General features: G+C 32.9%; 6 protein-coding genes, 2 long non-coding RNA genes and 2 pseudogenes across 11 annotated transcripts; 4 read left to right on the top strand and 6 right to left on the bottom strand.

The window, feature by feature from the left end:
• The first annotated feature begins 9,853 nt into the window (after nt 1-9,853).
• LOC128159953 (uncharacterized) lies at nt 9,854-11,593 on the top strand. The gene has a single exon (XM_052823193.1). The coding sequence runs from the start codon at nt 9,854-9,856 to the stop codon at nt 10,988-10,990; it is 1,137 nt and encodes a 378-aa protein (XP_052679153.1). The 3' UTR covers nt 10,991-11,593.
• Nucleotides 11,594-22,222: 10,629 nt separating this feature from the next.
• Nucleotides 22,223-36,357, bottom strand: LOC128159961 (uncharacterized). Its single transcript, XR_008240213.1, has 2 exons — nt 35,682-36,357; nt 22,223-23,674 (listed from the first exon to the last, which is right to left on the bottom strand). It is a non-coding gene; the product is annotated as an uncharacterized LOC128159961 (long non-coding RNA).
• Nucleotides 36,358-46,554: 10,197 nt separating this feature from the next.
• Nucleotides 46,555-53,018, top strand: LOC128159962 (uncharacterized). Its single transcript, XR_008240214.1, has 3 exons — nt 46,555-46,784; nt 47,253-47,441; nt 51,452-53,018. It is a non-coding gene; the product is annotated as an uncharacterized LOC128159962 (long non-coding RNA).
• Nucleotides 53,019-62,480: 9,462 nt separating this feature from the next.
• On the bottom strand, nt 62,481-155,322 carry LOC128159955 (beta-1,4-galactosyltransferase 4-like). 3 transcript variants are annotated; one of them, XM_052823196.1, is made up of 8 exons: nt 155,198-155,322; nt 137,061-137,138; nt 134,225-134,281; nt 133,859-134,088; nt 98,391-98,581; nt 98,156-98,278; nt 65,796-65,891; nt 62,481-64,658 (listed from the first exon to the last, which is right to left on the bottom strand). In XM_052823196.1, the coding sequence occupies exons 1-8, from the start codon at nt 155,304-155,306 to the stop codon at nt 64,505-64,507; spliced, it is 1,038 nt and encodes a 345-aa protein (XP_052679156.1). In that variant the 5' UTR covers nt 155,307-155,322; the 3' UTR covers nt 62,481-64,504. The 3 variants fall into 3 exon arrangements, with proteins under 3 accessions (XP_052679156.1, XP_052679155.1, XP_052679157.1); XM_052823195.1 differs by having other exon boundaries at nt 134,225-134,296; XM_052823197.1 differs by lacking the exons at nt 62,481-64,658; nt 65,796-65,891 and adding an exon at nt 75,255-75,385 and having other exon boundaries at nt 134,225-134,296.
• On the top strand, nt 75,640-77,463 carry LOC128159958 (uncharacterized; annotated as a pseudogene).
• On the bottom strand, nt 77,857-79,209 carry LOC128159960 (P2X purinoceptor 7-like). The gene is made up of 3 exons (XM_052823199.1): nt 79,046-79,209; nt 78,176-78,397; nt 77,857-78,016 (listed from the first exon to the last, which is right to left on the bottom strand). Exons 1-3 carry the CDS (start codon nt 79,207-79,209, stop codon nt 77,857-77,859), a joined length of 546 nt encoding a protein of 181 aa, XP_052679159.1.
• A 336-nt stretch (nt 155,323-155,658) lies between the features above and the next one.
• Nucleotides 155,659-177,997, top strand: LOC128159951 (carbohydrate sulfotransferase 15-like). The gene is made up of 7 exons (XM_052823190.1): nt 155,659-155,978; nt 169,438-169,669; nt 169,759-169,875; nt 170,063-170,219; nt 171,688-171,844; nt 176,639-176,786; nt 176,870-177,997. Exons 1-7 carry the CDS (start codon nt 155,715-155,717, stop codon nt 177,046-177,048), a joined length of 1,254 nt encoding a protein of 417 aa, XP_052679150.1. The 5' UTR covers nt 155,659-155,714; the 3' UTR covers nt 177,049-177,997.
• Nucleotides 177,998-188,477: 10,480 nt separating this feature from the next.
• Nucleotides 188,478-189,886, bottom strand: LOC128159954 (glycoprotein 3-alpha-L-fucosyltransferase A-like). Its single transcript, XM_052823194.1, has one exon. It carries the CDS (start codon nt 189,863-189,865, stop codon nt 188,762-188,764), a length of 1,104 nt encoding a protein of 367 aa, XP_052679154.1. The 5' UTR covers nt 189,866-189,886; the 3' UTR covers nt 188,478-188,761.
• An 11,279-nt stretch (nt 189,887-201,165) lies between these two features.
• LOC128159952 (glycoprotein 3-alpha-L-fucosyltransferase A-like) lies at nt 201,166-225,511 on the bottom strand. 2 transcript variants are annotated; one of them, XM_052823192.1, is made up of 2 exons: nt 225,412-225,511; nt 201,166-202,558 (listed from the first exon to the last, which is right to left on the bottom strand). In XM_052823192.1, the coding sequence occupies exon 2, from the start codon at nt 202,530-202,532 to the stop codon at nt 201,450-201,452; it is 1,083 nt and encodes a 360-aa protein (XP_052679152.1). In that variant the 5' UTR covers nt 202,533-202,558; nt 225,412-225,511; the 3' UTR covers nt 201,166-201,449. The 2 variants fall into 2 exon arrangements, with proteins under 2 accessions (XP_052679152.1, XP_052679151.1); XM_052823191.1 differs by lacking the exon at nt 201,166-202,558 and adding an exon at nt 219,599-221,006.
• A 39,784-nt stretch (nt 225,512-265,295) lies between these two features.
• On the bottom strand, nt 265,296-266,363 carry LOC128159957 (P2X purinoceptor 7-like; annotated as a pseudogene).
• Between the last annotated feature and the right edge of the window lie 21,995 nt (nt 266,364-288,358).

Here is a 288,358-nt window from a genome sequence, read left to right on the forward strand (position 1 = left end):
GTATGTCGCCTATCAGTTCTTTCCTGGAGGAAAAGTAATGTGGGCTACACGAGAACTGATCATTGTGTTAATATTTGTGATTATTTTTGTGATATTAATTAGTGTATTGTATAAATGCTGGATATCAACTGGAAGAACAGCTGGAAGATATCGACAACGTTCCGTGCGGCGTGCGATTCCAAGAGGTAGAAGTGATTTTCTGGCAACTCCAGAAGTTACTGACCAGACTGAAAGTAGTGTCAACATTCCAGTCAAAAGGACATTTTCCGGAGATGGATCGACTACCTGCACTGAATTCTTCAGATATTTTGAGAACGTTGCTTATTTAAATCAGTGAACTGTACAAAGAAAGAGGGGTGTGCTGTTAACTACTTTACGTGGCCAAGCAGAGACATATGCTTATGGACTTCCAGACAACACCATGGGCAATTATCAGCATTTGACAGAAGCTTTAAATCAGAGATTTGGATATACAGCTCTGAAGGATAGTTACATTGCTGAAGCAAAATTACGCCGAAAACACGTTAATGAGACATTTAGAGATTATGGACAAGCGATTGAAGATTTATTCAGAAGAGCTTATCCTGGAAACAGAGCATGCATTGATGAAAACAGTTTAAAAACGTTTCTGGATAACTGTTCTGAAAATGAGGAGTTCCGAATGTCAGTTAAGAGGACGAGGCCGAAAACAATTCAGGAGGCAGTTACATCAGCCATGCAAGAAGAGTGTATTCGGTTAGGCGAGGAACAGTCATTGAAAAATTCTAAGACAGTTAGAAGGGATATCTACACAGTCAACCCAAAACAACTATTCCGTGGAATTGATAAAAGTTATCAAAATGGAAAGAATTATAACACCAGAAAGAGATGTTATACCTGTGGATCATTAAGTCATTTGAGAAATCAATGTCCTAGTACAAATTCAGTTGCAAGGAGGGAGAATGGCGGAGCAGTTCCCCAGGGAAAAGACGCGCCGCCGAGGCAGTAGGCCATGCGTCGGAAGGCTACATAGACTGGCCTGGTGCTAATTCTGATAACGATTCTTCATCTTCTAATTATCAAAGAACCACAACTAATGACAAACTCGTTGATGATGAAAATGGAAGAGATGTGACAGAAGAATCTGAAGATTTCCCATCTTGTTATAAAATAAATGCAAGTAAAAACAAGAGAGGATTCTACGTTGATGGACTGATACAAGGTACATTTGTTACGTGGAAGGTAGACACTGGAGCGAAAAATACCTTCATAACAGAAGATATATTTAATAAAATTCCTCCAGAAAATCGACCAGTGCTGGAGCCAGCTAGAAAGAAGTTTGTGACTGCAAGTGGCCAAGATTTATATGTACTAGGAACAGCGCATATGACGTTAAACTTTGATGATTTTGAAACGGATTTAAGGGTATTCGTTGGTAAGGTTTCTCAGAATTTATTAGGAGCAGCTTTTTATTCATATTTTAGATGTAATTGGGATCATGAGAATGGGGGATTGTTTGTTAAAGTGCCTGGTAATAATGCTTGTCTTAGACGTACCAACTGGATAATAGCAAGTCAGGACATTTCTGTGCCACCAGGACACGAAGTTGTTATCCAAACGGAATTCACTTACCCGGAGAACAGTGAAGGAATACCAGTTGTGTTATCAGATTTTCTGCATAAACATAAGTTGCTGGTTGCAAGAACTCTGTTAAACGCAAGAACATTTAACGGATATTTAAGATTGTTTAATCTGGGAAGAGCAGTAGTGACAGTAAAACGCAATGCTAGAATAGCAATTTTTTCTCCTGTTATTAAAGTTTCTAATAGTGAACGCCTGAATTCAGAGGAAGTTTATTTAGTGGAGGAAAAGAATCCAAAGGAATTACCTGCTCATTTAATTCCTGTGTATGAAAAAGGTCAGATTTACCTCTCTGATAAAGAGGCAAGTTTATTTAAGAAGTTTCTGCAGAAACGCGTTGCTACATTTGCTGATCCTAATGGACGCTTAGGACAGACAACTTTAGGAGAACATCATATTGTTCTGAATGACGAACGACCTTTTAAGGAGGCATCGCGGAACATGCCTTTATTTAAGCGTGATATTCTGAATAATGAGATTCAGAAATTGGAGGACTTGGGAATAATAAAAAATCCCATAGTCCGTGGTCATCTCAGCTTGTTTTGGTGCAAAAGAAAGACAAAACATGGCGCGTATGTGTGGATTATCAGAGACTCAATTCGAGAACGATAAAGGACGCATATCCAATACCAAGAATAGATGACAACTTGGACGCTTTATTTGGATCGATGTGGTTTACCTCCCTAGACTTAAACATGGCGTATCATCAAGTACCGATGTCGGAGAGAGATAAGGAGAAAACAGCATTTGCGACTCCCAGAGGAGGACTATATCAATATAGCGTCATGCCGTTTGGGTTGTGCATCGCCCCGGCGACATTCCAAAGGATAATAGAAAAAGCTCTTTGTGGATTACAGTGGAACATTGCTGTTTTATATCTTGATGACATTATTGTGTTTGGAAAAAGTTTTCAAGAACATTTAGAAAATCTTAATCAAGTTTGTGACAGACTGGACTCAGCAAACCTAAAATTAAAGCCATCGAAATGTTTTTTCTTCAGACAGGAAGTAGAATTTCTGGGACATGTAGTTTCAAGATATGGTGTGCACACAGACCCAAAGAAAATAGAAGCAATTAGGAACATACGACTTCCTAAAAACGTATCAGATTTACGAAGATTTTTGGGAATTATGTCATATTACCGGAAGTTTGTCAAAGGATTTGCAGAAACAGCTAAGTGCCTTCATGCTTTAACTAAGAAAAATGGAGTATGGAACTGGACGCCGGAATGTGATCATGCTTTTCACGAACTTCGAGATAAGCTTATACATTCTCCTATACTTGGATATCCAGATGTAGATGGTGGACCATTTGTGCTAGATACAGATGCTAGTAATGATGCGATTGGTTGTGTTTTGTCACAAATTCAACATGGTGAAGAAAAAGTGATGCAGTATGCCAGCCGAACTTTAAATTCCCATAAGAAAAACTACTGTGTAACGAGAAAGGAAATGTTGGCTGTTGTTTTTTTTATAAAACATTTTAAACATTATCTTCTTGGACGGGAATTTATCTTACGTACTGATCACAGTTCCTTAACCTGGTTACATAGGTTTAGAGATCCAGATGGCCAAGTCTGTCGGTGGTTACAGCAGTTATCGGCGTTTGATTTCAAAATTTTTCACCGACCGGGAAAACGTCACAGTAATGCAGATGCTTTATTGCGTTTACCGTCAAATTATGCAAATGACAGTGAAGAAGTTTGTAGACAGTGCAATCGAAAATTAAGTGACATTTATGATGGAAAGCAGCAATCGCATGTACACGAACTAAGGAAAGATATCAGTGAAAGTGGAATATGTGACCAAGAAAATATAATTTGTAATATTGTGAATTTATATAGTGAGGACCATTGTTCTGAAGTAAAAAGCAAGAAGAAAGGACGCACGGAAAATAGACCAAAGCGAGCCATAAGTGTTGAGATGCCAGTAAACGAGTTATCGTACGAGAACATACGTAAGGCACAAGAGAATGATGACGGAATATTTCCTATTTTAAAGTTGCTTAAAATGGGAAAAGACAAACCCTCGTACCAGGACATTTCCCATTTACACCCAGAGTGTAAATTTTGGCATGCACGTTGGGAATTGTTACGAATTCATAATGATGTTTTGTGTATTCTTTCGACAGAAAAAGATTAAAATAGACTGCGTATTTGTACTCCGAATAGACTTCGCGAAGATGTAATGTGGTATTTACACGATGCGCCTACCTCAGGACATATGGGAATTTACAGAACACAGCAAAGAGCTTCCTTTTCATCATATTATTGGCCGGGGATGAGACAAAATGTTCGTGATTATGTGAAGTCCTGTGAAATATGTGAAGACCGGAAAAATCCTGGAAGAAAAAGACGACATTATATGGAAACCTATACCGTTGGTGGAAGATTTGAAAGAGTTGCAGCAGATATAGCAGGACCATTTCCTAAAACTGCAAATGATAATGTGTACATTTTAGTTATATCGGATTATTTCAGTAAATTTGCGGAAATATTTCCGATACCAAATATGGAAGCAAAAACGATAGCTAATGTATTTTTCCGGGGCTGGATAAAAAGATACGGGTGCCCATACGAATTTCACAGTGATCAAGGTGTATAGTTTGAAAGTTTAGTGTTTAAACATCTGTGCTCTATGTTTGACATAGCGAAAACAAGAACAACTGCATTCCATCCAAGATCTGACGGAATGGTAGAACGACTCAATCGAACAATTAAAGATATGTTGTCTAAGTATATAAATGTGAAACAAACTGACTGGGACGATTATATTGATTGTGTTGTGATGGCATATAACTCATCAGTTCACGAAACGACTGGAATTACGCCTTTACGCATGATGTTTGGTTCGGAGATGACTATACCCGTAGATTTACAAACGGAATCTCTGGAAATCGGAAAAGGAGAGAAAATATCGGAAACAAAATATGTGACAAATTTGTGCAAAATTTGGAGCTTGTACATAAATTCGCTAGAGAGAGAACTTCGGGAGCAGTGTGCAGACAAAAGAGACATTATGATAAAACAGCTGTGTGTAAAACTTATAACGAAGGTGATATTGTACGGAGATTTCAGCCCAAACAAATTGTTGGCACAAAACTTAAATTAGCTCGAAACTGGACTGGACCATGGATTATTACGAAAAAATTAAGTGATGTGTTGTTTGAAATTAAACATTCGAGAAAATCTAATCCCGTCATTGTCCATGCTGACAATATAAAATCATTCCAGATACGAAAAACAGCAGAGTTAAAACTGAAACACCTCCTCAAATTCAAAGAGATACCGAGCAAAACTGTCAACACGCCTGAGCTGGATCCCTCCTCAAATTCAAAAGATGCCGCCGAAACACCGCGCGTGGGAAAAGCTAACGCGCCAAAGACAAACCCTAAGTTGTGTATTCCAATTCAAGATCCTCCTCGAACTGACCAACCACGTGATCAACAGACCGTGGGTATGCCTAAGAAAACTATGCGGGGAAGAGTCATTCGCAAGCCACAAAGATATTATGAAGACTGTATTATGTGATAAATGTGGAATTGTTTTTACCAGATTGGATAATTTTAAAAGACATTTCAACCATCAACACAAAGAAAATGTAAACTTATTTCAGTGCATGTTTTGTGATAGAGTTTTTAAGCGAAGAGAAAATCTGCGCAGACATTTTCACAATAGACATTATGATTACGATGAACAGCTGATAAATGATTTTTATTTGTGTTTTTAAACTGTTTATTCCAAAAATCATGGATTTTAACGACAGAATTATTAAAAACCCGGATTACAGTGACATTTTGTCAGATGAGAATGAAGATGAATTTAATCAAGACAGTGACACTATTGCTTATTCTAACGATGAAAAATCTATGGATTTCATCATGATATCAGATGAAGAAGAAGACAATCAACAGGAAGTGTACGAAGATACTCGTGAAGTTGTCGTGACACGATCAATCGGACGAAATATGACCAGTGTTTCGGTTATAAAAGATGGTGAGGTGATCAATGAACAGAGAACGATGGAAATTAATGTTTGCGAAAACATGGATAGACAAAGTGCGAACATTTTTGCGCAAAGAACTTTGGAGGAAATATCAATTTTCCTAGCGGAACTAAAGAGACGGAGTTCAAATCCCGAGTGACATTTTGTATATATGTATATATATCAGACTATTTTTAGTAATTGTATAATATTTTGTTTTGTTTTGTTTATCAATGTTTATTATTGTTTTGTCGGAGTCAAAACTTGTACAGGGGGGAGTGAAGCAAAGTTATATTATTCATTTTAATTTTATCTAGTTTATTTCTTTCTTTAACGTATGAACTTTGTTTACTAATTGATATTAACTCCTCATCGCTGACCTAAATTGTATTTGTTATGAAACATAGTGAGGAGTTATTTTAAAGAGAGGAGTTGATTTTATTATTAGGAGTGAATTATGCACGTGATTGAGGAGTTATTCTAGAGACGTTATATATAAAGGGAGATTGGGTTAAGTTCAGTGCGGGTGGTTTTATCTAGCAGAGTAGTAGGTTAGAATTGCACAAGTTTTGAATGAATTTATACATATGTTTCTTGGATTATTACCTTTTATTAAAATTGTGAGAACCACGCAGACTTATTCTTTAAAAAGGAGAAACGTTGAGAAAATAGGAACGCTACAATAAGTTTAAACGAACATAATTATTAATAGGAAAATTAAAGAGAAAAGATTCGCACGTTCTAAATTGTGTGTACATTTAATCATTATATTGTAATAATTTCGGGAATTAGAAATGCGAAACGGAAGAATTAAGATCTCGGGGACTTGCTTATACCATACACAGTAAGGATCATGAAAGGCGCGTTGATTGAATTGTTACTAAAAATGACTTATAATAATGAACTAAGTACCATTCACATACTCTGTTTATGATACAAGCGATTTTGATGAATTATGGATTTTCGTATTTACGACATTGCTGTAATATTTTAAACTTGTTGTATAAACAATTGAATGTAGCACCGAATGAATAGTTAAGTAGGCATCCCCGACTGACGTTTAAAATCTGCCTTTAAAGGGTATAGTATTTTTAAACAAGTAAGATTTGTAATCCAGTATTCGTGAAATCGAAGGTGACTGTTGTCTGTCGCTTTCAGACATTTCCTAACTGGGTTCGGCCTTGTAAAAAAGTCTTTCACCGATTATTATCTTAACATGTCTAGTGCAACGACATTGCGGTGCCGCCGGAAGGGGGGGGGGTGATGTTTGCTATAACCTCGTAGATTTTATTTAACGTATGCGTTTTCATTGTGTTTCTATCCGTTTACACCTTGAAGGTTTTTCAACAGATCTGTTTGCGAACCATACAAGTTCGTATCCCGCTAAACTTTTTAAATATTGTTGTAAATTCATTATATTGTTATGTGAGAAATTGAAATTGCTATATTGTATTAACATAGTTATATTTACCCTAACATTTATGACTTTTTTTAGGATCTAATGTATATTGAGGGATACTGCACTATTTTGAATCATGTTAAGTTAATAAAGTATGAATTGTTAGATTTATGTAACAATGAAAGCGAAATGAACCATTTTCACATGACTGATAACATATAAAAAACAGTCGTTTTGCACCTCAAACTTGTTTTTATCCTTATAACTGATAATATTCTTAATTAATGTTTATAAAATACCTTCATAAATATTACATGTAACCCCTCCATCTGTATAAAGTAAATCTAGAAAGAAAAGATTAATCTTTAGTATAATTACAAATATTTAGAATATTTATTTCTTCCAAAATTTATATAGCAACCAAAATAATTATATTTACATAACTCATAACATTTATGTTGTAATTGATTAAATAATTTGTTGAAATCAATTCTTGTTGTTGGGAAATCGAATACAGCAAAAACATAGAAAGTACAATTCGAAAAGAGTAGAAGGGTGGAGGTAGTTAAAAAGCTTTAAAAATGTCCGTAGAATGTAAACTGACGGGCGTCCAGTGAAAAAGTGATTACACACGCTATCAAAACGACGCACCCACAATTTTCCCACGAAACCATGCAATTGGTTACACGCTGTGAGATCACTTTTGTAGCTATACTTGAAAATACAAAATAATTTGATAACGTGCTGCAAGAGAGACAACTATGACAAACTAGGCAGCAACATTTTAAAATGCGTTAAGGAAATTAGAAATTTCAGTATTTTATTCTACAACTGATACTGTGCCAAATTAGCAATTACAAAACATGTATAAAGTTAATCTAGAAAGAAAATGTATTTGTTGCACTCTGTCACTTTTGTGACTTTATTTGTTATCCCAAATAAAATTACAAATAAAACCAGATGACAATAGATGATTATATGTAATAAAAGGAGGTTATAAATTGGAGGGTTCCTAAATGGCCCCCAACCAGTCCTAATTTTACTTTATTCATTATTTTTTTTTAAGCTTCCTGTGATGTTCATACACCAACATCAATTTTTGTAGTCTTAGCTGAGTATTTGTGTAACATGGAAAAATACATCTCTAGTGCTGGGAGTTTTAATAAGCGTTTTGCCGAGACCCCATACCTTGTGGGTTTGTAAATCTGAAACGGAGGCGCTGGTTATTCGAGATCTGTGGGCCTTTGAAATGGAATATCCAATGAACGACGGACCGAAATCCAGACACATATACATTAAAGATCTTTAATAATTGTAGACTGTGTTCCTATGTACATGTTGTACATGTAACATGCGCATACCACATACCGTTGGAGATCTAGCAATGACAATAATCGCATTGATTTTAGAAACCGCTTTTTGTAGAAACCGATGGAAAGGATATTACGTTGTTACTTTCTTGGATTTACTATCATTTATCTACTGTGTTGGGTGTAGTGCCGCTGGGGTTTTCAAAACGATGCAGACGTTATGCACTATGTATGTTTGATACACGTGTTCGATGTGCATGCGAAGTAAGGTAGCACTATCTGTGCATTCATTCATTCATTCATTCATTCATTCATTCATTCATTCATTCATTCTTTATTTATTTCCCTCATATGAGGATTATTTCAGAACATACAATTCTACATACATGCAACACATATAATTATACGACAAAGCATAAGTATTTACATATATACAAATATTTTTAAAAAAAAAGGGGGGGGGGGTCATACACGGGGAAGGGGGCACACACATACACAGGTTATGCTGCTAACATTCGGTTATGTTGAGATTTGAGGGTCTGATTGTAGCGTGGAGCAGTGTCTCGGATGTAACGAAAGTTAAATATACGAACTGCACGTAAATCTTTTTTTTTGACAACCATGTAAAATATTTCCCACCTAGAAGGAAGAAGAATATATCATCCTCAGTCATGGCACACAGGTCCGCGGAGAAGTAAATATCAAAGGAGTTGGTGATTTGATCCCACCAGTATGTATGTAAGTCGTTAGTAGAGGTGCAGGAACAAACGATATGTTGAAAACTGTCTACAAACATGGTGTTGCATAGTCTGCAGATGAAGGGAGTCTGTTCCGGGGGGCAAGCTATAAGCTTGCAGATAAATTTACAAAGAGAGATTTCGTATGAGCTGGACGGAATAGACCAGATGAAACTTGGGTTTTGGTTTTGGATAATGGATTTGAAACGGTAAAAATCCTTGTCATTTATCATTCTAATGTTACGGTTTGTTTGGTGTAGCTTAGATAAAGCAGATCTCACTATCTTTTCCAAGTCTGTTTTGGTGGAAATGAGCAATCAAGGAGCCACGTTTGTAGATATTCAGTAAGACTGTAAGTGGACAAAATATTGATGACATCCGGAATTAATCCTCGCAGTTTATTGGAAATGTTCTCCAGGAATAAAAATAGGCGTGTTGAAAATATCTTCTTTGAAAGAGACTGGTGATCCATGAGACAGAGTCGGCCTAGAAATAAGAGTTTGCGGACATCTATTTCCGATTTGATAGGAAGAACGTTGAAAACACTTTCACAGATATCGGATCTTGTTTTGGTCGGAAGATTTTGTGCATTTTTGCAAACAAAATGTTGAAAAACATTTAGGCGTTGAAGATCGTTGGTAGATATATTGCTCCATAATTCACAACCGTTGAGGACTGTGGGAAGAACGATCGTCTTATAGAGGTGTGACAAAGTAAGTGGGTTAAGATAGTTGGAGCCGAAAAAAGTCACGTGACACCCGAGGCCATGAGCACGTAAATCATAAACTTGTGTTTGTTTGAAACATGGAAACACGAAACAAAGGAATATCCAAAAAAAATTCTGACAACAGTTCACCCAAAGCCAAGCAAACCGAACATTCAGCAGAGCGTGACCAGGGTCCGTTATGTGACAAACTTAAAACCTTATCGGACCAGGCCGAGTGTAATTATAACGAAATTACAACCTTGCGCTCCGAAAATGCTCAACTTAAGCGTGAACTTGATCTCCTGCGGTCGGTTGTGATTAGAATGGACAGAAAACTGTCACACATCGATGATGACATAACTGATCTTCGCTCGAGATCGATGAAAGACAATATATTGATTCACAACTATCCTTATACCCAACAAGAGGACTTGGCCACAGCGATACCCAATGATATAAAGCAATCACTGGGTGTCGATGTTGAGTTTGTCCGCATCCACAGGAACGGGGTCCGCCCACAGTTCAATGACAAACCGGTCACAATAACCGCTAAGTTGAAGGATCGCAATAAAAAGGATGAGATTCTCAACGCGCAGAGGCTAAAAAAAATTGCAAAACAGCGTTTACCTTTCTTCATCATTCCCCAACAGCCCGCACCCCTTACCTCTGCTAGAAATAAAATTTTTGATAAAGCGGATTCATTTCGCAAGCAGAACATTAACGTTAAAGTTCAAAGAAACGAGATAATAATGCCAAACGGTACGAAATACGAGGAAGAGGTACCCCTTATTTCCAGTGCGAATGCCTTGCAAATTTCCTCTGAGGAATATCAGTCCTTGGACGACGTTGTGGTTGTCTCCACGGAACCGGTGCAGATAGACGGGTCTGAATTTATGGCGGTTGGTGCTAATATTCAGTCCTCGGACGAGGCCCTGAATATCTACAAAAAAACATCAATAGACCCTTATGCTGCAAGTTGCGACAGCAGAATCCTCATATACAGGTTTCGCGACCAAAGTGGAAAAACTATCGAAAATTACCACGACGATCGGGAGCATGGGGCAGGACGGAGAATGCTAAGGTACCTCCAAGACAATCGGATCAACGACGTTGCAATTGTTTTGACCCGATGGATGGGGCGCTCGCACATTGGCCCAGCCCGTTTTTCCATCATGGAAAACTTGGTTTGTGACCTTGTTAACAAACTAGATGATCCAAGTGACTCCGGAAAATAACTGAATTTCCCTCATTCACACTAAAAACTATTAAGGACAATGTCCGAATTACTTGTGTTTATAATTACGTATTTTGAAAAAAAAACTGTAAATGTATTTTCAAACACATGAAAAGATCCCATTAATTAATTCAAATGCCGACTTTTCATTCTAACTATGCCTATAATTTAATTCCGGAAATATTTATGTCTACCATTGTTTACTCTAATTTTAGTAACGTGTCGGCATATCCAATGTAAACATTCTACCCCTCAACCAAATTCACCGTACATCAGCACGTGCCTTTAACTTTAAACCCAGCAATCGAGCACTCCTTTTCTTTCCCCCTTCTGTATGTTTCCTTTCTCAATCATGTATCAACCTCAGACTAGTATAATTATTGGACAAGAGCATTTTTTGACCGTGTTGTTGTATTTCAAGTGAATCGTACAAGGTAAGCAAAGTTTTTCTGTAACATGTCTTCGGTAAAAATTATATCTGCTAACTGTCAGGGTCTGCACGAATTTAAGAAAAGAAAAGATGTCTTTCAATATTATCGACAAACCCAATGCAATATTTTATGTTTACAAGACACTCATTTCACTTGTGATATGGAAGATAGTATTCAAAACGAATGGGGCAATGAAGTTTATTTTAATTATTTTACCTCAAAGTCCAGAGGAGTAGCAATTTTTTTCAATAACAATTTTGAATATAAAGTACATAAGAATTTTACAAATGATTCTGGAAATTTTGTGGTACTAGACCTCAGTATTCAAAGCCACCGTTTAAGTTTGATCACAGTGCATGGTCCAAATGAGGACACGCCCCTTTTTTATGAAGAACTCTTTGAAATTGTAAGTGAAATAGGATATAAAACATAATAGTTGTTGGCGATTTAAATCGTATTATGGATCCCGATATGGATTATTACAATTATCTTCATCTTAACAATCCTTAAGCAAGAGATAAAGTAATAGAAAAAATAAACCAATTCAATCTTATTGATATTTTTAGAGAAACTCACCCTGATAAGAAAAGGTATACATGGCGTAAACCAACCCCTCTTAAACAAGCAAGACTGGATTTCTTTTTAATATCAAACACCCTACTGTGTATGTCACAAGAAAGTGAAATCATAGCAAGTTATAAGTCAGATCATTCACCAGTACTCCTTAGTCTAAAATTCAATGAATTTACACATGGAAAAGGTTTATGGAAGTTCAATAATGCACTTTTATATGATAAGGAATTCCTAGATGTTGTTAATAAAAAAATACAAGAAATAAAACAAAATTATGCAGTACCCGTATATAACAATGCATCTATTGACAAAATTCCAAATGATGAAATTCAATTCACTGTCAATGACCAGCTCTTTCTTGAGACACTATTAATGGAAATCAGGGGCCAATGTATATCATATTCTAGCTATGCCAAAAAGAAAAATAACGAAAAGGAGAAATTTTTAATAAACCAAATAAAACAGTTGGAGGAAAAGTATGAAGAAAACATTCAAACAGTTAATTTTAAAAAGAAAGAATTAGAAAATATCAGAAATCACAAACTTATGGGAAGTCTAGTAAGATCAAGAGCTAAATGGACCTGTGAAGGAGAGAAACCAACAAGTTACTTTCTTAATCTTGAGAATAGAAATTTTGTAAATAAAATTGTCCCAAAATTAATAAAAGAAGATTGTTCCGAAGAAATTAATGAACAAAAGGAAATCCTGTTAGAGATAGAAAATTATTATAGAAATCTATATCAAAACAAGGGTGAACTTCAAGACTATGTTTTAAATGAGATTCTAGAATCAGACTCTGAAATTTTTAAATTAAGCGATACTCAAAGAAATACCCTTGAAGGTGAAATAACTTATAATGAAGCCTCTCATGTATTGAAAAAAATGTCGAATAATAAGAGTCCTGGAAGTGACGGTTTCACTACAGAGTTCTTTAAAGTCTTTTGGAAATACTTAGGAGACTTTCTTATTAGATCAATAAATAACGGATACAATCTAGGGGAGTTATCTGTTACACAAAAGCAGGGTATAATCACCTGCATACCAAAAGATGGAAAAAGTAAATTTTACATGAAAAATTGGAGGCCAATCTCTTTATTAAATGTAGTTTATAAAATAGGGTCAGGCTGCATTGCTCAAAGAATGAAAACAATAATCAGTTCAATTATCAGTACCGATCAAAATGGCTTTGTTCCAGGAAGATATATAGGTGAAAATACTCGTCTTGTTTATGATTTAATGCAATATACTGAGAATAATGACATTCCTGGATTACTGTTAATGATTGAATTTGAAAAGGCATTTGACTCTGTCTCATGGAAATTTATTGATAAAACGCTTCAATTCTTTAACTTTGGTCCATCGCTCAGAAAATGGATATCAGTTTTTCAACAAAACACCTCCTCCTCTGTATCACAAGCAGGTCACTTATCCAACTTTTTAAAATTAGAGCGTGGTTGTCGTCAGGGTGATCCAAATTCATCATATATCTTTTTACTATGTGCTGAAGTACTAGCTATTAAATTAAAAAATAATAAAGGTTTAAATGGTATTAACATAGATAATTCAGAATTTTTGTTATTACAATATGCAGACGATACCCTTATTATATTAGATGGCAGTGAGAGGTCTCTCAGAGAAGCAATTAGAGAGTTAAATAACTTTTATCAAATTTCTGGTCTCAAAATAAATATATCAAAAACTCAACTTGTCTGGATTGGTAGTAAAAAATACTCTTCTAATATAATATGTGAGGAAATGAACTTTCAATGGACAAGCACCTTTAAACTTTTAGGTATATATTTTGATGTGGACTTAACAAATATACCAAAACCTAATTATGACAAGAAATTAGTAAAAATCAAGCATATCATCAATCAATGGAGTAAACGACGACTTACTCCACTTGGCAGAATAACTCTTATAAAATCATTGCTTATTGCACAATTAAATCACCTCTTCATTTCTCTACCCTCCCCATCAAATACTTTCATGAAAAATCTGAATGAAACTCTTTTTAATTTTTTATGGCATTCCAAAGTAGATAAACTTAAAAGAAAGCAAGTAGTGCAAGACTATATTAATGGAGGTTTAAAAATGCTTGATATTAACAATTACAATCTGGGATTAAAATCATCATGGATAAAAAGAATTCTTTATTCCCAAGAAACAAAATGGAAAGTGCTGCTTGGCAAAACTGTATCTATAGAAAAATATTAAAAACTGGATCAGACTATATTAATTTTGTTAAAAAGGAAATAAAAAATCCTTTCTGGAAAGATACATTTACTGTCTTTCAAATAATTCAAGAAAAATTAGAAGTTCAATCATGGGATGAATTTATTACTCAGCCTATTTGGAACAACCCGAAAATCAAAATTGAAAATAAAACAGTTTTCTATACAAACTGGTTTGATAAGAACATAGTATACATAGCATATTTGCTTGATGAAAACTTAAATTTTTATTCTTTACAAGATTTACAAAAAAAATTTAAGATAAAAACAAATTTTCTGAATTATGCATCACTTAGAAATTCAATTAAAGCAAGACCCTCAAGCTCAAAAATTCAAATTGGAACAAATAGCCCTAGACCGTTTCTTCCTCATAATATTAAAACATTTTGTAACAACAAAAAAGGAACAAAACATATCTACAATATTCTTACTACAGAAAAAATTACTCCTCTTGGAAAAGTAAAATGGGGAAAGTTTTTTGAAATTTTAGACCTTCAGTGGGAAAATATCCTCACATTTCCTTTTTTATACACTAAGGATTCTAAATTGCAATGGTTGCAATTTAGAATAAATCAGTATATTTTGACAACAAACTCATTTTTATTTAAAATAGGTAAAACCGACACAAAATTGTGTTCTTTATGTCAAAGAAATGAAGAAACTATCGTGCATCTGTTTTGGGACTGTTTACATGTCCAAAATCTTTTAAGCCACTTTATATCAATATGTGACGGAAAAGGTTTACATATTACATTAGAAGAAAAATCATTTATATTAGGAACCCCTAATTCAATTTATTTGGGTATAATTTTTCTTATAATCAAATCTTACATATACAGGAAAAGATGTCTACAGGAAAACTTATCAATCCATGAACTTCTGATTGATCTCAAAACCCATATAACTACACTTAAATACACTGCAACAAAACAAGGCAAATACAATAATTCTTAAACCAATGGACTGACTGGCTTTTTCTCATGTACATGTAGATCCTGACCATTGACATATTTACATAAGGCACGATTTATATATACCTTGTCTGAATACAACAACTCGGTAGTAAATATTTTGATTACGCCTAATTATTAATAAAATATTTTTGACATGATACATGTTTCCTCATAATTCCCCCACTCTCTCCCCCCACTCTCCATTTCCTACTGTCCCTCATTTTCTCTCCCTTAAATTTGTTGAAATTGATCTTGTCAACAGACTTTTCAATTGTGCTAAATATACTTACATGTATATATATATATTGTATGATATATTGTATGTGCAAATGAAATTAATATCAATAAAAAAAAAAAAAAAAAAAAAAAAAAAAAAAAAAAAAGATAGTTGGAGCCTATATCGTTGAGAGCAAAATATGATTTTTGTCCCTTTCAACAAGCTGTTAGAATCCTATCTGAGAGTGTTAGTTTGTTGTAGATAATAATGCCTAGGTGATTATAGGTGTCAGCACATGGAATTATTGTATCACTAAGTTTCCATATATAATCAAAATCTAGTTTAGAGCCTTTGGAGCGGACTTGTAAAATGCACGATTTTTGAGCATTGAAGGAAAAAACGCCACTTCCTGGAATATTCGTAAGAGACATCAAGCACGCGCTGTAACGCCGTAGGTGTTATTACAATATACGCGATATCATCAGCAAGCGATGGACAGTTACTGTTTATACTAAAAATACCAGTATTTGTACAGGACTTTTCCAGGTTAACAACAAGTTCATTAATATACACAAGATGTAAATAGGTTGATAGAACTCCACCTTGTCGTACACCTTGTGACACGGGAAACCAGTCTGATTGGGTTTGATTGACAACAATTTCACTGGTTGTGTTTGTATGACAATCATTAATGATTGACCAAAGTTTTCCAGATACACCCATTTTGCGTAATTTGATAAGGAGGCCATGCCTCCAGACCGTATCGAAAGCTTTTGAGATATCTAAAAAGCATACGTAAATATTGCTGCCCTGTTCAACGTTATGGTATATAGTTTCTTGCATATTGAAGGAAGCGGTTAAACACCCAAGGTGCTTTTGAAAACCATGCTTTTGTCCACAGGGGAAATGTCTGTCATTCTACTACAGTTATTGCCGATATCAAAGAGATGCCGCTGACATTATTATGCAATATACCACGAACGTCATCAGTAAATTATCAGATCAGAAATACCTATTTGTCTCGCACTGATCGTGGAAGTTCAACTTCAAACCGTAAAAAGTTTTAAAACCATGTCAATTTCACGTGTTAGTTCCAGTCAAAACAATGGGTATTGCCTCAAATCTTTATTTTTAAGAGATCAATGCGGCTGTTCCTAGGACCCCCTAGCACATTTTTACGGCGTGTTTTTACATAAAATATATAACCTGTAGTAGTAATAATCGTATTAAATTGCCCTTAAAATATTAGAAATGTGATTCCAAGATATTTCATAAATAAGTGAAGAGTATTAAAATCCTAAGAAAAAGTCTGTCGTCTGCATGTGATTCCCTTTGATCGATACACATGTAAACAGTACTAACAAAACCGTTGGGGTTACATGGAACAGCCATCAAAATGACCTAGATCGTCTCTCTATAGGAGAAACGATCTGTAGAAATACTGGGCTGTTAGTAGAATAGAAATAAAGTTCTTGTTTTCGTGAATGTTGCAGGATAACCTCCTCGGTCTCGAAATGTTGTTTGAAATATAAAATCCTCGGGTAACGCCTCGGCTTTTATATTTCAAAACAACATTTCTCGACCTCGGAGGTTATTCTGCAACATTCACGAAAACTCGTACTTTATTTCTTAAATAAGTCAAACTCTGATATTCTTGAATTGATAACATTTTAAAAAAACTTTAAGGAAACATGACAACAGGGCAACTGGTCTGTAGCTACTGCAAGACGTCTTAGGTTTGTCTCCTCCCTTGTATAATGGTACGATGAATCCACGTATCCAGAAAGAACATTTTAATACAATGTGTAGGTCATGCATTTAGAAGTCCGTGCAACCTGTATGCCACGAACAACTGACCGCTTCGGTAACTTTACCGGTATATATCCCCAAGTGGCAGTAGAGGAGCGATCGAAACTACGAAGGCGACCAAATTTTTTAATGAATTCATGTCAGCTTTAATGAAGTCAAGCTCACATTTCAACGGATCGTAAAATGTGTTATTTAATTATTTCCCTTTATAAAAAGAATGTCATAGACGCTTATGTAATACGTTTGATGTGTTTATCCTAGCTCTGTTGGAAAGGCCTGTAAAGTTGCGATTGCCCCTAAAAATGATATAATGTAGTTTGTTACCAGAAAAAAATGGTGGCTCTACATCCTGTTGTGGAGTGAACGTACTTCACTTTCGGAGGTCGGTAACTGTCTAGACAGTCATGACTACTTGTATCGTAATAATTAAAGATTTATACTGAAAAACATTAATCTTAAAGCGTATAATTGGTTTGGGGAGGTGTAACCATGCGGCGGTTTATAAATGGCGTCAGTCAGCCAAAGAAAACAAACTAAGATAGAAAAGAATTTTTCAACACACATGATAAAACTAAAAGGAAAACAGTATGACTTGCACTTATTGCAAACAAATACAGACGAGTTCTTTTGGTTAGGAAAACGGAATACGTTTTTTATTATGTTTAAAATTAAGAGCCATTCTACGTAAGCACTTAAACTTTTTCGGCACGCATAGAAACCGATTTTGCCGAAAATTTCCTAAAATGTAGACCTTATGTAAACATCAAACATCATGCGCCAGATTTTCTAATACTGACCACTTTCCATGTAAACTCGTCCCAAACTTCAATTTTTATCAAAATTGACCATTGATACTGCAGTGTTATAAATATATGCGGCAAGCTTAACATTTCACAGGCATATAAAAATCATTATACCTTCAGGTATCTTAAAATTTAAAAACTTGATGGGGAAGTTATCTTTATAATTGTGAAATAATAAGTTCCAAAATGGTTACATTTTTGGAAAACAGCATGTCAACAAAGTGTGTTTTTGCTAACATCTTGCAGATGTTATCTCTTTTTTGTTATAGCCCAAAGATATTGTCACTATACCTCTAATATGAATCATTATTAGTGTTCCTGAAATCCGTTCAATGCCTTATCATGTTCTTTTAGTGCAGTTGGACTAAAACAATAAATGAATCTTTGTTACTCAAGGTTTGTAGTTTAATATCAGTTATGCATATAAATTACTGAGTAAATCATAAATTACAAAGAATTCACCAGTTCTATTAAATACTGTGTTCCACTAAAACTTGTATTACATGTGGTATTAATGTTTCTTTAAAAAAAATGAGTTTTTTCTCTTTTATAGTACCTCCAATCCCTGTATGAAAACAAACTAAAAAATTAATGTACACAAAGGAAACCGTATTAATTAGATCTGTAAGAAAATAGAGAAATCATTCCCCCACCATAAAGCTTGGAAAATATACACAGTAACATAAACACCTATGTATCATTTGTAAATTAGAAAATTAATTAGTTCAAAACGTTTTCACAGTTATGCTTTATAATAAACAAGACTGTAATCTTTAAAAATATTAATTACAACTCTTTTTTACATGTACATGTATGTAGAATGCATTCGTGCATGTAGGGGATATGAAATCAACAGTCAGCGGCCAGTTTCTCAATTTTTGGGGTCTAGAATTCTGTTACTACTTTTAACTTTCCTGTTATATTAAGAAAGTTGAAACATGTTTACCAAATACTGTTTTATTGGTTTTATTTTCCTAGCATAATGATCATGTCAATGAATAAAAATGAATGTAGGTACTATGACGATAGGTATTTATAAGTAGACTTGGTATTTACTTTTCTTTATGCCAATAATTGTCATTGGGATATAAGATGGATTGTAAATGTGATACACAGATCTTTTAACTTTTTTATATTTCTTCAAAAATTTGAGTTTAAATGACATGATACAGTAAATTTGCCATTTCACGTACTGATATATAAGGGTGTCAGGATTCAGGGTCAATTCCCCTGTTTTATTTAGAATTACAAATTTCATAAACAGCGAGACATAAATTAAAAATGACTATTGATTATCAATTCTCCCCAGGGAAACACTTAATCATGTTTCAAATGTATTGTGGGGTTCATAGTATCATGATAGGAGTTACCTTAATTAACTTTATCTATTGAAGGTCACATATCCGAAGATCTATCATTATAATAAACCTTTGAAATTAGCATTAATTTTATGACAATTAGGATAATTTTTTGATTGAATGCTTTCATTGATTGCTGTGGTAGCCCCGTAAAACTTATTAGCAGGTCTGTCACCATGACCGAGCTTCTGATCAGTAACAACAATACAATATACAATAAGATATTTATATACACAAAAAAGTCGGCAATATACGACGCGAGACGGTCCTTAGGCTCTAATCCTCCTGTCTCTGCCCATCACCATGCTACCCTGAATCATTGTTCATTGTGTCAACCGTGTCCACCAGTTCACCACTTCACCTGCTCCAGGTAACCAACTTCCGAAAACTCTTCCGGTCGTCCACCATAGGCCGTTAGTCACCATCACCTCTCAGGCCTATACACAGAGCCCCGTCCATGCATAGAATGTGACTAACCCCAGGAACCTTTAATCATAATGCTTATATAAGTACAACGTATTATTGACCCTAACCGGTCTCCGTAAAATACATTTAAACACAGTGAACTCTCGAACTTAGATATATGTTTTCACATCGTAGCAAACGGCACAGGTAGTTAAACTACCCTATATACTAAATATCTAAACAAAACATGACACTATTAGACTATAATACACAAATATTGTAATACATACGTGGCATACACGTGGCACTGTTAAACATACAACGCTAAGATAACATTCACGTGGCAACTCTTGTCCGCTATTTATAGTAATATAAAGTGGCACTTATAAGTTTTAAGAGTTACAAAAATGAAAATGAAATGAATGAAAGCAAACTGACCCCATCTGCAGATTAAGTTACCAAGCAATTACAAAACTAAATATATATATGTGGCCAGATCCCCGTAGGGAAATCGTGCGTTCTGTCAAGAACTGCAAAATTCAAACCTTATAAAGCCCTAACAATGCGGGTAGAATGACCCAGGTTGAGTCTATTATGCTGACCTATGCCAAACTGAAAAACATGAGACTCCATACGGGATTAAAATAAAATGTCTATCAAAACACTGGGGTTCAGTACGGGATAAATCCACTTCATATAAAAACAACTTACACTACAGCAATTACAAGGATTTGATTGTGAGAAGTCCCAATATTCAATAATATAAGACTCTAAAGCACAATACTCTATTTTTTTAAATTTTTGTTTAAATATCAGTCTTGATCCAGATAATCCCTTATTTGTTAATTTTTTAAACAATTCTGTTTCAAAAATCTCATGAAAGCGAAAGGTTTAAAAATGTTTAAAAAAAACTAAATGATCATGAATGAAGATTGTATGATTTTTTATGGAATCCACATAAATATAAAACTGAAACATGAAAAAAAAAAATTCGTTCAAGGCAAACTGTTGGAGAAATCCAGGGATATTTCCAGACACTGCACCTATATCAAAATTATATATCTGTGAACATACACGTACAGGTTTTAAACTTGGTACAACTATACTGTATATACAAATATTATATTCAATGTAACTTAAATATAGTAAAACACATGAACTCAGAACCCTTTACTTTAAACAAGAATTGTTTTGAAAAGGTAAACAATATTGTTGTTTTCACTCTTACACCCCTGCAAATGTGTTCGGAATGTTTTCTTTATCGCTGCTAAGTATGTAATAAATCCAGAGGTACTAGAATGAAAGTTCATGAGACTTCTCCGAGATTTGTTCAGTTCCTATGGAATTTCGAGCGGAAGTATAAGTGTTTGGATAATATTCTCATAACTGGTAAGTACTGGTCGTTTATCATATCATATCCTAGTTGGATTTATGTTGAAACATTAAAATCTTTTAAGATGTATGTCTTAGTTCACCATCTAGCGGTTATTTACATTAAACGATACTATTCAGAACAGAGTTATCGTTCGTGTTCAACCACGTGTAGAGTGGTTGAAAATATAAGCACTGGGTTCCTTTTAAAATCATAGCCATGTTTGATGCTTGTGGTGTGCAAAACCATGTTTTTAGAAAAACGCGGCTTTGTTAAGGCCGTCCGAAGCTAAATATGTATCGAAAAATAATACTATTTTAATTATCGAAAACTACTTTAACCGAGCGAGTTTCTTTAAACTTTTATTACATAAATTAACAGTGACATCCAACACTATATTTGATGCATTTTGCATTTTTGTGACGTCATATATTTTTCTTAAGCACATGACGGGTGTATTCTTACACGGTAAATAATCTATAAAATTCGCATTGGCGCAAGTGAATAGTGACATTAAATCAAAAATATTTTAATGAAAAATCCTTCGATAAGTAATGTATTTTGCAGTTTTTGCTGGGGGTTTATATAAAAATTTCGTTTATTTGAAATATTGTCAAAAAATTTCGCACCGCCATCGAGATTAGGCACATTTTTACCTTTTAGGCTCGATTTACAAAAACTCGGGTCAATCGGTAGGTTTCCCCCAGCAAGATTCACTTTGGTACTTATTTTCTCTCCCAATTTCACGTAAGATATACTAAGATTGTTTTTATCTTTCACTTGTGCCAAGCCGTTTTTTTATATGCATATACATATCACCATTCATTAGATTACACGTAGCAGGGGGAGTCTCAAAACCAATAGTTTATGAATATTAATTTATCTATTACGAAGCTTTAAAACTGTTGATTTTTTATACTCCATATCGGTGATATTAAATTAAGTATCATTAAAATTTACAACAGTGTCTATGTTAAGGAATGAAGTGGTTTTAACTGTTTCTATTAAGAAAGAGGATTTTCTATTCGTGTCCTCTTTTTTTCAGTGCAAAATGAAAAATGAACACAATGCAAAAACAGAAATGAACATGAATTTTATTCATTTTGGTCGTTGAACACAACATAAATTGGTGAACCCACCATCTTTTTTACACAAAAGCACATTTTACAGTATCTTTAAACCTTCATATTCCACAATGACAGTCATAATATTGGTGATTCCACCAATTTCATTCATCGATTGTTTCACTTACGAAAAAACTTGGTGGGTCCACCAATAATAAGATAAAGGCGATTCTGTTATTTAAAACAGCATCAAATATATCAAGTACACAGGACCCTGGTGATTCCACCAATTGTATTCATCGACTATCTCACTTTCAAATAAACTTGGTGGGTCCACCAATAATAAGATATTGGCAATTCTATTATTTTGAAGAGCATAAAATATCTCATTCACACTGGAAACTAGAACCCTGGTGGTTCCACCAAAAATCAATTGTGAATTTGTATACAGTTTTGTATTTCATTCAAAGAATTGGTGAACCCACCAACAAAGCAATGATAGAACATTTGACAAAAACAAAAACTTTCGAATGCCTAAAAATACGCAATTTTGCAAACATTGTTTGGTGATTCCACCAATAGTCAAAGAGGTAAAATTTTCTAATATGTCAATAATATGTCAATATATAAATACTACAGTGAACAAATTTTAGGAACTTGTCCAAATTGAAAAATGCTGTCGCTATTTCAATACTTGGTGGATCCACCAATATAAAATTGTGCGAAATATGAAATGAAACTAGAGTTCCAAATTGGTGGACTCACCAAGAATTTTTAAAAGATTAAAAGCTGTTAATAAATCGCTGTGTTAAATAGAGCAGGTTTGGCAATCACAAAAGATGAAAAATTTAGCTTCTATACAAGACAAGAAAGTTGGTGAATCCACCAGAAAGATCACATTAACATATTTTTAGTTTTCGCTGATGCAGACTAGTGGAATGAATTTACCTTGTTGGACTCAACATAAACAAGCACATTTCACTTTAGATTTACATACTTGGTGGATCTACGATGACTTATTAACCAACATAGATTACATAGCTGGTGCATGCACACAAAAAAATAAAATCCATCAAAAACACTTTGTTTATCACTGTCAAATAAAAATATAGATTTGTCGGAGTCTGCTCTTTCTGTGGGTCAAAATACGTTTTCCTTTTTAACGGGATTATCAATGACAGAAAAGAATTATATCATAAAAGATAAAAGCAAAAATTATCATCACTAGGTGCATTTTATAAGGATTTCCACCGATGGTAGGTGTTGTAAATAAACTAGTCACCGTCACTACTCATCATTTCAATAATTCGTTGATTAATATCCCTTAGAAAATCACCGATACTACTCTTTGGTCATGTTTTAAAGAGTTCTCGAATCATCGACATACGCATAGTGTGTCTTTCCTCCTCAGGCTTCCAGGTCGAGGTGGTGTCACAGGGATTTTATGTGTAAACCAACACAGCGATCTGTAAAAAAGTACAAAACTAATTACTTTCCTGGATAATTATGAAAATGGAAAGAAATTTTCAACTTTCTTTTTGATATGATAAACTTTCACAAAGATGATTTGACTTGATTTTGTCAGCTCAAGTACAGAAAAAATGAAAGAAAATATAATCACATAGAGTCAATGTAGAGGTCATGCGTTGAAGTTTAAAATAATCAACAAAATGTTGATATCACGAACAAAATTGCATAAAGAAAACTAGGTACTCAGTTTCAGTTTCGTATATAAATAATGACAATAAATAATAATCAATATGTAATCAATAAATGTTTTAAAAAGTTCTAGTATCTCATGATTGTAAATAATATTTCCTAATTTGTTTGCTGGAAAGATAGTTTTACATATGTATTGTTTCATGAAGATGGCTTTAGAATACATATTTTAACTAAACAGCCCCTTCAATTATCCAGGGGCCGGAGAGCAATTGTACCGGATTAAATGAAAATAAAAATGGTATAATGCTTCATATTTCATTTAATTTGCATTACTTCTCGTATCAACATATCTAAGAACAGAATTCCTTAGCACATTGCATTGTATTAAACCATGACCAGGCGTCTCAGTCCGTACCCGTTTCACCCGAGTTTTATACGAAATGCGAGAAAGAATTACGTAATAATGGCAGCTACCGAGTGCCTCTTGGACACACGAAAAAGCTTTCATTCGATACATACAAATATTCCGTTTGCCTCGTGGTTATTTTAACGTCAACAGACCTTGCAACCGACAAGGCAACTCGTCATCTAATTAACGCCTGGCTATTCTACTTGGCGATGTCACTTATTCAAACAAAAAGATATTGCAACTTATCACTGCACAGTTCTCTACCTAATGTTACATTGTAATCAAATTATACATATTATACCACAGTGATACTCTTTTTCTGCGTACATGTACTTCTTCTGTATCTTATATTCAGTTTATTGAATATTATACAACAAAGCTTAAGCTTTCAGTATTCATTCTTACACTTTAATAGAAAAACAAACAACCATATATGTATATTGGTGAAAATATCTGGCATTTAAGTCCAAAAATCTTTTTATAACAAATTGTGCAGTGTTTTGGGGTAGGAAATTGTTAATTTTCTATATTTACAACCACCAAGTATGATTACCTCAAATTTTAACAGAAAGGATGACTGCACTTAAGGACATGCGATATTTGCGAGAAAATAAACTTTTAAACAAGAAGTTTCTTTCAATTGCAGAAATGGTCAACATCTAAACTGCAACTTTACGTAATTGCGTTAAATAAAAGTATGTGTTAACTAGAGACGAGCTCGTTGCAAGCAACGATTAGGTTTTCCGTCGTAGCTGCGTCATACTTGTGACGTATTACAAAAAATTGATAGCTGACCATAGTACAATATTAGATGTGTAAACACTGAGAAACAAAGTATTATATATCTGTGACTGCGTAGATTTTACAGTGATAGAGAATTCGTCTGGATCTGCATCGGTCGTGTGCAGTACGAACCGGGTGAGGGAATGTTGGCGTAAAGTGTATAAGGTTGTGGCGCGCTGTGGGCCGTAAGCTAAAACGAAGGGTAGGTTTGCCGTATTCCCGAAGGTCCACCAGTACACAGTTCCAGAGAAATAAACAGGCAATTGATGCAAGATTCCACATTATTGGACGAGACTCAACGATGGCAACATTATAACAATTTAACAGACAGACATGTTACAAACAATTCGGATATGGCCAGTAGTGGCCTCCGGACTCAAGACTCTGGGAGAGTCGGACGTGGCCGGGGCTGGCCGACGTATTCCAGACTGCGCATTGACAATTGTACATAACTATTTATAAGAATCTTAACAATGAGTATAAATTGACAGGTAATGATATAAGTAAGCTGAGTGAAAGGTTCACAGATATAAAATAATTAAATAAACTCAGTGAGTCTTTAATGTCCAAGAAATGAAAATCTGATAATTGCACAATGATGTTTTAAGGGATTAACAGTCCTTGAGACATGACACTCTGTCTCTTTGAAATCACATATAAAGTCTGAAAAGTGTCAATCACTAAATAAAAAAGTAACTTTGTAAGATATGAACTGTGAGAAAAAATTACGATTTTTACAAGTAAAGTCAAAAAAAAAAATATAATTAAACAGTGCAATTTGCACGATGATGCTACATGTTTATAAGCAAATACAGATCTTAACACATTGTCTCTAGTTTGATTCGGCGCATTTTATTCACAGAGTGGGACTGTGGTTATGCCCGGTACGAAGGTAAAAAGACCATTGGCAAACGTTTTACACGCATTTTTATCAAACGCAAGCGCCAATGAATCTCTTAGTATATATGCAGAGATCCTGGAAATTTTACAAGGGGTTTTGAAGAATAATTTTGTATTTCGAGGAGGGGGAACATGCGCGGATCAGAAAATTTTTCCGGGGTGGGGGTTGAAAAGTCAGACGGTTATTTGACTTTGCCAAGGGATGTCTGAGGCATATTTGGTAAGTTTATAATGTACACGTAATTGAAAGAAATTTCGCTGGGGGGGGGGGGGGTCTGGAACCCTTCCCCTTCTAGATCCGCGCACGGAGAAGACCAATGCCGGTAATTTTACTATAATTTTAACCATTTTTATTTAAATATTCATGTTCATAATTATCAAAAAACCAATATAACCTTTCAAAGCAGTTAAAACTTAAGATACGAACCATTTAGTCTCGGTGAGTATTGCGTCCGCGTACGAATATAATGGCAATTTTCAAGAAATTCGGACGGACGATCTGTGTCCTAGGTCGTCCATCCGATTTTTTTTCTGACTAAAAGCTACAGACCTGCAGTTAGAGATTGTCAAACTCCTATTGATTATGTCAATTTGTTTGTCTCACAGAATCATTTTTTAAATCAATAAAGTTTTACCTTAAAAAAAAAGAGAGAAATCGGGCACAATTTTCAATGCTAGCATTTTACAATTTTATGGTCTAATAAAATTTCAAGAAACAACTCTTCATTGCTTTATCCGAAATATTGCATGAAAAAAATTTACATCGCATTTTTTAAATTACCAAAGGATATTCAAAATGAACTTGGATTAACCGCTAACAAACAGGCATAAAGAGAGACTGAGAACCAATTTCTTCTCTTTTTTTTTTTACATCAAAAGAAATTCAAAAATAAATCAAAATATATTTTTTCTTTGTATGCGTTATTGAAAATGTAGATCAGCAAGGGGTTCTTTGTTGTGCAAGCACCTACTTACATATATAATGTAACAGATTGTTACACGGGTCTACAACGATGACAAATATCGAAAAGGCAATATTGTGGGTGAAGGATGAATGTGTAGTTTGTTTTTTAAGGTTATTTTTGATAGATGTAATTATATTTATCTGGATCGGTTATGTTTGTTAGTTTGTTTTGTTTATTAAAGAGGAGTAATTTCCTAGCACGTAGCATCGTTTTTGAAAGTGGGGGGGGGGGGGGGCCAAACTCATCCAACAAATCTTGACAAGCAAAAAAAGAATTTTTTTTAAAGAATTTTCTAAAATTTTCAAAATTTCACTCATAATATCATGATTTTCATACCATTTTTTTACATGCTACAAAAAAGGGGGGGGGGGGCAACTCCATGACAATTCAATTTTTTTATGTAAATTTTAAAAAAAATAGTTGCTGCGAGAAAAAGTGGGGAGAGGACATCTTTATGTCATATAACATGTGAAACTGATTTCATTCCACCCACAAGCTTGAAATAATGAAATAATTTTAATGAAAACAATATAAATAGACGTCATAAATCCCATATCAAACGACATATTACCACTTGATTCTGCGCGTCTTTTTAATGAATTTATAAACAGCGGCAAATTCTAAAATGTATTTTTAAAGGTAATGTTAGCTGCAAGTATGTAGACCTTGTATGAAAAATTTCGGATGGTAGTCAATTTTTCCGGGATACAGACCGAGCGGTACATATGCAGTTAAGGTAACTAAGAATGATTCCAATAAAATACTTTGTTGAGTAATGCAAGCTTTAAAGAAAGCAATACTTATATTTGTTTAAAATATAACACCTAAATACTTCGTCTTAATTCGCTATTTGTAGAACAAGCAGAACCAGTATCAGTCTGACCGGCCTCACCATATACATTGTTGGAATTTAATTGTCCTAGCATCGCATTGCTCTGCATGTACACAATTTCTAATAAAAATTAAACACTTAAAGTGTTCATCTATATGGCTACACATAACGTACACACGTGATTCAAAATAACCAACACGGAAAACGGTAAAGAATTCAGTCATTGATTCTAGATCTACATTTTATAGAACTTGTAAAAAACACATTGCGGGTCTGAATGTTTGTTGATATGTCAATCTATCAATATACAGTTTGTTAATTATTTTCGATTGCTAAGACTACAGCGTATTTGAACATTGAACATTTTTTCCATGCCACTTTTTTCCATGGAAGATAGCGAATGTATACAAGTATAAAGCATTTATAAAATTTATTTAATTACCTCTTTAGAATTGTGTATGGAATAAATAATTTATAAGTTGCTGCTGAAGGTTGTTTGGTATTTTCGTTTGTAGATGTTTTGCAAGTAAAAAACCTGAAACGCGGGGCAAGTCATAATTAATATCCCTGATAACCGTAACTTAAAACTAGCGGCTTTGGATTCAAATATTATCGTATACGAATATTTAGTTCACTTTTTAAAATCATCTCCACGATGATAATCATATTATATCCATCGCAAATCAGTATTGTTTTTTTTTTTGCTTTAAAAGAATTGTTCTATCGGGAGCAATCCCGCGTTCGTTTAAATTGCCAGTGTACATTTGTCATGTCAGTAATACACATTGTGCTTTATAAGACTGTCGTGTAAACGTATTGTAGAAAAGTTGAGTTTAATTACCATGCGTTGGAACCATTTTATTAACACATCTCCCAATACTGAAACAATTCAAAATGTCTCTGTTACAGTAACACAGTGGGGCGACGCGTTAAACGTGTACGTCCAGCTCTACAAGCACATGCACTATCGTCTAGGCGACGGCCTGAATACAGCTAGCGACTCTCCTATCGATCGGTTACCCGAGTCTCGTAATGCATCTAAATATAGACAGGGGCACAGTTATGAAACAAACAATAAAAATAAGGTCAAAGAGGTTCATCTATATGAAATGAAAATGTACATATGAATAAAAACATTTGGGAATTTTATGTGGAATTATTTTTGCGCACTACTTGTATCAGTTAGTGCATTACAAGAAGCCCTTTCATAACCTCATAAACGTGCGCACCCCCACAAAAATGGACCGAACTGACAACAATTGTTTCTGCAAATACTGACTATAAATTACGAAAACATTAAATTGAATACTATAGAAGGATTCAAAATTAATTTCTTTACAACTTTGCTTCAATAATGCATTAGAAATTTTTATTCCTTTTTAAGTTATTGACAAGAAACTTTGGACGCCTCTAACTCCCTAATTATAAGGGCCAGCCCTTTATTCGGCATACCGAATGAAAGGTCTGAGTAAGACCAAGAACTTTTAAAATACATGTTATAACAAATTTTTATCAGGTAGAAAACTAACACAGAAAATACGCGAATTTTTTTGATTTTTTTTCTTACCTTTGTTTCAACATCTATACCACCCCTTATATTTGCATTTAAATAATAAATAAAATATATCTCGCACAAATTCAATGTATTAGCTTTCAAACGAGCCCATCTTTGAGACTCTGTCAGTCATCGTTAAAGCTAAACCCCCTGGACAAAAGAAGTCGTTAAATTTTACTAAAAGGGGAATAACTCAAAACCGGATAGGGATTTTCCTCAACTAAAATATGCAACGACAACATCACGCGGATTGTTATCAGTCCTGAAAATTTTAAAACAATCGGTGAACAAACGAGCGAGATATTAAGGATCAAAGTTGGCGTCTAGAAGAAAAAAAAAAATAATAAGAAATTTGAAAATTTTTCAGAATAATAGTAAGGTTTTCCGCTCCCAGCGGAAAACCTTAACAAGTACGAATCTGTTTTTATAGGCGGGGGTCATCACGATTTCTTGAATATCCATACGATAATGAGGACCCCCACTTTTACACTGACTTCATACAAAATCAGCGCATGTTTGTCTATTGTTTTACGTTTAACAGTAGTTGTATATTTGCAACATCAAAGTTATGTCAAAGGGAGATTAATAAACAAACATGCGCTCATGGTTTAAATGAGAAAAAACTGCTTCTTCTTACTTCCGCTTTCCCCGTTGTAACCAAGGGTTGATGCATGTTGTATATTATATAATCATCACGTGATTTCTCACCTCAGGTAACTTTATGAATACAAAATTATATCACATGGCATGTAAGATAGCATGTTGTGTGCTTACGAGGACAATATTTTCAAGAACGTTAAGTTGTCAAGCATTGACTTAAAGGGACTTGGACACGATTTAAGCTCAAATTTCACAAAATTTATTTTGTCATATTTAATGTCTAAAATAATCAGTATGGGTGTTTTTAATACTTTGTCAAAACTTGAAAGTCCAATATCGAGTTACAAGCGAGTTACAGAGGTGAAAATGTTTTGTAAACAAAGCTTGAGCCTTGTTATTGTTTACATATGTGTTATAATGATATGTTTCAATCTAATGTTACTTGTTGTTGTTGGTAAAATTATTTATGAGCTAATTGAGCCAGTTTATCTTGTTTCCACAAGTTATTTTGTCAAAGAAATTGTAATTTCTTTACTTTACATTATTTGTAAGCAAATATAAGAGTCGAGCTTTGTTTACATAACAACGATTTCTTTCCTCTGTCTCTCGCTTGTAACATGACTTCTAACATTAAAATTTGTGTAAATCGTTCAAAATACACAACAAAACTTATTATGTATACAAATCAAAAATAAAATTTTCATCTGAAATTGTGTTTAAGTCCTTTTAAAATCTTCTGTACTTACATAGGCGTGGTCTAATTGTTGAAACCATATTAAGGAGTATACTTGTACCATAAAGAATAGATCACATAAATTTTATACATGGCATTGTTATTCATGCTAGTCTAATTTTAGTACCATTCTGATAATGTCAGCTCCACCTCTTAAGGATATTAATATCAATCGTATGTTTGATCAAGTGCAGATAAGCAAAAAATCTTCTTTTTTCGAAAGTTGTAAGGATAAAAACATAAAAAGAGCTTAATGTATCACAGTCATGTTGGAAATTGACTAGACTCTTCAAAACTTTTAACAAAAGTGGAACTAGGTTAAGAAAAAAACGCAACAGAAGCGACCAAAAAGGGCCCAAAACCCGGCGCCAAGTGCAGTCGTCCTTTATGAAATATATAGCTATGTAGACACTCACATAATTGAAATCTACCCAACCCTCTTCATTACTTACTGTATGTTAATTTTAAATCTGTTAAAGAAAGTGGGCGCTTAAGATGTCAGTTCGGCGGGAATCTGGGCGCACACGGTGAATGAAAATTCCATCGATCAATTGTAATTTAAATAGTTTTTAATTACTTTTGACAATCATTTGATCAATTTGTTAAAAGAATGATGTTTATACAAACAGAAACGAGGGTATGCTTACTTTGATGATTCATACAGGTGATATGAAGGTAGCGAAAACTGCAGAAAAATTTACTAAAGGTTTTCTCATAATATGGGTCTACATGTTAATATAGCAACACGATTCAATTCATGCAAAATCCTACTTATTTATTGTTGTCTTTGAATGATTTTGTCGTCTCTGGGTCTTCTCTTTTAGTAATGATAGTTATAGTTGTTTACGTGCTGAAAAGTTGCAATTCACGTGCATGGCTTAATAGCTAAAGCTAATTTTTGAACTCATTAATCTTACTTTCACAAAGTCTGTGGATATGATTAGTACCATCGATAACTCTAGACAAGTTTTTGATTTAAAAGCCTCGTAATATCTCTAAAAACCGTTAACCGACCTCAGAAAAAAGTAAACTGAATTCGCGTGCAGATCAAGAGTCGTCATTTATACGTGTGAACAAACTACAATACTTCACTTACATATAAGTTATTTTGGCTAAGGGAACATAGTGGTTAAAATATAATGATTTAGTTTGATTGATCATTCCTGTATCCTTTTGTATTTTCCCATCATTTTCCTGATTATTTTTGTTTCAAAGTATAGTGAATGAGAAAATATTTTTTAGGCATATTATATTAAAATTTCACTGCACTGAAACTATAGAAAAAAATTGCTATGTATAAGTACACTAGTGATTAACTATTCTTTTTCTACGAAAGCCGAGAGATTCGAGATTCAAAATACGAGATTCGAAATACGAGATTCGAGATTCGAAATTCGAGATTCAACATCTAAATTAACCAATCAAATCATGGATCTGAAACCTGTATCCTAACAACATCAAACTGTTCTAAATAAAGAACATTCGTACATGCTCTTTCCTACAAATAAATGTCTTAATAGCTCTTCATAAATGCTATGTTCACTTCTCCTTACCTAACTAAATAATTATGTGTATTTACTTTTACACAGAATATCTAAGTAAACTAGTAATAATGCAGTGTCCTTTGTGGATCTAAGTGATTTTGTTTGCCCTGGTGCATTTCCACCTGATGCGTTTGAACCCTGGGGTATTTCACCACCAGTAATAGTTCAAAACCCAGGTTTATTCACCCCTTTTGTGTAAAAATGCGGTTATGGTAGAGAACTTCATAAGCGTAGCTAATTTTTTCTGTAGGGGGTCTTACGCCAATTTTAAAAAAATTTACTATGTAAATTTAATAAGCTCCAATTTTCCCGAGGAGGGGGTCCACATCCCCTGACCCCCTCCTTTCTAGATCCCCGCATGAAGATTAGTACATGTATCTAAATAATCTTAATATAAATAATCTGTTCTGTTTCACTAATATTAAATATAAGCATTACTTATCGTTTTTATGTATGCATACAGTGATACACTAGTATTATGATTATAAACAAATCATTGAGATATTATCACATCATACGGAATTATTTATAAATACAATTTTTTTCCTTTTCCTCAGTAAACAACTTATTATGAGTCTTACTTTTGGAATTGTTTTCAAGATAGAAGGATACCTACTCTCTACAATTAAAGGTAGGGATGATAGGGTGCCAATTTGTTCACATTGCCGATTTCTTGTGCAGAGAACAGAAAATTGTTTTAAACTATCGCACGGGTCAAAATGCATGATAGAAGCTATGTACAGTTTAATTGGAAACTTTCATTTTATATCAATATGTAGTATTACCTTAATGTATTATAACAAATGAGAGTATAGCACAACTGCCACAAGCAATACATGTCCTTTACCGGCACCACCTCCCTCTCCATAAAAAAATGAAACAACTGTCGTTTTATTTGCTAAAATGTGTGTGGTTCAAGATTTTTCTAAAGGACATACCCGATTAGAATTGAAAAAGAGTCGTACGTTTAAAACTAATTTTGTCAAATTTTTTAGATTCATTTGGTTATATTTTGGTCCATTTGGGTAAATAGATGCACCAGCGCAGCTCTTATTTATATTTGATCAGGCCATAAATTCAAAATATTTTCAAAAATTAATAGCTTTAAATCCAGTGGATGAAAAAAAGGAAAGCAAGTCGAACTCGATGAGTGCTAATACCTGTGTTGTACGAATGGTACAATAGGATATGCGCAAAAAAGTCCCGTCTTCTCTTTCCTACCCTATATTTATTGGAATATTAAATCCGATTATAAGAGTCAAATTAAAAATCAAGTACGGATATGTACCTGTTTATCAAAAGTAAAACTACACATAATTTATCTACAGTGCATCGTTATGGAGCTACACAGAAAGTTTTATATTAATTTGCCGAGCCAAATAAAAATACCTGGAAAACGAAGAGAAAACAAAGTCGGGACAGAATAACTGGCAAACTAATTAGGACTATATAGCCCCCCCCCCCCTGAAATGTATATACTGAAAACAGATTATTGGAGTACAACATCCGCACACAATTTAAAGAAAATTTCATGGTTTTTTTTTATCATTTTCGCTAGCTAATGTAAGACATCACAAATACCCCAAACCCCCTCACGGAAAAGGAAATGCTAGGTGATGAGAGAGAGAGAGAGAGAGAGAGAGAGAGAGAGAGAGAGAGAGAGAGAGAGAGAGAGAGAGAGAGAGAGAGAGTCGATGTAAATCACAGGTGCGCTAACACCGTTAAAATTAAAGCTTGCTAGTTGGTCTGCCCTACCCTAGCTACCTCCTCTCTTTTCTCCTTTTAGAGGCTTAATTATTGTTTGTATATGCTTGTAACAAATCAAATCAATTTCAAATTCTAAATCAAAACTGATACATGAATTTGACACTACAAAACTCTCTCTGTGTCTGTCTGTCTGTCTCTCTGTCTGTCTCTCTGTCTGTCTCTCTCTCTCATATCGACAATGGCATTGCCATACCCTACAATACACTATTCTTATCTGGATTTCTGTCTTTGAGGTTGTAAATCATTATATCTTCTATGGTTTAAAACTTTATCATAACCTATATTTTGACATGTCGATTATTTCATTGAGTTTCGTTTCATAGCTAAAACATTTAGATTAAACAGATCTTTCTTCGCGAGCCGATTTTTACACAGTTGGGGCGAATACACTTCGGGTTAAAATTGTTCGGGGGGAAATACATACAGGGCAAACAAAACCACTTAGATTCGTAAAGCCAACAGTGTTATTTCTAATTTAATTGTTTATACTGTGTGGGGTTAACTTAATGTTAATTTAACCATTTTATAACCACTATATAAGAGCTATTAAGACATTTATTTGTAGGAAAGAGCATGTACGAATAATCTTTATTTAGAACAGTTTGATGTTGCTAGGATACAGGTTTCAGATCCATGATTTGATTGGTTAATTTAGATATTGAATCTCGAATTTCGAATCTCGAATCTCGTATTTCGAATCCCGTATTTTGAATCTCGAATCTCGAATGATCCTTCTCAGCTTTCGTATTTTTCAATGGAAATCCCTACATATTTTTTCCATTGGTCACCACTATGCATTTAAATGCAATGAATTTAAATTGTACATAAATCTTATTTTTTGAATTAAACTTCATATTCATTGAAACTTTTATCTCCTCTTTGATAACGTGTTGGATCCCGAAGTGACACCCAGATGCTGAAATCATTCAATTATGTTTAAGGAAATTATCAAGGAGAGCATATCGCTGAATATATTTTTTGATATCATATATATCAAACCCAACCCATTTATTACGTCAGGCGAAGGGATAGATTAGTGCACCTTCCATTGCACCTTCTCGTTCTTTTCTCTTTGAAGAAAGGTGGTTTTGAGACATTATTATGTCATCTATAGGTCTTGTATTTATTTCGCGCGTGTTAAAGACTTACATTTAGAACAAATAAAATCAAAAACACTTAATATTTTTTAAAAACCTTTATGACAGCAGTTACAGGCACGTATCATCGTTATTGAAAGTGTGTGGGGGCAAACTCATCCAAAAAATCTTGACAAGCAAAAAAACCGGAACTTTCAAAATCATAAAAATCCTAATCCGTGGGAAAGGGGGGGGGGGGGGGGGTCAGAACATAGCATATCTATATCTTCATATAACATCAACTTCCTTCAATTATTTTTTTACGTTCTCTTAAAAAGGGGAAGACAGCTCCATTTTAATTTCCCTCTTTATATGCAGATTAAAAAAAATGTTTACTGCGCAAAAAAGCAGGGGGGGGGGATGCTGCCACCCTCATCTCTACTCCACCCTCACCCCCGATGCTACGTGCCTTAGTTACAAGGTACTTGTATAAAGGCCAGGTCAATGATACAGATATAGCTGTTTACTTCCATAACTTTAGCAATCGTCATAACTTCGCATTTTTTTCTGCAGTTAATTGTGGACACGGTTAAGTAACATATTCACAAAAATTCCAAGTACTCATGTTGATGTAGTGTATTACTTACCATAACTAGGCCGACTTCATTTGTTGCTTTATTTCTTTTTTTCTTTCTTCATTTATCCAACCGTCGGCATCCATATATATAATTCTTTTCTTCTCTTTCACACACAATATCAAATATTTCGGTCATTATTCAAACAGATGAATCATTATATTTTGTGGTAATTCAAAATTCCGTTGTTGTTAATCCGTATGTCCTATCATTCGTACTGTAAACTGTTTTGTGCATGCCCCATTCACCCAGCCTTCCATTGGTTGATGGTATTATGTTTCAGAGGAAGGCACAGCAGGAAGTCTTTATGCAACCGTTATTTGTTGACTGTGCCGTCCATTCAAATTCAAAGTAAATAAAATACTATATCCAGCTACTTTTAACTGTATTTATTTGTTGAATAGTGCTAAAAATAACCGCAATATTTTTCAATTATGCGATCAATTGGTTCCTGTTTTACAAGTTTTTCCGACCCACTTTTATGAACCACGCTAGTCCATAATACATCATTCTATTCATAATGATAAACTACATGTAACCTTAAAGGGAAACTTGTTAATCTTAATCTAGGATTAAGTTGTTACAAACAATTAATTTTCCTAAATTTTCTAAACACTCTTCTCCTAAAATAAACAGAAATTTGATTAGTTCAATACTCTCTCTCTCTCTCTCTCTCTCTCTCTCTCTCTCTCTCTCTCTGTGCAAATTATCTATGCACTTTATTTTTCTTTTCTTTATCTCTCTCGCCGATCTTGCTGACTTTGACATGTGTCTATGTGGGAATTATTTTATTCTCTCTCTCTCTCTCTCTCTCTCTCTCTCTCTCTCTCTCTCTCTCTCTCTCTCTCTCTCTCTCTCTCTCTCTCTCTCTCTCTCTGGGGAGGGTTAACTATTACCATGACCTTACATACAGACTCAGGGAAGCCGCCCCTCTCTACTGTTGGCCGCCCCGATTACGACACCGAGTGCTGATTTTGAAGAGGAGAATTTCATCGGATAAAGTTCGGTTTCTCCGCTTCACAGGCGGGCCCGATTTTTTAAAATAGTTTTCGTTTCGTTAAAATACATTTTGTTACCGTTCAAATGAAAACTTGTCAGAGTTGAAAGAGTTGAATGCATCAAAGAGAAAAAAAAACTGAGGATGGGGGTGTATAAATTTTACTTATTGTTTGATGATGAAGAGTTTGGGGGACAAAGTCATCATATCGTACATAAATTGCTTTAAAAGCTTATCATGAATTAAGTGTCTGGTAACTGGAGTGGGTTCTTTCATATCAATCGGATTGTTCATCTATTTTGAGTACAAAGTATCATAACAAAGAGACATGTTTTGAAGGGCACTGTTTAAATCAATATTTTTTGTATTTATTTTAATTAATCAGGTAGCAATGTTTAAGCGTTCTTTCGCTTTTTGTTGAGACACTCATATCACATTGCTGAAAAATGCCACTAAGAAAACATATGCATGTATATAACAAAAATATATACTAAGTATTCTTAGCACTTTCTTCAAATATCATTAGAAAAAAACTCCAAGGTGGATTTAGGTCATATAATATTTTTCAAATTGTAAACACACAAGATAAGGTCGCTAGGATATAGAGGATATTTTGAATTGAGATAAGGAGACACAAAACGCGGTTCCTTTTGTCCTGCACAAGGTCAGCAATGTTTATCCTCCCGCTGGTGTGAAGACCCAGCGAATTCAACAGAATGAGGCCTCCCGCTGTGCCGACCAAGAAAGTGATCTTACAGGTGTTTGTAATTATTTAATCAAAGACCTCACTCTTTGCTGAGCTTCTAGCACGGAATTATTCTGAAATTGTCAGATATTGCTGAATTTTACGTAATTTACATTACGTTGCGATGTTCTAATGAAACATGCTCCTGGAAAGTGACTTATAACTCAATGAATATAAATATTTATCTCTTCAGTTGAATAATTGTCAAAACTTAGAAGCAATTATTAAAAAGTCTTTACGTAAAAAAGTATGTACCTTACAAAAATACGATTGAGTTGAACTGACTGAGCACCCACAGGAATGTTTATGAAGCTATATCTTATAAATAATAAACTTTCGAGAGGCGGGTATGACGCATCTTACATGGAGGTCCATGTGCCGCTGAATATCTGTCTATTCTTAGGACAACTTCTGATACTTTATGTACATGAATGATGTACTTATTTCTTTTTTATGTATTCGCCGTCGCATCAAATCCAACAGTTTGAGTAAAATATCAAATTTGAAAATAAATTATTGGATTAATTTTTATTCATTTAATGAAAATGATGTTTATTTAAGATATGCATTAAACGGATGCATAATCTTTTCCCCACGCAAAAAACAGAATTGTTTCTGATGCTTTTAATACAAATTCGCACATACGAACGCGTTCTGTCCGCCGCCACTGTATTTTTCAGAGTTACATGTATACGTATGTCCGCCGGTGGACATAACGTGACGATTTTTTTAGGAAAAAAGGCAACGGCGAACATAATGTGACGGCGGACAAAACGTGACTGACCCACCTCATATGTAATAAGAAATATGCAAGTACGTGATAAGTTTATAATACAGAATACACTGCATTAAAAAGTGCAGTCTGCCTCCAAAAGACAATGCAGTTTCATAGAATGATTTAGAGGGTTGTTATAGTGGTATGTCCACTCCCTCTCCCAATTCATCCGAGCTTGCAGAGATATAAGGAGTACATACATGAACTGTATGTAGTATTGAATGAGAACCCCCCCCCCCCCCCCCCCCACCATCCTCGGGAATATAGGAACATACCAGTATAGTATACAACGCTTTCTCCTACCGTTGCCACCACAAATGTTTAGTTCTATATACATGCACATTTTTCACATACATGTACATGTGTATTTCCCTTTTTAAAACCAAAAATCATGCATTCGCGCCTGAATATTGAGAGAGAGAGAGAGAGAGAGAGAGAGAGAGAGAGAGAGAGAGAGAGAGAGAGAGAGAGAGAGAGAGAGAGAGTTCACATTATTCTGTTACTTTCGCTGCTAGTTAACTACTGTATGACGTGCTGATCATTTATCTATACTTATTAATTTAGACATTTTGCCAATAGCAAAAAAAAACACCAGTGGCAATGTTCATGAAAGTATATCTTAAAATTTATATTACGACATGTCCTAGATGTAGGATGTCTTAAGACATATCTTATGACCACTCTAAGACGAATCATAAGAAGTAAACCGAAGCAGTCTTATGTATACTAAATCAATTATTCTTAGATTGACCAAATCTCGTATTAAGCAATGAAATATCAATAAGATATAATGTGAAAAAGTATTTGAGCATTGTGAATGTTTATCATAAGCATACTTGAATATTAACCAATTTCACTTTCAAAGATTTCTAATGTGTTATTTTATTCACCAATGACGATTAGAACCATTTTAACAACAGCTTGGACTTTGGGTAGCTGTGTCAAACGATGATGTGACGAAGGCCTGTTTATTTCAATGTAGGGCTCTTTGAAATTGACAAGATTTGCCTGGCTTTTCATCTAAGACTACGCGATCGGTGTGTATTTCGCGTGAAACCAGTGTCATTTTTTAACTTGTTTTGACGCAAGAAATAAATAGTTTCGTCCTATACTGAAAGTCCAAGGCCTTAATAAAATGGTTCTGTTTACTTTTTTGGCTTGGTTTTTGATCACGTTTGATTACGTTTATACGTTTAGTAAAATACGTGCATCATCGCTAATTTTAAAATATCAGCGAGCCATGGTCACCTTACTTAGAATCAAATTCTCCGACAGATAGTTTCAAACATCATAGAAGGTAATGGTACAAAATCGAACTCATGTAACTCCATCGTGGGGATGGGAGGGGATATATAGGGGTTTTCAAGGCAGAAAAATAGGAATGGTCTCTGCATAGTGTATAAACTTTCAATTCTTCACGTGAATCTGAAACCCAGGTAAATGTAGACAATGGTGTGTACATGCATATACATGTATATATGAATACATGTCATAATACTTATCGTGTTTATATCAAATTTTAATTGCGTGTATTGTGTTCTCGCATCATAAGATTATTTGGACCTATAAATGTTATTTTCGATCAGATATAATTTGCCGCATATTAGTTTTTTTTAATGAAATGGAAATTGCAAAAGGCTTACTTAGATCTACATGTAAATATTAGCTGTAATATTCTTCTTAAAATATAGAAAACAGATTTTGTACTAAATGTATGTAACACAAGTCATGCGTGGATCGGGAAGAATGAATTTAATTTGAATACAATCACATAGTAAAGTTACTGAAACTAGCGCTCGGAACCTCCACCCACCTTTTGCAGACATGCAAATCTAGATATGATCAAAAAATTGTCCTTGTTACAAACCCTGAAACGTTCTCCTTTCCCATTATTTCGGGTGTTCACCGTGCGCTCATAGTGCGCTCATAGTGCGTTCACTTGCGCTCTCCGCTCCGCTCCGTTCGCGCTCACCGTTCACAAAGCTCTCATAGTGCGTTCACTGTGCGTTCACAAAGCGTTCACCGTTCATTCAGCGTTCACTTATCGTTCAGTCAGTTTTCATTCGGAACTCCAAAATGAAAGAAACGGCCTTTGCATGCGATACACAGCAAAATGCAGAGGTTGTTGAAAATAAATTCTAAAAAGTTTGTTTTCTGCCTCAAATGACATTTTATACAGCTAAAATTGTCTTTATACGATAGAGAGCTCCACAATTTTAAAAAGGCTAGGGCGAAAGTGCCAAGGCGAGAGTGCGAAGTTGCGAAGGCGAAGAGCGATAGTAGTATCGCTCCTTCGCCTTCGCAACTTCGCATTTCGCCTTTGCATCTTCGCGCTTCGCCATCGCATCTTCGCACTTTCGCTCCTTCGCCATCGCACCTTCGCACTTTCGCCTACGCAACTTTGCACTCTCGCATCTTCGCCATATAGGCGAAAGTGCGAAGGTCGATGTGGCCCCATCGGAACAACATAATTTTGTCCTTATTACCGACGAAATACAATGTTAAGAAAATCTCCGAGGCGCTCCAAATATATCGTTTCTCTTGCGTTCACAAAGCGTTCACATATCGTTCATCGCGCGTACACAGCTCACTTTCCGCTCCGTTTGCGCTCTGCGTTAGCTCATCGTTCATTGACGTTCAACAAATTCCGTTCAGTGTGCGCTTACCGTTCGCTCAGAGTGCGCTCACCGTTCAAGTGGGAAAGTAGAAAGTTTCAGGGACTGTACCCCCCCCCCCCCCTCGCTATGAAAATATGTACCACGCGACGGATTTGTTGTCCACCTTATGCATAATTTGTAAACAATTAACAAATGGTGTAGATACGTCTTTATGCATATGGATAAATTATTTATGCACAAAACGGGGAAGATGAAGGGGAGGGGGTTACCCCATATCCTAATTTTTTTTTTTCAAAACAGTATTTTATCTGAAAATCTTATTTGAGTGAATGATAAAAATAAAAGGGACCTAAATCACAACATTTTGAGATACAATGCACAAAATATATACCTACTTACTGGTCTGATCTAAAAAAAATATTTTCAGTCAGCTGCATAAAAAGAATTATGGCCACGTACAATATACATAAATCATGAGTTTAGAATTTTCAACCCTATCCTCTCCTATAACTTTTCATTTTGCAATTGCGTTAATTTTATTTTAATTTTAAGGAATATGTTAAGAAAGTTATTTAAAAAAATTGGACACGATATGTACAAAATTAACTAAATATTCAAGAAATTAAGATATTAAGCATTTCATCATATCAAAGTGTAAGTGATACATGTAATATTCGAGCTTGTGCGGGATATCATCTAGTTTTAATGCAGGGACTTAATATCGGGGGGGGGGGGAGGGAAGGGGGGGGGGCGTTTTTGTCGCATCAATGATTTTTCTTAAATTTACATATAAAAAATGGAATTTTGGGACCAAGTAAAAAATAATATTGATAATAAGGAAATGAACAGAAAAATCCACGGATTTGTATTTTAATGATTATGGAAAGTTGTCTTTTTTATTTTTTCCTTCCGTTTTTTTTTCGGGGGGGGGGGTGCTTGTCAGGATTTTTTGGATGAGTCTGCCCCCCCCCCCCACCCACACTTTTAAAAACGATGCTACGTTCCTGTTAATGATGGAGACGGGGCCTCTTAATCATAAATTGTTCTTCTCTTTTGTAAATTGCCGTGAATCATATCCTCGGTACTCTTTGCTGCTGTGGAAACATTCACTTTTTTAATAGGTTCTGTTTTTTGATACTGTTTACAAAAAAAAGGTCATTGGGAATCAATTCCAGTGCAAGATTTTCATTATCAGGATCAGGATTATTTCTCGAAACTTCTTTACAATTGCTTTAAAATCTGTCATACATGTCAAAAGGATTTCAGGAAGTCGCTGGAAATCTCAGTGTCATTTGATTTCATTTTTACATAAAGCACAGGATCCATTATTTCTGCCAAACTATCCCTGTTTTCCATAAAAAAGAAAAGTTGCGTGCGCTGTAATGCCGTCAATTACATTTGCATCTACACTTAGCGACCTAGAGCACACCGGCGCTGAAAACTACCATGCACTGTAATTGTGGTTGGAACTGCATGCTAGTCTAGGTCCTGATACATGTACATGTAAGTTGAAGTTAAGGGAAATCGCTAGACCGGAATGGGCGTGAATTGTATACCCGGTACACATATCTGCACTAATAATCCGTTCGGAATTTCTTTAACATTTGCTAGTAATGCCCAGTGTAGATAGGATTTATTTGGAACGATTATCGACATAAAAATTACATGCAGCACCACCAATTAGGACCACTGTACAACTCGATCGATCCGGCTGTACTAAAACCCGATTGACACTCGATCGAATGGTGGTCCTCCAAATGTAAATTCACCAAGTAAAATCCAATTAGCGCTTCGTCATTTATCATAGATCTGAGATAAATTTTGATTCAGATCGGTGATATCCGGACGACTGACCGATTCCGGCTGATGTTAAGAGTTTCAACAATTTTTCAAACAAACAACTACATGTATATGTACATGTAACATGTGAAAAATGACAAATGGATAATAAATGTAGTACAGACTATGGAAGCTAAGTAAATCCCACTGTAAAATGTAAATATACATGTACAGGCACATGTAGCAAATTAACCCCCTTGGAACAACAAGCAATATAAAGATGACAAGTGATAAAACCCAATTTTTGTTCACCAGCTTAGTATATTTCCCGTTCGTTAAAATAGTTTCCTGTGCATCGTTGAACTTCCTCATATAGAAACGAAGTTGAGCTATTCTCTCTCTCTCTCTCTCTCTCTCTCTCTCTCTCTCTCTCTCTCTCTCTCTCTCTCTCTCTCTGAAATATAATTAAACATGATAATGTTCGGTAAGTAATAAAATAAAATATCCACACAAAAAAATCCTTGGATATATATTTCATCTGACTTCATGGATGGCCTCATGTAAATGGGTAAATTGAAAACCCTGGTTGCATTTATTCACACCAAAGCCTGATACCCCATCCCTTACACGCGGCAGGTGTTACGTGTGGATACATGTATATGTGTTTTACTATGATAAAAATATTGGTTGTTGTCATCCCGTGTACAATAAATTGTAATTGATTGAATAGAATTTAGCGAACGCGAATAACTTAATGTAATTTTTTTTAACCTGACCTTGAAAAAAAGTTATTCAGATTTAGCAATTCAATTTAACCCTCACCCTAATCCTGACTCTGTGGAAGTTTGCTTCAGTCTGGACGGACCGGGAACACAAAGACAGTGCTGTTTTGGGCCCGGCTCCGGGTGCGGTAGCCCGCCTCCGAAGCGAACACAGAACGTTCCCGTTGACGCCCGACTCCGCATAGGCTCTGTGGTGATGCTCGTCTTGTCCGACCCGGCGCTACGGATACGGCGGCAGACGGGGAAGAATGGCCTGTCCGCAGAGGCTTTGCGGCTATGGTTCGGCAAGTCTGCTCCGGTTCTCGAAGCGAAGACTTACTCGCAGCACGGATCCACAGACCTTTCGGACGAAATGACAATACCCGGCGCTCGGTGGGTAGATACATGAACATGTATCAAGCAGGGGCCTTCCCCGTGAAATGGAGAAATCGCACTTTCCCTGATGAAATTCTCCACTACAAAATTGGCACTCATCAAAATCGGAGGGGGGGGGGGGGGGGACTAAGCAGAAGACAGAAGCGATTTCCCTGTGTCTGCATGGTCGGGCTGGGTTAGGGTTAACCATTATCCAGACTCAGAGAGAGAGAGAGATAGAGAGAGAGAAAGAGAAAGAGAGAGAGAGAGAATTCAAATGAGACATCTACATGTCGTAAGATAATTATATAGACATATCAGAATCTGTAAGTTTTGAGTGAGATAAAAAAAAGAAAAAACAAAGAGGTAGATATTTGTCTAGTAAGTAAAGCGTTATAATCCAGATAGAGTGGCCAAAAAGGGACGTCTTCAAATTCAAGTATATTGACATCCTTTTGATACGGAAATTGTTTTTGTTTTGAATCATTCATCAAATTTAGGAGATTGCAATAATTATTGCTGTTCAATTAAGAAATACAATTATTACAATGTAGAAAATGGTTTGCGCTCACGCGATAACCATTGAGACTTAAAAAAAAAGATTTCTAAGCCTACGTTTTGCTCTTTTGTAGCTTGATTTAAGGGAAATCAAATACATTTACAAATATTTATACTTACATATAATTAATGATTTTACATTGTTCATATGTTCACAATTGTGTGTATGTAAAATAAATGAGATGGAGATAAGTAAATATTTCCGGAATCAATAAAAATGTTTTCTTCTATAAAATCACGGACTGTGTTGACTCTATGAACAAATGAAAGACTTCCAACCGTAAACCATGTTTAATTCGTAAAACCTCTGCCTATTCCCTGGTCATCGTCGGCACCATCTGACATAGGTATGCCGACAGACCTTCCATATATAGAAGAATCGTTGTTCCTCTAAATCACCGCCAGGATCAACAATACTGCACGTACTTTTGCTTATTTATTGTTTTTAGAGAGAGAGAGAGAGAGAGAGAGAGAGAGAGAGAGAGAGAGAGATTACATCCTTACAATTATTAGGCTTATAATTCAGATCAATTATATACGTATAAGTCATCAATTATTATTGTATAACGTCTGTCCATCGCTGGAGGTTTTTTTTCCACATTATGTCATCTTACTCGTAGGACAACTTTCTTTGTTGTTGACTATTTGATCACAAATTTCATTTCTAAGCAATTATGTAAATTTTATATACTTTTATATTGCCTTAAGGAAGGAGTCTTTTCTGGTTTTCGACTTGTCAAACGTAAATCTGATTAATTGTTCATTAAATCAAGGTGAAAGGAAATTAAAATAGTATATTTTTCTTTCTTTTTTACTATCATACAACTTGGCATAGAAAAATGTAATCAATGTTTAGAATGGAACAAGGACTATATTTTTGGCGTAATATTGGCGTAGGAAAATATCACATGTTGCGCAATTCAGAATTGTTGCAGATTATATAATATATATATAATGAGTCTGTTTTAGCATTTTAAAAACAATAAAAATAATGTTGGAATTTTTTTTACTAATGTGAACTAATAATATGATACTTGGGTTTCAAAATATGTTTTTAAAATATGATCTGCCTATCAAATAACATTTTTATAAGCTTTTTAAAGCGCCCATTGTATACATTGATTTTTGTGAAAAAATCACTAAAATCTGTTTTTCTCTCTTATGAAACGGTCAATATATTAGCTTTTCTGTCAATTTATATCTTTATATAAAGTCTTCATAATACATAAAAATTAGAAATATTTTATTATTGGAAGCATAAAAAAATAATCAAAATTTCTTCAAAATTTAAGAAAATTAGAGGAAATGCGGGCTAAGCAATATCAATTTTAATATAAATATTTATTCCAATTTAGTAGTATAAGCTGATAGACACTCTCATGGTCTATGATTTCATTGAAGAATTGAATCTTCAAATCTTAAACAAATGTCTACAGAACTATAAAGAGCTACACTTATTTTTATCACTCTTTACGTTGAGGAAAAAGGTAGTGACCTTGACCTGACCTATATCCGAAAACAAAAAGGTCAAATTTAATTAAACTGATAGAATCATTAAGTAATATGATCCGTTTGACTGTGTCAAAATTTCATGCATTTCTTATTATAAGAAGTATGTTTGATAATGAAAAGACTCCTTCCTTAAGATCTGATAAAAGATCATTACAAAAGTTGATATTTTTTCGTCGCCTCAAACGCTGACTTCGCCATTTTACTACGAAATGAAACAATTTTTTATGGGTGAAAAAAATGAACATGAACAAGTTTTATCCTCTGTTTAATTTCTTTATTATTTAATTTGAAAAGTACTTTTCGTCACGATATTCATTTCTTTATGCTGATTTTAACTTTTCATTTTTTATTTTCATTATTGAGTGAATAACGCTACTTATCTACGCAATTTTGGGACAATCCTCGTATAACATTGTGAGTTAGTTTTTGATATTAATAAGAAATATTATGTGAACAACCCTGTTAGCGTTGCAAAGTTTTACAAACCCGAGAGTCAAATGTCATGACTTATCTTATGGCTGTATGTTTACAAATTACAAACAGTGTCTATTTGTCCGTTTGTTTGCCTACATGTAAATGTACCTGTCCGTCTCTCTCTCTCTCTCTCTCTCTCTCTCTCTCTCTCTCTCTCTCTCTCTCTCTCTCTCTCTCATATAAAAGTGTGTGACATAAAGTAACATCTCTTCCGTTTACCAAAACACATGAATAAAATGAGAGAGAGCGAGAGAGAGAGGCCTGTTACATATCAAAAGAAGACACGTCTGATGTTCATTGGGAAATAAATATAGACTGAGTGGTCTAAGGTGCGGCCTAATTAGTGTAGAACGGTTGCCGTGGAGCCATGCTGTGTCGTTTTTGTATTAGAATAAACAGGTCGGTCCGCGCTATAGAATTGTGTCAGATGTTTACAAGCTTTGCATTTCGAGGATGCAAACAACGTATTTGATTACTGCATGTAAACCATGGATGAAGAGGAGAAAAATCATAAGTCAAAGGTACGTTTTTTAATTTTTGAAGTTAAAATATAAAGAGAAAAATAAATGAAATAAAGACTACTTTGAGTACAATTTTTACGTCACGCATAATTTCCTTTTTTTCGAACCAATAAGAACATAATCTAAAGAATTCCATTTATACTAACGATGTGGACGCTGAAAATATGGGTCAAGGAACAGACGATTGTGAAGATTACTTTTGGATAGCGGGTCATGCCGAGAACAATGCGATTGAGTCAGAACATCGGAAGGCTTCGAAAACCTATCATGCCTGTTGGCAAATAACTCTATAGTTAAATTTGGAATTTCTATTTCATGCAGTGCATTTTTAGGAAAAATATCTCAATAACATTGGTGGTAATCTCGGCATTTCTCTCGGCGATTTGTCAAATACGTCTCCATTGACCATGTTATGAGATGGATCAACATCACTGCCAAATTATTATAATGTTCCTTTTTTCCGTTTAGAAGACTCTTACAAAGCCTCCTCTGTTATGTGCCGTGATTTTCTCGAACACCACGTAAAAGGCTACACGCTCAGACTCGGAAGTTGCTGAGATCATAATCCTACGTTTGAATCAGATGTCACAATCTTATTCAAGCGTCTGTTAATGAATCTACTGGCTGAAAGGATCCATTCAAAAGCATTACCGGAGGGTAGGTTGTCATACACTAAACGTTTATAAAATATATCCTTTTATATAGTAATGATTATGTTTATAGTCTTCCTTTAAAAAAATCACAATATTGCATCAATATTGGGACATGAAGCTACCGAACTTCGAGCTAGATAAATTCGTCTTAGTCTTCAAAGGTCTGTCAAAGAAACACAAGTACATGTAGAACGGTTTGATTTTCATAAACTAAAAAACCGTTTAGTACAGGCTACATGAAATTCAGAACATTTTCGCAAATTGGAAAAAAGCACACATTTAGTTTAATGTGATGCATACCGGTATTTATAATGATATATTTGCCTCTAAGATTATAACACATGTTTTGATGTTGGTGTCTTTTACGGTAGATTGCTTTGTCTATATTTATGAAAGAAATGAATTGCAAATATTATTTGCAAAATTTGTTTTTCATATTTTGATTCATAAAACATGGATCTCGAATCAAACTTTAAAATGCCCTCCCCCCGTCCCCCACAAATTAAGTGTCTTGTTTATATAAACATGTACAACATGAAGTTGGGATAAAGGCAAAACCGTTGTATGGATTAAGTGAACATAGCTTTTTCTATTTACGTATGACCACTGTTCTCTATCATTTAAATAGTATTGCCATACAGAAAAATGTTATTTATGTAAAGTTTATATACAAAAAACTGCATTTATGTATAAAACTCAACGTCACTGAGGATCCCGTATTCTACAATAATGTATGACAGATAATGATCACATGTTAAGTAATTCAAGGTCACTTGAAGTATTAATGAAATTTAGAATTGAACAACATGAATTTACAATCTCCCAGAGCTCTGATGCAAAACAGAGTACTGATTTTGTATGCATCATACAGATCAAGTTTTGTGAGCAGCGATATTCATTTTTTTGTCTGTAAAAATACCAAATATACAAGGCAAATCCCTGTTGAAAATCAAATAAATGAAAAAACATATGTCCAATTATATGAAAGTTGCAATAAAAGAAATAGTTTAGAACTTGTAGTATACAATGTCCTTATAGTAAGTAAGTAAAAAAATCCCTAAAATAACTACTGGTCTATTAACTAAATTAATAATCTGTCGAAATGAGAAGTTAATTTTTGTCATCCAAACAAATATCGGACTTTTATCTTATTCTTATTCATGTTATTTTAAGTGCCTTGCCCAGATCAGCCGAGATACACACTGCGCATTATCTCATTATTTCATCTAAATTCAAGTTGAACATTGATTTAGATACTTCTTAATATCAACTTAAGTCACAAACTTAAATTGAAATAATTAAGATTAGCTGGACTAGAAAAGAAATAATATTATTTATGCAGACGCCAACTTGAACTTCATAACGATTGTTAATTGTTGAAATTTGTGCTGGGGGATAATCATGACAATAATGTATATCTGGTCATTTTTGCGATAATCAAATAGTCGCTTTTTCGCAACAATTATATTCAAATTTGAATGCTACTGCCTAGTTTTTTTAAATCGTAGAAAATGGCTGACGATAATACAAGAAGTTACAAAATTTTCACGTTTTTTGCAAATTTTGTGACATACGAAGACGGTTGGGATATAAGGTATAAATATAGCTTCGAAAAAATCTCCAATTTAACAGCACGGCTAAAGTTATTCATATGATCGTTTAGGTCGTGTGGCCTCATGTAAATAAAAACGTTGTTTCCCCAGCTTAGTTTTTTTATAACAGAAAATCAATATGACGTGTACACAAAACAATGAAATTTCATTTCAAATTGCTTTTTATGAATCAAACTTTGCGACATTTTGATGTATAAAGTTAAACGCTAAATTTTAATTAATGCATCAGCTGTTTGTAAAAGTTTTTACATTATAAAATTGTGTCCTATTCAAGATTTGATTTTCATCGAAAAATTGATAACAACTGATAAAGAATCTGTTTGAACTATATTAATTAGGTTTCTGCTGATTTGCGTTAGTTAAGGAAAAAAATATTCTTGACAGTCTCTATGTATTCTGATTATTAAAGTCATCTGTATCCAAATTGACCGCAGCTGAATTGAAATTCAGATTTTATTGATTTACCCAAAATAGCTTACTTATTCAATTAACAACAACTTCTTTTATAAATAGTAAAATGAATTCACAGGCAGTTAACATGTAAATTATGGGATGGAAGTAGTAAAATAAAATCCTGTTTAACAAATGATACGTATTTGATGTACTAGATGATAAACATTAAGGGGCTTTGTGTGTTCATCAAGATTTTTTTGTACGTTATACTGTGTCCGAATCTTTCCTTATTTCTTTTCCTTGACTTATGGTTTAAAAATGAAATGAAGTAGCAACTAGTGTGATATTCTGAGGAGTTGACAATGCTTAAAAACTTAAACTGAAATTGATCATATATAATTGTATTCAGTTGATGTACATGTATGTTGCTTTGATTTTTTTTGTTGCATCTGACGGGAAAAAATACAAACTTTTCCGGCTTTCCACTGTTCAATATGCAGTTTAATGATGCAGCTGGAAATATTACCGTTTTTGCGATATCTATTGTATTGAATATGAACCCATAATCGCATAAATACAGCTGTACATTGATAGGACATTGATTACAGAAGGGAAAGGGGATGATTAGTGGGACGTATCTCTTCTAGATTTTGTTCTTTAGATTAAATGTCACTTTTGAGTTTTATCACCATCCCAAATTGAATGTATCAGATAAAAGACTGTTTTCGAGAAGAAGAAAAAATCCCCCACACTCCTGGTGCCCGTTTCACAAAGATTTCCAAAGATGATTCATTAGATAGAACTTAGGTATGCCTAATTTATAACTTAGGAATTTACTGAGGTTTATAATAGCTGTTTCACAAAACTTTCTTAGCGTAGCACAAGTGAATTATCTTAATTAAGATACATTGTAAATCACTTTCATATCATATTGTTAATTCTAAATAAGTACCGATCATTTATAAATTCTTTTCAATATGACACGATTGTAAACTTTATAAGTGAATATAAAAATGCATTCCCTTATTCACCTAGAAAAAAAATGCGTACATTGAGTGTAAATAGTGTAATGTCTAAAAACATATACATGTACTGATATTTTGTATCAAATTTTCAATTTACATGGAAAAAAATCTATATGAAAACTATATGAAATCTAAACCAGAGAAATTAATAGACGATATATATAATGTATATTTTTACTTCTAAAGTTTTAGTTTAGAAGTACTAGTAAAGTGAAAAAGGTTTTGATGATGCGTGTAACTTGTTATTTTTGTTCCACTTTAATGTGCTTTGATTTGCGTATAATTCATTTCAGAAGAACATAAACAGTCGTCATGTTAAGTTTGATAAGACATCGATTTACCTGTCTTAAAGTGAAGATATAGCTTAGGAATTTCCTAAGACAGGACTTGAATAGTGAAACGGATAAGTAAAAGACTTAAGAATTTTTTTTTTCACAAAATATACATGTAACTTAGTTAAAATCATGCTTTGTGAAACGGGCCCCTAGGGATAGATTTTGAACCTAAGTTGTCCGATCCAATGTATATGCCCGAAACTTGATGAACCCGCCCTACACTATCTTCTATGATTTTTTGTTAGTTAATCCACGTAAAAAGTTCTCGCTAAATAATTCAATATTATTTTATTTCAAGTATATATTTTTTATGGTACATGTAACTACTACTGACATGGATACGCCAAAGCATAACCACTACCTCACTTCCATTTATACTATTACAAAAATGATAGTAGGTTTTCTTTAATTAATTTTACAATAATTACATGTATTGATCAAGCAAAAATGAAATTATAGCTGAAGGACATTTTCTAACACGACTTAAAATACCGAAGGTGTAAGCAGTTACTTCATTATTTTATTGGCCAAATGTATTCATTAGTAAGGATAGAAATGCATTATCACTTCTGATATATGAAACATAGATTTGTTGCCTTTATCGAAGATCTAATTAAAAAGATTGAAAAAAAAAATATGTATTTTCAGGTCCATATTTTCTTATGCACATGAGGATGTCAATGCATGATCCAGCAACGAGGCTAAAAAACTGAGGAGTAAATGATGCCGAAACGTTCGATGATCCCATTGAGCTACTTCTTAACGTCAACATGATTATTAATTTAATTATGACATTAACACCCTGATGCAAAAAAGTATGTGTGAATTAAGAAAATTTCCTCGTCCACTTCACTACAGGATTACAAACAACGATTAGATAGTGAAAACGTTCTATATAAGGATGAATGACTCTCCTACATGTAACAAGAAACCCAAAGGAGGTAAACAAACATGGTTTAAGTGCCGCAAAATTCGTAGGAAAAGAGGAATACCAAAACTTTTCCCATTACCTTTAACGGCATTTTTGAAGAAAGAAGTTTAATCCACTTGACTGATTTGAAATGGTCAATAAGTTGTCATATTGATTACTACAAATCATCTGTGAAAAAAACTAAGCTATATAAGAACAGTAAGAAACAATGCTGTGAATAGATAGAGACATTTTTTTCGCACAGGAAGGAAATATGTCAAATGTTTTCTAAATAGTCAACTCTTCATGAAAAAGAGAAAATACGTGCAGACACAATACAAAACGTGATCATGGATGATGAAAAAGTTACAAGTAAACCCTTTGTTTAAAGCAAGTAATAAAATGTTTCACTACTGTAATTCAAAAATACTTCATGATATTTGCATATTCTTTGACATTTCTTTCTACACGTCTTTCTCTTTTTTTGATGGCAAAAAGCAATTATGAGTTATGATGATATGTTGATCTTTCTGGTGGATTCACCAACTTTCTGATCTTTTATGTAAACTGAACATAGCATTCATATTGGTGGGCCCACCAATTATGTATTCATTAGCAGCAATAAACTAATTGTTACCGGCAGGGGTTTTTTTGGTGAATCCACCAACTTTGTAATCTGTTTTTAAATAATTCGTATAACTTGATATGTGGTGGATCCACCAAGTAGGGGTATTTTGAATTTTGTCAATCTTTTTGGTGGCTTCACCAACTTTCTTGTTTTGTATATAAACTGACATGTGTTGCGGTGTTTTTGTTTATTGAGTGCCATCAATGAATGTTTAGAAACTTTTGGTGAATGCACCAATTTTGTACTCTATATTTGTTTGTTTAATTCATTTTGGTGGATCCACCAAATATTTGGATAATGAAAGTTTGTATTTAGGTGGAATCACCAATTAAGGTTTCTTTAAAACTGAAATGTTTGATAACATGTGTTGCTCTCATTGCTTTGTTGGTGGGTTCACCAAATCTTTGAGTGATATACAAAACTGTATGCGGACAAATTCACAATTGAATTTTGGTGGAACCACCAGGGCACTGTGTGAATGAGATATTTGATGCTGTTTAAAAAAATAGAACCGCCAATATTTTATCATTGGTGGACCCACCAAGTTTATTTGTAAGTGAGATATTCGATGAAATAAGTTGGTGGAGTCACCAATATTTTGACTGTTATTGTGGAATATGAAGGTTTAAAGGTACTGTAAAATGTGCTTTTGTGTGAAAAAGATGGTGGGTTCACAAATTTATATTGTGTTCAACAACAAAAATGAATAAAATTTATGTTCATTTCTGTTATTGCATTGCGTTCATTTTTCATTTTGCACTGAAAAAAAGAGGACACGAATAGAAAATCCTCTTTCTTAATAGAAACAGTTTTTTATAATGCACAATGAATATCACTTATTACGTTACGATACATTCCCTAAGAACGATCGAAAGGAATGCAGATCGTGACGTCAAAGTTAACTATGACGTCATATCTTATGAAGTACAGACAAGTGACTTTCTACATATCGCTGTGAAATTAATCGGGCAGCCTTAACATAGCCGCGAATAATAGGTGTCTGTTTTGCATACAAACTTAGTATATCGAGCCATTTTCAAGGAATATCTGCATAAAATAGTATAGTCTGTTTCACTATTGATGCTATTTCTAGGTCAGGCGCAGATCGAAAATTGATCCTCAGGGGGGATCTCTACAAGCAGGTTAATTGTTGCAACAGCAGACAAAAACTATTTTTTTTTATTGTCGCATTTATTTCTAGAACACATTTTATCCACCAATTAATGAAGATAAAGTTTTAAATCAATAAACTTCTATATTTTATATTCGACTACAAGTACCTAGGTTCTATAAAAAAGACTATAAACACGAGGCATGACTTTTACTGCGAAACTGAAAAGGTTAAATAAAACCACGTGGTCTAAAATTTAAATGACAACACCATTCGCAGAGGTGTCTCAGGTAAGTTATTCGCACCATACAACAATAATTCAATGTTAAGGGAATATGTAAGCTATTTATATAGTTGATTTCATAAAAACCAATATTATCCGGTGGTGAGCCACCTTTTTGAAAATTTATCTATACAAATCACATGTTATGAACCTGAAATCACTGGACTATTAAAAAATATAGTCAGTTCGCAAACCTTGGTTCTGGGAGTCCAGGACGAGGGCGCATCCTAAACTTCTCCCGTTTTTAACACTACTGTGATGAAAAACCCTGAGACTATTAAAAAACCCTAAGAAAACCCTGAGAGATCCTGAGGTCGGCACTGAGGGTACTGAGGAAACCCTGAGATACCCTGAGATTTGCACAAAGGGTACTGAGGAAACCCTGAGAGACCCTGAAATTTGCACTGAGGGTACTGGTTAAGCCCTTGGAGACCCTGAGGTCGGCTCTGGGGGTACTGAGGAAGCTCTGAGAGACCCTGAGGTCGACACTGAAGGTACTGAGGAAGCTCTGAGAGACCCTGAGGTCACTATTAATAAAAATACGACCTAACTTATGTGATTAAATTGAATTATAAAAGCACATTTGCTCTAAAAAAGTCTATTAATGATCACAAATACAACATTACAACAGATGTATAGAATATCGATATATATGTATTACATGTTCCTAGAAGAAAACAAAAGCAAAATGATTATTTTAAGGTGTAATATACTTCCGCTATTAATTTTTTCCATATATATATATATATATATATATATATATATATATATATATATATATATATATATATATATATATATATATATATATATATAAAGCTGCTTAATTTCTCCAAAATTGACAATGTGTGTAATCATGATATGAAGAAAAAAAAAACAAAGTGATTAAAAAAACAAAACTTTTTATTGCAGCATAAAAATAAAAATATTAATTGCATATGAAAATAAGATTTAGTTATATACAATGTCAAATCATCTTACAAAACATAGTGAAGCTTTTTATAGTTTTTAGTTCAGAAAAGCACTTTAATGTTTAGGTTTGTAACAAAAAGCCCCGGTCATTTTTTTTACGGGGGTCATTATTCTTCTCTACACCGGCAAAGTTTCCGGCCAACTGAGACTAGCAAGCAGCTGTCATAAACATTGGCTGTCACCAAGTGGGAAAACCGACGCTATTTTGAAAGGAGTTGTAAACGATTTTGAATAGCAAAGTTATTCAATTCAAACACTTCGATTTGTGTCCCTTACAATTATATTTCTATGATGAGAGAGGAGTTCAGTTTTTGATGTGCTCAACCGTATTGGATAAATAATTTATTCGTTTGATAAATTTAAATGTCGAGATTTATTAGAAGGACCACGATTCCAGAAGAGTATGAGTCATACCAAACATTTTAACTATAACACACTTGCATCAGTATTTTAAGGGACATGGTCACGATTTTGGTTAAAATTGACCTTTATGATTTCAATGTTTACTGTTTATGTATTCTTAAACTGAATAAGAAGATAGATAAATCAGCGTAAAAAAGACTTTTTACTGGTTCAATTATATATTGATTCTATGCAAATAAAAACAGGGCACGAGCCTTGTTTACATCACAAAGATTTGTGAGCCCTATATTTTGCTTATAACTCAACGACTTACTCTCAAATTTCATTTGATCATTGTAAAAATGCATTCCTAAAGCATTATTAATAATAAATTTAGAAAAATAGAATTTGATTAAATCGTGACCATGGCTTTTTAAAGTAAGCTCACGAACATTAAGAGTTTTGGTGCTTTTGTATCTTCATCAAATCACGTATTATTCAAATCCATACTAGTCTAGTCAAACAAGTAGGTTAATGCTGTCTGACGAAACAATAATAATTGTAGACGGTAGCAAAACACAAACTAGCAATTTATCCAGGCCTTATTCTTTAAAGTTAAGCAAATGTTAAACTTAATGAGCAGGTTAAGGATACTGGGTGGTCAGCAAATTAACCATCAGATCTGTCTTAAACTTTGACATATTTCATTTTGTTTTGGTCATAAACTAAAATTAATTAAGAAAAAAATCCAAATTGTTTATCTTTATAATTCGAGCATTTTTCCTCCATATCTATTAAAAAGCCCTTCTCCATAGGGAGGTTAATATAACCCTAAATGACCAAGACCATCCAGCCCTCATAGATGGCTAAACAACAACACCACAATTAATCAGTTGATTGACCAATTTCAAATTATCAGCAGACAATGCCTTTTACGAGTAGTGTTCAGCTTTTCAGGGCCATGGTCGCGATTTTGGTACTCTCTCTCTCTCTCTCTCTCTCTCTCTCTCTCTCTCTCTCTCTCTCTCTCTTGTTAAATATGCTTTAGTAATGCATTTCTAATGATCAACAAAAATTTAAGGATCAGTCGTAGAGTTTAAAACAAGATACAGAGCTCATTATTCTTTGTTATGTAAACAAGGCTCGTGCAATGTTTTTGTTATCAATGGTTTGATATACCGGTAAAAGTTACCTTTCAAGCTGATTTTTCTATCTGCTAATTTGTTTTGAACATAATAAAAAATCATTTAAGGTCTTAACCTGGACATTCTTTTCATCACTTAAAATGTAAGCAAAAACATCACCCGGGCCTTGTTTGCATAACAAAAAATGTGAGCTCTGTTGCAACCACTATTGAAATAAAACCACTATTGAAATAAATTATTTAAATAGTGGTTGGGAATGCATTTCATTAGAAAAATCACTTTGCAACCACTATTGAAATAAAACCACTATTGAAATAGATTATTTCAATACTGGTTGGGAATGTATTTCATCTGACGAATCACTTTACAACCACTAATGAAATACAACCACTACTAAGATAAAATATTTAAATAGTATTCCGGGATGTATTCCATTATGAAAATCAATTTACAGACACTGTTGAAGTACAATTAAAATATTTTTTTCAATCGAAGCTTAGAATGAATTTCTTCATTAATTTTTCTTTGAAAATTTACATTTTTTTCTTTACATTTATCTTTCTACAAACATATCATATCTTATGATATTGTATATTATTTGCACAACTGTGAACACCTTGTGAATTGCTAGAACTTCTATTCAAACCACCTGTATATTGAATAATTATTTATTGATAAATATTATTTTAAATATCACTATTAATATAAATTATTTCAGTACTTCACTACGACCACTATTGAAATATATTATTTCAATAGTAGTTAAGGATGAGATAAATTTCAACCACTATTGAAATAATTTATTTCAATAGTGGTTGGGAAAACCTTTCATTTCAACCACTATTGAAATAAAGTATTTCAATAGTGGTTGACGATGCATTTCAGTTTTATGTCTATTATTATGTCTGTAACACTTTCCTTTCTGCTAGGGGAGTTTCTTAAGAAAAGAAGTATGTCTTATGAGATGATGAATTCCCTTTTGATTATGATGTTCTTTGATTTACCTCTATATGGTCATGTTTCCCATACCATCTGTCATCTGGAACCAAAAGTGTTATGCACAGTCGATAATAGGCATTAGGATAACATACTACCACTATTAAAATAATTTATTTCAATAATGGTTGTAATGAACCGCATCCTCAACCACAATTGAAATCAATTATTTCAATAGTGGTTGTAATGAAATGCATACCTAACCACTATTGAAATATTTTATTTCAATAGTGGTTATAATGAAACGCATACTCAACCACTATTGAAATAATTAATCAATATTGGTCTTAATGAAGTATATCCCCAACCATCATTGACATTATTTATCTTAATAGTGATATTCATTATTACATAAATCTATAATGATTTATAAGCCAGAAATTATTTTCTAATATCCAGGGGTTTTGAATAGAAGTTCTGGCAATTTACAACGTTGTCTTTTAGTACAAATAATTTACAATTTCCATAAAACATGATATATCTATAGAAAGAGAAAGGAAAAGAAAAATATAACAACAATTTTATATGTTAATCTGCGAGGATTGGTTATTTCTGCACAACAGTGAAAATCCTAAAATAAGTACATTAACATCATAATCTTGATAACTATTACCATAAAATATGCAAGTCTTTAATACCTTAACTGTGTACTTGAATTGTTTGTTAAATAAAAACAAATGTATATGCATGTTTATCTGCGATAATAGGTTATTTACTTCTACACAGCAGTGAAAATTGTACCGTAATTGTGTATTTGATATTATTCGTTAGATTTCTTGCATTTCAAAATTGTTTGCAAATATGATATACAACTTCTTTCTTTCTTTTAAAATGTGTTACATAATAGCGATTACATAGTTATGATTATAAGTAATTCATTCCCATCTACAATAAAAATAAATTTAATAGTAGTTGAACTTTAATGGTGTCTGTAAAGTAGTTCTTATCATGAAATACATGTACATCCCCAACCTCTATTAAAAATCCTTACTTCAATAGTAGTTGTATTTCAATAGTGGTTGCAAAGTGATTTTTCTATTGAAATACGTCCCCAACCACTATTGAAATACTTTATTTCAATAGTGGTTTTATTTCAATAGTGGTTGCAAGGAGATTTTTCTAATGAAATACGTCCCCAACCACTATTGAAATAATTTATTTCAATAGTGGTTTTATTTCAATAGTGGTTGCAAGGAGATTTTTCTAATGGAATACATTCCCAACCACCATTGAAATAATTTGTTTCAATAGTGGTTTTATTTCAATAGTGGTTGCAACAGAGCTCTGTAATTCGCTTATAATTCGACGACACACCTTTAAAATGTATTGACTATTAGAGATAACTTATTGAAACATTGTCAACATTTATTTTGACCAAAATTGAAACTATGCCTCTGACTGACTTCCAGCCAATAGAAAATTAACAACACAAAGTATAAGTTTACATATTTATTTATACAATACATAGAATTGTAATTGTTAAAATTACACGTGGTATTTGTGCGAATTGCGTACCGTATATTTTACCTGTGTTTATTCTATTTATAGGGTTTCTGTTCAGCGCAAATTCCTTTTCTACAGATTAGGTTTCTTTAAAGTTATTAAAATATCTTCTGAAAATTTATCTAGTTGTTTTCTATTCTATTACGATAATCAGCAAAGTGAAACTAATTTGTAAAAATATCTATTAACTTATTATGATATTTAAGACTTAAACTAGTTTAACAAGTTTATACGGAGTCTCAGTTCGCTGACGCCTTTGAGAGTGTTCAGGTGTGAAACGTGTGAGTGATACCTTGCATTATTTACGGTAAGGGAGTTATTTGGAATAGCTATTCATGTGTATTTTATTCAATACACAGTAATTTAAATATCCTTTATGTGAGAATAATAAATTTGTTTTATATACAGACTGTTTTAAAAAAATGTTTTAGCAATTTTGAGATAACTTTGTCTGTAGTATTTCTAGAGTTAAACATAAATATATATGGTGGTGGTTTTTTATTATATACAGTCATACCTATTGCAAGTGCGCTAGTCTACTTATTGAGTGTGTGTGTCGCCGCCGCCATATATTGGAGGTTCGTTGATATGTCATATTTTGAATTAAATGCAAATTATGTATTATGAATTTTTTAGTGTTTCTGTGTGTGCCTTTTTGTAATATGAGTTATTTTGTTTACTTAGTTGCCCATTGCCAATAAATTAAATATTTAATTGAAATTAAGAACTTGAACAGAAATAAAACCCGATTTTATTCTATTACACAATGATGGATTACAAATAAATATTTTGCAGGAGTCAAGGAGGACAACTACGATACCATAGCAGAATGGGCAAGCTAATGGCCTCGCTTATGCGCGTGCCATGAAGCCCCATGCCCGACGCGCATAGTGATTAGGCATACAGGTAGCACAGCTTCTGCACCCTGTCTCTGGTTTGCTACCTGGTAAATAAGCTGATATGAATTCATAAAAGTGTTGGTCGATGCCAGATTAGTTTTGATTTGTCCTCAACTGCTACATAATTTCATGTATATATTCCGTTCGCTTATATAAAACGGTCTGCTGCTTTGCGATCGTGGCTTTCAATAAAGTTGCACGGACTTTAAAATGCATGCATAAAGTAAATATGTAATTAGAAATGAGAATTTGAGAAAAAGGGTAAATGAGGATACATTTATATTATTTGTAAGAAAAACCAAGTTATCAACAGTATCAGGGTTATCTTGCACTGTTAGTGTTGTCTTTCTTTGCGTTCACAATGAACAAGTATGGCGTTCATACAATGTACATAGTGTCTACATCATATTGTGGACACCAGTTGCACAACATCCAGCGTAATAAATAAATGGTTCATAGTAAATGATCCAGAAAATTACATCGTATTGCCATTTATATCAGTTTATATCAGTTTCCATCACAAAACACAAAACAAAGTAAAAACACTCCTTTATTTGTAGTCTTTAATATTTCAGTATGTGGTAGCATCAGAGGGAGGGAGCAGCAAAGCTTTTTCTTAAATTTACATATAAAATTGTATTAACATGGAGTTGCCCCCCCCCCCAACACTTATATGGTATCATGTAGAAATTGAAATGAAAATAAGGAAATAAACAGTGAAATTGAAGTTAAAGTGTACCCCCTCCCCCTTCCCATGGATTGGGATTTTCAGAATTTTGTGAAACATAACATTTTATTGTTCCCGAAACACGTTAAAAAATGGCAAAATGGGGGGGGGGGGGGGGGGCAAATTCAGCTTATATCATATACAGGTCTTTGCAAATGTGAAATAACCTTTTGCGAGTTTTGGATGAGTCTGCCCCCCCCCCCCCCAACTTTCAAAAACGATGCTACATAATGTGCGATGATATGACAGTGCGGCGCAGGAAAAATTCTACAATGATTGGGGATTATTTGGAATATGTATGCCTGGATTTCAATCTTTTCCAGCTCAGCAGTTGTCTCTACAAATCTTTATGGCCAATGTAACTTGTTCGGATGAATGAAATACCTGAATGCCATGAAAGTTTCATATGGAGGACAGTGTGTGTAGTGATTAGCTTAAACAATTTATTAATAAAAATAGAAATAGTGTTAAATCTAAAGCAAACTAGCTTGGCGCGGCGCCATGCCCCATTTTATCAGCGCAATGCCTATTTTCTAAACGCCATGTCCTTTTAATAATAAACAAAAGTCATGCCCTTTTTTTATTGATAGTAAATTTAATTCAAAACCACCATTGCCCTACCCTCTGGTTAAACCAACACTCGCTGGACTTCACGCACAGGCGGCCTGAGACAATAGACGATACAGGTAAACTAGAGAGGCTCAAGCTGAGGGAGTATACACAACTGTCCTGTATAAATGGGTGATTTGACCCCTAATTAATTGTACAATATTTTGATAGATAATAGCTGATTATCTCCTTGAGATCAGTAGGCTACTTGTACCAGCTAGCTTATCCTTGATACATCGTTAGGTTATCTATAAATAGAATTAACACAAAAGAATATATTTTATGGAGATAATTTGAAATTTTAACACTGAGGCACCTAAAACCATGTTTTGACTAATGAAACATTTTAATAAAAATGTAGATGTGAAGTTTTCTTATCCTTTTTTAAGCTTTTAAACAATCGTCAGATTAACCAGAATTTTCTCTGTTTCCCAAAAAACGTAACTCTTCTTCTTAAAGGATACAGAAACTTAAATCACAATAAAAGATTGTTATGCAGATTTTAATGCAAATTGATTTTTAAAAAGCTAAAACAACAATTTAAATATTTAAATTTCTGTGGTAAAAAGGGTTTGATAATTTTGTCATTTGTCTACATATTCTCTTGACTGAGAAGTGGACATGCATATCCTACACCCATGCTAAGCCTTCCACTTCTCAAAAGATAATATTGTCTACATTATACACGTCCTATGATTCATTACTAGATACAGATTTAAGTTCTGTCATTAAGATATGTGTTTAATTTCACATATTACATAAAGCCTAAATTAAATAAAGAATTTTTAATGCATTATACTTTTAAACTAGTCAGACCAATGCCATGAGCCCATGACTGTTCTAAGGGATAAAAATAAATGTAAATCAATTTAAGAAAGACAAAAAAAAAACTAAAAATGAAATATTGAATAAGACTTATGTGAATGCAAAGGCAAATCATTTATTGTTCATTATCTTGTTTCATTACAGATCTCGAGGTCAAACTTGATTACGATGCAACAGTTTCCTTTCAAGGATTAATGATTTATATTGTTACCATACAAAAAGGTGCCTCTTTCAAAGTTTTATAATATTTACCGCGGAGAAAAGTGGGTTTTTTTTTTACCATTATTTAACATGCCCTTTTCAAATCCTAGATTTAACACTAAGAAAACTAATTTGGCGGTAGTCGGAAACATTAGGAAAATAGTGTCTATTTATGGATTCAATTTAGCTTTAACACAACCATCATGTAGCCTCTCCTCTATTTTATAGAGGCAAAGGCATTTATAATTGCTGCAGACTCCAAACAGAATAGAAATGTTTGACACATTTTCTCAATGACATTTAAATTCAGTCTTAAAGAAGTAGTCTTAACTCGTTTTCGACTTGTCAAAAGTGATTTGATAAATTAAAATATCATATTTTTCTTTCTTTTTTATATAATACTAAGTGGCATATACCAGTCAAAATTTCTAACGCCCCAGGCAAGTGTTTGTATTATCCTGTTCATAATTCCAATTATTTTGACCATGACAAGGATCAGATATAAATGTTAAAGAATAACTAAGCATGATAGTCTATCATTTTATTCAATGAGAGAAACTTCATATCTTAAACAGATGTCCACATAACAGAAGATGATTACAAAAAAAATACCATTAGTTTTATCATCTTTTAAGCTAAATTTAAAAAAGGTATTGACCTGACCTTGATGCAAATACAAGATGGTGGAATTCAATTAAACAAATACAATCATTTCCTTATATGCTCTGCTTGTCGAAAAATTTCATGAATTATAATAAAATCTTTGACTTTTTTATAGCAAACTTATTGTAATGAACACTTTTTTTGAAAGAGTGCCCTTTGAAAAAAATAAAAGTTATTGTTTTTTCAGTACTGGCGTGTAACTTCCATTAACAACAATATAGATAAAATTTATTCTGTTCATTTTGGAGGTCTACGGCAGTCTAACTATAATTACAGTATCATCAGCATAAAAAAGGATAAAAAAGCTTCATATACAGAAAAAATTCATTTTTTATAGCATCACATATATTCTTTCAGGCCTACAATGCTTTTATTAAAAACTCCCCAAATCACTGATATACACTGTATAACGAAAACAAAAATGGTAATAGATTTTTGCCTTTGCGAACTCTAACATTACAACTTTTTCAGCTTATCAAATCAGATGTGATACCATCCATAGTAATAAGAAATTTAATACCCTGATACATATCTTGATATAAACAAAATATTTTCCAGTAATAACATTTTTTCTGACATTTTGTATTATAACCCAATTCTCCAAATAGTGTCAAATGCTTGCTTAAAATCAATGAAAGCACAAAATATTTTTTTTTCTGTTTCATAAGGGTTCTGATAAAAACTGTAAAATTAATACATGATCTAGGATAGGATAGCTTTTTCGGAAACCTGTTTGGCTTTCACATATTATATTGATCTCATTTGCATATGCATCCAGTGTGTGCCTAAAATAGATGTAAAAAGTTTACCAAGGCAGCTTTAAATAGTTATAGGACGCTAATTTTCTGGTTTCGTAGGACCACTTTTGTTTCGTTTTTTAAATAGGCTAAACAATTCCAATTATCCACTCGTCTTGAACAATACCACTATAAAAATAACAGATATCTAACACTATCCATTAACTACTAGTATCTAACAGAAAATCCACTAAATAATTGATACATACATGCATATAAAATAAGCATAATGAAAACAAGATTGGAGATAAATTTTCTCTCTGTCGTACACTAACATTGCAATTAAAAAATTATACTATAAATCCTCAATATATATTTTTTTTATATTATGTCTCAGTTTGTTAATTATTTTTTTTAATTTACAAATGCATAGAATAATTTACTCACCTAATAATACCATGTTGTCTTTCATAACCGCAGATTTGTTCTTCTTATTTAGAAAATTCAGGTTAATATTTGTTCCTATTAACCCAAAGTTTTTCATATACATGTACATGTGTGTACATGTTTAATAATTATTCTACAACTTCATGTACATACATGTATAAAATATCAGTGATTTGCTGTTTTCTCTTGCTTGTCTTCTTGTGCAACGTCAGTGATATTTTGTTCCCCTTACCAATACACCCGTTTTTTTAAGTGCACATGCATTAATCAAAGTACTGATGTACTGACAGGAGAAGATTTTATTGATTATTATTTAATTTAAAACCAACGATTTGTAATTTTGCACGGCAAGTTGTTTCTTAGCTCTATTTGAATAAGTATTTCCATGTTTTCTAACATGAATTATTGGGCTTTTATCTGACAAGAATTCCGAATTATAAACGTACAAACCCCTATGAATCATGTTGTACAATATTTAAAGATAGAAATAATGTCATATAACCCTACGATGCATTATGCAGCAATGATCGAAATATTTCTGAAGAATTGTATCCCAGCAATATTGAACTCTGGCGTAAGAGTACATACCACTCTAAAAAAAAATCTTAATTTCTTGTACCACTTAAAATCTGACAATTTACAGGTATGATAAATTAGTTTGCTTAAAAAAATCAACTCCCAACAAATATAAGTATATTTATGTTTAACTGCCTTGTTGGCACACAGAGTTGTTTTCACATGGCTTTACAGTAATATGGACGTACAGTTTTTTGTACATCTTTTGAATTACTTTATACTTTAGGGAATTGAGTCCGTCCTTCCACATGCGGCTTTTTCCGCTTTTTAAAATTCTACTCCTAAAAAAAAAAAGGTCTGATTTTAGAAGCTGAAATACATGTTCATGTGGAAAAAATCCATGAAAGTTAAAATAACTTTAATCAAGCATAGAAAAATGTTCTTTCAATTCAATTTGCAACCCACATACATTGTATACTTGCTTTCTTTGTTTATTTCCCCTACTAATTTATCTTATTATACATATTATAAGATTTTAAAAATTACGATTTTAGACCGGCAAGAGATATATTCCTTGAAAGGCTGACCCGCTATTAAATATGCAAGCTCAAACAAAATGTTTTTAAAAAAACTATATTTAATCAAAGTCCAATAGTGACCCAGGTGAGCGGGTTATGTATTTTTTTTCTCTAATGACCATTACCATTATAACCCGAATGAATCATCAAAGTAAACATTTTATTGTTTGCATTTACATCTTTTTTTTTTTTTTAAAAATTGATAAATTGATGGTAAAAAGTAAGTAAAATTCAATTATTTAAGACTGTTACAGTACATCAGTTCGTTATGTTTAAGAAACAGCCAAATCCTCGATGTAGTTTTTGACCAAGCGATAAAAGGGGCGTGTAGATTTTAGTCTGGCTAGCTATTTCCATAGAAGTATGAATTGACGACATGTTTCCGTAAGAAATATGAGGGATCACACTAGCCATATGTAAATGTAGTTCTTTAAATAAACAAAAGAAAAATAACTTTGACATGTGTCAATCAGCATATAGATGGTCTGAGAGAACACATTTGGTATCCTGTGTTTCTGATCGTTTTAATGCATTCTAAGATGTGTGTCTCGTCCTTCATAGTTAAAGTAATTACTAACAATAATTAAGGATAAAAAATTAAAGTTTCCCGGTCATCTTTATGCGTGACTTTTTTTTTGCGTGTAAATTTCAGCGCCTAGAGCGTTCTCGGACGTTTTTGCGTTGGCATGTGCGAAAAGACATTGAAATTCAAATTTGCAGCTTATTGAAAGGAGTATGTGATATTATGCAGAAAATATTTTGAACATCTATTTAAAGATATATAGTTGTTGAGCTAGCTACATGTAGATAGATAGATAGATAGATAGATAGATAGATAGATAGATAGATAGATAGATAGATAGATAGATAGATAGATAGATATACATCTCACAATAATACCTGTTTGGATTTTTAACTGCGTCTTTGTGACGGAGAGAAGAATATCTGCCAGTTCTGTTTATTGCTTGGTTCGCCGACATTTTCGCCCATTTTACTCTGGAAAAGGTATATATTTTTTTAAATGTTATTCTATGCAAAAACAATACTGTATTATAACAAATTTCCTACAATGTCGCTAAAAAATGTAATCTCTAGGGAAAACGTATTGATAAGATGATAATTAGGTGTTTTCACCTTTTAGGTGAAAGACCTTTGTTTTTTTTATGTTTTTATTAGGTGTAAGACCTTTTGATTTCTTTCTGTGCTTTATTCTTCTTTGTTTCTATTTATCTCCAGGTGACTATTTTGTTATTAGGGTTATCTAAACAATCAAAAATTTATGTTATTGGTCATTATACGGTACTAAATGGCACTGTTTCTTAAAGCTCCCAGAACTTACAGAGTTATTGCCCTTGGAGTAGGAAATACTTATTATCGGTACTCCTATTAAACCATACGATATAGAGACTTGGACCTTTCTCCAGTGTCTCCAATACACTTAGAGGATTTTTCAATCTATTAACACCGAAAGGATCTGGGGCCCCCTTCTTGCAGTTCTACACATGTAGCCCCTGAAAGTATTGAAATTTCAATAAAATCACTTCCAACTTTTTTTACTATTCGTCATAGAGACTCGGGACCACCTTGAATGGTAGCGTCTACCTTGTCCGATCAAAATGACATAACGGTCAAAGGTCAAAGTCATTAGGAAATCTGTAAATGAAGATGATAGAAAAAATCTTTTTCATTAATGTAGTAGTGTATTTTAAGAAATTTTAAAATATAGCCCCTTTGGCTCATATCTTTGAATAATTTCAGAGGTATTGCCTCTATTGTACGAAATGAAAGAGACTTGAAACTTTCACTAATATCTTCAGTACACTTAAAGGCCGGGGCCAAGGAATAAATAGCAGCCAATTACAAAATGAATGGAAAATTCAATTTTCTTTGCAGCTTTCAGTTCAGAGAGAATATTTTAAAATAAATAGTATTATTCATGAATAAAAAATTCTAATTTTTGGTGTGGAAGTAGATACCTAGGTAGCTATCAATTGATGTCAAAATTTTTACAAACAAAGAATTATTTAAAGAGTGTTCATCTTGTATAGTTCTGAAGCAGCTCAAAATTTTGAATTCTTAACTAGTGATTGACATTGACAATGTTTTGTTTACACAGGAAGTGGCTTAAGCCATGTGCTCTGCAGATTACTTATCACAGCCTAAGAAATGTTTCGGCCAAAATCTTTTACTTTAGCATTGATTAAAAATTAATCATTCACATGAATAACACTGTTAGTGTGATATTTATTGAAATTTATTAAAAACTTAAAATTAAAATTATCCAATGCTTTTAGATTGACATAAGAATATTCATGAGTCCGCAATAAAGATGTATGCATAATGTCCCATTCATGGTAGATAAATTGTCAATAATGCGAGTTAGTTCATATGCAAAACCTCCTATTTTATTACTATATCTGGATTATGTTTGATCTCTCCCAACAATTCCTGTGTCGAAATTTAGATCAAGCTTCTGTCCTTCTAATGGTGTGAGCTACTTTACTCTGCACATTCCATTAGTCACCATAGTTTTGTATGTGATGACTACGAAACAACACAAGCTATGCTGACATTCTTCAATCTTCAGTCTCCCGAACCTGACTTATGACAAAGTCATCAAAATGTGGGTCACTGTCCTAAGAACTTTGTAATGAACCCACAATTGTGATTTTCAACAGAAACTTCATTAAAATCGCAACTCAGTGTGTCAAAAGCTTAAAAGAAAAGTTTCTCCACGACATTTAGTTACTTCCAAAGCTAGAATATTTATTTCTCCTTGGTTATTGTGATGTCCTTCTATTTCCCTCCAATTTCACTCTGGTTCCTAGTTCCCACCACATGATGATTAATATGGGGATAAATAAGGCGTATATGAATACATGTTTGCTTGTAAAAGCAAATGAAAGTTTTATAAACATTGTATTTGAGTTCTTAACAAACAGCTGTTAATTAGTGTTCATTTTTTCTTCTTACATCCTAATGACGATCTATTCGGATTTTAATCAGTTGAATGAAAAATATCCCTAGAGAACCCCTGATTATTTTTTGTAAGCTTTATCATTTTGGTGGAGGAACTGCTAAATGTTACTAGGATTAGGTTTCAAGCTTGAAACCATTATTGTTTCAGGGATGCCATATATCGGTATTGAAATTTTATCAGCTTTACACATATATGTTAAAACATAAATCAAATTAAAAACTGATCAAAATTCCTCTATATGAAAATTGATACAGCCCCTTTTAATAAATTGGGTTTATCCAAGTATATAAACAAAGCGAACTGAGCCACATGCAATGTTTACACTTATCAGCATCACCGACAATGATAGAGGTAGCCCCGCCTTTTTGCCCTCATAAGCTCAATTGTCTACCAGGTGGCAGAAAATCTAAGTCGACCCCGGCCTTTAAAGGGTCCTTCAATCTACATGTATTTATACCGAAAGAATATAAAGCCCTCTTCTAGCAGTTATTGCCCCTTGAAGGATTGAAGTTTCCATAAAACCACTTCCAACTTTTTTGATATTTATTATATAGACTTTGGACCACTTAGGAGGGAAGCGTCTACCTTGGCCAAACAAAATGTCATTAAGGTCAACGGTCAAGGTCATTTGGAAATCTGTTAATTAATGAATTTTCGTGTCTTTTGAAATACACAGTTGTAGTAAGTGTTTCAATATCTTGCTGGATTGCGCAATAAGGAATTCAATTTGGTCAGCCAAGTATAACATAACATCATAACATCCTGTGGTTACTCAAGTGGAAATCGTTTTTACAGTCAACCCATTTATATTGTACAAAGACTGCTAGCCTCTAGAACACGCTTTTCGATTGTTAGGTTTACTGTTCTCTCGCTAAGAATGTAGTCTTCGTGGTGAAGACATTTTCGTTTCCTCGAGTACGAAAGACTTTTTGATTGGTGGAAAATTTGAAAAGGGGCGTTTCAAAAACTCTTCGTGATCGTAAGATCATATGAAGAAAAATCTTCTTTATGAAGAATGGGCGGAGCGGAGCGAAGCGAAGCGTAGCTAATTCCTCTTGACGGAAATTTCTCTTCATATGATCTTACTGTCTTAGAACAGAACCCAAGCCAATGAATTCAAAGATTTGAGGAAAATACACCGCCCCTATTGTGTCCAAATATTACCGTGCCTTAAATGATGTATGGAGCCCGGTGTATTCATTAACATGAAAGTCGTATTTTTAACGTGGACTTCCAACTAAGTCATGTTAGAATGAATATGATTTGGAAGATATTGGTTTTGATTATATAAGATATTGATGTTAAGTGTGTTTAGGTGTAAAATCTATACAGATGATAAAAAAATATCTTAAATCTGTATACAAAGTAACCAAGTACATGCAAACGCCGTGTTTTCTCTTCAAAAAATATAATTGGTCGACAAATATGCCCAAACAGTCTTAAAAACATCACTGGTATCTGATATAAAGGTGACGAAATTTGTGCAATTTGAATAGGAAAAGAATTCAATGACTCTGTGAATCTGCACGAATTCATTTTTTTAAAGATATTTAGCTTATCTTTCATAGACAGCTTTTCTGTCATGTGTGTGTGTGGGGGGGGGGGGGTATACATAAAGTCACGCAAAGAAGAGTTTCCGAAACGCCCCTTTTCAAAGTTCCCACCAATCAAAGAGTCTTAAGTCGAGAAAAGAAAAAAAATTCACAACGTAGATTGCATTCTTAGCGAGAAATTGGGACATTTGAATAGCTGAATAACTGGGTTAGGTTTGCCTTACTTTATGTATTCCCCCCCCCCCCCCCCCCACCCACCCACCAACACAAATCAAAGAAGATCTGCCCGTGAGAGATATTATTTAAATCACAAGGAATTCGTGATAAATTCACACTTTATATCAGATACCAGCGATGTTTTAAAGACTGTTTAAGCATAGTTTCGACCAATTATATTTATTGAAAAGAGAACACGGCTTTTGTATGTATTTGGTTACCATGTACAGATTTAAGGTATATTCTTAATCATCTATATAGATTTAACACCTTAACACAACATAGATCAATAAACTATTTAATCAAAGGGAATATTCTTTAAATCATGTTTATCATAACATGACTTGGTTGGAAGTCCAGGTTAAAAATATGCGTGTTGGATTTCACGTAAATAAATACATGTACACCGAGCTCCTTACATGTCATTTAAGCTGGCTTAGTTTCGATTCGCTCCGCTCCGCCCATTCTTCATGACGAAGATTTCTCCTCACATAATCTTACTATTACAAAGAATATTCACTTGGCTAGCGCATCAGTTTTGTTCAGATTAAGAGGAAAAAAATCAGAAAAGCAATTCAAAAAATATGTAAAGTAAAAACAGGGAATTCTTAAGGCAATGGCTTGAAATACAAAAAAATAATCTTTAGAAAATAATTTAGGGCTTTGTGGTTTTCCTATTTTCTAATCGAGATATATAAAAGATATACCTTATTGAGCAATTAATTGAAAAATTATTAAGGTTGAAAGACGTTTAATTGTTCTAGAACAATTAGTCTACTAGCTAGGTCTTTCCACATTTCAGGGGAAAGACCTTTTGTTAGGTCTTTCCACCTTTCATGTGAAAGACCTTTTGTATTTGTTTTGTTTTTGTTTTTTTGTTTTTTTTTTTTTTTCAGAGACAGCTTTTTTGCTTCAAGAGATATTAAAACAATATTTTCTTTACGTTTTTGACCATTAAAAGTTGTAGTACCTAATAACCCTTTCTTTGATGCCTCTTAAAACTTACAAATTTATTGCCTTTGTGTAAAAAAGTGTCTTATCGCTACTCCTCTAAAACCATAAGAGATAGAGAGTTGGAACTTTCACCAATGTCTTTATTACACTTAGAAGGTTCTTCAAGTTATTCACACCGAAAGGATCTGAGGTCCTTTTATATTAGTTATTGCCCCTGAAAGTATTTAAATTTCAATAGAAACCTTTTCACTATCTACCATAGAGACTTTGAGCCACCAGGGATGGAAGTGTCTATCTTGGCTGAAAACAATGAAGAAAAGGTCAAAGGCCAAGGTCAAAAAAATTTTCGATCCTGATCTTTTGACAGTTTTTTTTATGAATGACGCAGACAAAAATATTTCATTAATTGTAATGAAACAATGTGTGTGTGGGGGGGGGGGGGGGGGGGGGGGGCTACAACTCTATAGGATCTCCGTAATGGTGCAAATGCGAGATTAATTCACCCCTGCAACGATTTTGTCGCAAATCGTATATAAATGACAATAACATATACAGTTCTTACCTGAACTCAAACGTTGTAGTTGTCTATGGCATAGATTAATCCAAAATTATCAAGTGTAGTCCATATATTGCCTAATATTGGTTATTTTTCATGTATGTCAACAAGCAAAGTTGAATTTGTCCGCCATGTTAACTGACCTTGACCGGTTGTATTTTGGGACAGCCAATGAGAATTCAGAAGCAGATCTTGAACTGAATATAGGAATTCCCCTATTTTAAACATAATTAACGCTGTAAATATGAATTTTCCATTATATACCATTTCCTTAAATGATGTTTTAGTGAGAGATCGAGGTAAGATCGATGATTTACACTGACATTCACGTTATCAAGCTCATCAAAACTCCAAGCGTAAATCCCATAAAATCACGCGAGAACTGTCATGGCTGCTGAAAAAGACGACTGGTAAACATGCTGATGTATTTTATCTGGTTTTGATTTATATACGGTAATTTTGTTCAACCTGAAATAAAAAATCATTTTATCTAAAGGAAGTCAAATATAAAATCGATCTTTTCAGACCGAAATTAGCCTCATTGAAAAATTAATTTTGCACCATTACGGAGATCCTGTGGAATTGTAGCTCTCTCGAGGAAACATCAGATATAAAAAAAAACCGGAAAGGGACATATAATTGTAGCTTTTGCTCCTATTGAACGCTTGAATTGCCTCTAATCGCTACTCCTCTAAAACAATGAAAGATAGAGACTTCGAACTTTTACCAATGTCTTCAGTAAACTTAGAGGGTTCTTCAAACTATTCTTACAAAAGGATCTGAGGCCCTCTTTTAGTAGTTATTGCCTCTGAAAGTATTTAAATTTCGATAAAATCATTTCCAACTTTTTTATTATTTGTAATAGAGATTTCGGACCACTTGGGATGGAAGTGTCTACCTTGGCCAAACACTATGACATAAAGGTCAAAGTTCAAGGTCATTTGTAAATCCGTTAAATAATGAGTTTTAAGATCTATTTTGTTTAGAGTGGTAGAGAAAAAACTTTTTCATGGACGTAGTAGGACTTCAAAATATAACCCTCCATCCCCTACCTTGAAACCATTATAAAGTTATTGCCCCTATTGTACAGAATGCTTGTTATCGCTACTTCTCATAAACTGGTAGAAGTAGAGACTCCAAACCTTTACCAATGTCTTCAGTACACTTAGAGGGTTCTTCAATCTATTCATATCGAAAGGGCCCGAGGCCCCCTTCTGGCTCATTAATCGCCCCTGAAAGTTTCTTAAGTTTGTTAAAAACACCTACGACTTTTGAACCCTACATTGTAGGGCCATCAGACCAATTCAAATTGAAATTTTTATCTTTATCGGTCAATATGACATAAACGTCAAATGTCAAGGTCAAACAAAAAATTAATTAAAAAATATTTAAGTTTTTGACTTTTTTTTTATAAAGTAACACAGATAAATTATTTTATAAATTATATTAAAATAAACCATAGAAAAATAATCAGGAGAAAAGACCTCAAATTGTTTGAAAATAATTAGTCTACTAGTTAGGTCTTTCCACCTTTCAGGTGAAAAACCTTTTGTATTTAAGGTCTTCCGTTTCCAACGGAAGACCTTATTGGTTTCGTACGGTTTCTTTTTCCCTATTATTATTATTTTTCTTTTTTTTTCTTACAAATTTTGTGCCCGCGATTTCTCAAAAACAGCTCGGCCGATTTTCATGAAACTTTCAGATCTAATAGATATTGATCTAAACTTAATATACATTCTGTTGTTATTTTGATGACGTCATTTCCGTTCTTAAAGGTCACCGGAAACATGTATAACAACTTTACATAAAATGGCAATAAATTGAAATCTAAGACCAACAGTAAAAAACACGGTGTTCAAACTCATTCGTTTAGCGTAGTAAAGAGCCAATAAACATACAGTTAAATTTCCAGCAGTTATCGGAATCGCTCGTAACTTTCCGTCGTATATCTATATATCTACCTTAGAAAGTCACGCGGAAAGAGAAATTGACGAAGACATTGAGAAGGATCCCGTTAAAATAAGCAAATGATGGTGATTTGTGCGGTTGTGAGTTCGAGAACAATCCAGACAATACCGTTGGTGTGATTTTTCATCGTTTTCCGAATGCACAGAAGGAGAAACACCTTTATTCGAAGTGGATACACGCAGTAAACAAAGTGAACCCCGTTTAGACTTCTTTCACAATTGACAAATTATGGACACCAAATTGCCATTCTGTCGTTTGCTCCGAACATTTTACGCCGGACTCCTTTACAAAGAAACCCGTGTATAGTGGACTCTATGAATCTTACGGGATTTAGAGTGATATTAAAGCCCGATGCCTACCCCAGTCTTCTTCTTGGTCAACGAGCCACCATCCCATGCATCAAGCCAGCATTCAAGAAGAAAGAAACGCAAAGAGAATGTATTACATATATGAATTTTAAAATTTTGATTAATTAGAAGTCGGAAACATATTTTATACCCAGTTCTCCTGGCTACAATATCATCTTATGCAGGCATATGCCAGAGTAGCAAATGTTGACACCTCAGCATGTCCATTGTGAATAACAGAATTTTTGTATCATTGTTAGGCCCTAATAAAATAATTCTGATTGATTCGTAATTTGTATACGCCAAATGTTTCACATTTATTAACAAGACAATAGTAGATCGAGAAGTCTTGGGGGTGAAAAAGTGGTAGGAGGTGTCATTGGGTCTTTCCTTGGGTGGTCCAAGGGTGTCAGAAATTTTTCAAAAGAGTGTTTCAATATTGTACAAATATCATCGTTATAAAAACCACTGTGTTTTTATGAAAACCAGTTTTAATGTTCTATGAATAATTTTCTATAGTTCTACTCTGTTTATAAACAGAAGTATCTTTTTATAATGTAAAATACTACCAAAATACACAAATTGACAGTTTTTGTTATTTGTTTATTATTTTTTACCATTTATTGAATGAAACATAAATATTTTTAGATAATACTAAATAGAGCATATATAAGAAGTCATTTTTAAATATAAAATTTATATTTTCTTGTTTGAACTACCAACATTTACAAAATAATTAAATAATTTATTGGGGGAATGTTTCATGTGTTCTAAACTGTTGACATGCCAAAGTGTGCAACACTGAATGTCAATCAGAAGAGTCATGTCTCTAGCTCGTGTAGCTGCTTGTACAAAAACAACACCACCAACCCCCTCTCCCACCTGTCAGGACCCAGGTATATACCCTGTGTATTGTGTGTGTTCAAGCGGAAACTGATTTCCTGCAAGTGTTTGGTTGTATATTATACACCTTTGTTTGTTATAAACAATGGGTTTGTGTTGCCTGATGTCAAATTTTGGTAGATCGCGTACATTATATTGACACTTGAGAGAAAAAAAAAATAAAGTTCATAAGGAGGGAGATTTTTATAATCACCAAACCCACCCCATTGATTTTAAAATTGTAAAATAATATTTTAAAAAGCTGACTAACTTCAGACTTTATTTTTTCAAATGTTATATATTCAAGCTGTTATTTGATCTCTATTTCCCAAAGTTTTATGGGTACAATTCTATGAAAAAACGTTCAAAGCCCCTCTACAGATTACAGTTACTTTATGCCTTTTTATGTTGCATTATTATGCATTCTACACTTTCATTATTTTATTAACGTGTGAATTGTAGGTCTTAGCAGAGGCATGTAGCGAGTACATCATCCGTCACCAGCGAGAGAATTTGAACACGCCTTCTCCTGAACCTGATTCTGATGATGACACTCACGAGGAAAACACCGAAGCCTTAACAGTAGGGGAGAAGAAAGATGCCTCTATGCAGACTGACATAATGGTAAATACCAATTTCATTTAAAATGAAAAAATGACAATGACAATAAAAGTTATTTGTGGGAGCATAATTGTGAAATATAAAATGCCTGTGTACATATCAGCACATGTCATAGAGTAAGTTTCCATTTTAGAAAGTTCTTGTGAAGAGGACCCAGACAGATGAGATTGTTATGAAACCTATTCAGAGGTCTATTGGTACCATTACAGACTTTTGTGAAAAGCCAACCCTGAAGTCATCAGCAACTTTGACAGATGATGTGGCCCAGAAGTCCGTGGAGACCATGACTGATGCTGCAGGAGTAAACATCAGATGCCACGATGAAGACCAAGAAGACTCAGACTCGGACGACAGTACAGAAGATGAGGATGAAGATTGGCTTCCACCAGTTGATGAGTCCGATGATGTGATGACTGTGAAGATACAATTGGTAAACTGTAAGTATAACAGACATACTGGTTTCATGTGTCAAGCTATGATCTAAATTCTGTTTATAAGAAAACTGTTTCTTTAACTTGAAATTTTTCTAAATGGTTCAATTCTATTTCTGGTTGATGAATAGTGGTTGACGAATACTTCCAGTCAGACCCCAGATAATTTTAAAGGTAGTTTGTCAAATTATTAATTATATTTTTCAAGGATATCACAGACCACCAAGAGGACGTAGTCCACCGGAAGAGAAAGTACATTGTGTATGAAAGCTGCCTAAAGGACCTGCTGTCCTCATGTAGGAGTTGCCATGAACAGTGTAGAGTGATTATTAAGAGCAGACTGGGAACATTTGTGCGCATGTTGTCATCTTGTGAAGCTTGTGGAATGGAGTACAGTTGGGGTAGCCAGCCATTGACTTCAAGACTTCCTGCAGGGAACTTAGAAGTAGCAGGCAGCATTTTGTTTACAGGAGCTAGTGCATCAAAAGCTCTTCAACTTTTCAGCAACATGAACATAATGTGTATAAGTGAAAGGACATTCAGGAACATTCAGTGTTCGTATCTCATCCCAGCTGTACGGAATGTGTGGATGGAATATCAGACGGCAGCTCTTCAACTGTGTGAGAGTAGGGATGTTAAAGTAGGCGGTGATGCCAGATGTTGCAGTCCTGGACATTCAGCAAAATACGGCAGCATGTAGTTGCTTTATTGAATTCATCATTGATATATCTTATCTCTGTTACAGGTATTTTCAAGAAACTTCAGCTGCTATCAAAGAAGAAAGGGTGCGAGCAGATTAAGGACTGATGTCACTCCATTTCGAACCATTTGTACTGGGCTGCAGCCACAAGTGATGATGATGGCGATCTGGTGGAGGAGAAATGGCTTTCCATTTTGAATCATGTGTGTGATGTCAATGAGGGTCATGGTGATAGATTCCAGGCTTGTGAACATCCCCCATTAGCTGAAAGATCCTGGATCACCAAAGGTAAAATTTTGTGGTGACACCTTTAGTTTACTAATTAGATTGTTCCATTGTGACAACAAAAAAAAAATATTGAAACATATTTGCAAGTGTTTTAAACTATTAACCTATATAAATAGACAAATTTACTTATCAAGATCAGATTTTCATCACATTAGTTATTGATATTTAAAATATCAACACATTTAATACAAAAATGGAAATTTTTATGTGTAGGTTCTAAAGCTGACAAAGAATTACAGCTTATCGTAGGAAACAAGAGACTTGTGAAGGATGTCAGGAAACTATCACAGCACAGCAGACATCACAGCTAGAGGCTTACCACAAGACTGTGTGCCACTTTGCACCTAAGTTTCACCACTTCTTCTACGATGCCATGAATGCAAGGTAAATTTCTTCCATCTATATTCTTATAAAAAATTACAAAGCTGCTCTTAGTCATTGTAAGTTGAACCATTACACATTATCTCATTAGTCTCATATTTTATTCTTTACTCTATTATCCAGAAGAAAAGTGTTTCTGTATCCTCAATCTAACTAATATTATTCTTAGAGTACTTCTTGCTGCTATTCATCAAAATGAAAACACCGAAAGAAGGCAGGCAATTACAAAGGGTGGTGATCTACGTTGGAAGGTGGCTTATCCAAAGGCAAAGAAGGGGGGCCACACCCTAAAAGCTGTGATGGATACCTGCTCATATGGTAATTAATGTTGTATTGAATTATAGTAATAGTTGTTTTATTATTAAAAAAAAGTCATTCATAAAAAAAAATCCATGTAATTCTCACAAATACACTGAAAAGGTAATCTTTGACAAAAAGATGAAATAAGTTTTGCATAATAAATATTTTCTGTAATTTATTCATGTTTTTTTTAGAGTATGTCGACAGATTGATGGAGGAAATCTTTGAATTAAGGAGAAGATACCCTTCATATGAAGTTGCACAAGAGACCTTCCGTCAGGAATGCCCACCACCTATGGCTGCTATTGGGAATCGAGTGGACAAAAGTGAAGCAGTGAGGAAATACCGGACACGTTTCAACCGCTAACATCAGAGACAGTGAAAACATTGATGAGTGATACTTGAGTGATGTAAATATTTGTAGTTCTGTAAATATTGATCCTGTTTGCAAACTTATATATATGTCATATATGTCTTTAAATGCCATCTGGTTTAATAAGATGCAGTACCAGGTATTTTTTTAAAATGTCTATATATGTATACATGTATATATATATATCAATATTATGTGTTTACATGTATAAAACAATACAACAAGGTTGGTGTTTTTCATGTTTATCAAAATTAGCAACTGTTGCATATAAGACATTTTGAATGTCCTGATATACTTAGACTTTTATGCACAAGCATGTTGTAGTCAATAGTTAATATTGTTCAGAACAAAATAATTCCTTTAAGACATGTCACATTTCTTCTTTCTTGGTCTTTTACGATGAATTCTTCCTCAGTAGTCTCTAGGATACTTAAATTCTGTAAACCCGTCAGATGGAAATCTGGTGCGAATGGCACTCATAAAACATGAGGGAATGACTTTCCTGGTCTTTTTCCCCTGGCGATGCCACAACCATCTGGTGTATCTGCGATAAGCGATGTACCGGTAGAGTCTGAAAAAATACAATGACATTGAATAAGTTTTAAGTACAGATTCTTGTTGTAAAATCATTATAGAACATTTTTCTTCGAAATATTACTTATCATTTACCAATTACCGTAATTATACCGAGATATCTTGTATACTGACAATCAGTAAATATCAAACTTACTCATGGACTGGTTCTTCATCTCCGATAGGCCCATTGTAATCTAGATACTCGTAGAAGGACAGCTCAAGGACGTGGTGGTTTAAGCAGTTGACTTGAAAGGCTTCATGCATTGTGATGCAGGTTATCCTGGCTTCATCCAGTTTTGGCTGGAAAACTGCAAAGCTCTGACAGCATCTTCTCTCTGTTGCAGTGGGCATAGCAACGCAGTTATTACAGGTGCACCTGAAAATAAAAATTAAGAAAACAGTAAAATGGTTGAGACACAATATTACACAAAATGTTATAATTTTTTAAACAAATGTGCAATGTTCTTCTTTAAACAATTTGTATGACTTGGTTTGACTTTGCGTTACAACAGTTCAGTAATTATTTTTTCTGACCAATTTTGCAAGTAATTCCAAACTAAAACAATTGACAATATTCAAAACACATACAAACATTAAAGGCGGCATGTAATAATTTTATTTCTTTGTAGCCACTTCCAACTGCTCATTTCTCCGCCCGTTTTTTTTTTTACCAAATATAATTAGTCCATAATTACACAATCAGCGTATTTATCTTACGCACATGGTTGGTATTATTAAAGTAATTAACTAGCTTGAGCATGTAAACTATCAGTTTTATTACTGTCAAAACAAGTACAACCATGGACTTATTAAATAGATCTTTGATTGTACTTTGAAATTAAATTCAACTTTCAATTGGGGACTTTTGGGAAATATGGGACAAAAATGGGATTAAGAATAGCTCCTTTACATTGATTCGTTTAACCAATTTATTTTTTGGTTGTTTTAGAGAATGAAAGGTTTTTTTTTTAAATGATTAAAATTCTAAAGTTTCATTGCCGAATAAATAAGAAACAATGCATACCATTCATCAGTCGCAACAGCGTTGATGTCAGAATCTCGCTCAGAGTCGCTCTTACTTGAAGATTCTAACGATGAAAGGGGTTGTTCTGGTCGTCGATGTGGCTCAAACTGGTAAGGTTGAACTATAAATTGGATTTCGTCGGGGTTCAAGGCGATTCCAGCCATGATTAAGATAAAATTAACGCTGTTTCGCCTTCGTTCACGATTCTCTAGTTTAGTTTATGATAAATATGACGTCACAGGTTAAACGACCATTCAGATCGCTCCAAATCAGACACACCTCCTCGTTCTATTTTTGGATACCTTTCGAGTTTTTACAGGTAATTCATAAAGCGTGTAGTCGAGATACCGCGCTGGAAACTTGTAAACCCTTTATTTAAGGTACAAACTACTATTTTTCAGCAAAAAATCTAAGTTCAATTTTTATTGCCGGTGACCTTTAAGATAGTGACGTTTTAGCGATTTTCAGAGGGTCGACTTGTCCAGGGACCTCCTTCTAAACGGTAAAAGATATTGAGTTCAAACTTTCAGGGATTGTAGGCAGTAGATTGTAGATGTACCATTTGGCATTCATATTTGTCATGCTCAAAAGGCGTTAAAGCTCGCCTGTTCGAGAAAATTGAGATTAAAAAAAGTCATAATTTTTCATGGTTTTTCTTGTTTACCTCTCTTCTGAAAAATATTTTGTTAACAAATGTAATGTAAAAAAAGTTAATATTTACAATACCTTCCATTTGATATCAAGAAAAAGGGGCTGGTTTCTCAAATTAGGGGACAAAAGGGCCCTAAAGTCTTTCATCTGTAGCCCTTTACTAGGGATACTTTGTTAAATGTTATAGAAGCAAATATGTTTATCTTACAGTTATGATTCCAAGCAATGTAACGATTTTATCATGTGTTATATGATTAGGGGTTTTTAGGGGCCAAAAGTCCAAAATTTTGATCACCCATATCTCAGAAAGGAAAACTATTTTGAAATGCAGTACAGAAAATAAGGTTGTTCAAAATGGTGTTCTTAACAATATGCAACCTTCAAAATTTCGTTAAACAGCCCCTATAAGGAGATAAGGGATCGGCCCCTAAAACGTTCTTTCCCATATACCTCAAGAAAATTACAGAATTTCTAAACATTTGGCAGTAAAATGTGTTCAAAATTTGTGTAGAATTAAATGTCCTTTCATTTAATATTAAGAAAAAGGGGCTGGTCCCTTAAATAAGAGGATCAAAGTGCTCTAAAGTCTTTCATATGTAGCTCTTTACAGAGAGATATTTTGTGAAATGTCATCAAAGCAAATATATTTATCTTAGAGTTATGTATCCATGCAATGTAATTATTTCATCATGTTTTACGTAATTATGGGTTTTTAGGGGCCAAAAGTCCAAAGTTTTGATCACCCACATCTCAGAAAGGAAAAATATTTTGAAATGCAGTACTGAAGACACGATGTTCAAAATGGTGTTTTTAACAATAAGCAACCTTCAAAATTTAGTTAAATGGCTCCAGAAAGGAGATAAGGGATCGGCCCCTAAAACCTTCTTTTTTATATACCCCCAGAACGGTAACAAATTTCTAAACACTTGTTGAACAAAATGTGTTCAAAATTTTATGACCTTTCATTTGATATCAAGAAAAAGGGGCTGACCCCTTAAGTTCGGGGACCAAAGGGCTCTAAAGTTTTTTATCTATAGCCCTTTTACTGAGAGCCATTTTGTGAAAGGTTATTAAAACTAAATTAGGTATAATACGTTTATGTATCTTAACAATATAACGATTTTCTCTTGTGTTAACTAATTAGGGTTTTTAGGGACCAGAGGTAAAGAAGTTTAATCTTTTCTTTCTTAATTGAAAGAAATGCAAGTATTTAAAAAGCAATGTAAAAGAACTAATAAAAAGCGATACAAAAAAGCATTAGTACATCACCCCTTTTCCATATCATGTTTTGTTCTCTAAAGTCAAAGTCGATGATGTCATATTTCCTTCCAAAAATCGGACGGAAGACCTCCTCGTTGCTTGCAACGAGATCGTGTCTAGTTATTATTATTAAAGTCTTCCGTTTTCCAACGGAAGACCTTATTGTTTTCGTTCGGTTTCTTTTTCCCTATTATTATTTTTTTTTTCTTACAAAATTTGTGCAGGCGATTTCTCGGAAATGGCTGAACCGATTTTCGTGAAACTTTCAGATCTAATAGATATTATTCCGAACTTAAGGTATCTCACTCCTCATGTTTTGATTTCAATGCGCAGATGATCATTATATTTGAAATGAATATGATTTTATTTATTTGATAATCACAGATAGATTATTATTTCATAATTACACAACATTCATAAAGAAAATCCATTTGAATTCAAGAAACAAACAAGTTTTTGGGGAACTTTTTTTTCGTGCGGAAGGTTTTTTAGACGAAAATGACAGAAACAAGCAATTTTATGAATTTTCATTATACTTTTCTTTTTATTATACTTTATTCATTATTCACATTTTTAACATTTGATAGGTTGGTAAGATATTTTATAGGTTCTGTGTGACATGTACAAAATCAAATCTTGAGAATGTGATAGCCGTTTAGCATAAAATCATGCAAAAATATAGAACATATCTGAAAATTTTTAAGCCAAATTTTGCAATAATTTTACCTTTGAAGCCCTATATCTAAAATTTGATATCACTGACCCCCATGTTATATTATGTCAAAATGATACTGAATACATATCTAGGCAAACTGGATTAATCTTATAAAATTCTTGATATTCAAAAAGTTTTTATTTCAAATCGAATTGTAACAATTATAGAAATTGTCTATTTTAAGTGCAAAAAGGTCACAAAAATTTTTATGCAGCTTCGTACAATTTTTTTGCATAATCCCTCTATTCAGTGTGACCATTGTGCATAATTAAAAACAATATTTGAAGAAATAAGTTTGCTTAATCAAAAATACTGACAAAAAATCCTAATCAGGATGAAATTGCATTTTAGGTGCGAAAAGGTCAAATTAAATAGGCCATAACTCAGAGGGATGGATACTGACCCCCCATTATCTTTGTATTTTTTAAGTATGTTTTGTCTACAGATTTCAATGATATACTTCTCAAGAAAATCTTGATACAACAACATTGAGGACTGGGTTACCTTAATATACATTTTTTTGTTTTGATGACGTCATTTCCGTTCTTGAGAAAATGACGTTTAGCGATTTTCAGAGGGTCGGCTTGTCCAGGGATCTCCTCCTAAACGGTAAAAGATATTGAGTTCAAACTTTCAGGGATTGTAGACAAGAGATTGTAGATGTGCAATTTGGCATTCATATTTGTCATGCTCAAAAGGCGTTAAAGCTCGCCCGGTCCTAAAAATTGAGACTAAAAAAACGTTGTAATTTTTCATGGTTTTCTTACTTTATCTCTTTTCTAAAAAATATTTTGTTAACACATGTAATGCAAAAAAAGTTGATATTTACAAGACCTTTTATTTGATATCAGGAAAGGGGCTGGCCCCTAAAATTAAGGAACCAAAGGGCTCTAAATTTTGTTAAACGGCCCCTATAAGGAGATAAGGGATCGGCCCCTAAAACCTTCTATCTCATATATCTCGAATGTCTCCAGAATGGTAACAAATTTCTAAACACTTGTTGAACAAAATTTGTTTGGAATTAAATGACCTTTCATATGATATCAAGAAAAAGGGGCTGGCCCCTAAAATTAGGGAACCAAAGGGCTCTAAATTCTTTAATCTGTAGCCCTTTACTGAGAGATATTTTGTGAAATGTTATAGAAGCAAATATGTTTATCTCACAGTTATGTATCCAAGCAATGTAACTATTTTGTCGTGTATAACGTAATTAAGGGTTTTTAGGGGCCAAAAGTCCAAAATTTTGATCACCCATATCTCAGAAAGGAAAAATATTTTGTAATGCAATACAGAAGAAAAGTTGTTCAAATTAATGTTCTTAACAATATACAACCTTCAAAATTTTGTTAAACAGCCCCTATAAGGAGATAAGGGATCGGCCCCTAAAACCTTCTATCTCATATATCTCCAGAATGGTAACGAATTTTTAAACACTTGTTGACAAAATGTTTTCAGAATTAAATGTTCTTTCATCTGATTCCAAGAAAAAGGGGCTGGCCCCTTAAATTAGGGGATCAAAGGGCTCTAAAAATTTTATCTATAGCCCTTTAATGAGAGCCATTTTGTGAAAAGTTATTAATGCTAGATTAGGTATAATACTTTTCTATATCCTAAAAATATAATGATTTTCTCTTGCGTTACCCAATTAGGGTTTTTAGGGACGAGATGTTAACAAAATTAATTTTTTCAATCTTGATTGGAAGAAATGCAAGCATTTAAAAAAGCAATGTAATAGAACTTATGACATGCGATGCAATGAAGCGTAAGTACTTCACTCCTTTTTTCATATCATGTTTTGTTGTCGAAAATCAAAGTCGATGATGTCATATATTCTTCTAAAAATCGGACGGAAGACCTCCTCGTTGCTCGCAACGAGATCGTGTCTAGTTATTAGTATTATTATTATTATTATTAAGGTCTTCCGTTTTCCAACGGAAGACCTTATTGTTTTCGATCGGTTTCTTTTCCCTATTATTATCATTTTTTTCCTTACAAAAAATTGTGCAGGCGATTTCTCGGATATGGCTGAACCGATTTTTGTGAAACTTTCAGATCTAGTAGATATTTTCCCGAACTGAATATAATTTTTATTTGTGACGTCATTTTGTGACGTCATTTCCATTCTTGAGAGATTGACGTTTTAGCAATTATCAGAGGGTCGCCTTGTCCATGGATCTCCTCCTAAACGGTAAAAGATATTGAGTTCAAACTTTCATAGATTGTAGACAAGAGATTGTAGATGTGCAATTCGGCATTCATATTTGTCATGCCCAAAAGGCGTTAAAGCTCACCCGGTCCCGAAAATTGAGACTTCTTTTCCGAAAAATATTTTGTTTACACATGTAATGCAAAAAAAAGTTTATATTTACAAGATTTTTCATTTGATATCAGGAAAGGGGCTGGCACCTCAAATCAGGGGACCAAAGGGCTTTAAAGTATTTCATCTGTAGCCCTTTACTGAGGGATATTTTGTGAATGGTTATAGAAGCAAATATGTTTATCTCACAGTTATGTATCCAAGCAATGTAACTATTTTGTCGTGTATAACGTAATTAAGGGTTTTTAGGGGCCAAAAGTCCAAAATTTTGATCACCCATATCTCAGAAAGGAAAAATATTTTGTAATGCAATACAGAAGAAAAGTTGTTCAAATTAATGTTCTTAACAATATACAACCTTCAAAATTTTGTTAAACAGCCCCTATAAGGAGATAAGGGATCGGCCCCTAAAACCTTCTATCTCATATATCTCCAGAATGGTAACGAATTTTTAAACACTTGTTGACAAAATGTTTTCAGAATTAAATGTTCTTTCATCTGATTCCAAGAAAAAGGGGCTGGCCCCTTAAATTAGGGGATCAAAGGGCTCTAAAAATTTTATCTATAGCCCTTTAATGAGAGCCATTTTGTGAAAAGTTATTAATGCTAGATTAGGTATAATACTTTTCTATATCCTAAAAATATAATGATTTTCTCTTGCGTTACCCAATTAGGGTTTTTAGGGACGAGATGTTAACAAAATTAATTTTTTCAATCTTGATTGGAAGAAATGCAAGCATTTAAAAAAGCAATGTAATAGAACTTATGACATGCGATGCAATGAAGCGTAAGTACTTCACTCCTTTTTTCATATCATGTTTTGTTGTCGAAAATCAAAGTCGATGATGTCATATATTCTTCTAAAAATCGGACGGAAGACCTCCTCGTTGCTCGCAACGAGATCGTGTCTAGTTATTAGTATTATTATTATTATTATTAAGGTCTTCCGTTTTCCAACGGAAGACCTTATTGTTTTCGTTCGGTTTCTTTTCCCTATTATTATCATTTTTTTCCTTACAAAAAATTGTGCAGGCGATTTCTCGGATATGGCTGAACCGATTTTTGTGAAACTTTCAGATCTAGTAGATATTTTCCCGAACTGTAATGTATTGATTTTATCATGTGTTACGTAATTAGGGGTTTTTAGGGGCCAAAAATCCAGAATTTTGATCACCAATATCTCAGAAAGGAATTTTCTTTTGAAATGCAGTATAGAAGAAAATATGCTCAGAATGATGTATTAAATCATATGTAATTTTCAAAATTATGTTAAACGGCCCTTATAAGGAGTTAAGGGATCGGCACCTAAAATGTTCTTTCCCATATATCTCAAGAACAGTAACAAATTTCTAAACAATTGTTGAACAAAGTGTGTTGAGATTTAAATGACCTTTTATTTGATATCAAGAAAAAGGGACTGGCCCCGCAAATGAGGGAACTAAAGGGCTCTAAAATCTTTCATCTGTAGCTCTTTGCTGAGGTAAATTAAATGAAAGACTATAGAAGCAAATATGTTTATCTTACAGTTATGCATCCAAGTAATGTATTGATTTAATCATGTGTTACATAATAAGATGTTTTTAGGGGGCCAAAAGTCCAGAATTTTGATCACCAATATCTCAGAAAGGAAAAATATTTTGAAATGCAGTACAGAAGAAAAGATGCTCAGAATGATGTACTAAATATTATGCAATTTTCAAAATTTCGTTAAACGGCCCCCATAAGGAGTTAAGGGATCAGCCCCTAAAACTTTCCTTCCCATATATCTCAAGAACGGTAACGAATTTCTAAATAGTTGTTGAACAAAATGTGTTGAGATTTAAATGACCTTTTTTTGGATATCAAGAAAAAGGGACTGGCCCCGCAAATGAGGGAATTAAAGGGCTTTAAAATCTTTCATCTGTAGCTCTTTGCTGAGGTAAATTAAATGAAAGACTATAGAAGCAAATATTTTTATCTTACAGTTATGTATCCAAGTAATGTATTGATTTAATCATGTGTTACATTGTACATAATAAGATGTTTTTAGGGGGCCAAAAGTCCAGAATTTTGATCACCAATATCTCAGAAAGGAAAAATATTTTGAAATGCAGTACAGAAGAAAAGATGCTCAGAATGATGTACTAAATATTATGCAATTTTCAAAATTTCGTTAAACGGCCCCCATAAGGAGTTAAGGGATCAGCTCCTATAAATTTCTTTCCCATATATCTCAAGAACGGTAACGAATTTCTAAACAGTTGTTGAACAAAATGTGTTGAGATTTAAATGACCTTTTATTTGATATCAAGAAAAAGGGACTGGCCCCGCAAATGAGGGAACTAAAGGGCTCTAAAATCTTTCATCTGTAGCTCTTTGCTGAGGTAAATTAAATGAAAGACTATAGAAGCAAATATTTTTATCTTACAGTTATGCATCCAAGTAATGTATTGATTTAATCATGTGTTAAGTAATAAGGATTTTTAGGGTTAAGAGTCCATAAACTATGACCACCTATATCTCAAAAAGGAAAATATTTTAAAATGAAGTATAGAAGAAAAAATGCTTAAAATGACGTACTTTACAAAATGCAACCTTCAAACTTTGGTTCAGCGGCTCCAAAAAGAAGATATGGGACTGGCCCCTTAAATTTTTTTTTCTCAGATATTATAAGAACGGTGATGGATTACTAAACACTGTTAAATAAAGCTCTTATCCCTGAAACAAAATAGCATCTGGCCCTTAGAAGGTAGACTTTGTTTTTCTACTCAAAATCATTTTTAGCTGTTAAAAAGCATAATCAAGATTTAACATATATCTCAAATTCTAAAATCAGATTGAAGACCTCCTCGTTGCTCACAACGAGATTGTGTCTAGTTATTATTATTATTATTATATTTTTTTTATTATAATTAGAACTTTTCACCTTTCAGGTGAAAAACCTTTTGATTTCTCTATGTTTTTATTCTTTTTTTTCTATTTAGCTCGGCGTGACTTTTTTGTTTTTTGTTATCAGAGGTATCTAAACAGTTTAAACTTTATGTAATTTGTCATTAAAAGTTATGGTACAAAATCACCCTGTGTCAAAGGTGGTAGGGAAAAACTGTTTGATGGATGTAGACATCAGACATTTTCAACTATAACCCCATGGTTCCTGCCTTTAAATAATTACAGAGTTATTGCCCTTATTGTACTAAAAGCTTGTTAGCGCTGCTCCCCTGAAACTATAGGCGATAGAGACTTGGAATTTTTACCAATGTCTTCACTTAGAGAATTCTTCAATTTATACATACCGAAAGGATCTGCCCTTCACTTTTAGTAGTTATTGCACCTGAAAGTGTTTACATTTCAATAAAATCTCTTCTTACTTTTTTTATTATTTGTCATAGAAACTTCGGACTACTTGGGATTGAAGCGTCTACTTTGGCCGATCAAAATGACAAAAAAGTCAAAGGTCAATGTAATTTGAAAGTTTGTGCATTCATGAGTCTTCATATCTATTTTGTTTACGGTGATATAGAGAACTTTTATGCAGGGTGAAGTAGGACTTCTTAAGACCAAATGTAGCCCTTCAGCTTCCACCTTGAAAAAGTAAGTGAGTTATTGCCCCTTTTGTACGTAATGCTTGTTATCCCTACTCCTCTGAAACCATAAGAGATAAAGACTTCAAACTTTTACCAATGTCCTCGGTACATTTAGAAGTTTCTTCAATTTATTTGATTCCAAAAGAGTCCAACGTCCCCTTCAAGCAGTTATTTCCCTTTGAATTTCACTGATTTCACAAACACATATGAAATACACCCCTCTTTTTAAATGTGTGACCTTTGATCTTTAACCTTGACCTTAGACCTTTAAGAACTAATGTGTTATAAGTATATGGGACAAATATATCAGATTCATTTACATTCAATTACCCCTCCCCCCCCCATTTTTATGTTAACCTTGACACTTGACCTTTGATCTTTAAAAACAGATGTGTTATAAGTATATGCAACATATATATCTGATCTAGTTCAATGTTCAATTAGCTCTCCTCCCCCTTATCCCTTCTTTTGTACTAGATTTGCGTAATTAAGCATTTTAGTGGCTAGAATCCAAAAAAATGCTTGATCATATCCTTCTTACAAATGACAAACATTTTGAAAAAAACACTTCTGGATGTAGAAGGGCAATTAATTAAAATTGGGGTTTTTAAGGGCCAAGGGTAAAATAAGTTTTATCTTTTCTTTCTTAATTGGACGAAATGCATATATATATATATATATATATATATATATATATATATATATATATATATATATATATATATATATATATATATATATATATATATAAAGTTACTTAAGAGAACTTATTAAAAGCGATATAGAAAAGCATTAGTACTCAAATCCTTTTTCAAGGTCATGTTTTGTTGTAGAAAATCAAAGTCGATTATGTCATATCCCTTTCTAAACATTGGACGGAAGTTCTTTTAATTTTTCTTTTCGAAAAATTGTTCGAAAACAATCGGTCTACTAGTTAATATTATTTTTAAGAGTTCTGTCGCCTTTATATTTTATTTGAGGCGAATTCCAAGTTCAAGTTTGACATATTTAATTTTAGCAATAAAGATATACGTTATAACTAAATATGTCTTAAGGGCAGGCCATAATTATTAGAAAAATTGTATGTCTAAGAATGAGTTGTTGTGTCAAAAATAGTAAAATTTTGTAAAATGTTGCCCAATTTTGGGCCATTCTAGTCAGGAACGCCAGCAAATAAGAATTATAAGTAAACTTATGTATTTTAAGTATTTATGTATTTTTGTGTGTAGGTAAGAAACTATTAATATTACTGTTTTTCTTCTAAATTTGAGCGGACGTTAATTGATATTCAGATTTTAGCTTCCATAATTAATTTAGATATCTATTCATGGTTTGTTTTAAAATAAGAGTGTAAATTTAGTTTTTAGTTTAAATCTAAAGATTGGTCACATTAAAACTTAGATAAATTTAGATAGATAAATTTTGTTGAACTGTCTGAAGAGCTGACATGGCTGAAAGTGCCAACAGTAAACACTTTATTTAGTTTGGTCTGCCGCATTCTGTTTTATTTTTTAAGTATATATATAAAGGATGTGGATTTGTTGTAATGAATAAAGCATATTATGAAATTAAAATATTAGATATGCTAAATAACCCAGAAAATTGTAAACATGCTGAAGAACTCTAACAAAAATAAAGCAATTTGTGAATGAAAATTTATCAAATATCACTACCAAGGAAAGAGACTATCTTATTAATTTTGATGCCCGAGAAAGTCAATTCTACGAATTACCAAAAGTGCATAAATCATTACAAATAAAAAATGCTGTAGAAACCCAAGCTGGAGAACATATTTGCTGCCTAAATCCAGAAGACATCTCTTTTAGACCTATTGTAGAAGGACCTTATTCACCACCCAAAGATTAAGTTATTAAGGTTTTCCGCTCTCAGCGGAAAACCTTACTATTATTCTGAAAAATTTTCAAATTTCTTATTATTTTTTTTTCTTCTAGACGCCAACTTTGATCCTAAATATCTCGCTCGTTTGTCCACCGATTGTTTTGAAATTTTCAGGACTGATAACATGCCGCGTGATGTTGTCGTTGCATATTTTAGTTGAGGAAAATCCCTATCCAGTTTTGAGTTATTCCCCTTTTAGTAAAATTTAACGACTTCTTTTGTCCAGGGGGTTTAGCTTTAACGATGACTGGCAGAGTCTCAAAGATGAGCTGGTTTGGAAGCTAATACATTGAATTTGTGCGAGATATATTTTATTTATTATTTAAATGCAAATAAAAGGGGTGGTATAGATGTTGAAACAAAGGTAAGAAAAAAAAAATAAAAAAAATTCGCGTATTTTCCGTGTTAGTTTTCTACCTGATAAAAATTTGTTATAACATGTATTTTAAAAGTTCTTGGTCTTATCCAGACCTTTCATTTGGTATACCGAAAAAGGGGCTGACCCTTATAATTAGGGAGTTAGAGGCGTCCAAAGTTTCTTGTCAATAACTTAATAAGGAATAAATATTTCTAATGCATTATTGAAGCAAAGTTGTAAGGAAATTAGTTTTGAATCCTTCTATAGTATTCAATTTAATGTTTTCGTAATTTATAGTCAGTATTTGCAGAAACAATTGTTGTCAGTTCGGTCCATTTTTTGTGGGGGTGCGCACGTTTATGAGGTTATGAAAATGCTTCTTGTAATGCACTAACTGATACATGTAGCGCGCAAAAATAATTCCACATAAAATTCCCAAATGTTTTTATACATATGTACATTTTCATTTCATATAGATAAACCTCTTTGACCTTATTTTTGTTGTTTGTTTCATAACTGTGCCCCTGTCGATATTTAGATGCATTACGAGACTCAGGTAACCGATCGATAGGAGAGTCGCTAGCTGTATTCAGGTCGTCGCCTAGACGACAGTGCATGTGCTTGTAGAGCTGGACGTACACGATTAACGCCCCACTGTGTTATTGTAACAGAGACATTTTGAATTGTTTCAGTACTGGGAGATGTGTTAATAAAATGGTTCCAATGCATGGTAATTAAACTCAACTTTTCTACAATACGTATACACGGCCGTCATATAAAGCACAATGTGTATTATTGACATGACAAATGTACGCTGGCAATTTAAACGAACGCGGGATTGCTCCCGATAGAACAATTCTTTTAAGGCCAAAAAAAAAAAAAAAAAAAAAAAATACTGATATGCGATGAATATAATATAATTATCATCGTGGAGATGATTTTAAAAAGTGAACTTAATATTCGTATACGATAATATTTGAATCCAAAGCCGCTAGTTTTAAGTTAAGGTTATTAGGGATATTAATTATGACTTGCCCCTCGTTTCAGGTTTTTTACTTGCAAAACATCTACAAACGAAAATACCAAACTACATTCAGCAGCAACTTATAAATTATTTATTCCATACACAATTCTAAAGAGGTAATTAAATAAATTTTATAAATGCTTTATACATGTATTCGCTATGTTCCATGGAAAAAAGTGGCATGGAAAAAATGTTGTCCAATGTTCATCAAATACGCTGTAGCCTTAGCAATCGAAATTAATTAACAAACTGTATATTGATAGATTGACATATCAACAAACATTCAGACCCGCAATGTGTTTCCTTACAAGTTCTATAAAACGTAGACTCAATGACTGAATTCTTTACCGTTTTCCGTCTGGGTTATTTTGAATCACGTGTGTACGTTATGTGTAGCCATATACATGTAGATGAACACTTTAAGTGTTTAATTTTTAAAAGAAATTGTGTACATGCAGAGCAATGCAATGCTAGGACAATAAAATTCCAACAATGTATATGGTGAGGCCGGTCAGACTGATACTGGTTCTGCTTGTTCTACAAATAGCGAATGTAAGACGAAGTATCTGGGTGTTATATTTTAAACAAATATAAGTATTGCTTTTTTAAAAGCTTGCATTACTCAACAAAGTATTTTATTGGAATCATTCTTAGTTACCTAAGCTGCATATATGTACCGCTCGGTCTGTTTCCCGGAAAAATTGACTACCATCCGAAATTTTTCATACAAGGTCTACAGACTTGCAGCTAACATTACCTTTAAAAATACATTTTAGAATTTGCCGCTGTTTATAAATTCATTAAAAAGACGCGCAGAATCAAGTGGTAATATGTCGTTTAATATGGGATTTATGACGTCTATTTATATTGTTTTCATTAAAATTATTTCATTATTTCAAGCTTGTGGGTGGAATGAAATCAGTTTCACATGTTATATGACATACAGATGTCCTCTCCCCACTTTTTCTCGAAGCAACTATTTTTATAAAATTTACATAAAAAAATTGAATTATCATCGAGGCACCCCCCCCCCCCCCCCCATTTTGGAGGCATGTAAAAAAAAATGGTATGAAAATCATGAAATTATGAGTGAAATTTTGAAAATTTTGGAAAATTCAAAAAAAAAATCTTGTTTGGCTTGTCAAGATTTGTTGGATGAGTTTGTCCCCCCCCCCCCCCCCCCCACTTTCAAAAACGATGCTACGTGCTTGGAAATTAATCATTTCTTTAATAAACAAAACAAACTAACAAACATACCCGATCCAGATAAATATAATTACATGTATCAAAAATAAACTACACATTCATCCTTCACCCACATTATTCCCTTTTCGATATTTGTCATCGTTGTAGACCCTTGTAACAATCTGTTAAGTATGTGCTTGCACGAAAAAGAACCCCTTGCTTATCTACATTTTCATTAACGCATACATTGAAAAAATATATTTTGATTTATTTTTGAATTTCTTTTGATGTAAAAAAAAAAAAAGAGAAGAAATTGGTTCTTAGTCTCTCTTTATGCCTGTTTGTTAGCGGTTAATCCAAGTTCATTTTGAATATCCTTTTGTAATTTAAAAATGCGATGTAAATTTTTTTCATGCAATATTTCGGATAAAGCAATGAAGAGTTCATTCTTGAAATTTTATTAGACCATAGAATTGTAAAATGCTAACATTAAAAATTGTGCCCGATTTCTTTTTTTTTTTTTTAAGGTAAAACTTTATTGATTTAAAAAATGATTCTTTGAGACAAACAAATTGACATAATCAATAAGAGTTTGACAATCTTTAACTGCAGGTCTGTAGCTCTTAGTCAGAAAAAGAATCGGATGGACGACCTAGGACACAGATCGTCCATCCGAATTTCTTGAAAATTGCCATTATATTTTCGTACGCGGACGCAATACTCACCGAGACTAAATGGTTCGTATCTTAAGTTTTAAGTTTTAAGTGCGTTGAAAGGTAGTTTTGGTTTTCTGATAATTATGAACATGAATAATGAAATAAAAATGGTTAAAATTACAGTAAAATTACCGGCATCGGTCTTCTCCGTGTGCGGATCTAGAAGGGGAAGGGTTCCAGACCTCCCCCCCCACTCCCCCCCCCCCCCCCAGCGAAATTTCTTTCAATTACGTGTAGATTATAAACTTACCAAATATGCCTCGGATATCCCTTGGCAAACTCAAATAACCGTCTGACTTTTCAACCCCCACCCCGGAAAATTTTTCTGATCCGCGCATGTTCCCCCTCCTCGAAATACAAAATTATTCTTCAAAACCCCTTGTAAAATTTCCTGGATCTCCGCATATATACTAAGAGATTCATTGGCACTTGCGTTCGGTAAAAATGCGTGTAAAACGTTTGCCAATGGTCTTTTTACCTTCGTACCGGGCATAACCACAGTCCCACTCTGTGAATAAAATGTGGCGAATCAAACTAGAGACAACGTGTTAAGATCTGTATTTGCTTATAAACATGTAGCATCATCGTGCAAAATGCACTGTTCAATTATAATTTTTTTTTACTTTACTTGTAAAATTCAACATCTGTTTCGTAATTTTTTCTCACAGTTTATTTCTTACATAGTTACTTTTTTATTTTTAGTGATTTACACTTTTCAGACTTAATATGTGATTTCAAAGAGACAGAGTGTCATGTTTTAAGGACTGTTAATCTCTTAAAACAACATTGTGCAATTATCAGATTTTCATTTCTTGGACATCAAAGACTCATTGAGTTTATTTAATTATTTTATATCTGTGAACCTTTCACTCAGCTTACTTATATCATTACCTGTCAATTGCAATTTACACTCATTGTTAAGATTCTTATAAATAGTTATGTACAATTGTCAATGCGCAGTCTGGAATACGGCGGCCAGCCCCGGCAACGTCCGACTCTCCCAGAGTCTTGAGTCCGGAGGCCACTTCTGGCCATATCCGACTTGTTTGTAACATGTCTGTCTGTTAAATTGTTATAATGTTGCCATCGTTGAGTCTCGTCCAATAATGTGGAATCCTGCATCAATTGCCTGTTTATTTCTCTGAAACTGTATACTGGTGGACCTTCGGGAATACGGCAAACCTACCCTTCGTTTAGCTTACGGCCCACAGCGCGCCCAAACCTTTTACCTTATACACTTTACGCCAACATTCCCTCACCCGGTTCGTACTGCACACGACCGATGCAGATCCAGACGAATTACCTATCACCGTAAAATCTACGCGGTCACAGAAATATAATACTTTGTTTCTCAGTGTTTACACATCTAATATTGTACGATGGTCAGCTATCAATTTTTTGTAATATGTCACAAGTATGACGCAGCTACGACGGAAAACCTAATCGTTGCTTGCAACGAGCTCGTCTCTAGTTTGATTGATATATTACTAAAACCCTACCTTGATAAAGTTCCCAGTTTTATAAAAGATAATGTGAAATTTATAAACCAATTACCAGAAAGTGTTCATCATACCGCAAAACTTGTGTCATTTGACATGGTCAGTTTATATTCTAATATACCAACAGAGCATGGAATAACAGCGGTGAGCTATTAGATCAACAAGCATCCTGAAATTCTATAAGATCGCTTTAAAAAAGAATTTATACTCGAAGGATTACATATAATACTTCAGAACAACACATTTGCGTTCGACAAAAAGCATTATTTACAAGTGAAAGGTACAGCAATGGGGACAAAGGTGGCACCAACATACGCCACTCTAACTCTTTGATACCTTGAAGAAGGGCTACAGGAACAAATACTTTCACTTTCACTTTCACAAGAAGAAGCCAGATCTATTAAATCTAGTTGGAAACGATTTTTTAGACGATTGCTCTATTTTATGGAATTATAGTGACGAAAATTTAGAAATATTTCATCAACTTGTGAACAACCTTGATCCTAACATCAAATTTACTTGAGAAGGTAGTGACACCAAAAATACTGTTTTCAGGCGTTCTGGTTATAAAAAAGAATTCAAAACTTTTTACTGATATATACTACAAAACAACTGACACACATCAATATCTTCATTTTAATTTGTGTCACCCTCATCATACAAAAACTGCTATTACATATAATTTAGTTCGACGTATTTGTACCATTGTGAGCGATGAAAACACCCAAGACATACGCCTCAGGAAACTCATACATCAATACTACTATATTAAAATAATAGACTCGAATTTTTTGTCTTTAATACCGAGAAATCGGAAGAATACTGGCTTTTGTTTGATATATTTTAAACATCATTGGTACTTGAAGATTACCAATTTGTTTTTATTTTTTCTCAGTTAAGCTTCGCTAATTAAAAATCAACGAAAGTTCCTCAAAAAATCCCGGAAATCACCTGGATTCTTTGGATTTTACAATCTTGCGCTTGCGCAAAACATTCACGCTAACGGGATCTTTAGTTTATGTCCACAATATCACATCTGCATGAATAAACTCAGAAATACGGGTAAATTTTCATTGGACTTTTGCTATATATTCTGTTCATATATAATAATGATTTCTAATGAGAGAAAGTATAAAATAACAAATATAGATGTACATTTCAACTAAGTACTTACTTTTGTCTTCGTGATGACAAAAATATTTGATTACATGCAAAAAAGTTACATTATATTTGTTAGGAGAGTGAAGAAGATAGAATATGTTTTATCATTAAAAATAATGTCCTATGGACCCAGTTTTACAAAGAAAATACGTGTACATTGGTGAAAAAGTGTTGAATTCTTCCATTCTGTGGATTGAAATTTGTAGTTGAAAGGTATTTGCAGTCTCAAAAAGGTTTGTTGTGATGAATTTGACTGTTATTTTCAAGTCAACTTCATTAACTTTCTCCAAAAGCGTTCCGGAGCGATTCTGCAATTTTCTGCTACACTACGGGCATTCTATCTGTGATGAGGGCCTTTCCCGAGACACAGATTATTAAAAAAAAAGGTAAGTGTAGTGAAATTAATAGCATTAGTGTAGGCTTATAGCTTCGTTATGTAAATGTAAATAATAACGTGTGTCGATGTACCTATTTCGGAAATGTCTGATATGCAATGTCAACCCGTGCACGCACGGGTCAAAGTCTAGTTACCTTAATAACTCAGGTTATTCCGAAGGTCTCATTGACGACGGAGTTTGTAAAGCCAGACAATATGACAGATCGGAATTATTAACCAATAAACATCCAGAAAAAAACACTAACATTATTCCATTTGTACATACCTTCAATCCAAGAAATATGAACATTACGCCAATAATTCATCAGTTTATTAATATCCTCATCAACGACCAATCGACGAAAATGTTTAACAAAGATGTGAACTTCATTTACAGCAGTTGTCAGCCTAAAAATCTAAAACGAATATTGTGCACTTCCTATTTTGATAACAAACACACAGTTACTAAGTGTAAAACCCACGATGCGGGACCTGTGACCATATTACAGGGGGATCTAAGTACGACTTCAGCGGACAAGAATTCATCGTAAAGACTGATATCTCGTGTGACACTAAGAATGTTTTATATGCAATAACATGTCCAGGCTGCAACGAGTACTATATTGCCGAAACGACCAATCCACCCCGTGTGCGTGTGCATGAACAATACATAAATACCCCGGGATATTGACAGATACCGTTAAGTGAGCATTTGGGTATTTGCAGCAATAAACAGTTTAAAACATTTCCGTTTTACAAACTGTTCAGTGACGGTAATGTTCAAAGAAGAGAAAAAGGTAAAACAATTCATCCGTATTTTTAAACCCGAATTGAACTGTCTATTATAATCCTGTATTGATTTGAATATTATCTACTGTATAAATATTATAAATATAAATATATATAAATATTTTTTCCCGCTAAATCTAGCTATGACGTCATAATAGACTTTGCCGTTCAGCGTTCATTCTAGCTATGACGTCATAATAGACATTGCCGTTTAACGTTCAATTTTTTGACGTCATGTTACTATCTTACCATTATATAGTTTCTGAAGAACTATCTATCTTTCTATGCGGTTGATTATAATTTAATCGACCTTTTCCATATTATTAAGGTATGAGTTTGTTTCAATTTGTTCTTTCTGTTTGCGTGATAACTGGTTTATATGCATGAATCGAGAATTTGTCATTCTATGCACGGATACCAACTAATTAAAAAACAAAGATATCGTATTTTTAGTTCTTTTATATTTTGGTATGTAGACAGTTACACTTTTAATTGACAAATATACACCTTAGAGGACGTGTCCAGGACATGTCATTTAGATTGTTTGGTTCATATCTCTGCAGCAAAGAGAAAACTAGTTTAAGAGTTAAAATGACACAAACGCAAACGTGCAATAAGTACACGAAAGTGTTGTTGAAGCCCTACAAAAAAAAGGTAAAAAGAAAACTATTCTTTTCTAAACATTAACGTTCACATTTCGTTTTTCTTTGCGACAAACGAATAAAAGTGTAAGACCCTGTGCATATTAACTAAAGTTTTGATACATGTAACTTAAGGCTAATGTTAACTTTGTTCTCGATATACACAAATAAGTGCACGGGATATATTGTTGCATTTAGTGTTAATAGGTGTTCTGTTCATTTACTTCAGTGGTCTGTTTTAAAATTGTGAGTTTGTTAAAAATCATTGAAATTTCTACACGTAACCTCAGTGCAACTTTGAAAAAAAAACATGGCCATACAGAACTCTTTAATGCAACCCCTGGCACACTCCGCTGGACTTCCTATATACACACTATAGACATTCGACCCTTGTTTACCACAATGCCACTTTCCTTATCCATATATTGGGCTTTCTTGGTCTTTACCTTTTACATCGGGGACAATGAACTGGTGGGATTCTTTGTTTTTGTCGATTGAGGTTGTTCAATGCATCGTTGGTAACTCTCATAACTCATTCAAATGACAAGTTTTTTTGCTGTTCAGAAGGAAAACTCGGAACTTTGCAGGAAAGTACCTTAAAATGAACAGTCGTCGCAAATACATTCACGTTGCTGGAGTGACCGAAAATCGGACCGACACGGACGACGTCATGCTGGACATCGCCAGCACATTTGAGATCCATATCAAAAGAAGGGAAACTGTTGTCTCACACTGAGTAGGCCCTAAACACAAAAACATGCCGAGACAATTAAATGCCTGTATCACTAATTATGATCTATAGCTATGTCATGTCATGCTTAAATCCAGGAAAACCCTGACGAAAATCGCTGGAATGGTGATAAAAACCCGAACCAACCGTTCCTACAATAAAGCATTTTTAAAATGAATCGTTCAAAACTGTAGATACAAGAATATCACACAAAACTCTTACAAACCTGTTGTACAAGTCGTCATCCTCACCGCCCCAGCCATAAAAGATATTAGAAAATCCGTTGATTGCTTCAAATTGTTCTTTAGTAACGGCTGTCACACCACCAAAATTGGTGGGGTATGGTAATCTGAATATACACATCCAAACCATTTCACATTCAAGATTAATAATTCAACAAAAATAATTTAAGAGATAAAAGTACTTCTACCATCATTATTATTTCTTAGTCAGTCTCTTACTTATAATTGAGTTTGTCAATTGCAACCGATAAATGTTTCGGATGGTCAGCAGGACAGGAGTAAATGTTAAAATCATTTTCTGGAAGTAAATCCACGTCATGAAGTATAAAACAGTCGTAGTTAGAGTCATTGGAGGCTTCCTTAAATCCAATGTTGAACAAAATACCTCGGTTGAATTTAAGTTCTTTTGTCTAAAAATGAAAACAAATGGTGGATTAATAACTGACATTAAGCCTTGTGAGAGAAATTGTATAATAGGAGACACATGCATATGTACATGTATGACATGCATGTAAGACCCTCTTGTTTGTTTATTTTTAGTTTCTTTTTATTATTACGGTTTTCCGTCTTCAGCGGAAGAGGCTTCTATTATTCTATTGTTTCTTTTTCACTCTTTAGGGTCTTCCGTCTTCAGTGGAAGACCTTTCTATTATTCTATTGTTTCTTTCTCATTGTTCTTATTAGGATCTTCCGTCTTTAGCGGAATATCCTACTATTATTCTATTGTGTCTGTTTTTTAAGGTTTCTTTTTAGGGTCTTCCGTCCTCGGTAGAAGACCCTTCTATTATATTATTGTTTCTTTTTTTTATTTTTAGGGTCTTCTGTCTTCAGCGGAAGACCCTTTTATTATTCTATTGTTTCTTTTTCACTTTTCTGATTGTTATTATTCTTTTTTAAGGTCTTCCGTTTCCAACGGAAGACCTTATTGTTTTCGTTCTGTTTCTTTTTCTTCGCTATTTTTCTTTTCTATTTCCAACAAATTTTGTGCACGCGATTTCTTAAAAACGACTCACCCGATTTTCATTAAACTTTCAGATATGATAGATACTGATCTAAACTTTATACGTAATTTGTTTTGATGACGTCATTTCCGTTTTTGATATATTGACGTTTTAGCGATATTCAGAGGGTCGGCTTGTCCTGGGATCTTCTCCTTAACGATTGAAGATACTGAGTTCAAACTTTCAGGGATTGCAGTCGAAAGATTGTAGATGTGTCTTTAGGCATTCATTTTTGTCTGACTCAAAAGGCGCTAAAGCTCGCCTGGAACCGGAAATTGAGATTTTAAAAAACGTCGTTATTTTTTCTAGGTTTTTTTTTTTTTTGTTTTTCTCTTTTCTGAAAAGTATTTTTTATAAACATGTTACGTAAAATGTGTTAGGAATTAAATGTACTTTCATTTGATATCAAGAAAAAGGGGCTGGCCCCTCAAATTAGGGTACAAAAGGACTCTTAAGTCTTTCATCTGTAGCCCTTTACTGAGGGATATTTTATGAAGGGTTATAGAAGCAAATATGTTTATTTTACAATTATGTATCCAAGCAATGTAATGATTTCATCATGTGTTACATAATTAGGGGTTTTAAGGGGCCAAAATTCCAAAATTTTGATCACACATATCTCAGAGAGAAAAATATTTTAAAATGCAGTATAGTAGAAAAGATGCCCAAAATGATATGCTAAATAATATGCAATCTTCAAAATTTCGTTAAACGGCCCCAATAAGGCGATAAGGGACCGGCCTCTAAAACATTCTTTCTCAGATATCTCAAGAATGGTAACGAATTTCTAAACACATGTTGAACAAAATGTTTTTAAAGTTAAATGACTTTTCATTTGATTATAAGAAAAACGGGCTGGTCCCTAAATGTAGGGACCTAGAGGGCTCTAAAGTCTGTTTCCTATAGCTCTTAACCTAGGGATATTTCGTAATAGATTATAGCAGCAAATATGTTTATCTAACAGTTATATAGCTTAACAGAATAATGATTTTCTCATGTGTTACGTAATAAGGGAATTTTAGGGGTCAAAATCCAAAATTTTAATCACTTATATCTTAAAAAGGAATATATTTTGAAATGCAGTTTAAAAGAAAAGATACCCTAAATGATGTACTTAACAACGTTAATATGCAACCTTCAAAATTTGGTTCAGCGTCCCAAATAAGGAGATACGGGACCGGCCCTTAAAAGATTCTTAATCAGATATCTCAAGATTTGTAACGAATTTCTAAACAATTGTTGAGCACATTGTCTATAAAATCAAATGACCTTACATCTGATTCGAAGAAAAAGGGCTGGCCCCTAAATATAGGGATCTAGAGGGCTCTAAAGTCTTTTTCCTATAGCTCTTTACCGAGGGATATTTTGTAATAGATTATAGAAGCAAATATGTTTATCTTTCATTTATATAGCCTAACAACATAATGATTTTCTAATGTGTTAATTAATTAGGGGGTTTTAGCGCTCGAAAATCTCCTGATAAGGAGATAAGGGACCGGTCTCTTAAACGTTTTTCACAGATAACTCGAGAACGGTGACGAATTTCTAAACACTTGTTGAAAAAAGCTTTTACACCTAAAACAAATTAGTATCTACTAGTCCTTAAATTGTAGACCCTCCTTTCCTGTTTTAAATAAGGAATAAGGAATCATTCTTTGAGTATTATGGTCGAGTCGTGATCAAATCCAATAAAGCCCGAAGGGCTTTATGATAGATTTGATCACGCCCCGACCGAAATTATCACCTCATAATATTCAAAGAATGATTCCTTATTAGTTATATTTATATAATTTTAGGCCATCGTACGATTAAATATTTAAATATATAAATAAACAAACCCCGCTGGCGCCTCGATTTGGCGTCATTTGAATTATGAGTTATATAGTACAAAATCGATACGTAATGTTATCACAGACACAGACACTGGATAATGTAAATATATCATTTTAACTGTTAAATAATAGAAAATAAAAATCAAATATAGAAGTTCAAAAATCAGACGGAAGATCTCCTCGTTGCTCGCAAAGAGATTGTATCTAGTTTTCTTAGTGATTTTGTGCAGACGATTTCTCGAAGATGGCTCGATCAATTCTATTCAAATTTTGAACACTAACGCGTTCGTATCTGAAGTTTAATGATTTTCTACAATTTTTAAAAGATCACTTCCGGTCGGAAGTTATCGTCGATAAACGATTATTAAAAGCGAATTTTGTCTGCGACGTTTCTCAAAAACGAGTAAAGATATAGGGCTGAAATTTTCAGAGATGATAGATCTACCGTTTTTCTGGTGCAAAACACTCAAGAAAATTTCTGCCGTCACTTCCGGTCGCCACCGGAAGGAAATTTGAAAAATTGATTTTTTTGACTTTTTTTTAAAAATATTTTTCTTTGAAATTTATACATCTTATAGTGACTCTTTCACTGATTCAGAATTTGTAATTTGTTTTAAAATCGATCAAGGCATTTTCGAGAAATGAAGCATCAAAGTCCTGAAGCGAGAGTCCGAGTAGCCCAGTCGCTAGAGTGGTGGACATGTGCCCAGGCGACCCGGGTTCAATCCCCGAGTGCCGAAAATCTTTTTCCTTCCTTTTGTGCCTAGATCTGATTTTTTATCTTTAAAATGATGGATTCTATTATTTTCCGTTTTACTTTTATAAAAGAAGTTACAATAATAGCGCTTTTCCTCGTATTTGTGTATTGAGATCCATATCAACAGAGTTATGAATTATTTGGCATTTGAATTTCAATTGGCGTGCTTGACATGTACTGAAGTAAAAAAATTCTTACCCCCGAGTCCTTCACTCAATCCTAATGAAAATTCGTTTAAATGTACATCGGACCCCATTGTAATTGTCTGTCAAATTTGCAGCGGATTGAACAATTAAGTAGAATCCTGAGATCCAACGGCGCTTATTGTCTATAAGCGGAAATACAATTTACGCAGTACACGCATCGACCCCCCCCCATTCTTCCTATTCACAAAGTGATTTAGTTTTTCTTGTCTGATTTTACTGGATCTTTCATCTTGAACCTTTATTTTCAGCCTAGTACCAATCTAGATTACTGTACTTATGACCAGACCAACTCGTTAATCTTTAAGAGAGTTATGAATTTTTGGGCATTTGAGTTTCGATTGGCATGCTTGACATGTACTATAGAAAAAAAAATTCTAACTCCGGAGCCCTTCACTCAATCCTAATGAAATTTTGTGTAAATGTACCTCGGACCCCATTCTTATTGTCTACCAAATAAACAGCGGATTGAACAATTAAGAAGAAATTCCTGAGATCAAGCGGCGAGTATAGCCTGTACGAGGACTTAAAATATACACAGTACAAGGGATGTAAGCAGCCGCGTAATATTTTTGTTGCATGTATATTTCTTGTTTTCCGCTTAGTCTGTATCTACGGATGCGTGTGAGCTACTTATGAATGTTAGAACTGTGGAAATTACTGTCATCAAATTTTTACCGAATAAATTTACATGTCACTGATTTCGTTATTCTACATTTATAAAGATTTTATCAATCATGTTGAAATAAAACAGTCAAACACAACAGTAAACGACACGAAAAAAAATCTCAACACTGAACACATGTAAAATGCATCACTCATTGTTTTAGGACTTTTCCTCCCCTAATTGTCGTTAACCGAATCCGAGATCCACACCTCAAAATTCTACTGTCGATTTATTTACGACGAAAATCAAGCTCGGGTCTTTTCAAACCCCCCCCCCCCTCCAGACAAAAACACGCATCAATATTTCAAATGACCTCGCACTGTTACCAAACCTGTGTAGTGTGACATCTCACACATCGTTTTTCATCTCATACAAAAATTCAGCTCCTGTCCCGGTCGGAAACGCCCCAAACTCAAAGAGAAATTCGGGAATTATTTTGCGTCAGCCATGTTTTGACGTGAATTTTTGCTGAAATACTGTTATGACACCTGCAAAGGCCTCGCCAGAGCCAAGTTGTCTTCGTTCTCTCTATTTTTTCTCATCTTTTTTTTTCTGATTTTCTAACTAAAATATTCAACATAAAAGGGTTGTTGGACCGAGTACAAGTTGAAAAACACTCTTCCATTAAGATTTAGATAAGAACATTCTTTATTATTAGGGTCTTCCGTCTTCAGCGGAAGACCCTTCTATTATTCTATTGTTTCTTTTTCACTTTTCTTATTAGGGTCTTCCATCTTCAGCGGAAGACCCTTCTCTATTCTTTTGTTTCTTTTTCAATTTTATCATAAGGATTCTTTTTTTCCTTACAAATTTTTTTGCAGGCAATTTCTCAGAGATGGCTCGTGTAATTTTCTTCAAATTTTCAGTGATAATGCCTAGTAATCTGAATTTAATACCGCCGAGACAGTTTTTATAAATTCACTTCCGGTCTGAAGTTATTTCTGTTCTACAATTTTTAAAAGTCAATTTTGTCTGCGACGTTTCTTAAAAAAGAGTAGAGATGGATCGCTGAAATTTTCAGAGATGAAATATCTAGCTTTTTGCTGGTGCATCTCGGTCAAGAGAATGTCCACCGTCACTTCCAGTCGTCCCCGGAAGCAGATTTAAAAATTGAAAATTTTCAACTTTTTTGTTTTATATTTTTATCTTTAAAAGATGATAATGACCCTTTTACTGATTCAGAATATGTAATTTGTTTTAAAATCGATCAAGGCATTCTCGTGAAATTACGCATCAAAGTCCTAAAGCGAGAGTTCGAGTAGCTCAGTCGATAGAGTCGTGGACATGGCCCAGCCGACCCAGGTTCAAGCTCCGAGTGCCGCAAAAGTTTTTCACTCATTTTTCGCTTAGAATTACGATTTTATCTATGATTGATGAGTTTTATCTATTCTATTCAAAAATCGGACGGTAGACCAATTCGTTGCTTGAAACGAAATCGCAACAAGTTTTTATTCTTTTTTTCTTACAAATTTTGTGCAGGCAATTTCGTAGAGATGGCTTGTGCGATTTTCTTCAAATTTTTAGTGCTGATGCATCGTCATCTGAATTTTATACCGCATTGACAGTTTTTGAAAAGTAATTCAGGTCGGAAGTTATCGTCGTTTTACGATTTTTAAAAGTCAATTTCGTCTGTCAGGTTTATCAAAAACAAGAAAAGATAGAGGGCTGAAATTTTAAGAGATAATAGATCTATCGTTTTTCTGGTGCACCTTGGTCAAGTGAATGTCAGCCGTCACTTCCGGTCGTCATAGGAAGCAAATTAAAAAAATGAAAATTTTCAACTTTTTTGTTTTATATTTATTTTTTTCCAAAAAGACGATAGAGACCCTCTTACTGATTCAGAATATTGAATTTGTTTTTAAATCGATCAAGGCGTTCTCGACAAATTAAGCATCAAAGTCCTGAAGCGAGAGTCCGAGTAGCTCAGTCGATAGAGTCGTGGACATAACCCAGGTGACCCGGATTCAAGCCCCGAGTGCCGCAATTTTTTTCTTTTTTTTTTTGCTTAGAATTTACGATTTCTATCTTGAATTGATGAGTTTTATCTTATTTGTTTAAAATTCGGACGGAAAACCCACTCGTTGCTCGCATTGAAACGTTATTATTCTTTTTATGTCTTACAAATGTTGTGCCGGCGTTTTTTCAGAGATGTCACGATCGATTTCTCTCAAATTTTCAGGACTAAAGCCTCGTTATCTGAAATTTATACCGCTGCAACAGATTTTGAAATTTCACTTCTGGTCGGAAGTTATCGTAGCTTTACGATTTTTAAAAGTCAATTTTGTCTGTCAGGTTTCTCAAATACGAGTAAATATATAGAGCTGAAAATTTCAGAGATGATAGAACTACCGTTTATCTGGTGCACCTCGGTCAAGATCTCGTCCGCCGTCACTTCCAGTCGTCACCGGAAGGAAATTTGAAAAATTGAATTTTTCGACTTTTCTATTTTTTAATTTTTTTTTTTTTTTTTTTTTGAAGTTTTTACACATTATGGTGACCCTTTTCCTGATTCAGAATATGTAATTAGGCGTCAAAGTTCGGAAGCGAGAGTCTGAGGAGCTCAGTCGATAAAGTCATGGACATGGCCAAGGCGACCCGGGTTCAAGCCCCGAGTGCTGCAATTTTGTTTTGCTATTTTTCGCTTTGATCTACGGTTTTATCTTTGAATTGATAAGTTTGAGCTAATCTTATCAAAAATCGGACGGACAGTTCGGAATTGAATTGAAAATAACACACCTGCAAAAGATGTTTGTTCTTATCTCGCCGGAGCCAAGATTTGTTCTGTCTCTCTTTTTTCCCCCCCCCCCCTTTTTTTTTGATTAACTGACAAACATATTCTTCACAAAGGGCGGTTGGAATGAAGTAAAAGTTGAAAAACAATCTTTCATTTAGATAAAGACATAAAACCCTACTGTTGTTCTATTTTTTTCTTTTACAGGTCTTTTTTGTTATAAGGGGCTTCCGTCTTCAGCGGAAGACCCTGCTATCATTCTATTGTTTCTTTTTCAGAATTCCTTTTGTTATTATTAGGGTCTTCCGTCTTCAGCGGAATACCCTTCTATTATTCTATTGTTTCTTTTTTACTTTTCTTATCATTAAGGTCTTCCGTTTCCAATGGCAGACCTTATTGTTGTACAATTTTTTATTAAGATCTTCTGTTTCCAACGAAAGACCTTATTCTTTTCTTACTGTTTCTTATTAAGGTTTCCCGTTTTATTTTTTTCGTACTGTTTCTTATTTTCTTTTTCCCACAAATTTTGTGCACGCGATTTCTCAGAAACTATTCGGCTGATTTCGACCATTTTATCAGAGATGATTCCCAGAGGTCATAGTTCTAGACATTTTTTGAAATTTTGAAATCGTCACCATCAGAACCGAGTAACAGTCCATTTTCTAATTTTTTACGACCTATTTTGTGCAGAGCTGATTTCAGAAGATATCAGTGATATAAATAGAAATTTCAATTTCATTAATAACATTTGTTCGTCCGTTTCCAGTCTCATGAAAAAAAAATAGTTTCACTAGGATCTCAGATTTGGCAGAGAGTATTAATATTTCATCGCATCATATAAAACAAAATCGGACAGAAGACCTACTCGTTACTCGTAACGAGATCAACTTATTGAGGTCTTCCGTTTTTAACAGAAGACCTTATTGTTATTGCTTTGATTCCACTTCCCTATTATTATTATTTTTTTGGATGAAATTGAACTTCAATGAACATTTAATTTCGTGGATCAACTTAACAACGAAATCCACGAAAATTGGTATTCAACGAATATTGATGAAACCACAGTAACGCTGCACGTGTGTAGAAATCTGCTAAACTATACTTGATTCTTTACCATGAATAATTCTTAACAACATATTATATAGCTTTATTATTTAAAGACGATATTCATTTACAAAATGTATGCACATCTTGCTTTATATATCGTGATTCTGCAATTGCATCGGCAACAAATTGCAAGGTATGCACCTCTGTGTTTAGAAATCTGTGCAGGTGGTGCTACTGTTGGAAAGCCATACCAAAATATTAAAAGAAAACAAATGAAAACGAATTTATATACATTTAGGAATTAAATTGCGTGATAATTCTTAACGAACAACAATAATTAAAGAATAATTGTTGTAACTAGAGCACAGCTCGTGGCAAAGCCATGAATAGGTCTTCCGTTGTTGCTGCAGTTTAAAATATACGATTTGGTGTCAAACGATTATAATGACTTAACTTTCAGTTCTGCTTTTGTTTTAAATACGTGTTGTGATTGAAAGCCTGTATAAAAACGTGTTTTGAAAAAAAAACAGGAAGACAATGTTTTAGGAAGTTAAATTTTTTAAGGGTAGCAAGGATTTGTTATATACATATTCATGATTCATGTCAGGAATTGTATTTTGAAAGAGATCAAACCCGTATAAAAAAAAAACATATAACCGTTTCTTTAAGATATTTTTTTGTATTTAAATCTTTGTAAATTTTTTGAAGACTATGTGCAAGCTTGAAATTGTTACGTGGTGTCGATATAAAATTTTGGTAAACAGTAAAAATTGATGGCATATCGTACATTTCTATAGGGCTGATATAATTATCTAATGATACTAGTAGACTTGGACATTCAAGATATTAAGTAGCTATCAAAGATTAGCGGAATATTTTATGCAAAAGTGAGCGTCTAAATTTTACACCAGATGGTGCTATTTCATAGAGACACCGCTGTGTAACTTGGTACTAAATAACCTTATTTACAGAAATGAATATTACTTCTCTGGATGATGCAATAATACACAAATACTTTATTTTTATTTCAGTTTTTTCTTCTTTATTAGATCAAAAGCAATTCTCTCGGAAAAAAATGGGAGAAACTTTCATAAAATATGCGTAAGATCATGGTGGTAGGATTTTTTTTTTCATTTTAATTGAAATAAAGGTGACAAACGGGCATATTAAGTCGGATTTTTAGGATAACATGTACATAAAAGAAATTCGACGCATGTTTTATGTTTTTGTTTTGTGTTTTCTTCTGTGTTCTCATAAATATATATCAAGTAGTTACAGTCCGTTAAAATCTAAAATGTGCAGGGGATGATGTATTTGTTACATGAATACATGTTTGTATCATTGGGTTTTGCATTGTTTATGATTATGTAATTTAGCTGACCGCAGATGGCCAGGTCCCACGCGATGGGTCTCCTTGGCCAATGTTCGAAGGATGAGTTACGTAATTGTGAAAACAAGTCAGGGGTCTGTAGGTCGACTGTAACAAAATTATTGCTTGATAGTCTTAATTAAGGTTTTCCGTTTTCAACGGAAGACCTTAGTATCATTGTGCTTGTAAGATTATTCTTATTAGAGTCTTCCGTCTTCAGCGGAAGACCCTTTTATTATTCTATTGATTCTTTTTCACTTTTCTTATTAGGGTCTTCTGTTTTCAGCGGAAGACCCTTCTATTATTGTACTGTTTCTTTTTCACTTTTTTTTTCTTTTTTAATTTTATTGTTATTGCTTTGGTTTTATTCCCCTATTCTTCTATATTATTTTTTTTCTTACAAATTTTGTGCACGCGTGATCTCGAAAACTACTCAATTGATTTTCATAAAACTTTCCGATCTAATAGATGATGATATGAACCGTATTGCAAATTTTTTTTTTTGATGACGTCACTTCCGGTTTTGAGATAAAGTTGTTTTATCGATTTTCATAGGGGTATTTTGTCGGCAGTACTCCTCTTAAACTATAGCAGATAAAAACTTGAAATTTTAAGCGATGGTAGACTGAAGACTGAAAATGTGCATTAAGGTTTAAAATCATTTCGATCACAAAAAGCGTCGAAGCTCGCCTGGATCCGAAAATTGAGATTAAACAAACGTCATAATTTTTTCTGGTTTTTCTTTAATTATCTCTTTTCTGAAAAATATTTTGTTAAAACATGTAATGTAAAAAAAGGTTCTATTTACAGGACCTTTTCTTTGAAATCAGCAAAAAGGGGCTGGCCCCTCAAATAACAGGACAAAAGGGCTCTAAAGTCTTTAATCTGTAGCCCCTTTCTGAGAGATATTTTGTGAAATGTTATAGTAGCAAATATGATTATCTCACAGTTATGTATCGAAGCAATGTAATGATTTTGTCATGTATTACGTAATTAAGGGTTTTTAGGGGCCAAAAGTCAAAAATTTCGATCTCCCATATCTCAGAAAGGAAAAATATTTTGTAATGCAATACAGAGGAAAAGTTGTTCAAATTAATGTTTTTAACAATATGCAACCTTCAAAATTTTGTTAAACGGCCCCTATAAGGGGATAAAGGATCGGCCCCTAAAACCTTTTTTCCCCATATATCTCCAAAATGGTAACGAATTTCTAAACACTTGTTGAACAAAATTTGTTTAGAATTAAATGACCTTTCATTTAATATGTAGAGAAAGGGGCTGGCCCCTCAAATTAGGGGACCAAAGGGCTCTAAAGTCTTTAATCTGTAGCCCCTTAACTGAAAGACATTTTGTGAAAGGTTATAGAAGCAAATATGTTTATATCACAGTTATGCATCCAAGCAATGTACATGTACAGACCCTGAAACGTACTACTACACCATACGCTCGCTGCACGCTCGCTTCACGCTCGCTAAACGGTTCACACGAAACGCTGAACGGTTTACACGAAACGCTGCACGCTTTGCCCGAAACGCTAAACGATTTACACGAAACGCTGAACGGTTTACACGAAACGATTCTCGCACGAAACGATTTGCTCGCTTTTCACACGCTTTGGACACGCTTTTATCCTGATCGATTCGGTTCCTGTCGGATTTTTACCCTGACTCTGTTAGTAAGAATTAATTTTAAGAAAACACGAAATAATAGAAACACCGATATTAGAAACATATATGTACATAAGTGTTGAACTGATTAATTAAATTAATTTGGTACTTATATTTAAAGCAAAAAACAATTTATTCACAGAATTAGCCAAAAATATTACTTCTATAAATATATTTATTGCTCAAAAGAAATATCCATGATTCTTTTTAGTGCCATAAATAATAAAAATTCCAGAGAAAAAAGTTACTGTAACATAATATTTAATACCAAAAATAAAATCCGTATGATTACAAACTGAAATCGGTTTTTCAGTATTCGGCGGGATTTTTTTGTTCTTCTCACATTAATATTTTTATTGGTTTCAGAGAATACGATGTAAAAATACTACATGTAATAGTAAATAAACCTGTAATTATTTACATTGATAATTTTGAAAGTTATGTAAAATAAAATTAGTCACATAAGTTAGAAAAATGCTACATTTGTATAAAACAACCGAATATTTTTTTTTATGCCGAATCATTCGCGTAAATAAATGTTCCGTACATAATATCACAGAAAAAAATAAATCGATTAAACAAAGAAAGTTGTCATTATTATTTCGGATAGAACAAAAAATAAAAAATGATTTAAATTTTTGTTTCAATATTCGTATACATAACCGGCGCCCCGCATAACGGCGTACAATATATCTATCATAATCTATTTGAATTTAGTACAGTGCATATAGATTCCCATAATAATTAATTGCATGTGTACATTTTAGGAAAATTTCAGTGTGTTAATTACTTGTTGTTTTCCGTTATCAGTGTTTAAATAATTAAAATAATAACTTGTAGAAATATTTTTAATCGGGATTCAGAAGAATTTACTTCCGGCATTTCACAGAAATGAACAGAATATTTCTTTTCTATGTTTACATTGAATTTTGTACAAATTAATGTTAAATAATCTATCATTGAAATTGTGTGCATCATCAAATACTGATTCCGACTATCTGGAAGTCATTAAACTTCTATTGGCTATTGACAAAAAAAGAGACGAATGACCATCCAATGAAAACGAATACACAGAGTTTGATTGACAGGTTCAGCCAGGTGCAGGTCTTACCCGATGTCCGAGATTATGTGTGCTGGTTGTACACAGCCGAATAGTCTCAGTAACTAGTCTTCTTTCAATACGCGTACTTTTCTTTTGTTTGTTACAAAGTAATTCAATTTTGTAAAAAGATAAGTATATCATTTCTTATAGATTTTTTTCACGAGAATATCTCATAGGAGTTTTGCCAATCACAAACAGTTTAAAGTAATGTTAAACACGAGCGCTATTTTGAAACAATTAAATTGTCAGAGAGTTCCGAATGAAATCTGATGAACGTTTCACACGGTTCTCGCACGCTTTGCCCGAAACGATTTACACGCTTTGCCCGAAACGCTAAACGGTTTGCCCGAAACGCTAAACGATTCACACGAAACGCTAATCGGTTTACACGAAACGCTAAACGGTTTACACGAAACGCTAAACGGTTTACACGAAACGTTTCTCGCACGAAAGTCGCACGCTTTTTTGGTGTAGTAGTACGTTTCAGGGTCTGTAATGATTTCGTAATTAAGGGTTTCTAGGGACCAAAAGTCCCAAATTTTGATCACCCATATCTCAGAAAGGAAAAATATTTTGAAATGCAATACAGAGGAAAAGTTATTCTTAATCATATGCATCCTTCAAAATTTCGCCAAACGGCCCCTATTAGGAGATAAGGGATCGGCCCCTTAAACCTTCTTTCTCATATATCTCCATATCGCTAACGAATTTTTAAACACTTTTTGTTGACAAAATGTTTTCAGAATTATATGTCCTTTCATTTGATTCCAAGAAAAAGGGGCTGGCCCCTAAAATTAGGGGATCAAAGGGCTCTAACTTTTTTTTTTAGAGCCCTTTAATGAGAGAAATTTTGTGAAAGGTTATGAATGCTAGATTAGGTTTAATACGTTTCTATATCCTTAAAATATAATGATTTTCTCTTGCATTACCCACTTAGGGTTTTTAGGGACCAGATGTAAACAAAATTAATCTTGGAAGAAATTCAAGCATGTAAAAAAGCAATGTAATAGAACTTTTATAAAAAGCGATGCAAAAAAGCATTAGTACTTCACTCTTTTTTCCATATCATGTTTTGTTGTCGAGAATCAAAGTAGATGATGTCATATTTTGTTCTAAAAATCGGACGGAAGACCTCCTCGTTGCTCGCAACGAGATCGTGTCTAGTTTTTCTTAACAATTTTTGTGCAGAAGATTTCTCGGAGATGGGTGGTCCGATTTTTGTCAAATTTTTAGCATCGATCTATTATTATCTAAAGTTGATACGCTTTTTTCTTATTTTGTAAAAATCACTTCTGGTTCGGACTTATCTGCCATTTTGTCATTTTTTAAAAAGTTCTTGTCCACAAATTTTCTAAAAAACGAGCAAAGATAGGAGGCTGAAATTTTCAGAAATGATAGATGACATAAACATCTAGCCTCACGAGGAAAATCACTGTCTGGAAATTCCGAGTACGGAAGCTAGCTTGGGTCAAATATAGCACACATTTTTGACGAATACTTCTTGTCCCAAAATTTCCTCCAAAACGAACAAAGATAGAAGCTGAAATTTTCAGAAATGATAGATGACATAAACATCTAGCCTCACGAGGAAAATCACTGTCTGGAAATTCCGAGTACGGAAGCTAGCTTGGGTCAAATATAGCACACATTTTTGACGAATACTTCTTGTCCACAAATTTCCTCAAAAACGAACAAAGATAGGAAGCTGAAATTTTAAGAAATGATAGATGACATGAACATCTAGCCTCACGAGGAAAATCATTGTCCGGAAATTCCGAGTAAGGAAGCTAAATTTTAAAACTCATATTAAATGTGTTATAATGACCTCAGACTAATTTTAAAACATAGTATCTAAGTTACACTTTAATTTTGCGTCTAATAAAATCTTTTTTCAAATTGATGGGATTAAATTGAAATTTTTTGAAAATTTTAAATTTAATCAAATCGTTATAAAATGACCTCAGACTAATTTTAAAACATAATATCTAAGTTGCGCTTACAATTTTGTGTCCAATGAAATCTTTCTCGAATAAATTGGATGAAATCTAATTTTTTTAAAAATTTTAAATTTAATTTAATCGTGTTAAAATGATCTCAGACTAATTCTAAAACATGATATCCAAGTTGCACTTACAATTCTACGTCTGCTGACATCTCTCTCGAATTGACTGGATGATTTTTGAAATTTTTAAAAGTTTAAATTGAATTAAATCGTGTTAAAATGACCTCGGACTAATTTCAAAACATAATATTTAGGTTACGCTTAATATACTGCGTCTGATGACATCTTTCTCGAAATGATTGGATGAATTTTAAATTTTTTGAAAATTTTAAACTCATTTAAATCGTGTTAAAATGACCTCAGACAAATTTTCAAACATCATATCTCAGTTGCGCTGACAATTCTGCGTCTGATGGTTTTTTTTCGCATTGATTGAAGGAATTTTATATTTTTTGAAAATTTTAAATTTGACCAAATCGTGTTAAAACGACCTCAGAATAATTTGAAAACATAATACCTAAGTTGCGCTTAAAGTTCTGCGTCTGATGACATCTTTTTCAAAATGATTGGATGAATTTTAAATTTTTCAAAAATTTTAAATTTAATTTAGTCGTGTTTAAATTGTCTTAGACTAATTTTAAAACATGATATTTAGGTCACGCTTTCAATATTGCGTTTTATGATATTCTTCTCGAAATGATTGGTAAATAATCTCATCTCATTAGCATTTTTTGAAAAAATTTGACGGAAGACCCACTCGTTGCTCGCAACGAGATCGCATCTAGTTATTATTCTTTTTTTTTGTCTTACAAATTTTGTGCAGGCGATTTCTCATAGATGACTTTTTTGATTTCCTTCAAATTTTTAGGGCTGATGCCTAGTCATATGACTTTTATACCGCCGGAAATTTTTTTAAAATTTCACTTCCGGTCGGAAGATATCGTCGTTTTACGATTTATAAAAGTCAATTTTGTCTGTCAGGTTTCTCAAAAACGAGTAAAGATAGAGAACTGAAGTTTTCAGAGATGACAGATCTAGCAATTTTCTGATGCACCTTGGTCAAGACAGTGTTGGCCGTCACTTCCGGTCGTCACCGGAAGCAAATTTACAAAATGAAAATTTTTAACTTTTTGCTATCATATATATTTTTTCCAATTAGATGATAGTGAACTGACTCAGAATATGTTATTTGTTTCAAAATCGATCAAGGCATTCTCGAGAAACTAACCGTCAAAGTTCTGAAGCGCGAGTCCGAGTCGATAGAGTCGTGGACATGGCCTGGGCGACCCGGGTTCAAGCCCGGAGTGTCGCAAAATTTTTTTAATAATTTTTTGCATAGATATACAATTTTATCTTTGAATAGATAAGTTTAATCTATTTTATTCAAAAATCCGACGGAAAACCCACTCGTTGCTCGCAACAAGATCGTATCTAGTTATTATTAAGGTCTTCCGTTTTACAACGGAAGACCTTATTGTTTTCGTTCGGTTTCTTTTTCCCTATTATTAAGGTCTTCCGTTTCCAACGCAAGACCTTATTGTTATTCTTCGGATTCTTTTTCTTCTATTTCTTCTTTTTTTTTCTTACGGTTTTTTGTGCACGCGATATCTCAGAAACGGCTCAACCGTTTTGCACGAAATTTTAGATCTTACTAACTATGTTATGAACCTTATCGGAAAAATGTTTGGTTGATGACGTCATTTCCGATTTTGAGATATTGGCCTTTTAATGATTTGTAGGGGGTTGGTTTGTCTAAGAGTGTTCTCATTAACTACAAAAGATATCGATTTCAAAATTTCAGGGATGATAGACAAAATATTGCTTCTCTGAACAAACGCATTCATATTTTCCTAGCACAAGAAACGCCGGCGCTCGGTAGGGCTCGAAAATTTAGATAACAAAAGCGTTATAATTTTGCTTGGTTTTCTTAGTTTATCTCTTTTCTCGTAAATATTTTGTAAAGACATGTAGAAGAAAAAAGATTTATATTTACGAGATCTTTTGTTTGACATCAAGAAAAAGGGAATGGCCCCTAAAATTAGGGACCTAGAACCCTTTAAAGTTTTCACTATATAACTCAAAAGCGGTTAAGATTTCGACATAGCTGTTGCTGCAAAAGTTGTTCATTATGATCTAATTAATGTCATAACAATAATATTTTGTTCGGGTATTGCGTAATATGAGTGTAAAAAGCTTGACTTGTTACCATGTATTTGTGTTTTATTTGGCAAATAAACGGGGTATTAATGCGTATAACTGACATAAAGGGTAACAGTTTATATTACGGGAATGGTTAGAACATTTTATTTATTTTCTAGTGAAACACATTATGGATTAAAGAACTTCTTCTATGCAATGCATTTGAGTCGCATTTAAAATCTAGCTGGATTCCGAGCTGTGTATGTGAACGATAATATTATTACGTATCCGATCCCTTGCCCGCGGCCGAGGAAATAGGTCAGGGCTGGACTAGCGAGCGGTCTACCGTTATCCGATACACAGAATTTGCGCCTTGCTGTAATGCACCCATGGGTTTATTAATTTAGCTTCAAACAGAAAAATTCCAATTTTAAAGATTTGACCTACTTCCATATACAGTAAACCAGCTTACATGCGGAAAGTGTTTAAACAGTTTAATACTTTTCTAGTAAAACACATTATGATTTAAAGAACTGTTTCTATGCAATGATTTGAGTCGCATTTAAAAATCTAGCTGGATTCCGAGCTGTGTATGTAACCAATTTTAAGCATCCGATCCCTTGCCTGCGGCCGAGGAAATAGGTCGCAGTTGGACTAGCGAGCGGCATAGCTATACCGTTATCCAATACACAAGATTTGCGCCTTGCTGTAATGCACACATGAGTTTATTTCTTTGCAAAAGATTATACCTTAACCTACGAATGAATGCTGTTTTGGTCTCGTAATTTAAAAAAAGATAGTATGACTGTCATTGAAAAAAGGTGCTACATAATTGTTCTTTATGATCTTGTCTATGTCATAAAATAGTTCTTTCGTTTAACAGCGCATCGATTGTGAACATTTCAGCGTGGTTTAAAACAAGAGGGTTAAGCGACCTCGAATTTTGACAGATTTGGCTACAGAGAGTGTAAAAAAGATGGATACAAAACACAAGTGCGATTATATCTTGTAGGAGATAAAAAATATATATATAATTAATCTACGTTTGCCATAAATACAAAATTTTATCATAAGAATATTTGAACATTTAGATTCGCCGAATATTTCTATTTCCCTTCATTGTTAGATGCTGATTTGAAAAAACGTTTCGAGGTATAATAAGTGGAGAATTTTTTATTAGGCTGCATGTTCCGATTGGCCATTACATCTTTGTAAGATCATTCATTTGGTTTGCGTGGAAAATTATTTGATACTCGTATTTACACGGAATTGATAGCCTGTTAACGTTAGAAATATTCAAAGTAAATAAATATAATTGGGCATACAAAACCCCCATAAATACATCATGGGATAGTTTAGGACGGTTAACTGTTTGGTCTCATCCGGGTTTATTCATTCTGTATGTTTTGCATCAATTATAAACAACGTAAACTTCAAAACTATTAATGAACAAATGTACATTTTTTTTATCAAATAGTCATGCTGTATATTTTATTTGTTATTGTCAAAATCGTAATACAATCATACTAGCTTCGGAGTAAGGGGCCAGTTTAAACAAGAGGCAAAATAACGCGAAACCCTTTTATGTCGTTTATTTTGTAAATAAATCTGTACATTGTACGGTTAAACGTGTCAAATTCGGTGGATAAAAAACGGGGCCGGATATTTGTTGCAAAATAATTATAGTATTTAATGCAGTAGTTCATGATCGTGTATTCTTGCAAAAATTTCAATTCTTTTGAAATATATTAGAATAAATCGATCTTATTTACGGTACCTATTTTTATTTTCATTTTTTTTTTTGGGGGGGGGGGGCAATAAATCCATAACGGAATACATACGATGGAAATGCTTTTTCAATCAAATCATCGTAATTGATAATTTCTCAAACATCCGATTAACCTGAAAATTCTTAACCGGAAATTGTGAATAAACATTAACAAGTAAACAGTGGGCTGAACTAACTAATGGCGAGAACTGTTATTATGCAGGAAACAATAGATTAATATTCATATATAAATGAGAATTTTATGTATAAAAAATTGAGACAGAATAATATGCAACTTTGTACGTGTACCCATACAACGGGGATAACAAACGATATCGGCAGTCTTACTCCCGCGGTATCCTAAATCACGGCCTGAAAAAAATGGGGTGAACTATAATCTACCTATCTAATTTTGGCAAAAAATGCGTATTTATTTATAACAAGACTTAACGGTATAAACTGAAATGAGCTGCTAGTTATGATCTATATTCACAGTTGTTTAAATCAATAGCTACGACAGAAACAATTGTCGATAATTGAGCATTTATTATCTCGCAGAAGGCCGATCGATCGATAAGTGACCGGACTACGGGAGATAACTCTCACTAATTATAAGCATCGCGGCCGGAATAGACAAGATCCGGATTGCACAACATGTTCTTATAATACACAACATCCGGATTCAACAAGTTTCAACATGTATATTATTTTTTGCATTGAAATAAGGCTTAATTGACCAGGAAAACTACTGCAACGTATATCATTACACACATACTTAGCATAACCATCGTTTAAAAGCGTACACATATTTTATTAAAAATCGGACCAAGCAGCTTTAACATTAAGATTTACATGTGTAAGGCACTTTATTTGTCATGTGCATGATCCTGGGCATGAATTATTTTCAATACGTGTTTATTTTTCCAAAGTGATCACTAATTCTATTCACAAATGTTGTCATTTAAAATTACGTGAGGTAAAAAATTTAAAAATTTTCGTCGATCTCAACTGTTAACTGTTATGTATCGAAGAAATCTATTGATTTATTCATGTGTTACGTAATGAGGTAATTAGATCTTTAGGGGTCAAACGTTGAAAATTTTGATCACCAATATATCATTTGATATTTGACATTTCATTTTATATCAAGAAAAGGGGGCTTGCCTCTCAAATTAAGGGACTAGAGGGCTCTAAAGTCTGCTATCTATAGCTGTTTACTGAGAGATATTTTGTGAAAGGTCATAAAAGCAGAAATGTTATCTTACAGTTATGTATCCAAGCAATGTAATGATTTTATCATGCGTTACGTTATCAGAGGTTTTCAGAGGTCAAATGTTCAACATTTAAACACAAATATATCAGAAATGAAATATCTTTTGAAATGCAATATAGATGAAAAGATGCTCAAAATGATGTTCTAAACAATATTCAACCTTCAAAATGTCGTTAAACGGTCCCTATAAGGTGATAATGAATTGGTCCCTAAAACTTTCTTTCCCTCAGGAACGGTGTTGTATAGCAGTTTTTCCCCCATAGTAGCTTTTCCCCCCGGAAAACCTACTATATAGTAGCCTTTCCCCCCGGGGGGAAAAGCTACTATATAGTAGCTTTTCCCCCATAGTAGGGTTTCTCCCTCACGTTTTTGGTTCAGATTTTATAAAAAATATTTATGGAAATCCAGTAAGGATTAAAATCAATGTTTCTACACTCCCAGGTTGCACACATGTATATCTGCATTCATCTGTACAGGTTAAGTTTCGTTTTGCCTATTTATTATTTTTATAGACAATGCTGAAAGTTGAACATTTGTGTAATGGAATAACACATAGAACTTAATTTAGGTAATTTATTGAAAAACGTTTTACAAGTTATACACTTATATGCATAATTCTGTGTTCTGAAATAAATAATTGTATTAAACGAGAATGTTTTAAGAATTTCTTGATAAATTTATCAGATTGTTTGTCTGTTTTTGAAAATTTCATCCAGGCTAAACCTCTGTTTTAGAGAAATTTTGTTTCCGATGTTTCAGAGCCCGATTTTGAAAATCCTTTTATAATAATTATAGTGCATACTTTAGGGTCCAATGTCTCATAAACTAGAGATGACCATTTCGCCATATTTTTAAAGTGGCAGTGGTTTACCACTTGAAGATTACTCTGAAAATATCAGCTCTCAGGGTAGGAGCCCTTGATGTTTCAGGGCCCGATGATTAAAACCCCATTATAATGATTGAATAGTGTTCTATAAGTGGGGACCCGAATCTCAAATTCTAGAGATGACCAATTAACCATATTTTCACAGTGATAGTGGTATACCACTAGTAGATGACACCGAAAATTTAAGCCCCCATGCAGGGTAGGAGCCTTTGTTGTTTTCAAGCCCGATGTTTGAAATCCAATTATAAAGAATATGTATTTTTGGGGGCCCCATATCTCAAAAACTATAGATGACCACATGAACATATTTTTACGGTCATTTAAAAGTAAACACATCATTTAAAAATACATATTCACTCATATATTTCTTTATCAAAATGATCGAAAATTACGTTTAATTCTGCTGCTTTTTTAAAATTTACGAACAAAATTTTTAAAAAAGGTACGTGGGTAAAATTCATTATTCTTCAAAACATTCAATCAATACATAAGATGACTAATGATATAATAAATAATTAGATAAATAAATCAATGAACTTTTATTCATAAAAGGAGAAACTGAAAATCAAAAATAAATAACCAACCTAAGCGCATATACGACTTTTTTACTTGTTAGTTGATTAGAAGAACAAGCTTATATTTTTAAAAAAGTCAGCTCATCACAATATATGTGTTGGTTGTTTTTTTGTTTTTGTTTTGTTTTTTTAATTACCCTGTTTTATTGTTCGAAGAAATAATATGGTACACAAGTAAATCTTTATTGCAAAAATATGAAACAAATAGTATAATTTTTTAGGTAATTGAATCGTATATCTTGATTTATATAGCATCGTTTTCAAAATTGTATATTTATAAATCACGTTGCAAACTTAAAAGTGGAAAAATTAGCAAATAGTGAGTGACAATATAAACATAAAGTTAGTTAAGGCTCCATTTAACATTTTCCAAAGTAACCAGCAAAGATACCGACATTGTTCTAGTTGTGAAGACATTTCATTGATTTTTAAAATGTTTACATCATAATATGTCGCGTTTCGTAGAAATGTGCTTAAAAATATGAATATGCGTAGCTTTAAAACGAAATGGTAAACACTAACTTTACACATGCTTTTAATACATAATCAAAATACCCCTTACCCATGCATGATTTAGAACCCCATCAATCAAAGTAAAACTAAAACATCTCAGTTTCTCATCATATCATTGCATCCTGTCTCCCGTTTGATATTTAGAAGAAGAGATATAAAATTGTTTTTAAGGTCGTCAATTCTAACGGTATTAATTTAAAATTAATAGCCTTTTGGACGAAGGGAGTAATACATTTCCACTTTTTATTCCATTCCTCTACAAAATTAAGTCAAGATTAGTCAGTTACATGTAGTTCCCTGGGAGACGCTTATACATTAATGGTAATACATTGGAAAATTAAATTTCCAAACCGGCATATTTTCACTCAAATGTGTTCTCACGTGTTCATAACGTCGAAGTCAAAACTGTAGAAAAGCATCGATTAGATGAAAAAAGATTCGAGGTATTCCGAAATCCGTGTAAAAGGTGTTCCAAAAAGGGGTGAGAACAGGTGAAATGAACGATGATGACACATGCATGTTATGAAGGCGCATACCTTAGTTCATATTTGGGGTTGAAAAACAATGGACTTTATTCTATGTATTAATAAATGCCATAATTATCCTTTTTTTGTGAGAAATTAATATCATTTCAGTTATTGCAAATTACTGTCACGAATGGTCCGCAATAAACATGGCCGGAAAGTAGAAATGGGGGAAAATCCACTATATATTAGGTTTTCCTTGGGGGTAATCTGGCTATAAAAAGGGGGAAAGCCCACTATATAGTCAGCTTTCCGTGGGGGAAAAACTGCTATATAGCCATTTTTCCGGGGGGAAGAACTGCTATATAGCCATTTTTCCGGGGGGAAAGATGGCTAGGGGGAAAATGCACTATATAACAACGGTAACAAATTTCTAAACAACACGTGTTGAACAAAATATGTTTCAAATTAAATGACCTTTCATTTGATATCAAGTAAAAGGGACTGACCCCTCAAATTAGGGATCAAGATGGGCCTAAAGTCTATTTATCTATATAGTCATTTACTGAGAGATGTTTTTAATAGGTTTCAAAAACAAAATAAGGTATGCAACGCACTTTGAAAAAATTATACATTTTGATTTTTTTTTATTTAACCTAACAATTTAATGATCTTCTCATGCGTTACCTAATCAGGGATTTTAGGGGCCAGAGGTAAAACGTTTAATCTTTTTTTTATCTCAATTGAAAGAATTGCAAACATTTAAAAAAGCAACGTAAGAGAACTTATAAAGCATTACAGGAAAGCATTAGTACATGTACTCAACTACTATTTCCAGATCATGTTTTGTTGTCAAAATTTGTGTCCATGAGGTCAAATCCGTTCTAAAATTCGGACGGAAGACCTCCTCGTTGCTCACAACGAGATCGTGTCTAGTTATTATTGTTTTTTCTTTTTTTTTCCAACCAATTTTGTGTACACGATTTCTCTTAAACTACTCCACCGTTTTACATGAAACTTTCAGGTCTGATAGACAATGATCTGAACCTTATTGAAATTTTGTTTTAATGATGATGTCACTTCCGGTTTTTGAGATATTTGCAATTTAACGATTTTCAGAGGGTCGGCTTGTCCAGGGGTAAACTCCTAAACGATTTAAGATATTGAGTTCAAAATTTCAGGGATTGTAGACAAAAGGTTGTAGATCTAACATGTGGTATATATATTTTCCTTTGAACAAAAGCGCCGACGCTCGCCCGAGCTCGAAAATTACAGTTAAAAAAGCGTCGTGGTTTTTCGTGGTTTTCTTTCAATATCTCTTTCCTCGATTGTATTTTGATATAACATGTAGAACAAAAATCTTTATAAGGTCACGAGCTTTCATGTGACATCAAGAAAAAGGGGCTGGCCCTTCAAATAAGGGGCTGCGGGGGCTCTTAAGTCTTCTAATGATAACTTTTCACTGTGAAATATTTTATGATACGTTATAGAAGCAATTATGTTCATTCTAACGTTATCCACCTACACATGGCAATCCTTTACTCCTATGTTACGTAATTAAGGATTGTAAGGGGCCAGAAGTCGAACACTTTGATGCTCAATATCTAAAAATGGAGCACAATTTTGAAAAGCAATATTGAACAAAAGATGCTCAAAATATTGAGCTTAACAATCTGCAACAATAATTTCTTTGTTATGCAGTCCCTAAAAGGAGTTACAGGGTCGGCCCATAAAACGACCCTCTCAAGATATCTCGATAACGGTACAAAATTTGTAAACACTTGTTGAACAAAAAGTGTTTGAAATGGCAAGAACATTCTTATAAAATCAAGAAAAAGGGACTGGCCCATAAAAAGGGGGCTGAAGGGGCTCTAAAATCTTTTAATGATAACTTTTTACTGTGAAATATTTTGTGATACGTTATAGAAGCAATTATGTTCATTCTAACGTTATCCACCTACACATGGCAATCATTTACTCCTATGTTACGTAATTAGGGATTTTAAGGGGCCAGAAGTCGAAAACTTTGATGCTCAATATCTCAAAATGGAGCACAATTTTGAAAAGCAGTATTGAACAAATAATGCTCCAAATATTGAGCTTAACAATCTGCAACAATAACGTCTGTGTTATGCTGTCCCTAAAAGGAGTTACGTGGTTGGCTCCTAAAACGACCCTCTCAAGATATCTCGAGAACGGTACAAAATTTGTAAACACTTGTTTAACAAAAAGTGTTTGAATTGACAAGAGTTTTCATTTGAAATCAAGAAAAAGGGACTGGCCCTTCAAATAAGGGACTGAAGGGCCTCTAAAGTCTTTTAATGATAACTTTTTACTGTGAAATATTTTGTGATACGATATAGAAGCAATTATGTTCATTCTAACGTTATCCAGCTACAAATGGCAATCATTTACTCCCATGTTACGTAATAAAGTATTTTAAGGGGCCAGAAGTCGAAAACTTTGATGCTCAATATCTCAAAATGGAGCACAATTTTGAAAAGCAATATTGAACAAAAGATGCTCAAAATATTGAGCTTAACAATCTGCAACAATAATTTCTGTGTTATTCAGTCCCTAAAAGGAGTTACGGGGTTGGCCCCTTAAACGACCCTCTCAAGATATCTCGAGAACGGTACAACATTTGTAAACACTTGTTGAAAAAATTGTGTTTAAATTGGCAAGAACATTCTTATAAAATCAAGAAAAAGGGACTGGCCCTTCAAATAAGGGGCTGAGGGGGCTCTAAAGTCTTTTAATGATAACTTTTAACTGTGAAATATTTTGTGATACGTTATAGAGACAATTAAATTCATTCTGAGTTTATTTACCTATACATGGTAATCATTTCCTCCTATGTTATGTAATTAGGGATTTTAAGGGGCCAGAAGTCCAACACTTTGATCTTCAATATCTCGAAATAGAGGAATGTTCTGGAAAGCAGTATTTAACAAAAGATGCTCAAAATAATGTGCTTAACAATGTACAACCATATATTGTTTGTTATCTGTACCCTAAAGGGAGTTTTAGGACCGGATATCAAAACAATTTATCCCATATATCTCAAAAATGGTAACTAATTTCTAAACACTTATTAGCGGTACACAAAAATACCTTTTAACCAAAATGAATGAAAAGGAGCTGATCCCTTAAATAAGGGACACCAAAGGGATAGATAGTCTTTCACCCATTACACTCATAGATTCCGCCTCCTTTTCCGGATAAGTTTCGTTGACGAAGATCAAGAGTAAGGTCATTCCTTATTCTAAAAATCGGACGGAAGACCTCCTCATTGCTCGCAACGAGATCGTGTCTAGATATTATTCTTTTTTTGTCGTACAAATTTTGTGCAGGCGATTTCTCGGAGATGACTCGTTCGATTTCTTTCAAATTTTCAGGGCTGATGCCTAGTCATATGAATTTTATACCGCCGGAACAATTTTTAAAATATCCGCTTATTTAAAGGGCCAGCCCCTTTTCTTAATATCAAATAAAAGGTCTTTTCATTCCAAACGTATTTCATTCATTAAATGTTTCCAAATTTGTTACCGTTCTTGAGATATTTGCGTAAGATTGTTTTAGGGGCCGACCCTATATCTCCTTTAAGGGGCCATTTAATGAAACTTTGGTGGAGAAATATTATTACAAACGTTGTTATGAGCATCTTCCCTTCTTTAATGCTTTTCAAAATATTTCTCCTTTTTTAGATATAAATGATCACAATATTGAACTGCTAGCCCCTTAAAACCCCTTTTTATGTAACACAACAGAAAACTTTTATCTTGTATAGATAAATAACTGAAAGATAAACATTCTTGCTTTTATAATGCATTACAAAATATTTCATATTAAAGATATATATATAAAAGACCTCAGACCCTCATCTTGGCCCCTAATATGAGGGGTCAGCCCCTTTTGCTTGGTGTCAGTTGAAAGCTCTTGAATACATACACTTTTGATACTCTACATGTGTTAATAAAATATTTATGAGAATAAAGATATTCGTGATCAAATCTCAAATTTCCCAAAATTGTCAAAAAAATTAACTTCAACATTTCTAGGTCCAGGCGAGCTTCACGGATTATGACTTCTGAACAAATCTAAACAAGCGAGCAAATCTACCATAACTACTCTATCTTGCATATAAATTTCAAGTCTCTGACTATAATAGTTTATAAGGAGATGCGTGGACAATATCATGTTCCAAAATACATGAAAAAGGGAGATAATTCAGAAGTGGAAGTGAATTTTCGGACAGGAAGTATGATGCAAAGAGACATTGACAAATTACATCATCCCTGTAAAAATCATTAAATTCGATTGAGAAATGGCGGAGAAATTAAGTCTACTAAGGAGAAAAATAATAATAATATAGAAGAATGAGAATCCGTAGAAAATCAGTAAGGTCTTCCACTGAAGATGGAAGCCCTTAATAAAGAAAAAAAAATCGTAGAATAACAAGAGGGTCTTCCTTTGGAAACAGAAGACCCTAATAACAAAAAAAAAAGTGAAAAAGAAACAATAGAATAATAGAAAGGTCTTCCGTCTTCAGCCTAATAATAAGAAACAGTACGAAAACAATGAGGTCTTTCGTTGGAAATGGAAGACCTTTAATTAAGAAACAGTACGAAATCAATAAGGTCTTCCGTTGGAAACAGAACACCTTTATAATAACTAGACATGATCTTGTTGCGAGCAACAAGGATGTCTTCTGTCCGATTTTTAGAAGGAAATATGGCATCATCACTTTGATTTTCGACAACAAAACATGACATGGAAGAAGGAGTGAAGTCCTATTGCTGTTTTGTTTTGCTTTTTATATGTTCTCTTACGTTGCTTTTTTAAATACTTGCATTACGTTCAATTAAGATCGAAAAGATTAAACTTGTTTACCTCTGGCCCTTAAAACCCCAATTGGGTAAAGCATGAAAAAATCATTATAGTGTTAGGATATATAAACGTATTATACCTAATCTAGCTTTAATAATCTTTCACAACATGGCTCTCAGTAAAGGGCTATAGATGAAAGATTTTAGAGCCCTTTGATTCCCAAATATAGGGGCCAGCCCCTTTCTCTTGGAATCAAATGATAGGTCTTTATTTTCTGAATACATTTTGTCAACAAGTGTTTAGAAATTCGTTACCGTTCTGGAGAAATATGAGAAAGAAGGGTTTAGGGGCCGATCCCTTTTCTCCTTATATGGGCCGTTTAACGAAATTTTGAAGGTTGCATATTGTTATGGACATAATTTTGAACAACTTTTCTTCTGTACTGTATTTCAAAATATTTTTCCTTTCTGAGATTTAGGTGATCAAAATTTTGGACGTTTGGCCCCTAAAAATCCTAATTACGTAACATATGATAAAATCATTTTATTGCTTGGATACATAACTGTAAGATAAATATATTTGCTTCTATAACCTTTACAAAATGGCTCTCAATAAAGGATTAGAGATAACAAAAAAAAATTAGAGCCTTTTGATCCCTTAATTTAAAGGGACAATCCCTTTTTCTTGCTTGATATCAAATGAGAGGACATTTAATTCTGCACACATTTTGTCAATAAATGTTTAGAAATTCGTTACTGTTCTTGAGCTAAATGGAAAAGAGCATTTTAGGGCCGATCCCTTATCTCCTTAAAGGGGTCGTTTAACTAAGTTTTGGAGGTTGCATATCGTTAAGAATATCATTTTAAACAACTATTATTATTTACTGCATTTCAAAGTATTTTTCCTTTCTGAGATTTAGGTAATCAAAATTTTGGACTTTTGGCTCCTATAAACCATTAATTACATAACACATGATAAAATCATTACATTGCTTGGATACATAACTGTAAGATAAACATATTTGTTTCTATAACATTTCACAAAATATCCCTAAGTAAAAGGATATAGATAAAAGAAGTAAGAGCCATTTGGTTCCATAATTTAAGGGGCCAGCCCCTTTTTCTTGATATCTAATGAAAGGTCATTTAATTCTAAACTCGTTTTGTTCAACAATTGTTTAAAAATACGTTACCGTTTTGGTGATATATGAGAAAGAAGGTTTAAGGGGCCGATCCCTTATTCCCATATGGGGGACTTTTAACGAAATTTTGAAGGTTGCATGTTGTTAAGAACATCATTTTGAACAACTTTCCTTCTGTAATGCATTTCAAAATATTTTTCTGAGATATGGGTGATCAAAGTTTTGGACGTTTGACCCCTAAACCCGTAGTTACGTAACATATGATAAAAATCATCTTACATGTAGGCTACATACCTGTAATATAAACATATTTGCTTATTTAATCTATTACCAAATATCCGTTCGTAAAGTGCTATATATAAAAGATTTTAGAGCCTTTTATGTCCCTAATTTGAGGGGCCAGTCCCTTTTTCTTGATATAAGCTTAAAGGTCTTGTAAATTTAAACTTTATTTACCTTACACGTTTTAACAAAATATTTTCCAGAAAAGAGAGAAAGAGAGAAAAACACAACAATTAACGACGCTTTTCATATCTCAATTTTCGAGTCCTACCGAGCTTTTCCGCTTTTAGTGCTAGACATATAAAACAACAATCATGCAAAACTTACCAACCGTAGAAAATTGAGCTCAATATCTTTTATAGTTTAAGAGAACGTCCGCAGACAAATACCGACATAAAAATTGAAAAAAATCTCAATATCTCAAAAACGGTTATGACGTAATCAAGGTAAAAAAAAATTGCTATCAAGTTCACACCAAAATACAGTGGTAACAACGTTATTGTTGACAGGCCAATCGTGTTAAATAGTTCGTGTAACGTGGGTGATCGTTCGTGTAACGTGCGGGATCGTGAGTGTATTAGGAAAATTGGTTTGCGTTTTTTACCGTGCGTGTTCGTGCGGGATCATGCGGTTTTTTCGTTTTGTAACCTTTTTTACAGAATGCCAGGATTTATTCTGCAAACAGCGACAAGTAGTTTTAGTAAAACAATGTGAATTTAAAACTGTTTCAAGAAGAACATTGATTCTCTCTTTTTTTTTATAGAAGAGCATTCATTTTCTCTTTCGTCGATAAATACATTTAATTATTATTTCCATAGCTCAATCCTTTGTTCGGTCGAGTTAGTTTTGCATAATTTTATAATCAGCCTATATCAAGCATTTATTGTGTCTTGACACATAATTTTAATCATATTAGCAATAGCGACACGTTGATGAAAGCGGTCAAGCTTACCTATGCCCCGTTTTAAACTAAACGATTATTCCACACGTTTTTCTTTCAAATAAGAATACGATACGCATTCCTATCTGGTACATTGTATAAACATTTGTTTGAAATAAAATTTATTTAGACGCTTTAAAATTTAGAATATATAGAAATAAATCAATTATGTACAGTAAATTATGAAAATATTAGAAGTGAAAAATCGAAATTCTATGGAACAAGGTAACAATTTTACCTGTATCCCGCATAATTAGATCGTACGTAAGGGAAATGGATTACATAAACAGTCAACTCGTATGTAAATAATTTTGAGTAGTTTACGCATTGTCTTTATTTCTTTTACACTTAATTTTTTTAACTTATGATAGAAGTTAATATTCGTTATGGAGACAAAAAAATAATTTTTGTGTGAATCCTATATATTTGTGTATGAATGTGTAAAATTGTTTACTCGTTAAATATAAAACAGTGCATGACTAAAGTACATGCCGCTTTTTAATAAAACACAAACATAATGCAAATTAAAGCAATATGTTTCCTTAATTCTAATCTTAAAAATTAATTTTGATTTTGCGTGTTTCATGGTGTAGAATCGTTAGGTTGCGTGTGTTATCGTTTTTGCTCGTGTATCGTAAAAATTCAGTGAGTTAGTGATCCTCCGCGTATCGTGCGTGATCGTTCGTGTATCAGAATCGTGCGGGGCGTTTGTTAACAATAACGTTGCTACCACTGTATATCAAATCTGAAAATTTGATGGAGATCGGCCGAACTGTTTCCGAGAAATCTCGTGCACAAAAAACGGAACAAAAAAAAAAATAATAATAACTAGATACAATCTCGTTACAAGTCACGAGGAGGTCTTCCGTTCAATTTTTTAAACGATACCATTTAAATATCAATGAAATTTCAGAATTTCCACTCGACCCCTCCCTTTCAGATAATGCATACGATTGTCAATATGCTTTCAAATGCTTGACAAAGTGTTTTGATTTTTCACATACAGCACATTAAAGATTTAAGATTTTAGGCCCCTAAAAATCCCTAATTACGTCATCAATGGGTGTGGCAATGAGTTCTACAAACTGATATTGTGACGATCAACACCTTTGCTTCTATAATGCATTACAAAATCGTTATCGTTTTTAAGGTATGTTTAAGACACTCTACGAGTGCCCTGGCCCCTATTTTAAGGGGTCAGCTCCTTTTTCTTGAGTCATTCAAATGTTTCCACGAATACTAACATTTTATTGTTCTTACACTCATCTTAAATTGTTGTGTTCATTTTATGATACAAATGATTGAATATTTTAGGGGCCAGCCCTCTACATCCTTAATGGGGATAGACATTGGTGCCTTGATTAATGGAATCGATAAAATTATCAATGCAAACATTTTCTCTTCTACAATCCTAAAAAAAATATGTCTCATTTTCTAGATTTATTGCGTCAAAGTTTAAGTACTTTGGCCTCTACAAATCCCTAATTACGTAATAAATGGGTGTGGCAATGTTTTTTTCTAATAGATATTTTTGAGATACAAATGATTGATTATTCTAGGGGCCAGCCCTCTAGATCCTTAATTGGGACAGACATTGGTGTTTTGATAAGTGGAATCGAATAAAATTATTAATGCAAACATTTTCTCTTCTATGATGTCTTACAAAATATTTCTACTTCTCTTGATATATTGCATCAAAGTTTAAGTACTTTGACCCCTACAAGTCCCTAATTACGTAATAAATGGGTGTGGCAATGATTTTTTCTAATAGATATTGGTGCGATCCACAACTTTGCTTCTATAATGCAAAACAAAATCTTTATCGTTTTCAAGGTATGTCTAATAGAGTTTACGAGTATCTTTGCCCTTAATTTAAGGGGCCACCCCTTTTTCTTGAGTTCATTCGAATGATCTCACGAATACTTACATTTTTTGTTCTTACACCTATCTAGAATTGTTGTTGAATTTTGAGATACAAAGGATTGAATATTTTAGGGGCCAACCCTCTAGATCCTTAATGGGGACAGACTTTCGTGTTTTGATTAATGGAATCGATTAGAGTCATCAATGCAAACATTTTCTCTTCTACAATGCTCAACAAAATATGTCTCCTTTTCAAGATATATTGCGTCAAAGTTTAAGTACTTTGGCCCCTAAAAATTCCTAATTACGTCATCAATGGGTGTGGCAATAATTTTTTCTGATAGATATTGTTACGATCAACAACTTTGCTTCCATAATGCATTACAAAATCTTTATCGTTTTTAAGGTATGTGTAATAGAGTTTACGAGTGTCTTGGCCCCTAATTAAAGGGGCCAGCCCCTTTTTCTTGAGTTCATTTAATTGGTCTTACGAATACTTACATTTTTTGTTCTTACACCTATCTAGAATTGTTGTTCATTTTTGAAATACAAATGATTGAATATTTTAGGGGCCAACCCTCTAGATCCTTAATGGGGACAGACTTTCGTGTTTTGATTAATGGAATCGATTAGAGTCATCAATGCAAACATTTTCTTTTCTACAATGCTCAACAAAATATGTCTCCTTTTCAAGATATATTGCGTCAAAGTTTAAGTACTTTGGCCCCTAAAAAATCCTAATTACGTCATCAATGGGTGTGGCAATAATTTTTTCTGATAGATTTGTTACGATCAACAACTTTGCTTCCATAATGCATTACAAAATCTTTATCGTTTTTAAGGTATGTCTAATAGAGTTTACGACTGTCTTGGCCCCTAATTTAAAGGGCCAGCCCCTTTTTCTTGAGTTCATTCGAATGATCTCACGAATACTTACATTTTTTGTTCTTACACCTATCTAGAATTGTTGTTCATTTTTGAGATACAAATGATTGAATATTTTAGGGGCCAACCCTTTAGATCCTTAATGGGGACAGACTTTCGTGTTTTGATTAATGGAATCGATTAGAGTCATCTATGCAAACATTTTCTCTTCTACAATGCTTAACAAAATATGTACTCTTTTCTAGATATGTTGCGTCAAAGTTTAAGTACTTTGGCCTCTAAAAATCTCTTTATTACGTAATAAATTGGCGTGGCAATGATTTTTTCTGATAGATATTGTTACGATCAACAACTTTGCTTCCATAATGCATTACAACATTTTTATCGTTTTTCAGTTATTTGTAATAGAGTTTACAAGTGTCTTGGCCCCTAAAAAAGGGGCCAGCCCCTTTTACTTGATTTTGTTGGAAAGAACTTATGATAATCTACCACTTTTGTTATATATGTCTTAACAAAATATCAACTGATAAAAAAATACAGATTAAAACGTATGAAAATTTTGAACAATATTTGTACCCAATTTCGTGCCCAAGCGAGCTTCAAGAAATGGCGCCACTGGCGTAAAACAAAATAATAGTGCACAACTTCAAACTACAGACTACATATTCTGAAAATTTCATAGTCATGTTTCTTAGAGTTTCTGAGATCAGCTCTTCACAAAATAGGTCGTAAAAATATACAAAATGGCCGATAAATAGGTACCGGAAGTGACGATAACAAAAATTCAAAAACATATTAAATTCAGATTACATCGCATCATCTGTGAAAAAATGGTTGAAAACGGTCCCATAGTTTTCGAGAAACCGCGTGCACAAAATTTGGGGAAAAAAAATAATAACTAGATACGACCTCGTTACGAGTAACGAGTAGGTCTTCCGTCCGATTTTTTTTAAAATTTTAAATGCTACCAGGAAATATCGATACAATTTCAAAATTAACACACCCGTTAATTTTTAGATAATGAATAAAAATCCCTAATTACGTAAAACATGGACCTGACGATGACTTTTTTCAAACCGATAATGAAGTGTTCAATAACTTTGATTCTATAATGCATAACAAAATATTTATCGTTTTCAAGTTATTCGTAATAGACTTTACGAGTCTTTTGGCCCCTAATTAAAGTGGTCAGCCCCTTTTCCTTGATTATATTGGAAAGAACTTCTGATTTTCTACCACTTTTGTAATACACTATTTAACAAATTATCAACTGATAAAAAAATACAAATCAAAACGTATGAAAATTTTGAATGAAAATTCGGACCCAACTTTCTTGCCGAGGCGAGCTCAAAGAAATGGCGCCACTGGCGTAAAACAATATAATAGTGGACAACTTCAAACTATAGACTACCTATCCTGAAAATTTCGTATTCATATCTCTAACAGTTTCTGAGATCTGCTCTGCACAAAATAGGTCGTAAAAAAAAATAGAAAATCCGCCGTAACTTGGTACCGGAAGTGACGATACCAAAATTTCAAAAAGCGTCTAGAATTATGACCTCTGGCAATCATCTCTGAAAAATGGTGAAAATCGGATGAACAGTTCCTGAGAAATCGCGTGCACAAAATTTGTGGAAAAAAATAATAAGAAGAAACAGTACGAAAACAATAAGGTCTTCCGTTGGAAACGGAAGACCTTAAAAAGAAACAGTACGAAAACATTTAGGTCTTCCGTTGGAAACGGAAGACCTTAAAAAACAGTACGAAAACAAAAATGTCTTCCGTTGGAAACGGAAGACCTTAATAAGAAACAGTACGAAAACAATAAGGTCTTCCGTTAAAAACGGAAGACCTTAATAAGAAACAGTACGAAAACAATATAGTCTTCCGTTTCCAACGGAAGACCTTAATAAAAAAACAATACGAGAACAATAAGGTCTTCTGTTGGAAACGGAAGATCCTAATAATAGGGAAAAAGAAACCGAAGAATTACAAAAAGGTCGTCCTTTGTAAAAGTAAGACCTTAACTAGACATATGAAACAACAACCATGCAAAACTTCAATCTTTCCTCTTCCAACCGTAGAAAATTGAGCGCAATATCTTTTATAGTTTAAGAGAACGTCCGCAAACAAAATACCCATATTAAAATTGAAAAAAATATCAATATCTCAAAAACGGCTATGATGTCATCAATGTAAAAAATTTGCTATCAAGTTCACACCGAAAAATATCATTTTGAAAAATTTGATGAGGATAGACCGAGCCGTTTTCGAACAATCGCGTGCACAAAAAAACGGAAGAAAAAAAAATAATAATACAGAAAGAGAAACCGAAGAATAACAATAAGGTCTTCCGTTGGAAAAAAAAAACCTTAATAAAAATAATTACTATAGGAAAAGTGAATAAGAAAACAAAAGAATACTACAGGGGTCTTCCGCTGAAAACAGAAGACCCTAATAATAGAGAAAATGAAACCGAACGTAAACAATAAGGTCTTCCGTTGGAAACGAAAGACCTTAATAATAATAATTGGGAAAGAGAAATCAAACGAAAACAATAAGGTCTTCCGTTGGAAACGAAAGACCTCAATATGGAAAAAGAAACTGTAGATTAACAAGAGAGTCTTGAATATCCTTACTAGATTGTGCTTGGTGCGAGCAACGAGGGGGTCTTACCTCCATTTTTTTAATATATGAGATAAAACCCATCATTTTAAGAATAGATCATAAATATAAGCAAAACATTTGTAACAAAAAGAAACTTATTGGCACTCGGGGCTTGAACCCAGGTCACTTGGGCACATGTCCACGACTCTAATGACTTAGCTACTCGGACCCTCGCGCTCTATTTTTTTCTTGTTTTTTTATAAACGTCGCGGAAATTGACTTCAAAAAATCGTTTAACGACGAAAACTTCCGACCGGTGGTAAATTTAAAAAAAACTGTCACGGCGGTAAACACTACAGATAAGGAGGCATCAGTCCTGAAAATTTGAAAAAAAATCGAGCAAGTCATCTCTGAGAAATCGCCTACACAAAATGTGTAAGGAAAAAAAAAGAATTAAAAAACAAAAATTGAAAAAGAAACAATAGAATGATAAAAAGGTCTTCCGCTGAAGACGGAATACCAAAATAAAAAAAAGATACCGTAGAATAACAATCGGAAACGGAAGACCCTAATAATAATAATAATAATAGAAAGAAACAGAAGAAAAACAAGAGGGTCTTCTGTCTGATAAAGAAGACCCTAATAATAACGAAAAAAGAAACCAAAGAATAAAAAGAGGGTCTTCCGTTGAAAAACTAGACACGATGTCGTTGTGAGCAACAAGTTGGTCTTCCGTCCGATTTTAGAGTAAATCAAATAAATCCTTCACTTTTACGACAAAATTGGTAATCTATACAAAAAATTTGAAAAATTAATGTCTGCACTCGGGGCTTGAGCCTGGGTCGCCTGGGCACATGTCCACGGCTCTGTCGACTGAGCTATTCTGACTCTCGCTCCAAGGATAATATGGAATAAGCTATATTTCTTTAAGTAAATCATGATTTTTAAATAGTACTGGATATTGTGTAATTTAGGGGCACACACTTGGTATAGGTATTACTGTCTTATGAAAGTATCTGATTTCAAATGTGCGACCACCTTGAATTTGTTATGATTGTTTACTCTTTTTTTACTTCGCTACGTCATCATGGATTTCTAATATACATGTAGCTAGCTTGTTGTCTATCAGTTAAAAAAAATTACCTGTTCCACAACGTATATTCCATATTGTAGTTGCTGCCTCATGAGAAATGGATGCATATGGTTAAGGAAAATTCTTAGATGACTTTCCCTGTCGCGGAAGGGAATGAGTACGGCTACATTCTGTCGAGATTTACAATTCTTAGGTTTATATTGGCCGTTTTGTATCAGACTATAATTCCTTTCCATATCTTCCAAAGTTGGTGGTGTTTTGTTGACCTTTCTATTTCCAACTGTTGCAGAGATAATGTCACATTTAATAACATATTAGCGTAAACTATGTTATTAAATGAAATTAAATGTATAGAAAAAAATGTTATGGAACGAGAAAAATTCCATTCGATAGATTGAGAATAGCATTACTCATACCTAGACCATTAGGAATAAGTGGACAAAGCGGTTTACTTTTCTCGGCGTTCTCCTTTTCTGGAACAAAATAGCCTAATGATAAAAATATAAAATTGATAGATTGATTTGTATTACTCATCATCATATCCGTTTGCGTTGGTCATGTAACAAAGGAAACTAAAATATTTCTATTCCTGACTCTTCAGGCATTTATGAACAAATATTCGGCACGTCACGTAGTAATGTCTAAATTTTAAGCAAATGGAAGTAAAAGTATCGGTAAGTTAAAGTCACTGAGCCAAAAAAGGAAATGAAATTTCTAGATATTACTTAAATTATATTAGATATTCCCACTAATAAAGATACATTTTTTAATCTTTTTTGCACTAAATGCCATATAGTTTTGGTTTAAACAATTTAATTAACTGGTATTCTTGTCTATTCACCTCATTTTAATTCTGATTTAAAGTTTTTAGAATATTAATAATTTGAATTTTCCCTAGATGCTTTCGACAACATGTTCATAAGGGAGCAATATACCTTTAACTTCAATTTCACTGTTCATTTACTCGTTTTCCATTCTATTTTTTATATGGTCCCATGAAAGTGGAGGGGGGGGGCATGTCTATTCAATTTTGTGTATGTTATTTTAAGAAAAATCTTTGCTGCACAGAAAAGTGGGGATTGCATCTGGACATGAATCAAAGTGTTGAATTTTACAGTTTATGCAAGTCTAGTTTCCAATGCTTACTGAGAGAAAAGTGAAAGTTAAAAATTTGCATTACAAAATAATAAAAAACAACATTTTTCATGTTCTTCATTTTGCATATCATAAACTGGTTTCTTATTCAATATCGTATGGTTTTAACATTAATTGTTTAAGTTAATCCATTTTCTCAAATCGTGTAAATTTTTCTCAACCCTTGCACGCAGAGGTTAATGTCTACGAAAGCCCATTGAGCTCATTTTCGTAGGTAACAAAAATATTCTTTTCGCGAATAAACGCGTTACTTTCGCAAATAAACGCGAAACTTACGCGATAAAACCCAAAACTTTTGCGAATTAACGTGAAACTATTGCGAATAAACGTGAATAAACGCTTTTCTTTCGCGAATAAACGCATAACTTGTGCAAATGAACGCATGTTTTTCGCAAATAAACGCGTTACTTTTGCGAATAAACGCGAAACTTACGCAATATAACCCGAAACTTTTACGAACTAACGCGAAACTTTCGCAAATAAACGCGTTTCTTCGCGAAACTAACGCGTTTTGTCGCGTATTTTCGCGTTTATTCACGACAGTTTCGTATTATTTCGCGAAAGTTACACATTTATATTCTAAAGTTACGCGTTATATCGCGACAGTTTCGCGTTTTTTCGTGAAAAAAATATTTTTTTACCTATGAAAATGAGCTCAATGGGCTCTCGTAAATGTCCTCTATAGTCTGTACATAGATATTTCTGCAGTTAATTTGGACGATTTTTAAATTCTCTTACCTGAAAAAGAATTCCAATTGAAATCGATGAAAGAAAAAAATATCAAAGATATCTTCATTGACACCTAGTCATTTTTTACTAAAAAATAATCCCAGGAGCGAAAGCAGATTTCATACAAAGATTTATAATGGAAAATGTGACATTTTTTCTTTATTTGGAAGACACTCGGAATATCTCGCACAACTTTGCAGTATTATACATGTAATACGGGTACTATCATTTCTTTTGCAATGCAAAAATCTCTTCTAGCAGTACATTCAAGCATGACCAACTATGTGTAGAGAGGTCGTTTCAAAGAAGATATCTTGTGATTTCATACTATTTAATGAACATCGTTTAAGAACTGAAGTATTATCGAATAATTTAAGAAAATGTGTGGCAAAATATTTTGGAACAGACTATATTTTTTTTGCGTGGACCCTGAGGTCCACGCAGAAAATATATAAGCGAGGTTAAACCGGATGCTATGGGGAAAATTCAGCCGTCGCATGAGCTAGCCTGGTTCCTGTGCGTAATGGGTAGCTCAGGGAACCAGGTTAGCACACGTTTATCTGAATCGGGATCGGGATATATTGTGAAATAAGTTAATGTTATGCCGAAACTACAACATGCATCATATAGCATAATTTGCAATGTTTTGTTGTTTTCCTAATTCACATGCATGTAGCTTAACTTTACTTTTATAGTAGGCGAGGCTAGAGAACTTCCCGATTAAATTGTTTAATCATTTAAGTATGATTGAATAATTATGTCACTGTATAAAAGTTTAAATCTCAAGAAAATGCATTAAAATATGAAATTTTTAATTTACACAAAGCTGTCACTGCATAGTTAACAAAGTAGTGCGAATCGTAATGTGTGCGCAAATAGTAGAATTCACCGAATGCCTGATACTATACATGCAAATTTCATTCATAGATAGATCATAATTATTTGAGAAGTATGAACCCTTTAAATTCTGAGATAACAAGTCAGGGCTATACATACAAGTGTACGTAATACAACGTACAAATTTAGTGGTTAAAAGCAGAGGGCTAGAGTCGGTGGAATCTCTGATTATCTTAAGGCTTTCACGTTTTCGTTGGAAACACATGCAAATGGTCCACGTATTGTAGTCCTTTTTTAAAAGACAGCAACTTGTTTTTAAATATCTGAGATTATTTTGACATCTTTTTTTGCTCTGTGACTTTAACGTACATGTACCGCCAACTTAACGTTGTTATGCCAAACATTTTCTTCTAGACGTTATTATTATGCGTAGCAGATCAGTAGTTTGTACATAACTGCATGACGATCCAGGAATGGCGTAAAAGTTTGCTCTGAATAAAAGCGTATTGTACTTTCATATAAACATTAAACCTAGATCAGCAGCAGCATCAAGAATGCCTTGTCCAAGTTTTAGTCTACTTCTTTTCGATTCCATCATTTCCATCATTTCTGAAAAAATATCATAATGAATTAAAAATGTGACAGTCTGATATTTATGTACTTCTAAGAAAGTTTTATATTTTCATTAATCAAATGTGTTCTATCCTTTCTCGAGAATGCGTGGACCGATTTTAAAACATTTTATATTTTGCATTCTTTAAAGTGTCTCTTTAGAAAAATGACAAAAATGTAAGAACTAGAAGATTAATTGTTCTTGAACAATTAGACTTTTTAACTAATTATTTTTTATGTTTGTTTCAATATAATTAATAAATCATTTTATCTGTGCTACTTTATGAAAAAAGGTACACATTTTGTTGGACCTTTGACCTTTATGTCATATTGACTGGTAAAGGTCAACATTTCAATTCAAAGTGGCTTTATGGCCCTACGATGGATCTTCAACATATATTAAAGGCTGCTGATACATGTAACCATGCAAACGCAGGTTTTCAGTGAAATTTGAGGGAAAAGGATAGAGAGAAAAGAAATTGCAAATTTAATTCCTATAAAATCGGGAAATAAATATTTGTCGTTATTAATGCTCTTGTGTTCATCAGATATATCCAAGTTATGGAATAAAACGAAAACAAGACACAGACATACAGCACAAGCTTTTATTTACATTCGACAGACAGGACATGATGAAATTTCTAATGCAAGAATTAAAGTTGTCGGCCATTAGCCGTGAAGTTTTCTAGTTAGACATTTTTAAATCTGTTTTCAAGTTGAGCTGACAGAAAATATAGGTTTCGAAGTACGTTTCTTCCATCTTTTAATTTGGTTGGTCTAAGGAATCGGGAATAGGAATTTTTTTCTGTACTGAAGGCCACAGAACGGCATTGGAGACTCAAAAGCCGTAAACTTGATATCTTTGTTAAAAAGTCGTTTTTAGTTTTGATCTTTGGTGCAATGCTGCAGAAGAGTGAAAGATAAAGTTCAGCATCTTCAATTTGTTAAAAAAAAGGTCCAATTACATGTAAACTGGAAGTAGGCAACAGGATAGAGGTAACCCCCGACCGAAATAACGGGGGACGTTCGGATACACGAATGGCACTGCGAATAAAGACTTTATACCATTATTGAAATTTTAAAAATTCTATCTTTGATAATTTTTTGAGAAAATAGTGAACAAGTAAAACCATCAAATCTTTAATATCTCAGGACTATAGGGAAGACAAAAAAAAGAAAACCCGCTATTTTTTTCTTTCGCAAATGTTGTCCTTTGGAAGATCCAACTACTGAGCCAGAAAAGTGCTGACGATTCCACTCTGTACTGATAAACTTAGACAATCACTGACAATGTACTGACATTAATGATAAACGTAAATGAATCTAGAGATGTACTGACAAGGGCTGAAAAGCTGATCCTATTAATTTTGCTCTTACTAAGTTGGAAAAATGTACCTTAGCTAAATTTCTCCAACATTTAAATTTTAATCTTAAATGTTTTAAATGAAAAATGATATAGTTAAACAATAGTTTCATCGTGTTACTGGTTTAGTGTTTAGTTTATCTAAATAAATTATAGTTATAATTCTATTTTCAAATTTAAAAGGAAAAAAGGCATTTTAATATTCTATCGATAATTAGCAGGAATTCGCTTAATATGTAAAAAGTCATCTGAAGCAAAGGAATGTAGTTGTTGATTAAATGATCGTCAAAAATGAAATAGATATGTTCATCACAGGATGAAGCTCTGCCATTCAGTCAACTGAATGATAACTGAATGGTCTGGAAAGGTGACTGAATGGCATAGCTATGCCATTCAGTCACCTTTCAATGACTGAATGGCAGAGATTCATCTTGTGGATAGAGGTGGGGTGGGTAAGTTATTATATGTCATGATTGTTTGTTTTGGGTTCGGAACACTCCGGATTTCAATTTTCATATTCTGTGTACATGTAAATTTTTTTTAAATGGAAAGTTAACATAACAATTGTCCCATTATAAGCAATTAATGCTAACCCTAATTTCTTGTTCTTCGGAAGATATTTATTTAGTGCAATCCATCACCCCATGCCATTTACTAACAAGCGAGCGTGTTTCACAGTCAATTAGGCTCTACCATCACCTGTATTTACCTACGGTGATACCAACTGATTGAAAACCACAATCATTTATTCTGACAAACGTTATACCCGAGTAATCTAAATGAAATAATCACTCTTTAAATAAATAGGTTTTGGGACAGTTTGATTTTAAATGTGATGAACACTGCATGTAGACCTTTCTTTTATTTTTAGTGAAATCATTTTGGACGTTTTTTAAAACTGAAATATCTCGCTTGTTTCTTGACATATTGCATTCAAATTTTCAGGATATATTGCAGATTACAATTTTGCTACACCAAATAAAATTCATTGAAATCAACACTTCAGGTACCAAGTTATTCCCCTTTTTTTTTTTAAATATCGGCATTCCTGTGCACACAAAGGCTCTGAAATCGCTCAAAGCATGTGTTACAAAGTCACAAATCTTGAAAATAGATATCCAAAACGTTGTCCTCCGAGTTTTGCTTTTACAATTTCCCTTTAAAGTTTCAAAAAATTAATTTGAATTTTGTGCTTTAAAAAATGCTTATTTTTAGTAGTGTTTTTGTCTCGTAGCACTTTAGTTCAAAATTTTCAGAACAAAATATGTGCAGGACTTTCATTTGACACCATGAAAAAGGGTTGGCTCCTTCAATTAGGGGCCTAGAGCCCTTAAAAGTCTTCGCTTTATAACTCAAAAATGGTTAATATTTTGCTATAGCTCTCGTTAGAAAAGTCGTTTATTATGGTGTTATCGATGTCGTTACAAAATCATTTTGTACCGATTTTGCTTAATATGAGTGTTAAAAGCTTGTCTTGTTAACATGTACCTCTTTTCATTTTCGTGCGTATAACGGATATAAATCAACAGCTGAAATTGTACCAGCATTTTTATACGGGATGTTTTATTTCATTAGAAAAAGTTTCTTAAAAATATACATGTACATGTTTTTCTTACAGTCTTTTTTAGAGGGGGGGTTATCTGTTTAGGTCTTATAGTGGACATCCGTTAAGAAAAACGAGATAGAGAAAACATAAATGCTCGTTTTATTTTGTAGAAAGATACATAGACTGGATTAAAAATAATAACTTCCATGAAATAGATTTAAGTCGTTTTACTGCAGGCATTTAAAATCGACCTAAATTCTTAATTGTGTGCGTCATTACGTACAGTACCGATTAGACCCAATCTAACAGAAAGTAAACCCCAACTAAACCCTGGGTTTACTTTCTGGGTTTACTCTTGGTTTACTAGATTGGACCTAGAGTAAACCCAGAGTAACCCCAAGTAAACCCATAGTGGACACAGAGAGTAAACCTCGATCGGAAGAATACCCTGAAACCAGACGCTACATGTGTATTCGGAATATACAAGGGGCAGGAATTACATGCAGTAGGATGATAAGATAAAATACAGGTCTGTTTCACACTTCAGTGTGTATAGTTAACTCCAAAAGCAATTCTCGAGAAAACCCAAAGTAAACCCCGAGTAAACCCAAAGTAAATCCAGAGTGGACCCAAATTTTCAAAAAGTAAACCCAAAGTAAACCCAGAAAGTAAACCCGGGGTTTAGTTGGGGTTTACTCAGGTGTTAGGTTGGGTCTGATCGGTACTGTAACTCATCCCTCGCCTGCGGCCGAGAAAATCGGTCCCCATGGTCGCGGCCAGACTACCTAGCGGTAAGCGGTTATCTAATACACAAGAGTCGCGTCTGTCATATGTGATTTTATTGAGCCGCAAACACAAGAATCGTTTGAATATTGATAAGTTAACACATTAAAGCTTATTACTCTTCTTAATTTAAATTAAACGATAGGATGTCAATTAAGAAATCGTTCTGTTTATTCACAAAAGCAATACCATTCTCAAACTGAAGCAGTATCAGACATATAGATCAACTTTGGGGTTTAAGGTTACAAAACATAATCTTAATCAGAGTTTAGTCATTATACTGTTAACATTTTAAATCTTCCTGGGTTCTGAGCTCTCTATGTGTATTGTAGCTTTACGTAAGTTATCGCTCGTCCGCGGCCGAGGAGCTCAGTCACAGCTGCACTACCTATAGCGGTCGTCGGTTATCTAATAACAAGATAAACTTGTTTGAGTTAATACACAATAATTGTTTTGATTTGATCCTTTAAAAGTTTGTTCATCTTCAATTATTTAGTTGAACATTAAAATGTAAATTAAGAAGTCGTTCTGAAAAATAATAAAAGCGATATTATTCCAAATCAGAAACATCGTCATACATAAATCAATGGCGGATTTTTAAGTCTAAAATGATATAAAAACTATACTAATAATGTTTTAGATAAACAACAAAAAAACCCAACAAAGATTAACCTTAAAATGATGATCACCCCTCGCACATAGTCGAGGAGATCCCACGCGAGCGGACAAGTGATCGCGGTATCTTCGTGTTCATCTACATGACTGTATTTTATCACACGTGCATGTTTATTGATATTTTGTACGATCACAACTATTTGTTTATTTAAGATTTTGACATGTAAGATCGACTTTTTCTTTTATTTACCCACGAATATTTCCACTAAATACTGCTAAGAGATTTTACAGACATCGTAGTGGAAACTAATTTACGTTTTCTTAGAGTTGTACAAAAATGAGAGAGAGAGAGAGAGAGAGAGAGAGAGAGAGAGAGAGAGAGAGAGAGATCAAAATTAGAAGCATTATTAAGCAGAATTTAGAAAATGAAACCCTCCATGCGTTCAAAGCAGGATAAAATCAAATATCAACTTAACTCATGCCGTAGCTATAGAGGCTGGCACAATAAAAGAATTGTCCGGAATTGAGGGATTCAGTAATTATAGAATGTTCACATGAGTTTTTTTAACACTTTTTCTTTTTAGATTTTAGCGGTTATATAATCACAGTGCAAGGGCTTTATTTTTGTTCAAAATGTGGTGAAAATCAATTTTTGGCGACTCCTTAATATGTGTAACTTTTTCCCCTAAATGTGTGTCACTTTCCCACCCATGTGTTAATTCAATCCGATCCACGTGCGACCGAAAATCTCATGTCGCTTAAGCGCACTCATCTCAGAATATTGCCCAGGGCTGCAGATCATCAATTGTTACATAATTGAGTAACACTTGGGACGGTGCTTTCACTGCAGTGGTCAATTTTTCAACTATAAGTGTCATATTGGATGTCATTTATCGTCACATTAAAGGTGCGATATCGTAATCTGAGAATGTGGCTAATAAATTAACCTGTTGAACACGCTTAACTTCTATAGTTATGAACAGAATAAAATATATATTATCAGAAACATATTTGTAACATAATAAGTGAAGAACTCGATCTCCAATGTTTTGAAACACGTTTCAAACTTCCAAAGACATGCAAACCCTAAAGGAGAGAGAGAGAGAGAGAGAGAGAGAGAGAGAGAGAGAGAGAGAGAGAGAGAGAGAGAGAGAGAGAGAGAGAGAGAGAGAGAGCAATATACATATATTCCCTGGGTTAAGCTTTGTGTAAATGCTATTATAAATGTAAGCTGTTAATTTTAATGATTTTGGCAAAAATATTTTAATTTTGGAATGCATTTTTCAGACATACTTACTAAGATGAACTGACAATTTAACAAATAAAATGATTATTTACTGATAATTATTTGTTCTCTGTTATTATTTTACATCATATTTTACATTATTTTTTTTTCAGAGGGCAATTTTCAAAGGACAGTTCTAAGTATAGAAAAGACAATATTTAACAACAATCTTTCTTTCTTTATTCTTCTTAAACATTTTTATTTAAACATTTAAATCAAAATTCAATTAGTAAGCACGTGCACAAAAACAAACTTTGCCAATTTTTTTTGTTTTACATCAAAAAGATTTTGCATGCTTAAATAAATTAAGAATGTGGCTCTTTTATTTTACTGTGTATATACACATGACCAATGTAGCTGCCTTAAAAGTTAGGGTTTATTGTTTTCTCTAACCTTCCAAATTGCACGGTATTTTGATAAACTTTGAACTCATGAATATTCATTAAATATGTAATTTAACTTAAATAACATCCGATAATGGTAGTTGATTACTTTTTGGATTTAATTTCTTCTTAAAGAAATTTAAATCAAATATCAAACCCCTCACTGTGCAATAATGACCATTATTTACTTATTTTCAATGAAGACATTAAATTACTTAGTGTGTGCTGTAACCACAAAGTGGTGTACGGATCGAGATGTGTTTTCCTACGACCACATGTTGTAAAAAATTATGAAGTTTTATTACTTAACCAACGCACTAATATATCATTTTGTTACACAACGGATAATATATCAATACTTTATTTGCATATAATTTATTATTTTAATTTAAAGAATAGTTAAAGAGTATTTTAATCCCACTTGTTGAAAACGTCTTGAACAAAAAAAATTGCGATGGCGATTTATCGGCTTTTCCCCATCAGACATTAGAACTTATCTGAATGCACAACCTTCCAGTTCCACATTGATTATTTAATCAGCGACAATATCCATGTACATGTATCAATGTAGATGATTAGTAGTGCCACCGTGTTAGACAATGTTGGCATATTTACATGGACTGGTATATGATCAATATTTTATTTTTTTTTTTTTGGGGGGGGGGTTGCATGTGTAACAATTAATTAAAAGAAATCAATTTTACTTTGACAAATTGCTCTAAAGTATCACTTCTGACTGCTGATCCATGTAGTTTCAAATAAAAATGTCACTGCTTAGCTTGTTTACATTGAAATTAAGGAGCCTTAATATTTATTTAGAATTAACTTCAATATAACAGTGTGTCATAATTAGTTATATTACCAGTATATGTAATAATTATGGTCTGGAATAAAAAAGATGATACAATATAGGGTAATTACTGTGAGAATTATCATATCTAATACTGTATGGTTTTGCTGACCTGTCTTAACTATCAACATGATCAGGTTTTTTTAACATGTTTAATTTATTAGAACAATTTTTAAATGAAATTATTTGTCAGGCGCGTTGACTGTCCTTGCAGATAATTAAAACATTTTTCAAAGCAATACAATTATCCTTGTTAGGTAGCATTAAATTTTTAATGGCTACAACTAGATTGTCATCACCTTCATTCAACTCGCATCATGCAATCACCGTACACCTTGCTTTCAACGACAGGGGTCAGTCAATTTAATTCAATTTTTATTAATTTCAGTCAAACTTATCTGGAGTTTACGCGGCTATGCCGATTCAAAGCTTTTATGTAGTGCTTTGTAAAATTTTGCCTTTATTTGTTTACATTGGCCGGAATACATAACCTAGAAAGAAAAAGAGTGATAACTTTGATGTTTCAAAATATGAGGTGCTATGTTTTGTCTTTAACACCTTTATTAGATGATTGCCAGCCTCAAAGACTGCATACTGATCAACTATTACTTGTATTGCTGCATAAAATCTGAGTTCAAGTCTAAATAACTGGTAATTTGATTATTGTATTTACGCCGTAGCTTATACATGTACTTTAGTTGTAGACTCCTATACTATTTGTGTAGAAGAGGTGAAAGAGGGATAAAACCTTAATAGGAAGTAGTGACATCATTACCTTATGTCGTAAGATCATTATGTGCAGTGGTTTATTTATTATATGCTATGAATAAATCTTTATATGATATCATAAACTCATTTCATAAAGAGATAAACTCTTAATGAACTATTGTTCAATCGTTATGTTATGTGGTACACTCTTCATGTGCAGTTGCAAAATTCTTTTATGCAGTGCAACTTCTTGACATTAGGTGATAAGTTCATTATATGCAGTACTAACATCATGTTATGGTGTGTTAAAATCATTATGTACATTTGTATGGTGGTAAAACCTTTATGTATTGTGGTGAAAGCTTTACATGAAATTATATATCCTTTATATGATTTGAACATTTTATTCTATGCAGTTGTTGAATCATTATTTGATGTGGTCAGTTCTTTACATGATGCGATCATTTCATTATATGGAGTGGTGACTTCTTTATATGCAGTTGTAACTCTGTATGATGAGGTTGTAAACTGATTCTCGCTGAAAAGTTTTAATAGAGAAGAGGTCCAGTTTTATTTTGAAAAAGATGGTTCATTGTGACGATGCACTTTTCCTGGTCAACTTGTCGTTTGTTTTGAATTCACAGAGAGAGAGAGAGAGAGAGAGAGAGAGAGAGAGAGAGAGAGAGAGAGAGAGAGAGATATTTTGTTTATCTGTCCTTAAAATATCGATATTATGATATCAATCATTGAACCAATTTTGTGTGAAAAATCGAATGTATCATTAGTAAAGTATTCTTTTAATTTAAGGGTAAAAGATACAAAAAATGAAGCAAGCGTTACAAAATAAAAGTCAAAAGACCTTTGTTTCAATGAACCATGTAGGTGCTACTCCTCGCTGATCAATGCCTACAACACAAAGGAATTCATAAAAATTCGTTTTCATTTTAAAAAAAAAAAATAGTTTTGATTTTTTAAGAAATAATAAAGAAATTGGTTAGTCTCAACCTCTTATTTATGGTTGTTTCATCCACTGTATAAGATTTAAGCTCACCGGGCATGTATTTTTGCATTTTATATACTACAAAGAAGGTGTTGCAGTTCCTATGCTATTTTCCATAAAGCTGTTGTAGATATCTTCATATCAGTCTTATAAGACCATTTTATAACCAGATCCAGAAATTGTTTCGGGGGGGGGGGTCCGATGAATACTGTTTGCCGAAGGGGTGAGGGAAGTGGGTCCAAAAGCAAAATTTTAGTAAGTTTTTGGAAATTTAAAAAAATTGATTTTTTCTGGAGTATGGTCCCCCCCACGACCCCCCACCCCACCCCCAGCCCCCATTCTAGACCCCCAAGCCTTAAACAAATTTGTAAAGTGGTTACACTGAAAAATGTGACAGGTTTCATGGCATATCCGATTTTTATTTCAGAGGCATATTTTTAAAAATTAAAATCGAAAAAAAAAACCCAAAGTTAAAAACGATGTTTTAAATCTTCGCATATAAAGGAAATACCAATACATTTGATATAAAATGACCTGAAGGCGTTCCATAGTTATTTGTAGTTTATTGGAAAAAGTTGTATGCGAGTTTTTATCAATACGACCATCACATTTGTAGTTCGTTTTTGATGACATATTTCTTGGTAATTTAAACATATGCAACCTTAACGGTACTGCGTACGAACATGTACACAAGACTTAACAGCAGCGACATTCGTCGCTTAAATGATAAAAAAGATTGAAAATATTAAATAAAACAATTGAAAGGTGACACTATAGTACATGTACATTTTACTTACCTGAATTTATTAATTTATTATCAGAGTTGTCTTTCTTTAGTTAGCTTATTTCGATATCTATTTGAACCCAATTTGGATAATTACTAGTTTTAAGGTCAGTGACATTCAATTTATCATAGCAAGTATACTCTTCAGTCACCTAATCCGAATGTTCAGGTGAGCTTTTCTGATCACCTGTTGTCCTGCGTCCGTCCGTCTGCCTGTCAACTTTTTAACATTTTTGACTTCTCTAGAAAAACTGTGTCATATTTAAAGAAACTTTGTACAATGCAATTATATGGGAAGGGTATTCTAAACTGTAAAAAAAGGACAATACCCTTTTTCAAAGGGAATGATATCATCACGAAACAGTAAAAAAGGGGTGTCGTTTAACAGATCATCTTCTCAAGAACAACTGCAACAGAAATGGCAATATTTACACCAAAGCTTGCGTATAATTGTTCAAATCGTGATCCTGGGACCAATATCGGGGCCAAAAGATGGGTTCAAAGTTTAACATTGAAATGAAAAATAGGGAAAATGTTAATCAAAGTACTGAAGAACTGATGGGAGTTGATTTTGTCGATGTTCATTTATTTTTAAATCAATGATATGTTATTTTGCATGACAAGAACATGTAGTTTCTAATTTGAATAATGCACATTTTTATAATATGAATTTTTGACTTTTTCGACAAGAATGTCGAGAAACCCCATATGAATCATGTTAAATGATATTTAAAGATAAAATTAATTCAATCAAACTATATATGTATCAGTGATAGAAATATTTCTCGAAAATTGTATGAATCCAAGCAATATTGAACTCTAGTCTCGTAAAGCCAAACGCTCGGCTGACACCGTAAATCTCCGACAAGGATTTAAGGAGACCGCCGAGCGTCGAGTTGAACGAGACTTATGGGCGCGCTTGATTAAGCTTCACTTGGTGTACACCGGTATACACCGGTGTAAAAATTTTGTATTGCATATCAAGTCCACTTCAATAGTGTTGTGTACATGGTGTAGGGAAGTTAAGAATGAATATGAAGGATAAGGGTGCAGTTTTAACAAAAAATCTGCTGTTCTGCGACAATTAATTGGTTTTATGTAATATTGTTGATCTGTCTAGGATTGATAGAAAAATATAAAACTTGGTTGTGTGTATGTACTGCCATTTATTTTTGCTAATAAGAAAAATTAGGCAATAAGGGGAGGTCTTCAAACAGTCATAATATCCATTACCAGACATTGAATGTAAGTTATAAAAGGTGAGCAAATGACCTCCCCCATATTAAACAAAGATGTATACATTATAACATGTACCAAATATACATGCAACAAAAATATTGTTGAACAAAAACAGCATTTCATACATCAACAGCAACAAACATGTGTAATACATTGCAAAATAAATCCCCAACTACACTGGTGATGAAGGGGAAGGAGGGTGGGTTGACTGCGGTGTTTACAAAATTGTTGACAGCTGACAGTTAAAGTGACGTAGTCAAAACATCGCGCGACTAAATGCCGCACTCTGATTGGCTAATGTAGACAAAAAGGAAGATCAGCTAAATACTCAAAAGTACTCAAAAATTAGAATTACAATTATATTATGACTAGACTACTATTTTTGGTACCAGCATAAAAATAACATATCACAATTTACATAAATGCTATTATTTACAATAATGCTGTATTTTGTGATATAAATGCAATAAAATAAACACACTTTTCAAATGTAATTGCTTTCATACAAACGACAACTTTTATGCGACTTTTAATCCGTTACATTACTTACATTACTTAAAATCATTTTCCAAGTTTCCATCATAACATTTGTCCGCCATATTGGTTTCTGTGCAACACCCAACAACACATGCCCCTGACTCGGTGTAGAAAAGTGCACACCTAAACGCTACACCTTTGCACTTGATTTACAAAAGTGTACACGGTGTACACCAATTGGTAAAATCAAGCGCGCCCTATTGAACTCTGGCGTAAGAATACATACGACTACAAAAAATATTTAAATTGTTCGTACCATTTAAAATCTGACTATTTTCAAGGTATTTATTTTAGGTTTCCTTGAAAAACAATGCTTTAGCATACATTACATCGAATTCATCAATTATTTTCAAGAACTAAGTCTTGTCAGCAGCAATGATTTGTGCTGAGGTCGAAACACTGTTTCACTTTCGGTTTGTCTGAGTGACTGCATAGGAGAGTTGATGAAAATCAACTCCCAAAAACTTTATAACAACAAGAATACTACAATTTGTGATAATACTATGCAAGCATCCAGAAAAAAATGTATATTCTTAATTTTTAAAAAAATGTCCTCCAACCGAACACCTTTTATAGCCATGAAAGGGGTTAAAAGTTTAAAATATTTATTAATTATTTAAGATATATTTTGCGAAAAATTCAATACTTAAAATTTCCTTCGTTGGAAGCAGTCAAAATAGTTACGGGTGGAAATAGACTGGCATCCAGATATTTGTTATATAAAGACACGGGATTGGAACAATTGTCAAAACGTACGGAAAACCACCAACTTATTCCACCTCACAAAATATATCACAATATATGAAACCCAATTACCTATCTAGTATCATCCAGAAAAAAAAATCCAGGCCATAACCACAACACAAGAGCAACGCACCCGCTTAGGTTAGATTGAATTGAAGAACTCAGCTTTTAATAACTTTAATTCATTCTTCCCAGCTACAATTAGAAGATGGAATGCATGACCTCAACAGTGCAATTAAATACTTCATGATATTGCTTCAAAGCATACCTATATAGTAGTAGAATTAAATCCTAAATAATGGAATAGGCCAAACTTGTCATTCCTTTTTTACTATATTTAAGTTTGTTACATTGAATATGCTATTTGTGTTTACAGTATAGTTGTACCAAGTATTAAACCTCTACGTGTATTTTCATATATATATATATATATATATATATATATATATATATATATATATATATATATATATATATATATATATATATATATATATATATATATATATATATATATATATATATACATTTTTGGTAAACGTGTAGTGTCCGGGAATATCCGTCCCCGGATTTTGTCCAGCAGTTTGTCTTCAAAGATTTTTTTTAGATGTTTCAGTTTCATATTAATTTTATTTGGATTCCATTACAAATCATACAATCTTTATCCATGATGATTTAGTTTCTCATTTCAAAACTTAAAAAACCTTTCACTTTCATAAGAGTTTTAAAAGAGAAATGTTTAAAAGTTTGACAAATAAAGGGTTATTTGGATCAAGGCTGATATTTTTAAAAAATCTAGAAAATAGAATATTGTACTTTGGGGACTTATATTATTGAATATTGGGCCTACTAATAAGTTTTACGGGGCTACCACAAGCCGAGCGCAGCAAGAAGCAAGAATTACACTTACTTTGCATCATTGTAAATTAAGTGATATTTGACAATTATCAAAGAATGAGAGAGAGAGAGAGAGAGAGAGAGAGAGAGAGAGAGAGAGAGAGAGAGAGAGAGAGAATTGACCAGTCTGTAAAATGTAATTTGTGTTTAATTTGATCAAAAGTGCAAACAATAAATATTATTTTTTTTTGTATATTGTTGTTATCTGAACTTTATTTTCCTAATTCATATTTTTTTGAAGAAAAAAGAAAGAAGGTGTTGCAGTCCCTGTGCTATTTTCCATAAAGCTGTTGCAGATATCTTCATATCATTTTTATAAGACAATTTTATACGCAGATCCAGAAAAAAATTTCGGGGGGGGGGGGGGGGGGGGTCGTCCGTTGAATACTGAATTTTGCCGAAGGTGTGAGGGAATTGGGTCCAAGGCAAATTTTTGGTAGGTTTTTGGAAATTTAAGAAATTTAAATTTTTCTGGAGTTGGGTCCACCCCGCGACCCCCACCCCCCGTTCTAGACGCCCGTGCATTAAACAAATTGAAAAATGGTTACACTGAAAAATGTGACTGCTTTCATGGCATATCCGATCTTTAGGGTTTATCTCATAATATCAATCATTGAACCCATTTTATGTGAAAAATCGAATGTATTAATTAGTAGAGTATGCTTTTAATTTAAGAGTAAAAGAAATTACAAAAAATGAAGCAAATGTTTTAAAATCAAAGTCGAAAGACCTTTGTTTCAATGTACCAGGTAGGTGCTACTCCTCGCTGATCAATGCCTCCAACACAAAAGGAATAGACAGATTTTCATTCATAGACATAAAAAAAATTAGTTTTCATTTTAAAATTCCATGTAATTTGATTTTAAAGAAATAATAAAGATTCTGAAATTGGCTGGTTTTAACCTCTTTTTATGGTTGTTTCATCCACTTTTAAAAAATTTAAGCTCACCGGGCACGTATTTTTGTATTTTTAATCCTACAAAAAAGGTGTTGCAGTCCCTGTGCTATTTTCCATAAAGCTGTTGCAGATATCTTCATATCATTTTTATAAGACCATTTTAAACGCAGATCCAGAAAAAATTTTCAGGGGGGGGGGGGGGGGTCCGTTGAATACTGAATTTTGCCGAAGGTGTGAGGGAAGTGGGTCCGAGGCAAATTTTTGGTAGGTTTTTGAAAATTTAAGAAATTTAATGGGGTAGGGTCCTCCCTGCGACCCCCACCCCCTGTTCTATACGCTCATGCGTTAAACAAATTGTAAAATGGTTACACTGAAAAATGTGACTGGCATATCCGATTTTTGTTTCAAAGAGACATATTTTCAAAAATTAAACTTCGAAAAATAAAACCCTCCGAAGTTAAAAAACGGTGTTTTAAATCTTCGCAAACTTCATTGGGTGTAGTATAGCGAGTGGTTACGCAGGAAGGCCGAATAATCACCGAGACTAGCTGCTTGGTATCTTTTAAATTAATTTTTGATTGCACGAAAAGGTAATACCCCTATTCCGATGGTTTTGAAAATAATTTCGGGATAAATAAGTTTCGAAACGCTTGTCATTGTTATATTTTACATGTGTGCTGATTTTTTTCAACGTTACCGACTTTGTTCACATTATAAACATGAATTGTAAACATTTGCTGCTGAACGAGGAATTATAAAACAAAGTATCGCATCAATTGATAAAGTTAATGTATTTTTTTTTGTAAAATGTGTCGTTTTCAAAAATATATGTACATATTGTTCGACATCGTTAAGAGCAAGCCGCGGAATAATGTATGAATCAACGATGTACGGATAAGTTTGTTCCAAGCGCCACGGTTTATATGGATGCTATTTAAAATGATTTTAAATAACAATCAAGAGCAAAGTAACTCAATTTAAACGTTTTTGAAGAGACAGAATTAGATTTATTAATTAAGCTTCGAAGAATTACATGTATATTTACAAAACGCTATCAAATAGAAATCAAATTGTTATATTTTAACATCAAGATACATAAAGTGATCTACCTAACTGTATGCCCGGATCTAGAAACAGAGGAGGTATTAAATTTCTGCATAGTACAACCTTTTTTTTGAAATTAATTTTACTTTTAAAATTAAACGCGTACTCTACTAAAAATTCGTTCCATTTATCACGCATCGATGAATCAATAACAGACACAAACTCTCTCTCTCTCTCTCTCTCTCTCTCTCTCTCTCTCTCTCTCTCGTGAATTCAAAACATACGACATGTACGCTGTCACAATAAACGCAGCATCTTTTTCAACATACATGTAAAACTGGACCTCTTCCCCATTAAAGCTTTTCGGCGAGAACCAGTTTACAACTTCATCATAAAGAGTTACGACTTCATATAAAGAAGTCACCACTCCATGCAATGAAATGATCACATCAAATAATGACTCAACAACGGCATTTATAAAATAGTCACATATAAAGGATTTACAATTGCATGTAAAGGTTTCACCACGATACACAAAGGTTTAACCTACATACAAATGTACATAATGATTTTAACACGCCATAACATGTTGTTATAGTACTGCATCTAATGAACTTATCATCTAATGTCAAGAAGTTGCATTGCATAAAAGGATTTTGCAACTGCACATGAAAAGTGTACCACATAACATAGCGATTGAACAATAGTTCATTATGAGTTAAGCTCTGTATGAAATGATTTTATCATATCATATAAAGATTTATTCATAGCATATAATGAAAGCAATATGAGCTGTATTTTTTACAATCTTATTTTGCTGCAAAAACATGCTAGTATGATAAGTCTGCAAGTAACTTAAACTTTCATGATAAATAAAATTTAAAAAAATTATAAATTTTTGTCAGAAGAACGATTTCTCTTCTAAGGAATATATAGCAGATCAATTTTTGTACAGGACGACAATAATTCAATTTTGCTCAAATTAGGGCTTCTTTACGGCTTTTCCGACAAAAATATGGCTTACATCAATTTAAAGACCATGATATTTTTGTCATTTTGGTAGAAAATAACATTACGACATAACGTAATAATGTTACCACTTCATATAAAAATTTTATCCCTGGATATAATGGAAAATTACAGTAAATAATGATGTTAGCAATGCATTTAATGATGTTTCAATTGCATATTATTACTTATTAGGTTTGTTACTGACTGTTTAAAGAAATTTGTGGGGTCGGTAAAGTCCATAGAAGGCTCGGCTCCGCCTCGCCTTCTATGGACTTTACCGACCCCACAAATTTCTTTAAACAGTCAGTAACAAACCTAATAAGTGTTTTGTTTTGTCGAGGACCTAAAGTTTGATATGTAAACAAACGTTTGTGTAGAAAATCAGTTCAAATAACGTTACGTCCGCCATGTTGCGCTATAAATTTTGACGCTTGCCTTTTAAAGAAATTTGTAAGGCAGCCACGTGACGCGTTTTATCCAATGACGTCGCGACATTCTAGTCCGAGGCAAAACAAAATATTATAACTATTGTATATAAAATATATACCAATTCATATAATATGAAATTGACCTTAAGGCAGCTATGGCGTTCCATATTTTTGTATCATGATTCATTTTTATCAATTTCTAATAAACTATTTAAGAATAAAATAATATGTAACAAAAGTAAAATTGTTGGACTACTTCTATGTAATCGAAAACATCTTATTTGAGACCTTTGCCAGTTAACCGATTTCTTTGAAAAAGATCGCCGTAATTTTCTCAGCCTCACCAAAATTCTATTTTGTGCAAAGTCCATTTTTAAAATATCGTCGGCATCAACCGGTCACTGGTAATATTCCGCCGCCCGTCAATCGTAAGCTACAGATGTTCTACCTGATTTTACTTCACAATAATTTGCAAATCATATCTCTTAAGTTAGCAAACCGTCGCATTGCGCATTGTCTTGACTTATTGCCTATTATGACGGCACCTTGTTTTGGAGTCGCAAAGACTTATGTACTTATTTATCTATGTACTGTCGTTATATTTTCAAAAGACTTAATTGGCTTTTTAATTCTAGATTATAGTGTAAATGACAATCGTATTTTGTCGCAATAAAAAACAGTATGTGCATCTTGAGAGTATAAAAAAAGTTTATAACAACTAACAATAGGGAAGGTTAATATTTCAGAGGTGCTATATGAAAAATGTTTCTTTGATTATAAAATCCTTTATACAGTCTTTTCATGTATTCCGAATGACTTTTTTCTTCCATTTGGTTGCAAAATATGTAAAACGCGTGTCTATGATTGGTTGTTTGGTATTAACAGAAACGAGATCATGACAATTGACGAGCAAACAGTTTGTCAGTTTGTCAATTCGGCTAAAGGGTGTATTGAATACAACCCGTGGTAAATCCCCGTACACACTTTAATGAATATCACTCATGGGATAAATTGTTGATAATATACTGTGTGCTCCTACGCCACGTGATAATTTAAAAACATTACGTAGGCTTAGGCGGTTGATTGACGTAGAATGAAAGAGTAAATAATAATTTCAGTTGAAGTGTTGAGTTGTAATTGTGAAGCATTTAATGTGATTTCATATGTTTTTCATGAAATAGTATACAATTGCTCAAAAATGAAATGATTGTTTCTTATACTCTATGGAACTTTTTTTCATGCGTAAAGTTGTTGACGTCTTGTAGTTAATGTGTTGTTAAAATTGAGACAAAATACGTGGTAAAACATTTGATTTTTATCCAACTCCTTGTGTTTCTATCCCCTCGCCAAGGCTCAGGGATAGAAAACAAACAACTCGTTGGGTAAAAATCATATACCATCGCAAATCATGAGAGATTCTATATTCACCTGTCTCCATATTACAACCTGTATTAGCCCAAAACACCCATATTAGCCCTTGGATCTTCGGCCCTTTGATATTAGTCGAAGGTTGATACAGGGTGTAATATGGAAAATGGTATGTATTATTTTATTAATACATATTTATAGAAAAAACACATTAAAGTATTTTCTATGCTTAAATTTAATGAAGACGTAACAAAAACGCCTGGATTACGTCAGACGTTTGTGTGTGACGCTATGGGTCATTGCTTTAATTTTCTACGTGATTATGATGTGGAAAAAATCAAAGGGGTTCAAAGAAGGGTGCGATACAGATAGGTCCTACCTATCAGCCCTGCAGGATCCGTATCAGCACTTGAGAATGATACGGATATAATAAAGTTAGCCGTATCGCATGTATAAAAACCCTGTATTTACTACTCAGTATGTAAAGAGATATATAGTGAGAATATACTACTGGATATAACAAAAGATTTTCCTCTTAGAATATTTTGAGAAGATTGTACACACATTACTTACTTGAAATTGAGCCATTTGAATAGCAACCCATGGAAAACAACCACATGCACAGAAACAACACTTGGAGAATAACAACAATAAAAAACAGTTTTTTGGTTTCTGTTGTCATTATTCTTTTCTACCGACGAAAGATATTAAAAATTATGATTTAACTGTGAAGAATATCCAAGAAATAACTAGTTAAGGGTAAGCCAATATAGTTACTTTTTTCATCACGCTTTAAAAACGTAAATCTTCATTAAAATGATACGACGGGGAAACCCTTTTCTTGTACAACTCTTGACATAAATTATAGGACCCGCTTATCCAATCAGCACCTGTGTTTTGTCGTTTTATCATCCTACTTTGTGTTCGTCTGGTGGATATTTGCCAATCATGTAGGTTATATTTTGGTACTGAATACAGAAGTGTTGAAATGCCTTGTGTTTGGTAAAATTGACAACAACAAAACTCAACGATGGGGAGAGCCTCAGTGAAGTGTTACACATTTTAAATAGACTGCAGAAATAACAGTGTCATGTATTCAAGTGTTTTAAGCAACACATTCAGGAGAATGAAAATAAAGACGTGCATCCACATTCTGACTCTTATAAGCTGTGTGATTATACTTGTTACAGTTAGATATACTTTGACTGGCTACAAGAAGATCGATGTGAAAAAAGCGAACTTTTTACGGAAAGAAATCCCGATACCGACAAAGAGTAAAGTTGAGCGGTGTTCTGATGTGATTCATTCACAGAGAGACGCCAACAGTAAACTAGTGGAAGACCTCTTATCTCTTGTACGTATTATATCTATAATTATACACTGTAGCAAACTCTAATGCTACACTGTCCACTGATGATTGATGTTGCATTAGTGGTCAGAATGTTGACCCGTAATTATACAACTTTATCTTAAAAGAACAATCTAACCGTCCGCTAATGGTATGATTTCAGATTTATATCATAAGCGGTCAACAACTGTAACCTCGATTGATATGGAAAAGAATGAGAAACAAGTACTACCTTGACCTCTAATGATACACATTTGCACATAATATAGTGGATGGATTTGCAATCTTTAATGATATAATATGATAAAATTATATATATATATATATATATATATATATATATATATATATATATATATATATATATATATATATATATATATATATATATATATATATATATATATATATATATATATATATATAAAAAGCACTAAAAATGGCTAACGACACGAACAATAGAATACAATATGTCGTTAGCCATTTTTAGTGCTTTTTATATTCAGTTTACTGGCTTAGTATCTATATACATGTATTAGATCCGACACTTTAAAGATGCCTAGTGTTGTTGATTCTATTCAGTGCTTTATATATATATATATATATATATATATATATATATATATATATATATATATATATATATATATATATATATATATATATATATATATATATATATATATATTCGAATTTTTAAATTGTACCTGAGTATACCTGCGCTCTATAGTTACAAAAACAAAGAATCAAGTAAAAATGACCATATTTACATTTGAAAACAACAAAATTTACTTAAGTGACGTCAGAGACGGACAGGTCATGGACAATGGTGGCTAATGTTGAGTCTAATATTTTTGACAACCTCTGTATAACGTTGGATAAAGTTTTAATTTTGATACGATACTACATAAGAATTGGCTAAAATTGGAGGGGGGGGTGACAATTATTTGAACATATATTGCCCTTCATTGTAAAATACATCATTCTGACAACGCCCCTGATATTTTGACTTTTTACTTGAGCTGAAATATATACAGACAAAATACATACAATTTCTGACGTTATTATTAACCAAAAAGGAGTTGTGTTTAATATTTCTAGTTGAAGAAAATTTAAAGAAAAGCAATTTTACGATATTAAAACATTATTGAAAAACTTTTAGCGGAATGAACATAAAAAGGTCCAATTCATAAGATTATTTGCTCTTGTGGTCTGCAGCACAATTGAATCACTAATCTGTTGTTAAGTTGAATATGTGGGTTTGGTAATTATATATATATATATATATATATATATATATATATATATATATATATATATATATATATATATATATATATATATATATATATCATTAGTGGTAAAGGTAGTACTTATTTCTCATTTATTCCATATCATTAGAGGTTACGGTTTTTGACCGCTAATGATATAAATCTGAAATTATATCATTAGCGGAAGGTTAGGTTGTTCGTTAATGATGAAATTCATTAGTGATCAACGCCCTGATGCAACATTATATCATTAGCGGACGGTGTATCATTAGAGGTTGCTACAATGCACAACCATTTTATTTTGGAACTAAGGATGCTGATCAAAAAGTAATATCATCGTTGGGAAAAAAAACATGAAAATCCCTCGTAAAGCGACAAAGCGACCATCAAATAAATTTATATTTTCATTCTATTGTGAACATTCCAATGCAAAATAGTAATAAATTCTGAGATAACATTTCACATGTACATGTATATAGAGTGTGACTCAAAAAAAAGTTGCAGCAAGCCACCGCTAACGCGGGTTATGTATTTTGTCTGCAATGTCACCACCTCCATATCCAGCCAAACAAAGCATTTTATTGTTTAATTAATTATTAATTGTTAAGGTTTACTTATTGGTCGCATCGACCAGAAAATACGGTAAATGTTAACTATGACATCACACAAAACAAGAAGTGATCAAAAATGCTAATAATAAAGTAATTTTCGATTGTTATGGGTTCCAAAACAATAAACTACATTAAAAATTCCCTAGGCATGCAACTTGGTAGTCAAAGAAATCCAACAACGATAAATATAAACAACAGACTGATCAGGGTGCACTTGTCGATGTGACGTCATTTTGTAAATGTTGACGCATATTATGTGTAGAGAGAGGCGGATCAATCGTTTTAACATGAGAAAATTCATTTTATAAATGAATGGAGCATAACCATAAAACAATTATTATACCATTAAATCCTATCTACAATGCTTGTTTTGATTCGGCATGTAATTATTTTTTGGACGTGTGTTATTTCTTTTCTACTGGGTTTAATGTACAAGTTGGATGTGTTTCACATCGGGAAGACTATTTAAATCCACTTTTTACAAGGGCATACACTTAACAGATCATTTCGATTTTTTGATATAAATTAAGGGAATGTTGATTTTGTTAAAAAGTGCTGCTTCTTCAATGAAATCAACAGAATGAATTAATAAATACGTAAAATTTTAAGTAAAGGTCATATAGACTCCAACCTTAGTTCATTTCTTTGATTTTTTTTTAATAAAAGATGAAGTCTATACAAAGCAGCACAACTTTTCAGAATCTACCAGAAAAGTAGAATTTCATCATTGTTTTAAATTTTAATTCAAATAAGGGCATGTCCTTGTAATATTGAAATTTGTTTTTGACCTCCATCCGGGAGAATTATCAACGCATATCACGTTACTATCAATTCGGGGGACCACGCTAAGTGTCATACAAAGTAGCATTTATTGTAACTTAATATCACATTTTTATCATGATCAAATAACGTTACTTAAATATTCTGTAATAATAGGTGCATCGTTTTATGAACGTTTAAATCCGCAATTTTAATAGTATGGTTTGAATTTTAATTAGGCGTATTTTTTACTGAGCCCATGAAAAGCGCGGTTGATCTTGTGACATTACTTTTTTATGAACCTTTGCATTTCATATTTAAATAAAGTTTCGCATTTCGTTTGAAATTGTCAGGCGACAACACATCAAGGTGGCTGAACTGTCCATAACATAAAAATCAAGCTCCATTTCGCACTAGATGACAAAGGGCATCAGGTAATCAAAAAAAGATCTAAAATTCACCCGGTATTTTATTGACATGGTAAATGTGAGAACGCGCAGATTTAAAACATTGTTTCCCTATTTCTCTTAAATTCACTTTAGAAACAAGTATTTACAGTCACTGTTTTTTCTCCTAATAACTGCATTGATTGATATTTACGCATAACACAGAAGACTCGATCACCAAATCAGAGGCTCGTTTCACTAAAAAGCGTACTCCCGGCGTTCCCTTACGCCTAGCGTAAATCCGGATCGACTTAAATCAAGTATGTGGACTAAGGTGCTTTTCACTAAAAGGCGTAACTTTGCGCCCGACCTGTGTTAAGCCAAAAATCTATGCCCAGCCGAGGGTAGTCGTAACTTTTGGCGTAAGCAAAAAATGATTACTATTTCTACTTATTTCATATCGTTGTTGAATTCATAATGTTGAATTCTACACTTTGTCATGTAAATTTAAGTAAATCCTTAGAAAATTCAGAAAATAGTTAGTTTGGTAGGTGGTATCAATTCTCGCATCGAAACTTTCATACCATGTTTATTTACACATTTTTAATATTTGCACTTGTCTCATTTACGCATTCATTATCAAGAATTTTACTATCACATTGTCAAATAAATAGCAATAAAGACATCGTTCTATGAAGTCATTTACGCCATCATTTAATACTTGGTTACACACATTTTACATATAAGCTTAATTGAATGTTCGGTATATGAATGGAATGGATGAAAATGCCCCCTCTCACTTAATACTTTGAAGAAAAAAAATAATTTCTGAAACAAATTTTGATTAAAAAAATTAGCCTTGAACTTTCATAAATTGTTTTCTAACCTAATGTCAAATTTGCTCCACATATTACATTGACGAAAATCTTAATATCAAATCATTAATTCTATTTATTCGAACCTCTGACTTATTTGCACGATGTAAGAAAGTTTCGTTATTTTTAGTATCCACTGTATGGTTGTTCGATGCTTGCTTAATATTGTTCGATCCATGGTCAAATAGCTCATTATTGTATTAATTCTCTTAATTTTCTCTGTTTAAACAAATTCACTGATATCTTTTGATGATAAAGCAAGAGGAAAACAGTAAATTTTAAAACAAATTTTATTTATACTCGGGCCGTAATTGACGCATGAACAAAACAAAAAATCCCAAAGGTGTCTAATGCATGGTAAAATCCCCCGAATATCGTTACAAAAAGTAGTTTAGTTTTATCAATAATTTTGATATATTCTATTGGTTATAGTGAAGCATACATCCTTCTAATAGAACATTTCAGCAAGTGATGTTGTGTTATTTTCAAGCAGGATTATTTTTTTTTTAAAATGTGATGAACATAATTGTAACTAAATGAATGTACCTGTAACGTATCAAAACAAATATACGTTGCGCCTCTCTCTCTCTCTCTCTCTCTCTCTCTCTCTCTCTCTCTCTCTCTCTCTCTCTCTCTCCTTTTGCATATTTGGAATGTTTGCCTTTAACGATGTCTTTTGGCAGGGCGGAAAACAATTTTTAAGCAAGTGTTTAAGGTAGCTTAAAGGTGACGTAAAGGTGGCTTAAAGGATATACGATCTTTTAGCCACCTTTAAGTCACCTTTGAGCCACTTTTAAGCATCTTTAAGTGGCATGTACGCTCCCCTTAAGTTGTCTTCACATTGTCTTTAAGTTCCCTTAAAGTCAGCCTTGATCATGCTGATCAGTTTCATATAAATACATTAAATAAAATGCAAGAACTCTTTTGTAGGGGCGGGAGGGACTGATCCGAGTGAAGATATAGTTTCCAAGGGGTGGGGGTGTTCCGGGCGGTTTTAATTGTCAACACACACCATGCAGAAACAGTTATCTACACCCAAGTTTTGCTTTTAAAAACACTTAGTCGCTCCACTGAACACAGATCGGCATCATCAACACCGCTCCAATGAACACAGATCGCTGTAATAGAATTCCATTTATTTTGTTTTAAAATTATTTTAGCGGCGAGAGCACTCCCTGTCTCTAAATGTGCGCACAAACTTATATTAAACAGGTTGGGACAAATCGCAGAAAATAAAACGGTGTTTTCAAATGCACTTAATTTTTAAAAAGAAAAAGTATGCCAACAGCTGGAATCAAACCAGGGCACAAAAACATCATGTGAGACATATATAGCCAGCTGTTTAACCTGCTGAGCTATCCAGGACTTACACTTTAGAGGTAAATATAGACCACTATGATAGAAATCAGTTTCTGAATTTATTTATTTTTTTTAGTTTTTGCATAATTCGACCCAAGGGCCGGGTTGCCCCTAAATAATTATATCTTAATGTTTTTCTTTGAACAAAACCTATTACAATATCAAAGATTTTTTTTAGAGACAGTGCGGTCCTGAAAGATATCTAGCCAAAAACCATGCAAGAATATACAATTTTACTAAGAAAATGCTGTTTAAGTCAACTTTTAAGATTAATGATAAAATTGCAAGAGCAATATGATAAGTTCAAAACGCAAATTCGAAAAATTTAGAAATATGTACGATAGAAAATAACAAAAATGTTTTGATTTTCCGAAGTGATTTTTTCCGGGAAATTCATCTCCCCCTTTAGGTCAATTCTATTGTTTTTTTGCAATAGATCCTTTACTTTTCCTACTTTGCCTTTTATCCTTCTGCTTTTGTTTACAGTTCTTTGGGTCAGGGGTTTCTCTTCAGACACTCCTAAAAAACAGAAATCTCTGATGAGACTGTGGCTCTTCATGTGTATACAGTACTTACAATTAGGAAAGATGCATCTATATATTCTCTACTTATGTAACATAGACAAGTACTATATAAAAAAATGTATTATAAAGTTTTGTTTCCATAACCATTGCAACATTATTTGTCAAAATTAAAAACCAATGTGATTGAATAATACGGAACCGTTTACCTATGTATTATTTAATATCTAAAAAAAAATGTATAAGGGGAACTAGTATTTTGAAAATAAAATCACAAACAATTCTATTTTCTGCAACCATGGCAACACTGTTTAAATGAAAAAAATATCGGGTAATCTTTTTTTGCCATGAACTACCAAGCAATATTTGCATCAGATCTGTAGCACAAATTTCAAATAAGTTAGCAATACTGATTGACAATATCCAACTTTCTCTTATCAACTGTTCAAACATTTCTTAAAATGTCAGAAAATATCTTATGTACTAGTATTGAAAAATACTAAAAATTACTAAGTTTCCTTTTTTATTGTAAAAAGTGATTGAATATTGTTATGGGATGTTTATTTCTTAAATATACCCAATTTCAATTTCAACCGCAATGGTATTAAAACGATTCTTCAAGCAAAAGGAACAAGAATATTATAGCATTAAATCATGATCTTTTGAAGTATACACTCTCATAACTGCCGCTGTGTGTGCATACAAATTGAGTAACGCGCGTTAGCGCGTTATGAATATTTGTATGCACACACCGCGGCAGTTATGAGAGTGTATACTTCAAAAAATCATGATTTAATGCTTATATTTACATTTTTTCAACTTCTTGCCTTGTCTGCAAATGTGATTCATGCCTTAAAATTCCTTAAAATCTTATTCTAAGGGTAAGTTAATATTAATGGAAGAGCCACAGTAACAGCCACAAGCGTGAACTTTGATTTTCGCTTGTGACGTTGCAGTTTGCAGCGTTCAGCGTTTGTGACGTCATAATAAAACTTGTCAATTTGACCTTTGACTACTTGTTGCATTTAGAGGCATTTGAAGATCACAGAATTTAATGGAAAAACACAATAGAATGTAAATATATATTGTTTAAGGTGAGGATCTTAATCATTTTCAATATATTCGTATCTGATTCATGGAGGTTAACCCCATGGTCATGATCTACATTTTATAAGATGAGTATTGGCACAAGGAACAAGAATATACTTGGCTTATGATTGGGAATCTCAGTTAATCTCAAGATACTTAATATTAATATTATGTGATTCCTGGAGGGTTATTATGACCAATGGAGGCCCGATCTACATTTTACAAGATGTTATGACACATGTCCTGATGGTAACCGCTGAACATTTAATACTTATAACATTAAAAAGAAACACTATAAACTATTTAAAGAGAATTGTACATACCTGTCATAAAAACAGTCTTGCTCATCACAATCATCCCCTTCAGACTTATCTACAGTATAACAGTATATCTGAAAAAAAATGCATATTTCGAACTTTAATTTGTCATAATCGACTATATTGAAAATAATACTTCTTGTGTCAATTTTAGTCTTCATTCTAAAAACTATGTGGGGATTTTAGAACAATACGGAACCAACACTTCTTTTGTATATCTTCCAATGTGATAACATCCAGTGTTTTTTCCAGATCTACGGTCCATTCCATAATCTGCATAATTAACAATTTGCAGACCTTTTTGAGCTCAAGAGTCTGTAGTACTTACTATGTACGAAAAAGGTGTGCCCCGTATGGATTGCCAGCCATTCTAGTTCGACACTGGAATCCAGATCAACTATCTTGAATAATTAGGATAAAGTTAAGGATTCATCTGGTAGGCTAACATTGATCCAACATAATCACACCCTGCCACCCTCTCCCAATAAGTATAATGGCCATTTTTTAGCAATGGGAAACTTCAAGTATTTAAATATTCTGATGTTTTTAAAATTCTATTAAGAAATATAGGATCGCGGATTTTCCGATAAGAAATGGGTAGCACCAACTTAGTGTAAAGAATAAAAAAAATCGTGAACAATATCATGCTTAAAATTTGTTTTAATCAAATTACAAAGAACTGTTAGCTAATCTGTACCTCAATAACCTGATGACTGACACTTTGAATTTTGGTTGACTATTAGAAATATCTTATTGAAAAATTTAAAAAGAAAACATTTTTGACCAAGACGGTGACAATGCCCCTTTAAAATTAGCTTCAATGATTTTATATTATTCAATTTATCTAAATCATGGTGACTTATAAATGCAATCTCACGAACGATACCTATATAAGCAGAGTCACAAATACGATTGTATTGACGGTACCTGTTGCATAAACAGAATGGATCATTGTGAGATTTGCAAGAATTCATCCACCAGGCAAATCCTGGGAAGAATCTGCTGTGAGCTTGTGATTGTCTTTCCAAGTGAGTGTAACTTTAGTTGTGTGGCCAAATCTTTGCAATTTTTTAACATCCAAAAGTTAAGTACAGGTTTCATTGTGATGCTGGACTTCTGAGCAAATACTTCTCATCGCTGAATAAGTAGTCAGAAAAATATTTTCATATGTGCTTTTATCTCACATGGTAAATATGGTTGAAAGTTAAAATAGAATACATCCTGTAACAAGGGGTTTTTCATTTCGTGCTTTTATTTTTCCTCCGCAGTCTGATCTTCGTTTCCTTCTTCCATATTGTTCTCAACTTTCATTACGAGTTCTCTTTGTACTGTCTCCATCCATTGTACGTACTCAGATGATGAGTTTGATATGTATGTGTGTTTGCTATTATGCAAGTCCCCAACCTGCTGAGTCTGCAGAGCCTCTGGCCAGTGTGGGGTACTCCAGGGTAAAACTATTTTTTTTTTGTTTTCTTTGGTATAAATAAGTGAAATTTAAAGGTATTTTGATTGCTTGATGATTTTTTTTTATGAATAATTAAGGATTTCCGTTTCCAACGGAAGACCTTTTCTTCGCACTGTTTCTTATTCAGGTCTTCCGTTTCCAACGGAAGACCTTTTAGTGATTGTAATGTGTTTTTTTTAATTTTTTCCCCCTTTTTTGTCCATAATATTCCTCAGGGATGGCTACATAGATTTTCTTTAAATGTTCAGGCCTGATAGAGAAAGATAATATCTCAAGGCGGGTTTTTTTTCATTTTATCAAATTCATTTCCTATCGTTCGTTTCTTGTCCAGCGACCAAAAGGTCGCCACATCGAGATCACAGAAATGATATCGACTTGAACATTCATACTTTTTGGGATGATAAACCTATGGTTGTAAATGTGATTATTTTTTTTTTTGTTCGTTGTATAAACCCTTACATATATCATCTATGCGATGTTAAATGAACAAAACATTCTACTTCCCATGAGATATCTCAATTGTCTCCGGAAGCTTTTTTTTCTTAAATCAAAATGTGTACCCACAAGATCTCAGAAACTGTAAGTGTCCAAGACACGAAACGTTCACTGGAGATAAACATTTGTTTGAAGATGTGTTTAAAAGGTTTCATTTTCTCAGTCGTCACTTCCGGTCTACACTTGAAGAGTTCAAACGAATTGCTAATTATCAGTTTAACTGTTTCTTTTGATAGTTTGAGTTACTTTGATAAATAATGATGTATAAAAGGCGAGTAAACAAGAAATGTTAAATTTATATTGAAAAATTCCATTTGTTGTGTCCTGTTCGAGACAAAAAATCTCGTATCGACGAGATCTCAACAACAGTAACGACTTTAATAACTAAACTTTGTGTAATGATAGACCTATGTTTGAACATGTGTTTACACTGTTTTGTTTTATCCGGCGTAACTTTCAGTCGTTACAGGATGTTCACCAAAATTTTAACTTTTTAACAATATTTCTATTATTTAGCATGAAAGTAACATTTTAGCAATATAAATACAAAAGGTCATCTATTTATGGTTAAATATACGAAAAATCTTTCGGTGAGGCATTTCTTACTTCTCATGTAGCTTTCTTGTATAAAAATTTTGTACCCGTGAAATCTAAGAAACTGTACAGATCAAGATTCAAAACCAATATGGATGATAGACATTTGATTAAACATATGTTTAACGGGTTTATATGGTCGCCCGTCACTTCCGGTTCTCACTCGAAACGTTCAAGCAAAGGAAGTTAAGATTTTTTAAAAAAAATTACTCAGTGTGATGTACCGTAAATAAATTTACTAAAATATAACCTTTTAATTTCTTTAATCATATCCTGATGTCCGTTTCCGTGCCCAAGAGAGATACCTTTACTCAACGAGATCTCATAAGTATCAAAAACTTGATTATCCAATTTTTGAGGAAAGACAGAACAAAGTATGAAAATATGTTTATAATGTTCTGTTTGATCAGGCATTACTTCCGGTCGTCACAAAAAGTACCTTAAAAATGACTTTTTGTATTATTTTTGTTTTGTTTTACTGAGAAATAACTACTGGAAAATTCCTTTACAGAATATATTATATCCATTTTTTTAACAAGAGGAATACATTTTTAATAGATTATAACAGATGAACGGAAGACCTTTTTGTTGCTAAAGCAACAAGAGTCTAATTATTATTAAGATTTATTGTACATTTTTACGACCTAGTTTGTGCAGAGCTGATCTCAGACACTAAAAACTATAAGAGAAATGACTATGAAATTTTCAAAATAGCTATAGTTTGAAGTTGTGCACTATTATGTTGTTAAACGCGCCATATCTTGGAGCTCGACTAGGCATGAAAATTGGGCATGAATTTTCATTCTAAATTTTCATACGTTTTAATCTGTATCTTATTATCAGTTGGTATTTTATAAGGAAATACATGTATATAACTAGAGACGAGCTCGTTGCAAGCAACGATTAGGTCTTTCGTCGCAGCTGCGTCAATGTGACGTAATACAAAAAATTGATAGCTGACCATAGTACATTATTAGATGTATAAACACTGAGTAAAAGAAACAAAGTATTATACTACATGTTTATAAGCAAATATAGATCTTACATGTAACACGTTGTCTATAGTTTGATTCGCCGCATTTTATTCACAGAGTGGGACTGTGGTTATGCCCGGTGTCATGTTGTAAATTTTGAATTTACTGGGTGGCAGTGAATACAAAATTTACAACATGACAACTAGTAAAATTTAATAAATTTATTGTTGAGTTTTTGTTGTTGTTTGGTATGTGGGGAATTTAGCTCAAAATAATCAGGACGTTTGCTCGTTTGATGCAAATGACGTGATTTGTCTTGGTGCACTAGCTGCAAAGCTGCAAATAACAAAGTCGGATTTAGGCTTGTCTATACGTATTTTTGTTGATCTCGCAATGGAATGAATACAAAACAAAACAATACATTATATATGACATGACAATTCTTAGCATTGAGACATTAACAAAAAATTGATTACATAACATCATAACTGTTTTGTGTCTCAACTTGGAACATAACATGTTTTATCAATTAATCAAATTGAATTATATAACTTATGTTTCATTTCTCACAAGAATGTCAGTATTATGCAACTTGCTACAAAGTACTTATAGACCATTAGCAAACATTTTACACGCATTTTTATCGAACGCAAGCGCCAATGAATCTTTTAGTATATTTGCGGAGATCCTGGAAATTTTACAGGGGGTTTTGAAGAATAATTTTTTTTTTCGAGGAGGGAACATGCACGGTTATTTGAGTTTGCCAAGGGATGTCTGAGGCATATTTTTGGTAAGTTTATAATGTACACGTAATTGAAAGAAATTTTGCAGGGGGGGGGGGGGGGGTCTGGAACCCTTCCCCTTCCCTTCTAGATCCACGCATGGAGAAGACCGATGCCGGTAATTTTACTGTAATTTTAACAATTTTTATTTGATTATTCGTTTTCAAAATTATCGGAATGCCAATATTACCTTTTAAAGCAATTAAAACTGAAGATACGAACCATTTAGTCTCGGTGAGTATTGCGTCCGCGTACGAAAGAAATGGTAATATTCAAGAAATTCGGATGGAAGATCTGGGTCCTAGGTCGTCCATCTGATTCTTTTTCAGACTAAGAGCTACAGACCTGCAGTTAGAGATTGTCAGACTCTATTGATTATTCTAATTTGTTTTGTCTCAAAGAATCATTTTTTCTAACTTAAAAAGAGAAAGAAATCGGGCACAATTTTCAATGTTAGCATTTTACAATTTCATAGTCTAATAAAATTTCAAGAAACAACTTGTCCTTGCTTTATCCGAAATATTGCATGGAAAAAAGATTTACATTGCATTTTTTTAAATTACAAAAGGATATACAAAATGAACTTAGATTAGCCGCTAACAAACAGGCATAACGAGAGACTGAAAACTAATTTCTTCTCTTTTTTACATCAAAAGAAATTCAAGAATAAATCAAAATAGATTTTTTCTTCATATGCATGCGTTAATGAAAACGTAGATCAGCAAGGGGCTATTTGTCGTGCAAAGACCTACTTAATAGATTGTTACACGGGTCTACAACGATGCCAAATATCGAAAAGGCAATATTGTGGGTGAAGGATGAATGTGTAGTTTGTTTTTGAAATTTATTTTTGATACATGTAATTATATTTATCTGGATCAGTTTTGTTTATTGATTTGTGTTTTATTGTACCGAACAACATATGATTTTGTTATATTCAGTAGTATATTCTCACTATATAACTCTATATATACAAATAGTCAATAACTGTAACATTAGCTCGTCCGAAAAATATTGACCGGTCAATATTTTTTTGATATTGACCGGCTAGGAATAATATCTAGAGAACATTCCCTCTATTTTAAAAAATCGCCTCTGATTTGTTGATTCGTAAACGATGACGTAAACAACTCTTCGCGACTCCAAAACAAGGTGACGTCATAATAGACAGTCAGTCAAGGCAAGTAAACAACGGACGCGCAATGCGACGGTTTGCTATCATAACGGATATAAGGATTTGCGAATTACTGTGAAGTAAAATTGGGTAGAACATCTGTATTTTCATTCTTCCGGTCGGCGGATTATCAACAGTGACCGTTTGATGCTGAGGATATTTTGGAAATGAACTTTGCACTTTGAATTCGTGAATTCTTTGTTGAGCTGAGAAAATTACGGCGATCTGTTTTCAATTACTTTCTTAAATTTTGGTTTGTTTCTTCATATAACAAAACAAATGTTGACTGTGTTTTCGGGCAACATTGATTATATTAGCCCCCTTGGGACGAAAATATTACCCTCCGCTTCGCGTCGGGCAATATTTCGTCCCTCGGGGGCTAATATAATCAATGTTGCCCTCAACCCCAGTCAATATTTGTATAATACAAAATGATTCGATTTCTAATATTCTAATAATTTTTGACCTGTCGAAAGATATAACTTCGTTATTGTTTGCAATTTTTTTTGTTAGTGTCTCTCTTTTCTTTCATAAATTCGAATCGAATACAGTAAAATTGGCTTTTGTGGGTTTTAGAGAATTTATATGATTAAACATTTATGATTTAATCATATTTGTCTACATCGCATGCTCATATTGGCTTTTCCATACCTTTGGAACGAAAAATCCCGAGATTTTCGAAAAAGTGAGATAATCTTCATTTCCAAGTATTTTGTTCAACGTTGAACAACTAAATCACAATTGCTTCTTTAAAAATTTGCATATCTGGAAAACTTTTATAATTTTCATTCAGGTCCAACCAGTCTTTGAAAAAAAATTTAAGAATCCTTGTTTCTACGACAAGTGCCATCAGAACGGAACAGGCACTTCAAGGAGACTCCGCTGCCTTCCTTTCTTTCATATACTGGGCGTTGACAAGTGTGGCTCAACCGATTTATACAACCGCTTAGTAAGTCATCCACAAATCATCCCAAACAGTGGAGTTCTTGACAAAGAACCATCATGGTGGTCGTGGCGGCGGTATGGTAAGCAAATACATCAGCACCAGTATCATGACGTACATTTTATGCATGTATTTATATATCATCCCTTTGTTCAATTTAATTTAAAATAGGACACCGGCTCTTGACAGATACACATAAAAAAGAATCTTTCGTAGATTATTTACGCTATTTTGATCGGCTCTCTGGACAACTTGAAAGATCTTCAGTTGACCTTAAAAGCATTACAGGTTGGTATTTCAATTTAAGTGAACAAAGTACTTCATAATTCTCTCTCTCTCTCTCTCTCTCTCTCTCTCTCTCTCTCTCACTCTCTCTCTCTCTCTCTCTCTCTCTCTCTCTCTCTCTCTCTCTCTCTCTCTCTCTCTCGTTTCGCTTGATCTCCAACTCTCAATATCATGCTTTATATTGTTTCAGTCGACGGAACTCCGATGGATTTTTGGGATTTCACAGGATGGCCAAAAATTCCACAAAACGTCAATGCCCGAGAGCCAAAGATTCTAACCCCACATTTAATGAAACACATGAATCCCAATGTAAAATTTATACTGATATTTCGACAGCCTTCGGAAAGGTATTGATATGCAAACATACAGTCATAGAAACATACGTACAAACACAAAAACCTACACAAAAAACTAAATAAATCAACCAAATATAAAACAAACAAAAACTAATGATAACTAGACATGATTAGGTTGCGAGGAACGAGTTTACCTAATCGTTTTACCTGTTTGTTTACTTAATTGCGTACACTCCGCGAACGACCTAATATTACCGATGCCAATTTTATTGTTTTTTTATATATAAACTGGATATTTTGATTATTATATGTACATTAGTTAACAATTTGTTGATAAATTTCTAATTTTCAAAAATTTCGTTTTATTTAACAATTATTCCTAAATATGCATGGGATAGGAAAGAATTAAAGTATGAAACGCTATAGCTGCCTTAACATATGGTACTTCATGAAACATGGTGAGATTCATAAAATAAAGGTATTCTTGATGGGCAAACAAAATTTGAGTGTCAATTTTTAGTTATAAGCGAGTTACAGAGCTCACAATTTTTTGACATGTAAACAAAGCTTTTGTTAAACGTTAAGAACTGTTTATCTATGCTTAAAATGAATAAGATGATAGAAAAATCAGCTTGAAAAAGGTTTTTAATTGGTATATTGAACCTATGTGAACAAAAACAGGGCACGAGCCTTGTTTACATGACACAGATTTGTTAGCTCTGTATCTTGCTTAAAACTTAAAGACTGACTCTCAAATTTCACTTGATCGTTAAAAATGCATTTCTAAAGCATTGTAAATAATAAAAATAGAATTTGACGAAAATTGTGACCATGCCTCTTTAAATTGATCTGGTGAAATTGAATTTTTTGAAACATTTTGAAACACCTATAAATTATGTAACATGTAGAATGGCTATTTCAAAGATGATCTGGCAAATGTGGGTCTGTTATTGAAGTGATTTAAAGAAATGTAAATTTTTCAAAATTTTTAAACTCATCTTACTCGAGTTAAAATAACCTCAAGCTGCAAAATACGATTTTTCAAAAATTTAAACTCATTTAAATCATGTGAAAATGACATCGAAACCGATTTGGAACCGTTATACATATGGTGTTCTTGCAATTACATGTATCCGTCTGATGGTGTCGTTTTAGAATTGGTTGGATGAAATTTAAATTTTAAATTATTATCTATTTAAATCGAGTTTAAAAGACCTCAGACAGGTTTTAAAATATCAAATTTAAAGAAGAATGGTAAAAACGCGCGTAAAATAGTTAATATGACCTCAATCAGTGTCAATTGCAGTAAAAATCTCTTTTCATCTCATCTTGTTAAAAATCAGACGGAAGACCCACTCGTTGCTCGAAGCGAGATGTCATCCAGTTAATATTTATAATTCGTTGGTTTGCATACATGTATACTATATGCATTTGTGAATTTAGAGACGTTTCTTTGTTGTTGTTATTTTTATTTTTCTCATGCCATATAATTTTGATATTACAGATTATTATCTTTTAGGTTATTTTCTGATTACATTTTCCTTAACCTTGGGAAGCCAACTGCACAGGCATTTCATGACAATGTTTTAAAATCAATGAAAATGTTTGCCGATTGCTGTAAAACCTCTACAGAAAAGGCTTGCCTATTCAGCAGAGAACTTCAAATCAAAATGCCGGTATGAGTCTTCTTATACACTTGCTTAAGTCTCTATGCTTGTTAATTTTAGTTTTATCTAATACATGTGCATTCAAACGATCCAAAAACATATATTTATATCATGGTATCTTTGATGAAATTTAAAATGACAGAGAAGAAATTAAAATTTCTAAGAAACAATGATACATGCATTTGCAAGGATCATAAAAACACTTAAACATAGGGACTTGGTCAACAGAATTTGATTTAAAAAAATCAGTAGTTACACTACCAACTTTTAGAAACTGCATCAGAGCAACCAAAAAATTCCATTAAAACATGGATTTAAATACTAAAGAGGGTCTTAGGACAATACCTGTGGTGTCCTAAAGTAAGGATGGCTTCGTAAAACTGACTTTGGACAAAGACGTTTCGTAAGACGTACAACGGGCACACCATAGTTATAAGATAGCTTTTCGAACATGCCTAAATGTTATGCCATATTCCAGGCATATTTGATATAACCACGCCCACGGCTATTTTTTATGAAAGAATCCTGACTTGTATCAGAAATTCTTGAATGCTAACAATTATCCAAGATACTGATAAATAACATGAAAACCAAGTTCTCTGAGAATAGTTTATTTGGCGCTTCTGGCCGTGGTGAAATTATGGGGGCTACCGCAGGGCCGCCCCCCCCCCCCCCCCCAAAAAAAAGGAAGCAAGCAAAAAGCAAAGCAACAAGCATTAAGCAAACATGATGTAATCAATAGGCAATTATGACGTAATTATGACGTCATTATCAAGTTAAATATGACGTTATCAATTATCAAAAAGCAAATATGACGTAATCATGCACTGGGTAAAAATTTGAACATGTGCATATCCATCATTATGGATTTTAATTAGGATCAACTGTCCAATATGACGTCATGAGCGTAGAATATGTGTCGACTCTTCCATTTGTGTTGAGGTGCGGTTGAAATACGCGATATAGATTTTTTTTCACCGCGACATTATCCAGTGTAGCCGTTTTGATGACCAGTGTACAGCTGCAATGTAATAAAAGGAAAACAACAGCAGTATACGCTCTAAAAGATTCACATGAGCATAAAATCTTGTAATATGTAATTAAGTATATCATGCCAAGTAAGGACAAAAACCATGTGCATTCTAACAAGTATGGGTAGAGGGTGGGTGGGATAAAAAGCAAGATAATGTAAAAAATTATTTTAGCAAATTTACTACGTCTTACCTGATCCACGATTGTTTTAGAAAAGGGACTATTCTAGAAGGGGAGTAACTAATATAAAAATACCAGTAAAAACCCAACCCGATCGTACTCAAAATTTCTGGCTAGTAGTTACTGAGATAAATGCGCATATCTGAGACAAGCTCCAATATGCGATATTATTTCGAAATAAAATGCCTATTTTATCTTTTCGTTCAGCTGCGACTGTCTTTTCAGTGTTTCTAAAATATCGACTTTTCAAACGTCAATTGCAGTTCATGCATGATAGACACGTTTTTAGGAAAAATGAATTTTCATTTCTAATTCTTATTGCCAAGAGAACTCAACTTAGACATTCGTGTCAGTAGTCAAAATACAATAATACAGAGGTAGACTCTTTGTAACGTAAACAAATCTTTAATTAAACCGAAGTAGATTCTTTGTTATATAAACAAACCTCGGATCACTTATTTGTTCACAAAAATTACCTAAAAAATTAGTTTTAACAAGGTCAAACAAAAACAAAATTATTTTTCACATATACAGACATTGATTAAGAAGAAAAAAAGATTTTTAACAAAATTACCTTGATAAAACATATGTCAACATATTGAACTTAGGTTTAGAAAGCAGTGGTCTCTACATCTTGCGTCCAATTTCGATACTGACATTCATTTATATCAAGCATTATAATTACACAATAGCCATTCTAGACAATTAACATTCATTTGGTAATTACAGATTACAAAGCTCATCGAGACGAGGAATCCCCTTTATATAGCTTTATTTTTATGAGACAACCTTTATCATATTTTGTTTTACTTTGACTAAAATGTCTCGACGTCATTGGATGACTCGCGTCACGTGATTGCCTTATAAATTTCTATACACGGCGAGCGTCAAAATTTATATCTCAACATGGCGGACATAACGTTATTTGAGCTGATTTTTTTCAACTATACCTTTAATTTTAAAGCCCTAAAATATTTAGAGTGACCCCCTTTGCCCGTGACGTAATATTACTGACGAGGAAGGTAACACATTAGAAGAATAAGCTATGACTTTAATTGTTACATATTATCTTTTGTTGTTTGCATATCAAACTTCAAGTCCTTGAAAAAACAAAACATGTATTAGGTTTGTTGCTGACTGTTTACAGAAATTTGTGGATTTGGTAAAGTCCATAGCCTTCTATGGATTTTACCGAACCCACAAATTTCTGTAAACAGTAACAAACCTAATAGGTTATAATAAGAAAATCATAGTTAATGATCTAAGATATTAAAAACTGTTGTATGGTTTGACACAATATTACAAATAATATGATACAAAATTGTATGATCATCGTGTTTTATTCATATGGTATTGTATAATACAATATTTATCAGTACACTACTATTAAAACGATCTTGCATCTTATGATACAATCAAATATTGTGTCATATGATATATCATATGATACAATTATCTAATTTAATATATCATGATAAAATATGATATTTCATCATATAGGATATATCACGATTAACTATACATTATCCATGAAAGTAAGTAAGGACAGCGTTTTTAAAACAGTCAAATTAGTTTAAAAACTTAAACACTCTCCAGCATCAAGAAATCAAGATCAAGCTCTGTAGCTAATGCTACCTCTATTTACACATTCAAAGTACGATTAAATGTTTAGGTCCGACTAGGTATGAGCAGAATTTTCTCATTACATAACCAGTTCTAAGAGCCTAACACAGTTTGAGTTGTTCCAAAATCTTGAACCCGCCTCAGCATGTAGATAATCAAAATTACTCTCTCTTTCTCTCTGAAGCAACCTCTACAATTCATTCATATGTAGTAAGATCAATCATACAAGTTTGAAATACTACTATTATACATATATAAACATTTTACATGCTCGGAAAAACTAAACATCCTCCAGCACATGAAACCTTTGGCTCCAATTCAGCATCCACGCATGTGAGTGCAACATAATCACAAATTGCATTATCTTTTCAAATTTGATAAAGTGAAACCAGTAACAGTATGATTTGTCTATCAAATGGCGCCTGCTCTAAAAACTTTGACCAGCTTGAAAACCTTATAATCGTCTAGCATCCAAAATCTCTGGCTCAAGTTCATCAAGTATTATAAAACACACCTTCCAGGCAAGTATGGCTCCGTCAGGACCAGTATTAACTAAGAAATAATCATTACAAAGCACCTGCTCCAAAAACTTTAAACAGCTCCAAAAAACTTAACATCCTCCATCCGAAACATAAGTATCAAATTTAGCATTCAAGTCTGTCTTTCAAGTGTATTAGTATCATATGACGCACCATCTATGCAAGTTTGGTGAAAGTAGGACCAGTAATAACAAAGATATAGTAATCAAAGGACATCTGCACCAACAACTTTAACCAGCTCCAAAAACATTAATTTCATCCAGAATCAAAAACCTATGCTTCAGATTCAATATTCAAGCCTGTGAAGTGCATAAGTATCATACGACGCTCCATCCATGCAAGTTTGGTAAAGTTAGGACTAGTAGTATAACACAGAAATGCTATCTATTAAAGGGCACCTGCTTCAAAACCTTCAACCAGCACCAAAAGTATCACCTTCTCAAGCATCTGAGAGGACTTAGTGCGGAATTATGCATTAAAATGTTTTGCCCCCAAAATTAAATTTTTATAGAAAGCTTTAAGAATAAGGTAGAAGATAAATATAATCCTATGGAAAATAAGGGTGTAAAAGGGTTTCAGCACAGTGACGTCATAATGTAGAAATACGTCATGAAGATTACCTTGTTTTGATAAATTAGTGTTTTGTAACAAAATATGGGTGTTTTGCGATGGTTTTTCGCCTGAAAAACATCAAGCGCAGGCTTGCTCAAGTACCATTGTTTCGTATAATGTGTGTAATCATCGGACGAAAAACATGTTAAAATGGTACTTAGGCAGACCTGCGCTCTATACTTCCTAAAGCAAAATATATAGCAAATATGAGAATATTTTCATTTGTTTTCAAATTTGTGTGAATTACGCGAATGCGCAATGGTGACTTAAATCAAGATTAATGTGACAGGCGTCCAATCTTTAATGATTTATGAAAATTTGATTTGTATACGATTCTATTTAAAAATTGGTTAAAATTAGGAGCATATATTTGGTCATACCGCATATAGTCCTTTATGGCCGAGCTTCAGCATCCAAGTCTTTCAAGTCCATAAGTAGGACCAGATGCATCATCCATGCAGTTTTGGTGTAGACAGGACAAGTTATAACTTAGATACAGGATCTGCCCCCAAAACGTTAATTGTATTGCATAAGCTCTCACCGACTATGTCTCGGTGAGCTAAAAATGGATAATTTAATTGAAAAAAAAACTCTTATAGTATTAATTGCTTTATGCTAACTTTGAAACCTCAATTAACGTATCATTTTGATATTGTCTTTAAAATAGTCATGTCATAACAAATGACAATAAATTCTAGAAAAAAAAACATAACCCTGTATCGAACATTACTTTAACTGTCTGCCTTCGTTAAAACTCTCATAATAAAAAAGCAACAGAAAGAATGATTTCTTACTTCATCTTTCATTTATCTTATAGACCCGTCTTCATCTGGGTGTATATTCTGTGTTTTTGGAAGAGTGGTGGAAGGTTTTTGATGTGAACAACTTTTTAATGCTCAGAACAGAAGACTATTCCAAAAATATAAAAAACACATTAAGAACGGTCTTCGCCTTCCTTGAAGTGGGTAAGATAATTGGTGCAAAAATCTTTTTTTTGCATTTTCCCTTATTTTTTCTCGAGTTAAATAATGATTTTTCACTATTACAGATGACCTTTCAGAGACAATGTTGGAAACAATCTCAAAGAAAAAAAGGGTTCACAAGACTAAAAGAAAAAAAGGAATTGGTAGGATGTTTCCGGAAACAAAACGATTGTTGGATGATTTTTATGCTCCATACGTACGCAGGTTCCATGTCCTAACAAATGACACACGATTTCTTTGGTGAAACAGCAAACTTTAATGATTTTTTAGTAGTAGAACGTCTTTAAAAACCATCCGAGCTTTATTTTTACCTATATATCTGGATCGATGTATTATAAATATATGTATCATAAGCACAAACATAGCAATTAACGTTTACCTGCACATTGTGAAGGATGTAGATAAACATAAATCACAGGGAACTTAACTTTATTGGAGCTCCACCTCCGCCCCGGCCAGGGCTTGAACTCACAATGTCTGAAACCATCTCTTCTGGCAGTGGGCGGCCACCGAGCTTACTACTCGGCCATCTTGTCGCACAGAACCAAGCGCGCTGACCGTGCACTACACGGTCGTTTGAAATACTGGTGGAATACAGTAAAACGACCATTTGAGAGGATCGGAACACGAACAACACGATAGGCAATTTACAAATGCATGATTGAGTCAAAACAGTTACATAGTGTGACCACAAGACTATGACCGATGTTGACTAAAATCTGAACATGCAATTGGTGAGTTAATACACGATTATGTTTGCTTTGCACTTATTCCATTTTTATAATATTCTAAAAAAAACCAATACATTGTCATAAGGGCATCGGAAGAGCGGCGATTATCGATCATTGTCTCCAAAAAAAATTGTTTACATCAATGTACAGGTGTTTACTGGAAAACTACTACAATGTCGTGGTGACTTTATTGTACAACGGCTGCAGCAATGAAAAAGAATTACCTCCAAAAGTTTATGTATCTTGCTTTTATTCTTGTATATGCTTACTTATTTATTCTTCATTAAGGTCTTTTAGTGATTGTAATGTTTTGGGGTCTTCCGTTTTGAACGACACCAGTCAGCAGAGGATGCTCACTCATTAATTGCACCTGATCTTACCTCTTATTTGTCAGAGGTCCGTGTTTTCTCGGCTCCCCTTTTACAAAGGACCGTAATTTTCTTCTGTATATTTGATTTTGAACTCTGTCTGTCTGTTATCACCATATTTGATTTTTTAAACTTTTTTAATTTTGAAAATGATATAATAAATATCAATTTGTTATTCTGAAAATGTAAGTTGGTACAACCAACTTTTTTTTTACATTTCGACTTTTGTTTAAAAAACCAAGCTGTAGAATTTAGTTGAATTTTAATCATAGGCAGTACAAAGTAGCGACATAATTTAACAGACATTCAACATAAAATCCAAAGAGCTTAAAAAAAATATGTAATTTTGGATTTTAACATGTTTTCGTTTTAAAAAAAACATTAATTTTTTTTATTTTACTTTCATCAGTCAATGGTTCTTTTTTATATAACCGTAGCATGCATTCAAATTGGCGATAGTATCAGTTTAGAGGACTCGAACCCCGGTCTAAGTATTATCCGATTCATGATTCTGTGCGTTACTGATGACACTTTTTGTTATTTATTGTTAACATTAGTCACTGGTTTACGATCAGCAATGGCTACTGATGCTGGTTGGTATTATATGATATATATTTTGTTTTGAAACCTTTAAAAATGGCAACATGCAGGGAGGAAGAAAAAAAACAACAACTTGAAGTAAAATTGAGCGAAAAATAACCGTAGCAATAGTGAGCGAAGATAGAATAAAAATACGGCTCAAAGTGCAGCCATCCTTTTTATTTAATTTCCCGTGGTATTTTCCGTGGTATATCACTGATGTCTGCACGGGTTAATTACTGTCAATGCACATCAGTACGTTAGCTAAAAGAACCAAATAATCTTCTATGGGAATTAGAGTCTGACATCATCATGATTATTTCGCGCAGTCCGTGTTTTTTTTTTTTTTGTTTTTTTTTTGTAGGTCGCTGAATGTTTTCACCAATCGATAAACAAGGAGTGAAGATTTCAGTCTGGCTGTCTCTATAGAGTCATGAATTAAGTGTAAGTTTCCGTAAAAAATATAAGAAGTCATACTCGGTATTATTATGAGAAAAAACATATTACGACACACAGTCTCTGTTACCTCTAAAGTTCACCTCAGTACACTCTCAATAAAAAATAATCGAGTGACGTCACAAAGGTTTACACATTGATCCGATAGATTTTTTCGGCGTTAGTAAATTTTGACCCACAATTCATAGTATCAATTGTTTCCAACCTCACATTCTCGCGATAATCAAAGTAAAAATTTTGAGAAGCATATAAAATGTGTGATTTTAAGAACATCATGCTTTTTAAGTAAATAAAACAGTGTAGTTCGCGTACTTTTATTTCCCAGGGAAGTTTTAAAGAGTCAGACGACACTTAACCGTGAACTTTGACGTCACAATAAGGGGAAATTACTCTAATTAAAATTGTAAATCTGCTGAAATTACCAAAATCCTATTAAAATCTTGCAAAGCTTAAGAATGACAACATTTCTGCAGATACGGGAAACAATTGTAACTTGCACTCATTTGGATGAATTATCACATTCATTATATTCACTATAATTACAGTAATTTCCTGAAACGAACATGTACACGTAGCATCGCCTTTTTTAGTCCCCTACCGGTTTCACCGGAGGGGACTATAGCTTTCCTCTGCGTCCGTCAGTCCGTTTGTCCGTCCGTCTGTCCGTCCGTCAGTCCGTCTGTCTGTCCCACTTCAGTTTTCCACACTTTTTTTCTTTATGCATTTGAGGAATAATATGAAGCTTCAAAATGTCAAACTACAGATCAAGTTTACACTTTTGTAGCGTCTGATTGACATATTTTCGAGAAAATTAATTTTTTATATTTCAATTTTTTAATGTTCGGGTTCGTTATCGGGTTCGGTGTGTAACTGAATAAACGAGGTTAGTATGTAGTCAGTAATAATATCGTGCGTTACTTGTACCATTCCTTTTCCTGTACCATTCCTTTTATCATTTCTAACAAGCAAATAATTCTATAAAATAGTGTCAAGTCTTGCGTTGTAAATTTAATCGGCAGAGTTTTTTTGTATTATTATTACAATCGGGTTCGTTGTCGGGATGGGCTGTTTAACTGTTTGGTTTGATTCGGGGTACAGAAGACGATAAGAAAAAATATTGTGCATAACAGTGCATTGTTTTCACAAATTTTTACCAGCGAATACAGAATAGACTTGGCGAAATTACAGGAGATGAAATAAAGAGTATTATTTTACCTATTTCCTATTTAATTTCTATATCAACTATATAATTTTAATTTCCTCTGTTCTTTTATCTCTGATTAAAGCATGACATCTCGTTTACAATAGCTCTGAAATAGCTGTGTGCTTGGAAGCTTTCATAGAATTATACAAACCGGTAGGGGACGTGTATTGCTTATGCAATACTCTCAGAATGCTTGTATTAAATGGGGTTGGTGGGCGGACGGCAGCCTCATCCAAAAAAATTTACAAGCAAAAAGAAAAAAATCATGAAAATTCTTATCCTTCAGGTCTTTAACAGTTCAATGGTTTCTTTGGGGGCAAATCCATGATAAGTCGATTTTCTACGTGTAAATTGAAAAAAAAAATTAAATATTTTTTTCTAACGAAGGGGGGGGGGGGGAGGTGTCGGGATGCTCTATAATGATTCAATTTTTATATGCAAGTTTAAGAAAAAATGTCTATTGCAAAAAAGGTGATGAACTGACGTACGTTACAATCACTTTAAAAGAGGAGATACAGTGCAATGAACATTTATATTATATAAATATTTTTTTATTAAACAACACTGTATCTGAGATTAAACTATTGTTTTACTTATAATTAAAAAAAATTATAACAAATCTTATAAACTATGAATAATGAAAATTTACTGAAAATAGGTATGTTTTATTTTATTTTGCAATCAAATTCATTTACGTCGTTAATTTTATTTTTATTGATTTATCATGATTCATTATTTGATTACATGCTGTGCTCGCCCCAACGGTCGCACCGTAAAACATATTATACATGTACCATGTATCTGTGTGACGGTGCCTATTTACGAGCAGTTTTCAGCTTTAACGGCGACCTCAAAGAACATGTCAGTTTTTAAAATTTAAGGAGTTTTAGAAAGAGCAGAGGCCCGTTTCACAAAGATTTCCTAAGATATTTCCTAAGATAGACCCGAAAATAAGCTATAAAATAAGTTATAACTTAGGAAGTTCCTAAGATTTGTCATAGCTGTTTCAAAAAAACTTTCTTAGCGTAGCTGACTATAAATCTTATCTTAAGATACAGTACCGATCAGACCCAGCTTAACAGAAAGTAAACCCCAACTAAACCCTGGGTTTACTTTCTGGGTTTACTCTGGGTTTACTGCGGGTTTACTAGAGTGGACCCAGAGTAAACCCAAAGTAAACCCAGAGTGGACACAGAGAGTAAACCCAGTCAGAAGTATACCGTTTAAAAACAGACGCTAACTGGGTATTCGGAATATACAAGGGGTAGGAAAAACAAGCAGTAGGATGCTGAGATAAAAGAAGGGTCTGCTTCACACTTCAGTGCGTACAGTTGACCCCCGAGTAAACCCATATTAAACCCCGACTGGACCCATATTTTCATAAAGTAAACCCAAAGTAAACCCAAAAGTAAACCCGGGGTTTAGCTGGGGTTTACTCTGGTGTTATGTTGGTTCTGATCGGTAGTGTACATTGTAAGCCACCTTTTAGCTCACCTGAGCTGAAAGCTCAAGTCAAAATTATAAATTTATAAGACAAAACCTACAGTTCGGTCGGTTCCCTTTCCAGAACAATTTGAAGCATTTTCCAGTATATTTCTTGCGTCAGATTGATTGACGTGACAAAGACTTGGCTATTATGTGTTTCTCTATCTGACTGCTGAGGAGAAGTACAATAGCTAAGAATTATGTCTTCACAAAAACGTTGCACATTCTGTTTTAACGGCAGAACTCTAGCTCTAGGGGATATTAGGGTTGACAGACCGAAGAGCCACATTTCCAACCGTACAAAAAAGCGCACCCAAGGTAGGAATGGACAGTTTCGAATAAAGTAATCGTTAATATTTTGGTGAAATTGAGATTTGCTGTACTTGAAGGGTTTTGCGTGTTGCTAAAAGTCATGAAATGATTTTTAAGAGCCATTCTCTGTAAGCGTTTAAAGTTTTTCGGCACGCATAGAAACGGATTTTGCCGAAAAAGTTCTAGAATGTAGACCTTATTAAACTATCTAAAATGCACATGCCAAGTTGTCTATATACCAGTTTTCATAGAAGGTTGACCCAAACTTCATTTTTTATCAAAATAGGCCTTTTTTACTGCAGTGTTATTGAAAATTGCGGCAAGCTCAATGTTTAACAAGCATAGAATAAAAATCATCAATCCTTCATCTATCTAAAAATGTAAAAACATGATGGGGAAGCTATCCTTATTGTTGTGAAATAATAAGTTCAAAAATGTTTGGAAAATGAATTATCTCCCTTTGCAATTTAGAACTCTTTTGTGCTGAGAGTTCAAAATAAGAGAAGTGTTGAAACAGCATGTCATCAAAGTGGTTTTTTTCCCAAAATCTTGATTTTATCCTTTTTTTGTTAAAACGCATATATATTGTCACTACACATCTAACATGAACCTCTATTAGTGTTTCTGAAATCCCATCCTTAATTTGTTTCACGTGGTTAAAAAATCTGCAGACATGCATCTTTGTTAATAAAAATAAATTATGTGCCTTTTTATTCCCTAAAGTCAGCCTTCTTCTACCAGGTGATCTTTTTTCAAATTACCAAAAAAGAAAATATATATCATAAATTTTTCAGTAGTACACATAGGTTCAGGTATTATTGACACTAAGGTAAAAATTCTTGTATATTAGTTTTTTACTGGCTATACATATTACTCACTTTAAAAAACTAGTCGGACAATTGTTCCTTTTCCGTGTTTCTTATTATAAGCTTTGTTAACATGGGATACTTCCATTTCTTTCTAATAGACATACTTTTATGTTGTTTTAAGATTTGTGTTACATCATTAGATATTGTTGAACATTTAACTTCTGATAACTTTCTGAAAGTTTGAAGTCAACGTATTTTTAAGAACTCAGTGTAAATTCGGTATAATTATAATACACAAAATTTGGAATTCAGAACCAGATAAATAATGATGACTGCTGTAAGTTCAAATTTTCACACTACTAGCTATGGTTAAAACAATGACATTTACACAAAATGATATCAAATACAATCCTTATGTTTAAAATAAAACCAAGATTGTGAAACATAATTTAATTATTACTCTACAATACATTTAAAAATGATAAAGATGTTTACATTTTCTGTAGGAATCCTACAATATTGTTTAAATTATGTGAACTGTCTGTTAACTTTTCAAAAAGTTTAACAATGTAAAAAAAAATCATTTCAAAATCTTCTTTTTTCACTTATTTTACTAACGCTATATATATCTGCTGTTTTTATTTTAAAAAGAGAAATAAACGTATCCATTTTTATTTAATTTTAAAGACTATATGGCTAATACCGGGCATATTTAATATTTTAAGGATTTCACTGAAAAATGTTGTCTCAAAAAAGATTGTTCGTGTTTAGCATTACATTTAGATATTCTCAGTAGAAATCATTCTCTCAACAGTGGTTTTTCCTGTTAAAAATTGTAAGATTGCATGCTTATTATTTTGTTATCTACAATAAATTATATGACAAGTTGACAAACGTCAGTATATACATGTGTATATATATATATATATATATATATCAGAATGTGTATATTGCTGTCGAATAAATCAATGCAAAACAAGGCTGTCTCGAGACTGGCGTCGGGACTAGAGATGACAATAAAACTTCTCAAACAAGAGTTTTATTTTAGTTTTTTCTCTGAACAGATACAACACGGTCCGCTTTTGAGATGTTTTTATTAGTAGAACTCCGTCAAGGCAGCATGTCTTTCTGAAAATTCCTGCATCGAAACAGTTTTATTGATTTTGAATACCACTTTAAATGAATAAATAATATAATAAACAAATTGTTGTCCTTGAAAAAGGACTGCAATACGTGGACCATATGCACGTGTTTCTCCGACTCACAGATGACCAGTGACTCGGGGATAACATTTGATCCCAACCCCTAAACCCCCCTTAAAAATATGAAAGAATGTTTCACATAAATAATTTACTGTACTAATTTTACACTATCGATATATCTCTGGGAACAAAATAATATGCCCATGGTGTCCCTATTGGTGCTTTCTGGGCGAATTGTGAGTCTGTAGAGGATTTTGGATGGATTATTCTATAATATATACGATTCCACTGGTATGGTTCATCAGTAGTAGTAGGATGCTCAAATCAAAATGACGAAAATGTAGATACAAGGACAATACATGTACCAGGAGATACCAAGAAATACCAGAACGGTTAAGACCTGTTAACTGATCAAATACACACTTCTGTCACGAGGTAGAAACCATATTAACACGTGACAAATATACAAATATGACAGACATTTTACTTACTCGTAACTTCTGTTACGCATTACATACAGGATATACGTGCATTATTTTACATGTGTATACATTTATACTTTACAATAACGAATATATGACTAACGGAACGTATGTCATTCATTTAAATAAAAACATAAGCGGACCACTATATATATGTTTGCTAAATATATAGAAACAGCTGTTATAGATATCTAATGATAAACATATTAAATAATTTTACGTTAAAATTGGTGAAAAAGCGTCGTAACTGAGTGCTTTAAAGGCATTTACTGCATTTATAAAACAATAAGTTTATTAGCCAAAAATCTCACAGCATCGATATCTTTCTTTTTAATTAGACAAATTTTAAAACAGACTGATATAATCCCTCCTGTCATAATACGTAATACGAGTTATCGTTTCTGCGGGACGGTATGTAAACTTCCGGTAAGGAGTTGCATAGCGCCATATTCCAAACAATGCGATGGAACCACTTTATAATGAAGGCACATATTGCCGTTATCAATCAATACCATGGTGAAAGACATACCTAATTTTCAGATGTCGCAAATTCAAACATTTTCGCGAGTAAATCACATAAAAGTGAATTGCAACAAGCTGGAACTCGCCCAACATATACTGAAGGCTATAAAAGATCGTTCGACGCCCAGTAAAATGCCCCAACGTCAATCGGGCCATTCTTCAGACGTGCCTGTACATATGTACCAAATATAAAGGACCTACTCATAAATATATTCAACCACACCTTGATAATTTCATTCTGACACAATTACATGGCAATACAAAGTGTGTATCCCCACAGGTGAGACATGTGCAGCAAAGAACCCTAAACTGTTTCAAGAGTTCTAGAGGTTATGCAAAGGATTAATTGTAGAGATACTGATGAGTAAGAGAAAAATATGGGAAGTGTTTAGCTTTAAGTTGGTTAATCAAAAATTAAAGACACAATATGTTTATACAAATGTACATCATACTGATGCATAAATGAATAAACATGTATCATACACCAGGTAAATGAGTACATGCATTTGTTAAAAATACACATGTGATATTGTTCATATAAAAGTGAGATTTAAGAAATAAAATTAAAGTTAAATAATTTATCTAAGTTTTGTAGAAAATATATCATGTTCAAAAAGTAAGTACAAGTAATTTATTCAGACACCAGGGGTGGTAGAAGGTTGGTAAGAGCAGCACACACAAAGATAATTTGGTCAGCAAAGTCACTTATTGCTAAACGCATAATACCATGTTAAATTCTACAAAAAAAAAGTATTTGTTCCAGCTTGCGTTCTACATCAATTCTCGCAGAAGCTATTCTACGGGTAGCTTCTATTTCACTCCTACTAAACTAAAGTTCTGATTTAAAAAGCGGACAATAAAGGTAAACACCTTTACGTTTCAAATAATTAGCAATATAAATAAACCCTTATGTCAACCATGACTTCATCTCCTCCCCTACGTAGTTGAATCAAATCGCAGTTTCTAGTAATTTCAACATCAGAAGCTGATCCTGGCCAAAGTTTTAGAATAAAAACTACAACTTCTGTCATACTAACTTCATCCAATGCTTTGAATGTATTGTGTGATATGTAATTATAAAAAAGGCAGGGACTTTTTTTGTAAAGAAGATGGACTTTGGATGACAATCTCAGTGAAGTCTAAAACTACACGTGTGTCTGAACAAATTGTAAAACATTTAGGAACATGTAGCTTCAAAGCTTCAACCTCCTGCAAAAAAGGAATGCATGCACTCTAACATAAAAACTATCCCGGAATCGAAAATATTTGACACAGCACTTGACAGTTTTAAACGGAATTCAAGATCTTTCAACAGTAATTCTAATCTAAGTCACATCACTAACAAAATTTTATATATATACCCTTTCCAGTTTTCTTTTACGACCTAATCTAATGTTATTCATTGTTCCAAAAACCTCTGTTGACAACTTTTCAGCTCCTTGTTCCATTAACGAATGAAATAGTGCGAAAAAGTGTTACTGTCAGTCATTCCTGTGTACAACATCATCAATTCATTAAAATGTTTTATAGACTCAATTGTAATCTCCGGAAAGTTGGTATTTATCAGAAAAATGCACTCAAGTTATTCGGATGAACTGATATGACAGAACTTATAAATTATTTAATTAGATTAGCATGGAGGCAATAGGATCTCCCTCCCCCTGTATCTACCGTTAGGAAATATTAAACCTAAACGCAGTAAATAAAGAATATGTAAAAATATATAGTTAATATTTATGGGGTCATTTTTCTACAACTCATACATAGAAACATAACATCAAGGAAAAACTCTCTGAACAGTATTCCAAGTATTCTACAACAATGTGGGTCATTTCTCTACGTCCAGGCAATATTCTATGGAGGTCACTTTTCGTCGTTTCACCGCCGTAAATTCAGGACTAATGCAAATATTTTGGATTTTTAAAAGGGCGTATCTTTACGCTGGATTAAAGTAATGCCAACATTTCACGTCTACCCATGCCTTTTGTGAAGAAATCGTAGTGCCTAGTTTTTGAAAAGTCAGCAACCGTATTCATTTCCGGTAAAAAAAAATATATAGTGAACTACGTAGTAGCTTTTAATAGATATTATCTCCCCAAAAGTTTCAACGTCACGTTTTGATTAATCCTTGTCCTACCAGATCGTTGTGGACGGAGCAGTAGTCCTTATATCCTTGTGACTTGAATGTGAGGGAGAAAAGAGAAAGTTAATGTAATGCAGATGAACAAATCATAATTACATGTAGTTATAAACTGGCAAAAATAGGAATATATCATATCCTGCATTTATTGATGCAACTATCAAGTGTTGTCAAGTAAGATAATTGAATTTTATTTGCTATTTGGTCTATGATGTCGATATCCACATATACGGAAGGTTTTATGTCAATACTTGACAAAACAATTGTAAATTAAAGAATGTAGATATTTTGAAAATGAATTTGATATTAATCATGTCATTTTTTAAATACCTAGAATCCCCTAACTTCTGACATTGAGATATGGAGATTTTTTTATTGTGCCAGCACCTTCGTTGACCATAGGCAAAACATGTCTATGCTCTGAATCACCCTTCAATTCCTACTGTTCGTCACCCGAGAAAATCGACGCATTACAAAAGTTATATCTCTTGGCCGCCACCATTAAACAAAAACTCATAGATTTTTTTAAAAGCCTCTGTAGTTTAGACGGTTGTAAAGAAGTATATATGATACTAGTCAAATTTGGCCCCCATAATTCGCTTATTTTAAAGTGATTCAGGTACATTAATTTGGTTGTGTTATTTCATTAAAGAGTTGACATAAAATATGTTTTTCATCTATTTGTTTTAATTATACGCACTAACTGGCAGTATATGACCTCAGAAGTGACGCTAATTTAATAATTCAATCAAAATCAGTCAAAAATTTACATTTTTTTTTTTATCTTTTTTTCGAATGGGAAATATAAAGCGACCCTTTGAACAAGAACGAACTTTTTGTTACTTATAAGTACTGGAGAGATACGTCTTTGGTAAAACTATTTTGTTTGTTCAATGTTTCTTTAAAGAAAAACTGCCTCAAAACAAGCCGTTTAATGCTAAAAATGCAAGAATGGCGGGAAAAGGTAAACTTTATGATGTCATATTTTTAAGTTGTGGACACTTAAATCAAAATGAAAACTATGAAAAAACTTCAAATGTATATTTTTTCAAATAAAACAAAGAATTACAGTAAAATGACAATGTTCATTTAAAGGGACCATTTTAGGCTTAAACCATAAATAGTCCTTTGCAATTTGACATTAAAAATCCGTTTTTACTGTAAATTTTGATTGCCTCAGGATGAGGCAACCCACACATTGAATGATTGAATATAATTCAAAAAAGATTTCTTCACAGGACGCACAAATGAGTGGGTGCATATAGAAAAGGAACTATTCTTTTCTCTTTTAACCTCTTAATTGACCCCGCAAACGGAAACAACTTTTGCAAAGTGTGGATTTGACAATTACATAATTAGAGAAAGAAATTGTGTTGTGTAAGATTATTTATTGCTTGACAAATATATACTCATTGCTCATTTAGTATCATATTTCAAATTTTATGTGCATGCATATATTAGGATAACATATGTGATAATTGCATTCTTCACGAATGCATAATTCATAAATTAATTGAGATATTTCGATCGATAAAATACAGAAATGAGTTGTTCACATCCAATCAAAGATATTGTCGATAAACAAAGCACGAATGGCTAGGGTTCTTATTTGGACATTGATTAGAGAGGATACTTGATGCCTAATGTCTTTATAATTCCAATATGCTTTAACATCCTCCTTTGTACACCGACTTCAAATTTGGGTTAATGGATATTTTCTGCTCTCCAAATTGTTTTAAGTTTTTGCAAACAGTGCACATCGTTTCTTGAAAAATTTCGGATATATTTTTCGAGGTATATTTGTCCTTTTCTTTAAGATATTGAGTATATAAAGTTTCATCCGATCCAATTGTTTTTAGTTTATTCGCCAGTGACTCTGGCGAAGTAAAATCTAATGCGTTTATGAAGGTGCCATTTGGTAAATATTCGCTTGCTTGAGGAGGACCGTTTACAACTGGAATGATACTTAAATTGTAAGCATACAAGTTAAAAACTTTCTCCGTGGAGTAATCCCTACAAATACTGTTCTCAAATGAGAAAAGAAATTTGTATTCCTTGGAGAAACGTTCCAAACACTCATTCATTCTGGGACTGTACACACCACATCTTTTCTTTCCACATGCTCCGAATGTATCGATTGCTACGTACTTTTGTAATTCTTTGATGTACTTTTCTCGCTGAGATGGTGTAGGACAATAACCTGCCATCCAAACACCAAAGTTTGTTTTCTGTCGAAAAACCGCAGAATAATTTCTATCTATACATGTACCTTTGTCTAATTCTATGATTTTCCCGTAAGGTCTTGAAACGTCAGCATCTCTGTGATACGACATCATCCACTCAAATTTATTTTTCCAGGCAGAACTTGGCCAGTGAGTAAATTGTTTGTTTTCCAGAGTATCGAAAATCCAGATCTGTGATCGATGTTTTACTGGAGGAGATTTCGGCAGAGTAAAATGTGAGAAAATCACAACATTACTTTTGTTCAGGTCAGAATTATCTGTCGACAACGAACACGTTGATCTCACATCTTTACATTTTAACAATCTAAAATCTTTTGCAAACGAATCCAGCCATCTTGGAATGCTATACCATAAAATTACAAAAGAGTTGTTATTTTTGTCAAATGCTTTATTTTCGGATGTTTTCCTGTTGGGGACGAGGAAGGGTTTTTTAAAGGAAAATTTTTCAAAAGATATAAAATAATTTAATATTAATGTACTGAGTACACCAGCTAGTACGGCAATACAAAAAGGCTTGTACTTGTTCATGTCTCTGCGTTGCGTCCTAAACCATTCTGAAACGAAATACAAATCAATTATATTTTATGAAACTTTCTTTGAGGTTCTACCTATAGAACTATTTTGATAAAAAAGTACACAGAAAAACCAATAATATTTTCGATGCAGAATGAATATTTTCTATCATCAACATCGTTAAAGGGACTGTAAATAAAAACAAGAGGACCATTTGCCACATCGCGCACCTGAACAACAGTAAATGTTATCATTTTATTTTAGTGTTTACATGTAAATATTTCAAAGTTAAACATTGGATCCACTTTGAGGCCCCAGTTTAAGTCTAGGATCACACTTTTTTATTTACCCTTCTTAAGAATGCATGCAAACTAATTGTAGCATTGTATTTCTTGAGATTAAGACTTTTTGTTATATATTTATATGTAAAACTTTCAACCCCTCTTGGGGCCCTAAGTATTAACACAGGATTTACAATTTCAACAGATTAGAATCTACATTATTTGAGGATGATTGCATATTGATCTCCAAAATTGTAGCTTTGTGGATCTTTATAAGAAGATTTTCAAACATTTTCCCTATATTTTTCCTAGTATGTTGAATTTTGAAACACTCTATACATGTATGAATGATTGCATAGTAATCTCTCAAATTGTAGCTTGCAGTTCTAAAGAAGATGAGTTTTAAACATTCCCCTATATATCTTTATATTAAACTTTGAACATATATAGGGGCCCGTCTTTTAGTTAGAAGGGGGGGGGGGGTAACGATCTTAACAATTTATAATCTACATTCTTTGAGGATGCTTGCACAGTAATATCACAACTGTAGCATTGTAGTTCTTGAGAAGAAGATTGTTTAAAACATATTCTCTATTTATTTCTATGTCAAACATTAAACCCCTCTTGGATCCCCTGTATTAGTCTAGGGGTCACTACTTTCTTAATTTAGAATCTACATAATATGGGGATGCTAGCTCAGTTTTGTCACAAATAGTAGCATTGTTTTTGTTGAAAAGAAAAAATTTACATATTTTCCCTATATATTTCTATGTTAGACTATTAACCCCTCTTGGGACCCCAGTATGATTCAGGGGGTCGCGAATTTAACAATTAGAATCAACATTATATAAGAATGTTTGCATAGTAATCTCACAAAGTGTAGCGTAGCATTGTACTTCTTGAGAAGAAACATTTTAAACATTTTACCAGCATATTTCTATGTTAAAAACCGAGTTTTAATCCGGGGTCAATATTTTCACACTTTGGAATCCAAGCATTGGTGTAAATATGGGCATTTCTGAGGTATCGAGGTCTATAAAATATAAGACATAATTTTTTTCAATGATGATTAATTACAATAGCTTTGTTTAATAGGGTGTACCGTGGCTAAAAGTGTTGGTAAACACAATAAAAAATCATGTTCTAAACTATCATTTTCAAGGAAATATGAAGTAAGGAACAAATTTCGGAGTTTTGTCCATTTTTACCAAAAAAAATATATCTACAATGCCTACAGTCTCTCCAAACATGGAATAAATCAAGCTCTTGATCTCCCCTTTAAAATGATCTCAAATTGAATATAGGTATTGGAATTACATTTTCCATGAATTAACATAGAATCTCAATAAATTGCTTCGTTTAATTAATTCAATTGTTAATTAATTATTGCATGCAAAAGAAGTTCCTCTGCTATTGGGTTTTTTTTTTTTTTTTGTTTTTTTAAGGTCTTTCGTTTCCAACGGAAGACCTTTCTATTATTGTGCGGGAAAGATAATTTTTCTTTTTTTTTTTTTTCTTCCTAGACGCGAACTTTGAGGCTTCATATCTTGCTTATTTCTGAACGGTTTTTGCTCAAATTTTCAGGGCTAATGTACTTTACAAAACACTATCTTAAGCAATTCATAAAATTTAGAATTCCCTTTCCGTTAAAGAGTTATTCCCCTTTTAAAATTTTTTAGGGCCTTTTGTTTCCAGACAAAGGCTCCGAGACTATGATAGCAGGGAATGGGAATCTAACGAATTTGAATAACAGAGACATTGTAGTTGTGCACATCTGTTTTTGTTTTTAGATTACGTTTTTTATTTAGGAAAAGGTAGGGGGTCAAAAAACAGGATTCAAAAAAGTGCGAAAATTTAGACATATTTTCCTTTATATCTTTTAAACGAAAAATATTTTGTTAAGACATGTAGAATAAAAGTTGTGCAAAATATAGAGGGCTTTCATTTGACACCAATGAAAAAGGGCTGGCCCCTTAAATTAAGGGCTAATGGCCCCTAAAAAAGTTTGCTTAATAACTCAAAAACGGTTAGGATTTTGATATGGCTGTCGCTGGAAAAGTTGTTTGTTGGGATCTCATAAAGGTCGCTACAATGTTATTTTGTATGTGATTTGTGTAGTATGAGTGTAAAAAGCTTTACATGTTAACATGTACCTGTTTTCATTTGACAAGTTAACGAAAGTCTTTGCGCGTACAACTGGCATAAAGTCACCGCAGAAAGTATGCTGGTTTATACAAACGGCATTAATTCATAAGAATTGGTTTTTTTAGAATATACGTGCTTTTTTTAGGAGTTTAAGTCATTGTTGTTAAGTTCTTATAATGCTCAACCCTTAAAAACGGGATTTGGAAAACAAATCATTGTTTTTCTTTTCTAGTAAACCACAAAATATGGAATTTCAAAAAATCTATGCATTACATTTTAGTTATTAACTCCATACATTTAAAATCTACCTTGAATCAGAGCTGGTGTGTACCATTACGTAAGCTCTCCCTCGCCCGCGGCCGAGAAAATCGGTCACCATGGTCGCGGCTGGACTACCTAGCGGTCAGGGGTTATCTAATACACGAGAGTTGCGTCTCTCATATATGATTTTATTGATCCGCAAACCCAAGAATGGTTTTCGTTTTGATTACACATGTTTTTTTATGGATTAAACGATTGGGTGTCAATTAAGAAATCGTTCAGTTAATTAATAAAAGCAATGTCATTCTCAATCTAAAGCAATAATAGATATAGATAAATTGTGGGTTTTAAGTTTAAAATAAATAACTTCTATTTGATAGAGTAAGGTCATTATACTGCAATTTTCAAGGCTTACTGGGTTCTGAGCTGTGTGGGTCTGTGCGTTGTACCTTTACGTAATCTATCGTTCGCCCACGGCCGAGGATCTCAGCCACGGCTGCACTACATAGCGGTTATTTATACACAAGATTCGCACACCGAGACGCACACTTCCATGCATATGAACGTGTTTGAGTTAATATAGTCGTAAATACCAGAACTGTTTTAATTTTATGTTATAAAAGTTTGTCCATTTTGTATTTATTTAATTAAATTTGAGTGTAAATGAATATTAATGAACGATATTAACCCAAATCGGAAACATCGTCAGACATAAATTAATGGTTGGTTTGTTTATATAAAATATTTTATAAACTGTACAAATAATGTTTTAAATCAACAACAACACCCCCCCCCCCTAAATATTAAACATTTAAATGATGATCATCCATCGCCCATGGCTGAGGAGATCCGGCACGATTGGACAAGTGATCCGCGGTCGGTTCGTGATCTTGTACCTTATCACGCGTTCATGTTTCATATTTTGGCATTTTGCACGGACACAACTATATTTTATTATGTTTTCAACTATTATTTTGGTTTAAGATGAAAAGATAAATTTATTTTACTTGTACAGTTGATTAAGCATTGGTGTATACGATAGCGTACAAGGTAGTTTAAAAATCAAATCAAATTATAATCAAAGTTCCATGTTACATGTTTGCGGTAGGTGCTAGCACGATAAAAGAATGTCCTGAGTTGAGGCATTCGATGATTATTTAAAAGAATATTCACATGAGTTTTAAACAACTTTAGATTAGATTCTGTCGGTCACATATTAATCACTTCTGTAGTTTTTCTACATGTTCGTTTCATTATGGAAGCGAACTCATTGCTGCCCCCCCCCCCCCGCCCCCCTTCTCCCGCCCCGCTGACAGGAGCTCGCGCTGTATTTTTTTTGGGGGGGGGGCGAAACGATATCAAGATCTGTCGAAAATCATTTTTGGTGGCTTCTTCTTATGTGTAACATTTTGTTTCACTTTCCCACCCGTGTGTTTATTCGGTCAGTCTGTGTTAATTCAATCGCCACGTGCGACCGAGAATCTTGTGTCGCTTCAGCGCACACAGCTCAGAACATATATAGCCCCGGGTCATCAATTGTTATGTAATTGAGTAACAGTTGGAATGGTGCTTTTACTACATAAAATATGAATGAAAAAATCATCCAGAAAAAATGTTACCGTAACTCAATAGTCAATACCAAAAATAAAAATCCGTATGATTACAAACTGAAATCGGTTTTTCAGTATTCGGCGGGATTTGATTTTTTCTTCTAACATTAGTATTTTTATTGGTTTCAGAGAATACGATGTAAAAATACAAACAGGAAATAAATCTGATATTATTTACATTGATAATGTTGAAAAATATTTAAAATTAAATTAGTCACGTTCGTTAGAAAACATTGTTATACAAACATCCGATAATTTTTTTCCTATGTCGTATCATTCGCGTAAATAAATATGTTCTGTACATATCCATGTACCTCAGAAAAAATTCAAATGATTAAACAAAAAAGAAAGTTGTAATTACTATTTCGGATTTTTTTCAAAGTAATTTAACATTGTATTGAAAAGAACAAGAAATAAGAATGATATAAATTTTTGACTCAATCTTCGTATATATTACCGGCGCTCCTTACATGTATAACGGCGTTCAGTGTATATAGATTATCATGATCTATTTGAATTAAGTTCCATTCGTAAAGATTCCCTTAATAATTTATTGCATGACTGTGTACATTGTAGGCAAATCCCTGTGCGTTAATTACGTCTTGTTTTCCGTTAACAGTGGTTTAAGTAATTAAAATAATTACTTGTAAAAATATCTATAATCGGGATTCCAAAGAACTTACTTCCCGCAATTCATAGAAATGATCAGTATGTTTTCTTTCTATGTTTACATTTAATTTTGTTCAAATAATTAATAAATTTTTTATCATTTAAATTGTGTGCTTCATCAGATACTGATTCCAATTACCTTGAAGTCATTATTTTTTCCATTGGCTATTGACAAAAAAAGAGACGCTTGACCATCCAATGAAAACAAATACACCGAGTTTGATTGACAGGTTCAGCCAGGTGCAGGTCTCACCCGATGTCCGAGGTTATGTGTGCCGCGAGTGGTCTCAATAAGAGTTATCGATGTAAATAAATTAAAAAAAGATATATGCTTATCAAAACATGCTCGTGTAAGTTAAAGTTGATTAAGGCTTGTTCCAACAGAAATCATGTTTTGCTAACTGTATTTAATATTTTTTATGTATAGCGAATTTTAATATTGTACAGTCATTTTACCGGTAACGAATCAGTATGCGGTTTCTCGTGCATGCAACTATTATTATCAAAATTCCAAATGTTTTTATTTTTTGTTTAAATCGCGTTTCTTTGTCCTTCTAAACTGTATCAAACTTCCGAAAATATAAAGGATGAATTACGGAGACAGTAATTTCAACACCCCCTCCAGTTTCCTAGCTTCGAATTCGTTTCCCAGTATCGAATTAAGCGCCCTTTATCACTTCTGACCGAATATTTTGAGGCGAATTAATTTCAAAAATATTCTAGAGGTACATGTTAATGGACTTATAAATGAACAAGGAAAAACGATTGTGGGAATATGTCATTTAAACAAATTATATGATCGTTATTTTTATCATACCGTTTTCCGGTCAAATTGAAACTGGACTTGAACAGTTTTCATTTCCGTTACTTTATAATATTGAATTTTCATAAAAACACTTTATAATAGTAATTGATGTTAAGTAGTTGCCATTTTCCTTTGTTTTTCCCGTATATCTATCAATTTTTGCAGCCAAATAATACTACTGTCGCAATGAACCGTAACTAGGAAAACTACACGTGGTTCTATTTGAAGTCGTAATTTCATTCAAAGCTCCATTATTATTTGATATGATGTATTATCTTTTTAAATGAATTATATTTACTAATTATTCACTAAATAGGGATCAATAACAAACTTATTTTCATAGTTAGGCTTAATTGTTTTCACACTTTCGTTTTTTCTGCTTTGAACATCCGGTAGCTCATATCTGGGGCACATTTTTAATTTGTAAACAATTCGGTAAATAATCGTGCAAATGGCAAACAACTTCACGTACTGATATGATATTTATTTCTGTGTTATAATCACCTAGCTAAAATTTTTTAAAACCTCAACTTTGTCTTCCACCAATAATTTTTCTAAAAATTATTCGATACTGGCAAATATTCGTTACCGGTAAAACTGTACCAGTACTGAAACATCGTATAAAAACGTTATATATACATGTACTCTGTAACTAGTCGTCTTTTAATACATATACCTTTCTTTTGTTTGTTAAAAATAAATTCAATTTTGTTAAAAGATAAGTATATCATTTCTTCTAGATTTTTTTTTTCATGAAAATACCTACAAGAGAGTTTTGCCAATCACAAACAGTTTAAAGTACATGTAATGTAAAACACGGGCTCCATTTTGAAACAAATTGTCAGAGAGTTCGGAATGAAATCTGATAAACGTTTCACATGGTTCTCGCACGCTTTGCTCGAAATGATTTAAACGCATTGTCCGAAATTCTGCACGCTTTGTCCGAAACGCTAAACGGTTTACACGAAACGCTTCACGATTCACACGAAACGCTAAACGGTTATTACGAAACGTTTTTCGCACGTAAGTCGCACGCTTTTTTGTTGTTGTATAGTAGTACGTTTCAGGGTCTGTAAACTTTGTCAGCACGCAACAATTCTAAATTGCACATTGTCTTCAAAAATTTACAAATATTTAAATAAAGAAGTTATCTTAGAGAAAAGGTTACGTGTTTTGTAAACGGGTTCGGTTTAAAAAAAAAAACACAATTCCTGACATGACACATGAGTACATACTGTTTATTACAATGCTTGCTACCCTCTGAAAATTTAACTCGCCATTAAATATCTCATTTTTTAAATAATGTTTGTCACGATTACATAAACTGTGTGCGACAAATAGTTTTCCTAAAACATTTTCTTATTTTCTTTTTCAAAACACGTTTTATATGCAGGCTTTCAATCACAACACGTTTTTATAACAAAAGCAGAACTGAAAGTTTAGTAATTATAATCGTTTGACACCATATCACATATATTTTCAACTCGCAGGAACAACGGAAGACCTACTCGTGGCTTTGCCACGAGCTCTGCTCTAGTTTTTTTAGATTATTTACAATGATAGAAATACCGACATTTGAAACACAAATGCACACCGTGTGATGTATGCAAAAGCAAAAAAATCATAAATGTTGATTCAAACCCAATCTTTTTTTGATAAGTGTACATGGTCAGCTGATTTTCAAAAGTGTCTGTGAAATTTTATTTGGCAAATAAAAAGCTTCAAACTTCAAGTTTTCTTACCTCAGTACCGCATAAATTGCATTTTATATAGGTGCTACATTTTAAGCTGATAACTTTCCAACCTTACAAAAACCATTTGGTAAGTCACGGTTTTAAAATAAGATTAAAAGATGATCAAAAAGTATAAAAGTTAATTTCCCATCCATAAAAATAAGATAGAATTTACATGTAGTTCTGTAATAAACATTTGATCTTTTGATAGCTATTTTTAATGCAAGACCATTTCCAAGTTTTCCCAGAATTTAAATACATACATAGAAAACAAGAGGCCCACAGGCCGTGATGGTCCCCTGGGTAACGTATCCCATACAATGTCGCAAATTCAAACATTTTCGCGAGTAAATCACATAAAAGTGAATTGCAACAAGCTGGAACTCGCCCAACGTATACTGAAGGCTATAAAAGATCGTTCGACGCCCAGTAAAATGCCCCAACGTCAATCGGGCCATTCTTCAGACGTGCCTGTACATATGTACCAAATATAAAGGACCTACGCATAAATATATTCAACCACACCTTGATAATTTCATTCTGACACAATTACATGGCAATACAAAGTGTGTATCCCCACAGGTGAGACATGTGCAGCAAAGAACCCTAAACTGTTTCAAGAGTTCTAGAGGTTATGCAAAGGATTAATTGTAGAGATACTGATGAGTAAGAGAAAAATATGGGAAGTGTTAAGCTTTAAGTTGGTTAATCAAAAATTAAAGACACAATATGTTTATACAAATGTACATCATACTGATGCATAAATGAATAAACATGTATCATACACCAGGTAAATGAGTACATGCATTTGTTAAAAATACACATGTGATATTGTTCATATAAAAGTGAGATTTAAAAAATAAAATTAAAGTTAAATAATTTATCTAAGTTTTGTAGAAAATGTATCATGTTCAAAAAGTAAGTACAAGTAATTTATTCAGACACCAGGGGTGGTAGAAGGTTGGTATTAGCAGCACAAAAAGAATATTTGGTCAGCAAAGTCACTTATTGCTAAACGCAAAATACCCTGTAAAATTAAAAAAAAAAAATATTTGTTCCAGCTTGCGTTCTACATCAATTCTTGCAGAAGCTATTCTACGGGTAGCTTCTATTTCACTCCTACTAAACTAAAGTTCTGATTTAAAAAGCGGACAATAAAGGTAAACACCTTTACGTTTCAAATAATTAGCAATATAAATAAACCCTTATGTTAACCATGACTTCATTTCCTCCCCTACGTAGTTGAATCAAATCGCAGTTTCTAGTAATTTCAACATCAGAAGCTGATCCTGGCCAAAGTTTTAGAATAAAAACTACAACTCCTGTCATTCTAACTCCATACAATGCTTTGAATGTATTGTGTGATATGTAATTATAAAAAAGGCAGGGACTTTTTTTGTAAAGAAGATGGACTTTTGATGAAAATCTCAGTGCAGTCTAAAACTACACGTGTGTCTGAACAAATTGTAAAACATTTAGGAACATGTAGCTTCAAAGCTTCAACCTCCTGCAAAAAAAGGAATGCATGCACTCTAACATAAAAACTATCCCGGAATCGAAAATATTTGACACAGCACTTGACAGTTTTAAACGGAATTCAAGATCTTTCAACAGTAATTCTGATCTAAGTCACATCACTAACAAAATTTTATATATATACCCTTTCCAGTTTTCTTTTACGACCTAATCTAATGTTATTCATTGTTCCCAAAACCTCTGTTGACAACTTTTCAGCTCCTTGTTCCATTAACGAATGAAATAGTGCGAAAAAAGTGTTACTGTCAGTCATTCCTGTGTACAACATCATCAATTCATTAAAATGTTTTATAGACTCAATTGTAATCTCCGGAAAGTTGGTATTTATCAGAAAAATGCACTCAAGTTATTCGGATGAACTGATATGGCAGAACTTATAAATTATTTAATTAGATTAGCATGGAGGCAATATGATCTCCCTCCCCCTGTATCTACCGTTAGGAAATATTAAACCTAAAAGCAGTAAATAAAGAATATGTAAAAATATATAGTTAATATTTATGGGGTCATTTTTCTACAACTCATACATAGAAACATAACATCAAGGAAAAACTCTCTGAACAGTATTCCAAGTATTCTACAACAATGTGGGTCATTTCATTACGTCCAGGCAATATTCTACGGAGGTCACTTTTCGTCGTTTCACCGCCGTAAATTCAGGACTAATGCAAATATTTTGGATTTTTAAAAGGGCGTATCTTTACGCTGGATTAAAGTAATGCCAACATTTCACGTCTACCCATGCCTTTTGTGAAGAAATCGTAGTGCCTAGTTTTTGAAAAGTCAGCAACCGTATTCATTTCCGGTAAAAAAAAATATATAGTGAACTACGTAGTAGCTTTTAATAGATATTATCTCCCCAAAAGTTTCAACGTCACGTTTTGATTAATCCTTGTCCTACCAGATCGTTACGGACGGAGCAGTAGTCCTTATATCCTTGTGACTTGAATGTGAGGGAGAAAAGAGAAAGTTAATGTAATGCAGATGAACAAATCATAATTACATGTAGTTATAAACTGGCAAAAATAGGAATATATCATATCCTGCATGTATTGATGCAACTATCAAGTGTTGTCAAGTAAGATAATTGAATTTCATTTGCTATTTGGTCTATGATGTCGATATCCACATATACGGAAGGTTTTATGTCAATACTTGACAAAACAATTGTAAATTAAAGAATGTAGATATTTTGAAAATGAATTTGATATTAATCATGTCATTTTTTAAATACCTAGAATCCCCTAACTTCTGACATTGAGATATGGAGATTTTTTTATTGTGCCAGCACCTTCGTTGACCATAGGCAAAACATGTCTATGCTCTGAATCACCCTTCAATTCCTACTGTTCGTCACCCGAGAAAATCGACGCATTACAAAAGTTATATCTCTTGGCCGCCACCATTAAACAAAAACTCATAGATTTTTTTAAAAGCCTCTGTAGTTTAGACGGTTGTAAAGAAGTTTATATGATACTAGTCAAATTTGGCCCCCATAATTCGCTTATTTTAAAGTGATTCAGGTACATTAATTTGGTTGTGTTATTTCATTAAAGAGTTGACATAAAATATGTTTTTCATCTATTTGTTTTAATTATACGCACTAACTGGCAGTATATGACCTCAGAAGTGACGCTAATTTAATAATTCAATCAAAATCAGTCAAAAATTTACATTTTTTTAAATCTTTTTTTCGAATGGGAAATATAAAGCGACCCTTTGAACAAGAACGAACTTTTTGTACTGGAGAGATACGTCTTTGGTAAAAATATTTTGTTTGTTCAATGTTTCCTTGAAGAAAAACTGCCTCAAAACAAGCCGTTTAATGCTAAAAATGCAAGAATGGCGGGAAAAGGTAAACTTTATGATGTCATATTTTTAAGTTGTGGACACTTAAATCAAAATGAAAACTATGAAAAAACTTCAAATGTATATTTTTTCAAATAAAACAAAGAATTACAGTAAAATGACAATGTTCATTTAAAGGGACCATTTTAGGCTTAAACCATAAATAGTCCTTTGCAATTTGACATTAAAAATCCGTTTTTACTGTAAATTTTGATTGCCTCAGGATGAGGCAACCCACACATTGAAGGATTGAATATAATTCAAAAAAGATTTCCTTCACAGGACGCACAAATGAGTGGGTGCATATAGAAAAGGAACTATTTTTTTTTCTTTTAACCTCTTAATTGACCCCGCAAACGGAAACAACTTTTGCAAAGTGTGGATTTGACAATTACATAATTAGAGAAAGAAATTGTGTTGTGTAAGATTATTTATTGCTTGACAAATATATACTCATTGCTCATTTAGTATCATATTTCAAATTTTATGTGCATGCATATATTAGGATAACATATGTGATAATTGCATTCTTCACGAATGCATAATTCATAAATTAATTGAGATATTTCGATCGATAAAATACAGAAATGAGTTGTTCACATCCAATCAAAGATATTGTCGATAAACAAAGCACGAATGGCTAGGGTTCTTATTTGGACATTGATTAGAGAGGATACTTGATGCCTAATGTCTTTATAATTCCAATATGCTTTAACATCCTCCTTTGTACACCGACTTCAAATTTGGGTTAATGGATATTTTCTGCTCTCCAAATTGTTTTAAGTTTTTGCAAACAGTGCACATCGTTTCTTGAAAAATTTCGGATATATTTTTCGAGGTATATTTGTCCTTTTCTTTAAGATATTGAGTATATAAAGTTTCATCCGATCCAATTGTTTTTAGTTTATTCGCCAGTGACTCTGGCGAAGTAAAATCTAATGCGTTTATGAAGGTGCCATTTGGTAAATATTCGCTTGCTTGAGGAGGACCGTTTACAACTGGAATGATACTTAAATTGTAAGCATACAAGTTAAAAACTTTCTCCGTGGAGTAATCCCTACAAATACTGTTCTCAAATGAGAAAAGAAATTTGTATTCCTTGGAGAAACGTTCCAAACACTCATTCATTCTGGGACTGTACACACCACATCTTTTCTTTCCACATGCTCCGAATGTATCGATTGCTACGTACTTTTGTAATTCTTTGATGTACTTTTCTCGCTGAGATGGTGTAGGACAATGACCTGCCATCCAAACACCAAAGTTTGTTTTCTGTCGAAAAACCTCAGAATAATTTCTATCTATACATGTACCTTTGTCTAATTCTATGATTTTCCCGTAAGGTCTTGAAACGTCAGCATCTCTGTGATACGACATCATCCACTCAAATTTATTTTTCCAGGCAGAACTTGGCCAGTGAGTAAATCGTTTGTTTTCCAGAGTATCGAAAATCCAGATCTGTGATCGATGTTTTACTGGAGGAGATTTCGGCAGAGTAAAATGTGAGAAAATCACAACATTACTTTTGTTCAGGTCAGAATTATCTGTCGACAACGTACACGTTGATCTCACATCTTTACATTTTAACAATCTAAAATCTTTTGCAAACGAATCCAGCCATCTTGGAATGCTATACCATAAAATTACAAATGCTTTATTTTCGGATGTTTTCCTGTTGGGGACGAAGAAGGGTTTTTTAAAGGAAAATTTTTCAAAAGATATAAAATAATTTAATATTAATGTACTGAGTACACCAGCTATTACGGCAATACAAAAAGGCTTGTACTTGTTCATGTCTCTGCGTTACGTCCTAAACCATTCTGAAACGAAATACAAATCAATTTTATTTTATGAAACTTTCTTTGAGGTTCTACCTATAAAGAACTATTAAGATAAAAAAGTACACAGAAAAACCAATAATATTTTCGATGCAGAATGAATATTTTCTATCATCAACATCGTTAAAGGGACTGTAAATAAAAACAAGAGGACCATTTGCCACATCGCGCACCTGAACAACAGTAAATGTTATCATTTTATTTTAGTGTTTACATGTAAATATTTCAAAGTTAAACATTGGATCCACTTTGAGGCCCCAGTTTAAGTCTAGGATCACACTTTTTTATTTACCCTTCTTAAGAATGCATGCAAACTAATTGTAGCATTGTATTTCTTGAGATTAAGACTTTTTGTTATATATTTATATGTTAAACTTTCAACCCCTCTTGGGGCCCTAAGTATTAACACAGGATTTACAATTTCAACAAATTAGAATCTACATTATTTGAGGATGATTGCATATTGATCTCCAAAATTGTAGCTTTGTGGATCTTTATAAGAAGATTTTCAAACATTTTCCCTATATTTTTCCTAGTATGTTGAATTTTGAAACACTCTATACATGTATGAATGATTGCATAGTAATCTCTCAAATTGTAGCTTGCAGTTCTAAAGAAGATGAGTTTTAAACATTCCCCTATATATCTTTATATTAAACTTTGAACATATATAGGGGCCCGTCTTTTAGTTAGAAGGGGGGGGGGGAGGGTAACGATCTTAACAATTTATAATCTACATTCTTTGAGGATGCTTGCACAGTAATATCACAACTTGTAGCATTGTAGTTCTTGAGAAGAAGATTGTTTAAAACATATTCTCTATTTATTTCTATGTCAAACATTAAACCCCTCTTGGATCCCCTGTATTAGTCTAGGGGTCACTACTTTCTTAATTTAGAATCTACATAATATGGGGATGCTAGCTCAGTTTTGTCACAAATAGTAGCATTGTTTTTGTTGAAAAGAAAAAATTTACATATTTTCCCTATATATTTCTATGTTAGACTATTAACCCCTCTTGGGACCCCAGTATGATTCAGGGGGTCGCGAATTTAACAATTAGAATCAACATTATATAAGAATGTTTGCATAGTAATCTCACAAAGTGTAGCGTAGCATTGTACTTCTTGAGAAGAAACATTTTAAACATTTTACCAGCATATTTCTATGTTAAAAACCGAGTTTTAATCCGGGGTCAATATTTTCACACTTTGGAATCCAAGCATTGGTGTAAATATGGGCATTTCTGAGGTATCGAGGTCTATAAAATATAAGACATAATTTTTTTCAATGATGATTAATTACAATAGCTTTGTTTAATAGGGTGTACCGTGGCTAAAAGTGTTGGTAAACACAATAAAAAATCATGTTCTAAACTATCATTTTCAAGGAAATATGAAGTAAGGAACAAATTTCGGAGTTTTGTCCATTTTTACCAAAAAAAATATATCTACAATGCCTACAGTCTCTCCAAACATGGAATAAATCAAGCTCTTGATCTCCCCTTTAAAATGATCTCAAATTGAATATAGGTATTGGAATTACATTTTCCATGAATTAACATAGAATCTCAATAAATTGCTTCGTTTAATTAATTCAATTGTTAATTAATTATTGCATGCAAAAGAAGTTCCTCTGCTGTTGGGTTTTTTTTGTTTTTGTTTTTTTTTTTTAGATTATTTACAATGATAGAAATACCGACATTTGAAACACAAATGCACACCGTGTGATGTATGCAAAAGAAAAAAAAAATCATAAATGTTGATTCAAACCCAATCTTGTTTTGATAAGTGTACATGGTCAGCTGATTTTCAAAAGTGTCTGTGAAATTTTATTTGGCAAATAAAAAGCTTCAAACTTCAAGTTTTCTTACCTCAGTACCGCATAAATTGCATTTTATATAGGTGCTACATTTTAAGCTGATAACTTTCCAACCTTAAAAAAACCATTTGGTAAGTCACGGTTTTAAAATAAGAATAAAAGATGATCAAAAAGTATAAAAGTTAATTTCCCATCCATAAAAATAAGATAGAATTTACATGTAGTTCTGTAATAAACATTTGATCTTTTGATAGCTATTTTTAATGCAAGACCATTTCCAAGTTTTCCCAGAATTTAAATACATACATAGAAAACAAGAGGCCCACAGGCCGTGATGGTCCCCTGGGTAACGTATCCCATACACAGCCTTGTAGAGGAATGTCATATCTGCATTTAAATAAGCTTCATTCTTGAGTTTGAAATCTAAAACACGGTAATGACAACCCCCGCCTCTACAACGAATCTTGCATTTGCAACAAGGTCTTTTAAATTTATAATTCTGCTGAAAATGTAAGGAAGTAAGAATTCATGACTGGACATTGAAAAGGTGCAAGAATCTACTAATATGAAATTATTTCCCCATAATTTGTTCACTTTTAAGATAACTTTAACGTTTATATGTTTCACTTAAACATCTCCCCCCATCTTCAGGAGCCAGAGAGATCGTTTCTCCTCCAGTTCATTTAAATGAACAAAAAAATGGTAGATTGCCTTAATTTGCATTCATTGTTACATGTTTGTGAGCATATCGAAAGAACAGAATTGAACGCCTTCCATGACTAGTTAATTTTGATAGAAGCTTAATTTATTTTTTTTACAAATTAATTTATCTCTGTCATTAAAATTCAATAGCTGGAAAAAAGGTCTTTCAACATAATATACTAACCACCCCCCCCCCCCCCCCCCCCCACACCCCACGCCGGAACCCTTGCAATATGTGTCATTAGATTTAACTTAAGAAAAGTGCTTTATAAATATTCAGTCAGTTTCTATTTAAAATCAGAAGACGTGACGAAGATTGTTAATTATTATATACATAAACATGATATTAACATTTTGGGTGCACCTTCAATAAGACAGTTCTTACCTTTTGGTCATAAAATTAAAAATTTTGGTACTGGGCTTTAAAGTCTATCTAAATTAGCAGTCAATTTCTTTGCAGTGCAATCATAATAAAGAAAACGATTTTTAAACAGTATACAGTATCTTTTAATGGTAGAGGGGTTATTAAGGTTTAATGTGAGGCTTATAATCCCACAATGTAAGTTTATAAGCCTCCAGAAGGAAAACTGTACTTTCGTTTGCATTGCAATGATTTTTATTTGTGTTTTACATGTTATAATTAAAACTTAGCTTCCTTACGAAATTTCAATAAAAACAAAAATGTATAGATTTACATTAAATGACCATTTTAGCCCTGACATATAGTCTGAAACCCTTTCTCGAGAACATGCAATTTACAAGCTTTGTAGAGGGCCTTTCAGTCTATCTAAATATTTGCACAGTTTTTATCAAGTGCCAGTATATGTAAAAAAGATTTTAGGGACCCGCTCTGCTGGCGATTTATATATAGTGATCCGTTTGTCCGTCTGTCCGTTTGCACTCTGTCCGTTCAAGATCACTTGTTTGCGGCATATCCTCTCACCCCTTTACTCAATTTGGCCCATATTTCACTGAGAGAGTGCGTTTTGTCAAAGAGTATGCAATGAACTTGAATGACGTTTCTGAGTCAAAGGTCAAGGTCATACCAGGTCACGCCAAAAAAAAAGTAATTTTAGAGCATATTCACTGTGTCTTTAGTCATGCCTAGCTCATACTTTACATAAACAAAGATTTTTGGGGTAAAGGATGTGGAATGATCTTAACCCAAGTTTCAAGATCAGATATGAAGGTCATACATGTACATGTAGCAAATCTCTTTAAAATCAGTTTTAAACCTCAAATTATTTCCCATTGCCTTAATTTTTTTCATTATTTGAGAATGGTCACCTTTATTGGTGGAAATCTTGGGCTTCATAAATAAATGTATGAAATCAGGGGTTTTTTTCCGGATGAGCGGAATGGTCACATTTAGGTCATTTTGCCTTTCATCTAAGGTTTCGGTGTGGCAAGAGGCATTAAAGTTACAATCAATGTTCCTTTTTCCACAAAAATAATTGTATTGAATTTGAAGAAAAATTTGTCATGCAGTTTTTAAGAGAAAATTTTAAATCTCCATTTGATAACAAATGACGAGAGACGGAAAACAATTGCAATAGGCTTCGAGTGATTCGTGTGACATTATTAAAATGTCTGTCTCACTGTTGAGTTCTGTTGGTAATATGATAGAACGCATTGAATTTTAACACTAATTTTGTAAAATTGTTCGAAGACAAGTATGTGTTTAATCCCAGGAACATCTAACCGGGTCATTTACCATCATACCGACTTATCAAAACTAATGACTGGGATCCATTATCAAATATGTACATCCACAAAGTATGTGTCCCTCTACTTTGATAGGTATTGATTGTAATTTCATATGCATGCCAACCCAGAAATGTTTGCAGTCCATTATTGCACGACTAGTTCTCGGCATATCATCTCTCTCCTCTACTCAATTTGGCTCATACGTCACTGACAGAGTGTCTTTTGTCAAAAAGTACGCAGTGAACTGGAATGACGTTTTTGAGTCAAAGGTCAAGGTCATATCAGACGTATCACACGTAGAAATATACACATTAAACTTTTCTTTAAAAAAAAAAAACCTTTAGATGAATGCTCTAGCTTTTTAAATGCAAATGTGAATTCAATATATATATATATATATATATATATATATATATATATATATATATATATATATATATATATATATATATATATATATATATATATATATATATAATTACGTATCAATCGATACATTCGAAGCATGTGGAAAGAATGGGTGTTTGAAAAATTTCTCTAAGGAAAACAAACTTCTTTTCTCGTTTGAGAACAGTATTTGTAGGGATTACTCGACAGAGAAAGTGTTTAACTTGTATGCTTACAATAAACATGTAAGTATCAATCCAGTTGTAAACGGTCCTCCTCAAGCAAGCGAATATTTACAAAATTGCACCTTCATAAACGCATTAGATTTTACTTTGCCAGAGGCTCTGGCGAATGAACTCAAAGAAATCTGATCCGATGAAACTTTATATACTCAATATCTTATAGAAAAGGATTAAATATACTTTTATCGATCGAACAAATTTTTTTTCGATAAACAATGTGCACTTTTTTCAAAATAATTGTCCCAAATTTGATATGTGTGTATAAAGAAGAATGTTAAGGAAGGAGTTTACTCGTTATCAGACATGCTTTTATATTAAGAAAATCATGCAATTTTTTTTTACAAATTCGAATATGTTGTAGTGTAATTAAATTTGACCGTCTTGTTTTCGCATCAAGGTCAAATAAAGGTAATTATATTTTTTCTTATCTTAAAGGATGAAAAACAAATGTAGCTATTTGCAGTTATGTAGACATCTGTTTAAGATATGAAGTTAATTTTTTTTTCAATGAAATGATAGATTATAAGAGTGTCTATCAGCTTATACTGCTAAATTGAAATTAATATTTAAACTTAAATTGAAATTGGTTTGCCAGCATTTCCTCTAAGTTTCTTAAATTTTGAAGGTATTTTGATTTTTTTCTATGCTTCCAAGAATAAAGTATTTCTGATTTTACATATTATGAAGAGTTTATGTAAAGATATAAATTGACAGAAAAAGCTAATATACTGACATTTTGATAAGAGAGAAAAACCTATTATAGAGATTTTTCACACAAATTTATTTATAGATTAAACGCCATGCCATAAAAGCTATTGAAATGTAATTTGATAGGCAAATTATATTTTAAAACGTTTTCTGCAAGTATCTTATCATTATTCACAATAGTTGAAAAAATCCATCATATATCTTATTGTTTTAAAAATGCTACATAAACTCACGAATCTACAGCAATTCTGAATTGCAAAAGCATGTGATGTTTTCCTACGCCAATGTTCCGCCATAAAATATAGTCTTGTAAGATTCTAAACTTGATTACTATTTCTCTGCCAAGTTGTTTAATTGGGGAAAAAAATGATATTTTAGTTTTTTTTCATTTTGATTTAATGAATATTTGAAAACCATATTATACTCCCTTAAGGTATATTGTAATTATTAGGACATTAATTCATGCCGTGGTTATCGAGAACATCTTTAAATTGATGTGAACAACTCATTTCGGTATTTTATCTAAGAAATTATCTAAATTACATTCAACCACCTAATCTTTGAAGAAAATAATTATCACAGGGGTTATAAGTATAGATGCATGCACACATAAGCTGTAACAATTACTATATGTCAAGTAATAAAAAAATCTTACACAGCATGATTTCTTTAAATTTTAAATAACTTCCTAATTTGATTTCACTTTGACTTGTTATCTGATAATAAAAAAAACGGATACTTTAATTTTCATTAATTTCGTCTAAAGTAATTAAACCACAATGCAGTAAAATGCTACTTCCAAGTCTTTTTGTGTTTTTACATTCAAATACACCCTTTTTAATGTAAACGCAAGATACATATATTTACTCAAAACTGGATACGCTTGCTGACTTTTAAAGTTAAATATATAAAATTAAAAGCCTTCACGAATTCTCGGAATGACAATAATGCTAAATGTTGTCATGATTATGATTATACAAATATTAAGAAATCTATGCAATATGTACGCTTCGACAGAAAAGAAAAAACTACCTTTGGTACACTTTTTTGATCATCTGTCATTTCCTATCACTATTATTTCAGTCTGTTTTTAAATTTTTCAAATTAAAAAGTAAAAAGGAGTCAGATTTCGTTAACTCAAGTTCAAAAGAAAAAAAAAACTCCCACATAACAATATTTTGGAAAAAAAGAAAAAGACGTACATCAGATACACTCTGTAGCAATGAAATGTGTTTCATTGATAATTAAACCAGGCTCAAATCAAGTTTTTATTTTTAAATATTGGGGGAAACGAGACTTAGGGGAGAATGATTGATGATGTTTACATCGTCAAACAATAACTTAATTTGATTGGTATCAATTTGAATGAAAAAAAATCCTCACTCTTTGTAAACAGATACCATTTATAGGTGAATTTTACAGGCGAAGAGATACATTTTTGGACAGTCTCTATCGCTCTGATGGATAAATCATTCCCATTGAGTCTGAAATTGCAATGGCACATCCACTTGCGCGTATTCAAATATTTTTATCCCGGGCCCGATGGACCTAATGTCCGGGGAGTGCCTATTTTCATTAAATTTACAATGTGGATTTTTTAGTTCTGAATTTTTGGGGGAGGTATGCCCCTCCTTTCCCCCTTTAGAGCAACTCCTGCAGGCACCATCAAATTTGAATCCTCTTAACGAGAAATTCATAATAGTAATTTTTTAGCTACAACAACGTTAAAGAAACTATATCTTAAACAAGTAAAATGAATTGCTTGATTTCAAAACCTATACAAATCTCACAAATCCGAAAACTTCGAATCTAGGATTGAACACAAAAAACAGATTACTTTGCAGATGACTGTGCTTGAATTTCAAATCGATCTCTAAAGATGCAGAAGCATGAACGAAACGGTCCTTTCTTAATTCAATCTTTGATAAGCGACTTACATGAGTAAGTCAATTTTAGATTTTCAAAACAAGTCTTAATTCATTTACAATTGTTTGCAAGCACTGAATAACAACAGCTGGTTAAAAAAGCAGAGTTGAATTCTAAAACTCTCCCGAAAGGGAAAAAAATGAGTTTCAAACATCAAAGGCTTTTAAAAAAAATATACGTCAAAGTCCGACAAAAAAAAAAATGACTGACGTTGATATCAAATAGGCGCGTTTCTTGAGGTTGCAGAGCCTTTATTTCTCATTTTGTTTAGCACCATATTGAACTGACTTAACATATGAAGAATACTGATTCTCACAACGGAAAACTATCACAAATCTTTACGCAATAACATAAGACGTAATTTTCGTCGACAATGTACTAACTTTGCTCTGATTAATGGAATTATTCAAAATTGTCTTCAAAACGGGTGCCAAAGGAAAAAGGTAACAGTCCTAATTGTAAATTTTTGTCATCCAGCACCAGTCCATTGGTCCTTTTTAGAAAAAAAATAAGTTGTTGGACAGACAGAGACATACATATGGTTTAAGACAGAAAATATTAAGATGAACTGAACCAGACAAAAGAGATGAGAAAAAGCATCAACCAAAAAAAAAAAAAAAGAAAGAAAAGATAAGACAAAAATATCGACAACTCTCGACCCACACTCGATTACGTTTCCTTGATCGGAACCTTTATGACTCCAAGCCCCCGATGAGAGATTGATTTTATATAAGTGTACATATTTTTCGAAGGGTATCAGAACTTGATGATGACATACTCAATCCAAATTCTAAAGTGTTGGGGTTTCTCAGATAATACATGTACGGTAAAGTAGTAATTAAAATGATTTTCCTTGGGGATAGTAAAGCACTACATTCGTAACCTTAATAATGATATTCAACACTAATCTGATTAGCTTCACATAGATTACATTTACGGTATTCTCTTGATATTTTATTAAGTCTGCCAGTTTCTGTTATGAAGTTGATTATGATAGTTTTTGGTTCTCTTTTTAACAAATTATTTCGTTATTTTGGAGACAAAAACATTAGTCTTCATAAAAAACACTGATAACATTTTGGTGGTGCCAGATTTAGGATCGACACAATTGTTGAGAATATTTTTACACAGGTTAACCAATCATTATTTCACCTCTTTTATACATGTAACATTTTAAAAGATACATATACATAAATTTACATAACTTTTTTTTCTCATGTCATAAAATCATTTATGCCTAAAAACCAATCATTCTTGTGCAACTGCTAATATATAATGAAATTTGACTTGTTTCTTCATATACCATAAAGTTTGGAGTACTACTTTTCAAATTGAAAATTTGTTGTCACAGTATGAATGACCAGTTTTGAGTTCTCCTTAAATGTAGTTCAAGATCACAGGATGAGTCTCTGCCATTCAGTCAACTGAAATGGTAACTGATATGTGACTGAATGGCACAGCTATGCCATTCAGTCACATTTCAAGACCATTCAATTGACTGAATATCAAGGATCCGTCATTGGGATGCTTAGATGTAGCTTAAAGACGATCTTTACGCTATCTTTAAGCTATTTGTGCTGCTTAAAGGTGGCTTAAGAAGCTTAAAGCTGTCTTAAACAAAGGGTAAAGAGGGCTTAAAGGCACATTAAAGAAGTTTAAAGACCATCTTTAAGCCACCCTTAAGGACAACTTATATGTCCTTAATGTCCAAACTAACCTCATGAGCCACCTTTAAGCCTTTTTTTCGATCATAACAGTCTTTTATCAATATTTTGCTTACTTTTCAAACAAAAAGTGTTAACTTTAAGACAATTTCGTCAATTGTGATCAATGGATAAATATATTGAACCTTTATATAAATGCATTGAAATAATATTAAATGATTACGTAAAGAGTGAATATATTTACTGTGAGCCTATTTAGAAATACATTGAAGTTAAGATTTGACAAATGTTGAATAAAATGAGTCAAGTAGTTTCTTTAGTGGGCGATTTTAGTTTGATACATATTCGCTTGATGACTTTCCAGAACGTGGTAACCAAGAACGCGTATGACTTATTGACGAAAAGTGTAGGACAAGTTCATCATGCATCGCGGGTAGATACCTTGGATCGAAATTTTATTAATACAAAAAGTTAATAAATAAAATGGAACAATTAATGCGATTATCATATCAATGGAAAGCACTTTCCAGAACGGGGTGCTCAGAAACGGGTTGACTAATGACATCATAACGCTCTTTATAGGGCGAGTTAACATTTCGGCCAGAAACTTTAACTCTGACAACTTTGGTTTAAATATGCATGCTAATGAATAATGAATGAATAATAATGCATAACCTAACGTGTTTTAATTTCATACTTTTTTATGCCACGACAGATTGGTTTTAAACCTTAGATATAAATTTGTAAACATTAATGAAAATAGTATTGTATTCTATCTATAAGTTTAATGATAAGTTTTATCTGAAATTATGATTTGAGAGAATAATACAAATTATATTGAAAATTGACCGAAAGAATTAAATTTAGAGAGAGAAACGCTAATAACCTATTTACTGATTTGAAATAAATAGAATAAAAAAGTTAATTTTTACAGTCAGCTTCAACAAACAGGATTAAGGTCACGAACATATGTATATAATGTATATGATATTCATTGCAGTTTAGATTTTTCATCCCCGTCCATTCCACTAAATCTGTAATGAAGGTTGTTTTTTTTTTCAATTTAAAAGAAAATGGGACAAAGTATATAGTTACCAAAAACGGAAAAAAAATATGGTTCAATATATTAAGCATTATATGATAATAATGTGTAAAGTGTTAATTCCCGCGCTTGTTTTGGGTATCATCTAGTACTTAAGGTAAGAAAGCATGTCTAAACACACAAAGTGGCGAATTGAACATGAGAAATTGATTCTACATAAACATGTACTGTAATCATATAAATAATGTTTATTCTATTCAATTATTTTAAGGCAGAAAAAGTATTGAAGACGGTTTTTGCTGTAAAAAGAAAATTTGGGGAAAAAAATAAAATCTGCCCAAAACGGGACCCTCATTTACTAGCTTTTGCTAACTTCCAATGCTCCACGGGAGCACATGTTAATTAAATGTTTAGATCCTATAAGTCATTGACTATTAAACCAATGTAATATGTTTGTATTTTTTTTTTACTTAAGAAGATTTTGGCTTCCATTCAGTTTGTAACAATCATATTTAATTATATGCATGCATGTATTATGAATGAGTTACGGTACTTGGTGTACAGTGACAAATATATATTACATGATTGGAAACTGTTCGGTTTACTAGTAAATAAATTTAAACCAGTATATATATATATATATATATGGACATATATGTTCACCTTATTTATTATTATTAAATACTAGGAAAAAGATAAAACATCTTTTTTTAAATTGATTGAAATCTATACACTATATGTTCTACGCAATTTACCGGATTTCATGATCACGCACCGTTCCAGCACGTTATAAAATTGAATATTATACATTTACAACAGATTAACAAATAACATGTTTTATGTTCAAATGTTAAAGGTGTATAATTTTTTTTAAACTATCAATTTATAACAAACAATATCACCAAATACCGGTGACTTAAAATCATTTATTGCATGTGTCAAGTGCACATGATCTTCATGTACATATATACCCTTGGTGTGTCATGTGACCCCTTATTTATATATAATAATTACCACCCCTACCCGCCATCATTACTTTACATTAAAAAGTCTCTTGATTTTACCCTTACATACCTTTGATCTATGGACGAAATAATTCAAAAATCCAGACGAAGGGAAAAAATGAGAATGTATTAAATAAAATTCTTAATCAATGGACTTATCTTGTTGTATACTTAGACTTCAACATTTTTAGGAACCCTGGTCTGACGTGCACCTCGGCACAAGACACAGCTGTTGTGTATATCTGTATATTCTGTGTTAGTTCCAAAGGTTTCCTCAAGTTGAAAAAAAAATCAAAAGACTAATTAGATATACACAAACGAATAAAACTATGTCTAGCTTTAGACACACAAATCAGCAATATCCCGCCCGATTTAACAAAGGTTATTGAAAGCTTTTCCACTCTTTACATGTGTCTAGCAAATTTAGAGATACGAGAGCTGTTCGGAAATTATTGAGACATTCACTTTATTCCTTTAAAAAAAAGATGAACCCTTTAAAAATTCACCAGAAAGTTTACCACGATAACATTTATTAATTTGAAAATGTTCTTGTCCATTACAAATTTTTTTCATATCTGGTAAGCTGATAAACTTGCCCAACGTCCAGTGAACCGGGGCAATCGTAAACTATTCACAACTTCATTTCAAAGTCAGCTTTACATTTTCTCTCTATTCTTGTTTTTGTTTTTGTTAACAAAGTGAGTTATCAATACCCAAAACTAGAATTACTGTGAAACGTCTCTTACAGTCATTCTGTACATATTTTACAACCGTTCACGTCCGTTGGTGTGTAATTAGTACTGGTTATTAAGTCCCTATATTTTCATTCTACTTAAACAATACTCAGTCATAAAGCCTGAAAAACATACGCTTTTGACCCCTTTTCATCGTATAACTTTTGTTTAATCATTTGATTGGATTAAAACGGTCTTATTCCGAAATTCTCACTAATTTAATGTATATTATCTGCTCCGCCTTGACGTCAATATTCAAAATTCCGTCCTAGTCAAATTTTTATGGCAAAGAGACTTGTACTCTCTAGGTAAATTGTATTTCAACTCGAACACCAGTAAAACTTGCACATATTTTAGTCATTATATAAAGCAAAATTAGCATATATAACTTGATTTATTTTATAATCGAGTTTAATTCTGCTTACTCTTTATAGGTAGAAGTTAAGTATTTAAATCGCCAAGTTCATTGTTGCGCCGAGTACCCCAACTATCGACTGCGTTATGTACCGTCAAAAACTAAACACTCAATATTTTTAAACATTAGTATGTTTAAATATATGTTCGGGTTTTTTCAATGTCTATGCCAATTTTCACTTATACCCGTCACTAAGAAACGAAAATATATGGGTTGTCTCAATGATTTCCGAACAACCCACGTAGATCTAAAAATTATCAAAATTGAAAAAAAGAATGCATATCTTAGACTGATTTTTATATTAAATAATGTATAATTCATTTATTTTTATTTTTTTTTTTTGATTTGTCAAATAATCGGAAAAACATAAAAAAGAAACCCATAATTATTAATAAAAACTTATTGTTGAAGATGAAATATTTAAATTCAGTTCAATGAAAAAAATAAATTTTAGATCAAATAACAATTGGTTGTTGAAGTATTATTTACTAAACAAATATTAAATGCAATTTTTAAATTCTTAATCATTACATATTTTTAGAGAGAGAGAGAGAGAGAGAGAGAGAGAGAGAGAGAGAGAGAGAGAGAGAGAGAGAGAGAGAGAGAGAGGGCGAAAAGCTTTTACCCATAGGTAGGTTTATAATAGGAAACAAACATAGTTTAATGTAATTTCATGCGTAGATCTAGAGTCAAAATGATATTTTTACACCCGTCTAAGCTGCATGTATAAACAAATTTACAAATATGCCATATGATAGATTATTGCTTAGAGAGTTTATAAGCACATAGCAGGTGATATATTTACCATTAAAAAGAATTCCCACAGGAATATACTTGAATTTCCTACCAAAATAAAAGACCTTCCTACAGAAATTTAAATCCCGAAAGGATTTAAACAAAACTCCCATTGGATTATAAAATCCAATATGAAATCTTACTTTCCTATAGAAAAAGCTGCCTGTCCGAATCAAATTCCTAGATGAAATACTTTTCTCCTATGGAAAATTAATTCCTGTAAGATTTTTTTTTAAAAATCCCATATCTCACCTGCCAGCTTAGACACACTAACCACAAAGTTGTTATATATCATCTAGAAAATGGTCTATCATTTGGTATATATGGATTTTTACGAAATTTTTGCATCTTAAGCGGGTGCAAAAGTGCAACTTTGGCACTAGCATTATTATCCGGCACAGTGTTTGCTATATTCTTTTTCCACTTCCAATGTATCACCATTATACATAGAATACATTTTGAAGTAGGTCGTTTGGAGAATATCATAACTTAGTTGTGTTCACATTTACTGTAAGTTTCTATTCTTTACAATATTTACAACTGTACATAATTCATCAAGTTATGACTGACCACAATACATTGTTGTCTGCGTAATAAAAAGTAAAAAGTCTACAATAAACCAGTCAATCGTCCTTTTACGTTTGTAATAGTCGTTAAACCAATGATATTTCTATCCATCATAAAACTTTCATAATCGGTAATAAATGTATATTAAAAATAAGAAAAGTGACAAATTTTCTTCTTGAAGTACCGAAGGTTACAATTGAAAAAAGGCGAGATTTCTTGATTCAATCTTGCTTTTGACTTGATTCCATTGAACATATCTTTAAGAAAGGTAAGACATCTGGCAGATATACCACTTTTAAAACTTTAAACCATAATCCGTTGTGCCATACAGTATCAAAAGTTTGTTTAAAATAAAGTTTCTTTTTTTTAATCAGCTCGTCCTTGCTGTTTTGACAAAGGCAGGTTTATTCCCCCATTAAGGCTATGCATGTGTCACACACTGGTTTCGACCGTCGTGACAAATTGTTCGGGGAAATTAGCTCAAAGATTAACCTGTGTCTTAATTGCAATAAACTTGCTTCCACAGCACCTGAATGAATCAAAATAAAATCCGTAAATAAAAGTAAAAAAAATGTCTTTATTCGATTGCCACAAGTTGGAAAGTGTTATAAAGAAAAAAAATGAAATACACAAATAATAAAAGCATGTTATAAAATCAGAGATAACAAAAGTTCCGAAACACAATAAACAGATAAACAATAGACATAAAAAGAAATAAACACAATATCGAGCATAGCGCTTACCTTAAACATGATTCCTAAGTGTGAACATTGTTGATTAATATTAATAAAATATCGAAAAATATGATAAATAATGATCTAAACTTGTCTTATAAATTTAGCGAAAAAAGTTTTATTTTTGTTTTTGTTTATTCTAACTTTTTTATCTCCTCGCGCAGGAGAGTTCTATCTAGCAAGGCGCAGAAAAGTTTGAATAGCCGAAAAGTTTAATCTTTAAGGAATAAATTTTAAAGTAGAAATTATTACGCAATAAGCATAATTTAAAGTGCAGATTTAAAAGATTACAAAGTTATTTAATCAAGGCGGACAATTCTTTTAGCGAATAACAATTTAACATTGAAGTAATGATAGAAATTTAAAAACTATCTAATTAATTGGATTAGGGCAAATAATTTAAAAAAAAAACTATATCAAAAGCATCCTTACTTTGAAAATAAGTAATAAAAATCTGAAATGAAATTCAGCTTAAAAATTTTTTAAAAAACTAGAGCAAAGCTCGTTGCAAAGCAACGAGTGGGTCTTCCGTTTATGTCGAGAGTAAAGATATATGTTTCTGTAAGAAGCAAAGTTCTTAATCCAATAACAAGATCACCTTAAACGAAAAGAACAAAATATCGAATAATTCTTGGTACGACTAAACAAAATCCGAATGATTCTGAGTACGAACTAACAAAAGCCCTTTCGATTTCAAGAACGACTTAACAAAAAAATCCGAATGTGTTCTAACCAATCGCAACTTCTCGGGCCTTTCCGGCAAGCTCGGAAAAACACCTCGAATGTATTACCTAGGCGTCCATGACAACCCCCCTTTTTGTAAAACTTGAAATAAATAGAACACATTTTACGATCTGTTGAGATGTGAGCTATACTTCATTAAAGTAAATGATATACACTAAAATATAACACAGAAGCGACATACAAGACCGTCTAGCCGATACTTATTTTAATGGGAAGCGACTCCATTTTGTATAAAATTCTAACATCCAGTGATGTTAATACATTCGAGGTGTTTTTCCGAGCTTGCCGGAAAGGCCCGAGAAGTTGCGATTGTGTTCTAACTTATCAATTATATTTGGTATGAGTTAATTTAACTTTTATCTTAACGCTATTTTTAAACCAAAGACGTGGAATCAAATTTTTCGGAAAAATCTATTTTTAAACCCCAATATCTCTGTAATGCATCAATTGATTTAAAAACAGTTTTCAGTGTTAGATTCAGCTAATTAAGTTCTACAAAGAATGTATACGGTTTTTATTTGATCAAACAATTCAAATTTTTGAAAAATTTGATTTACTTCCGGTTTCGACCGGAAGTGACGGATTTTCATTTCAAGCCCTTTTACAAAGGCAGAATGATCAATATATAAGTTCGAAAAATTTCAACTTTTTATCTTGAAGCGTTTATGAAAAAATCCGCGGACAAAATGATTTTTGAAAATTTTAAAAATGACGTTTTGTAAAAACGAAAGTGACGTTGCTATAGAAACTTTAACATCTTGAGGGCATTATAATTGCACATTATATCTGAAAAATTCATAAAAATCAGTCAAAAACTGTTTAAGTTATGAAGCCGAAAAGGAGTCCTAAAGAAAGAAAAAGTATAATAATAAAAAGAAACCGAAGAATAACAAGAGGGTCTTCCGTTGAAAATAATAAAAATAATAATAATAAAGAAAAAAATATTAGAATAACAAGTGGGTCTTCTGTTGGAAACGGAAGACCCTAATAAAACAGTAATTTTAAGTTTACCTGAATGAATCAAAATAAAATCCGTAAATTAAAGTAAAAAATGTCTTTATTCGATTGCTGCAAGTTGGAAAGTGACTTTGTAAAAGTCACTTACATTGCAGTCAATCTACGGACCTTAGCTTTGAAAATCATGTAACTTGTTTTAAAAAGGTGTACGCCCAATTTCGGCAAAAATTCTTCAATGCATGACACTATTAGCTAAGCCAAAGAAGGTGTTACAACAACTACTCGGGTTTCCGCGGAGAAGGCCTGTAGCAATGACAGGATTAACTCGAAGCCGAAACAACGTAAACAAGTTTTTATTTGAGGCCGAAACGAAATGAATAAGTTTATCTATGTGGAATTTCGAAGTGTCAAGCCAACGCGCAAAGGAATTTACTTCCAAAGAAACCGAAATAAGAATGTTTTTCTTGGTATCTACCAGCTTGTCAAAATCTCTTCTGATTGGGAATGTCATCCTAAGTTTACTAAAGATGTGCGAATAAATTAGCTTACAAAGAGAACAAATAATTGTTTTTCAGAAAAATACCTGAAGGAAATTGTGCGAAATAGAAGATATTATTAAACTAAAATAAAATCAAATTTGCTCATGCATGAGGAAAATCCTAATTGAATATTAGATTTAATCCAAAATATAAAATGAAACATATCATGAATTATAAATCCATGTTATTCATAACTGTTACATTAAAACTGTTATAGTTAAGTTAAAATTGATAAATTTTAAACTTTTAATGTAACATATACACATGTATGACTGTGTTTATAACAAAATCAAAAACTTTTGTTTTCACATTCTATAGTGGTCACATAATGAAGTTAGACATTTATTCATCAAGAATTTTTTTCAATATTTTATTCCAATGTATCAGCACTCGAGCTTACATATGCGCCACACTTTTTCGTCATACAGTATTTCAGAAAAAAAATGTGTGTTTATTTTGGAAAATAATTAACATTGTCTCCTCTGTTTATGGATCCAATTTTTTTTATATCAAACTGACAGAGATATGATTTATAATTAAAAAGTCTTCTAAGAATTATTCCAATTACCGACTGATCAAATCTGTGACAAGATCCAAATTTTTGCTTTTTGCCCGTAGGACATGCGATATATGATTTGGAATTGTCAAAATCCAGACAGCCGTACTGCAAAGTGCATGATACCCATGGTTTCATTATTGCATTCATTGTAAATTTGGATCTAGTTATGATCACAAATCCTGCACCAACTTCTGGGTAATCAAACAAACACCTTTTTTCCCCCAGTGCTACGAAAGTTCTTTCATTGGTCCGCACTGCTATGGATCCTTTATTTGACATTACTTGAATCCCAACTAATTTAGCTTCAAGAAAGAGTTTATCCAAAGGATTTCCATTAAATCTTATGGAAGTATCTGTCCACATGACAAAATCGAATTCTCTCATTAAAAGTTGTATTATAAGCGGTTTCCATCCACATGAACTAAGATTGCGAATATGTTTTGGAAAACTGTCAAACGGAAATTGCCTAACATCACATCTGCAATATTTTTTTAATTGATTTAGTTGGTTTGATTTTAATCCCAAATCATAGACAATCAACTTCATATTAGGATAAAGGGGCAACATATTTTTGTGGTAATCTCTTATCAATCCCTGTAATTCTCTGTAGTGATTGGATGACGAGCCAGATGCCAAAGTGGGATAATTCGACTTCACCGTTTTACTTGTGGTATTTTTAATTTTGCTTCTATCCAGATTTAACGCCGTCAAATACTTTGTCGATATATTAATAGGATAATTCAAAACATGATGTAGGTTTTCTTTAAAGGAAGAATGAAAATCATTACATTTTTCATTGGAATTATTTTGTTTTACAAATGAATTGATATGCGAGTTATCCAATGATGCTCTTTCATATATATCGCTCATTTCTTGTATCCACTTTAAATCATCATCACTGTCACTTCTTTCTTCTAAATATATCGCACTTACAGGTATTTGAAAATCATTTTCATTTTGTTGAATGTTACCACTATACGATTGTCCGTGACCATCAGTTTTAACTAGCTTATAATTTAGTTGACAATAAAATGCAATTGATAAAAGGAAGACACAACCGAGGACGCAGAGTATGAACGACTGTGTTTTTCTACAAATTCCACACATTCTGCAATAAGGCATTTTCGTCTGAAAGCCTCAACTTTTATCGAGTAGAGTAAAACAGGGATGTATCGGATGATATCTACAAATAGAAATAAAGTATCATGCTTCAAATTATTACCAGTACGTATTTAGCCGGAGAAGTGCTGGTATTTTAATTTTGTACTTCTCAACTTAGATCATTGACTGACAATGTACTGGGATTGCTGTTAAACCTATACATTTACTGGCACATTTTAATGACGGTACTGGGAATCTTACAGAGGAACAGACAATAACTAATAAGTACTGTTTTTAATGGTTTCTTTTTTACTGAATCATGGAATGTTCACAAATCAATTGATTTTAGACGGATGAAGGAATGACGACCAATCTCAGAATTGCTAGTTAGTTAATCGTAATTTATTCCGACCAATTAACCGGTTACTCGTATCATTTAGAATATTATTCTCTTTTCATCTAATGTCATAAATGCCAAATCTGGCTCATAATACACTGCTATTATCGCTCAAATGCATAACAATTCAGTTGTTTCGTGAAAGTAGAAAATTTTGATATTAAAGAGGTTAATTATTTCAACGTGTACGTGAGGTACAGGTACATGTATGTTTACACGTACACGTACCAACATTTGGGGTATGTATGATAAACTGTACGTGTAAACGAACGTGTACAATAATTAGTTTTAATAGTTTCTACATGTTCAGTTTACTCTCACTGTTTATGAAATAGTTCTATTCATTTGTTAAAACCAAAAGCACAGTCGTCCTAAACTTATCGTCTGCTATACATAAAGCAACGTTTGGTATACACAGAGTCGTCTGTATTTCTATCTTCAAATGCTACAAGTATTTACCTACGTGTACTTTTGATTGTACACGCTTTGTACAACTTGTTGAATTACACAGTATGCAAAAATTTGACGTAATACACACAAAATTAGGGGATTCCCCAAATTACACAGACTCGTACACGTTTAAATGCTTAACCTATCTAATTAATTCTCTGTAAATGTCAAAATTTAGTGGCCAAACGTTTTTACTCATATTTCTTAATTTGATACGATTTGGTTGATAAAGATGCAAGACAACCTTTAACAGTTGTTATGAGGACCGTTTGCCATGGAAATGAAAGATTAAAAATGATCATTTCAATCTATTTTGTAACATAAATTACAAGTGTTTGCCGTAGTTTTATCTTTATCCTCATTTGTTCCAACGGTAGTCAACGAATGTAACTCTAAAGAAATAAGGAATCATAATTTAATACGATTTGGGTGATAAAGATACAAGACAACTTTTAACAGTTGCTATTTGACCGTTTGCAATGGTTACGGAAGATAAAAAATGATCATTTCGAGCTATTTTGTAACATAAGTTACAAGTGTTTGAAGCAGTTTCATTTTTATCCTCATTTGTTCCAACGGTAGTCAACGAATGTAACTCTAAAGGAATAAGGAATCATTCTTTGATTCTTATGAGGTGATAATTATGGTTTTTGTTAATTTGTACTAAAACTTATTCGGATATTGGTAAATCGTACCAAGAATTATTCGGTTTTTTAGCATCTTTTTGTTTTGGTCACCCTTGTCATTGGTTTAAGAACTATGCTTCTTACAAGAACTTCCAACTTTCCTTTCAACATTAACGGAAGACCCATTCGTTGCTTTGCAACGAGCTTTGCTCTTGTTGTTTTTCTTATTTTCTCTAAAGATAACCTTTTCTCCTCAAGCATAAATGTATTTAACGACTGTTCCGATTCCATCTGTTCTAGTTCCTTATTTGATATTTTTTCTTGTTTTCTCTTTTCTTTTCTTTGAAAGATGCATAAAAGATAGTTATTCTCCTTTTTTCCATAAGACGAACTTCAAGGAATGTGCTATTATCCATGTTATCAAAGTAATCAGCATAATTTGTTGGATTTTTAAGAAAAGTTTCCTTTATTAGTTGTCTAGTTTGTTTTTGATTTTTCTACATATACTTCATCATGTAATGCCATCAGCCATGACCTGTGCTTTGTGGTAAAAAAAAAAGGATTCATATTTATACAGCCCTTTCATACACACACATACTTACAAAATAAAGTGTAAGTATTAAGTTTTTTTGACTTCATGACAGTCTGTGTTGGTATTACCACAGTTTATGGGCAGGAATAGGAGTCCATGGGGATTGTTTATACGCTGACTCTAAACCGGAAATTTGAATGATAACAGTAAACATAAAAAAAATTAAATGGAAGATATTTTTCCGGAGCACATTGTACGGTTTATCGCGCTGACAGGGAAGAAAATAGATACGGTGGCGTAATTATCTATGAAAAAAAAAATATTTCATGCAAACACAGACAAGATTTAGAAGTCCAACAAATATAATTTATTTGGCTAGAGTGTTTTATACACAAAATGAAATTTCTTATAGGAACTTTTTACCGACCACCTATCTCAGAGGCTTGTAAATGGGAGTGTATAGCTTACTTGATGGAAATAGCCAAAGACACGAATATCAATATAATCATCACTGGGGACTTAAACTGTAATACACGTGATTCAAAAATAGTTGATATCATATGGGATCAGGGTATGTCTCAACCTATATCCGATGCACGCATTTCACCGAAAATTCCACAACTCTACTAGACCTATTAGTTGTTAATAATAGAGATATTATTGAATTATCAGGTGTTGGAGATAATATTCTACCAAGCAATATAAGATACCATTGTCAAATCTTCTGTGAACTAAAACTACTGAAATCCCATAAAAGAGATTTTAAGAGAAATCTTTAGTTCTTTTCAAACACTGATTTTCGAGATTATCAATTCCTTTTAAAGAATCTGGGATAGCCTGTACACTAATGATATTGACAAAACTTGCGACAGTATTATAAACTGCATTATTAACTCAGCCACAAAAACAATTCCAAATAAACTTATTACCCCACTTCCCAATGATCGTCCATGGATGCATAATGATATTAGGAAATCCATTAGAGCTAGGAAACGTCTTCATTTTACTGCTAAAACAACAAGTTCTCCCTATGACTGGGCAAAATATAGAAAAACAAGAAATGTATATGTAAATAAAATAAGAAATGCAAAACAAACATATTACGATAAGATTTCGAATATATTAATAACAGGTAACTTTAGCTCTAAATAATTTTGGACGATATAAAAAAACCACCATCAATTCTAAAAATTAAAGTACTTCTCCTACAATTAAAAGGGAGGAACACACCTGCCAATAAGTGACAATAAAATTAAAGCAGATTTATTTAATATTTATTTCTGTTCACAATCAGTTTAACGACGAAAATACTGAGTTGCCAATCTACGATAGTTTTAGTGAAATGTACCATTTCGAACATAGTGATCTCTACAAAAGACGTTAAAGAAGTCTTAAAAACACTAGACACGAGCAAGACTACCGGGTCGGATTGTATCAACCAAACATTACAAAAACAAGCTTCGCCAGCTATTACCGAACCACTAAGCAAGTTTTTAAATCTATCGCTTCATAAGTGTACAGTCCCAGCCTAACGGAAAATTGCAAACGTTATCCCTGTATTCAAAAAAGGTGCCAGCAAAATCGTTAGCAATATTCTTACACCGCACCATTCTGGCTTTAGACCAAATGATTCTACGGTCAATCAGTTATTTAGTATGACCAGTGATTTTTACAAAGCAATCGATCGGGGTAAAAAGATTAGAGTTGTATTTTTCGTTATAAGCAAGGCTTTTGACAAAGTATGGCACAATGGTCTACTGTACAAGCTTGGAAAAGTTGAAGTTCGAGGAGAATTAATCGAATGATTTAGAAATTACTTACATGATAGAAAACAGTATGTTATAATCAATGGCAGCAAATCAAACGTTTTACTATCTAAATATTGTTTAAACTAAAAGGTGAGTAGGAATGTTAGTTTTGATATATATATTAAATTCTCTTTGTTTATCATGCAAACGACAATATGCACAAGATCATAAAAATAAATCTTGTAGTAAAACAATACATCTGGCCAGTAAATCAAATACGTTTAAATAAACCACATGAATGCGTTAAATAATTATAGTGAAATAATTGCAGTTGGAAATTTTAAAAGCTGCAGGTAGGGATTTTGAATGACACCGGCAAGACATTTTTATCACATAACACGTAACACCTATATAATGGATCTATGATAAAAACTCTAGTTCGTAAATTTCATCATAACATACTCCATCTGCTTTCTTTGGTGTTTTCACTTTCTTTTTCTCCACCACCTTTTTATCATGACAATCCCCTTTCACATTGACAACAATGATCTTATTTGTAAATATTTTATCTGATATTTTTGTGCATATAATGTAAATGTAAATGACTACAAAGAAAATGCTGTAGATTACTTAATTATTAAAACAAGAAAGCAATCAGGAATAGTATTATCTAAAAATATCTGAAAACTATGGTTTGAAAACTTCTTACGTTTTAAAAGAAATAATTTACCTACCAATACTTCTGATATAATTTGCCTTCACTGCCTTATGAACGAGTATGCAGGTGCTTCAACCTTTTGCATCGATTTTAGCTTCTAATGTAGAATTTGAGCCGTAAACAGCCCACATGTACGACCCTAACATAAACGTCTCATGACCAATGAGAAACCTCGACGCATAGCTCATTTTATAACTTTAAAAGGTTAGCTATTTTAAAAGCTATGAAAGTCAGCCAGCGGAACACAGTTAAGGGGTCCTCTAAAACCGCGGCATGGAATTAGTGAAACTTTGTAGGCTTTTAAAATACAATATGTAGATTTGCAAACTACATTTACCACGAAAATTTTATTCCATTTTTTTTTTTAAGAATTTTTACCCCTGAACTAAAAATTATGGCACTATTGTAAATATAAAAATCAAATGGGGAATTCAACATGATTTAATGCATTATTTTATTATCAAGCACCAATAATATACCTGTGTGAACTAGATTTTTACTTATTACACCACATTCTTACATGCACGACAGGGAGTTTTCAAATCATACAAACATCACTAACTGCTTTTCCATTCTCGCAACAAACATATTTTTACGCAGTGCGATGAAACTCGCTACATGTATTAAAAGAGTCATGACAAGTCCTAAAATTTGTTGATTGATTTCGTAAAATGATACAAAAACAAAACTTAGGCAAGACATTAATTCAACTGATTCATAAATGAAAGGTCTAGAAAGAACACAGAATGGAAGTTACATGTACCAATCTGTGTCATTTTAGATCATTGACTAAATTGTAGAGTTGTATCCTGTGAAATGATTTGAAAGACGTATTAATGACCCTCTTCTTCTTCGTGAGAATTTTATTATTTTTATTATTATAATTATTATTATTATTATTATTATTATTATTATTATTTTCAAATTTATATTCTATCTTTGAGTCGCAGCTTTCATACAGATTAATGAATTTCGTGGATGGCTGCACTTAAGGAAGGTCAAAATTGAGGTTCAATTAGTTGAGCGATAAAATTCTTTTAAAAACTACTAGACATATTAAGGTAATTAAAACGAAAAGAGTAAACACCTTTAAAAATTAAAATAAAGGTTAATAGAGTGATAAAAAATTTATTCAAAAGCGTATCATAATTTTTTTTTGATTTCGCGCGGACAAAGACAGAAAATTATAAACATCTCAATAATTATAACATCTGAGATACCCTACACTGTAGCAGTAAAAATGCAAATTTTCAATAATATGTCATTTCAATGCAATGTAATATTCTTAAAACAATCTAAAAAAAAAATCTATTAAAAAATACAAAAACTGAAAGAAATCAAAGTACTGAAGTACTGACGGTAGTTGATTTTATCGATTAATATTATCTTAAAATCAATAATATGTTATTTTGCTTGGCAAGTAGTTATAATCTCTATTTGAATTACACACATTTCTATAATATGGATTATCGGACTTTTCCGACAAGAATTTCGAGAAAACCTCTTATGAATCATGTTGTGTAATATTTAAAAATAGAATTGTTTCATCAAACTATGGTATCGGTATTTGAAATATTTCAAAAAAAGTGTATGGATCCAACCAATAATGAACTCTAGTCTCGTTCAACCAGATGCTCGGCTGTCTCCGTTAATTACCGACAAGTAAGAGATACCAGGTCACTTGATAGCTTGATGATGCGACCACTAAATATAGACTGACTCCCTGCTTGTTGGAGATGTACAGAGACAGCCGACAGTTGAACGAGACTATATTGAACTCTGGCGTAGGAATACTTATGACTGCAAAAAACTTCTAAATTGTTCGTACTATTTAAAATCTGACTATTTCTTAGTTATTTATAAAAATATTTCCTTTAAAAAAATGCTTCAGCGTACATTACATCGAATTTATCGATTATTTTCAAGAACTAACTCTTGTCAGCGGTGATGATTTGTGCTTAGGTCCAAACACTGTTTCAGTTTCGGTTTGCCAGAGTAACTTCATAGGAGTGTTGATCAAAATCAAATCCCAAAAATTGTTTGTTACAGGTGATAACCGAAAGTCACAGATAAAATTAACATTGATATTTAAAAGAAACGATTACAGTAAAGTGTGAATATACTAAAAAAAAAAGCCAAAATCACACAAATAACGCCAAGGCGTGCGGCGAGTGTCATTACCTCACGCTATATTTATGTTGTCTTTAGAAATAAATATCGTTTTGCATTAAAATCTTTAGCAATTTAAAGATAATTAATAGCTTCTAGTGTCAATCATGTAGATCCTGTTTAAATAAAAACCCATTTCCCCCTGAATTTTTTTTTAAATAATTTATTTGTTTATATCAATGTCAAAGCTCAATATAAACACAGATTAAGTACATAATTTCTACTTTCAGTATTTTAATTTAAGTTTAATACAGTAGGAAAAAAAAGTTACATATACAAAAATATGCTTTTTTAAGAATATACGCATATACAAATGTGCATAAATGTTTATATTTGCACAATGTAGACAAATGCATTTATAACACAGTTGCATGTATATACGTGCAATGAGATTGAGGTTAATTTGTGAAGAGGATAGATAAAAGAAGGGGGAGGGAGTAAATGGGAGTGGGGGTGTGGTATATGGATTTATGTTTCTGCTAAAAAAGAAATTTTAAACAGCTATAGTTTTTGAAATATAATATATGTGTGTGTGTATAATGACCCTTTTATAATAAGAGACAATTATAGTTTATTAAAAATATCTTGCTAGTGTTTTTCATATTCATTGTTTTTACAATCTTTCAGCAGTAAATATTTTTCTATATACAACCTCTATTATCGTTTTCTCTAGACAACCAAAGTACAGGGATGGAGTTGTCGTTTGTTTGTATTTAGATGTAGAATTTAGAATAAGTAAATTCTGCAGTCTATAAATGTTTCTGTTTGTATATTTTCCAAGCAAGACAGATATTTTATCAAAACAAACAGATATATTAAATCTATTTAGCATCCATTCTTTTATCTTAACCCAAAGCTCTTTTACATGTACACAGTCATAAAAAAGATGTTCTATTGTTTCTATATAGTTCTTGCAATATATTCTGAAAATTCTTGTGTTTTTAATAAAATATCCTTTCTATCAGGATGATTTAATAGTCATAACAAATGTTAAGCATTGCAGTTCTCAAAAATATCCTAAACAATTGTTTTTATAGATGGGCAGCACTGTTTAGCCTTACTATGGGGCTGCACCCACCAGAACGTACGGGAAATGTTAACTATGACATCAAACAAAACAACAAATCGTCAAAAAATGCTAATAAATAAAGTAATTTTCGATTGCTATGGGTACGGAAACATTAAACTACACTAAAAATTACCTAAGCGTGCAACTTTGTAGTCAAATAAGTCCAACAAGGATAAATGTAAACAACAGGCTGATCGTGGTGCACTTGTCGATAAGACGTCATATTGTAAGTTTTATATATGTGTAAAGACAGGCAGATCAGTCAGTTTTTTAATATGAGAAAATGCATTTTATAAATGAACGGAGCATAATCATAAAACAATTATTATGTCATTAAATCCTATTTTCTATGCTTGTTTTGATTTGGCATGTAATTATTTTTGTGGACGTGTTATTTCTTTTCTAGAGTGTTTAATGTACAAGTTGGATGTGTTTTACATCGGGAAGCCTATCTAAATCCGCTTTTTTTTACAAGGGTATACACTTAACAGATCATTTCTTTTTTATATAAACTAAGGGAATGTTATATTTGTTTAAAAGTGCTGCTGCTTCAATGAAATCCACAGATTGATTTAATAAATACGTAAACATTTAAGCAAAGTTCATATAAATTCCAACCTTAGTTCATTTCTTTGTTATTTATTTTAATAAAAGATGAAATCTATACAAAGCAGCAGCACTTTTTAGAATCTACCAGAAAAGTAGAATTTCATCATCATTTTAAATTTTATTTCAAATACGGGTATGCCCTTGTTATATTGAAATTTGCTGTTATGACCTCCATTCGGGAGAATTATCAGGACATATCACATGACTATCAATTTCGGGGACCACGCTAAATGTCATACAAAGTAGCATTTGTCGTAATGTTTAACTTGATATCACATTAATATCATGATAAAATAAATTTACATAAATATTCTGTAATATTAGATGCATTGTTTTATGAACGTTTAAATCCGCTGATATTTTATTAGTATGCCTTGAATTATAATTGGGCTTATTATTTAATACAGGGCCCATAAAAAGCGCGGTGGATCGTGTGACATTACTTTTTGATGAACCTTTGCATTTCTTATTTAAATGAAATATCGCATTTCGTTTAACATTGCCAAGCGACAACCCATCAAGGTGGCTGAACTGTCCATAACATAAAATTCAAGCTCCATTTCGCACTAAATGACAATGGGCATCAGGTAATCAAAAAAAGATCTAAAATTCACCCGGTATTTTATTGACAAGGGACTCGTTGATCTCGTTGCGAGCAACGAGGAGGTCTTTTGTGCGATTTTTTGAAGGTTATATGACTTTGACTTTGATATTTCACCCTTGTCTCCTTATCGGGGCAACAACAAACATTTTGATGGTTGAATATTGTTAGGAACATCATTCTCAGCATTTTCATTCTATATTGATTTTCAAAATGATGCTTTTTAAAATATTTGTTCTGTTTGAGATATGTTATCAACATTTTGGACTTCTGGCCCCTTAAAACCCGTTAGAAATCCCTAATAACGGAACACATGATAAAATATTTATAATTTCTTGTTAAAAAAAATGTGAAATGAACATTATTACTTCATAAACATATAACAAAATATCTTTCAGTAAAATGTTATAAAAGACAGACCTTAAAGCCCTTTATGGCCCCTAAAAATAAAAGTATAGGTCTTTTGATATTTAACATATTTTGTTGCACAAGTGTTTAGAAATTCGTTGCCTTTTTTTAGCTATTTTGTAAAGACCGTTTAAGGGGCTAACCCCTTATCTCCTTATTGGGGCCATATGACAAAATTTCGATGGTTGAATATTGACAAGCGCATCATTCTAATCATTTATCATTCAATATTGCTTTTCAAAATATTTCTCAGTAAAGTGCTATGGAAGAAAGACTTAAGAGCCCTTTTGGCCCCTAAATTGAAGGGCCAGCCCCTTTTCCTTGACATCATTAAAAGGTCTTTTGATATTAAACATATTTTGTTTAACAAGTGTTTAGAAATTTGTTGCCGTTTTTGAGCTATCTGGGAACGTACGTTTTAGGAGCCGACCCTTTATCTCCTTATTGGGGCCAGATAACGAGACTTTTATGATTGAATATTGTTAAAAACATCAATCTAAGCATCTTTTATTCTATATTGCTTTTCAAAATATTTGTCCATTTTGAGATATAATTCATGGAAGTTTTTGACTTCTGGCCACTTAAAAACCCTATTTACGTAACATATGATAAAAATTTTATAATGTTTAGTTTTATTAGTGAAAGTTGAACATTTTTGCTTCTGAAATATATTAATAAATATTTTTCAGTAAAGTGCTAAGGATGAAAAACATAAGAGCCCTTTTGGCCCCTAAATTGAAGGGCCAGCCCCTTTATCTTGACGTCATATGAAAGGTCTTTAGATGTTAAACATATTTTGTTTAACAAGTGTTTAGAAATTTTTTGCCGTTTTTGAGCTACATGTATCTGGGATAGAACGTTTTAGGGACTGAACCCTCCTTATTGAGGCCAGATAACGAGACTTTTATGATTGAATTCTTTTAAAAACATCAATCTAAGCTTTTTTTTTTATTCTATATGCTTTTCAAAATATTTGTCCTTTTTGAGATATAATTGATCGAAGTTTTTTATTACTGGACCCTCAAAACCCATAATTACGTAACGCATGATAAAAACTTTATAATGTATAGTTTTATAAGTGAAAGATAAACATTTTTGCTTCTGAAACATATGACAAAATATTTCTCAGTAAAGTGCTATGGAAGAAAGACTTTAGAGCCTTTTTGATCCCTAATTTGAGGGACCAGCCCCTTTTTCGTGATATCAAACGAAAGCTCTTGTAAATATAAATTTTATTTGCTCTATATTTTATGTGAAAATATTTTCAGGAAAGGAGATAAAGAACGAAAACCATTTAAAATCACGTCGTTTTTTCAAACTCGATTTTCGGGTCCAGGCGAGCTTCGACGCCTTTGGACCCAGACAACCAATAATGCCTTTAAACACATCTACAATCTTTCGTCTACAATCCCTGAAAATTTAAATTCAATATCTTTAGGAGGAGATAGCAGGACAATCCGACCCTCTAAAAATCGCTAAAACGTCAATATCTCCCGAACGGAAATGGCGTCATCAAAATAAAAAATTACACTCAAGGTTTAATCAATATCTACAAGATCTGCAATTTTCACGAAAATCGGTCGACTCGTTTTCAGGAAATCGCTTGTACAAAAAAACGTAACAAAAAAAAAAAATAAAATGGAAAAATGGAAGACCTTAATTAGAGTTCAGACAAGTCTACATTCAACCTTATTTGATAAATACAAATTATTATTTCTGAATACTGGATACAGAAAGTGTAACTTATCATAATATATGTGCATGTATAAAATACAGTATATTGTGCTAAAATACAAAACATCGCGAAATAAGTGAGAACAAAAATGCATCAATTTTATAACCCCTAAAATTCATTTCAATTGAAATGCGCAGTGACAAAGAGCGACAAAGGTCAGAAAATTGGATGTAAAAATCAATATGACAACTTGTAAATTTACACCAACAACTTAAAAATCCTATACTTTATCTGAAAGGGAGGGGTTGAAAAGGAATTCTAAAATTCCATTAACATTCTAATCGTATCGTTTAAAAAATTGAACGGAAGACCTATTCGTTAAGAGACGTGATCTGAATTTTATCCCTTACCAAAGTAAAATTATTGCTGCAACAATGCGGCAATATTGCAGCAACACATTTTTGTTACCATAAACCAGATTTTGAGACTAGTGAAATGTTGCCGCTAGCTGCAACAACTTCTGGTAACATTTTGGCAATACTGCTAGAGTGTTGCCGCTAGCGGCAATAACTTCTGGCAACATTCTGGCAATACTATTAGAGTTATTTCTGTAAAAACTTATATTAACATGCGCCTAAATATTGCCACACTAGCTGCAATGACTTCTGGTAATATTCTGGCTATACTCAGTATCATACTGCCCGAAATTATTTTCTGGTAACATCCACATGTATTTGATCATTTAAAATCATGAACTAATTAATTTATACATAATATATAATTCTGGCAATACTGCTAGGCATCATATTTGATTTCTGCGTTAATTATAACAAGCTGCATTCCAGCTTGAAATAATTCGTGTCAAATCTTCTCTGATCAGAATGCAAACATGCATTTAAATTAAACCACATACTTAACTGAAAAAAACAAATGCATAAGTAATACAATAAAAATTTCATTTTAATTTTTCTAACAATAATAAACATTTTAATTTAAGGAGAAGCCGAGCAGTGGAAGGGGGTTAACAAATTGTCAATTATTTAGATATGATTAAATTTTAAAATTATAACACCTCAAAATTGGCCAGAAGTTTACCACAAACTTTTCTTTTTTCTCTGATTGATTATGCTTACTGAGCTTGCAAAAGCTTACCAGAATTTTACACATTCAGCACAAGTTTAAAACTGTTATTGATTATAATATTGCGTGAATTGCTTTTGTATATTTTTCCCCCAAAAATAATAAAAAGTCGACAAAAATTAAATCTAATAAATATTTTATAATTAAAGTCTTATTCTAAAAAAGTCTCAATTAAAAATTCAATGATATCCCCTTCAATCGCATATATAACTGTCATGCACGGTTACGATGTTTCACTATAAAAGACTGTTTGAATCAACCTCCCCCCCCCCCCAACTCATGTTTTACGTGAATACCGACCTGTCTGTTCTTTTGTAAATTCTTTTTATTAAGTTGAAATATCAGTCTACTTAGATTTGAGTATCGCTAAACTTTTAGATTTGAGTTAATCTTAACTGCTCGATGCATGTTGAATTAAGAATTTTCGTATGCTGTTTGTTTCCACTTTTACTTTTGTTTCAATGTTAAGTTACCCGCACGCTGATTGGTCGATCAAATCGCTAGCCGCCAATTTTCATATTCGATGCTGCCATATTGTCTGCCATCTGGCCTCCTGCTATCACTGGAGATGGTGAAATGAATGAAATACGGGAATTATCTGTAAACAAGGTTTAAAAATACACTGTCAATGGAGTGTTTATCTGTGTAAAAATCAACGGCTGAACTGAAGACGAATCTGAATGAATGAATCGAGCGTCGACACCCCCTGCACCATCTGCATGAGCACGTTTTTGAAAAAAGTAAGTTTAGCAATAAAAATATATTCATTGAATGGCAGTTTAAACATGTTTGTTGCGTGGACCCTGAGGTCCACGCAGAAAATATATAAGCGAGGTTAAACCGGATTCTGTGGGGAAAATTCAGCCTGCGCATGAGCTAGCCTGGTTCCTGTGCGTAATGGGTAGCTCAGGGAACCAGGCTAGCACAAGTTAATCTGAATCGGGATCGGGATTCCATATCAAATGCACACTAAGTTCAAAGGCGCTGTAATTGTAAAGTTGTCGGTAAACAGTACTGTAGTCAGTACAGAAACAAAGTATTTCTTTTAAAGAAATAATCGGCATGTGATATGAACTGTCAGTACTATAAAATAAGTTAATGTTATGCTGAAACTACAACATGCAACAAATAGCATATATATTTGCAATGTTTTGTTGTTTTCCGTATACACATGTAGCTTAACTTTACGTTTTTAGTAGGCGAGGGTAGAGTACTTCCCGATTAAAACTTTTATCAGATAGACTGTCATTATGATGCCATAGAATGCTTCATGTATCGTGTGTGCATGTGGAGACAAGTGTGATTGAATAATTATGAGATGTATAGAAGTTTAAATCTCAAGAAAAATGCATCAAAATATGAAATTAATTTAAACAAAGCTGTCACTGCATAGTTAACAAAGTAGTGCGAATCGTAATGTGTGCGCAAATAGTAGAATTCGCCGAATGCCTGATACTATACATGCAGACTTCATCAATAGATAGATAATTATTCTAGAAGTAAGAACCCTTAAAATTCTGAGATAAAAAGTCAGGGCTATACATATACGTAATCCAACGTACAAATTAAGTGGTTAAAAGTAGGCGGCTACAGTCGGTGGAATCTTTGATAATCTTAAGGCATTCACGTTTTCGTTGGAAACATATGCAAATGGTCCACGTATTGTAGTCCTTTTTTTAAAGGACAGCAACTTGTCATAAGAATATAAACCGAAAGACTGCGATCTACCTTTATACCAATGGGTTTAACACTGTTGAAGACCAATGCACGGATGCAGAATTTTTTCCGGGGGGGGGGGGGGGGGGGGGGTCCGAGGCATATTTTTGGTAATTTTATAATGTAATTTAAAGAAATTTGAATTTTGCAGGGGGAGGTCTGGACCGCCCTGACCCCCCCCCCCCCCCCCCCCCTCCAGATCCGCGCATGAGACTAATGCTAAGACAATACCGAGGATCGGATCGAGCCCGTTATTTTTTTTGTAATGTTTACTTGTATGAACAAATAATCTAAAAATATTTCTTTTAACAATTTCAAATTTAGAAAATTATAATTCGAAAATGTATAACCATACAGCTAATTGCATTTTATAAAATAAATTTACATTTATATGACATTAACAAAAAAAGAATTAATGCTCCTCTCTGAGTTAGTAGAGCAATTTAATTGTAGCTTGAATAATGGTTAGTTGTTTTTCTTAGAAACTGCTAAAAATATGAAAACAATTGTCTATGTGCCTATATGAAATCCATTTATCTTCTAAACAAGTTGCTGTCCTTTAAAAAAAGGACTACAATACGTGGACCATTTGCACGTGTTTCCAACGAAAAACGTGATAAGATTATCAGAGATTCCACCCACTTTTAACCACTAAATTTGTACGTTGTGTACGTATACATGTATGTATAGCCCTGACTTTTTATCTAAGAATTAAAAGGCTTCATACTTCCTAAATAATCATGATCTATCTATGAGTGAATTCTACTATTTCCTCACACATTACGATTCGCACTACTTGTTAACTATGCAGGAACAGCTTTGTGTAAATTAAAAATTTCATATTTTAATGCATTTTTAATGAGATTTAAACTTTTATACAGTGACATAATTATTCAATCATACTAAAATGCTTAAAAAATTTTAATCGGTAAGTACTCTAGCCTCGCCTACTATAAAGGTAAAGTTAAGTTACATGTGTATTCGGAAAACAATACATTGCAAATTATGCTATTTGATGCATGTTATAGTTTCGGCATAACATTAACTTATTTCATAATACTGACAGTTCATATTACATGCCGATCATTTCTTTAAAAGGAATACTTTGTTTCTGTACTGTTTACCTTATAACTTTACAATTACAGCGCCTTTGAACTTATATAAGTGTGCATATGGCACGGAATCCCGATCCCGATTCAGATAAACGTGTGCTAGCCGGGTTCCCTGAGCTACCTATTACGCACAGGAACCAGGCTAGCTCATGCGCAGGTTGCATTTTCCCCATAGCATCCGGTTTAACCTCGCTTATATATTTTCTGCGTGGACCTCAGGGTCCACGCAATAAGTCTGCCCTGGGTTACACAGACCTGAAGAAAACCATGAAAAAAGCTGTCACCAATGACCTTACTGATTAAATGAATGGTGCAACTGACAACCAAAGAAGAATGATGACGTACCGGTAATTTGTTTAAGATTATGGAGAGGAACATATACACAACAGTGCTGAATTCCAATGTGGATATTGTTGTGATATTCTGATAGCTGTTTACGTGATTATGTGTGAAATCAGAATGCCCACGAGACTGTCAAAAAAAGGACATTTGGAATGCCTAGGACGAATGCCTCGATCAATCGTAATACAGCAAGTGGTTGTGCAGGACTTTGCTTACAGTTAACAGTGTACGGTATCCGTCTGTGCGCGTTGTGTCATTCATACCGCAATACATGTTTTTCTGCAGCAACAAATCGTCACTGATCGGCTGAGTACTTTTTGTCAGGTTTCATCATGATTTGTTCATCATATTTGTGTTTATGTTTATTGTATTTATAAAATGTGTTAAATTTAAAGATTATTGATTTTAACTGGTGTCTTTTATAAGCATGTTGAAATACCAGTTTCAGATCTCTTATATTGTACATTTTATTTTTAATTAAATACTTATTTTGTGCATATTATGTTGATTAAAGTAATTTTTTTACTTCTTTTATATTGTGTAATCACAAACTGTCTATTTTATTTTTGAAAAGTCCAAATTTAATGCAAAGTGTTTGTCTTGTTGTAACCTTTTTGCATCTGTTAAAAAAATAAAACTGTAATGGCAATTAATGATTTTTTTTTCATTTTGGTTGTAGATTAATATAATATACATGCTTGCTTTACTGTGTACATTTATTATTTATAAATATTGCATATATTGTACCATTGATGCCAGAGCACGGAAAATGCATTGAACTAATATTTCTGCAATGTCATTGAATTGCCAGAAAGGTGTTGCAGCAAAATTTTTGCCGTAACACTTTTCTGGCAATATTGCTGCAATCTCAAGTATTGCCAGAAAGGTGTTTTCGCAACAATGTGTTGCAGCAAAACTTTTGCGGCAACATCTTTTTGGCAATATTGCCGAAATCTCATTTGCATACGAAAAACGACACAGCAGCAATATTGCCGCAATGTATTGCCAAAAAGGTGTTGTCGCAACAAGATGTTGAAGCAAAACTTTTGCGGCAAAAACTTTCTGGCAATATTGCCGCAATCTCATTTGCATACGGAAAACGTTACAGCAGCAACATTGCTGCAATGTATTGCCAGAATGTTGCTGCAATATTGCTGCAATAATGCCAGAATGTGTTGCCAGAAGGTCAATATTTTGGTAAGGGATCCGGTACTGATTTTGTTTTTTTAATACCCATTTTGTGCAGAGATGTTGATTATATTAATCGATTCCACTAATGAAAACACACATTTGATGTATTTGACATCGGGAAGCCTATCTAAGTCCGCTTTTCACAAGGGCATGCACTTAACACATAATTCCAGTCTTTTAGATGTAAATTACGGGCACGATAAATGTATTATAAAGTGCTGCTGCTTCAATGAAATCTACAGAATGAATTAATAAATACTTGAAATATTCAGCGAAGGTCATATAAATTCAAACCGGAGCTTATTTCTTTGATATTTATCCTAATAAACGATGAACTCTATTCAAAGCAGCAGCACTTTTCAGAATCTACCAGAAAAATAGAATTTAAAGGGCATTGGAAGTTAAAAGTGAACACCTACTGATAATTTAGTTATACATCTTGCATAGGATCTTATTTCTGGTAAAAATGGTATTGCGTAAAAGCAAATATATCGAAGATTACATATATGCAAAAGATAAAAGTAAAATTCAGATATTCATTTTTGTTAATCTACCCAGAGGCCAGATCGCACAATATTCTTCGATCACCCATATAAGACCATTGTTGCTCAGGTAAGCTTGTTATAGTTGCTCTTTTAATTTTTGTTATGTTGATTGTACAATATCTCAGGCAATGTAATTTCAACAACCTTGCGGTGGTATTGGACCAAAATTGAATTTAACTATTTCAAAAGATCAATATTGTTTATTTTGGACTATTTCAAAGAATGAAAAAAATGACAATAACAAACCGTCAACCATCTCAAAAAGCCAAAATTGGAATAATAATTCAAAGCACAGCAACACGGACCTCCAAAAAGATAAAGATAGGATCAGGTGCCTAGGAGGAATGAGCATCCTCTGCTGACTGGTCACACCCGCAGTGTGCTCTTTGTTGAAATTGGGGGGGGGGGGGGGAAACCCCGGAAAAGTCCGTAGACAATTAGTATGAAAAACGTCAGTCCGCATGCGACCCAGTGGAAGATTGTATTTGCTGACAAGGTCGTTGTATCGACCATAGAACTTACGAAAAGATGACTTCAAACGAGACTGTTGATAGGCCTGTTTTATCAACTTGTTTGACAGTAGCGTAGCTTGCAGAGAATGCCCTTGCGTATCGATTCTAACTGAAAGACAAAAACACCCTGCGCAGGTGATGAAGGTTTATTGGTACATAAGTAAGGAAAGTTGACTATAGAAAAATTGAAGTCATCGCATTTTACATAAAGTTTTGTTGTTAGGTTACCATCAATGTCCATTTCCAGTAAAATATTCAAGTATGAAACAGATGACGTAAACTCAGTGGTATCTTTTTTCAAGTTCACTCTGCTATATCGAGTTGACGTAAGAATGGAAATAACAATTGTTAATTGATAATACGGCGTCGATATACCTGAATGTGAAATTCAAGGCCACAGCGAGTGATTTATTTTTTTCGTGTACAAGTTTTTGAATAAATTCTGCTTCATAAGAATACAAAAACAGGTATGCTAACAATGGGACACAGTTTGGAAGACTTGATTTCCAAAATTACATAACCCGGTAGATGTTGTCTATCAAAAACTCAAGCATCCTTTTAATGTCAACATCAGAGTACTTGTGTGTGCAATCAGAATGGTTTTTAACAAACTATTTTTTTTTACTACCAATGACAATGAAAGCATTTTTAAAACTTCCATTTTTATTAAAGAAACAACTATTGATGATATATCAAAAAGCCTAGATTTTGATTTGTAATGGGGAATAGTTGTATAAAGCGTTTAAAAATCGTACGTTTTGATACTATAGATTTTGGTAAGATTTTGTGACCTCAAAGTGTCTAATAATTCTTTAGAGTTTTTTAGTATCCACATCTTATTCACATAACTTCTGGGGTATATTGTTGTACAGTACTTAGATATATTTCCAAGTTTCTCTAGTTATTTTAAAAAGTATACTTTACTGATCAAAAGTTTACACTGAAAATAAAGTCATTTGATATACAGGTAAATATTAAGTAATAGTTTTAATAATAAAATTTTTTATTTCAAAAGACATTATTTAAAAAAGACAATCACTATCAACATTCTGTGTTAACATTTTGATGAAATAAGTTGAAAAGCAGTATACAGTTGTGTACATGTTCAATATCGAGAAGAAAAAAAAATAATCAACAAGGTTTTTGCATAAAAGGACTGTACGTCAGTATTTCACAAATTGCATTGAGTGCAGTTTTTAAAGTTGCACTTTTATTTTTCGTATAAACGATTAAAGTGAAAGGTGCACGATTGCATAAGATGCAATTTTCATCTGGATTTTTCGAAGGAAATATCCGGTTATTAAAACAGTGAAAATGTGGGCAAGCGGCTGCAAAAAGGGTACCTCTACTGAACCGAAAACTTCTCCATTACAGTTTTCCAAATAGTAATATTTCATAATTTTTGCGACAAATACCAGCTGTTGAACATTTTTAGCATAATATTGCATAAGGGACACCCCATTTCTCTATATAGGCAGTGTATATTAATTAAAGGATGACAAATAGAATATGGATACTGTTAACACAAAAGAACACCCAGATTGTTGACACATTGACAGCTTTTCTCTTGCTAATGTTTCACTATAAATTGCCATTCAAATTTTGAATAGATTGAAAGATTTTTTTTAAAAAGGCAAGCTTTATAGCTGAATTAAAAGGGCCATTAATTTCAAATGTATATAAAGAGAATGAATATTAATGTATTTCTTTAAATGAGTTGCACCGGGTGCAGTTTTTATAGTTAAGTTGAGATCTCAATGAAAGAACACTATTTTAATATATCACAAACGTTGACACTTGGAATAAAGTTATTTGATATAACGGCAAATATCAAGTTATAGTTTAAACAATGAAAGTTTACTTTGAAAGGCATTACTTCGCATATGGGGGTGCCCCATACCTCTTCAAATTGTCGTTTTAAAATGACTATACATTTCAATATCACTGATTTACACTCATGTTGGGACAATTTTAGAGCCGTAAAGTATGAGGAAAAGATCTATCAAATTATGTTTGGTGTTCTAATGGATAAATAACATTATAGCTCCCTACAATCAAAGCAAATATGACGTCATAATAGAGTTAACACATCAAAGCATAATTGCAATGATAGTCAAGTGAACAGAAGAAGGAAATTAACAAAAAAAATTGCAAAAGGAAATAGAGCATAAAAATTATTATGTGTATGTTCAGTGTATCAACTTATTATGAGGGAATTCTGTTTTTAAAATTGAACCCAATATACCAAAGAAATATATGTAACATTCTTGTTCTACTGAAAGGAAGAAACAAAAAAAAGGTGCTTGTGGTAGCAGTGATGTTGAAAAAAGTGTGATTGGTAATTTTCACCGAGGTTCTAATATATTTCCAGAATTGAGTCGAGGAAGGCAATGTGTTTCAATTGCACTCATCAATATATTTTCAAAAGTATCTCAATTTAAAGGAACTTCTGGATTCGACCTCAGAAGATGTAGATTTCATTTTGGAAAATGGAGATAAACTGTAGCAGCACGTTTGTCAGTATGCTACATATGTTTATTCAAATCCATGTGATCAGCCAAATTATTTTTGTTTTCAAAACACATTGCTACGATATTTTCTCAGGCAATATAAGTGAATCATTTGTGGAAAATGACCCTATACTGTCCCTAGAGTCGGCTCTATCTATTCGTTTTATTGAATCGACTCGAACAGGTATCTTATTTTGTAAAGACACGTTCTGAGCCAGCTGGAAAATTTCTAACTTATGGGTCAATGTCAAAGCAAAGTTCTTTGAAATTCTTTTCATTCTATTGTCCATTATTTATGCTGGGCCATTTGAGATGGTGACCATCTCAATGTTGTCTAGCTATTAAGGTACATTGTACAACTACAAACATACTACTGAAACTAGAGCAAAGCTCGTTGCAAAGCAACGAGTGGGTCTTCCGTTAATGTCGGAAGTAAAGCTTGAAGTTCCTGTAAGAAGCATAGCTCTTAAACCAATAACAAAAGTAACTAAAATAAAAAGATGAAAAAAATCGAATTATTCCTGGTATGACTTAACACAATACGAATGATTTTAAGTACCACTTAACAAAATCCTTTCCACTTTAATTTGAGCTTTTCTGGCCTAATAGTTTTTGAAAAGGAGATTTTCAAAGATTTTCTCTATATATTCCTATGTAAAACTTGTGGCCCCTCCCTACCCCCGGGGACCATGATTTGAACAAACTTGAATCTACACTACCTGAGGATGCCTCCACACAAGTTTAAGCTTTTCAGGCCGAATAGTTTTTGAGAAAAAGATTTTTGAAAAATACCAACAAATTTTCAATAATTCTCAATTATCTCCCCTTTAAAGAGGGCGTGGCCCTTCATTTGAACAAACTTGAATCCCCTTCACCTAGTGGTGGTGCTTAGTGCCAAATTTAGTTGAAATCTGCCCAGTGGTTCTTGAAAAGAAGATGAAAATGTGAAAAGTTTACAACAACAACAACGACAAATTGTGATCAGAAAAGCTCACTTGAGCCTTTGGCTCAGGTGAGCTAAAAACAAAATAAAGGAAACATAATTGCATACTTTTATTGAAAAACAAATTTTCACAGCTAACAATTGTAAATTACTTTAAACAGCCATAATTTTGTCTGTTATAATTTCTTATCAAACACAAACCACAACAAGGCATGCATGATGCTCTCTTAAAGTTCCATTACAGAAACTGTTCATGAATTATCCGATTTAATTTGAATTACTGGTAAATAGTCTGTAGAACACATTAAGGAATATGCATGTGGGTAGAGGTGACAGGTTAACCTCAAGAGCTGAAAAGAATCAACAGGTAAAAACCATGTGGCCATGCACCAATAGCTGAAATTAAAAAAATCAATAAGCTGTGTTAATACATGTACCGGTACTAATAATAGCTGTGTTTACATTAACATATGCATAGTATTTCTGAAAAAAAAATACACTGACCATGCAGTGTAATTAGTATGACATATCCCGATACGTGACATTAGATGGAACAGGACAGTTTTTTTGATACATTTCATTGTAGCCTGGGGACTTGTGTCTTCGGAACCCTGTAACTAGAATTTCCTCAGTTCCCATTCAGCACAAATACCTTTAATTCACTCTTTATAAGGCCAATCACCAATTTCTGAAGAAAATTACTAGTCAAAACCTGTAAAATTTTCTACATACTGGTTTATATGAGATTTTGACCCTTCCATATTTTGCTAATTTTTCATGATTTTTCAGCTTTTTAGACCTCCCCCAGCCTATTCCCTGCAAAGAGTTGACCTTCCGTACCATGTGCATGTTGCACCATCACAAGTCAGAAACTTACCGGTGTATAGTTTATAATGCCCCATCCACCTACTTTTCGTGTTATTTACCCTCCCATCTGTAACTTGCATTTTCACTGTCTAAAGTCAACACAACAGTCATAGCCGTAGGTTTCGCATTTTACTTCTGAATCTCATGTACCTAACATATGGGGCCTGTAAATTCCTAATTAAACACGAGGAACTAATATCCGTGTAAAATTGCAAGAAGCCCGTCTCGCGAATTTTAAAATCTCCCTTTTAATTTTCAAACATATGTAAACTACATGAAACTATGCTAAAATTTCGACATTCGCGATTTTTTGTTCTCGCAATTTGATGGAAAATCGCGGAATTAAGTACTCGCGTAAAATAAGGAATCTACAGTAATCAATAAAAATCATTTCATGAGCTTTAGAAACACTCACAAGCCTTCAAGTACAGCAACTCTCAATTTTACAAAAATATTGACGGGTACTTTATCCGAAACTGTCCCTTGCTACCTTTAACTTACACTAACATTCTTTGAAAAGTCATCTTGTCTTAAACTTACAAAGCTTATGCTATTCTAAGAAAAAGTATACCTCATTTTTCCAATTCTATTAAGGATTAAGAAAAATATGGCCATTTAAATGAACCCAGCATTTCCACTTTCCTCTATTTAACACAGATTCAAAGGCTCTCCATAAATAAAGCATCTTTACCTAATCTTATAGAGGTCAACTGTTGTTCAACCTCCCTAAATAAGAAACCTTATTCAAAACTACATACATATACATGATATTATCATGCCAAAAGCATCACATCACTTAGAAATACCCTTACATGTATACCCTCCCCCTATTTTTTGATTTTCCTAAGAAGCATTAGTTTGAACACTCTAACCTAATATTATGAAACTTGTGGCATTTCCCTTGAGTCATTTCTCACACATAATTGAAAACAACCATCACTGATATTGAAAATTGATCTTTTCTTGATAAATGGATGAAATGTTACATTTTTTTCACAAAAAGACATGCCGCCATACATGTGATTTCTTGTTTTCATGAAACAGTAAGCTTATACATGTAATCATATTTAGTGAATATCTTATTTATTCTGGTTTCTAGTCTCCTTTTAACTTTGCTAAAATAGTAAGACCTACAAGTGTGATGTCTGCTCTTAAGGATGACGTTTACTCAGAATGAAAAAAAAATCCACTGATGATAATGAAAAACCATATATTGTGTGTTATAGACCTTTTCTTGTATTGTTATTTGTCACTTTCAGAAAAGTAGGTCAATGACCTACTTTTTGAGTTAATGGCCATTGACAATTTATTGAAAAATGAAGAAAAATCCCATAAAATTTTACACTACGATTGATATTTTCTTTATTATAATACTATTACAAATAATTAAACACTTTAAAAAATAAGATACAGTTAACGAATGGTAGTGGCACTAAATAAGTACACAACATTAAGATTTCAGCATCAATTAAAAAAAATAATTCAGTCCGAATTTCCTCTATCAGTTTTCAAATCCCTACCCATTTTTGATTCAATTTTACAAAAAATTGAATGATGATAATACAAAAACATTTATGATATTGAACTACTTATATTGACCTTATTCTGTTGGCATAAAATTTATATGAGGTCAATGATCAAAATTTTGAGATATGATGTCTTTTATCGTTTTTAAGCATTTTTCAATATTATTATTATTCGTGCCATAAGATTTTTTAAATGAATAAGTGAGGTAAAACCGACGGAAAATATGCAAAATTACGTAGACTTAAATATGAAATCCTAACTTTTAATATTAGACTTCTGCCAAAAAACTTTTAGCAGAAAACAAAATCTGCAAAATTTAGTCCGAATTTCCTCTGTTTGGCTAAAAGTCAATTTTTGTTTGAGCATAATTCAATAATAAAGTAAAACTATTGAATGATTTGTCAATAATAATTCATTTCATAAATACTTTTTGTGTTTAGAACAAATTTTACTCATTACATTGAACTTTTTAACAATCAGAATTTGAGAACTCAAACCCTGAGTAAATAACACCCTTAATTAAAATGAAATTCAAACACAACCAGGTACCTGGGGACAGATGAGAATTCCATGATAAATGTTCAAATTTTACATGTTTTCCTACATTTTTGATTACAATAAAAGGGTAAAAATATGTTGTTTCTTGATCATTTCGAGAGCAATTATTATAGCAGATGTTATTTCAAGGTCAAATGTACATTTACATATCCAACATGTAATGGTAATGGAGACAATTGGAATATTTGAATATTTGAATTCTGTAAATATATCTAAAATATCACTTTTGGATAGGAAGGAGCAAAAACTTGAGTTTTTTGACAGATTGTATACTGTGATAACTGCATTTGTCTACATGTGAATTTTATTTGAAAGAAAAATATGCTGTTTTAAAAAAATGAGTTATATAAGTCAGGTTGCTTAATGTTATTTCATGAAATCAGACAGCAAAATTGCTGCAAATTTATAATTTAACTAATTAAATTTATCAAAACTCTTTTACAGTATTAATTCTTATCTTGGTAATTAACTTAAGCCTATTAATTGTCATCAGGATAGGAAATACCTACTTTCTAAGCCAATTTACTCTGGTGGTGGTCATTCTACACATTTAAAAGGGATTTACTTTCCTTGTATATTATAGCTAATAAATCATGTAATGACATATATAACCAACAAAATCATCCATTTTCCCAAAATAGACTTCTTTTGGTGAAAATTCTACTTAAAATTACAAATAAATGAGAAATCTGAAAATACCATGTAGTCTTGAAACTTACACTAACATTCTCTGAAAAGTCATCTTGTCTTTAACTCACAAAGCTTATGCTATTCTGAGAAAAAGTATACCTCTTTTTGCCAATTCCATTAAGGATTAAGAAAAATATGGCCATTTAAGTGAACCCAGCATTTCCACTTTCCTCTATTTAACACAGATTTATAGGGCTCTCCATAAATAAAGCATCTTTACCTAATCTTTTAAAGGTCAACTGTTGTTCAACCTCCCTAAATAAGAAACCTTATTCAAAACTACATACATATACATGATATTATCATGACAAAAGCATCACATCACTTAGAAATACCCTTACATGTATACCATTCCCCTATTTTTTGATTTTCCTAAGAAGCATTAGTTTGAACACTTTAACCAAATATTATGAAATTTAAATGCTTCTGATCAATTGAATTTTTAAGCAGCGTGAATTAAAAACCATTGCAATTGATACTTTAGTAAAAATCATGAAATTTTAACACGGTGGAATTAAAACGACTTACAGTATTTCATCCGAACAGCCTTAAAGTATGATTTTCTGCTATACCATTTTTTTTTAAATGAATTCTACTGGGGTTTAATTTTGCAAAAAAGTTTAGCAAGGATTTTTTTCTCTTTTCTTATTAATGACAGGTTTTAAAAACAAAATTATGTTTAGTATGTATAAAATTCCATAAACAATTTTACAAAGCTTTGGATTTTAGTTGCACAATGAAAAAATGAGGGAATGCACGCTAATACATGCTCATTTTGAAATTTAAAGCATTGTTGATTTCTTTTCCTAGATAGAGATATGCACAAAATGATGTTGCTCTGTGATGCTTTGCCAAGATTAAAAGCATGAGAGAGAGAGAGAGAGGGAGAGTCAGAGAGAGAGAGAGAGAGATCGGAGGCACATGTAGTAAAAATTATTACATACATTTGTCTTACTGTAAAAATTGTTTACAATGTAGATGTGTTCTAAATGTAAAGTTTACCTAAAATGAATCAATAAAATTCAATGTATATAAAAGATAAACTAATCTCAAAGAATTTACAATGGTTCTGTGAAATAATCAAATCTTGAGAAAAATGTTTTATAGATATCAGGGAACATAAATCTAAAATCTGGACTTAAAGTTCTTTTCATCTGGCACTCTGTTTTACATGCTCTTTCACAGGCGATAATCATATATAACGGCGAGCCAAACAAAAGTTCTAATTTTAATTAGACTGAATATTTACCATGTCAAATATATTTATTTAATTAAGCACAAGCCTGTCTGAGTTCTTTAATTCATTAATTAAGTGGAGGTGATATGGTAAAGATCTGCTATATTCAAATATTTAGGGTAAAGTTATCATCATGCAAACATGCACTCTAATTACAACATTCTACTCTTGTGTGCCTTTGGACCCCCAGCCCTTTTAATTGCACAGTTTTACAGTGTGTGGTGTAAGACATACATATACATAATAATAAATAGAAATTCAAAAGAGTAGTGTGCAAAACATACACGTGAAAAATGACGTAACGTCTAAACGGAAGTCACGTTGTCTTTAAAACTTTAACATCTTTGAGGGACGGTGTCTTGCTAAAACCTCTGGAAATTTCATTGAAATCGGTTGAAAACTTTTTGAGTTATAAAGCAAAAAAGGAGTCAGAAAAAAAAAGAAAAAGTATAATAATAATAAAAAGAAACCGAAGAAAAACAAAAGGGTCTTCCGTTCCGGAAACGGAAGACCCTAATTAAATTTATGCAAGTTTAACTCCTATGAGTACATTCAGTACTTTGATTTTAAAAGGATGTTTTTTACAAACAAAAGGATGCTTCTTACTTCTCAGCATATCAGTTTGCTGTCTGAAAATGAAGTACACAGATGTTTGGGTGGGTGGGTCGATGTGTGTGGATATTAGAAATTGAATTTGTTGGGAGAATAAATGCGAGATATATAACTTGCATTGGGTGCAGTTTTTACAGTTCTATTTTTCGCATGAACGATTACAGTGCAATGTGCATGAGTGATAAGATACAATTTTTAACTGGGTATGGTATGCAAAATAATGTGAAAAATAGAAGATGTGAAACTATTTTCAAAGCAATATTGCGCTCTATACTTTCTATTGTTAAACATTACGAAAAACGTGTTTGTTTTTTTAAAATGGCAGAAAATGGTTCATCTACGTGACGTCATTAAAACACAGATAATTATCAATATTGGAAAACTTCTAGATATTCACTCTTTCGTGTTTTATGAAAATATTTATGTAATGATGGTATGATTTTTTTAAATTTGTAAAAAAAAATTAGGGCAAAAATAAGGTTTTAAATTAAAAATTGCTTTTGTTAAATATATATATCGTATACTTACAGAAAACCTTTATGCCCTGTGCGATATAAACCGAGAATTTGCCTACCCGTGTGATACAAACCCAAGGGGTCTGATATATATATTGTATACTTATAGGAAATATAATCTTTTCCGCCCGATGCGATATAAACCGAAAATTCACCTACCCTAATGATGAAAACCCGAGGGGTTTGACATAAAACTTATATCCCACCCCTTTCCAGAAACTTTTGATTTTATAACACCCCTTACCGTCAATCATCGGCTATTTCAGGGAAGTTTATTAGAGATGAAATATATTGACAAGGAGCGATAATAATTATTCACCACATTATGTTTTTATTTGGGTTTTTTAAAATATTTTCCATAAGTATATATATGATATAAAACAGAACTTGGCAATTTTTATTGCCATGTAATTATCTATATATTTCACACCACTTTCCGGCAATCTTTAGATGTTACATTGCACATCTTTCTGTTAATCAACAACTAGAGTTTGGTATACGTCATAAAGCTCAGCCCAAGAGCCATGGATTAATCTACATGTATATATATATATATATATATATTAGGAAGGTTGTCTGTAATTCATGCTGCTGTCAACGATATTATGTTGTTCAAAATTACAAACTGAATAGTAGAAAGTAAAGCTTATGGTCCAAGTGACCCTTCGGTTCAGGCACTCACTTGAACCTTCAATTAATATAAGGTGATCTAAAACAATACAACAATTCTATATTGAAATATGTTTTATATAAAATATACTATTTATGTGTATACTACAGTTTGATGTATACTTTATGTTATACAAATGAAAACTCAAAAGTCCACTTAGTGTGGCATGTTAATATGTTTCAGATGTGAACAGTCTGTCAAATATTCCAGGGATAAAAAGGAATACACGACAGTGTTACTGAGGCTTGGAATGACATCAATTGCCGGTTCATTGTGGATGGCTCCATAGAACAGTTGTAACGACCAAGCTATCACCACACCCACACCGATCTGGAAGGCATAGTTCATTTTGTAACAACGGCTGCATGTGGCATTTTCGTGGACACAGGATTTCAGAATGGCGATGTTCCAAAAGGAGACTCCTGTCAAAAAATTTGAAACAACAAATTGAACAAGTGAAAAGCTGGCAATGTGACAGCAAACCGGGTTTTCATTTATGTGAACTGTATCCATAATCCTTGTCAACCCGTACCTAGTGAAATGAGCACTCAATGAATACCAGAGATACATGCAAATTACATGTAGTTAGTTATAGCTGACCGAGTAGACTTTTGAAATTTTAACTTGTTTAGTTTAATGTTATGCATTCCCAATAGGATAACATATTAATGTATCAAGTTACAGAGCTTGATTAATAATGAGATTATGAAAATATCAATAATTTTAAGAAATATAACATCATTACTACAAAATAATGCATTGTATATATTGATAGCATTTATCAAAGACTGGACATTGTTCTAGGAGATTCAAGAAATGCACAATGGGTTTGCATATTTTTAGAAACACTTCATTGAAGAAACAATGTAATTTGTTTGCATATCATGATAATTTTTTCAGGATGTATAAAATTGAATTAAATTGATTGAGACCAGGATGATATTGATATAAATGAAACTTAACATCCATGTAAATACATGTATGTACCCATAATATGTACATGTATAGATACATTGTACATTGTACATAGAGATTAAATAGTCCAATATTCTAATACTGTAATATTTTCTATCATTGAAAAGTGAATGAACCTAGGTGAAATTAATCTGCAAAATTTGGTGTTTGTACATAATATTATATATGTCTAAATAAGAGTATGAAAGTTTTAAAAAAAATCCATAGACCCTTCCCAAATTAAGGAAAATGCAGCATGTATGTTTTAACAATTTTACATTTGTCTTCTAATATTGTGTTTGAATGAATAATTTAATTACTAGGATGTAGCCCTGTGTGTTTTTGTAACTTAGAAGATGAGAGTGCTGGGCTGGCCTGAGATGAACCAAGGAGACACACTGTGTATACCTCATTAGCACCTATTGTTCTTTCACAGACCTTGCAATTAACTAAGAATTCTTACGTGTCTTTGTAAGGGGCACATTCTGTGTATACCTTTTTACCACCCTATTGTTCTCCTAATGCTACAGTCAACAGAGCAAAGCACAAACAATTGCAGATTAGATGATTTCTATAAGAGATGGGAAACTTGGCTATTTCTTCTTTCAAATTTGACTGTATAATAGAGATTATATAAAGCTGTCAAACAATTACTAACTTATGTTCAACAACTACTCTCTCTCTCTCTCTCTCCCTCTCTCTCTCTCTCCCGGAACAATTTGGATTTGAAGTAAACGTACTTAAAAGCTGTTGTGATCACTTTATTTTATACAAATGTATTGGATTGTTCAACTTTAGATAAAAAAAAAAAAGATAAAATAGTCTAATAATGTGAGATTTTCTATCATTGAAAAGTGGACCTAGGTAAAATTAATCTGCAAAATTTGGTGTTTCTACGTTACGGCTAAATAAGAATATGAGAGTTAAAAGAAAATCATAAACCCTTCCCAAATTAAGGAAAATGCAGCATGTGTGTTTTAATAATTTTACATTTGTCTTATAACATTGTTTGATAGTATAATTTAATTAGAATGTAGCTCTGGGTGTTTTTTTTTAACTTAGATGAGAGTGGGCTGGCCTGAGATGAACCAAGGAGACACACTGTGTATACCTCATTTAGCACCTATTGTTCTTTCACAGACCTTGCAATTAACTAAGAATTCTTACGTGTCTTTGTAACGGGTACGTTCTGTGTATACCAATTAACCACCCTATTGTTCAACGGAGCAAAGGTAAGCTATCACCCCCCCCCCCACACACACACACACACACACACACACACACACACACGCATTTAATAATCGATGTTAAAATATATGCAACTTGGACCTGTTCTTAAAACCGTGCATATTGAACACACTTAAACGGCTCTGATCAGGAAGTATATCGCTACCGGATCGGGGCGGGGGGGATGAAAGGCAATGGGTTGGGACCTAGATATAAATTTTAAAATAAAAGTGTACTGGGTACATGTATGCGCTTGAAATTAATCCCTGGGTATTTCCTTTTGGTTATTTTCATGGGACTTTTATAAGAGCAGTAATTGAATGGTTAAACGATATGTTATGTTAATCATCTAGTAATGACCTTCGTCGGATTTTTTCTGCAAAGATGTATCACTGTTGACCAGTTTATTTCAGCGGCGATGATAACCATGATAACAGCGATCTGTGTTCAATTGAGCGGTGAAGTGTTTCTGGCGTGTGATCACAATTAACAGGGCATTAATTAGATAAAAGTAAAGAAAATACGTTCTCTAGCTTTTATGATTTATAACAAGATGCAAGCCATTACCAATTATCGGAGAATATTACTGTAACAATGAATAAGCATATCAAACCAGGGACGTATATACGTCCCTGATCAAACATTGTGCATTGTACTGAAAGTTACTGTAGTAAAAATATCTTTATACATCTTAAACAACTTAGTACAATTATCAGTAATGAATTATTTCTGCATTCTAATATCAATACTGGAAGGATAAATATAACAATCAGTATATTTCAAAGTTTTCTTCGGCAAGAATTAGACGTTCTGGATGTGCAACAGAGACTAATAAGGAAATGATCATACATTAATATAAACTTATTAAATTAAATGTCGTCAAATGGAAACAAAGATCAAGTACAATGACATTGCGTTGGTTCTGATAGTAGTAATTATATAAAAAAAATTATAACATTAAATGTAAAAATCATTGGACACGTCGTAGAATATATCATTATTTCGAGTCAAATTAGGTTTAATCTCAACCCCCCCCCCCCACCCCACCCCCCTGCTATCGATAAAATTTGCCGCACGGGTAAGAACATGTAAGAATACCTTCCGACGCCCATGGTTATTAAACGAGAAACGATTATTGAATACTAAATTATATCTGATCGATAAGTATAAAAATAGGTAATGAGATTTTAAAATACCTTAGTTAAAAAAAAAACACCATTTATTTATTATTTTTCCGTAATCAGTTAATGGCCCTTTTTGATATCGTTCAAATATTTAATTACATCAGCAGTAATTAATGAGCACCGTGGCGCATATGGTAGCGCATAGGCCTACGGACCCGAGGGTCGTGGGTTCGGATCTCACGGCCGGCAATGATTTTTCTCCAAATTTTCTTTGATTTGATTTGAACATATTTTATTATGCAAAATAATATTTACATACTAGGATTGGGCAGCAGGCAAAGCCTATTTAAGCCTTCTCCACTAGGTACAGGGTAGTCATATGTATAAAATACAAGAATTGTGGAGTTAAATGATACAATTAAGAATACATGATTTTTTTGTGTAGCAAAGTGAACAAAAGAAAAAAAAGAGGGAAAAAAAAGATAAAATTGACAAAACCGGTTATAACAAAAGTAGAACAGAATAATCAAGTTTTGTCAATAAGGTTACAGCATATATATATAAATATAGGTATATGCATAATTTTGTTTACATTTTCAGTATGTGTGTTAATTACATTATTTTCTTTACACAAATCTTCTGGATTTTTTAATGTATTCATGTACAAGCTTGAACAATTTAACATTTTCATCATATGAAACATCATTATCCAAATTTTCTTTCTGTATAATGCCGCAAAAATTAAAATAATATCAATCCAGTAACAGTTAATTCTCGGCTCGATAACGTTCCGATGATATGTGTAAACATGTGTTGAAATTTGGACAGTGAATACAAATTACATCTATACATAGGGCTTGGTCTTGTTCAGTTTATTATGAAATCGTGGGAATATATTAAACGATACAAATGTGCAATGGGCTTAGCTCATCCTTTGACTTAGATTGTGATGCCTTTTTGTCGGCCTTAGACTCTGTTATTATTGCCGATGTGGAAATCACTCCAAGTATTCTCATGATTAAGCTTAAAATCATTCCAAAGACTGCATGATTTGTTCTCCATGACTATGTATTTCAGGCACTGCTTTATTTTGTATAAAGATTATCCATTATATATACTTGCCAAATTAATTGCAATGGGAAATTCGATTTAAAATAAAATTCCAGCTTTTGCTCGCTTGAGATAAGTCATATACAATTGGAAGAGTGGGAAAGAAATAGATAAGAGGTACTTACCGGTATACATGCTATGAATTAATTTAAAAACAAAATAATTATTGTGAGAGGCTTCTACAGTATAATTAAACATTGATTTTGTCAAATATTTTTTAAAATATTTTCCATAAGTATATATATGATATAAAACAGAACTTGGCAATCTTTATTGCCATGTAATTATCTATATATTTCACACCACTTTCCGGCAATCTTTAGATGTTATATTGCACATCTTTCTGTTAATCAACGACTAGAGTTTGGTATTCGTCATTAAGCTCAGCCCAAGAGCCATGGATTAATCTACATGTATATATATTAGGAAGGTTGTCTGTAATTCATGCTGCTGTCAACGATATTATGTTGTTCAAAATTACAAACTGAATAGTAGAAAGTAAAGCTTATGGTCCAAGTGACCCTTCGGTTCAGGCACTCACTTGAACCTTCAATTAATATAAGGTGATCTAAAACAATACAACAATTCTATATTGAAATATGTTTTATATAAAATATACTATTTATGTGTATACTACAGTTTGATGTATACTTTATGTTATACAAATGAAAACTCAAAAGTCCACTTAGTGTGGCATGTTAATATGTTTCAGATGTGAACAGTCTGTCAAATATTCCAGGGATAAAAAGGAATACACGACAGTGTTACTGAGGCTTGGAATGACATCAATTGCCGGTTCATTGTGGATGGCTCCATAGAACAGTTGTAACGACCAAGCTATCACCACGCCCACACCGAAGGCACAGTTCATTTTGTAACAACGGCTGCATGTGGCATTTTCGTGGACACTGGATTTCAGAATGGCGATGTTCCAAAAGGAGACTCCTGTCAAAAAATTTGAAACAACAAATTGAACAAGTGAAAAGCTGGCAATGTGACAGCAAACCGGGTTTTCATTTATGTGAACTGTATCCATAATCCTTGTCAACCCGTACCTAGTGAAATGAACACTCAATGAATACCAGAGATACATGCAAATTACATGTAGTTAGTTATAGCTGACCGAGTAGACTTTTGAAATTTTAACTTGTTTAGTTTAATGTTATGCATTCCCAATAGGATAACATATTAATGTATCAAGTTACAGAGCTTGATTAATAATAAGATTATGAAAATATCAATAATTTTAAGAAATATAACCTCATTACTACAAAATAATGCATTGTATATATTGATAGCATTTATCAAAGACTGGGCATTGTTCTAGGAGATTCAAGAAATGCACAATGGGTTTGCATATTTTTAGAAACACTTCATTGAAGAAACAATGTAATTTGTTTGCATATCATGATAATTTTTTCAGGATGTATAAAATTGAATTAAATTGATTGAGACCAGGATGATATTGATATAAATGAAACTTGACATCCATGTTAATACATGTATGTACCCATAATATGTACATGTATAGATACATTGTACATTCAATTAGAGATTAAATAGTCCAATATTCTAATACTGTAATATTTTCTATCATTGAAAAGTGAATGAACCTAGGTGAAATTAATCTGCAAAATTTGGTGTTTGTACATAATATTATATATGTCTAAATAAGAGTATGAAAGTTTTAAAAAAAATCCATAGACCCTTCCCAAATTAAGGAAAATGCAGCATGTATGTTTTAACAATTTTACATTTGTCTTTTAATATTGTGTTTTAATGAATATTTTAATTACTAGAATGTAGCCCTGTGTGTTTTTGTAACTTAAAAGATGAGAGTGCTGGGCTGGCCTGAGATGAACCAAGGAGGCACACTGTGTATACCTCATTAGCACCTATTGTTCTTTCACAGACCTTGCAATTAACTAAGAATTCTTACGTGTCTTTGTAAGGGGCACATTCTGTGTATACCTTTTTACCACCTTATTGTTCTCCTAATGCTACAGTCAACAGAGCAAAGCACAAAAAATTGCAGATTAGATGATTTCTATAAGAGATGGGAAACTTGGCTTTTTCTTCTTTCAAATTTGACTGTATAATAGAGATTATATAAAGCTGTCAAACAATTACTAACTTATGTTCAACAACCTCTCTCTCTCTCTCTCTCTCTCTCTCTCTCTCTCTCTCTCTCCCTCCCTCTCTCTCTCTCGGAACAATTTGGATTTGAAGTAATCGTACTTAAAAGCTGTTGTGATCACTTTATTTTATACAAATGTATTGGATTGTTCAACTTTAGATTAAAAAAAAAAAGATAAAATAGTCTAATAATGTGAGATTTTCTATCATTGAAAAGTGGACCTAGGTAAAATTAATCTGCAAAATTTGGTGTTTCTACGTTACGGCTAAATAAGAATATGAGAGTTAAAAGAAAATCATAAACCCTTCCCAAATTAAGGAAAATGCAGCATGTGTGTTTTAATAATTTTACATTTGTCGTATAACATTGTTTGAAAGAATAATTTAATTAGAATGTAGCTCTGGGTGTTTTTTTTAACTTAGATGAGAGTGGGCTGGCCTGAGATGAACCAAGGAGACACACTGTGTATACCTCATTTAGCACCTATTGTTCTTTCACAGACCTTGCAATTAACTAAGAATTCTTACGTGTCTTTGTAACGGGTACGTTCTGTGTATACCAATTAACCACCCTATTGTTCAACGGAGCAAAGGTACATACACACGACACGTGAGAGCAGATGTCCGATCGAGCTGTGCACGTGTAAGCAGGAACAAAGTAATGGACAGGGGGCTACAATTAATCTGGATGTCAACTTGGGGGCTGGGTTGGGGGGGGGGGGGGCTATTTCTGCAGCAAAGATTTTTATTATAATTGAGTTATCATAGAGCCCACCCCGCCCTCCCACACACACTCTTTTGGGGGAGAATATTAGAAATTGGAAAAAAGATGTTTAGAGAGGAAAATGAAGTTAAAGGTAGACTACACGCTATCACCCCCCCCCCCCCCACACACACACACATACACACACACGCATTTAATAATCGATGTTAAAATATATGCAACTTGGACCTGTTCTTAAAACCGTGCATATTGAACACACTTAAACGGCTCTGATCAGGAAGTATATCGCTACCGGATCGGGGGGGGGGGGGGGGGATGAAAGGCAATGGGTTGGGACGTAGATTTAAATTTTAGAATAAAAGTGTACTGGGTACATGTATGCGCTTGAAATTAATCCCTGGGTATTTCCTTTTGGTTATTTTCAAGGGACTTTTATAAGAGCAATAATTGAATGGTTAAACGATATGTTATGTTAATCATCTAGTAATGACCTTCGTCGGATTTTTTCTGCAAAGATGTATCACTGTTGACCAGTTTATTGCAGCGGCGATGATAACCATGATAACAGCGATCTGTGTTCAATTGAGCGGTGAAGTGTTTCTGGTGTGTGATCACAATTAACAGGGCATTAATTAGATAAAAGTAAAGAAAATACGTTCTCTAGCTTTTATGATTTATAACAAGATGCAAGCCATTACCAATTATCGGAGAATATTACTGTAACAATGAATAAGCATATCAAACCAGGGACGTATATACGTCCCTGATCAAACATTGTGCATTGTACTGAAAGTTACTGTAGTAAAAATATCTTTATACATCTTAAACAACTTAGTACAATTATCAGTAATGAATTATTTCTGCATTCTAATATCAATACTGGAAGGATAAATATAACAATCAGTATATTTCAAAGTTTTCTTCGGCAAGAATTAGACGTTCTGGATGTGCAACAGAGACTAATAAGGAAATGATCATACATTAATATAAACTTATTAAATTAAATGTCGTCAAATGGAAACAAAGATCAAGTACAATGACTTTGCGTTGGTTCTGATAGTAGTAATTATATAAAAAAAAATATAACATTAAATGTAAAAATCATTGGACACGTCGTAGAATATATCATTATTTCGAGTCAAATTAGGTTTAATCTCAACCCCCCCCCCCCCACCCCACCCCCCTGCTATCGATAAAATTTGCCACACGGGTAAGAACATGTAAGAATACCTTCCGACGCCCATGGTAATAAAACGAGAAACGATTATTGAATACTAAATTATATCTGATCGATAAGTATAAAAATAGGTAATGAGATTTTAAAATACCTTAGTTAAAAAAAAAACACCATTTATTTATTATTTTTCCGTAATCAGTTAATGGCCATTTTTGATATCGTTCAAATATTTAATTACATCAGCAGTAATTAATGAGCACCGTGGCGCATATGGTAGCGCATAGGCCTACGGACCCGAGGGTCGTGGGTTCGGATCTCACGGCCGGCAATAATTTTTCTCCAAATTTTCTTTGATTTGATTTGAACATATTTTATTATGCAAAATAATATTTACATACTAGGATTGGGCAGCAGGCAAAGCCTATTTAAGCCTTCTCCACTAGGTACAAGGTAGTCATATGTATAAAATACAAGAATTGTGGAGTTAAATGATACAATTAAGAATACATGATTTTTTTGTGTAGCAAAGTGAACAAAAGAAAAAAAAGAGGGAAAAAAAGATAAAATTGACAAAACCGGTTATAACAAAAGTAGAACAGAATAATCAAGTTTTGTCAATAAGGTTACAGCATATATATATAAATATAGGTATATGCATAATTTTGTTTACATTTTCAGTATGTGTGTTAATTACATTATTTTCTTTACACAAATCTTCTGGATTTTTTAATGTATTCATGTACAAGCTTGAACAATTTAACATTTTCATCATATGAAACATCATTATCCAAATTTTCTTTCTGTATAATGCCGCAAAAATTAAAATAATATCAATCCAGTAACAGTTAATTCTCGGCTCGATAACGTTCCGATGATATGTGTAAACATGTGTTGAAATTTGGACAGTGAATACAAATTACATCTATACATAGGGCTTGGTCTTGTTCAGTTTATTATGAAATCGTGGGAATATATTAAACGATACAAATGTGCAATGGGCTTAGCTCATCCTTTGACTTAGATTGTGATGCCTTTTTGTCGGCCTTAGACTCTGTTATTATTGCCGGTGTGGAAATCACTCCAAGTATTCTCATGATTAAGCTTAAAATCATTCCAAAGACTGCATGATTTGTTCTCCATGACTCTGTATTTCAGGCATTGCTTTATTTTGTATAAAGATTATCCATTATATATACTTGCCAAATTAATTGCAATGGGAAATTCGATTTTAAATACAATTCCAGCTTTTGCTCGCTTGAGATAAGTCATATACAATTGGAAGAGTGGGAAAGAAATAGATAAGAGGTACTTACCGGTATACATGCTATGAATTAATTTAAAAACAAAATAATTATTGTGAGAGGCTTCTACAGTATAATTAAACGCACTGATTTTGTCACATGCTTCTGATGTACTATAGCCATGGTATCTATTTTTTATTATCCAAAATAGCTCCTGGACATTATCACAAAATTTATACTCTTACACTAAAACATTCTACGGAAAAGAAAAAATCAACGTGACTTTTCATCAAGCACCCCCCACCCCCTAATGAGAAAACATGTACACAAGCTGAAACTATCCGTCGAAAAGTACTATTGTACATATATACCTTGATAACCACCTTACTATCTCCTGTTAAATAAAGAATTTTATAATTATTGGTTTTACTAATAGTATAATGATATAAAACATTTTGCACACTTTATGATTATAACCCCCCCCCCCCCTCACCATTGACACTTAATTCATCATGTTTATAGTTAGATGAATAATCTATATGATAATACGGTGTTCAGGATGTTAAATAACTAATAGGATTTTCTAGTTCATTAAACGGCATTATACTTAAAATTCACGAAAGATCGACTGCTCTAATCGAAATATCTGTGTCCCAGGCTTGGGGTAATGCTAAATGTAATGGTAATGCATTGCAATGCATTACATATTTTCAAAGTAATGCTAGTAATGTGTAATGCCACAATTTTAGCATTACAAGTAATGCTAATGTAATGCATTACTTTCCAAAATCTAGTGTAATGCTGGCATTACATGGCATTACTTTGCATTACTATGCATATTTATACATGTTCACATTAAAAAAATGTGATGAATAAATGAATAGTTGAAATTGAATTTGATTAAATCTATTTTTAAAGAAGAAAGAAATAATTCTAATTAAGAAAAAAATGTTTTAATTGTACATGTTTTATTAAAAAGGGTTTTTTAAAATTCATTTTTCAATTGTTTTTATTACTAAAGATAACAGCACAATTTCATAACATTTTCAGAGTGTTATTATTAAGAGTTTTTAATCATTTAAACAATTTACTCCAATTAGTTTGCACTTCAATAAGAAATGTGTCAACAACACACTATGCCCCCAGGATAATCTAAGTATCAAAACAATCTATTGTTATAAGAAGTGCTAAACACCCCAATCCCCTTCCCTTTGCTATGTCACAATAGAATAGGAGACAGACATGCACCTTTAAAAGCAAAATGAATGCACTGTCCATCCATGATGAAAATCAATATCACTTCCAATATTATAACCCATTTGAAAATAATCTTACTTATTCTCTCTCTCTCTCTCTCTCTCTCTCTCTCTCTCTCTTGTATATTAATAACACTGTACATTCCAGTCAGAGCTTTGACTGCTCCTTCAAAACATTTATTTAGTACTAGACTTTGACCCGTGCGTGCACGGGTTGACATTGGATATTATGTCGGGCATTTTTAGAATAGATGCATGAAATTTGCACACCATGTTGACATTCAGAACTCTCGGAATTGTTCATATAAAACGCACTTAGAGTTATATCCCGTATGTTCTTACATGAACAGAATATATAGCAAATTTTTAATGAAAATTTACACGTATTTGTATTATCGTTTTTTTTAGTTTATCCATGCACATGTGATATTGTGGAAACATAAACTAAAGAGCATCCCGTGATTTAGCGTGAATCTAATGCGCATGCGCAAGATTGTAAAATCCGAAAAATTCAGACGATTTCCGGATTTTTTAAAGGAATTTTTGTTGATTATTAATTAGCGAAGCCTGATTGAGAAAAAATAAAAACAAATTGGTAATCTCCAAGTACCAATGATGTTAAAAATGTATAAAACAAAAGACAGTACTCTTCCGATTTCTCGGTATTAAAGCCCAAAAAATCGAGTCTATTATTTTAATATAGTAGTATAGATAGCCCGTAAGATGGATGCATTTAAAAGATGAACACTCTGAAACTTCGATCATAAAGTGCAACAGCAATCTTTTGTCTTAAAGTGTCCTCCGAAAAAGAAATACGATTAAAATATATTAAGAAATATAACTGGGAAAAATCATATGTTTATAAATTAATAAAATTAAGTGTCCAAAATCATAAAGATTTGTTTCATCTGGGGATATATCTATATTTAGCTTTTAAAAACCGCAACATTATTTCATAAATTGTTTTTTGTTACGCATGTTATCCTGTGTCTCTATTTCATATCTGATATTGTATCATGCCAAATGTCTATAAATATCATTTTACTTATATAATATGTTGTTCATATTGCCACAATATGTCATTGATTATATATTGAGCAAATAAAGAATGACTCTTGTTTATTCATTGAATTTGAACCTGATACTGAGCATGAAGCTGTAGATATGTTAAAGAGTGTTGTATATTTGAAACATTTGCAAAAACTCTTTATTAGCTTTACTTTAAAAAAAAAAGTAATGGTGATGCATTACTTTACTCATGTAATGGTAATGTAATGCATTACTTCAAAAAATCAAGTAATGCTAATTGTAATTTAATGCCCAAATTCATGAAGTAATGGTAATGTAATGCATTACTTTACAATGTAATTCGCCCCAAGCCTGCTGTGTCCCGATTTGTCTGTAACTATTTCGACATCCGGTTTTTAACTCCATCGCTTGGTGGTAAGTTGGTAGGGCTAGTGTTGGTAAGTTTGTGTTTCTTCTGTCCATTTTCAAAGGTAATTCCATTGACTGCAAATCAGTTTCATTTTAAATTTATACGTCTATATATTCTTTAATAACTTCCAAGTGAAAAGCTAGGTAATGAAAAAAACCCCAACATTTATTCTTTATTTTAGTAATTTTATATTATGAACAAATGGGATAAAATACCCCATGAATATGTGGGATAATAAATCCCATGACATCTATTTTATGGGATTAAAAACCCTAAACTGTTATTTAAGAAAAAAGTGGGTTTTTAAACCCCACATTATTTTCATGGGGTTTTCTGCCCCATGGGGTTTATTGCAAAACCCCATTGGGTTTCAATGGGGTTTTTTGTGGGGTATTTTTTCCAAACTAAAATCCCATGGGGTTGGAACTTTTAAGTTCAAATATCTAAAAAACTATCTAAAAATGTTTCAATTTTTTTTCCATAAATTTATTTAGAATAAAAAACCCCACCATTTGGTACTAAACTTTGGTCAATAGTGTGTATGGAAAGGGGTGCGCAACGCCGGAAAAATGTCCATTCCGAAGTTGTCCGTCCCACTGTTAGTACCCTATATGAAATATTTGGCCAAAAAAATGACTAAGTTCAAAAGCTGGGTTTTTTTCTCATATATTATTGGAAATCAAAATCCTAGCAATATGCACACCTCTGATATGTGTATAATTGATCTGCAAAAGAACAACTTCCTATCTTGAGAACTGTAGGGGAAGTGATCCGTACAATGAGGGTACCCTATATGCAATATTTGGCCAAAAAAATGACTAAGTTCAAAAGCTGTTTTTTTTTCATAAATTATCGGAAATCAAAATCCTAGCAATATGCACACCTCTGACATATGTACAATTGATCTGCAAAAGAACAACTTCTTATCTTGAAAACTGTAGGAGGAGTTGTCCGTACAATGCGGGTACCCTTTTGGCAGCCGCCTTTTCCTGCCCACCCGCCCGACATTTTCACCATTTTAATAACCGGATTTTTCCGTTGGAAAACCCGATTAAAAATGAACTCATGCAGTTATATATAAAATCATAGTAATGAACTTGTCCTGGATGCAATAATATGTAAGTCAATAAAGAATATCATCTGATGTTCTTATAATGTACCTTTTTAAAAAATGCATATTTATTGAGATTCTTTATCAACAATTTTTATATACGGTGAATTATGAATTCCAACAATGACTTGATAATTTAGCCTTGTCAATTAAGAAATAAACAGCAATTTAAAAAGTTCACTGTGATATGAACTTTATATTTGATCACGTACTAACCAAGTTCATATCCTGGTGTTCTTTTTAATATTGTTTTTTTTTTTAACTTATATTTACTTCTGAGAAAGGCAAATTGTTTAGAATTATTCATATAGCGGCTTTTTTACTTTTACAATAATGCAACTGTCAAACAATAAGCACGTGCACTAATCATTGTGACATCATAAAAAAGTCCACACAGAACTGGATGTTTTCGTAATTCTATAAGAAAGCATACTTTCAAATGTAAATATTTTGATATGTACATTTATCAACATTATATGCTGGTTTACGAGCTGAGTAACTGAAATTGGCAACGCATATACAAAATATCAAGGTCACACAGCACGTTCCGCGAAAACTGGCAAATATTTTTCAAATTTCCAACGGCCTGACAATACATTTATACGATATGAAATTATTATTATTATAGAAATTATTTTCTAAATGATTAAAATTTCACACACACACACACACACACACACACACACACACACACACACACACACACACACACACACACACACACACACACACACACACACACACACACACACACACACACGTGTGCATGTATATATACACACACTTCCTATAAGATCTGAATGGTCAGGAAGTGATTAAATAATAGCTACTGTACACAGCCCTTCTAGTCAATTTGCAGTACACGGTAGCGAGATTGTGAACAATGATGTGACAGACACGCGTGTACATTTAATACACACACATCCTAAGATCTGAATGCTCGGTAATGCTAAACAATAATTCAATAAGTTGTTTTTATATCCTTTGATACTTTTTTCCCAGTCTGTCGAGAAAAAAAAACAAAATTTGAAAGTTCTAAGAATTTCAAACATGAATAGGAAGAGTTTTAAATTCGGAACACCATTTGACACAGTATATGAATTAATAATACTTATTTGCTCTCTTATATTTTTCATTTTCCAAGACAAATTTAAATAACAGTATTATATTTTTTTTTTCTGATCTTAAACCCAAAACATTTTTTTTTTAAATATGCATGTATTAATTTACATTTCCCGTTACCGGCATTTTTAAACATGCATCAAATCATTTATGAACTGTATCATTGCTTTATATATATGATGACAATTCTATACAATAATACATATGACTGACTAATATAAACTGGACAATGCACACTGATAAAAGTTAAAAATGTCAAAGGACCATACTAATGCTCCCTTCCAAAATAATCTCTCTCTCTCTCTCTCTCTCTCTCTCTCTCTCTCGTGATTTATAAGGGAAAAAAAAGAATGGCTATCATCATCGATTGCGACTTAAATGATTTAGATATTAACTAGTCTACTTCCTGCTAAATAGAATCAGCAGACATTTCATTGAGACAACGTTATTGTATGCATCATTACACCTGGCAAAACAGTCAAAATATAGGTGATCATTTCGATCGGTGTGTGATTATCTGCACGTGCTAATCAAGTTGTATTATTATGCGCAGTCAGGTTACATGGCACAGAATATTGTAGATTACCCGCACTCGTCCTCCCCTTATTTTTTTTATTTTACAGATTATGGTCTTAAATATATGTTATATATCATAAGTATACGGAACCACAGCGCATTAATTTCCTATGTAAAATGCACGGACCCCAAATTCATTCCCCGGGGGAGGAGGGGGGGGGTCTGAGCCATAATTATGCAAATTTAATAAATAAGATTTTTCCATGGAGGGTCCAAGGGTGGGTGTGGGAGGGGGGGGGGGTCTAAACTGATGTTTAGCTCGAGTGTAATTTTTACCTGATTTTTCGTTTTAAAATACTTATCAAATCTCAATGACATGCTAAAACATAAATATTATAAAATCCGTCAATTTCTTTTCAAAAATCAATGCGCAATTTCTCCTTTACTAATGTAATTACAAATAAAATTTACATTAATTTTTCGTACAAAGAAAATGATATCATTAAGCTTAAATATTTTTTTTTTATTATAATTAAATATATACATCATTTAATACAATTTCACACCTATTTAGCTTTAGCGGGAGTAAGAAAATGGTGTCAGTACTTATCATTACTTGTCAGTACTTCTCTAAGTTTTTCAGTACCGTCAGTAAAAAGTGTCAGTACTTCTCTTAGTTTATCAGTACTGTCTAAGTTTATCAGTACTTTTCTAAGTTTCTCAGTACCGTCAGTAAAACGTCAGTACTTTTCTAAGTTTACATTGTCAGTAAATGTCTAAGTTTATCAGTAAAAAATGGAAATGTCCTTACTTTTATGACTTAGTAGTGTATGTGTCCGCGCAGAGCAAATGTTTGTCACCCCCCCCCTCCCCCCCCCCCCCCCCCCCCGTTTGTAACCCCGAATGTAAACAGTTGCGAACGGCATTGTAAAGCTAGTCCAGCTAAAGCCATTTTATTGTAAGAACGATAACTCTTACTTGTGACCTGATGGCCATATTTGATGGTCAGAGACGACCACGATAGAATATATCAAAAATTATATCTGTAAGTATAGATTAGAACTATGACAACTGGATTTAATGTGATGAATAGATAAAGACTAATGTTTACTTTGTTTGTATACTTTTAAAGTGAAATAAATTTGGATAAAACAATGTGTGACAGTAAAATACAATTATTGTTGTCGCTACCAGTGATGTATTTTTTAAAGTTTATATTTATTTCCTCATACATTGGAATTAGTTGGATATCATATGAACGTTCACTGATATTTACCTACGTATCCGTGCGTAACATTTTTTTTAAATCCTGCGCTTTTCTGCGATAACAGTCTAAACGTTTCTCTTTATCAATAATTGCATTTTATTACCTCCCCTTGTTATAGTGAAAAGATACCTTTAATACTCTATAACAGATCACATCTAAATTACAGGCTCCTTGCCATTTCGGTTACTGCCATAAACAAATTCTCCTCTCTCGGGAGGAGGGAAAAGTCTTTTGTGGAACTGGTGGCTAATTACCCAAACAAACAAGATGAAATGTCTGAATATTTATTAATTATAGGACTGATTGTGTGAAATGTTCCTTTTCTGTTTGTTTTTCATCTGGCATATCTAAAACCACAATATTGTTCTGATGGAAATGCTTCTCTTATTTTGGATACCACACATGCAGGTAATATTTTTCTGTTGGTTTTTCCTAAGAAGTGCCATATCCACCTTACAAACGGTCTATAGGCAAGATGTCTGTATAATCTGGAAACAAAAAAACATTGAATGTAGGACATATAGAAATTTGGGTGTTTTTGTGCACGATTTGTTAATGTCAATGTACATATATTTTTAAAAATTTCTAAATTCACAGAACTTACTGGTGAGATGGTTGATTGTCATCGATTGGTCCCACATTTTGTAAATATTCATACATTGAAACTTGTAAAACATGTCGATTTAGACAATTGTCTGTAAATATTGGACTCTCTGCTATGCATTGGTGGCCCCCTGCCTCAACTTCTGCACTAGTTGCTGCTATTTCCTGACAACAAATGCACTCTTGTTGAGTTGCCATGGAAATGCAAATGCCACATTCACACCTAAAATTAGAAAATAAAATCTTGTTTTATATATTATGTGATATTCTACAAATTGTTGTCATAATTATAATTTTCTATCTCGATTAAAACTGATGAAAATCAGAATAATTAACTTACCAATTAGTATTGACTTGTCTATCCTAAAAGTCCTCTACATCAGAACTATCATTGTCTGGTGTAGCACTTCTTGAAGTTTCACTAGTGTTAGCCAAAGGTTCAAACTGATACGGTCTAATGTTTTCAGCATCAGAAAGATCAACATTTGGAATTTCATCTTCCAGTGTTTCCATTATTTTAAAACTGCTTGAATGAATTGCTGTGTGTTTGATAACAGAGAGGAGAGTGATGTTTGATAACAGTGTGGAGAGTACTGGCGAACCTCTGACGTCATGGCCAGAGCTCATTAACGCTAGCTGCTGGACTTAGCAGGCTGCATTTATCTCTGTGTTATCAGTGAATGCAGTGAAACCTGACCAGTGTTCCATTAATTACAGACAGAATCTGATTTTTCAGAGATATTTATAGGATATATAAAGTTCATAAAAATTGTGTCACAAATCCTCTAAAGTGTCTGATTTATGTGGATGTTACTGAAGAAGGTGAGGCCTTTTACTCCTTTTAAATTTTCTTGTCTATAGTATAGTTGTAAAAATGTCAGCATATGTTATCTGGTTATCATTTAGCCTAAATATACGTGCACATTGTCACTGTTTAGTCCAGACAGTGTCTATAAATCTTTTTAACATTATTGAATCTCAAATGTTGTAGTTTTCACTTGTTTTTTTTTTTTAACCAGAATTTTTTTTGAATTACAGATATGTTTTGTTAGGGTGATGGTGATTGTTTATTAACATGTAATTTTTACATTATTTATTTGATGTTATATACTATAGACTCGCTCAAGGTTCATGGGGGACTGCAAAGGATGACCAAATTTATATATTTAAAAAACAAACAAATTATGAGTTTTTAATTCAAAGCAGGGTCTATTTAGAAACATATATATTCTTTAAAGGAAGACTCCAAATGTAAACATACTATCAAGTTAAAAAATTGTATTCTTCAGAGTTAAAACATGACTTTAATATTTCATGATGCTGATCGTTGTATTATCATAGACAGGTTTAGCAGACTAACGGGTACATGTACTTGTTTGTGTAGGTTACAAGTTAGAACTTTGCATATACTATTTTACATAAGTTTTCGTTTTATGTCAATGTTTTAAATGTAATTCTTATATATATTTTTTTCTAAATCTGACTATTCATAAGTCACAGTCGAAATCTGAAGGTTATGAGTGTTATTTTTTGTTGAACATCATCGTTAAAAATATATCGGGATATTTAAAATCTGTATTTCACAAAATAATACATTTTAGTGACAATTTCTGTTTCTTGGTATTATCAATCTGGCTTTCGTGTGGTTTTCCAGACAGTGTAGCATTTAAGTCAGTGTCAGCTATGTTATGCATAACCAATTTACCTACTGCTTAACCAGAAACGTTCTTGCTGGTGGATTCATTTTATAGATGTTTGGCTTTTGTTGCCGACTAATTATATATACACGGACAAAACAACCCTGAAAATATCAGGGAATGAAAAATTTATCAAGTTACTTTTGACTGTCGAAATTTGGGTATTTTTTGAAAATGTATACTTGTGACAAAACGTATATGTAGTTCATAAAGCTGTTGCTCTACAAATAAAATTTGGGTTAGACCATAGCAGAAGCTACAATGCAAGTATAAGATATATATAAACCATTTGATTTCGTTAGAGCCTAATGACTTATACCGGTAGCTGATTACGCTATCAAAAAAAAAAAAAAAAAAACCCACAACAGCTGATCTGATAATATCAGTAATCGCATCAATTATTAAGGATTTAGAAAAATAGCCAATAGATAAATATAAGTTATAAGGTCGACCTTACACGTACTTTGCAATTTACATGTATGGTAATTTGTGTTCATGCGTGTAGAAGTTCGTCATTACAAAAAATGATGACATAATGCACACACTTTTCGTTCTACATGTACACGTATGCATGCATGTTGATTAGCTAAACCTCTCTATTTAAATAAGAAGGCAGAGCGTCTGAAATTAAGCTCTCACACACAACAGCTGATCTGATAATATCAGTACTCACATCAATTGTTAAGGATTAAGAAAAATAGCCAATAGATAAACATAAGTTATAAGGTCGACATTACACGTACTTTGCAATGTACATGTATGATAATGTGTGTTCATGCGTGTAGAAGTTCGCCATTACAAAAAAAAACTGATGACATATTGCACATATGTTTCTTTCTACATGTACACGTACTCTCTCTCTCTCTCTGTCTCTCTCTCTCTCTCTGTCTCTCTCTCTCTCTGTCTCTCTCTCTCACACACACACACACACACACACACACACACACACACACACACACACACACACACACACACACACACACACACACACACACACACACACACACATATGCTCTAATCTTGGCAAAGCGTCACAGAGTACTGTCATTTTATCAATGTGCAACCAAAATCCAAAGCTTTGTACATGGAATTTTATGCGCACTAACCATAGTATTGTTTTTAAAACGTGAATTTAATATGGAAAAAAAACCTCTCTAAATTTATTTGCAAAAAAAAAAACACGGTAGAATTCATTTGATAAGAAATGTATAGCAACAGATTATACTTTGACGCTGTTTAGATGGCTAATATACTCTCTCTCTCTCTCTCTCTCTCTCTCTCTCTCTCTCTCTCTCTCTCTCTCTCTCTCTCTCTCTTAATTTATTATGTGTGTATGCCTAAGAAAATTTTGAAATGCTATATTATGACTTGATATGCATTTTTTTTTTGTACTGCCTAAATGTTTATGTCATGTATTGGGATATGTCATACTAATTACACTGCATGGTCAGTGAATTTTTTTCAGAAATACTATGCATATGTTAATGTAAACAAAGCTATTATTAGTATATGTATGTTAAAAGAGCTATTTATTTTTTTTTATTTCAGCTATTGGCGGCCACATGGTTTTTACCTGTTGATTCTTGAAGTTTCCAGCTCTTGAGGTTAACCTGTCATCTCTACCCACATGCATATTCCTTGTGTTCTATAGACTATTTACCGGTAATTCAAAATAAATCGGATAGTTCATGAACAGTTACTGTGATGGAATTTTAACTCTTTTCCCCCTGGTGCCACCATATGACGCATTTGTCATTTCCCTATAAGGTTTTCTTAGCTTCCCCCTGAAACTTTTTGGACACATCTCCTGTGTGCCACTGTAAGCCCCTGTCACCCCGTGTACGCCCCTGTCATCCATTGTAAGCCACGGTATACCCCTGTGCATGCCCCTGACATCCCCTGTACGGCCTTTAACTGCTCGCTAAGTAAATAAATAGCTTTTAATTAATTCGGATTTTTAAAAATTAATTCGCATTCATGTTTTAGACGGTGCTTGCTTTTCTTTGCATTTCATAGAGGGCAATATTACTATAACGTGAATAATTTTGACTCAGCATTGACACAAATCAAGATAATCTATACTTGTATACCGATGAACTGCTAATTTTATAACATGTATTTAAACAAATAACGTGTTCTATAATTTGTAAAAAAAGAAGAAAAGAAAAGTAACTGGAGGAGTGAAATCTGCAATGTTCTGTGCCATGTAACCTGCCTGAGCTAAAGCGCATATGATAACACAACATGATCAGCACATGCAGATAACCACACACAGATTAAATGATGAAATGATCACCTATATTTTGTATGGAACGCCTCAACTGCCTTATCTAGATAATCTTCATAATATGATGATACTTCAACATTACATGATGGTTCTTTAACATTACATAAAGGTACTTTACCATTACATGCTGATACTTCAACATTACATGCTGATACTTTAAAATTACATGATGGTACTTTAACATTACATGCTGATACTTCAACATTACATGCTGATACTTTAACATTACATGCTGATACTTCATTATATGATGATACTTCACTCTGCGGTAGTTCTAAAAATAGGATTAGGGAAGCGTTGCCTAGGGAACGAAATACGCTAAAACTCAGAACACGTGGATGCCTGTAAAGTTTTTATCACTGGGCTGTTTCTCTGTTTCAGAGATTGATCAGATTTGACTAAGGTCCACTAAAACTTGTTTAGATCGAGATACTCAACAAATGCTACTTATTGATTAAGGTATACGATCCATAATAGCCTCAGATTCGATGAATCTGGATGCATAACAGATATGTATTGGCTTAATAGTATACTTGCACATAATTTTCCTTTTCAAGTATCAATATGTAAGTGTTGAATGTGTCTTAAATAATGACTGTTTTCCTTTTTTTAAGAGTTGTCTCCCTTTGCTTTTATTCTATAAAAATTAATTCTAAAATAATCTACACGGTATACAATTTATTTTCAATAGTTTTTGTATTTCTAATGATAAAATACATCTTTCCACCAAAGCATTTTTTGATATTCCTAGTAATTACTTTTTTATCTTAAAAAATATGCTTGTCTCCATAGACCTTAATGCAATCTTCACTAATTAATTACTGCTTAGTTAATAATATTTTTGAAAATTTCTCTCGGTAAATCTTTTTCTACTCTTAAATGCTTTAGATAAATATCAAAGTATTAAATACATGATGGATATTCAAGGTTGGAAACATTTGGTCCTAATATGGATCGGATACCTTAAGTGTTGTCTTTTAAATGGGTCATTTTTAATTGTAAAGAATGGCTGCATTGTGAGTTCATTGGGGCTCAGCGCATAAAAATCAGGGGATACCAAAAGTCCTTCAGGGTATTTTGGTCTAGAAATTTGCATTCAGAACCCAATCTTTTGGCGCTTAGTCAGAGCGAACAGTTATTTTTTTTTAAAAAGCACCTAAACAAATACTTCTGTCATTCGTGTTACATGTAGATTCCTGGAGATCCACATGAAAGAGTGGGCAATGAAAGCACTGATTTGTTCAACAGTACAGTTACTACTAAAATCAGATTCAACAGCAATGCAATGCTTTATCCTTTGCATGATCGAAAAAGTTGCATGTGTGGTTGTCGTTTGCCTAGTAAATACATTGCACCAAAACAAATCGTATGTTTCGACAATATTTTTATTCAGTAGAGATCCTCTCTCTAAGCTGTGGTGCATTGTGTACCTTTTCAGTTCCAGCTTTTTTTGTGCTTTTTATTTTTATTTTTGTTTACACATAAATCCACATACACACATATTTCAAACATATTTCATACATTTCAAGATTCTACATATTGTAATATCTAATTAATCTAAAGGAAATAGATTATCCGTGTAGTGAGAAAATGTGTTTTCTTGCAAAAAAAAAAAAAAATATATAGATAAAAAAAAATGGCAGTAAATGAAAAGAGAAAAGGGAGAAATAGAAGATAAAAAAAAAAACAACAGAAAAGGGGGTACATGTATCAAAATATTTGTTCACAAGTCAATATAATTTAAGAAAAAAGAAGAGAATAGTTTAAGCAATCACATATGTTATAAAACTTGTTATAATTTCTCACAAATTGTTTGCCAGTGGTTTTCATAATTTAAGTATCTACAGTTTTTCAATAACATATATTTTCAAGCAGAATCCTTTTTTCTATTATTTGTAGTTCCAGCTTTTTGACATGATCCAAACTAGTCTCAGTGGACCTTAGTCCTTTATGATCAATATCTGAAACAGAGAAACAGCCCAATGTTAAAACTTCCCTATTTTTAGAACCACCGTATAGTGATCGAAGTATCATCATATAATGAAATAACAGCATGTAATGTTGAACTATCAGCACGTAATGTTAAAGTACCATCATGTAATGTTAAAGAAACATCACGTAATGTTAAAGTACCATCACGTAATGTTGAAGTATCAGCATGTAATGTTAAAGTACCATCATGTAATTTTGAAGTATCAGCACGTAATGTTAAAGTACCATCATGTAATTTTGAAGTATCAGCACGTAATGTTAAAGTACCATCATGTAATGTTGGAATAACAGTATGTAATGTTGAAGTACCATCATGAAATGTTGAAGTATCATCATATTATGAAGATTACCTAAATGAGGCAGTTGAGGCGTTCCATAATTTTGACTGTTTTGCCCAGTGTTATGATGCATAGAATTATGTAGTCTTTAAAAAGTTTATGTAAATCGCTGGTATTTGCTGTCAGCTTTTTTTTTGATAAATCATGAGAAAGAGAGAGAGTTGATTTTTTCGGAAAGGGGGGGGGGGGGGGGTTTAGACTGGGGTCCATTGACACTTTTGACTTCTGAATTCCCGGGTCAACTATGCAATTCATGAATTTAATTCAAAATCAATGAAAACTCTCTCTCTCGCTCTCTCTCTCTCTCTCTCTCTCTCTCTCTCTCTCTCTCTCTCTCTCTCTCTCTCATGATTAATCAGGTTTTTTTTTTAATTTCTCAATATCTATATAACTTCCTTCATGTATAGAAAACGTATTTAGATGTTCTGACCTTGGCGGCAGATTTCTAATCACTGGCAATTAATTAACACTTTGCAATAAAAAGAGATATGAAAATTAGATTTTAGAAATTAATGAAATTGATTATGAGAATAAATCATCAGTTGAAATTCAATTCAAGATTCCAATAAGCCGATCAGAAACATACCAAACAATTTCTTTAGCAAACTTATGTAAGCTATTGAAGCTTTATTTTGCTATTCACAGGAAATTAATAAAGATGTATCCAAGACCTTGGTTTAAAAAAAGAAGAAAGGTGTACTCTAACGTAACATGGCTGATTATAAATTCTATATTTTGACTGATTTATTGGTTTTAGTGCGCACTTACATGTTTAGATATATACAAGATTTAAAAACCATGTGCCGCGCTTTAGAAAATCATCACTAGAGTTATATTTTATCATGGTCGATGTATCACTGCAATCAGAATTTGTTTAAGTTTTGCAATTTTATCATTATTAACTATATTTTGAATAAATTTTATCAGACACCTGTAGTTAAAGTAATTCAGGTAAAAATACAGTTACGCTATTTTATCTATTGTCTGCACAGTTATACAGCAATATTTATTAAGGTCTTCCGTTTCCAATGGAAGACCTTGTACTGATTCTGTTGGAAATTCTTCATTATTAGGGTCTTCCATTTTCAACGGAAGACCCTCTTGTTATTCTATTGTTTCTTTCTATTATTATTAGGGTCTTCCGTTTCCAACGGAAGACCCTCTTGTTATTCTTCGGTTTCTTTCTATTATTAGGGTCTTCCGTTTTCAACGGAAGACCCTCTTGTTATTCTTCGGTTTCTTTCTATTATTATTATTATTAGGGTCTTCCGTTTCCAACGGAAGACCCTCTTGTTATTCTTCAGTTTCTTTTTATTATTAGGGTCTTCTGTTTTCAACGGAAGACCCTCTTGTTATTCTTCGGTTTCTTTCTATTATTATACTTTTTCTTTTTTTTTCTGACTTCTTTTCGGCTTCATAACTCAAAAAGTTTTTGACCGATTTTTATGAAACTGTCAGAGATAATGTGAAATTATAATGGCTCAAAGATGTTAAAGTTTCTATAGCAAGGTCACTTCCGTTTTTACGTTACGTCATTTTTAAAAAATTCAAAAAGTCATTTTGTCCGCGGCTTTTTTCAAAAACGATTCAAGATAGAATGTTGAAATTTTTCGAGCTTATATATTGATCGTTTTGCCTCTGTAATAAGGCTGGAAATGAAAATCCGTCACTTCCGGTCGAAACCGGAAGTAAATCAAATTTTTCGAAAATTTGAATTTTTTGATCAAATAAAAAACGTATATGTATTTTGTAGAGCTCAGTAAGCTGAATATAACACTGAAAACCGTTTTTTAATCGGATGATTTATAACAGAGATATTGGGGTTTAAAAATTGATTTTTCCGGAAATTTTGATTCCACGTTCTTGGTTTAAAAAATAGCATAAAGTTAAAAGTTAAATTAACTCGTACTTAAAATAATTGTTAAGTCGTACTTGAACACATTCGGATTTTTTTTGTTAAGTCGTTTTTGAAATCGAAAAGGTTTTTGTTAATTCGTACTTAAAATCATTCGGGTTTTGTTAAGTCGTACCGGGAATAATTCGATTTTTTTCATCTTTTTATTTAATTTACTCTTGTTATTGGTTTAAGAGCTCTGCCTCATACAGGAACTTCAAGCTTTGCTTCCTACATTAACGGAAGACCCACTCGTTGCTTTGCAACGAGCTTTGCTCTAGTTAGGGTCTTCCGGTTTTAGCGGAAGACCCTCTTGTTATTCTTCGGTTTCTTTTTATTATTATACTTTTTAATTTTTTTTCTGACTCCTTCTCGGCTTTATAACTCAAAAAGTTTACAACTGATTTTAACGAAACTTTCAGAGATTATGTGCATTTATTATATCTCAAGGTTTGTGAAGTTTCTTTGAAAACGTCACTTCCGTTTTTACGTTACGTCATTTTTAAAATTTTCAAAAAGTCATTTTGTCCGCAGCGTTTTTCAAAAACGCTTTAAGATAGAGGCTTGAAATTTTCAATGCTTATAATTTAATCGATTTACATCTGTAATAAGGCTGGAAATGAAAATCCGTCACTTCCGGTCGAAACCGGAAGTGAAACAAATTTTTCGAAAAAATGAATTTTCTGATCAAATCAAAAATGAATATGTGTTTTGTAGAGCTTATTAAGCTGAATCTAACACTGAAAACTGTTTTAAAATCGGACGATGCATTACAGAGATATCGGGGTTTAAAAATTGATTTTTCCGGAAATTTTGATTCCGCGTCCTTGGTTTAAAAAATAGCGTAATGTTCAAAGTAAAATTAACTCGTATATAAAATAATTGTTAAGTCGTACTGTATCACATTCGGATTTTTTTGATAAGTCGTTCTTGAAATCAGAAAGGTTTTTGTTAAGTCGTACTTAAAATCATTCGGATTTTGTTAAGTCGTACCAGGAATAATTCGATTTTTTAAAATCTTTTTATTTTAGTTACTCTTGTTATTAGTTTAAGAGCTCTACTTCTTACAAAGTTTACAACCGATTTTGATGAAATTTTCAGAGGTTGTGTGCAATTATAATACCTCAAAGTTTGTGAAGTTTCTTCGAAAACATCACTTCCGTTTTTACGTTACGTCATTTTTAAAATTTTCAAAAAGTCATTTTGTCCGCGGCGTTTCTCAAAAATGCTTTAAGATAGAGGCTTGAAATTTTCAAAGGTTATAATTTAATCGATTTACCTCTGTAATAAGACTGGAAATGAAAATCTGTCACTTCCGGTCGAAACCGGAAGGGAATCAAATTTTTCGAAAAAATAAATTTTCTGATCAAATCAAAAATGAATATGTGTTTTATAGAGCTTATTAAGCTGAATCTAACACTGAAAGTCGTTTTAAAATCGAACGATGCATTACAGAGATATACGAGTTCAAAAAATGATTTCTCCGGAAATTTTGATTCCGCGTTTTTGGTTAAGAAATTAGTATCAAGTACTTGGTTAAATTAACTTGTACCTAAAAATTAATTGTTAAGTCGTACTGTAACACATTCGGATTTTTTTTGTTAAGTCGTTCTTGATATCGGACAGGTTTTTGTTAAGTCGTACGTAAAATTTTTCGGTTTTTGCTAAGTCGTACCAGGAATAATTCGATTTTTTCATGTTTTTATTTAAGGTACTCTTGTTATTGGTTTAAGAGCTCTGCTTCTTACAGGAACTTCCAGCTTTACTTCAGACATTAACGGAAGACCCACTCGTTGCTTTGCAACGAGCTTTGCTCTAGTTATTATTATTCTTTTTATTTTTTTTTTCTGACTCCTTTTTGGCTTTATAACTCAAAAAGTTTACAACCGATTTTTATGAAATTTTCAGAGATTGTGTGCAACTATAATACCTCAAAGTTTGTGAAGTTTCTTTGAAAACGTCACTTCCGTTTCTACGTTACGTCATTTTTAAAATTTTCAAAAAGTCATTTTGTCCGCGGCGTTTCTCAAAAACGATTTGAGATAGAGGCTTGAAATTTTCAATGTTTATGATTTAATCGATTTACCTCTGTTATAAGGCTCGAAATGAAAATCTGTCACTTCCGCTCGAAACCGGAAGTGAAACAATTTTTTCGAAAAAATGAATTTTCTGATCAAATCAAAAACGAATATGTGTTTTGTAGAGCTTATTAAACTGAATCTAACACTGAAAGCCGTTTTAAAATCGGACGATGCATTACAGAGATATTGGGATTTAAAAATCGATTTTCCGGAAATTTTGATTCCGCGTCCTTGGTTTAAAAATAGCATAACGTTAATAGTAAAGTTAACTCGTACCAAAAATAATTGTTAAGTCGTACTTAAACACATTCGGATTTTTTTTGTTAAGTCGTTCTTAAAATCAAAAAGGTTTTTGTTAATTCGTACTTAAAATCATTCGGATTTTGTTAAGTCGTACCAGGAATAATTCGATTTTTTTTCATCTTTTTATTTTAGTTACTCTTGTTATTGGTTTAAGAGCTCTGCTTCTTACAGGAGTTTCCAGCTTTACTTCCGGTATTAACGGAAGACCCACTCGTTGCTTTGCAACGAGCTTTGCTCTAGTTATTATTATTATTAGGGTCTTCCGTTTTCAACTGAAGACCCTTTTGTTTTTCTACGGTTTCTTTTTTTTCTTATTCTTATTATTATTATTCTTTTTATTTTTTTTCCAACTCAAATATTTCAAAAACGCTTGCATCGATTGTTTTGAAATTTACAGGTGTAATGTGTATCTAAAAGATCTCTATGATATGAAAAAATTATTTGATGACGTCATCAATTTCGTCAGATATTGACGTTTTTCACGTTTTAAAAAGTGATTTTGTCCGGAGCTTTTCTCATTTTAGATTTAAGATAAAGCTATGAGATTTACAGAGAAGGTAGAACAATTGTTTTACTTATGACATAAGGCTGGAAACTCAATTCGGACACTTCCGGTCGAAACCGGAAGCAAAACCAATTTTTTTGAATTTGCCTGTTTTTCAATTTTAAAAATTTCACATACCTATCTTACAGTAATTTTCATGCTGAGTTCAAAACTGAAATCCGTTTTTGAATCGGACGATGCATTACAGAGATATCAGGGTTTAAAAATTGATTTTTCCGGAAATTTTAATTCCGCGTCCTTGGTTTAAAAAATAGCGTTTTGTTTAAAGTGAAATTAACTCGTACCAAAAATAATTGCTAGTAAGTCGTACTTAAACACATTCGGATTTTTTTTTGTTAAGTCGTACTTAAAATGATTCGGATATTGTTAAGTCGTACCGGGAATAATTCGATTGTTTTCATCTTTTTTATTTTAGTTACTCTTGTTATTGGTTTAGGAGCTCTGCTTCTTACAGGAACTTCCAGCTTTACATCCGACATTAACGGAAGACCCACTCGTTGCTTTGCAACGAGCTTTGCTCTAGTTATTATTATTATTCTTTTTCTTTATTTTTCTGACTTTTTTAAAGCTTAATATCTCAAAAAGTTTTCAACGGATTAACATGAAACTTTCAGGGATTATGTAACATTATCGTCCCTAAAAGATGTTAAATTTTCAACTACAACGTCACTTCCGTTTCAACGTTACGTCAATTTTTAAATTTTAAAAAAGTGATTTTGTCCAGGGCGTTTTTCAAAAACGCTTCAAGATAGAGACTTGGATTTTTCTGTGTTGAAGCATTGATCGTTTTTATTCGGACATAAGGCTGGAATTTAGTTTCCGTCACTTCCGGTCTAAACCGGAAGTGTTTTAAAATTTTCGAATTTTCGAATTTTTCGTTTTAATTTCAAATGTTTACGAGGTTTGTAGAGTTGGTCATGCTGAATACGAAACTGAAATCCGTTTGAAAATCGGACGATGCATTACAGAGATATCGGGGTTTAAAAATTGATTTTTCCGGAAATTTTGATTCCGCGTCCTTGGTTTAAAAAATAGCGTAATGTTAATAGTAAAATTAACTCGTACCAAAAATAATTGTTAAGTCTTACTTAGACACATTCGGATTTTTTTTGTTAAGTTGTTCTTAAAATCAAGAAGGTTTTTGTTAAGTCGTACTTAAAATCATTCGGATTTTGTTAAGTCGTACCAGGAATTATTCGATTTTTTCATCTTTTAATTTAACTTTCTCTTGTTACTGGTTTTAGAGCTCTGCTTCTTACAGGAACTTTCAGCTTTACTTCCGACATTAACGGAAGACCCACTCGTTGATTTGCAACGAGCTTTGCTCTAGTTTCTTTTTATTATTAATTTTTTTTTCTTTTTCTTTATTTTTCTGACTTTTTTAAAGCTTAATATCTCAAAAAGTTTTCGACGGATTTACATGAAATTTTCAGGAATTATGTGACATCACCGTGCCTTAAAGATTTTAAATTTTTAACAATAACGTCACTTCCGTTTTTACGTTACGTCAATTTTTAAATTTAAAAAAGTGATTTTGTCCAGGGCGTTTTTCAAAAAGATAGAGACTTGAAATTTTTTGTGTTGAAGCATTAATCATTTTTATTTGGACATAAGGCTGGAATTTAGTTTCCGTCAATTCCGGTCCAAACCGGAAGCGTTTTAAAATTTTCAAATTTTCGAATTTTTCGTTTCAATTTCAAATGAGTAATAGGTTTGTAGAGTTGGCCATGTTAAATACGAAACTGAAATCCGTTTGAAAATCGGACGATGCATTACAGAGATATCGGGGTTTAAAAATAGATTTTTCCGGAAATTTTGATTCCGCGTCCTTGGTTTAAAAAATAGCTTTAAGTTAAAAGTTAAATTAACTCGTACCAAAAATAATTGCTCAATCGTACTTAAACACATTCGGATTTTTTTTGTTCAGTCGTTCTTGAAATCAGAAAGGTTTTTTGTTAAGTCGTACTTAAAATCATTCGTATTTTATATTAAGTCGTACCAGGAATAATTCGACTTTTTTCATCTTTTTATTCTAGTTACTCTTGTTATTGATTTAGGAGCTCTGCTTCTTACAGGAACTTCCAGCTTTACTTCCGACATTAACGGAAGACCCATTCGTTGCTTTGCAACGAGCTTTGCTCTTGTTATTATTATTATTAGGGTCTTCCGTTTTCACCGGAAGACCCTTTTGTTTTTCTACGGTTTCTTTTTTTTCTTATTCTTATTATTAGGGTCTTCCGTCTTCAGCGGAAGACCCTTCTATTATTCTATTGTTTCTTTTTCACTTTTCTTATTAGGGTCTTCCGTTTTCCAACGGAAGACCCTTTTGTTTTTCTTCGGTTTCTTTTTATTATTATTATACTTTTTCTTTTTTTTCTGACTCCTTTTTTGCTTCATAACTCAAAAAGTTTTCAACCAATTTCGATGAAACTTCCAGAGATTTTAGCAAGTTATCGTCCCTCAAAGATGTAAAAGTTTTAAAGACAACGTCACTTCCGTTTTGACGTTACGTCATTTTAAAAATTTTAAAAAAGTCATTTTGTCCTGGACTTTTCTCAAAAACGCTTTAAGATAGAGGCTTGAAATTTTCAATGGTTATGATTTGGTCGATTTACCTCTGTAATAGAGCTATATAATGAAAATCTGTCACTTCCGGTCGAAACTTGAAGCGAATCAAATATTTTGAAAAATTGAATTTTTTGATCAAACGAAAGACGTATACGTATTTTGTAGAGCTTTTTAAGCTGAATCTAATGCTGAAAACCGTTTAAAATTCGGAGGATGCATTACAGAGATATCGGGGTTTAAAAACTGATTTTCCCGGAAATTTTCATGCCGCGTTCTTGGTTTCAAAAATAGTGCAAAATTCACACTGAAAGTAACTTCTACTGTATCAATTCGTACTGATCATAAAACTTTATAAAAAACATAAAATTATATGCATATTGTATAGTTTGCAAAGCTAAATACAAAACTTCAATTCGTTTTAAAATCGGATACTGCATTGCAGAGATATCGGGGTTTAAATATTGATTTTTCCGGAGATGTTGATTCCTCGTTATTGGTTTAAAAAATAGTGCAAAATCCACAGTTAAAGTAACTCCTGCTGAAAAGATTTCGTACAGGTCATATAAAACCGAACTCCTTTTTTATATAGTTAATCAGAGTGTTTATTGAAACAATTTCGTTAATTCGGTCGATAATTACGTTGTTAGTTTTTATTAGTCTTATTGGTTTTAATCGAAAAAATTATCGTACGATTCACCAGCCATGTTTTGACTGCGAACAACAGCTGATAGCGGTGTGTTAGAAGAATGGCCTGCAAGACGGCGATAGTGGAAATTTCAGCTCAACTAACGTATGACAGATTATAAAGGTATGTTTCAATACAGGATATATCGTATTGACTTTTTCTTTTCAAAGTGTTTGTGCACTTTTCAATCTATTCCGACTTTCCTCTGACTCTAACCCCCGCTTTTGACGTGCGTAACAATATAAAAGCGGGCATTTGAGTCAGAGAAATCACGGGATATTATCTGTTCAATGCATTTTCAAGTTTATGTTTTGCACACTACTCTTTTGAATTTCTATTTATTATTATGTATATGTATGTCCTTTTTTTATATTGAACAACACACCACACACTGTAAACCAGTGCAAATAAAATGGGTGGGGGTCCAAAGGCACACAAGAGTAGAATGTTGTAATTAGAGTGCATGTTTGCATGATGATAACTTTACCCTAAATATTTGAATATAGCAGATCTTTACCATATCACCTCCACTTAATCATGTTAATTAATGAATTAAAGAACTCAGGCTTGTGCTTAATTAAAAAAATATATTTGACATGGTAAATATTCAGTCTAATTTAAATTAGAACTTTTGTCTGGCTCGCCGTTATATATGATTATCGCCTGTGAAAGAGCATGTAAAACAGATTGCAAGATGAAAAGAACTTTAAGTTCAGATTTTAGGTAAATGTTCCCTGATATCTATAAAACATTCTTCTCAAGATTTGATTATTTCACAGAACATTGTAAATTCTTTGAGATTAGTTTATCTTTTATATAATTGAATTTTATTGATTCCTTTTAGGTAAACTTTACATGCAGAACACATCTACATTGTAAACAATTTTTACAGTAAGACAAATGTATGTAATAATTTTTACTACATGTGCCTCAGATCTCTCTCTCTCGATCTCTCTCTCTCTCTCTCTCATATTATTAGGGTCTTCCGTTTTCAACGGAAGACCCTCTTGTTATTCTATTGTTTCTTTTTCATTATTATTATTTTTCTTTTTCTTTATTTTTCTGACTTTTTCAAAGCTTAATATCTCAAAAAGTTTTCAACAGATTTACATGAAACTTTCAGGGATTATGAAGCATTATTGTGCCTCAAAGTTTTAAAATTTTCAACTACAACGTCACTTCCGTTTTTACGTTACGTCAATTTTTAAATTTTAAAAAAATAATTTTGTCCAGGGCGTTTTTCAAAAACGGTTCAAGATAAAGACTTGGAATTTTCTGTGTTGAAGCATTGATCGTTTTTATTTGGACATAAGACTGGAAATTAGTTTCCGTCACTTCCGGTCTAAACCGGAAGTGTTTTAAAATTTTCGAATTTTCGAATTTTTCGTTTTAATTTAAAATGTTTACGAGGTTTGTAGAGTTTGTTATGCTGAACACGAATCTGAAATCTGTTTGAAAATCGGACGATGCATTACAGAGATATCAGGGGTTAAAAATTGATTTTTCCGGAAATTTTGATTCCGCGTCCTTGGTTTAAAAAATAGCGTAATGTTCAAAGTAATATTAACTCGTACCAAAAATAATCGCTAAGTCGTACTTGAACACATTCGGATTTTTTTGTAAAGTCGTTCTTGAAATCAGAAAGGTTTTTGTTAAGTCGTACGTAAAATCATTCGTATTTTGTTAAGTCGTACCAGGAATAATTCGATTGCTTTCATCTTTTTTATTTAGTTACTCTTGTTATTGGTTTAAGGGCTCTGCTTCATACAGGAACTTCCAGCTTTACTTCCGATATTAACGGAAGACCCACTCGTTGCTTTGCAACGAGCTTTGCTCTAGTTATTATTCTTTTTTTTCTTACCGATTTTGTGCAGACGATTTCTCGGAGATGGCTGGGTCGATTTCGCCTAAATTTTCAATATAAACCTGTTTTTATCTAAACCTGATATATAATTTTTTTTTTTTGAAAATACACTTCCGGTCGGAAGTTATCGTCCGTTTACGATTTTAAAAAGTCAATTTTGTCTGTCGGGTTTCTCAAAAACGAGCAAAGATATAGAGCTGAAATTTTCAGAGATGATAGATCTACCGTTTTTCTAATGTACCTCGGTCAAGAGAATGTCCGCCGTCACTTCCGGTCGTCACCGGAAGGAAATTTGAAAAATTGAATTTTTCGACTTTTTTTTTTTTTAATATTTTTCTTCGAAATTTTTACACCTTATAGTGACCCTTTTACTGATTAAGTTTTAAAATCGATCAAGGCATTCTCGAGAAATTAAGCGTCAAAGTTCTGAAGCGGAGTCCGAGTAGCTCAGTCGTTATAGTCGTGGACATGGCCCAGGCGACCCGGGTTCAAGCCTCGAGTGCCGCAAATTTTTTTTTTCGCTTGGATCTACGATTTTATCTTTGAATTGATAAGTTTAATCTTATCTATTCAAAAATCGGACGGAAGACCCACTCGTTGCTCGCAACGAGATCGAATCTAGTTATTATTCTTTTTATTTTTTTTCCAACTCAAATATTTCAAAAACGCTTGCATCCATTGTTTTGAAATTTACAGGTGTAATGTGTATCTGAAAGATCTCTATGATATGAAAAAATTATTTGATGACGTCATCAATTTCGTCAGATGTTGACGTTTTTCACGTTTTAAAAAGTGATTTTGTCCGGAGCTTTTCTCATTTTTGATTTAAGATAAAGCTATGAGATTTACAGAGAAGGTAGAACTATCGTTTTACTTATGACATAAGGCTGGAGACTCAATTCTGACACTTCCGGACGAAACCGGAAGCAAAACCAATTTTTTTGAATTTTCATTTTTTTCAATTTAAAAAATTTTACGTACGTATCTTACAGTAATTTACATGCTGAGCTCAAAACTGAAATCCGTTTTTAAATCGGACGATGCATTACAGAGATATCGGGGTTTAAAATTTGATTTTCCCGGAAATTTTGATTCCGCGTCCTTGGTTTAAAAAATAGCGTTTTGTTTAAAGTGAAATTAACTCGTACCAAAAATAATTGCTCAATCGTACTTGGACACATTCGGATTTTTTTTGTTAAGTCGTTCTTGAAATCAGAAAGGTTTTTGTTAAGTCGTACTTAAAATGATTCGGATATTGTTAAGTCGTACCAGGAATAATTCGATTGTTTTCATCTTTTTATTTTAATTACTCTTGTTATTGGTTTAGAAGCTCTGCTTCTTACAGGAACTTCCAGCTTTACATCCGACATTAACGGAAGACCCACTCGTTGCTTTGCAACGAGCTTTGCTCTATTTCTTTTTATTTTTTTTTCCTGACTCCTTTTCGGCATTATAACTCAAAAAGTTTACAACCGATTTTAATGAAACTTTCAGAGATTATGTGCAATTATAGTACCTCAAAGTTTATGAAGTTTCTTTGAAAACATCACTTCCGTTTTAACGTTACGTCATTTTTAAAATTTTCAAAAAGTCATTTTGTCCGCGGCGTTTCTCAAAAACGCTTTAAGATAGAGGCTTGAAATTTTCAATGGTTATGATTTGGTCGATTTACCTCTGTAATAAGGCTCGAAATGAAAATCTGTCACTTCCGGTTGAAACCGGAAGTGAAACAAATTTTTCGAAAAAATGAATTTTCTGATCAAATCAAAAATGAATATGTGTTTTGTAGAACTTATTAAGCTGAATCTAACACTGAAAGCCGTTTTAAAATCGGACAATGCATTACAGAGATATCGGGGTTTAAAATTGATTTTTCCGGAAATTTTGATTCCGCGTCCTTGGTTTAAAAAATAGCGTAATGTTTATAGTAAAGTTAACTCGTACCAAAAATAATTGTTAAGTCGTACGTAAACACATTCGGATTTTTTTTGTTAAGTCGTTCAAAAAATCAAAAAAAGGTTTTGTTAATTCGTACTTAAAATCATTCGGAATTGTTAAGTCGTACCAGGAGTAATCCGATTTTTTCATCTTTTTATTTTAGTTACTCTTGTTATTGGTTTAAGAGCTCTGCTTTTTACAGGATCTTCTAGCTTTACTTCTGACATTAAAGGAAGACCCACTCGTTGCTTTGCAACGAGCTTTGCTCTAGTTATTTTTCTTCTTCTTTTTCTTCTAGACGTTTCTTTAAACTGTAATATCTCGCTTGTTTGTCATCAGATTTTATTCAAATTTTCAGGGTTTATTGGAAATGACAATACCTTACTATAGCACAAAAAAAATTGAAATCGCTTCTTCCGGTTTTGAGTTATTTCCCTTTGAATATTTTTTTAGTGGGTCTCGTGTACCTGCAAAGGCTCCGAGTTGATCCGTAGCAAGTAGTTTTGATTTACAAATCCTTAATGTAGACATCTTTCACGTTGTCCTCCTAGTTTTACATGTTTGATTAACCCACGTATACTTCTTAAAAAATTACATCGAAATTTATGTTTCAAAAAATGTTAAATTTTGCTTATATCTTTGTTCAATAACTTTTTAGTTGTAAATTTTTTCTAGACACATATAGAACAAAAGTTGTGCAGAATATTAAGAGCTTTCATTTGATACCATAAAAAAGGGGCTAGCCCCTAAAATGATGGGTCTAGATCCCTTAAAAGTCTTTGCTTCATAACTCTAAAACGGTAAGTTTTTCGATATGGGCGTCGCTGCAAAAAATGTTGTTTGTGACTTTATTGATCTCATAAAACTGTTTTTGTGTTCGGGTATTGCATAATATGAGGGAAAAAGTAATACATGTTGACCAGTACTCGCGGCAATTTGGTCAAGTTAACGAAACTCTCCCTCGCCCGCGGCCGAGAAAATCGGTCACCATGGTCGCGGCTGGGCTACCTAGCGGTCAGCGGATATCTAATACATGAGAGTTGCGTCTCTCATATACGAGTTTATTTAGCCGCCAACTCAAGAATTGTTTTAGTTTTGATTACACATAAAAGTTTATCGACTAAACGATTCGGTGTCAATTAAGAAATTGTTCAGTTAATTAATAAAAGCAATGTCATTCTCAATCTAAAGCAATATTAGACATAGATCAATTGTGGGTTTTAAGTTTAAAATAAAGAACTTTTATTTGATAGAATATTGTCATTATACTGCAAACTTTTCAAATCGTCCTGGATTCTGAGCTGTGCGTGTCTGTGCGTTGAACCTTTACGTAATCTATCCTTCGTCCACGGCCGAGGAGATCAGCCACTGCTGCACTACCTAGCGGTAAGCGGTTATCTAATACACAAGATTCGCACACCGCGACGCACACTTAGATGAATAAGAATGTGTTTGAGTTTATATAGCCGTAACTACAAGAACTGTTTTAATGTTATGATACAAAATTTGTCCATCTTGTATTTATTTAATTAAACATTTGAGTGAAAATGAAAATTAATGAACGATATTACTCCAAATCGGAAACATTGTCAGACATAAATTAATGGCTGGTTTGTATATCTAAAAAAATGTAACCCCCCCCCCCCCCCCAATATTAAATGATGATCATCCCTCGCACATGGCCGAGGAGATATAGCGCGAGTGGACAATTGATCCGCAGTCGGCTCGTGTTCTTCTACATGTACCTTATTACGCGTTCATGTTTCATATTTTGCACGGACAGAACTATACGTATTATGTTTTCAACTACTATATAGGATTAAGATGAAAAGATAAATTTATTTCACTTGTACAGCTGATTGAGCATTGATTTAATTATACTATAGCGCACAAGGTAGTTTAAAAATCAACTCAAATTATAATCAAAGTTCCATGTTACATGTTTGCGGTAGGTGCTAGCATGATAAAAGAATGTCCTAAATTGTCCTGAATTGAGGCATTTGATGATTATTTGAAAGAATATTCACATGAGTTTTAAACAACTGAAGATTAGATTGTAGTTTTTCTAATACATGGTTGTTCGTTTGAGTGTGGAAGCGAATTCATTGCTGCGTCCCCACCCGCTCCTCCCGCCCCGCTGACAAGTGCTCGCGCTGGATTTTTTATGGCGTCGAGCGAAGCTCGAAAGCCATCTAGGGATCGTACGTCCGGAAGTTTGCAAATTTTTAAGGAGCCAAACAACTCAAATGAGTGCAAAGTTTTCTTACGTGTTTGAAGAAAAACAGATGACATACTTCAACTTCGAGCAGAACTGTACGTCAACAAAATGAGTTGGCAGATACGAAATGGTTAATGTCTTTGAGAATGTTCATATTTTATTGTAAACAATATGTCTGGGTTTCAGCAGTTCAGCGGACGAATACACTTGCACGGAGACATGCGATAGTTAGGCCTACATACTCAATTTGGTTATGAAATATACCAGCCTGCAAAGCAGATTATTTTGTATCCATATCGAATATTGACAGTGCACAAAAGTTTGATCTTTCCTACATTGAGCGATAAGTATATCTACCACCAAAAGTTATTTTAAACCAAGTAGTGAACTACTTTCTCTTTGTAAACAACGGGAATGGATGCTTTCTTTTATCTACCCCTGATCTTTTCGGCCCGTGTCATTTGGACCCATGTGAATTTTAAATCAAATTGATAATAAGAGACAGTGTGTTTATCAGCAGTATACAAATTACAATATATAGAAATAAACACAATAATAATTTAAATATTTAATTCTACATGAATAGAGAGAAAAATATCTAAAAAAAAAAAAAATTAACTCCTAAGATATTTCTAAACTTAGATTTTTAATTAACATTCAAAATTTTTTAAGAATTAGGCGAGTCAATTTGTAAAGAATTGTAATTTTTTAGTTATGTGATAAAAACATAATTTTATTTTATTTTTGAAAGTTGACTTATGTATTTGTCTTTATATTTGTTCTTAAAAAGTAAGTATAATTGATACCAATTTCTAAATGAATGGTCAATAACCAAATCAGATTGATTTTTGAAAATATTAAAAAAAAATCACACTTAATTTTAATATTTCTATTATTTTAGTTGACTGCGTAAAATCTATATTACATTTGTAAATTTGATTTTTGTTCAATTGACCGCCCTACTCAATTTTTATAAAATTAATCTCCAGCAAACAACAAGAAAAGTTGGTCTCATGTTAAGTACACACATTACTAAGAGTTACAAAATCATACTTTGTTTTCAGGATTTTTTTTAATCTACAGTACCTAAGTGTGCATTTGATCAATGAAGGAGAATCATAAATAACAAAAATAAAAAAATTTATGCATTTTTGTAATAGTGGAGATTATTTTGACTTTAAAAAAAATTATTTAGATTTTTTTTCTTCAAATTAACTTTAACTCGACGCCATTGTGGCCCTTCAGGCCTTTGATTTTAAATTGGCGAAAAGATATCCAGATCTGTCGAAAATCATTTTTGGTGATTTCTTCTTATGTGTAACATTTTCTATTCAACGTGTTTCACTTTCCCACCCGTTTGTTTATTCGGTCAGTCGGTGTTAATTCAATCGCCACGTGCGACCGAAAATCTTGGGTGGCTTTAGCGCACACAACTCAGAACATATGTAATTGAGTAACAGTTGGAATTAACAATAAGACTGTTATTCGAAGTCAATCATCTTTACATTAAAGATGTGGAATCGTAACCTGAGAGTGTGGCTAATAAATTAACCCGTTGAACACGCTAAACTTCTATAGTTATGAACAGAATAAATCATAATATATTATAATTGAAAGTTGGAAGTCAAAGGAAATTTTGTTCTTTAGAAATACGACTACATTATGCAATGCAGTCGATCGCCATAGAAATCATCAAAGTACTGCAAGCGTCGACAGATTTCTTATTTCTTTGAAAGACCATAATTGTTCACTTGACTTGCAGACTATAATATAGCGACATATCTGCCTCCAAAAAATATATGCGCTTCTCAAAGTTACATTTAAGTGCGTTATTGGGGATTTTATTTATTGCTAATTGTATGAAAATTGATAAAAAAAATTAATTGAAGTTGTGTATTATGAGGTCGTAATGCAACTTAATTTACTTACAAGGTTAGCTACAGCTAGTGGAATAATAATTTTAGGTGAACAATGAATACCCAATATATTAAATACAAGATAAATAGTTTCCAGAACTATAATACTATGCATGTGTATATGAAGGTCGCACCCTCATTTGTATGGCTGTAGGTGAGTAGGTAAAGGTGCATCGATATACATACAATGTATGACTGCACATACGGATTCCGGACCGTGGCTACAGACGATACACATAATAGTTTTAATACATCAATGCGCAGTTTGATCTAGAAACTGACCAGTTTCATAACTTCTTCGAATTTCTCTAACACGGACTGTCTAATTCCTTCCCAGAATTCCAATTTACGCAAGCGCAATTGAAGTTTTTTTTTCCAATTTCATAAATCAAC

The sequence above is a fragment of the Crassostrea angulata genome, chromosome 8 (genome assembly GCF_025612915.1).
Source record: "Crassostrea angulata isolate pt1a10 chromosome 8, ASM2561291v2, whole genome shotgun sequence".
NCBI lineage: Eukaryota > Metazoa > Mollusca > Bivalvia > Ostreida > Ostreidae > Magallana > Magallana angulata.

Bases quoted from the DNA above. Each gene is read 5' to 3' on its own strand.
- LOC128159953 (XM_052823193.1), top strand. From the start codon at position 9,854: ATGGAAACACGAAACAAAGGAATATCCAAAAAAAATTCTGACAACAGT.
- LOC128159960 (XM_052823199.1), bottom strand. From the start codon at position 79,209: ATGGCTGGAATCGCCTTGAACCCCGACGAAATCCAATTTATAGTTCAA. The intron at 78,398-79,045 runs GTATGCATTGTT...TTTTATTTTCAG, and splicing joins GCTGTTGCGACTGATGAATG to GTGCACCTGTAATAACTGCG. The intron at 78,017-78,175 runs GTAAGTTTGATA...GTATTTTTTCAG, and splicing joins GATGAAGAACCAGTCCATGA to ACTCTACCGGTACATCGCTT.
- LOC128159955 (XM_052823195.1), bottom strand. From the start codon at position 155,306: ATGACAACAGAAACCAAAAAACTGTTTTTTATTGTTGTTATTCTCCAA. The intron at 134,297-137,060 runs GTTTAATGTTTA...TTTTATCATTAG, and splicing joins TGATGCTGCTGCTGATCTAG to GCTATTTTGTTCCAGAAAAG. The intron at 64,659-65,795 runs GTATTATTGTGA...TTTTTTTTTTAG, and splicing joins GCAGTTAAAAATCCAAACAG to GAGTAGAATTTTAAAAAGCG.
- LOC128159951 (XM_052823190.1), top strand. From the start codon at position 155,715: ATGTATTCAAGTGTTTTAAGCAACACATTCAGGAGAATGAAAATAAAG. The intron at 170,220-171,687 runs GTATTGATATGC...ATTATCTTTTAG, and splicing joins TTTCGACAGCCTTCGGAAAG to GTTATTTTCTGATTACATTT. The intron at 171,845-176,638 runs GTATGAGTCTTC...TTTATCTTATAG, and splicing joins AACTTCAAATCAAAATGCCG to ACCCGTCTTCATCTGGGTGT.
- LOC128159954 (XM_052823194.1), bottom strand. From the start codon at position 189,865: ATGAACAAGTACAAGCCTTTTTGTATTGCCGTACTAGCTGGTGTACTC.
- LOC128159952 (XM_052823191.1), bottom strand. From the start codon at position 220,945: ATGCCTTATTGCAGAATGTGTGGAATTTGTAGAAAAACACAGTCGTTC.